The sequence below is a fragment of the Mastacembelus armatus genome, chromosome 24 (assembly GCF_900324485.2).
Source record: "Mastacembelus armatus chromosome 24, fMasArm1.2, whole genome shotgun sequence".
NCBI lineage: Eukaryota > Metazoa > Chordata > Actinopteri > Synbranchiformes > Mastacembelidae > Mastacembelus > Mastacembelus armatus.
Genome location: NC_046656.1, coordinates 10,901,606 through 11,189,963, shown reverse-complemented (window position 1 = coordinate 11,189,963; position 288,358 = coordinate 10,901,606). Strand labels below are relative to the sequence as shown.

The window sequence follows — 288,358 nt, the reverse complement described above, 5'->3', positions numbered from 1 at the left end:
CACTGCTGTAGATTAGACATTATACACCAATCAATTAACCAATCCTTCTAAAGAATAATCAAAGGATTAAGCACTTAAAATCAGCTCGGGCACTGTCGTCCTTCTCATCTGACTCTAAAACTACACAGACAGCGTAGCTTCACAGCACGTTATCAGAGCAGCAGCAGCAGCAGCTCCAGCACTCTGTCTACACAAGAGATGTTCAGACACAGTACTGCGTTGTAGGCCACCCGGGTTTTGGAAGTGCTCAGAGCCCAACCACACTATGCTGTTCTCTTAATGTGTATTAACACATGAAGATAAGACTTGATGTGTAAAAATACACTTCAGGTCACACTTAAGGGTGACTGAAACTAATAATAACAAAAGTTTTGGTACTGGATCATTTCTATTATGTTGGATTACTTCTTTACTTGTTTAACCTACTTGAGGTATGGTATATTATACTGCAACGGGGAAGGTTACAAGACAGAACAGACAAAAGAGAAAGGAGAAAATTTGTTTAAAATGAAGATGACAACTACCAGGCTGGGAGAGGAGGAAGTACAGGGAAATTGGATTCTTATCCCTCATAAATTAGTAAAGAAAACTGTAGAGTGTAAAAAAAAAAAAAAATCTTTTTCACTAAAGTGTTTTTTAGTAACAATGAGAGGGCAACATGTGTTTCTGGAAACTCCTGCAAACACACAGACCATTCTTTGTGCCAGCAGTGTTGGACACAGAGCTTCAGCATTTTCTTTTATAGTTCCACTTGAGGCTGTTTTTTGCCCTAATTATGACTAGTTCAGTTGTACAGTAGCAACTTGAGCACACTCTGGGCCAGATGTTCTGAGTCTTAAGCGGCTGTTTTTGGGCCATTCTGGCCCAGAAACGTGACACAGATACAGACCTTAATGGAAACAGCTTTTCTGTCATCTAGGAGGTGATGTGTACAAAAGTAGTAAAAGTATGTAAATAAGTAGGGACTTTAAAATATACAAAAGCTTGCATCTTTGCAAATGGCCATTTTTGTGCAAAATCTAATGGCTCTAAGATGAGCCCATCTTAGAAAAATGCTTCCACTTAAATGCTCTCACTGCTGCTTCACTGCAAATTGAAATTAGAGGTTTGTCCAGTTCCCTGATGGTGTAATGATCTGCAGCTATCATAAATAGGCTATTGTCACGCATTTTGCTGCCTTAGCATGAAACAAAATATAGTGTTCGGTACATCTAGTTATTTTTTGTATTTGAAAGAGACTACCAAATATTACAGAAATCATTTTAAGCATGAATGTAAAAACAGTGGCTCAAGAATGAGAATAAAAATATGTTGGGAATCATCACATTAGGTGTGGTACTATTCTACCCTGTGGTGATGGCAAAAACACACTGTATCATCTGCTGTGCTGCTACATTGAAGTCCAAAGAAGAAGAAGAACTCATAAGGGTTAGGATTTTATTGTGCAAATCTGGTTTTCAGAAATGAATTTGATGTGGTATCTAATTACTTGGTTGAATAAGGGCCCAATATTCCCCTCTTGCTGCCTAAAAGTACAGTTAAAGTCATACATTGCCATAATTTCTGAGTTCAATAAGACCACATTGACAGATAGAGTCAAGGTTTGCAGGTCTCTGAACCTGAGGGAGAGTCTATATTGACCAAATGACAGTAAATCTTTAATAGATAAGTCAGTGAAGGTTAGACAACAGTAACTTTTTCAGACAATGACCTTTGCTCTTGGCCTAATTCCCAAATATTGTCCCTTTCTGGCTGCCATCCATTTCCTGCCATCCACTGAGAGTAGGTCACATCAAAACAAGACGAAGGTTCATTATCAAATGGGAGACTTTCAAGAGAGGGAGACAAGAATCTAAAGAACAAGAAACGGCAAGAGGAGTCTACTTTTCATAAGCCTGCCCAGCTTGTCTTGTCATCAGTAATGAAATATATAGCTGTTTTTGAAAAATCAGCAAAACTCTCTACATCAAAGGGAAAAATGGAGAGAAGCAAACAGCAATCATTTTTAACTATATAAGTATCAAACTATCCTTTCAATACAAGGTCTTCTCCAATTTAATCAATCATTTTAATAAGCATTTCAGTTTTCTGGCACACTCGTGATTAGCATGTTGTTACTGTGTAGAGTCCATGTGGTCACAAATGTTGGGTCCACATGTCCGGCGAACACAAATCAGTATTAATGTAAATCTGTTTCCCCACTCATTTGTGTTTTACATTACCTTAATCTAAAACCCAAATGTACCATGTATCATGATATCCAACCTGTTGTTTTCTGAAATGCTAAACCCCAAATCTTCCTTATCCCAACACCAGTTGTCTCTACAACACCTAACCATGACCTTACCTATGCCATAGCCCCAACCATGAAGAGAGATAAGAAAAAGACTATTTAAAGGGGAGGGAGTTGCAGTTCAAGGGGCAACAGTTTATATTGGTGCTGGTTATGCGCTTTCTTATTTTCTATAAGGGGGTACACAGCAGGTGGGAGGCCAGCAACATCAGATCGGCTCACGAGTATTAGTAGTGATTGGTCTATCAGTTAAAACCACTTTGGTTTGGTTAGGTGTAAAGAACAGCATGGCCTCTAGTGGTTGCTAATGGGTTAGGCTTTTTTAGGCTTTAAGGTTAATTTTGGTTTCTAGAGAAATGTTGTTTCCTGTCACACTACAGCAAGTACACATTGTCTGTACATTGTCACAATGTCAACACCCCACATATTTGTTTCTCTCCACTGCCTGTGCTGTCTGTGGTCATTACTGATAACTTTGCAGTGTTAAACGACCCATTCATCTATTAATCATCTGTTCATCCATACATCTTGGGTACCTATCTACCATTGATCCGTCCTCTCTTGTTATCATCTGTCCGTCCCCTCTTTCCCCAACTCATCTCTCCCAGCCCTCTCTCCCTTCATTCAACCAAACCTCGATCCCTTCATCATACTATTGATCCACTCACAGACATTCATCTATCCTCTATGAATATATCTATCGAGCCATCCATTCTTCCCCTCTCCCCCGTCCTTCCTCTTTCCTCCCTTGGCTCCTTATCCCAGTCGGAGGGTTTCTACAGCAAGACTTAACACGCTCCACTACCTCCACTGTCCCTGCACGTGAACAGACACACACACACACACACACACACACACACACACACACACACACACACATACACAAAGACACACAGACATCATTTTCACAGCTCCCTGAGCAACTCAAATGGCCCAGGAGAGACTGTGCAGAGCAGCTAAAGACAGAATAAAATAAAAGGCTAGCCTGAGAGAATGACTGAGAGAGATGCGGCAAGAAAAATTACAAGACAACAAGGGCAACAACGATACAGACAGAGAAAAATATGGTGGAACAGGATAAGAACCTAAAGAAAAGAAACATGGTGAATAGAATTTTAAAAAGGACAAAACAGAAATTTACAGGTTTGCATGTTTATGTAACTGTAAACAATGTGATAAACTTTAAAGACCACCTAAGAAGATCTTTCATCAGGACTTTACTGTTTACTGCTGATGGGAGGATGTTTACAGCATTTGTAGTAATAGAATTTATTTCTCTAACAACCAATAAAAAAAACAAAAAAAAAACAGCAACATGAGATTGTATCACTGCTCCCACCTGAAAGCCTTGTTACTCACTTCTTGGTTTTTTTTTTTTCAGCTAAATATAAAGCATTGATAACTTTATACTCGGTGCTGAGCAACTTTCCTCTAAATCCATTAGGCTCAACAAAATATCAGTGTCATTGAGAAAATACGGTTGTTTTGTTTTCTCTCCGGATAGAAGGTGCTCATCTGACACCAGTCATCTCCCCATCTCATAATTATGTGTAATGAAGCTCGAGGCATCGCTTTTGCAGTCGCTCGCCATTATAATTCAAGCACTCCTTTGATGTAATAAGATCAAAACCATTGTGCAGGCGGAATATCAGGATTCAAGGCAACAACAACAATAGCAACAACTACATCAACAGGATATGAGTTCTCAGAGAACAATAGAGGAGTGTTTCACCTTGAGGGGTAAATAACAATACGGGAGCAGCGTTCAATGAGAAGTCATCCCCTCGGTAGTTTGTATTTGAATAAAGAGAAAGAAAAGCAAGTGTCTGTATGTGTCAGTATGTCCGCCTGCCTGTGTGTAAACACTGGGGCAGCTGTATACGACCTAACACCATCTCAGCTCATCCATCAGCAGTGGTAACGCACAAGGTCAGCTTCCAGCACCGTCGATACACATCTCAGCAGCTCAGCAGGCACGCGCCTCTGATATCACTCACTCAAATCCAGTACATGACCTCTGTTGCACGTCGTCGCCTCACTTTCCTCTCCAGCTCCACTGCTGTGTGTCGATACGAAACCGGCGGCGATTTTCAAAGATGGGGTCAGGACTCGGGAATATGACGCAGGAAGATTGAAATTGGCCACCAGATTGCTCTCTGCAGAAACAAGCCTGTTAGAATTTAACTCGCAGCAACAGCTTTATCAGTACGCTCCACAGCTGCAGTTTAAGATGAAAGGTCTTGAAGATTTTGGTGATGAAGTGAATATTAATTTAAAAACATATATCTATAAAAATACTCACTGTATTAAAAAAAGGTTTGAAATGCTCTTACGTGGCATTTTTTATTTTTCGGTTTCTTTGTTTTTTCTCAAAGCAGGGGTATTAAAAAAACAAATTGCCTGCTAAATGCGGCTGCGAGCCTTAAACGTGACAGGTGAAGTGTCAGTCCTGGTCAGGCTGGATTGGAATTTCTTTTAAGAGTTGTTTCCTTCGGATTAAAGTTATTATATTTGTCACTTTAATAGGTCTGTGTTCTGAGTGGTGAGCCCCAATTTAGTTACATTAGCTTATGATACACTGCCTCTTTGTTCTGTGCACCACAGGTCAAATAACTGGCACTGCTACAAAGGATAAACTGCTTGCAATTGAAATGCAGAATCATGGGAGGCAGTGGACGCTAACGACCTGTGATTTGGGAGGATATATGTCAGGCAGGTCCCATTCATTTTCATCACAGAGAATAAACAGTGACTCGTAGCCAGAACACATGAAAATCTACTGGCTAACTCAAAGGATTTACAGGAGCATTAGAATTGTGAATTGAAAACAACTAAAGATAATTGTCTGTATAAGGAACAGTAAAATTTTTTTTTTAACTTATGACTTATAATAGAATAAATGCTGTGCTGGTGTTACTCATACCATTAATGTGGGCACCGTTCTATTTAAACATAGCTGTAATTGAGACGGTCAGTGAGGCATCATGCACAATAGCAGGACCCCAAACCTGAAAACCTTAAAACAAATTAGCCATTATTCATTTTATTGTTCACACCTGTGCTTTACCATCTGCAACAAATGATGGGTTCCATTTTGCATCCAGTTCCTAGTCTGCGAAATGTCCACACTTGATAAGCTCCACGGCTAATAAATTTCAGATTAAACCTTATATCTATCACTTTTTTATCATCAGCAAAGAACAATGGAAAACACTGAATGTTCAAATTACAGGCAGGCATGCAGGAGATTCAATCAGCTGTAGCTAATTTATGGTAATTCCACGATGGCTAAAATAAAAAAGTTTGGTTGTTCTCTGGTTAATGTGCTCTGTGCAGATCAGGTCTGTATTCAGCCAAGGTTTGTGATAAAATGACACAGTACTCTGTAACTGCACTTTACAGCTGTCACTGACTGTGTGTTTTTGTAGTTTTGCCACCAAAAACAGTAGTTTCATCTCTGCCAATTACTGAGTTAGTTATTTTTTAGTGACTTACAAATGTTGAAAAGCAAACGTGATAATAAAGCAAAAGGTCTCAAAAGAATTTTAGTTTTGATGCATGATTTGAAATTAAAACGTCTCCAGTGAGAAATGCCGACAATATGATGAAAGTGATGCAGCAGCTTATATGAGCTCTGTTTCTAATTAGCACCACGCTTTGATCACAACTTATAAAATTACCACCACTATGATTTTCACCTGTCTTCGCCTGCATAGCAGCTGCTGAGACCTATGGGTATTGTAGTATCTAGAGCCAAACACAACGCCAAACCAATGGAAATGTGTGTTAGGATATCACTCAAACTTGATACTGTAACAACTGTGGACATCTGGACATAGTAGCACACAGAATACCTGGCAATCTCTCTAAACTAATATTGTACTGCAGTCATACTGTTCAGTGTTTGCTGTTAGATAACACTGTGTGCAACAGTATGGTGTCGTGCTCCATATAGACGCACAACGCAGTCTACAGAGTGGATGTGATTTCACAGTTTGCGTGCCAGTATCACTCAGACTATAGAACAAATAATGTGTTAGGGTTCAATTTAAAGCCTCCACTGAGCTGCAGAAGAATATAGATTGAGTCAGCTTTTTCCGCCTTGAACAAAAAAGATTTCACTTTTTACTGATTTCACTCTACCACAGTTTCACAGAGTGTTTCATGACGACAGTGTGAGTTGATACAGTATCGTGGTTTTGCACCCTTCCTGTTAGCCTCCAAATGCTTTTACAAGATATGCTACAATCTCAACTGGGAGAACAACTGATGTTGTTTTTACAATAGATACATATAGGCTGGAAAATCAAAGAAGGCTCTCCAAAGGAAAAAAAAAAGTCAGCAGTAAGCCTGGTGCTAGTGAAGATGTCTTTTAGAAACAGATTAGATCAAACTTGTCTTCAACATTGGACCCAGCACGACTCTTTCAATTTGGAGTCAAACTGCATTAAATCCTGGGCCTCTTGGCAACAGATGAAAATGTATATATTCTTTTGGGTTTAGTCATAACTTACTACAACAAGGACTTCCATAGAAATAAATATGTGGACAGAGACTCCAGTCTCTAAACATTGTGTTTTGGGAGCAGAGTCTGGCTCTACAGATGTATCAAAATCACAACTGGACAGATCGCCATAAAATTGTATATCATTCCCAGTGATGAGGGAGGGGCTTCAACTGTCTGTAGCACATGCAACTAATTGACTTAAATATTATACCAGGAGCTAAGAGTAGGGCTGAAATAGCCAGATAACTGCACACTTCCATTACTCTATGTAAGCCATCAGAGATCAATTATCATGGGCAAAGAAGCTCTGTCAGCTTTAGGTATTTGGTGATACACCTTGTCATCAGGCAGCAGCAGTCAAACGCCCCAGCTAGGAGGCTCTAACAGCCTCCAGCTCGGCCCTTTCCACCATTATATGCACCTTACTACGCTTACTACACATTTTCCATTTCAAAAGTTGGTCTTTTTCCAAACCTTAATGTATTGACTGATTTTGAGGAGTCCAGGCTGTTCAGAATTATGTGCTGACAGCAGAAAGCAGGTTTTTTTTTTTTTCAGCACAGCAAATATGGTACCATATTTACAACCAAACAGCATCAGCAGCAGGCAAGCGTTCACCTTGTATTTAATTTATTATTTATTTATCACAATTTCAGAAATTCCAGATATTAAAACTTTTAGATATGATGTAGAAAGAACATGTGGGCTCTGATTATAATGACTCACTTTATTTTATGTAGTTTTTTTGTTGAACATTGAAGTCAGCTAATGCTAAGTGACTTTTGGCTTTGCAGACTTTTTATCAAGGCAATTTTCCGCCTTTCCTCTAAATAATAGACCAACATAATTATATATCTGATGTTTAGCTATCAACAAGACACTGTGAGCTGTGATTGTTTTGCTGCTTGCATGCTTTAGCTTACACTTTAATTTGATGTATAAAACGTAATTGTATAGCATTTCAGAATTTGAAGACAGAAGAAAATCAAAGCTGAGAACTAAAAAAGGAAGAAGCAGTTTTACTTTCTTCATGTCCATAAGTATAAGGAGCAGAGGTTCTGAGGGAGTAATTAAAAACATGTTTGACAGAACTGATCCATTCGTCTTACCTGCAACAACATGTATCACAGCAGATATGACAGCTTCTACTGAGGTTGACTGTCGATAGCACCGTAATTGTTTTGGAAGCGTTCAGCCACTGGAGATATCATTTCTGCAGAAAAAAACATTACTTCTGCACCATTGCAAAAAATGTTCGCAATTTAGCCGCTATTTCCTGGTACAGGTTGATTGGCCTGTTGTTTTCCTGTCTGCATCTTACAAGCATTTGCAGATAAACTGAATTAGCGGAGCTTGTAAAGGCTTTTATGAATCTGGTGCATCAAATGCATGACTGCACTCAAACAAAGGATACACTTAGATATACACAAACTGCAACTGATCGATTACTGAACCATCCCATGTTGTAATATGTAAGCCACCCTGGAACAATGATGTCCGCAGCTTAGCAGTAATCTCCACATAGGTAAAATGTGGAGGAGTGCATCGTGGGATTGTTAGCAAAACATACTGTATGTTCTGTGGACACTATAGATAGTGGACACATTTATACACACACATACAGAATTCTGCTTTGGTCTACTTGTACATGGAATTACAGACCAATTGTTATAACAGTTACACATAGTCGCATCTCAGAAGGTGCAAAATTCTTGAACAAGGCAAGAAATTACTTCTTGCAGTTTTTTTCAGGCCTTAGGAATCCAAAACCCTTCGCTTACATTCACCACCAAATTCTCAAAGCCAGCTCTTTCTATTGCTCTGTATTTTATTGACAGTTGAAAACCGGAAAGGTACAATACACTTTAGTCACCAGGAACAACCTGAACATTGTAAATGCAGCTTGGACTGATCTGCGAGGTTCGAGGTCTGATGTCTGACTTATTTGGCATAATGGAACTACCTCAAAAGGACCAGTTGGTGAAAGTGTGTTTTGTGCAGACTCTATTGTACGCTCTGAATGAATTGCCAGTCAAGTCAGTGGCCAAGGTGTGATGGCAGCATTCCTACAAGCCGGGACAGAAAGAGAGAGGGGGTGGAGACCGATAAAGAAATAAAAAGGGCCAGAAAGACATACTCAAAGAGAGTGGGCATATATAAAAAGAAGAGACCTAGGGGAAGAGAGACTGACAAATTAGAGACTGCGAAAAAGAAAGAGAGACAGAAAATCTATAAGCTCAGTGCTGAGATTGTGTGTGGCCCTTGTTGAAAGCGGCGTTGTACATAAAGGATAGCAAAGCCTTTTTATCTCACTGAGTTGTGGCGATGAGGAAGGAGGTCTGAAGATTATGTTTGCTGCCAGAGAGCAGAAGCTCCAATTGCTTTCAACTCAGAATACTCTCAAAGTAGATTTGCCTCAAGATGCTGAAAAAGTAGCGGCGTGTGATGGATGCATAGCACATAAAAAATGTGATTGAATATTATAGTGACAGTTGAGTTGAGCTAGAATCAGACTGACTGTAGATTCAGAGAAGCTTATCAAAAAAAAAAAAAACTGGAATGTGTGAATTTAAATACTTTAATCCAATTTACAGACCAAATCATCTGAAATTATTACACCATGAGCAATTCATGTTGTGTGAATATTAATCTAATCTGAAAAAAAAAAAAAAAAAAAAAAAAAACAACTTTTAACTGTGTTTATGGAATTGTTTCTTCCCAAATTGCCTTTTAAAGATGTACTGACGTCTGGGTTTGAATGAGCTGCAAAGTCACTGTTTTGCAATCAGGTAACACACTCTGCACGCATGCGGCGATATCATTTCTGCATTCATGTCGCAGCTTCCCAGTGGTAAATTATTCATCCTGTCCCTCAGTGGTGGAAATGTCACAGGAATGTACTGCCACAGACAGACAAACAATGTGTCTCAGATAGCCTATGGCCACTGTACATGTCCAACCTTTTTACACATACACAATCTTTGTGTTTTACACTTGTACAAAGACCAGAGTATTTTCAACAACTTCGGTGTTGATTGAAAATGGTTCTGAGAATTAGTTAGCAAAATGGGTTTTGCACTGGCAGTTTTTAAAGCAATTATATAGCTGTTCTATTTGATTATGAATTATTATCTCACTGTAATTGTGCACTATACTGAATTACAAGCCTATAATTCTACTCCATTCACTACATTCAATTAACTTACCCTCCAACAACATAATTAATGTTCCATCAACATTAACACCCACCAACCTTCTGCACAGGCTCCACTCAACCTGCCAATGGAACGAAGCCACCAGTTGACATCCTGTTACCTATCTTCACGCCATAGGACGATTTAGTCATCATTATTTGTGACAGCAGGTCGGGTGGGTGTGTGGACCGATATAGCAACAGGGACCACAACCATTGCCACAGAAGGTGAGTCACAATTGGAGTATGTGGATGTGTGCAAAGGTGTAAAGACATCATCAGATGTGCTATAATGGTTTCATGTCAGCCAACTTTGTAATCTTCCTCTCTGATTTACCTTCTTACAGTTCACTGTGATATGACTGAAATGAAATGAACTATAAAGAAAATTGTCACTGTTACCTTCTAACTCTCTAGGGCCTAAATATTTCAATCTTGTTTTTGTTTTGTTTTTTGTTTGTTTGCTTGCTTGATTTTGTTTTGTTTTTATCTGAAATAGGACTTTTTAAGAAAAAGTTCAACATTTTGGGACACACCTTTATTTGCTTGTTTAAGATTTGCTCTATCATATCTTGTCAATTTAATTGTGCAGGGCTTTTTCTTGGTCAGACACAGTGACAGCGGTCCACTGGTTGCCTAGCAACCTCACAATAACGGCAAAACTCAAAAATAAAAAATAAAAAATAGCAGCGCCAAAATCATGACAAGCTATTTTTACACTTTTGGAAAGATAGGAAATGGAGAGGAATAGTATTTTGGGAAATCTTGAATTATTATAAATATATATAGTATTTAGCCTCATGTGTCAAACTTATCCATGGGGACACATGCAGTTTAAGTCAAATTGCCACAAACAATTAGTGTCTTAATTAAATTGGTCGAATAACACTTATCAATTTATCAGTCATTTTTTTAAGCAAAAAGGCAAAACATTCTGTGGTTTCTCTTTGAGCAATACTTGTTTTCCTCTTTTGTGATGGCCCCTGTATATCTTTGAGTTCTGTATTATTTGACAGACAAAATCACATTTGTCACTTTGGGAATTTTTTGATGGGGAAGTATTTTCTCATTTTGTGGTTCAAAAGATTAACTGATAGTAAAATAAGCAATAATAAAAATATTCATTAGTTGCGGCCATACACTCACGTCTAAAGTTTCAATTACTTTTGGGTCTAAAGGCCTTAAGTCTCTGCAGGTTTGTCTCATTAAAATGAACAGAAACCAGTAGAAGGAAAACAATTCTTTTAAACTGACTGATGACTTTAAAGGTAACTAATACCCCTAGCGATAGACTACATTTACTTTAATTTGGTACACTAGCTGCCAGAATTTCACATGGTGGGACTAATTACACTTGACACATGGTGACGTCAGCTGTGAAGCAGACATATCTCCAACCTGGATCATTGATCTCTGCTCAGCCGCACTGACATCAGCTATTTCGGCAATTAACCTAGCTAATGAAGCAGCAGAAATCTGCTGTTAAGACTTACATAAGACATCAGTTCCACTACATAAGACACAATGACCAGCATTGTTTTCTACTCTGTGAGGTCAACTATTAAGGGGTAAGCTCACATAGCAAAAACAATTAGCTCCAGCAGGGGGTCTCAGTAGAGAAGCAGAGAAAAAGGTTGTCTTTTAATTTGTGGTCAATTAGATCCCTTTTATTAATAAAGAGGACTTGGGAGAGTGTGGTTTCCTGTGGGTAACTACAGCAATGACAAGTTTTATAGTTTGTGTAATATATAGATATATATAAATATATATATATTCTTATGCTGTGGACAACTGGTACTGTGGAACAGGCACGTTTTCACTATCAGCAGACTTGTGTTTGAATGGCTTTGACTATAATGGAGCTAACTGTGCATGGACAAACTGTAAGATACAGTAGTGTTAGACCTACAGCTCAGCTAGTGGTGGTATCAACTGGCTTAGCTATTACAACAGTTAACAGAGCAAAACATGTTGTTGACTATGGCATAGCATTAGTTCCACCACATTAGACACAATGACTGTCACTGTGACAGCATCACATTCACAAACACACACACACACACACACACACACACACATACACACAAACAAACCCTGCCTCTATTTCACCTACACCAAAATACACAGCATCCTCATTTACAGGACAATGATTTCATGCATGTACAGCACATGATGTGGCAGTCACATTGGTATTCTACCGTAGACATGTCTACGTGCACAGCTGTCGATCATTATTTGACTGAAAGCATGCACAGCGATGTCCCATTTCACAGTGCAGCAAACCTTTTACAAGCACACACGCACACAAAAGGTGATTTTCATATAATGTGCTCTTTAGTACTGCACACACACAATTTACACGTGGGGCGTCCTGTCTGTGATGGTCTCTGTTTTGCACATCATAGATTGACTCCATGAGCTGAGGATGCTAGAGTACAAGCACGTCTGCTTATCCATACACACTATATCACAATACGTCTTCAGTCTCTATACACCCTCACAGGAAAGTCCAGCCTAAAATCCTCTTACACTGCTACACAGAGTATCGTCAATCAGTGAGCTTTAAAGGAATTCAGGATTTATTTTGTGATGAGTGGTACCATTTTACTTAAACCTCACACCTCTGCTTCTACTGGAGTCAATGATCTTCATTTCCCAGGGTAGACTCCAGAGAATCCTGCCTGGATTTGCTGTTGTACTGTAGGTTTTGGTCTTTCTGATACAATGTACAGTGATAATTCTCCTTTGGTTTTTAATTGTGGCAAAGATAAAGAGCCTTATAATGATCATGTTAGTAACAGCAAGCGACAGTGTTTTTACAGCTGGGAAAGAGAAAAGGCCATACCATACTTGGTGGATTATCTGTGTTATGGTTAAAGCTGCAGTAATAATGTTTTTATTTAAGTAGTAGGTCGAACCAGTGTATATATAATACGAAACATTTTACTTGTAGTAACAAATCTGCAGAGGTTGATCACTCAACTCTACGGTTTGAGCATTTTGGCATCTTTCACCTCACTGTTTTGGTTTTCGGTCCTGCAACTTTTGTTTTGGGTCACTAACCTCATCAACATTGTTTCCAGCTGCAAAAAAGACCCAGTAAATTCACGATATAATACCTGCCCAAAACCTTGACACTAAAAATACAAAGTTAGTGCATGCCCTGTAAACATTATGGAGCTGAGGAGCCAGATATGCTTCCTCAGCAGTTGGTGGTGACCAAAAACAAAGGTTAGAGAAGTCTCAAATCTTGAAACCACACTGTTCAAAACTAAATGTAACTAACTGGAGTGCTGCTGATATTCAGTAAGTGGGCAACTATTTGCTCACGTGCGTACATATCAACTTTATAAGGTTGTGATATGTCAGTGTTGTAGGAAAAAATCTATTATTGTTTCTTTAGGTTTTTCTTCCCTTTTCTGTGATGAATTTCCTTCTGTATGTTTGTTGAAGAGAAAACAAAATCCACTACACTACAGCACAGCGTACAGAACATCACCTACATTTGGCCACTTTTTTTTGTCAAAAAGGACACACCAACTTGCTGTTTGCTGCTTCATATTGTTAGGCTTTCTTTTGGATTAATTAAACCATTTCTATTCTTCCTTGCACATCCTTGGTAGACATGCACACCTTCAGACCCATCCCTCTCTCCCTGTTGTCTCGCCTGGCACCAGTCTCCATTGACACAGATGGTGATGGGAGAAGCAGAGATCCAAAAAAGAGACAGACACACAGAGAGGCAGCAGTTGATACCATGAGTTTATGTCACGTCGATTGCTCCTATTTCTTTTGTTCACACATTTTTCTCTATAAATCGTCCATTCCTGCTCCATGCATCTATTCAGCTGCCATGCATCCACCCATACCTCCTTTTTCTTCACTGCCTCCATTTATCAGCCCCAGTCTCCATATGTCTACCAGGGCTCTTAGTACAGTCTTAGAGCTCCCACCAACAGCCATTCATCCATTCACTCCAACCTATTTGTCAATCTATCCCTCAAACCAGATCCTACCTTGTATCATGACCTTTATCACACCATGTAACTTATAAAATGTGACCTTTCAGTCATCCGTCTTTCCCCCTCCACCCATCCATTGTGGCTTCTTTTGTTTTTGAACTCTTCTCTGCACACGCACACACACACACACACACACACACACAGGATCTTGACTCTTGACACCTACCAGCTGCATGCCACAGATGAAGGCCAAGGTACACCTGCCACTACAGCACCCCATGGCGTCCTCCTCCCTCTCTCCACTGGTCCACGTGGTGAAGAAACTCCCAAATCTCTAGTTGGACTTTCAAAATCCAAAAAACCCCTCGCCGGAGGACCGTCTGGCTGGCTGGCAGCCCAGATAGAGGCGCTCGCTGCCTGGCCTCAGAGAACAGAGTGCGGCCCCCGTACCCGCTGGAGCTCAGGGGAATAAAAAGGCTACTACTTCATTCAGATGGAGGGACTGCTGACAGGTTAACAGCCTGAAATGTGCTCCCCTGGATTTCCAACACGCAGAAGGTCAGGGATCAAATATGGAAGGTGGGCTTTGGGGATGATTCAAGTCCACAGATTGCTCTTGATGTATCCACTGAACTTGGTTATGTAGGTAAACCCTGTCCAGGTCTCTGAAACTAAAGGCAGTTCAGTAGTCTGATAAATCAGGTGGTGTGGTGCATTTTGGACTGAGTGTCGTCCACCCTGAAGTATTTTGGATCTGTTAAATACGCGGCTCTCCTGACACAAATAAAACTACCTCAGCCAGTGGAAGCCCTCCTGTTTTAAACAAAGCTCACAGTTACATCCACACCGGGTCCACTGGACTAGAAAGTCGCATCCTTGGCACGGTTCTGCACAGTGACCACTTACTGAAAAAAAGCAAGAAGAGATGATGAGATTAAATAGATTTTCCCCAGATTAAAAGCTCTCTTGTTTAATAATCCGATTAAGATACTTGGGTTGCTCTGATTGAGACAGCCTAATTTGTTTTAGGGTGGAGAAAGCAAGTGAAAGTGGTCCCTGCCTCTTTTTATAGACCAGCTCCTCTTGCTTTCCTCTCAGGGGAAGTGTAGCAGCAACATCCTTTCAGCTTCATTCACACTGTAACCAAAACACTGCGTCTTCATCTCCAAACCTGCGTCTGTAATCCAGCGTCTGAGTTATTTTTTTCTGATTTGGGTGTTTTTATCCACTCAGAAAATGATGAGTAAAATTGTTGCTAGGATGTTGTGATGTGTCAACAGCCACTGAAAGCTGATTTCGGTGTCTCTCTTGGCTAATAAGTCCTCCTCCTCCGGTTCTTCTCCCCATCAGCTCCACAGCACAACCGCGGTTTTGTCAGCCCCCGCCAGCCGTGGTCGGTTCATTCACCGCCTCCTCCGTCACAGCGAGTAAATGTCTAAAGTGTTGATAAAAAAACAGAAAAACATGTCCACATTTCGGACGGACGGGGACCGGCTGCAGTTTGAGGTCGCAGGAAGTCTCCAAACGCAGCGCGTAAAAGGCGACGTGAGCGCAATAGCGTTTAAGTTTAGTTGGTCGTCTCGGGGCTGTCTTCAAGGAGTGAGAAGGGGAGACAATGGGAACCGGGATGGACCAACGGACCGGGAGAGACAGCCGAGAGGAGCGTGGCTCAGCTGCCAGCTGTCCAGTCACACGCCGCGATACGGCACCGCTGTTCCTGTTCTGCTTTCCAAAATAAAAGCACGCTTCTTCTGAGCGTGGCAGTATAGTCAAAATAAATGCAGAAGCAAATTACAGCACATTTCCTCAGTGTTTTATGATAACCCACTTGATGGGTTATGACACGATGTAAAAAAAAAGCCCTACTACACTTCTACAAACAAGATCACTTGCCCCTTTGCCAAGACTCTGCGGTCAATCCGGACCAAAGCTACATGGCACAAAAACATCTTCCTCCATCTGTATTTACCTTAAACCAGACCCAAGACCCCCATCCATATATATTATACAGCTTTTTGAGAGCTATTGTGAATATATTTCTTATTTATCTTCTTGTAGTACTTACTTCTTTTAATTATTGTATGTTTTTCAAAACGTTTTACACCACAGAATCAAAACAAATTCATTGTATGTGAAAACAAACTCCACAATAAACTTGATTCTGATTTTGAGCAGCCACATGATTTGTAGTCACTTCGTGTCTTCTTTTGCTTGTTTTTTTTATTTAGAGCCATTTTGTGGTCATTACTCATTTTGCACCTATTTTTCTTGTTTTATGCCTGTGGGTCTAGTGGGTTTGTGTTGGTTTGTAGTTCCTTGGCATCTATTTTTTCAAGTTTTATGGCTTTTTGTAGTTGTTTTATAGTTTATTTGGTTGACTATCCAAAATAAAAGTTAACAGTCCTTGCACAATTGTCTGGGGCTCCCTGATCCTCCAGGTGACTGTGCCAGTGCCCGGTCGGCCTGTAGTTTTTCATATCTATGTCTAATACTAAGTAAAAACACTGTCATGAGACAGAGAATGTGATGTTTTTGACGTTCACACGTTTTGCCTTCAGAGCATCCCATTCACTGTGGTTGTACAAGATGTGGCTTTTTCGATTTGGTCACCGTTTTAGCCACGGTATGTATTTAAAAATGCCTACAGAACTAATGTGCTGGGGGGACATACTTGGTTGTAGCATAAGAATGTCTGGTGCCTTTCAGCTATTTTGGGATGCATTTGTTTTGCACCTACACTCACTCTGCTTTCTCCATCGTTAATGACATTTGAATGAATGCAAATTCTGGCTACTTCATCAGGTAACAGCAAAAATAGGTCACATTTAATTGGTCATTATTTAGTGTAAGTCTAGTATTGTTTATATGTAGTTTATACAGGTTTGGTTTCTGTGAATTTAATGTATAATTCTTTGGAGTGTGATTTTTATTTTGAAGGCAAACAGGTCTGATATTCATCCCTGTTACAGCTGCCTCTTGCTGACTTGATGGGGCTGATGTTCCGCTCGGCAGGGGAGCGGCGGGGCTCTTTTCACTCACTGAAATACACAAACATAGAGAAAGATGCGGCTTTGGTCGGTGTGCAGCTGCTCTAGAACACGGCCTTCAACCATCATAATGTTCCCACTCTTTCTCAGTGGGGAGTCCTGTCCTGAGCTGTCAAGATAATAATTTTGTCTTCATTTGACTTAATTGAAGACTGAATGGTTTCCTGATAACCAACTATTAAGGAAGAATAAGGTTTTTTTTTAAGGAAAAAAAAAAAAGCACGAGAACAGTGTTTAAAATGGCTTTGTAGCATATTAAAATTGCTCACAGCTATCCATCAATTACTGGAAAGAGCCTCGAGTTAACACTCCAGTGGGTGATTGTCTCATTGTTGAATGAGACTTAATTCAGTTCTCTGTGCTGTTCCCACAGTGACTGAAGTTCAACGAAGGCATCACAGCTGCACGCTACAGCCAAATTAAGCAACAGAATGCCTCTAAAAACAAGCAGCCTCCCCCCAATTAAAGATGGGGAATCTGTGTGTGTATGTGTGTATGTGTGTGTGTGTATTGTGGGGTCACTTGTGCCACGCCTATAAATTGGCCAGTAGTTAAAACAGACACAGAGGTGTAGAGGCTATCACTCCTTTAGCTATATAACATAACGGCCTGCTTTCCCCTCACCATCCATCTCTGTCACAGTCTACCCCACCCACACACACAAAACAACGCACACATCTAGATACACACATGGATTCACAAACAAATATACATGCACGTACACGCTCACATTCGAATCACACACAGTGTGGCAGGAGTTTAATTATGCCGCTAATCTTGAGTGACAGTGGCTGATTCCAGTGGCTGACAATGACAATGGCTGATTCCCTGGGGCCATGTGTCAAAGCATCCACCCATTCATCCATCTATTCATTCTTCTATTTATCATCTTACCTACTTAGTCATCCAGTCATCGCCCCATCCATCCACATTTCCTCTGAACTTCTTCCTTTTTTGTGTCTTTAATATCCTCCACCTTTCTTTTTTTATGGTTCTCTGCTTTGCTCCTTCTTTTTAGTCCTTGTCTTTGTCATTTATGTGTCCCTTTTCTAATAGTCACTCAAACATTGAACCTCTCTAATTTCCCCCTTGTCACACATCAACTGCTCTTTCATCCTCTGAGCAGCTGATGGGGCCAGTTGGGTCTGTGCCCAGGGGCCTCTTATCACTGAAACCTTGGCCTTGGCTCACCTGACGGCTGAGGCCCCAGGTGGTCAGAAGTTTGTCGGACCATATAGTTGAATCACAAATTTAAACTATGTATAAAGAGAAAGAAAGAAAGAAACCATATTGCCAGAGTTTAAAACAAACTACTACTAACTACTACTAACACCTAAAAGCCAGTCTGAGCAGAGTTAAGAATAGAGTTGGGTCAAAATAGAGGTGGTGTATATTGCTTCTGAAATAGACATGAAGTCAAATATGAGTTTAATTGAATGTTTTCATTTGCTAGTATGCACTACATACTGCAAGTGTGACATTTTAATGTGTTTGTCCTTTATAATCTAATCCGTATTTTTCATCTTTATTTTCCACAGTGCCACAATACATTTCATTGCATATAAGTTGGTATGTGACAAATCAACCTTTAAATCCTTGAAATAACTGCAGTAGTGGTGGTGTAATAAGAATTTGGCCTGCTGTTATGAAAATGTATATATATATATATATATATATATTTACAATACCATTTAGGGCTGATTCGCTGTGGTGACCCCTGAAGGGAGCAGCCGAAAGGTTGTAAGTTGTAAGTTGTAAGTAACACATTTTTCGTGGTCACTGGATTGTGTGCTTTTTGTTAATGATCAGTTTCACCTTTAGAGTTAAACTTTAGCCATACTGGGGTTGGAGTGTCCATTCATCCACTGTACTGCTGTAAATATAATCCATAAAAAAGTTGTACTGCTTTGCCAACGTGTGCTGCTTTACTGCCATGTCACTAAATCATATTTGAGTCTGATTTTGACCGAAGGAAGAAGTGACAGACAGAGTGAGCAGCTACACCTTCATCCAGATAGTGAGATAGTGCATGTTTATTACTTTATCTGTCTGGACCAGATGTCACCAGATGCCTGCTGCTGCCAGTCTGCCCCCCCCCCCACCCACACACACACACACCACACACACCACACACACACACACAAATATAGAAGCAAAACACTCCGACCTTCTGCCACTCTGTCATGCTATACCTCCTACACTTTGTCCTATCTAAAAGCAATCTCAGCACAGACCCAGATAGTTGAAAACAGCCTATGAATGTGGATTTTCAGTTACAGTGACTGAGCCACTGAAGACTCATATCCCTCATAAAATTGAGGACAGACAGAATTTAAATACAAGTTGACATGGTCGAAAAGAAACAGAGCAAAAGCAGTAGACAGGAAGAGACGGATGAAAATGACAAATGGAAAAGAGGAAAAGAGAAACACAAGTGGGTCACAAGGAGCTAATGTGATGTTGAGAATAAAGGAAACTCCATGTTAAGGGTTTTGACATAAAAACACAGATCATAGCCAGAAATAGCATTTAATACACACTGAGTTATGGAGTTGCCTACACAAAAACAGCAGCAAAAAGACCAAGATAAAACGTCTTCCAACGATTGTCATACATATTTGGTGTCTATTGACATAAATGCTGCATTAAAACTTAGCAAACTTTAGTAGTTAGCCACTGATATGTTTGGAGCTGTGTAGAGCATAAAGTGGGTTTATCAGAGGTTTCAACAGAAAACAATGAAGATAAAGAGAGTGAGCCAGAAAACCAAAGCAATGAAGTGAAAAACAACTAAAATACTCCATAGAGCTGAAGGACTCTGCAGAGTCGGGTCATATTTCTCTGTGGATTCTTTGCACATATAGTGATTTTAACCCACTGTTACAAAAGGACACTGGAGTAAATGGCAGATAAAAAAAAAACAGTTTATGTTGACCATAAAGGCACAAGAGTGGTGTCAAACTTCTCATCTAACTCTCTGCAAGAAGGAAAGTAAGCATATAGAACAAAATGTCAAATTACTCCTTTAGGTGCCGCAGTGGTTTGACCTGATGAACTGGTGTTGGACTTGAGTTGATGTTGAGGTTGCACATCGTACATAAAAAGATGATGATGTGCTGGAGGTCACTTGTTGCAACTTTTAAAATGTCTGAATATATATTGGAGCATTTTAATAGGATGTGTTGGTCAGAGCCAACAGGCACAGAGCCTGGTGGAGGCCTTCATTGTTCGGTGCAAGCTGAACTATTTACAGTCCAGCCTCAGCAGGATGAAGAAAAAGGTTTTTAGACAGAGCAAGGAGATACAGACGCCTGTCACCATCCAGGGGGTGAGGAGGTGGAGACAGCACAGGCACACATTTTTTGTAGATTGATATCAGGTGTATGGACAGGTCTGACAATATCTATTCATTGTAGAAGAAGAGACAGATAAGTCTCAGTGTGGCTTGTTCAGTTTGTACAATAGCAGCAACAACAACAATATTATATTGTGACCAATTCACTGTTAGCTATTGTGTAGCAGCACTGCAGATGAGAAGCTGTAATCATTTCAATTCATTACAATTCACCGTGTGCAGATATACATTTTTCTGATAATGTGTGCCCTTGTTAAACACAATAATGGTCCTTAAATAGTCTGTTCACTTATTTTTATAACAGATAACAGTAAATGCAATGTAAATCTTCCTGGCTTTTTGTTAGTATTATTATTATTAATTTTATTAGTATTATTATGACATTAGCTATTATGTCGAATCATTATATGATACTTGGCTAATGCAATTTCTTGCAATATTTTCTTAAATAATTTTCATTCAATACACATTCATTATATATTTACCAATTCAGAACAAGGGAAGAGCAAATACTTTCACAGATTTGATCCACTGTTACTTTAAGTGTGGTCTGATTAACATCCCAATGAAAGCATTTCAGTAGGGAATTCAATCTACAATCATGGTGACGCCATGCTTTAGGCGTTGTGACATGATTGTCGTTGAATTTATTTGCCTTCAAGCATGTAGTATTCCTGGGTGATACAGCAGCCAAGGTAACTTTATGCCTATAATTATAGCAGGATGATAACAGTAATTTCACAATTTCATTTCATATTATTCTATGTTCCCACCAATAGAACAGTTTGTTTTCTTTTCATACCAGCAATCATTTTAGTCAGCTTACCTTAGGACCTTACTTTTAGGTCGTGGCGATATAAAGCCAAACACAACACAACCAGAAACAGCAAACACAACTACTGTCCTTAAGAAATCTATTTTAATCTTGTTCTAACACCCGTGTGGGTCCTCAGCAAGTATGAAAAAAACATCACAGGTCTGCAGAGTGCTTCTAAGGTTTACTGTGTTAAAAATAAAAACAATGGCAATGTGTTTGTATTTCTCTATTGTGTGATTATACACCTTTATCACACTCCAATTCACTTGTATTTGTGCCTATTGTCTGAGGAAGCTTTTAACTTTTTTGATAGGTAGGATTTGAATTGTGTGTGTGTGTGTGTGTGTGTGTGTGTGTGTGTGTGTGTGTGTGTGTGAGAGAGAGAGAGAGAGAGAGAGAGAGAGAGAGAATGAGGGTTCATATTAGTGCATATGTATTCAGTCATGTGTGTGTGCCTGGAGGTAGAACTGAATGAGCTATTAAAGGTGGATATTGCAGCAGCAGCTCATGGGAATTCAGTACAATTGAGTGCATTTGTGGGTTTTATTGAGAAGGGACTTTACATACATCATGTAAATCAAAACAAGTCCTATTATTGAGTCCAGTCCTGGGTCAATCACTATTCAATACATTTAATTCTGCAGTTTCTGCATTTCTTTTCTAACAATAGAAAATATTCTCAAGGACATTTTTTCTTTCTTACTGTACAACTACATTTACTAACCTACTGCAGCACAGCACAATTTTTTTTTAAAAGGAGAAGTATGTAATACTCATGTCTTATTTTATGCTTCTTTTTTTTTCTAGATTAAAAAAAATAATTTGCAAATAACTTAGCATCCTCTAAATTATCCCTAAGTGGATTTTGCTTTGAGTTCAGTGAATCACAGGGTAATTTTACCTTTCTGGAGCTTCCCCTCCAAGAAAATAAGTATGATTTGAAATGTGTGTTTCTGTTATCAGGCTCTAAGAGGGCGTATATTTAAACAAGTGTAAATTTTTTAAACATATTTTCACTCTCGCTCCTAGTGGTATCAAGCCCTGCAGAATGTTTTTCTGGCCTAATTTTGAAGACCATGTTTAAGATTTCTGCTTCATTTTTCAGGGATTTGAAATATATGTGAAAACAAATCAACATCAGCAGCTCTTTCCAGAATCAGTGTACCAATTTCTATGAATCATAATCTTCAGAGCACACTGTCAACAGTTTTCGTGGGGTCTATTTCTTTAGTGGTATTAGCAGCTCTATTGAAAACTGTTCACAGTGTGTTCTGTGGATTATGTACTAGTCTTGTTTTGAGGATCAGTACTACCATTAATAGGACCCATGCACAAAAAACTCTCCGTCTCCATGGCACATAATAGAACATGGTGCTCTTACCGATCAGCTCTCCTTGTTATTCACCGTTAACGTTTGTGTGGCTAAGTCATTAACCCAGAAGAGTAAAATAAAGAAACAGTAAATGGCAAATGTTTATCAAATTATTTGATGCTTTTCCCAAAAAGTGGTTTTTAGTTTGTATATGTGGTCTGTGTCGATAAGTTATTAGAATTAGGTTCTATACGTTTGCATATTCAGTCAGGCTGAAAACTGGAAATTAGTTTTTCCAGTTCAGTTTTTCTGTAGATACTGCTCACTTCATTTGAAGGGGGAGAGGTGCAGGTTTTTATGGCAATCCATCTAGCAGTGGTTGAGATATTTCACTGGAGATGGAAAAGTTAGACCTGCTGGTGGTGTTAAATGAAAAATCAAGCAATCAAGCTCAATTATTTTAGAAATCATGAATGTCCGCACAGATTTTTGTACCAATCAGTCTAGTAACTGTTGAGATATTTCAGTCTGGGCCAAAATGGCGTACTGACCAACATAATAAGGCAAAAGTGACATTATATTGTTAGAATAATAACTGATATTGAGTCAGTCAGTACATGTAATGTTAGTTCCTAACACTGTGGCTTTCATTTCCATTTTTGTCCCTGCTCTCTGCTGTCTTTCCATCTGTCCTGCCTACCTCTGCCAATACTGTATTTGACGTGTATTTGCGTGCATGTGTGTGCATGTGTGTTTACTGTGTACTGTCCACTCTGTTTCCAGGTTTGTGAACTTGTGTCAAGACACAGCATGGTCTGGCGATAAAACTGGCAAGTGTCAAAATGATGGAAAGAACAGCTCCCCCATCAGATCAGAGCTAAGATGAGAGGACTTTCAGTTCCTGGCCAAGACACAAAGCCAAAATGACTCCAGAAGCACACAGGCCATTCAGGTATTTGCTGGGTACATCCACCTGGCCTCCTTTCCTATCACTCTCTTTTCTCTGAAGAGCTGCTCATAGCCAAGTGTGTTTGTTAATGCTGGCATGGACAAAATAGTGAAGGTTCTAACACACACACACACACACACACACACGTGTATGTATATATATATATATTTACCCCAAATCATAAAATATACTGAAATATAACTGTACATATATTAATAACACATTTTAAAAAGTCAGTTTGGTGACATTAAACAGCATGAAATTAAACAAGTTTTATTTTATTATTATGAGTTATTTTATTTTATTTCTTTTTTTTTTATTAATTTACTTCTGTCTTGTTTAGGCAAAAGTCAGCAGGATCACACCCAACACTATTTTATTCCATTCTAATGCATTGTCACACCAAGACAGGGATAATAAGCCTCAGGCCGGTAGGATTTAACAGATTTCATGCTAATATACACATCAACTCTACTGCTTGACATAATTATCTGAAACAGCAAGAAATTTTTCCTGGGCAGCACACTTGGCCTACAAAATGTGTGTGTGTGTGTGTGTGTGTGTGAGGGTGTGTGTGTGTCTTATCCCATCAGTTGTATTGCTTTAGGCTGGTATACATTTGCATAATGAAGTCAATAACACTGGCCTCCTGGGAGGGAGCATGGTGACATTATTACTAATTTAATAAGAAGAGTTGAGTGTATATTTGTGTATGTGCATGTGCATATGTGCGTGTGTGTACGATATGGTACGGAGAGAAAGAAAGACTGCGAGGGAGAAAGCAAGGTAGACAAGACAGAGACAGATAAATAAATGTAAGTTGTGAGAGGAGAAATGAAGAGAGATGGAGCAAAAGGGATTTCAGGAGCAGACGAGAGGGCAGGGGAGTAGTAACTAAAACATGCTGGATAAAAGAAAGTAAAGGACAGAAAAGGTGATTAAGGATAAGAAAGAGGAAGAGAGAGAGAGAGGACCAAGAGGTGAGTGTCAGAGGAGGACATGAAGTTAGAGAAGGGCAGAAACAGGCGGGGAGAAGAGCATTGAGGAAGAAAGAGCAGCACAGACAAGGACAAAAAAATATGTTGGTAGGTGAAGGAATCAGACAGTAACGAAAAAGGAAAGAGTGTTTAGGAGAGACAGAGATGTATGGTTGATGTGTGACTGTTGTGACTTCACTTCTGTTTTAATCACAGACTTGGTGTCCTCAGCGTTCTCTGCTGGTTTAAAGGCCTGCAGCTGCCTGCAAGCCCAAAACAGGTACTGTAGCTGTAACCCTGTGGCAGCATTAGTAACAGAGCAGAGCACACAGTGTGTGTGAACACACAGTACATGAGCCAGCCTGTGGAGCCAGAATCATTTAAAAACATGCAGAAATGTTGAATTTTTATCATAGGAAAGATTTTTAAACAGTCTCACCAGATATTTGTCTTATTGTCATATTATTGTGAAAAGAACGCTGAAAATGTATTCTACAGTCTCATGCTTGCAGTTTCTTATGTCTTCTTGCATTTTGACTTGCGACAGAAGGAAAATCACGGGTGTAACTAAGAACATTAATGGTGCCTCTGTTCCAGTTAAAGGCTCTGCAAACACTGGAGTTATTTATTCCGGTTAATTAGACTTGAAGTTGGGTAGAACCACACTGGAATTATGCAAGGTTAACAAACTTCACACACCAGTAAGAACGATAATGTGATGTAAGCTTTCCCACCCTAACAGGGACAATAGTAGGACTCAAACAGACATCAAGTGCTGATAATGAATGCTAGCTATTATGGATACTGCATTAATGAGCTGGCCTGGTGCATGGCGCACAGGTTGAGGGGCCCAAGACGTCAGGGGACCCACAGGCTTCAGACTTTAAAATTTCTTTTTTGAAAAACTATTATGAAGAGAAATCAAATGAAATCAAAGAGAGGGAAATTGACTATAAAAAGACATAAAACAGCCATTATATTAATAGTCTGTGATATATAAAAGATGTGTGATGGTTTTCTAAATATTTTTTTGTATTATTAAATCCCACAAAAAGAACAAAAGCAATAATGTATTACACTAAAAAATATTGCCTCTGTACCCAAAGTCTGAAATATCTAATTCCTCTGTGCCACGGAGATACACCGATGTAGAAAAAGCTATTAAAAACACATCAGTGAGTCCCATTACTGCCCTAATGACATGATCTTCAGTTACAATGAACATGTGTGCAGTAGTTTATTCTGAGTCAGTCCCATATCCACGATGCTGAGGGATTTAGAAAATAATTTTGTATTTTGTTGGAATGAATGCATGAGGAGCTGAGTACCACAAACAGGCAGGGCACAAACCTAATCAGGTATGAAGTATTGCATTGTTGGCTTTGGTCTTTTTAAGGGATCTGTTGACAGTAAAAACATACACTGCCAGTCTTATTCTTTAAATAGGACAAAGGAAAGACAAATGGATTTGTTCGTACTGGGGGTGTGAGTGATTTCTGGACAAGTAAACAGTCATTTAAAACTGACTCTCTGACTTTAGACCAACAGTAACGGTACTAGAGGTCTTAAAGGTTTGTCTGGAAGTCATGCAAGTGATAACATACAAGTACTCATGTAAAGTAGAACAAAAACATTTAAGCTTAAAAATGCCGAATGGCACAAAGTAAGTAGGAAGTTGCTGATCACAGTGGCGACTTTTTGAGGTTTGATTCTACAAAAGAAATTACCACGTTGCTGGATGTGTCACAGCTCACCTTTAGGGTCTTGAAGCAATGTCTTGGCTGTGATCTGCTCCAGATGTGGCTCCCAGTAGCCACAGGTGTGATCCTGCCCTTGTCTGCCGTCCAAGGTGCCGTGTTGGCACCAGCAGCCCCACATACCTCTGTCACTGTCAGTGGTTCTGAACTTTAGCCAAACTCTGTGGAGCTGTGGACTTCTCCAGGCTTTGTCCCCGACAATGTCAGAGTCTAAAATATCCTTCAGTTTCAAGTGTGACAACATGACCTCAAGCATAGTCTCATAAAAACCCTTCAAAATCAAACTCTCAGTTGTTGGCATGTTTCTGTGTTATCTCTTCATTATCTTGAGTTACAGATGAAGGAAAAAATAATTCAGTATGTGTCAGTGTATCGCTCTGTCACAACCAACACACGCACACACACACACACACACACACGCACTCACTCAGAGTACAGACATCAGTGTTGTTCTTGTTGATTGCTGTTAGTTTCATCAGAATTACTTTGGATGGTTGGTTTCATCAGAACATTTCTCATGGGTGTGCACACAGTGTACATAGCAGCAGTCTGACAAAAAAGAAATGATACATAAATAACTAAAAATCAAATTAGGCCATTACTAACTTTTATTAGGTGACTTAGTCATGGACCAACTGAATCTGGGAACTCTGAGTTTGTCTTTGTTAGAACATAGTACTTTTAACTGTGTAATAACTGGAAATACACCCGGAGGCACATAGAGGTGGAGTCTAAATACATTATTGGGGATATTTGCATTATAGGATATCTGCACATGAAGTAAAAAATAAATGTTGTCTCTGTCGTATGTTGAGGACAAGAATCATGAAAGGGTTTCATTTGCAATAGGACAATTTTGACAAAACTGTATAAATGTCTTTGTGGATTTCAGTGATTACTTTTTCATTATCTCTACCTGCAGTTATTTCCACTGTCAGTATGTTAAGTCATCACATTTTTATTTGTTTTTATCCAAAGCCCAGGAATAATTAATGTGAAAAAGGAAAATGTTTCTCTAATGAAACTGTAATGAAAGTTCCATTATTTCAGAACCAGCACAATTTCAGTATTATTAGTGAGATTCCTTTATTTTTTTCTATTTTAAAATACTTGGTTTGCCTGACTTCATTTTTTAAGCCAGTCACACACACATCTGTGAAGAGATGTTCTGCCACTCTTTTTAGCTGCTCTTTGCTGGAGGGCTTCTCTTGCTCTACTGTCAGTTTTAAAATACTCCCAAGATGTTTTGAATTCAAGTACGGAGGCACACTTGGCTTGGTCAGCTTTTGCACTCATGCAGCCCCATGTCAATACACTCCCACCTCCATGTTTCCCAGCCGGCACTGTGCAGTCCCTCCCGTCGTCCATGTCCAGGTCTACACCAAACATGCTGGACCCAATCTGATCCAAACTCATTTATTTTGAGTTCATCTGACCACAGAATGTGCTGCCAGTATCCATCAAGCTTCCTTTCACATTCTTTGGCAAAGTGAAATTTGGCATTTTTGTGCCATTTTATGAGCAATGGTTTTTTTTTCCCATGGACACCATCTGTAGAGGGGGATTTCATGCAATTTCATTCACACTGTTTGATCAGACCCTGAAACACCAATTTCCACAGATAATCCTTGTGCCAGTCAGAAGCACTGACCCATCTGTTTTTAATGCAAGGTTGCATAAAAAGCAAAATGTGCGTGATGCCATTTTTTGAGGAGAAACACTGTTCCTTTCTGTTACTGGTTGTATGGATGTTGCTACTTCCAAACCCCTGGTTAAACAACTGCTCCTGTACCTTCTCTCATCTTTACATAGTCTTCACAACCCAGTTTCTTATTGTTTCAGGCAGATCCTGACTGACAAAAGGGACTGAGAAAGCTCTGGTGTTCACAGCCTCATGCAGTTGAAATACAAATCACACGTATTATCACATTTGCTGTTATGATCACAGGTAAATGCATTTTTGTTGTAATTGTCACAGGTGTGTTAACTTCTGTTCCACTAACGATTTTCCACAGTAATACAGTCATTTTAAGATTTGTAAGATTTTACAGTTTTGAATCATTTAACATTTTAGTGCTATTCCACAGAGATTTACTCTGTTTTGTGTTGTATTATCAGAATCTGAATCCCAATCAGCTTTATTGACTAAGTTTGTGCAAACAAACAAGGAATCTGACTGCGGTTCACTAAACTCTGTCTAATCTTTGTTTAGGATGTGCTAATAAAAAGATAATGTCATAACTTTTTGACATGTGTGTGTGTGTGTGTGTATGTGTGTGTGTGTGTGTGTGTGTGTGTGTCTATATGTTGCCCCTCAGCCCGCTCCGTGTGCCCTACATATAAAGTCTTCCAGTCCAACGTTAACACCAGCTGCTGTCTGTATCTCTAATTATAGCCTGTGCAGCGCAGGCTCTCAGGGCGAGACTGGGGGTCAGGTTACTCCTTCCCACTGCTCTCTCACATAGAAACACACCCGCTCTCTCATTTAAACTGGGCCTCAAAACAGGTTTTGACAGGGCTTAAAAACTCACATGGGGCTAAACTAGATATTTATTCACGTATTTACTCTTCACTTTGACCTCTGTTTGACAAGGCAGGGCACATAGTAGGAAATCTATTTCCCCTGGTGCAAGTACAAGAAGGGTTGAGAAACTTAGAAGTTTAAGTACTTTATTGTTGAAGTTGTTGTCAAGGGCACAAAGTGAATGTTTTTGGTCTCTTGACAAAGTCTTTTTACATGAGTGGAGCTATTATTTCATTTAATATCCTCATTCTTATTAAATCAGGTGGTAATATGAAGCTAAATCACTGACCGGACAAATTTGTTCAACTTAACAGGTGGTAGGAAATTGCCTTGATATTTTTGCAGTGAACAGGTCAGCATAGGTGAGGTCAGGAGCAGAGTACTGGACTTCTCAGAGGAGGAAACCCTGATGTAACATCAGCTGTTAGCTGCCTCTGGCTCCCTCCATTATTATCACATGATTAATAAGCTCAGTGTTTCTGAGGCACATGGCACAGGAGACTTCCACTTTGTTCTTTTCTCCTTTCACTTCTCCATCCCCTAGATCTTTTGCACTTTTACACCCAGTTTTCTTCCTCTCTGCTCTCTCTTCACTCCCTCTCTTTTTCTGAAATGTCCCCCTCTCTTCCTCCCTCCCTCTCTGCCCTCACTTCTTTATCTGTCTATTTTAGACCCCCAGAGGGGGCAGGGTTGATCTCAGTGGGTTAACCCCTTCTCTCCACTTGCCTCTGTCCATCTCTGTCGCTCACTGTCCAGCTATCTATCCAGAAAACAAATTTCAGAAACTTTGACTCACTTGGATAACAATTGAAAGCTTGAAGAAGAACTTTGAAAACACGGAGAACAACAAGAACAGAAGAATTTTTCACAGCATTTTTCCTTTCATTTTCTCCTGTAGGGGAAGGTTTTAGTGTATTTTTAGTCCCCGGTGTGATCCAGCTTAACACAATTGCTGCATGCTTTTTGCTGCTGGATCTGAGTCACCTCTGTCGTCTTTTCTCACAATCAACTGGGGCCAAAAAGGATTTAATGAAGTAGTTTCATGTTTGTTTCTATGGTAACAGTGCTTTTCCCGGAGCCTGTGAGGGACTGAAGGTTATCACTGAACATCCAGCAAACTCACAGTCCAAGGTACAGTAAAAATCCATTTCACTGTGGCTGAACTTTATAATAATGACCTTAAACTGATGTTCCTGAATGTCGGCGCTCAATATACAGTCCACACACACTTATTCTTTTTCATGGTCATTTAAAGTACAATATCTGACATCAGCTACTACGGGCAAACTTTATCAGTTTGAGAACCGCAAATATAGTGTATGTATAAAGGGAATTAATGCAACTAATTATTACATTTTTACTCCTATAGTCTACTTCAGTGGGATTTTATGATCGTTCAGTAGATGTTAGAGAAATATATTTAGAATCACATGATTATCAGAAACTAAATTAAAGCAAATCATGTTTTTCCTTGTTCCTGAGACTAGACATGATTTAATAGCAGTATATTCAAAGACTAATAGTTTCATTTGAGGAATTTTCATAGGTCTGAATAGTTGAAAATATTTGTTTTACCAAGAAAAATATATTTTCTTTCTATTCCGTCTTCTTTGGAGCTCTTAGATGTATCTTGGGATCCCTGGGGGGGTCTGAACCTCGAGGATGGGAACAACTGCATTTGAAAACAGTCGCTTTGATGTACAAATGATCATGTTTTTCTCACTTTTCCCCTCATTTTTTTTTCTTTTTCTTCTGACAGTAACATCAGGTAACTGCTCCAATGTAAACAAGAGAAATAGTTGACATGTAAATCACTGCATTTGCTATCTGTGTGCATAAAAAGCATTTGGCACGTAAAAAAAGAAAAACAGTTTGTGACAAATTACAGTCATTTTATTTATCCACTTATTTTCTTACAAGAAAATTGGTTGTGTTTGTGCTTCTTCGTGGACAGTGTATTGTGGCTTTAACCTACTTAAATGACTGGATTGTTTGTCCCTACCCTCTGATATATGACTCAGGCTCATTTCCTTGAGATATGCCACTGTTAAAAATCACTGCTAAAACAGGACCTTCGTCATCGTGACAACAATATAACATGGTTAGACTGTACAACATGGTTAAAAGAATCAACACCGACTATCAGTTTGAAATGGGGAGCAAGAGTCTCCCATATTTAAGTCCAGAGATCTGTTGACCCATTTATCCTGCCTGCACAAAGCAGGAGGCTGTAGCTCAGGTCATCCACTAACCAGAGTGCCGGTGGTTTGATCACAGGCTTCTCCTTGAACAAGATGCCAAGCTGGTATTGTGTTGGTAGTGGTGTAGTAGTATTTTACAAGAACATCCCATTGGCAAATTGTATATGTTATTTCACCTGTTTGGAGCTTGGAGCAGTTATTTACATTAAATGAGATCATTTTGTCAGACCTTATTTCTAAGAGGTCACGAACCAAAAAGACTGGAAAGCACAAATGTAAACTTCAACAATATATTTTATTTTATGATGTTATTATATGTGTGTTAAGGTACAATCATACCTGAAGCAGAATTAACATAACATACACTGGAAATGATACCCAACAAGCAGTTCTGTGCCTATTTGTGAGAAAGTTGAGTTACTCTTCAATGACACACACTCTAACATACCTGTCACCTTTCATTTGCCCTCAAATGCCAGTTAGTGGCCTGCACCCACATCGTTCTAATTCTGTTCATGCCTTTAGTGTGGAGGAGGTGTTTGTGTATGTGTCTGTGTCGGTGTACATGCGTGCGTGTGTGTGTGTGCATGTGTGTGTGTGTGTGTGAGAGAGAGAGAGAAAATCAGCTCAGCACTTAAAGGTAACAACAGGTGGGCTGGGTCATCTGGTTTTGAAAAGAGGACTGACACAACGGAGAAAAAATGTTTACAGACTGTGACTCACACATTGACAGAACCTATAAAAAATCGGCTGTATAAGAAAACCATACGGTAATTATGTGGACTGGAGAAGTATGGTGAAGTGGATGATTGGACAACGCAGCCTTTCCTCTTGTGTCTGCTGCAAGACATTTCCGCTGTGCTCCAGCCTCCTGTCATTGTAACATCGGGACTGTTTTACCTGCTGCTGATCAATATGTTGGCCTGACCAGCCGCTGCCAGGGCTTCACTAGATCAATGGTTCTGTCATACACACATGCTCTCAGCTCTGCTTCTGAAATGACAAACACGGCAGCTGTTGTTCACCAGATCAGTCAGACGCTCACACACAAATGCACATCTGAATGTGCCTGGACTAAATTATGTTAAATTGATTTTGTAGTTTGTTATCTGAATGCAACAACAGAAAGGTCAGGGTGAGACCAGCTATTGAATCAAAACACATCAGTTCTTCATGGTGGGAATAATGTAGAATTTAGAGGTTTTGGAGTGTGACCTATACTTGAGATTAAGTATCTGGATGTCTTGGCCTCTGCTACGTTGCTTTTGACCACTAAAAATCACCAATAATGTCACCCAGTGAGTCATAATGTGATGAATGACTTGAATGTGATGAATAGATTACATACCTAAAATTGGTAGCGCTGGTTTTTCTGTGTGTATTGACGCCACTGCGTACAGTGTGGTGTGCGTTATATTTGGTTAGGACTTGGAGTCAATGAAGTACCCGTACTGTAATGAGTGGAAGGTGGGCAGAGTGCTCAATAGAGGCGCAACGTCAATTTTTTTGTAATCCAGCCATGAAAAAGTGCTGTTGCTTTTTGCATCAAGTCATATTTATTGCTACACTTGCATTGTTTAACAGTCCTGTGCAACTGAACACCTTTGTTTGGGTCTGAGTGCTCAGGCTTCATATAGTAATAGACCATAATATGTTCAATTTAAATGACTGGGTTTTATTCGCAAGAAGTAGAATATACACTGAGAAAAATGTTGCCTTAGACTTTACCTTGAGGTATGTTATATAATGAGGAGCCAGGGGGAACGTTGTCACCAATCTTGTATTAATTGGCAGTGAAGATGAGGCCCATTAGAGTCCAAACCACCACCTAATTCTGTCAACCAGTCTCTCATAATGAATGGTGTTAAATGCTTCAAGTGGACCAGCACAGAGCATACACTACTCACGCGGCTCTGCTGCCTTCAGGGCCTCATTAATAACCTTGAGATGAAAATATTTCTTCCAAATGAGTCATACCTGTTTTAATTCAAACCTCCACGACAAAAGAAACTGTCACTTTGTATTTGGAGACAAGCTGCGTGAGAGGCAGTCAGAAAAACAGAAGGAAAAATGCATCATGTCAGGCGTTCTTTGCAGCACGTCACATAATGAACACAAACAACCCAACGTGAGCACCTAATCATGTTATGGCACCAAGCCCCTCTGCCGTACCATGATGAAAACTTTCTTTAGAGAAGTAATTTGTCTTGCAGATTTTTAAAAATCAGATGGAATTTAATCTCCCCATCACCTCGGGTAATCTCTGTCTGTTTCTCCCTCTCGCTCTCTCCCAATCTTTTCCATCCTTCTCATCTCCTCCTTGTATCTCTCTTTTTCATCCTCACAGAAAAAAAAAATAACAGAAAATACTTGGTGCACTTGCAAAATAAGCAGCTGCTTAGAGCATTAATCAAAAGTATTGGCAAAATGAATACAAGCATAACAAGCATGCCTGTAGATATGACAGGTTGGGAAGATGCTAATGCTATTCTTTATGTATAACTCTAACAGCACCATGGCCTATGTTGTGTTTGGTTTTGGGCCTCGAGGCAAAGTGGACCTTCCACCCCCACAGTATTCCCAAGCTTTCTGCACTTATTGTGAATCATTGCAATGCTTTCATTTTACTTGCCGATTGCATACGGTGCAGAGACCTATGATCCAAACCAGACAACATTTTGTTATTAAGAACAAAACACAGACATTTCTTTTTAATCATAACGTTCTAAATCAGAAACCAGTCACAAGACCTTTTAATTCCAAAAGATTTTTTATAGATATTGACTTTGCATGGCAAGGTCAGCATTTCTGCAGGCCTAAAAAAAAAAGTACATTTTCAGCAAAAAGGTTCCTTTGTGGAATCTATGCAGTTTGTTGGACAAAAGGGACAAGCTGAAGTTGTCATTAAAAGGTGATGTTAAAAGGGCATACTGTCAATACCACTCACTGTGTGAAAACACACTTCTTCTTCTTCTGTGGCTTCTAAAGCAACGTCGTAAAAATGATGTCTATAAAATACAAATTTGTGCTTGGAAAACATTAATGCTTTCTGGATTTCATTCATGTTTTTCTACTGTTTTTTTAATACACTTCATAGAAGGGAGACACACAAAGTCTTCCGCCTTTTGGATTTGGCTCCTGAGTTCTGTATGTTGTTAGGGTTAGGCACCAAAAACACTTGTGGTTGTGGTTGCAATTAAATGTCAATGCAGCAGAAACATAGCATGTGGTAAATGTGGAATCTCTCTGCAGCAAACCCAGAATATTTTTGTAATGTTAACTAATTGCTGAACATAAAGAGTTTAATCATGCTTTAGCAGGAGCTTTGTAAAGTGTAAGAAAAAATAACCTTGATGATGCCATCAGGGCTTTATGTCTCTGCTTTAGCTTAAAGATCATGAATAAACAGAAAGACTGCTTTACAAACTGCAGGCACGGAATACACTCTGCAAATAAGCAACCTTATAAAATTTATTCTTTTCAGGTGATTAAAACTTGTTTGAATCAAATATTTGTAATTATGTTGGTGCTTTTACTTTTTCAAATTTCTAGTTTTCACCTTCCAGCCTTGTATTTTGTTGAAAAGTGAAAAAAAGTTTTTAAATCGATCATTCAAACACTGAACCTTCTCTTCTCTTCTTCCAAGCTTACCTTTCTCCACCCGTTCCCAGCTCTCTTCACCAATGAGCAGTCACACCAATGGCGAGGAGGCGGTCCCATCAGCTCGGACCAATAAGAGAACATTTTTGGATGATGTCATTTTGACCTTTACTTCACCCATGGCCTGGCTGCTGGTTGTGGCTCTGATCATCACATGGGCGGGTGTAGCCATTGTTTTCTTTGATCTGCTCGATTATAAAACTCTAGCAGGTAACAAAATCTGTTTTTACAGTCTTTGTATGATTTTTAATCCATTCCTTTTGCAGTTTAATATTTATTAAATATTTGCTCACCTCCAGAGTGATTACAATTCCATAAAAATGCCATTACATTATTCTTGTATTTTTAATAAGACTTTCCTTTCACTCATGCTTTACCCATTTTTCACATTTCAGTCACACATCCATATTTCATCCGAGCATTGTTGAACAACCTTCCAGACATTTTTGAAGCAAACTCAAAAGTGGGCTCTCATGAAGGTCGTCATTTTCAAAAACATCCATGTGTCACGTTACAGGACACGCAGAAGCTGGTTGTGTTGAAAGTGGCGCATGGCGTGTTTCCTGTGACTTGGCAGATGAAATGAAAATGACACTCAAGCACCTTTCACACGCTCACACGTCCACTTAGGCTCTAACATTTGACATTTTATGTACCAGTGTAGTAATACAGCTGCATACACCCCAAGGTCTGTCCACTACTCCTCATTTTCACTTAAATGTCTGACTCATACACTCAGAATGGATTGAAAGGGCACCGGTGTTAACATGCATACTAATAACACTGTCACAGGAGGTAGTCCGTCCTCATTTTTAATAAAACGGGAAAGTAATTTAAAGTTCAGGTATTTCTCTCAGACCTGGTTTATATGAAGTTCTTTAAAATTCTATACATCGCTGGTTGCTGCTGTACAGAAACTGAGAGCAGCTTTCTTTTCAGTCTGTGTTTTTAATCCCATTATCTCCAGCTCATGACTTAATTGTCTTGAGTGATCAAGTTTCGTTTTCTGTGATCACACTTTAATTACTTCATTGTCATGAGATAACAGAAAATGAATTTTCCTGAGATCGCGACCGTGTTGCTGATTGATTAAAATAAATGAAGCAGTCAAGATCTCTCCTTCAAACATTTTCAGTTCTGCGTAAGTCTGTCTGCTGCCTGGCACCATGATCAGGCTTACAAGGATCTACATACCCATTAATTTATGTCTTGAGATAACGAGAAACGCCTGATTGCAGCGTAACAGGAGGAATCTTGACAGAGAAACAGTGGTCCTCCCCCATGCTCTCCTGCAGCATATTGTTAGTTTTGTAAATATAGCACCACTGTTGACTCCACCAGAAATCAGAAAACTCCAAAATGTAGTTGAGCTAAGGTGAATTTGCTGCAGTTATGAAATATTAATGGGATAAATGAGGCTTTCACCTTATGCATTTCAACAGTTTCAGCAGCTGATCTAGTGCTTTAACTGAGTTATAGCAGTAGGAGCAAATTATTAGTGTGCATGTTATCATCCTCATACAGTAATAAACTTCAAATAGATTTTTATAATGTTGATGTGGAAATTCAAGGATTGGCTCTCGCTTTTTCCACAACGTTGGAACGTTGTCATGCAGTTCAATATCCCAACTGGGCCTTGAATCTTGAAGTTATCTCGAAACAAAACTTCTCTGTGGTTGCTGTAATTGCTTTTTTACAGTCAATATATTAAGGAAGAAGAGTCACAGCCACCTAAAGTACTTTCAGTGTACACAAAATTCATATATGACTTGTTTTGTTTTAAGGCCTGTGAAAATATTGGAGCTGTCCTTTAAGCACCGTTTGACAACTCTATAATGAGATACATTCAGAGTCGGCTTGAATGCCACTGGATTACAGCGTTTAGTAACATTATTCATTTCTCCCTGAAACCAATTCATCTTAAAGGCAGCATTGTCACAAATTGAAGTGTTTGCAGTGTGTGAAAGGATGACAGGTTGCAGTTTAATCTCAGCCCAGCATTTTTATTTCTACTGCACATCACTTGATATGACGCCATTTAACAGGAATCTTTCAGAATGAACTATGTCATTTTGCACTAAGTTGGACTTCCAGTAAAATAATTCAAATTGAGTAACCTTTTGGATGTTTGTCTAGTTTAGTCAGCAGATCAGCTGAACATACCAAGATGTGAAATAGCACATACATTCAACATGGAGGGTTAATTTTCTATAATGCATATATGATTATTTTTATGGGTTTTATTGGGACTTTTCTTTATTTCCTAGTTTCCCAATGTTTAGTATTAAGTTCTATAGCTCTTTCCTGAAAGCTTGTTGGACCCATAAAATAAAGCATTAACTTATATAACAGTAAAGCAGCATGTACTGTAGCGATCTAAAGGTCAAACTGCTACCGATCATCCAACCACTACAGAAAATCAATCACTTTGATTTTGCCACAAAGCTGGTGTATTCCAGTGTTCGGGTAATTTACCGTAATAATGACCTTTCTGTCAATTCTGCTCATATCTCCTCCTTATCACTCCCACAACTACTACAACTACTACACATCACCATGTATTTGGACTATCCTACAGTGTATGCATAGTCCTGCCTTACTTCCAACATGCTCATCTTTAACTCCTCACTCTTCTCCTTTCTTCACCCCCCTACCCTTTCATTTCTTCCCCATCCTCATGCTGTCAATCACCTGCCATCCCATCCAAAGAGTACACATCATACTGTGACGACCCCGTGTGTTTATCTCCTGGTAAAAAAAACCACAGCAAAACCACTAACAGTTTGGCTGCCTGCTTGTGCTAGAACGATGCCTGTGACAGACCAGTGAAACTCCAGCTGATCCCTGTCCTGTGTGTGTCCAGTGTGTTAAACTGGAATGTTCTGTATTTAACCTGATAAAGGGTCAATCAGTACTGAAGCGGCACAGACTGGGGCTGACCTTTTGTTAAAACTTTTTAACAAAGGTTTTCCAACAGCTGTCAAAAGTCAAAGGTTTGCTGTGACCCATGGTATCGCTGATTTTGGCGTTTGAAAGATTCAGATGAGTAGTGCAGTGTAGCTGCTCTGTTTTCTGCCCTAGAGACTCACACCACTCACTTGCTGAGGTTTGCAGATATTTCAACTATGGGTAGTTTTTGTAGGCTAGGAAATGCTTCTTAAAGAAGAAGCTTCAGCCAAGTCTGTGGATTATCCTGAGAAAAAGTCTAATCACACCTTCTTAGTATGCTGTTTACTCCTCCATGACATTTCCCACGTAGGTGTGTATACCGTTTCATTTGTTATGATTAACTCATTTGTTTGGGGTTTTTCTTTTATTTGTCATCAGTCTGCGTAGCTTCAGTCCCAGTCTGAAAGTGTATGATCACTCAACATGTGCGCTGCATTACTGTTGTGTCTGTTGTTTTCTCTGGGGCCACAAACAAAGAAGCTGTGGTTTAAAATAGTCATCTAGGCGCTGAATACAACAATTGTGCGTCACAACAGTATAAAGCTGTCAGCCTGATGGGATTTCAAGCTGAATAATTTGTTCAGTTGTCCAGATTTGTTGGTTTGTGACCACTGGTATTGACAAATATGTTGGCACGGCTATCATAATCCAAAAAACCTTAACATAGAAAATGAAATAAACAGCCCTGCACTGAGATTGATTCATTTATCACCCACATGCAGCACTATCAATAAAAGTTGCAAATCTTTTCTCTCAGCTGAGGAAACATTTTTCTGAGGGGTAAGGCGAGTCTTGAGCGGAGGAGGAAGTGCACATAAAAAGCAAATGTCCCCTCTGCATTGTAGTTATCTTCTATTTTCTGAAGCAAATATTTGCAAGCTGACAATGACAAAATGCTGGGCTGCATTTTTAATCACAAGGCCTTTCTTCCACCATGACATTTCAATAAAGGCCAGTGTGTGTAAATGAAACAGAAAAGGCACATTTTCGGACAATAAAGAAGAAATACAATTCTCCCTGTCATGACCAAGCAAAGATAAAAAGCTGCTTGCATGTGTGTGTGCGTGCGTGCATGTGTGCACGCGTGCGTGTGTGCGTGTCACAGGGGGATGTACATACATAGTAAAACTGTAAAGAAAAATACAATAATTCAGAAGAGATAGAAGCAAATGACATAGAAAGGGAAAATGCACAGATGTCCTAGAGAGAAATAAGCGAGAGCTTAATCAGTATCAAATTCTTACACTTTCTTTTCATAGAGAAAGACACAGACATGGAATCGTTTTTAGTGTATGTGATTATTATTAGACTGGGGAAGCAGGAAATATTACAAGAACATACAGATATTTTCAGATATTAGTGACTGGTTCTAAAACTGAAGTAAGTCGTTAAAAAAGGGGAGGAACGACAGAAAGATCCAAAGATGAAAGGAAACAAGAATAAAGTAAGAATAGCAAGAGTACTCGGAAGGAAGAAAAATAAGGGAAGGGAAGAATGAAAGGGATAACTGGGAGGGTTGAAGGGTTGAAAATTGGAAAGAATAAAAGAAAGAACCAACAAAGCTGTGTATCTTTTAGCTTTTCTTATTCAGCTCAGATGTCTCTTTCAGCTGCGTTATGCTCTTTTCTTCTGAGAGGGTTTTCAGAGCCTCTTGGGTTTCTTTTTGTGTCTCTGCTGTGCAATTTATTTTTCAGCGCTCTGTGGTTTATTGTTTTGATGTGGCTGCTAAACTACACCAAACTACAAAAACAAAAGCTAAAAGGTATGTAGGAGATAAGTGGGGAGAAGAAAAGAGAAATTAGATTTAAAACAAGAAAACGGAGGGGATGTGGAAGGAATTAGAGCCAGAGAGAAAGAAAAATGGAGAGTAGAAAGATGAAGTGAAAGTCAGGCCAAATGAATAAAAAAAAAAAAAAAAAGAAGGCAGAGTTAGCAGGGGGAAATGTTTGCTTTCTATTCCTGGTGTCTCTGTTACTGTGTCCAGGCTGCCAATCAGAGAAATGCCGGTGCATTAATCAGTTGTTTATGAGGATCTATTATACAACTCCTCCACACTGGGCAACAAACAGGCTGAAGGCTTCCTCCGCCTGGGAAAGGGAAAATTAAAGGGATCCACAGAGAGGAATAAAACAATGCATTTAGCACTTGAGAGCCAACAGTTATCGTAATACTCACACAGAGTCACGATGAATGTGCTAATTCACGCGTTCCTCAGAGAGACAGATGCAAAAACACCTGCACTGCTGCGGTGGCTATATGATCACAGTTTGTTTTAACACCACCAGCCTGAGCACGGAGTCATTATTTTCACAGCCAGAGAAGCTCACAGCAAAGTAAAATTACTGTCTGGCTTGTTACAAACACAGAGGAGCAACTAACCAACTGGGCAGCAGAGCCCGTCCACAGCAACTCAGACTATATTCTGTACAGTCTGCATGTTATATTAACTTCATTTAAAACTGAAACGTTTCTGCAATTATGTACACCATGAAACTGATACAGCAACAATTTTTTTTTTAATGAATTGCAGAAGAAAGCAAATGAGAAAATAATGTATTTTAGAGGCAGTGAGAGCAGCCGCTGGGACAAATCTACTGCGACTGACAGAGACAGGTCGATATGCAGATAATTGTCGTTTCTGGTCTAATTGTTTAGCTGAACAGCTTTGCATCTAAAAAAAAAAGACCTTGTTACCTGTTGAAACCTGACATCACTTGTGTTCAGTAATAAGTCTCCAGATTTACTGTCAGAAGAAGAGATCCTATAACAATAACAATAGCAACAATAACAATAATGTATTAGTCAATACACTGGTGCAATTTTCTATCTTTAATAAACTGCAGCTACCTCAGTTATAAAGCATATAAAAGAAGCAAACTAGTCTGCAGCTGTTAATGGTGTTAGTCATCAATAAGCAGCAGGTTTCTCGCTGTCTGATACACTAACAGCAAAAGTTAGGCATTGATTTGTGAATATATGTTAAATTGTTCTCATTCATGCTGAGGTTTGAGGGTTCAGCTTCCTGATGAATGAAATGTCTAAACAGACAAAGGAAGAAAACAAATGTGCAAAGCATTAGCAAACTATTTATTAGGTACTGATAAAGTCATAACTTACACCTTTTAAATCCTCTCACGAAGTAGTGGCAGTATGATGTTTTTGGTTTTCACACTACTGGAATCAAAACCAACAGTTAGTGAGTGACACTGTTTCATATGCAGACAGACATCAGTGACATTAGCGATGGGAATGTGACAGGAATGCGTAAATGCTGCTGGAAAGCTGGTTGTGTTGCTTCAGTGTCGTGCTGTGTTCTCATTCAGCATGCCCCCTGCATCATTGAGTCCTAACATGTTCTGTGTGATGAAAAGTTTATTTCCTGTGTGATTTGTTTATCGTGTTTGCCATTATAGCGACAAAACAATGCATCCGAAATGACTGAAAGCATAAAACCACTGATCATTTTTCTCCTGTAAGACAATGTGTTTATGGTTTCTCTCTTCTTATGTCTCTTTTTTTTCATCTGTTTGCCCACCATGTCATTTTTTTTTTTCCAAGTGATTTACTCTTCCCCCTACGCTGTCTCTTAATGTCATGTTTGTGCATCTCACCCCCTCAGGTCTCCCTCCTCCTGCTGCCATCGCTAAGAGAGGTTTGAAGGCTAGAGGCAAGCAGAAACTTCTAAGCCAATATATATACCATATTCACCTTCACACTCCCTTATACTTAAGTACTAGTGCTGTCTGGCAACATGCTGAGACTTCCAGTAAACATAAAATGAAAGCATATAAGTGTGTGTGAGCTTTCATTTTACGCTATTCAGTTGTTCCCTTTCGTTATTCTGGTGTGTCCAGGTGGTGTTCGTCCAATAAAATCAAGCCCCGCTGGGGTCTCTGGTGATGTCACAGCTCAGGAAAGCACCGATTGGTTGGAGATGATTTGGGCGTTTGCAGCTGGTTTGATTGCTCCTGATGATGAGGAGGAAGGTATTCACCAGCTAACTGAAACCCTCACATGTAAGAAAACATCACCTCGGACTAATTAATCATCTAATGACTAAGATGATTCATAATTCATATTTTCAATAAAATGCTTTCATAGGTGCTTTACTGAACAATGATGAGGGTGTCTGGGCACTGTGCCACAGCCTCTGTTTCTTCTTGGAAAGTCAATCAAACTATGAAAAATGACCACAGAGAGACACAAATTGACAACAAAGATGTAAAACTACCACAAAGAAACATAAAACAATCACAAATGGATGCAAAATGACCCTAAAGAGGCAGAAAACAACTACAAAGACAGGCAAAATAACCACAAAGAGATGGAGATCATTAAGCAGCCACATTGTGTGTAGTCATTTTGTGTCTCTTGAGTGTCTTGCACCTGTGTTGGAGGGACGGGGGGAACTTTTACATGGCTGTTGTGTCATAATGTGTCTACTTTACCTAACATCCTGCTCAGGACATAATGTTTACGTTCCCCTAATCCTCTTTCTAATGTTCTAAACATGTAAGGACTATTTATCTATTAAAGGAAAGTCTTTCCTGTCTCAAAGCCTTCTCGTATGTGCTAAAACCAAGTCTTTTCAGTGCTGATCCACATCATGATAACTCAGGCCCTGGAGATAATAACGATGATGGAGCTGTCAGAACACAATCACTCACTGACTAATAGAGTTATCATGAAAATGATGCCCCTTTAACCTGCAGAATTGTTAGAATACATTATGCGGAAAATAAATGGGTCTTCTTCTTCTCAACTATATGTAACACTTACTGAGTGTATTTAACTTCACTAATATTTTCAGGATGTGTCATTCTGACTTGTAGAAAGTAGCAGAAGGATACGCTAGTCAGAAAATAATTGGTTATTGTAAAAAGGTTATTTTACAGTGGAAGAGGTTCAAAGCCAAAATAACAGTAGCTAGATTGAAGAAAGTGGTAATATAATCAGTGCAGAAACCCCAGTTTCTTTGCATGTAAAAGGCTTTTTTTTTAAGAAGCAGTGGTTTACATGTGTGCCATCCCCCCCCCATACTGTTAAATTGTACCTGAAATAACTGACTGGACTGGTGAACACCTCATTCTCTTCTCTGTGTTATAGCTTTCCACTCTGAGGAGCTGTGACACAGAGAAGTGTGGAGAAAAGGACGAGTATGAAGAGCTGGAGCGAGGATGAGAAGGGAAAGAAGAACAGGCACCTGAAAGAAAGAATATAGAGTGGTGGAAAGAGGTGGAGGATGTACATTACTACGCAATATTTGCCTCTTTCTGTTGTTAATTGGAATTTGATGAATAAAAACTGTCACTTTTAATGTTTATTTTCTGTGAAACATGGACATTATTACAGTCTTTCTCCATGTTGTTCTGCACACTGTTTACTGGGATTTATCAAGTTGGTTACATTGCATGTGCTGAAGTACCATAAACCATAAACCATACAGGAAATAATAATAATACCAACAATAAACTGGACACGTAAAACAACAATGTTAAATGGTAAAATGCTTCAGTGTTTCTGCGTCTTAAATAGGTGGAAATACAAGTATAGCTTCAATTATCAATCTAATCAGCCAGCACTGTACTGAGAATATTTGCACAACACAACACAATACATCTATAGATATGCTGTATAATAGGTAGAGGTAGATTCTTCCAAACATTAAGGGCCTTTATTAGATTTAAAAAATGGGATGCACAGTGGTAACCCATGAAGAACTCAAATAAAAAGAAAACTGCATTTTCTTCCCTGCTTCTTTCCCTCCCTACTGTGTGTCTCTACGGCAGGTGCTGGAGATGACCACTGACTAACAAGGCCCCAAGTCGACATCAGGCAAGTTATGAGGTAACATCAACAAGCTGTCGAGGAGGAAGATGAACAGTTAGTGCCAGGAGCAAGTAGACATGGAGCAGATAAGGGTCACCTTTCCTGCAGGCTTATATACTGTAATCTTTGCAATTCAACATGCAACCAGGGCAAGAGCAGGCATAAAACAAAGACTTCAAATGATTAGAGTGGGAAAATGTGTATCACTGTTGAACAGTGACTATGACTGTGTAAATATATTTGCATTTCCTTAAATAGGAGCAAGGACTTACATAGTTAAGTTTTCATGCACAAACACGGGGACGACAAGGGTGAAGCTCTGAGATCCCACGTCTGCTACACTCAAGTACAAGCACAAATAGATCAAATGTATTTATACATTTTTTTCACGTTTGTACAACATATGCACAAAAACATACACTATGTGTCACATGTGCAATGCCAAATCCCATTAGCTATCTATTCCAGTGTAGCCTTGGTTGCACATCACAAAAAATAACTAAAGCATCTTGATTCAGCTCACTCTACCAGATGATTTCAGGCCTTGAACAGCAAAGTAGTCATTTAATGTAGTTAATTTTCCACACTCCTCAAGACAAGCTCCCTTTATTGATACTGAAAGTGTCATAACTCAACTACCTTTCCAAGGCATTTTTCTGTGAATAACTAATGCAAGCACTGACAGGGCAAAGCCGACAGAGGAAGGATTTTTTAATAGCAACATTTCAAAGTAATTTTTCTCCTACACTTGCTCATGTAGGTAAGTTGTTTAAATGTCAAATCATAATTGTGGGTCTTGTACTTTTGAATAAAATTGTGGGTGCTTCCATTATACTGAGTAAATTTAACATTTTGTTATAAGCAGCATAAAAAATTTTTGAAACAACACACAGCTATACTTTTGTCATGTTTCTGTAATTGTAAATAGCAAGGATCAATAACGACAGTAAATAGATTATTACCCCTAAAAAGAGTCAATGTTGAATATCATCTCTAATATCTTTCATTCCTGTCATTTTCTAGATATATATGACATTCCTGCTTCTTACTGATCATCTAATTTATTTAATGTACATAGGGGCATTAAAATGAGCTGGTTTTCATTCAGTTTTGTGCAAATGTGTTCTGGTATTATAAAGTATCATGTGATTAAAATATTATAATAAATTAGAATTTCTTACAGCTAACAAATTTGCAATGTGACATAAATGATCTGCACAGGGACCTGATTCTCTATATTACATGACATTATACACAATCACCCATTCAGGTCCTTTGTAAGATTTCTTTTTTTAAATGAAATCATATCAGATAATATTTCTTCTTCAAAATATCACCTGTGTCATGATTTATTGACTTGCATATGAATGTAGTAAAAAGTAAGAAAGAATATTTACCACTGACCATGGAGTTTAGCTCCTTATAGTTCTTGCTAGAGCCACAGTGATCAGACGAAATAGCTGAAATATTTACATGAATTTATGTCTTTCCCATGGAGATGTTAAGGAAATTGTGCCTTTGATTTGTGAAAGCGAACATTGCATTGGCTGCACACACAAACTAACACCATCTCATCTCATCAGTTTAAGTAATTGAACAGCTAGTGAACATCGTTTCCAGTCTGAGAAGCGTCTAGGGGATGATTTAGTACAGAATTACAGGTAAAATAAAAAACTATATTTAATTAAACTCGATCAGACAAAGAACATTATTCAAATGAATGCACTAAGGGGAATAAGATTGCAGTCTTATATTGTAATAATTGCTATTCTATATTGTAGAGGAATGGTTTGACATTTTGGGAAACATCCACATCTGCTGTCTTGATGAGGGGCAATGAGACGATTGATACCAATTTCATTTCTTCCATGAATATCAATAAATATAAAGCTGGTGCCAACATCTACTTAACTTACCATAAAGACTGTAAATATGTGACAAATGCCATGTACACCAGCACCTCTGAAACTCAGTAAACAATATTATTTTAGTATCTTATTTATTTAATCTCCACAAAAAACAGCATTTTGTTTTGCAGGGTTTATGTGGCAGTCTAATTCTTGGTCAGGCCCACATCTCATTGTCACTAATTGAGCCATTGTCACAGCTCATTGTCATAATTTCTACACTTCTGCATTTGTATTAAATAATAGAGATATACCTGCTACACGAATTAATTAGATAAGTCAGCTTTAGTTTAGATACATGTAATTCTAGCAGCAGTAGAAGCAGAGATCAGTGTTTTTTTTTTTTTTTCTGTGTTTAAGCCTTTGTTTAAAAGTGATTTTGATATAAATATTTTTATATCTCTTTCCACCACACACTCACAGGAGAAAAGAAAGAGGACGAGACGGTGTGGTCATGTGTAAAAGAAGGTCCCTGTTAGAAATGTACTAATTACTGTACATGCTGGCCGGGATGTGCTGGCAGAATTATAACTCAGCTGACCTGGAAAAGACTGCTGCAGCTCTCCTGTGTAAAGCTTCTCTCCAATTACACAGCTCAAATACATGGCTTTTTCTCAGGATTTCAACAAAGCATTTAATCAAGTAGGCAACACACGTGTATCATCGTATATAGGCTGTAAAACAAAACAACCTTCCTCTTGTTAATGAGAGGTGGTTGTTTATGCAAAGGAAAATTGTTATGTCAGCTTTTAAAGGTTTCTAGTCCGTAACAGGCATCTCTCCATTTACTGCACAAAGAAACTGAGTTTCAGTATCCATGGCTGTAGTTTTCATTACTTATATCAAAATGTAACTGGTATTCAATTTCATCAATGAGATAATGTGATGGTGTAAGGGTGGTTAATCTTTGAATAATTGACAAAAAAATACTGATACACACACTCTCTCTTTAACACACACACACACCTGCTGTTCCCGGCAGTAAAATCCATGAATAATGGATCTTAGTTTTCCCTGGCCTGAGGGAGAAGCTTTTAAACCTAATTTGTTGCTTTAATTTATTTACACAACCTGGCAACCCTAGCCCCTCAGGCAGGGTGCATTACACAGAACTGAGCCCTGCCAGGAGGTGTATGTGCACACACAAGCACACACACACACACACACACACAATAAAAGTGCATATGACACACACACATCTGCATGTATGACATCTACTTTTGTAAGTCTTGTAGGCAAATTAAATTTTAGAGAGAATCCGTCTGTCTGACACATTCAGAGAAATGCGTTAGTGTTAAATATTCAATAAACGTGTAGTGATAACTGGCTTTGGAGTTGAATATTTTACAGCCAATATTTATGCTGTTTATTCATTTGTGTTACTACATTTAGATTTAAATGTTTTATTCGATTTCTTGTTATTTTTTTGTCACTGTCTCATCCATTTTAAAGGCCTGTCATTTTTATATAGTTGTTTTTTACTTAGGCTATTTTTTAACTTGTTTTTTTTCTTTGTCAAAAAACTTCATTCACATCTGCGGATTGGAAAATAAACATCCCCATGATAATACAAGCCACTGACATTACCATTTAAAGCCAGTCTCAACTATGTAGCCTGTAGCATGCAGTGTACTGTATATTTCCAAAATGCATTTTGCAAGATTTTTTTCCTTTTTTTAACCTATAAATGTCAGAAGACAGCTCTGAATTAACATAGTGTGATAAGATCTATCTAAAAATGGTAGTGATGTCTGAATAAAAATGGATAGAAGTGGTTAAACCCAAAGACCACCCTGCCAGGAAACAGAGTTAGGGAATAATGTGTATCACAGGATTATACTTGGCAGCTAAGTGACGAACAGGTTACAAAAACGTGATTGAAGCTTTCGTAATGATCCCAAACCAAGCAGCATACTTCTTCCTCTGCTTCTTTTAGGTTGCCAGATTTAGACCTTAAGCCCTCCCCCATCCTGGCAAGATCAGACATCAGCAGCTGTTGAGGGGTGTTTGGGTTGCCAGGTCCAAGCTGCTGGTACAATTGTGTAACATGTGGCAGAGTTGCCAGCTTTTGTTGGGATTTTAGTTTAATGTATGAGGCGACGTGTATGTGCACGTGCGTCATTGCTGAACAACATGAACACTATCCAGTATATATATAATATAAACACAGCTGCTAATATTTGCCTTGCTCTATAACGTAGTGATTTTTTTTTTACCTTTATAAATAGATGAAATAACAATTTTACATACATTATATATAATTTAGCTCCACAGTTCTCCACATATCCACATTTTAATGTTCCAGTGTGAATCTTAATTCTCCAAAACCAATTTTAGAAACAGTAGTGTCACCAGCCTTTGATCACGGTCCCATGATGAGCTCCACATTGCCAAATGTCCAGACTGTGTTTACTGACTGTGTTTACAGCACTCTGGTTAGTCACCCCTCAGCTCACTAAGTTCTTATTCACAATAAGTTGTTCACTGTACATCCATCATCATATCCATGTCATTAATAACTCTGAATATATTACATAGAGCACAGCGCACAGCACATAAACCAACATTTGACTGGATTATGAGTTTGCGGGAGCCTAGACAGTGTCCATTGTTATGGTAGCATACTGCTGCTACTGTTATTACTGTCTCAGCAGGAATGTCCTGGCTTTTCAAACTGGATATGGTAGTATTCAGGTTTTTGTACCCTTAAATATAACTCATGAAATTCAGAATAAATTTTTAATTTTATTGTAGGCATGAATTCATCCATAGTTCTTTGTCCAATTGTTTTTTTATTCACTGTGATCCAAAGCTTACCTAGACCTCCTGTGGTGGTTAGGCTGTTTAAAAGCATGCAATTTGAAAGAATGTGTAACTGGTCGAACCAAGACCCTTCACTGTTCTAACTGCATTGTAAAAGGTTATATTCACGAGGGGTGTCTGTATGACCATACACAGCGTCTGACCAGTGTAAGGAAGTCTGATAAAGGTTTTAAGCTACTAATTGGACTATCTGGAATAGTTTCTTGGCAAATAAGCTAAGAGTTAGAGAAGAAGATTAACGCTGTGATGCCAAGACTTGAATCAGGAGCAAACAGCTGGCCTGGCTCTGTCCAAAGGCAACAGAACTAATAACTAACTTTTGTTTTTGTAAAAATTAAACAGGTGAGATAATATGTGTTAAACAGTGAGTTTTACATGGGCTGGTATCTCTCACTCCCAAAATGCCTGAAGCTAGAGGGGTGATATGGGGTACTATTAGAAGGGTAAAGGTAAACACAACTTATACTAATTATTCATTAGTTCACATACTGTACTGAAGGACATCCATCCATCCATCTTCTATACCCGCTTTTTCCTGAAAGCTAGGGTCACAGGGATCTGCTGGAGCCTATCCCAGCTCTCTTCTGGGTGAAAGGCAGGGGTACACCCCTGCAGGTCACCAGTCCATCACAGTACTGAAGGACATGTACTTTATATTTCTCTACATTTTTATATCAATGTGCAGCTTTTTCGCACAACAGAGCACATGAAGGTATTGAATAAGCTACATCTCTAAGTAAACTGAACAAAATCAGCATAATTGAATATGTTTAAACGTAACTCTAAAAGGCACAGATAAGGGTACTTCATTTCCATTATGAAAGCTCTGATTTAAAGGGTTTTGTCTGTTTATGTTCCTCACCGTGTTATTTTAATTTAAAGGAGCAAAGGTTTGGCAATATCCAAAACCAGCACATTTCCTGCAAGTTATAATTTTCCAGCCAGTAAACATCATGCTATATCAATAGTCTGGAGATCCATTTTAATGCTCTGCTGAATTTGGCATAGTGGTGCAATTTGCTTAAAAGCACAACACGGCCGACTGCAGCTCAGCACAACACTGTATTTTCTATTTTCCAGAAATTGAATACTAAGACAGATATAGTCACATTATTTAGCATTATATTCACAAACAAATTTAATCTGACTTCACATACGACTTTCTGAGCCCAGTGTTTGTCAGTGAAATGAGGAGGATATTAAATTTGCTGGTGAGGTTTGTCAACCTGAGAGCACTTTTCTGTCACAGTGGCAGTGAAAGGTAATCTTTTTCTCCATGCTGCTGTCACGATCAAAGGAATCACCCTCCCGTGACTATCGGCACCATCATCACAACAACCCATGCAGACATGCAAGGACACAAGGCACACATATGCACTGTGACGCATTTGTGCTCACACATACCAAACATACGTACACAAATACTGATCATGTGCATTAATATAGACTTACACTGAATGAGCACAAAAACTGCGACTTACAAATCCTGGTAACACTTAATGTTCTGTGTTTTCTTTAAGGAGCTCGTCTCCTAGTGTGAATTTGGCAGCAGCAGAATGACCATCCACACTTACTGACACACACACACACACACACACACACACATACTGTACATGTAGATGCCCCACACCATTTCAGACTGCAGTGTATAATAAAATTGATTATTTATTTTCTAACACATTAGATGTTTTGCAACATTCCCACATTTAATAAGACATATGATGGCAGCCACAGATAGACATCCATCCATCCATCCATCCATCCATCCATCCATCCATCCATCCATCCATTATCTATACCCACTTATTCCTATTTAGGGTCACAGGGATCAGCTGGAGCCTATCCCAGCTCTCCTTGGGTGAAAGGCAGGGGTACACCCTGGACAGGTCACCAGTCCATCACAGGGCCACATAGAGACAAACAACCTCACACACTCACACTCACTCCTATGGGCAACCACTAAGCCACTGTGCTGCCCAACACAAGGACTTATAAATCTAATTTCCTTTTCTTCAAATACATGATGATGTGGCTCAAGTATGGGTTAAAAAATGTCCAGCTGACAGTCTAAAATATGAAGTATTTCTACAAATGCTGGATTTTTGAAGGCTAAAGGATTTTTATTCACCGGAGAGGGATTTGAATGATCTGAAGGCAGCAGCTAACCCATAGAAAATATGGGATGAATAGGAAAGGTAGTTGTTTCATGGTTGTTTCATGGCATCAATGCACAGATTTTTTGCTCTAAAGATGTACAGTTTTATCATACATGTGCTGTTGCAGGTTTGCAGTCTACACCATCCGCTACCAGACACCCACCTGCCACCACACAAGGGACTCTACCCAACCCTCTGCTTTCATGCTTTAGTCATCCCTCCTGGGCTGCTGCAACATCCCTCCTGGCTCGACTCCCAAAGCACTCTTTAGGCCTTACATCTAGATATCTCCCCCCAACACACACGCACGCACATCCAACAGTTCCAAAGCTGGCTCCACAAGCCTGTTTGTATTGAATGCAAAACTCCAGTGCTCAAACCTCCAGGCCACAGTCTAGTTGCACGTTGGCCTGTGATCGGAATTCTGTCGTTGCTTGCCACTTAGCTTTCCTCTCCCTGCAGCAGGCTGGTTATCGCCCCCCCCCGGTCCACCCACCCACCCTCAGCCTCCCCCTTCTCACTAAAACTAAAATAACTTTACTTTAGTAAGACCAGCAGAGTCACTCCCTATTTTCCATCATCACCTAAAGACCTGTCTTTTCAATAAAACATCACCTCTAACTTATATCTACTTTTTATTATATATTTTCCCCCTTCTGATCCACTCTATATTTTATGTAAATGCATGTGGAAGAGGAAATGATAATTTACAGAGTGTTTTTCAGGTGGTTTATTTGTCAAAGAGATAAAGCTGCACTGACAGGTTAGACCGAAGTGATTTAACACATCATCTTAAAATTCTTCATGTTTCATCCTCCCTGGTGACTTTAATCAGAGGAAAATAGAGTCCTTCGCTTAACCCATCAGGAGAGAAGCTGAGAGGATGCTGCAGGGTGATCAAGCGCCAAAGAGACGAGGAAAAAGAATGAGAGTAAGATAATGAGGAAGAGCAACGCTGAGCCAGAGAGACGGTGACTAAGATAAAGCGAGTAAAAACTATGCAAACTGAATGGTTTAATGCTTTCTGTCCCACACTATTTCTCTAATTGGCAAATGTTAGCATGCTAGAACACTAAAACAAGACAGTGAACATGACAAACACTGTACCTGCAAAACACCGTGAGCATGTCAGTAGTCATTAGAAGCAGTTAGTATTCACATTTGCAAGATGGCACAGTTTGCAATTTCCCAGTTTTCTGCATGTAATTTGAATGAGGTTACAGAGTAAATGAATGAATCAACACATGCTTACTGACATGTGAAAACAACAGGAGGGGAGAATGAATGAAATTTACTGAGGTGTCCTACAGGATAATGTCAGGGTGACTGTTCAGAAGCTAAAACTCAGAAGAAGATGGGTGATGCAGCAGGACAGCGACCCTAAACATCAAAGTAAATCTACAACAGAAATGACTTTTGAGATGCAAAATCTGCCTTTTGGAGCAGCCCATTCAGAGCCCAAACCTCAACCCAATAGAGATGCTGTGGAATGACCTCACGAGAGCCGTTCACACCAGATATCCTAAGAATATTCCTCCTGAATGTCATGCAGGTCTGATCCAGAGCTACAAGAAGTGCCTACTTGAGGTTATTGCTGCCACAGGTGGTTCAACCATTTATTTAAACACTATTGCTGTTACTGTTCCCACATTTTTTTCCAATTTAAATGTTTAATTGCTTTGTTGACTAAATACATGAAATATCATGATTATTTGTGTTTTATCAGCTCAGAAATTTTCTTGATATTTGTAAAGATCAGGTCAAATTTATGCAGAAAACCATGAGACTGCAAACTGCCATTATTTTGTCTTGCAACTGTAACGCAAAGCACCGCCGTGCTTTAACAGAGCCAACAGAAAATGAGTCTTGTTGATTAAAAAATGAATGAAAACAGTTAAGCAATTATCAATTAATTTTCTGTTCCTAAATTTAGAAATAATTTCAGCCCTAGAACTTATATTCTTGCCAATACCTGATCCATATACATGACAGTAAATATGAAGTGTTGTGGGAGAGTCAATTCGTGTATTAAGAGCTTAAAAAGCAATTCACTCTCAGCAATGCTCTTGTTTTCTTTGGATCACAGTCGATGGTTTGGCTTTATTCAGCATGAAATCCATGGTCATTCTATAAACATAGTTAAACATAATTAAAAGAAAATGTTGCTGTATTGTTTGGAGCCATGTGACCGACATGAACAAAACAGAGGGAGATTGCGCAACCTCTGTTTTTCTGCTGTTCGCTAATTCACCTCCTCCTTCAGCCCCAGCTCAGTAAGTGAGTTGTGGGGGGTTTGCTATTTAATCAAAAAAGTGTCACATTAATTCAGACAAATTCAAGCAATCTAGTTTTCTAATAAAGCTGTCATATTTGCATCCGGTGACTTACACTCACCATCGTTTTAGATTAATTCCCGTCACAACCTTTTGATTTATGAATGCATAATAACTGAGGGCAATGGCTGTGACTGCGAGCATGTATGTGTGTGTGTGTGTGTGCAGCTGTGTGAATGTGTGTGTGAGAATTTGTATCTACAAAGCCTCGACTTTTAATCTCACATGTTGCTTGTGCCGCGATGATACAAAATCACATTTTGAAATAATTGAGCATGTTAAGAAGATCCGACTCCTGTTGTGAAGGAGCATGTGCTGCATCGTTGGTTCCTTGTGTTCCAGCAGCTTCTCATCTTTCCTTATCTCACATGTCATTGATATCAAAGGACCAAATGCATAACAATTTCTTCTCTCCACTTGACATTGTGTTTCCATATTCATTCTATTCAAATAATATCCAAAGGTCAACATCTGTTACATTATTTGCTCATATCCTACTGTTTTTCATCTCACTTTTATAAAGTGACTGAAGTGCATGCAATATGTGCTTCACGGCACATATAATCCTGTTATCATAACCCAGTCCAAACTAAACAAGAGTCTGCTCTTTCTCATCGTATCACAGAAGCCTAAGCTCATCAGTAAACATTTCTGCCAACGACAGTTTGATTTCTATTCACCTCTGTGCTCCAGCGTCCAAATTTAATCCTGATGCAGATGATGAAGAACGTAGAGGACATAACAGTAACTGAACAAACTCTGGCCTAAAAATGAGACTGGTTTTGCTATATGATCTTTGCTCTCAGATGTGTGCTCCTATTTATGCCACTTAATGAACTTACCACATCTTGGCAGTTTTTCTCTTAGCTACCGTGTATGACCACATCACTGATTTTAGCCAACTAACACTGGCTCCCGGTAAGTTTTAGAATCGATTTTAACATCTTATTGATTGCTTTAAAGGTTCATCACAGCATCTGTCTTTGCTGTATTGTGACCTTTGAGTCTGTTTAAAGTTCCTCAGGTCTCCACTGCACTGCGTCAGTACTTTCAAATATTTAAAAATCTTGATCAGAGACTTTATTTTGAATTGTTTAAATATAAGAAGAGTGTTTTAGTTGTTTCTTAAATTCTGCACTAGTGGCAACTGTTTTCTTTGTTTTATTATAAAATGCTAAATTTTCATACTTTGTTGTGATTTGCTGCCTTGTGTGAAGCACTCTGGGTTTCAGTAAAATGCACATCTGTATCATTTAAGTCTTTGCTATTTTGTTTGATGTTATTTTTGTTGTGGTTGAAACGTTTAATATAAATAAACCTTTGCTTACTTGCTTAAGCATATTTGATATAGTCTTGATGGTTGTACATGAAGCCAGAGGACTGAGACATCTGTCTGTGCTGACTGTTGGCTTTATCCTAAAATCTGCTGATGCACTGCAGACTTGGCATGATCTTAAAGTTAGGCTGGAGGCCAATTCAGCCCTTAAACTTCTCTATTAGGATTCCTGAAGTTGCTGAATCAAACAGATGGACTTCTGATACCTGATTACCATCTTCTGGCCAAAGTCTGCCACTGCTTGTAAACATGGTGAAGACCTCTGAACAGACTTGGCAGTTAAACATGTGATTAAGCAAATCATTTTTTATTAATTCACTCATTAAGTCTGAAAAATGTCCCAACAATTCAGCTGCACAGATTGCAAAACAGGCTTTAATAATATTTGTGTCACATTCGTAGATGCTACTGAAGAGGTTTTAAAGACTGTTGGAGGTGTCACACATTGTCTCAAACACATTTTGCATGTCATTACATAGAGAGGGGCAGCATGGTGGATGAGTGGTTAGCACTGTTGCCTCACAGCAAGAAGGTCCTGGGTTCGCAACCCGGCCTTTCTGTGTGGAGTTTGCATGTTCTCCCCGTGCTTGTGTGGATTTACTCCAGGTACTCTGGTTTCCTCCCACAGTCCAAAAACATGTATGTCAGGTTGATTGGTGACTCTAAATTGCCCATAGGAGTGAGTGTGAGTGTGTGAGGTTGTTTGTCTCTATGTGGCCCTGTGATGGACTGGTGACCTGTCCAGGGTGTAGGTGTAAAGAGAGCTGGGATAGGCTCCAGCAGATCCCTGTGACCCTGGTTAAAAGGAGTAAGCAGGTATAGATGATGGATGGATGGATTAGATAGAGAGCACTGTTTCACAATCAGAGCCATAGTTTGTGGTAGAAACTCTTTAACTTGATCTATTATGGCTATGAATCCACTAGACCATCAGATTTGGTGTTTTGGTCCTTCATGGTGAAGACAGTGTTTTTAATTTTGTTGTTGATTATAAAAGTATAGTACTAATAAATGAACTACACATGTAATTTAATGTAAAGATCTTGTGGGCCTAGCCTAGGTGGCTCCAATAGCATTTAGTGTTGAGGTTTATATAAATGTTAAGGACATTGTGCATAGTCATGATTAGCAGCAGTCATACCCAATCATGTGTTCTCATCCCAGACCATATAACACCACAAATGAATATACCTTTCTCCTGCATGAGAGACCTTTCTGCTAGATTTACCATGACGGTGCTGCAACATCAGGATCATGTCTACTTTTGTTCCTCTGAGTCTTATTTGGTCTTTGAAACAAAGGATCGCTGGTGTTCGGTTGCATCTAAAATATCAAAATATCAATATGCACATTGATACAAAGTACAGTGAGTGGTACTGAAATATTAGAGCAGGTTCAAATGTTTCAAGACAGTACAACCAAAGATCTGTCCAGTGCTGCCCCCTGGTGGAATATGGTTACTCCATATGTGAACCAGCTGTGTCACTCAAACATGATGCCACTTTTAAAGACACAGCTGGAAGAATCTATATAGTGACAAACACTGCTCTGATCAGCAGCAGCCTGGGGGGTCAAACACTCTCTAGTGAACCAGCCAGGAAAACATAAACTGGAAACAAGCGGTGTGGTAATATAATGTATAAGGTGGTTACTATTATATTTACTGTGCATTATATTTATTATAGTTTGCCTACAGTAATATTTTTACCTGCTACACACGTATATCAGTCGCTCCGCTCTATCAACCAATGATCGTTTAAAACGTCATCACGTCCTGACGTAAGGAAACAGTAGTTCCTTAAGTTTCGCTTTCCATTTCATTGCAGACTATCTGGTTACTTTTGCAGTGACGAAGTTATGATGAAAGATACGATGTAGAATATTTTTACCTTGGTTTAATAATTGTCAGGTAACTTGAGTAACACCTGCTGTAAGTGACTTTACAACTAATTATTTAAGTCAGTGTTTTTCGATCAGGTTAAAGCTCCGTCGTTCATCCTGCTTCCTGCACCAGCTTGTCTCAGCTTGTTTTTATTTTCACAGCAGGTTTGTATCGAAACCTTCCACACAGTTTGTCGATTATATTGAAAACAAATGAAGTTTGAAATCTACTGTCTTTGTTCATATCTGTTTATTTTCTTTGTGTCCAGGTGGAGTCATGTCACTTTTGCTAAAGCAAATAGAGCAGACAGACAGGGCAGCAGCCCGTACACTGAAAGGTAAGTTACCATTTAGGCCTTTTCAGAGCCATTGAAGGGAAACATGAATACAAATATATTTAGGTTAAGTTTGCAAACGCAAGTTAGCATTTACTGCTGTAAATGTGACTATTAGTGTTTTTTTTTTTACACCACATGTTCCTGGCACCTGCTCTTGTTCTTGCAGAAGCAGATTTGTACAGTGACTCAGAGATCCGGTCACTGACTCGTCAGGACCTGAATGAGCTGTTTCCAGAACCTCGCAACCTGAAACTGAGGAGAAGAATCTTTGCAATAATACACAAACAGGTTAGTGAAGATTGAAATGTGCAGCTCTGACCTTGGAAAGATAGAAGAATAGAGATAACATGGATGGACACTAGTTATCAGGAAGTAAATGATGAACAAGCAAAATGCTTGCTTTGGTTTCAGAAGCCAGTTAATGTGATTCTAAGAGAACTGAAAGACTTCATCCCACATGATTCATTCAAAGGTTTGTACAGATCATATAGCACTTACTTTTCACATTTGCATGTGGTAGCTGTTTGGTGTGTGTGTTTTTCTTTTAGTTTTAATATGCAGTATGTAACTATGTTTTCATCCAAATTCTAACACACACACACACAACATGTTACTGTTCTTGCAGCTGCTGTAACTAACAATGGGGTCTTGGCCGAATACCTCCCTATGCTGAAGGACATGAAGAGCCACTTAAATAATGTGCAGGAATTCCTTGATGCTCATATTGAGCTACTGGAAAACACCATCAAAAATCAGGTCGACCCAGAACCAACTAAAGGTTAAAATGCAGTTTTTTAATTTAATATCATGATATATTAATTACAGAAGAAACTATGCAAGAATACATGAAATAAGTGCATCAACTTCAAGTGGTTTTAGTCTTTATAAGATTTGAAGTGACTAAATGCATTTTGTCATTGTACCTACCAGGTTCTCTGGCAGCCGCCCGTCGTCCAGTGGAGCCACACAGCAGCCAAACTGGTGGCCATCAACAGGTAGCACAAGGTAAGTCCTGTTTTCTTCTGCTTCACATTCTCATGACATGTTGAATGTCTGAGTAGTATTTCCTACAAGATTCTGTTATAAGTTGATTGAAGTTATGTACTATGAGATTTGAATGTCCATTTATACCATTTTATGGCTCTTCGCCAGGTACAGTCACCTCAGGCTGGGGTGGTTGGTCAATGTTCTCTAGTCTGCAAAGAGGTGGCAATCCACAAGCACCCCAAAGTAAGTCAAACCTTCTTCAGCTTCACATTATGAGATAATGTGTTTACAGACCTTTATCAGCAAGTTTTAAACTTTTTCATTCTGAAATAACTTTCAATTTGGTAAACTGACAAAGAGAGGTTTAAGTGTCTTTTAGGGACTTGTAAATTATCTAAATTTGGACTTTTGTACAACAGATGCTGCAAATAATCTTAAAAACTTTATGGGCTTTTGCAAAAAAAAAATCTATCTGACAGATGGATTAAAAACATCAGATGCATGCTATAGATGGTGAATGTTAGGAAATGTCTTCATGCTGTCAAGGTTTAAAGTTTACTGTGTAGGCTTTGATAATTTTAAGATTCTCTTAAATCTTGTAAGTGCAGTAAATAAATCTGTTTCAGGTACACAACCATTTTTTCTTTCTTTAGGGACAGTGATGTATGATGTCGTCGTTGAAGGTAAAACCTTTGGAGCAGATCAACAGGTGATGAACTATGTGAAGAATCACACTCAGAGTGGGACTCAGTTTATTGAAAACGATCAGGATAGTCGGGTCACTGTTGTCTTCTGCCCAATCAGCTCACGTGTTGGGCCAGATGTTGATGCAGCGATGAAAAATGTCAAAGGTAAAGTACAGATTTTTCAGCCTGTTTCACATTCAAATAAAATTGCATTTAGTTTGTTTGCCAAATGAAGTTTTATTTTTAGTTGTCATTCTGTGAGCTTGGATACTGTTATTTATGACCTATGCAAAAAAAAAAAAAAAATGGGAGAAGGAAAAAAAAAAGCAAATTGATGTATTGGTAAATCATACAATTTAAAGAAACATCCTTTGTGATTATCAAAATGCACATTAAACCATTTAACTATAAGCTCAAAATTTTCCATCCTGTCTGAAACTCTTTCCTCCCTATTGGTGTCCACAGATGAAAAAGACATCATTCTGGTGTTGATGCATCACATGTATGAGGCCAAGAGCACTACCTTTGGGAGAACATGGAATGATTATCCAAACATTAAGTTTCATGTCAATATTTTCTATCACGAGACAGCTAATGGATTACTGAAGTGTTCACAAAATGATGAGGCTGTCACCAAGATACGAAAAAAATTAATGGAGTACCGTATTGATACCAGTGCGTATTGATACCAGTGCATATGCGTATGAGTGGTGTAAGTGCTAATGCTTCTGGTGGTAAAACCAGGCCATCATGGTTTTGGCGATAAATGATCAGTCCTAGTATTGGCAATGACAGTGTTAGTCAAAATAAACTCTAATGGACTACAGCAATTGCAACATTGGAAACAACATAAAACAAAACTATAATGGATAGTGGGTATAAATGAAAAATGTCAAGGTTGCTATTGCTTAATTAGTTAGCTGTTAAATGTCTAATGCTACCACCGTGCTCTGTGTTATGTCTTTGACCATGCAACTGCACGCTGCTTAATATCACTCAAAATATCCAACTATCAGACTTTACATGTTAAAGGGTGGGGGAAAAAGCTCATTTCATGTTTGCTGCAGATGGTTTTAGACAACCTACTAATTTAGAAAATACATTCCAACTGGTTCACAATGTGCCATCAATGAAAACACATTCATTAAGATAATCTTTGTAACCAGTTTTGTACACTACGTTCTGGATTTGAATTGTATTTGAGCATCAAATTTTCAGCACATTAAACTTTATGAAAATGACTGGTTTCAAAAAAGGGCTACAGAAATCAAGGCCATATACCATTGATGATATGTATATAATTGAGTGCAATTGATCTGTCCAACAATTTGATCTTTCTTATTTTTTTTGGAAATAACTCTCTCATTTATTGCACTTATGTAATGAATCCAATTAAGATTTTATTGTTTTAAGGAAACATTTCTAGCCGTAGGGTAATCTTACAGATTTTAGTTGCGTTATACAGTATGGTAACACCAAAATGTACTGTAAGAGGTGTAGGAGTTTAGAAGGCACAAGTTCAGTGAGTATCCAGCTTTGTTTATTGGCCAAAGATAACTAGGTAAATAGATATTCACTAAAGAGAAGAATATAATTGAGGATAAGTAAGTTATTACCCTTATTAGTCCCACAATGGGGAAATTCCATTACCACCCAAAGTGCACACACACAGCAGTGAACACACACACCGTGAACACACATCTGGAGCAGTGGGCAGCCAGTGCTGCAGCGCCCAGGGAGCAGTTGGGGTCTTAAGGGTGTCACCTCAATCGTGGTATTGTACGTGGTCAGGGCGCTGGCTATTCACTCCCTCCCACCGTCAATTCATGCCGGGCCTGCAATTTTCAGGTTACAAGTTCGACTCCCTATTAGGCCACGACTGCCCCTGCTACTTTATTGATCCCAAACTGGGAAATTCCCCTCTGCATTTTAACCCACCCAAGTGCACACACACCGTGAACACACACCCGCGGCAGTGGGCAGCCATTGCTGCGGCGCCCAGGGAGCAGTTGGGGGTTCGGTGCCTTGCTCAAGGGAATCACCTCAGTCGTGGCTATTCACTCCACCCCACCGACAATTCCTGCCGGTCCTGAGACTCGAACCTGTAATTTTCAGGTTACAAGTCCAACTCTGGGCCACGACTGCCCCATACATAAATAAGCATACATAAATAGAATATTGAATGTACATTTTGCTATCGCTGCTTTTATATTCATGTCTCAAAGTATATAGGATCTATGATTACTATGGATGATGTCATTTTTAAGTGTAGGTAATCATGCCTGAGATTCTTCAGTTATTAGCTACTCAACCAAATTTTGTTTAATTATCTGCAATCAAAAATAACACAAATTAGTGCTTATTCATTTATATGAAATATTGGCACAGTTCCCTGCTCATAAAGTGTACTATATGTACATAAAGTACTTTGTATTGGGAGTTGTGCATAGTCTAAATAAAACTGTTTGCTAGGACCTAATGACCTTTTTATGTAATTGGGTTCCAAGTTGTCAAAATAAATATGGACATAAGTGTATTATGCTCAGTGTTGAAGTAGTGTAAATAAATAAACATATGATTTAGTTTATTTGATGAATTTGTATTTAAAAGGCTAGGTTCCTTGAGAAACATCTGTGTTCTGAAACATCTGGCTAAAAGTTTGACAATGTTTATGATGTAAGCAACCTGTGGTCAGTAGTCCAAAGTCAGCGCTTCACTTTGAGTGTCAGTTTCCATTGTTTTATTATAACAGGGAAGCAAATACTCACAGGCTAAACACAAATATGCACCACATAGTCTCCATCTGTGAAGCCAAGGCACGGTGCTTAAATTGTAACTTTGGTCCACATACAAAGAATTATTTATTATGGTTATGAAACTAATACCAGAGCATTTGATTTGGTTTCTGATATCTAATTGTGAGAGTGTTCTCAGTTTTCTTCTTAATCATAAAGTTATGAAGAATAAAATGCTGTAATTTACTAATAAATGAACTAAATCTGTTGTAAAGGTACTCAGAGATGAGCCAGGGTTGCCAAAAAAAGTCTTTGTGTTGAAGTTTATATAAATGTTAAGGACATTGTGCATAGTCATGATTAGCAGCAGTCATACCGAATCATGTGTTCTCATCCCAGACCATATAACACCACAAATGAATATACCTTTCTCCTGCATGAGAGACCTTTCTGCTAGATTTACCATGACGGTGCTGCAACATCAGGATCATGTCTACTTTTGTTCCTCTGAGTCTTATTTGGTCTTTGAAACAAAGGATCGCTGGTGTTCGGTTGCATCTAAAATATCAAAATATCAATATGCACACTGATACAAAGTACAGTGAGTGGTACTGAAATATTAGAGCAGGTTCAAATGTTGCAAGACAGTACAACCAAAGATCTGTCCAGTGCTGCCCCCTGGTGGCATTACTCCATATGTGAACCAGCTGTGTCACTCAAACATGATGCCACTTTTAAAGACACAGCTGGAAGAATCTATAGTGACAAACACTGCTCTGATCAGCAGCAGCCTGGGGGGTCAAACACTCTCTAGTGAACCAGCCAGGAAGACTTGATGTGCTTGACATAAAATAAAAATAATTCCTCATTCCTAAAAACTGTCATTGTGGAAGGTACCTCTAGTAGCTCACCTGAACCTGTAAAGAGAGAGACCTACACTGAAAAACACTGTATAGAAAGCAGTGATGTAATATATTGTATAAAGTTTGACACAGATGATTAGCATTGAAGTTACGGTACATTTAGATCCTACAGTATGTTTAAGAGACAAAATATTGTATATTATGTAGTAGTACATATTTATACATACTGTACACGACTTGACTGATCACATGACCTCAATCCCTCCGCTCTACCTATCGATTGTTTAAAACGTCATTGACGTTACGACGTAGGTTTTATTTTCTGTTTGACTCCATAGTCTGGTTACTTTTGTACTGACGAAGTTATGATGAAAAATACGATGTAGAATATTTTTACCTTGGTTTAATAATTGTCAGGTAACTTGAGTAACACCTGCTGTAAGTGACTTTACAACTAATTATTTAAGTCAGTGTTTTTCGATCAGGTTAAAGCTCCGTCGTTCATCCTGCTTCCTGCACCAGCTTGTCTCAGTTTGTTTTTATTTTCACAGCAGGTTTGTATCGAAACCTTCCACACAGTTTGTCGATTATATTGAAAACAAATGAAGTTTGAAGTCTACTGTCTTTGTTCATATCTGTTTATTTTCTTTGTGTCCAGGTGGAGTCATGTCACTTTTGCTAAAGCAAATAGAGCAGACAGACAGGGCAGCAGCCCGTACACTGAAAGGTAAGTTACCATTTAGGCCTTTTCAGAGCCATTGAAGGGAAACATGAATACAAATATATTTAGGTTAAGTTTGCAAACGCAAGTTAGCATTTACTGCTGTAAATGTGACTATTGGTGTTTTTTTTTTTTACACCACATGTTCCTGGCACCTGCTCTTGTTCTTGCAGGAGCAGATTTGTACAGTGACTCAGAGATCCGGTCACTGACTCGTCAGGACCTGAATGAGCTGTTTCCAGGACCTCGCAACCTGAAACTGAGGAGAAGAATCTTTGCAATAATACACAAACAGGTTAGTGAAGATTGAAATGTGCAGCTCTGACCTTGGAAAGATAGAAGAATAGAGATAACATGGATGGACACTAGTTATCAGGAAGTAAATGATGAACAAGCAAAATGCTCCATTAGTTTTATTCTATTATTTTTTGGTTTCAGAAGCCAGTTAATGTGATTCTAAGAGAACTGAAAGAGTTCATCCCACATGATTCATTCAAAGGTTTGTACAGATCATCTAGCACTTACTTTTCACATTTGCATGTGGTAGCTGTTTGGTGTGTGTGTTTTTCTTTTAGTTTTAATATGCAGTATGTAACTATGTTTTCATCCAAATTCTAACACACACACACACACACACACAACATGTTACTGTTCTTGCAGCTGCTGTAACTAATAATGGGGTCTTGGTCGAATACCTCCCTATGCTGAAGGACATGAAGAGCCACTTAAATAATGTGCAGGAATTCCTTGATGCTCATATTGAGCTACTGGAAAACACCATCAAAAATCAGGTCGACCCAGAACCAACTAAAGGTTAAAATGCAGTTTTTTAATTTAATATCATGATATATTAATTACAGAAGAAACTATGTAGAATACATGAAATAAGTGCATCAACTTCAAGTGGTTTTAGTCTTTATAAGATTTGAAGTGACTAAATGCATTTTGTCATTGTACCTACCAGGTTCTCTGGCAATCGCCCATCGTCCAGTGGAGCCACACAGCAGCCAAACTGGTGGCCATCAACAGGAAGCACAAGGTAAGTCCTGTTTTCTTCTGCTTCACATTCTCATGACATGTTGAATGTCTGAGTAGTATTTCCTACAAGATTCTGTTATAAGTTGATTGAAGTTATGTACTATGAGATTTGTATGTCCATTTATACCATTTTATGGCTCTTTGTCAGGTACAGTCACCTCATTCTGGAGTGGTTGGCCAGTGTTCTCTAGTTCGCAAAGAGGTGACAATCCACAAGCACCCCAAAGTAAGTCGAACCTTCTTTAGCTTCACATTATGAGATAATGTGTTTACAGGCCTTTATCAGCAAGTTTTAAACTTTTTCATTCTGAAATAACTTTCAATTTGGTAAAATGACAAAGAGAGGTTTAAGTGTCTTTTAGGGACTTGTAAATTATCCAAATTTGGACTTTTGTACAACAGATGCTGCAAATAATAAGTGCAGTAAATAAATCTGTTTCAGGTGCACAACCATTTTTTCTTTCTTTAGACATTGTGATGTATGATGTCATCGTTGGAGATAAAACCTTTGGAGCAGATCAACAGGTGATGGACTATGTGAAGAATCACACTCAGAGTGGGACTCAGTTTATTGAAAGTAATCAGGATAGTCGGGTCACTGTTGTCTTCTGCCCAATCAGCTCACGTGTTGGGCCAGATGTTGATGCAGCGATGAAAAATGTCAAAGGTAAAGTACAGATTTTTCAGCCTGTTTCACATTCAAATAAAATTGCATTTAGTTTGTTTGCTAATTTTTTAGCTGTCATTCTATGAACTTGGAACTGCTGTTATTTATGACCTACAGAAACAATATTAAATCAACAAACGGATGTAATGGTAAAAGTCAATCTTACTGCAAGTTAAAGAAACATCCTTTGTGATTATCAAAATGCACACTAAACCACTTAAACTCAAAATTTTCCATCCTGTCTCAAACTCTTTCCTCCCTTTTGGTGTCCACAGTTGAAAAAGACGTCATTTTGGTGTTGATGCATCATGCATTTGAAGCAAAGAACACTACCAATAGGAGAACATGGAATGATTATCCAAACATTAAGTTTCATGTCAATATTTTCTATCACGAGACAATGCAAGGATTATTGAAGTGTTCACAAAATGATGAGGCTGTCACCAAGATACGAGAAAAATTAATGGAGTACAGGACTCAGAGAAGTAATGATACCAATGCAGATGTCCTGAGTATGGGTGATGAAAGTGGTAGTACTGCTTTTGGTGGTAACGGTTGTCAAGTGTGATACATTATCTGTCTTAGTATTGTCAGTGACGATTGGAATAATTATGGTATTACGTAGCTACTGCAACATCAAAAAATAAAAGTTTACTGGAAAGTGAGTATAAATGTCAAAGTTACTATTGCTTTTCACATCTGCTGTTAAATGTCTAATGCTACCACCATGTTCTGTGTTATGTCTTTGTAAATGCAATTGCAGTTCGTAAAATATCAAGCAAAATATGAGTATTATACTACATGTTAGAGGGTGGGGAAAAAGCTGATTACTTCATCATTGCAAGTGCTTATACACAATTTACTAATTTAGAAAATAAATTCCAAGTAATTCACAATGTGCTTTGATAAGAAATGGGCACACATTTGAAACATTTGATAAATTTTCTTTTATAATAATCTTTTTGTAACCGTTTTTGACTTTTATCTTTTTATTTTTTGGTTTTTTTGGAAAGGACTTTCCAATTCATTGCAGTATGTTATAAATCAATTTTTAAAAAATTTTGTTTTTAAAGAAACATTTCTAGCGGTGTGTATTAATGTGTATTTAGTTGCTTTATTCAGTATAGTAAGATTTAAATGTACCAGGTGTAAGAGATGTAGCTGCTCATAAATTTATGCCTCAAAACCATATTGGACCTATGATTACATAATACTTCCTAAAATTTTCAAGTCTGTAATGTCTGTGATTCTTCAGGTATTTGTTACTAAATATAATTATTTAAAAATATGTAATAAGTTTAAAAAAATATATGAATCCAAAAATTGTTCATTAAAACTTTAAAATTCTGAAATACTGGCAAAGCTTCCCTACTGTTTGTACATAAAGTGCTTTGCAATAGGCGTTGTGCATAGTGTACTTGAAAATAAATAAATAAACACGTTTAATTAACTGTATACATTTCCATTTTGCACTCTTAACTCAAATTATTTAGTTGTTCCAACATTGTTGTTAAAGTCCAGGTTCCTTTTATTTTGAAAAGAAGCTATTTTGGGACTCAAATTTTAGACCGGAAGTTTGACATTGTTTACAAATTAAACAACTTCCGGTCGGTAGTCCAAAATTAGCGCGTTACTTGGAGTCTTATTTTCTATATTTTAGTATAACATTTTTCTGTCAGAAACAGGCAAAAACGCGGGTTTTCTAGCAACAACATAATTACAAGTTGCCAATATGATATTCCGGTGTTCTCTTAGTTTTATTAATTAGCAGCAGAACCCCGTTAGAGACCGCGGGCTAACAGTTAGCTAACAGCTAACTCCACAGATGTTTTGCAGCGTGGTTACAGGGACAGAAAGTCTTTATCTGGGATTTACTTGTGGCGACGATAATCTACCTGCCTTTCAGACAGACGTAGGCTATATTTTCTTTTTTGCGGCTAGGTTAGGCATAATTAGCTATTCGGCTTTTAACGTCAAATTGGACGGTATCTAAAGTTTGTTACTAATGCCTGTGTGTCATGCTCCTCGGCTGCGTCTGGTTGAGCCTCAGGTCATCGCTTTCAAAAAGTGTGTGTTTAACATTACAGAGGATTTTTGTTGTCAATGAATTGTGGTCTCGGAAACTGTCACCCACCAGCCACTGCCATACACTCAGCACCCTTAAGCCATCTACACACCGGTTTGGATTGAAGGTAAAAAAAAGTCCTGAAAAGACACATAGTAATGGCAATCTAATGTTGTCATCAGGATAAATTACCACTTGTTGTTCCAGGTTATAGCACAGCCCTGTTTGTATCAGCTAACCGTGCGTAATATGCATTCAGCCAGTATGTCCCACGGCAAAGAGACCACTGCTGTTGGCTCAGAGGATGAGGAGGAGGAGGAGAAGTGTTGTGGTGGTGATGATGATGATGGTGTGGTTGGGCAGGAGAGTGGGATAGAAAGTGAGAATCTGGAGAGCAAAATGATGTCTCCAGGCCAGGTGGTCCAGCAAGGGGTGGCAGGCACCAGCACTTCCACTATGTCAAGTGAGTAGACCACCTGAGATAATGACTGAATTTGCAGAATTTGCAATACAATGCAAATGTAAAAAACTCAAATGGCACAATGCCACTTTTTGCTAGTTGGACAGTATTTCCAACGAATACTCTAGCAGCTTTTCTACTTCTCCAGCCATCTATCAGAATATGTAATTTTATATTGTAATATGTATATTTTAAGTTCAGTGTCCACCCAACTGTCTTTATTTAACCAGGAATTCTCATAGAGATACAGTGTCTCATATACAAGAGAAGCAGTATTCCAATAGAATAAATTATTTAATATAAATTAATATAGTAACTTTTCTGGAATATCAGCTAAAGCTGCTTATGAATAAATAACCAGGTATGGATATCTTTTTTTGACCTATGTAGAAAGTTTCATGGAAATTAAATTAAATAATCAAGGTACTTTTTCATATTGATGCAAAAAAAAAACATTAACTACCATAAGTCATTTTTTTTATATCCATATTTTCCCACATTGCGATGTTATAATTATGTAATTGCAATGCACATACATCTCAAAGTAGATATGCAATAGCATATCTGTCTCTTAATGTGCAGCACAATGACTTTGTAGTTGTCTACATTTTAGTGAATGTAAGTATCAGTAATTTAAGGGATGGTCAAACTTGTGTTTTGCATCCATGTTCATACACATTCAGTATGTGTGCTGTATTTTGTTCTTAGCGGCTCCTTCAAGGTTACCTGGAAAAAAGGCAAAGAGTAAGATGAGGAGGGAGAGGAGAAAGTTGATGAAGAAAAAGCTCAAATCAGCAGAAACTTCATACAACTTAATGTCAGAGCTCCCATTCGCTCTGACCAGTCCAACTACATGGAAGGAGCTAGGATGTATGTATATTCTTACAATTGTAACTTTCAATAAAAGTTTTTTTTTTTTTTTACAGTAGAGGGTTAAAGGCTGACAGGTCTCAAAAACAAAGTTGTGCTGTGACATTTTGGTTCAGAGTCTGGCCAGTTTCTTGTATTTCTGGCAGTTTATATTAATGAGTGTATTTGGGTTTTAAACGTGTTTGCCTATCCTCTCTAGTCACTAACCCAGAGTCAGCACAGAAAAAAAGGAAGAGGGGAGACAGTGGAGGGCGAGTAGACAGTGAGGAGGATGGAGAGAAGAAGAAAAAAAAGAAACAGAGCCAGCGACCCAATTACTTTGTCTCCATCCCCATCACTAACACACAGGTAAGTTCTCTACCTTTCACCACTTGTGTCTTTAAAGGAACTTCTGAATATCCCACCCAGTTTATCAGAAAATGCTACTTACTTTTGTTGAAGTTTTTGCACAGGAATCGATGTCTTTAAAAGACCACTGTAGTGATTTTGCACAATAAATCCTGACAGCCATTTCACAGTCACTTTCCAGGGGCTCATTGATTTCCGTTCATTTTAATACATAATCAAAATCATGTTACAGTGAAACATGTTCAATTAAGCTTTTACACTTTCATGAAAGTCCTTGCTAGTATCTGTCAAAGCTACATATTTTTGGAGTTTCAATCATGTTAAAATCACAGTTTGATATGTGATTCCTGGTGATGCATTCACATGTGGTTCGACAACAGAGCTTCTCTACTCGGCAGCCAAAAAAACATTCTGTTCAGGAGCTGTGATGTTAGGAAGCTAAACTAGGTACTTATCAAATATGAGTGTCAAAAACTTTACCCTCAAGACTTTTAATCAAAAGACCTAAATCCAGCAATATTTTCACTGTGATGTTTTTTTTTATCTTAAGGACATTTCAAGTTCATTTTCACACATAATATAATACATTGATGACACAAACAAATCAAGAAAAAAAAAATTGGCGCATAATTCAGATCTTTCTTTATGGTTCAGTAAGGGCATTATTTGTTTTGAATATTTGAATTCTCCTGTTCCTGAGAAGAGCTAAGAGCAGAGAAGAGCTTCTCCAAACTGTTGATGAATTCTGTTTGACACTTGACACAGGAAAAAAAAAGATCAAATCTCAATTATCTGATGACTGATGACACTAAAGTCTAAATAATTAATGAAAGAAAAAAAGCTCACCTGATTTACCCAATGGTAATGCCTCATTGCCTCATCTGCTTTCCTCTTCTCACCCATACTAAAATAGTTGTTGGAAGGACAAGAAGCAATGACCACTTACTGTATGTGACAGTATCTGCCTTTTTGTAACTCACCACCGCTGATTGCTGAAAGTGTATTTGTCCAATACAGATAAAGTCAGCTGTGGTTGAGGTTCAAGAGGCGGTGCTTCAGCAGGAGCCACGGTTGGCCAAAGCCATGATCCCAGTCCCAACTCTCCACATCACGCTGTTAGTCACTCATCTAGCCAATCAGGAGCAAGTAGATCTGTGAGTGCACTTACCAACATATACACAAACATGCACACACAGCAACCCTGTAATGTGTGTTATAAACTGTGCCGCTTAATAAACACAAACCACAGGAAAAATGCACACCATGAAAAGCTAAATGTTCAAACAGAACAGCCAGTACGAAATCTCTCAGAGCCACAGCAAACATGATGTGTGTCTTACATGCATTACACTGTCCTGTGCCAAGGATGGTTTTGGTTAATCCCAGATCCACTAGGAGCCTCCCTGTTTTCCTCATAGCTTTTCCTTGTGTCTTAGTCCCATCCACGTAAGAAGGAAAAAATGCAAGGACAGAAAAGCTGGGAAACTCATTTTAAGAGACATGAAATGTCCTTTCCTTTGATCCTTAATGTGCAGCGTCCAATCACAGACTGATTTCCTTTAAAGGTGCATGTCAATCTGCAACAGACAGCAAAGGATGCACTCGTGTATTCTCGGGTATAGCACCTCTAGGCAGCTTCCTGATTGTTAAAGTAAAATAAGATAATTAGCTGCTTTTTGATTTGCATATTTACATACACAGACCTGTGCTGTTCGATATCATTTTGCAGTTACTGTAACGTTGTCAGTATGTTGTGTGATTAAGGATAGAATAGAGTAAAATAAAATTATGTTGTTTGATTCAGTCTGTCTGATTCAATACATTGTCATAACATCACAGGTCAGGTAGCATGTTTTGTACCAGCAGTAAATATGTTGTGTTACATGCAGCTTCTCTCTTAGCTCTTACTTTTGGCACTTCCTGAAAAACTGGCCAATTATGAATTTATAGTTTTGGATTCTGTAAAAGAGGCTAGAATTTTTTAGAGTTTACATTTCATATTCCCAAACATTACATGCTTTGTTTTTATTTGTTAAGGTAAAACGGCACTTCTAACTCATATATTGCTTAGAAATGGAAAAGGAAGTGGATAAATTCAAGCAAGTTATGTGATTTTAAGCAAATGAAAACAAATTATCCACGTTGACTATTAATTTTTATGTAGGGCTTAAGAATGAGTGTTTCAGAGTGAAGTTATCATTCTAACCTTTTAGTGTGCTGGAAATGATAGAGCCATGTTATGTGATGATACCAATGCGTAATCTACATCAAGTAGAAAATTGTGTCATTAGTAATCACTAGATTCTCGTTATGTAATATGAGAGGGAGGAAGAGAGAGGATTAAGTGTGTGTGAGACAGTGTGTGTTCTGTGAATATTCATGCGTATATTTTCTTTTAGGGCGGCAACGGTGCTGGCTCAGATTGAGCCAGCATTGGCTGAGCTGCTGGGTGGGCAGGATCTGGTGCTGCCCTTCTCAGGCATCGGTCATTTCAGGAAGGAGGTGGTGTTTGTTGAGCTGGCCCCCGGGCAACACAGACACACACTGGACAGCCTGGCAGGTCAGATTTTTACTCCTCTGTTATTTTCAAACTCATCTGTAATTGTGTATATATAGGCTGCAATTTAGCAGAGTATAAAATAAATTACATTTTTGACAATCACAGTGATGCAGTAGTTGTGTATCTCCGGTGAGATGGCTGAGCTGGGGTCAGCTGAGGATCCTGGGTAGAGGATTTGTTTTCTTTCTAAAAGACACTTTAACAGGTTAAATGTTCGCTGCTGTGGGGTTTTTAATGTGAAGTTGCAGGTAAAACAGCTATAGGAGCTTGTCGGTTTACATTCTGAGGGTTGTTATTGGTAAGATGGTGGGCTAGCAGTTCATAGCTGGGCTAAGCCTGAACTTTGTCCTGGAAGGACCTGGAGAACAGGTTAAACTGTAGAGCTGTTACGGTAAGCGATAAGCACTAGTGTAAGACTGCCAAAATGTGGTTCAACCAGACCTCGGCCCATATCAAGTACCTAATTAAAGAGCACAGATTGTGCTGTGTGATAGGAAACTCTAGATTTTTAAAATAGCCACATCCTTTATTAAACCAGCATAAGAAGATTTGGTCAAAAAATGGAGCATGTGTTTGCTTTTCTCTGTCCCATTCTTATTTTACTTAATTTCTTTTCACCTTACCTGTGTTTGTATATATACCTGTGATTATTATGTGGTTACATTTCTGCTCTTACATTTGTTGTTTGTGTGTCAGTACTGTATATTTGTGGGGGTGTTTGCAGAAGCAGTTGCGTGTATGTTTTTGTGTTGTGCCTTTGGCAACAACAATAAGCCAACATTTCTAAGAGGATTCTCGCTCCGTTGCTCTTGTGACAAAACACTCACACGCACACAGAGTATATGAGCTCACATTCACTTAATACTGCCTATTTCCATTAGCTAAATCGAAAAAAAATTTGTTATCCCTAAAAGCAGACACATGAATTTGTGCACACTCAGACAGAAATCGATGGACACTATTAATGTGTGTGTGTGTGTGAGCCATAATGTCTTGGCTCTCTGTGTTGAGGTCTAAGAGACCTGCTAATGTTCATAAATAAATATTAAATTGTCCGAACATACAGAATAAGTGCAGCATGTTTAGATTCTGCTGTTGCGTGATTGTCTAGTTGCCCATCCAGTGTATTAACTGCTCAGATCCAAGAAAATACTACATTTGTCACATTAGTCACTGCCAAGCTGAGACAAATCCCAAAAGCCATTTTATCTCGGGGCTTGATATAAAAAGGGAAAGGCAGTAAATTAATCTTTTAGAGAGATAGAGCTACAGGGGCCAAGTTTCTTCATAATTACCTCAGCTATCAGAGTTCAAAGGAGGTTTTGTTTTTATCTTTTTCTGGCTAAGTCTGTGGCTCTTAAGAGACAAGAGGATCTTTAAAAGTTTTCATTGGTAATCAGGTAAAAAAGCAGTGATTAACTTTTCATACTAATTTAGTGGAGAACGTTAATGAAAGTGGTCAAGTCCTTCTTTTTCAAGATGTGTGAATTGCAGCTTCTGATTGGATTTACATTGTTCCATCAAAGTCTTTGTGCCTCTCAACAGACGTAAGGGGAAGACCCTCCAAAGCTGGCCCAGTCAAACGTCGCAAACCCTAAGCCCTTGAGTGATTTAAGCATGTACTGCAGCAAATCTGAAGCATGCAGAGAAAGTATTAATAGAAGCAGTTTTACATCTTATTACATTACTTATTTCATCTTGATGTTTTGAATTTGAAACAGAACAAAACAGTTAAAAACAGCAGCAATTCTGTGTAGTTTGTATGACGTGATATGATGTCGACTAAATCTTCTTCAGTCCTCGTAAGTTAGCTTTTAACAAGGGGTCTTAATAAGGAATGGCTCAAAGTAATTTCATCTTTAAAGTTTTATTTATTATTTTTTTTCTGACATGAAAATTGAAACATACTTGACAAAACAAAATCACAAACAGAAAGAACAGGCATTGTTGTTGTTGGAAGAGTAAAGGATAAGGAAGGAAGTCAGACTCTCCTATCCTCCCGTCTGTTCTTGCCACCACTGTTATTGATTATATACTAACCTTTCTCTCTCTGTAGAGCTCCTCTTCTAAAAATACCTCTCTGGTTTTCCTATAAACCTTGTCAGTTGGTGTGTGTGCATCTTTGCGTGTGTCTGTCCTTGAAGCTTGTCTTTTGTTCTCATGCCCTTGTTCATGTATCTCTCTCTTTAGCTGTGTGCTACAGTGATATGTGAGAAAAAAGCCTATGACCATCCTCTGACAGACATTCTCAGCCGTCTGTCTGAACTATTTGTGTCTTCCATTGTGGGTTTTCTAGAGGTCCATAAAGGGAATTTGAGATAGTTAATTGTGAGGAAATAGATGTGGATGAACAGTATACTCCTGATGCGCATAAAAAATATTCCAACCCTCACATCCCTCCTTTCTCTATTTGATAATATTTAGTGTTACATAAATTTATCGTCTTCTTGTTTTGCCTAATCAATAAAATGTTTGCTTATATAATTTATAGAGTTTTAAAAACTGATTTGCAGAATTGCTGCGAGACCGTTTCAGGGAGCAGGGTCTTCTGCAAGGAGACAGTCGTGGGTTTGAAGCCCACCTGACCGTTATGAAGCTATCCAGGGCGTCAAAACTGCGATCCCAGGTATGCCCGTCTCTGCTTACAGACACAGACATTCTGGGTAAAGCTATTGATAAAAAGTGTACATTCAATATCAAATACAAATAAACATAATTATTGGTCCAACAGATCTTTCACCACCAGTGTTTGACAGATTGTGATTGCATTCTTATACTCTTTTATGATCGTGTTGCATTGGCAGAATAATCAAAGTATCATGGTACTTTAGTACTTTCCTGTGTAAATGGAGGTACGTCCACACTAGGATGTCAAACATCAACCAAACCGAGCCTAATACTTTATTAACGCACATGTTTTAAAATATGTTGTTGGGGTTTTTTTTTTTTGTTTTGTTGTTGTTTTGTTTTTTGAGTATAGTGACCAAGTGATCACATGAATAGTAAGTTATATAATTCCCCAATAGCTGTAGTTACATAAGGCTGCACTGGCACAACATTTTTGTTTTAATAGAAAAGCCAAAATAGTTTCACCTGCTCTAATTATACCAAAATTGTTACATAATCATGATTTGCTGAAACATTTTCATGCATAATGCTTTTTGATGCTTTCATTTCCAAATTCGCTTGCTTTCTTGTTACAGCTGACTTTGACAGAACTGCCAAACAGCTGGTGTGACTCCTTTGTCCCCAGCCATCCTTTTTATTCCTCTCACCTCTCAGCGGCTGTAAAATGTGACCTCCACTGGATGCCAAATTATTGTTCCAACTAGTGGAAACTGCCAGTGGGAAATAGCATGCTTGCTGCAGTATTTAGGGAGAAAATTGGCAGTTTCTAACTTACAGTTCATGATGTAAGGCTAACAGACAACTCTTATGTTGGGATGTATTAGGATAACATATATAAAATAACATGGAGTTTATTAGGGAATGGGTATGATATGGATGAAGATACAAGGGAAGAGGTGGTCAAGGAGAGGACAGGAAGACAAGCAGAGAAGAGTAAGTGTCGTGAGGGGAGAGGCAAGGGAAGGACAGCATCTGTCTTTTTTCCCTTTGACACCTGATGACATCTTATTCTGCTTGGCGCCTGCTGGTTGGTGTTCATGTCTTCCATCAGTCTCTGTGTGTCTGCATGTCTGTTTCTTTAACCCCTCTGTGTGTCAGAAATGAATGTGTGTGTCCTAAAAAAGTGATGAACGTGACATAAACAGCGTTTCTCTTGGTCTCTTGCAGGGTATTAAACGTGTGGACCCAGCCCTCTACTCCAACTATACCAACAAGTAGGTGCTTGTTTTTCATATGGTGAGCCAAATGTTTGGGCAGACACATACTCACTGTTTTTTTTAGAGTCAGTACTCTATAGTAAGTGCAGTGGCCATGGAGCTAAATTAATTCATCACTTCTAGTAAAGGAATAGCTGTGAAACAGCTGCAATGATTAACATCTGCCGTCACTATACAGGCATCAACACTTTGTTGTTTGTCACTACACTTTGTCAAACTCATTTTATTCTCTCACTGCAACGCTCAGGTGTTTTGGAGACCAGATGGTGGAGCGGGTGGATCTTTGTTCCATGTTGAAAAAGAAGCAAGAAGATGGATATTACTACACCGAGACTTCACTCCAACTTGGTTAGTACACACACAAACAGCTATATTGTGTGTGTGTGTGTGTATTTATAAATATAGTGCCTCTGTATATCATGTGTGATATTGAGCCACCAGAGGGAGCTGTCTGCTCATAGGATGATTGTTTTTTGGGCAGTGGGGTAAAATTTGCAGCATACTTTGGGGTCACCATTTTTATTTGTTTTTAGCTTTTATCTCAGCAAATGTACTTGAAAGGGGAATTATGTATAAATATCGTTTGCCTCTTTGTAAATTATGTGGATTTGAAATTGGTATTTATTTGTATTTTTGTAGCAGTTGAACTGATTGTGTGATCAGGAGGTCAGCAGTTTTTTTATTTTTTTTCAGCAGAAGCTAAAAGGGGCACTGACCTCAAACACTGTGAGGATACACAAGAGCTCATTTCCATTTTAGACATTACTACCCAGTTTAGACGTTATGCCCCTGCCAGTTCTTTCAGAACTTGGCACTGAATTAGCAGCTCTAATGGCCACTGAAAGAGGACAGTACTGAGGGCTTGAGAAGTTCAACAGCTGATGTAAATGTATGAATATCCTCTGCTGTACCTGAAGAAAATGGTTTGCTTTTTCTTACAAATTGACATGGACCAAGTAGATTTATTCTGCCTGTATTGGAAGAACTAAGCACATTCTTGTTATCTTTGTCTGCAGGTTGTAAATGGCTAGAGGTTATATTCAATTTAATGTGAGTCACTGCACTGTGGTTCACAGTCTGGCATAAATCAGATGACTGGTTTGCAAAGCTAGATCAACAGATTTCTATATTGTGCCTTTTCTGCTAGCAGTTGATGTTACTGTGTAGCTCCACATGAACATCAAATGGCACTGCTGACCATTGTGGGACTTGGGGCGTATCCAAATTGGCAGAATCTTTGTGCTCCTAGTGTCCAACTAATGCTGCGGGATTGTAACAGTATGATAGGAGCTAGGGAAAACAGGCTTTTAAAGGATTACTTTATGAATGCATCAGTTTCATCTAGATAAAATTATTTGGCATAATCACATTTTGCACAGCTGCTCTTTGTTACACATCGTGTCATCAAGGATTGCCACAGAAAAACACCCCACACACAGATTTGAGATGCAGCAAGTGTAGAACTGTGACTGTAAAGATTAATTAGCAGTGAAGGTGGCACATACAATATCTCTTGTTTGCTAAAGAGAACTGTCTGAAAGAGATGTAAAAATCATTGTTTTAACCAGCATTATTTAAAATGTTTTGTTGTCATTCAAAGAAAAATGTACTTGCTTCAGAAACTATTCAGGTCCCTTGACTTTTTGCACACTGTATTGTGTTGTAGATTTAACATAAGTGGATAAAGTTGCCATTTTTACCCGTTAACGTGCACTAAATAACCCATCATGACAAAGTGGAAAAAGATTTTCTGATTCTTTTGCAAATGTCATTTTGCAAATCAATGACTCAGATCTTTAATTCTGAAGGCGTTCAGACCATTTGCTGTGGCACTCAAAACTGTGTGCATCCTGTTCAATTTACCTTTAGTTGTGTCTAAAATTTGAATTAGAGTCTACCTTTGGAAAATTGAATTGACTGGACGTACTAACCCATTAGGAGTGAAGACACAGACCTGTGTAAACCATGGAGTCAAAGGGACTCTCCGGAGAGCTATGTGATAAAAAGACATAGACCAGGGCAAAAGTATAAACCTTTCATGAAGCTTTGAGTGTTCCCAGGAGCACAATGTCCTCAGTAACTGTGAAATTAAAGACATTTAAAGACAACTTCCTAGAGTTGACCATCCATCCAACCTGAGTAAAGCAGCCAGATCTCCAAGCACTGTGTCTAGCGACTGCTACTTCTCATCACCTGGCTCATATCATGCCTATGGTAAAGCATGTTGGTTGCCACATCACATTGGTTGTCAGTAGGGACAGAGAGGCTGGTCAGAATTGAGGAAAGGATGAATGCAGCTGAACACAGAAAGCAAAAGAAAAGGCTGCTCTAGAATGTACATGACCTGAGACTGAAGTGATGGTACACCTTTCAGGATGACAGTGATTTGAAGCATCCATGTAAGACAAAGCTTTTCCTCATGACACATTTCCGACTGTTCTTGAGTGGCCCAGCCAAAACCCAGACTTATACCCCACAGAACAGGAGTGACCTGAAGATGGCTGTTTTACAGTGCTTTCCATTCAGTCTGACTGAGCATGACCGGATCTACCAGGAAAAAAAGGGTCTTCTTGCTCAAATCAAATGTGCAAAGCTTGTAGAAGCCTTACCAACAAGACAAAGGGTCTTCTACAAAGTAACGAATTTAGAGGCACAATACTTCTGTAAATGACATTTACAGTTTTTGATTTGAATAAATGTACAGAAAAGTAAGAATTAGTTTTCAGCTTGTATAATGGGTTGTTGAGTTACTGAGGAGAAAAATGGCATTTGTGTCCATTTAAAAATGAAATCTGCAGTATGAATGATGTATCTGAATAGATCTTTGAAGGTAACATGTCTTGCTAATATTGAAAGGTGTACAATAACAATAATAAAATAAAAACCTAATTCATCTCTGCCACCCTTCAATGGCCTAGTACTTCAAAATAGCTTGCCAGGGGTATAAATAGGTCACGTTTTCGTCTAATAACTGGAGGCAAAAATGTGACCTATGGCCTGTATCACATGACTAGTATTCTGAAAACCAACAGACAAACCAAGGTAAGTATTTTTTATAGCTTTAGCAAAAAGAAAGCTTAATTTTATATTATTATGGCTAAAAATTGATTTGATGTTCTGTAATTGAAATACTATAGACATGGCCAATGCATTACGAAAAATCACGCTGACGGTACCATCTCAAAATTTTGAAAATCATGTTTACGTACGTTTGTCTTTAAGGAGCACTAGTATCTAATCTACATACAAATTAATAAACATAGTTAGCATGGAGTTAACAGGATTTATGAATATCTCCACATGTGCATCAACAGTTTACAATATATAATGGATTAGCAGAGGCTTCCCAAGTGTCTCTGTCAAATGGATGTATTAATTGCTGTGTGTACATGGATGTGTGATAGTGCGTGTGTGTGTTGGGAGCTGTCTACAGGAGTGCAAGTAGGCTGTCACAGTGTTTTGTGGATCACTGGGTTGTGTGAGAGACAAAGAGTGACAGTGTGTGTGGGGGAGTGAGAGACGGTGCAGGGGGATGCTTACCTCACACTTCTCGTCATCAAAAGGCTTCTGTTTCTGCCAAGTGTTTTTCCACAACAATGCATACATATAAATGCAAGAGAACTAAAATTGAGAACTGCATGCAGTTCTTTGAAATGACAGAACTATGTCTAAACCTGAGTGTTGCTCATAGTGCTTGCTATCTGTGATTGAAGTTGCATAAGTGATTTAAACCAACAATTTAAGGTTAAGATAATAAGAAATAGCACAAGTGGCTTCTTAAAAATGAGGAGGTGACTCCATAAGAAATGAATTATACCATTGCTCAGTTCAGTCCCTGCAACTTTCTTGTTTTAAGACTTATAACCTACAGTGGTAATACTTTAGAGTTACAATACATATTGATTTGTAATCAAAACAGTTTAACTTTGGCAAAAGTTTCAGAGAAGTGTCATACCTATATGAAAAAAATATTCTGTAATCTGACTTTGGAAATGTGTCAACATGGATGTAAAACAGCTCTACACAAAACACATCCTTCAGTCTGAAGACATGGTTTGAGAATGGCCAACATCCATATTAAAGCTTCAAATCTCTATAGTTTGAAGTCAAAAACACATGATGAGCAGTATGTGGCATCACTTTCTCCACAGGAGAGCAATTACTCAGCCAGCACACAGCAGTGTTGCTGCTCACTGTAGACACTGATACAGCAGGGAATAAAGAGTTGACTTCTCACCCAACAGTTCCACGGATTTGACTGAGAGAATTGCTAATGACATGAATAATTGAAGTTAGCAGGCATACTATATATTATTAAGTGCTCGATGGGCATATAATCTTATTGAAGTTATTATAATCTCAATATGGATTGACAGCAAACAACGCTGCAGTATTAATTAATGTTATTTACACATACTTTCTGTTTTTTCTAATGGCTTGCTTTTTGTTTTACACCAACTCCTGGGGGAAACATCTGGATCTGTAGCTGATAAATGCTGCACTATGATCCCCAACTAGTTTGACTGTTTGGTGCTGAGCAGGTAGCGTATAATGGGGTTTTAAAGCTTTTTCACTGAAAACCTCTGCCTGCTGCAGCTGAAAGCAGCAGTGTGAGAACAGTGAAGTAAAGCTGCAGACTGTACAGCAAAATAATGAGCTAACACTCACTCACTGTAGAGCTGATAGCAGATGCTGATTTAGTTTCAGTATAATTATAAAAGGATAATAACTGCAACACTGTGGTTTTGGATTGTGATTACAACTTTATCACATGTTGTCCCTTCTGCTTTCTGTCTTCTCTGTTCTGTGTAGTGACGAAGAAAGCACATGAAATATTGTGTTGCCATTTCTGTTTAGACAGATGTTTGAATGTTTGTAATTCAGAACAAGGTCGCTGGGAAAAGACTCTTTTGTTTCCACACACTGCTCTGCTAGAATGTGAAGTTAATGCAACCAATACAATGGAGATAATTGAAGAAGTGTGTGTATATGTGAAATAGATAATAGATCCATGCTGTGAGAACAAGTCTTGTTATCACTTGTCATGTCACTTCAGATTGTATTTGTTGGGGAAACTGTTAGGAAAAAAACGGTTTTCTGTTCAGTTAGCCTGAAAATATGCTTTTTTTGTATCAAGCCAGCTGGCAGCAGCTTGGTAGTTGAAAGGCCAATGAAACAAGAGTGAAAATACGAAATGTCATGGCTTTAGGAACACATTTTTACATGTTTGTTTTCTTACATACACAAGCAAGTGGTCAGTGTGACATTTCCATTTGAACTGAAAAGTGAGATAATACTCTTTTAGTAGGCTGGCAGGTATACTGCAGCTCCTGTCGTGGCCTGTTGGTATTTACAGTATAAAACACACACTCACAGCTTTGCATGCAGAAACATACATTGACAGCAGATTCATATACACACAGAAGCCCTCAGACACAAACACACAGCAGCACAAAGGCACAGCACAAACAGATGGACAGATGAAGGTGGTTTATTGCTCTGTGACCTTTTGGTATTTTATTGAGATAAGGTCACTCACTTCTGTACGGAGTGTACTGTGTGGCTTTTTCCTAATAAATGAGTCTTTGGCAGTGCTCATTTTGCAGTCACCAGCCAGATGACGCAGTTCACTCATTTACATGTATGTGGGCTAATTTCTGTTTGGAGAAATACTGACTCAGGAGAGGGCTTTATTTGAAAGACCTGAATTGAGGAGTAAAAAATCAGTTTAACAGTATCCAGGTATTATTGTTGCCCTAAATGTAAAAGTAATGTAAATGTCCCTGATGGAAAGATTGGTACATCATTACTGACGTGCTTTCTAATAATTCATTAGTAGACCATTTCCCTTGCCTCCCGTTTTCTTTTGATTTTTCTAGAGAGGGCATCTGAATAAGGTCTGGTGTAGTGCTGCACACTGTATATCCATCTCCGTTCACAGAGCTGTTGCCAAAGTTTGTTTGGGGATGGCAGCACAGCATTTTAACATGATTGAGTCCTAAAGTGACTGCATAGCCTGAAAGGCACTGCTGGACATAACTGTATGATTGACATCAGTGCTGTTTGAGAGGAGGAAATATTAGTGGTAATCCAACAAATGGAGAGTTAGTCATAGATTGAATTTAAAAAGATTAATTTCGAATTGTAACAATGGCAACTCACCAGTGGCAGTGGTAGGGCTTATGCTGCATTTCTGTCATAGGGTTTAAGCTGTAATTGCGAGCAAGTGTGTCAAGAAAATTGTTGACTTCAGCATCTGGGATGTAATTGAGATCTGGGAGATTTGTCGCTGAACTATGAAAAGGTCAGTGAACCATTGGAAAGGTAGCATCACTGGCATTTATATGTACAGCACTAATGCAATCAGTTGAGCTCATTTAAAAGGGACTTGATTTCACTGGTCATTGATAAATGAGTATGGGAAGAGAAAAGGGTAGGCAGAGGGGAAGAGAATAGGCTTATGGGAGAAGTAGAATGAGAAAAATAATGAGAATGAGAAGAGGGAGATACGATGACCAGACAAACAGCGAAGTGAAAATAGCCTGAGTGAACGTGACATTAAACAGGCGAGCGAATTGAAGTTTGATATTAAACCAAGGGTGAAGGAGGGTGACATGGGTCTTGGGTGAAGGAGTCAGATGGCGCAATGAAAAGAAAATTAGAGGAATAATAGTAGAGTATAGGGCAACAGGCAAAGGAAGATTGGATAGAGGTTTAGAAAGGGAGAACTGTCAAATATGATGACAATCAAATGAAACCCACTTACATATTTTTCTCAATCTGTTTCTCTCTCATTTTCTCTGAACATTTTACTCTGCTTGACCATATTGAAGACTTATTTAGTTGAGGTCTGTCAAACATTTTAGTATGAACTAATTGTGCAGGATGCTAATGTGGCTCATCTTGCATCTCTGTAAAGCAGCCAGACCTGATCTAGAAACATGTTGTTTTCACATCTGTAAGTCTTCGTGTTGTTTGTGAAATAGAACAGAATGTAAAAATAACCATTTTTTGTTCAAACATTTGTTGTTTTAACAACCTGAACACTCCCGATGAGCAAATAAACTAGCTGCCAGGCTGCCGCATTCAGCTCAGCTAGGAACTGAATGGACACTGTTCGATGTTCAGTGGAGTGTGAATAAACGCTGACGGAGCATGAACGCATGTGAAAAATGCAGATTTACATTAAGCTCATCAAAATTAATTAAATATAACAAAAATGGTGAATAACATGACCTGTGGATTTCACTGTATCTGTGCATAGATGCATGAGAAACATGCAAACAGGCTTTTAAATCTTTTAGCTACAGCTACATGACATGTAGTTGTCTGGTAATTTAATTGTAAATTGGCAGTTTATGATCCAACTGGAAAACTCTCATGCCTCATCCTACGATGTTTGTTTACTGGGTGTTCTTCAGTTAAATCCTCGCTGAAATGTGTGATGCATATAAATAATGTTTTCTTTGTGACATGGATTCAGTGTCCCAGACTTTGCATGGTGATAATGCAGCCACATGGCAGGCTTCTACTGTAAGTGACAACAAGGGAAGAGCAGGAAGAGCACATCATGGTGTCTTCATTGCCTGTTTGTGTATGTGTGCATGCTGGCACATCTACAGTGAATTATTCATGTTGGAATTATGATAAACAGAAATGCCAAATCACAAGAGTAGACTGAAGTCTCCGTTTCCTTTAATATGTGGTTGTCTTCTTCTCTTTGTGTGCATAACGTGTCTTGTGACTAACTACTGAGGCACCATTATTGACCTTCAACTGAACAAAGTCAACATTGTTGCAGTGTTTTCTTATCCATCTGTCTCTCTTTGCATTGCAGTGCTTAAGTAAGAGTGTAATGTTGCTGAAGTTTCCTGGGTTGAATAGTCCCTGACCTGTTTTATGGTTAAATCATTTACATTATGTCTTTGTATACAGGGGTGATCCACATGTTCATACACACATATAGGTACAGTAATAACTGACAGTTGCTACTGGGCCTTGTCAATGACAACATTTCAGGTCCACAAATAGCAGTCATTGCAGCTGCATGCTGTGTGTGTGTAAAGTGGCAGCTGTGAGCTGAATGCTGGAGACAGGGCTCCACTGTCTATTCACATAGCTGAGCTCAGTGCACGATGCCCTACAATGTGTCCGTGCTCGTGTGTGTTTTTTAGTGCTTTTATATCCCCCTACGTCTTCACATTCACATCCCTTTACCCCCTTGTTTGTAATAGTCCATTAACCCTGCAGAGTGTTTTTAACTAGACCTTCTGTGTTGAATTGTGCACATGCAGCTACAGAAAAGCATCTCTGGAACTGGTGGAGATTCATTGTTTTACTCAAGGACTCGTCAGCAGAGCTGCTGAAGGGGGCTGTTGAGAAGGCTTGAACTGAGGCTGTATGGTTGAAAAGCACTGCCTGTAATCACCTTTCTACAGTACCTGTACCCTCCTCATTTCATAGAGGTATACACACAGCTACAAAATACAGCAGTGAATAATTGTTTCAAGGTTTTAAATTGTATCTGTAATATGAGTTGGATGTTGATTTCTTCATATTGTAAAAACTATAACTTTTCTCACTTCAGAGACAGATGATTTGTTTTGGTCTTTGTTTTCTTTATCTTCATTGGACCAATAGTAGAATAGTGCTTAATGCCACAGCAGAGGAAAGTGATATTTCCTCTGTTGGAATAGAGTTTTCAATCAGCGTTAGCACCTCATGCTGCCAGACTAAACCAAGCTCCGACTGTGGGAACTTGTTTGGGGTCATTGCATCAGAGTGCAGTGCTGATGCTGATGCTGACGCTGAGCTGAGAGAGATCAGGCACTACAACATATATTACATCCAGATTAACCAGATATTATGCAACTACTCAGGAGATACTGTTAACATTGTGCAGCAGGATTATCGAGGCATGGCAATAAATATTAATGACGAGAGAGAGAAACTGATCAGGAATAGTTGTGGACTGGTGTAGGACTGCGAGAACACACTAAGCCACTCGCTGTTTACTCACTCATAATGCCATGTTTTTCGATTGTTTAACTAAGTGTGGCCAAATATGTTTGGCAGGCGAATGTACAAAAATCAACAAGTGAATGATATCTCCTAAATAAATTAGGGCCAAGAATTAAAAAAAAAAAAAAAAAGCTGTGCATCAGTTTGTGTAATGATGTAATTCAAGGGCAGCAAATCGTCAACGATGACTTTGACTTAGTAAGCATAGCTAAAAAATGTATTGTCCATTGACGCTTGCTTCAACATTTAAAATAACCTTTCTGGACATATCAAAATATTATTTTGCTTAAATATATTATAGTTTCGAGGCCTTAAGGCTTCATGTGGTTATAATGAGCATTAGTCATTATGTGCGTGAGTAAAATAAAGCCCAAATTATTCAAGGCGGGGAGAATTAGAGAAATAACAGAAATGACCTACTTTTAACAATGAATTTTAGTACATGATTCTAATCTTTGGGGATATTTGCTACAACGCAGTATGCAGGTCACATAAATAACCGAGAAACGAGCAGACTGCAGCTGCCGGCTATTCAACAACCATTATTCAAGCTACAATGACGAGGAGAGGCGGAGCCTGTAGCCTCCCTCCCCTTCCACACATACACAGTATTATCTGCTGGCTCCTCTTATATACTGCTCCTTTTTCTTCTTCTACAGACTTACCACACTCCTAAGCATGCTCACTCTCTCCTTCTTGAATATACACTAATTCAAGCTTGTTCACACAATACACCCATCCTCCTCTGTCCCCATCTAGTTACACACACACCTCCTCCGCTTTCCCCACTTCACACACATGATAAAATTACTCTTTTTGTGTTTTTTGTTTCCTACACACACTCCAGCTCTCCCACTCTTTCTCTCTCCCTCTCTCCCTCTCCTTCTCTTGCTACACACACGTATACACCCCTCCTCCCTGTGTCAGTGCAAAGTAGAGCAAGAGCAAGGAGCCACTCGTGCATTTTTTTCAGCGTCTGCCGCTTTGCTTCGTCTTGTTCAGGCTGCACACAGGGAAAGGGAAAGGGAGGTTCTTTTTTTTTTTTTTCCTCTTTTTGGGTTGCCTCCATCCTCACCGGGTGCATCTGTCCTTTGAGGGTGGATAAAGAGTGGGAGACAAGGGAAGAAGCAGGACTCTCATTCCATCTGGCTTAGAACAAGAGGAAGAGGAAAAAGAGGGGTAACAACAGGGAGAGGGGAACAGGAGATAAGGGAAGGAGGCGCCATGGGTCAGCTGTGCTGCTTCCCTTTTTCCCAAGCCGAGGAGAAAATCAGTAAGTGTCTCTTGCTCCAGTCTCCCTGCGTGGGTGTGTGTTGTTGGAGAAAGCAGTTGGATTGATATACTCAGTGGTGGTCTGTCAGGAGGGACTGTGCATCTAGTGTAGGAATATATTGTGCACTGTGTCTGTGCCTTTCTGTGTGTCAGTTGTCCATGCACAGCTAGATGCATGGTTGTGTGTGACCTGTAGAAGGACAATGTGTATAAGACTGAGTATGATCATGTAATTTCCCTTGTACTTAGTCTGGTGTCTTATATGTGTATTTGTCTCATTGCCAGAGGCTCTGTCAAGCTTGTGGTTTATGAGCTTCTGCAGCAAGATAAAATAGTAATAAATCCCCTAGCAAATATCAGCTGTGAGTGCTAAACTCAAAGTTTGCTCTTATCCAGTACACAAGAAAATTTTAAAGGAGCACTGTGTCATTTTCTTATAAAGAAACAAAAATTATATTTCTGTTCAGTGTTTCATGTCAAAACAGGTCTAACAAACGTGAATGAATACAGTTCCTTTCTCTTCAAACGTTTGCTAAATCACAAAGAAAATACTTTAAACCATACATTGTTTAGGTACGTTTGCCAGCTTGCCATTTTCTTCTTCACTGCCTTTGTAAGCAAATCTGTGCGTCTCACTGCCACCAAGAGTCAGTTAGTGGAATAGCATGAACCTGACAGCAGGTTGTTAATCGCATCCTTGTGTTCACAGTAGAAACAGTAAACAGACTCACTTGTTAACAGAATTGCTCAGTAGAACCTTTAGTGGTTGAAACCTCCACTTGGTACCTAAATCACACATCGAGAGTCTTTGAAATGAGGGGGCTAAAAGAAATTTTTGTTCCATTCTTGGGCATATTGGTGCTTTTTAAGATTCTTTTATGAGTATGATTTAGGAATAAGGATTTTGCTTTTGAATTAGCAATGAGCAAACATACTAGCAACCGATGCAAGACTGGTTGAGACGACTGTTTGCCAGCTTGTGGTGGTTTATGGTGTTTGGGAACACGATGTGTGTGAATGATGACAAAGTGTCATTACCTGCTTTAGGTTGTGAGTGTTGCGAGCCCAAATGTTTAGCTTACGAACCCTGACTACCAGAATAAGAGAGTGGGTAGTCATTTACTGATCTAGGCAGCTACAGTCTGTCGTCGATACTACGTTGCTGAGTATTTTGAACAATATCCATTAAAGCAGAATCACATAGGAAGTGTATAGCTAAAGTACACATTTCTGGGGGGGGTAGATGACCATGTGGCACAGATTAGTCAGATATCTTCACATCTATACAATCCCAATTCTTTCTGGATGAGAGTTGTTTGAGCACTGACGTATGCTGTTACACAACATCAGTGGTTAGCTAAAGGGAATTTTAAATGGTTAAATAAAGAGCCAAAGCAGAGGTGCAAATTTTGCAGTAGATGACAGCGACATAGAGGGAGAATTGTCTCTGCTGCTTCAGCTCATATGAGTTGGAATGAGCCTAGAAGATATTTACCAAAGCAGCCTGTGGTTTGATTAGAGCTTTAGGCAGCGATTTCTCTCTCATTGTTCAGTAGCAGCTGTAGTGTACGTTAGTTTAGGTTTTGGTTGAATGTACATCTCAGTTTTCGTGCTACTACATTTGAGTAGAACTTGTTACACTTATATTACTGCAAAAATCATCAGTTTTGGGACAGTATGGAATCACAGGTAATTTACTGCGTTGTAACAGCATGAGACTGACATATTGAATGCCAATACAAGGCACCTACTGTCTCAAACTGAACTCACACGCTGTTTTAGCAGTATAGTTAGATTAGCTAAGGTAAAAGGCAGGCTTTATTTAATTAACCTGCAATTGAGAGTTTTCCCTGTAGTATCTGGGCAAGTAAATTGTATTACTTGCATGTTTGTGCCAGTTTTCATTCTAGTGCAAGAAATTAAAATTGATCTTGTTTAGATGCTTGAACTAATAGAAAGTAATAGTTTGTTAAAGACACAAGTACACTACACTTGTGTAGTTTTATAATATTTTTCTTGGCAACTTATTTATTAATAGTAAAAAATATGTTGTATCTGTAGACTAACACTGCTGTTAACCCAATGGTTAGATTAATGATTAAACAGTGATATAAAGTAATAAAACGATTCACTGGCCTGTACAGTGTGTACTCTGATTATGCTGCTTGTCCTGTCATAAATGCAGACTCTTGACACTGGCTGAAATCTTGATTCTGAAAATAGGTGGTGTGTGTGTGTGTGTGTGTGTGTGTGTGTGTGTGTGTGTGTGTGTGTTTTTGGGGGTTGGGGGCAAGAAATATTAAACTGGGTTGCATGCACACACAATACTTTGAGCTCCATGATCCTGCTTGACTCTGTTTCTTTTCCTCCCTCCTGTGTTTTCCCCAATGTATCCCCCTTTCTCTCTCCCCCTGCTTGCAGCTGCATTGCTATAAACAGTCGAGCCACTGTGCCCTACTTCTGCGTGGAGAGAGATGGAGGGAGAAGGGGAACCAGTAATGCAGTGAATGAAAACTAATGAGAGGAGAAACAAGTGAATGGGCTTAAGGAGAAATGGTGATAGTTAGTCCAAGTCCAGGAGAGATGTAAACAAAGAGGTGGAGTTGTGTATTGCAGATCAGATGCTACCCTTGTGATGTAGTGACAGTCATCCTTGTGAGCATAGCAAGACGTGCATGTACGTGTGGGTGCATGCAAGCATCGTGTCTGTGTGTGAATTGAAACCATGACCGAAATGACAAGATGTCACACAAGGGTGTTAGTAGGCTGTAGGTGAAAAACACACATTCTAGACAAATGCACCATCAATGGCAAGACATTGGATATGAATCGGATTTAAGTGCAATTAAAAAGTACAAATCTTTTACTAAAAAAATGATGTGGTTTGTTCACACATCTGTGGAAGGTATCAGATCTGACTCACTTGGAGGGGGAAAAAAACTAATTTGGGTCAGTTCAGCATGTAATGTGTATTTATAGTCGATTTGAACAGTGTAGTTGAAGATTGGATTAGCGTGGTAGGATTCGTTAAAAACATTATTTGCTGGAATGAGTAATCTAAAGTCACCGTGATCTTTATACGCAGGTTGTGTATCCAGTCATAGAATTTAGCTTCTCCTCTAGTACATAACTTTAATTTGTCCCTTCATTTTTCAGTTAATTAAATGTCGGGGAAATTGTTGATACTGTTGATTAGAAGTTCTGAAAGTCCAAGGTGACAGCAGTCGAAAAAACAAAATTAAAGAATAATAAAGAACACGGCTATAACGAACAATTTAAAAAAAAACTGCGTAAACTGTTAAGCCACCGTCAGGTATTTTCACTTTTTCATTCTGAGAGCTTGTGAATGTTTACTCTTCTTAAAAACGCTGTATTACCTCAGTCAGCAGAATTACAATTAACTGAGGACATTTTGCAAATATGTTAAACATTATGCTTAAAGTGGTTATTACTCCGTGCTGTTGCACATGCCATGTTGGTCCCTGTGGGCTTTATGGATATATGCATAACCAAATGGCACCACTCTTTTCATAGCACTGGAAGGGTTTGCACCTAACCTTCATTAATACTCTTATCTCAGTTTATTTGTCCCTTCGGTCAAATAAAGGCAGCTTTCCTTGGAGTAAGCAGATGAGGGATGGTTCAGCCTCTGTTTGGCCACTGTATTTAGCTGTTCACCTCCATTAACAGTGTATGCGCAGGACAGAAAGGACCTGGATCAGATGGGAAGAATGTTTTCCTTTTAGCGGTCCAGGTTTGCACAACTGTGGAATCACAAAATAAAAATGGTTAAAAGTTGTGTGTTCCCATATGGGAGTTCTCAAGGAGAGAGTTACACACAAAGAAAGAGGGTGAAAACAGAAGAAGAGGTGGAGAGAGTTTAGATCAGAACAGGGAGGAGAGCAGAGTCAGGGGAAGAGATGCATGCGACTGCTTAATTCATCGTTTTTTCCCTCCCATTCAGTTTTCTCTGCCAAGTTTTCTTCTTTCATTCTGTTGGCTCTCTGTGTTAACCCTTTCTTCTTCAATTGCCATGCAGTGTCTTTTTCAAAGAAATATAAAGTCACTGAAATATTTATTCTTTGGCCGTGCTTGAAAATTCTAGTCTGTGAGTCTAAGAGCCAACGACAGCTCACTGAGTTGGGTCAGTTATAAAAAAATAATAATAATAAAAAGCCATCCTTGAAAACTGGCTGCTTCCTCCTCCGTGTCAGGACCCGAGGAATCCACAGCTGGCTTTAAATTATGGCTCACATGCCCTGAAGCTTGGCTAAGGATATAAGAGACTAAGGTTTTGTTCTGCAAAGACAAACAGAAAAAGCTCAGTGTCTGATTTCTAAGGCACAATCAATAAGAGATGTTAATTTTTTTTAAATGCCTTTGTCTCCCAGCTGTTTGTGCCAATGTCTGCCTGGATCACAGCCAGTGTCTGCGTTTAAGCTGGACAGGTTTCAGAACTAGATCAGATGTTCTCTGATCTTTAAGAAAGTATCCTTCAGCACATCATTTCTCTAGTAGGTGACATTTGTGGGTATTTATCATAAAAATAAGCCAGTTCGGTGTCAAAGATAAGGGTGAGGCTAGAAGGCAGAGTCATGTGATTCTTTGTGCTGCTTTGATTCTGTAAAGTGATTTTATAAAAATAAAAAATAAAAAAAAAACACTCATAACATTGAACCCCCTACAGAAACCATAAAATACCACATTTAGCTACAGTGGGATTGTACTGAGCTGAATAAGTCACTGCTTGTAAGTTACTTAACACAGTGAGTTGGGAGTTGAAAGATGAGTGCTGTATCGATCTGCAGAATTTTAATGCTAGTGTCACTTGCTTTCACTTTCTTTAAATTATTATTTTTATACATTAAACACCCTTCAATGCAGTGTCCTGGGTGCATTTCTGAGAATAGAGTTCACTCACAGTGCATTTGATGAGGACAAATGGTTACAGCTCAGGTTTGTTGATTTTATTGACTAGATTAGTCTTCCTTTTGAGAACGTGTGAGATATCCTGATGATGTTCATCATGTATTTAGGGAAAGTGTGTTTGCATTTTGTAATAAACCACAAACAGCAAACCTACGATTGAATAATAATCCATAAATAACCTGTCTTTAAGAAGTTTGTAGCTGGAACGTGGATTATCTAGATTACAGTGTATCTAGTGTATCTTGTCAGTGTATCTAGTCTGTGTGCAGCTCTGGTATTTCCTCAGGAAACCGCCCCAACATCAGGGCCCACAGCTCCACATCTTTTACTTCTTTTTCAGGGTCTGTTCTTTCTCATTTCCCCTCCAGTCTCCTGCTCTGTCCTCAAATGCTCTCTCTCCCTTATTTTTCCTTATGTTTATTTTTTCTTTGCTTTTTTCCCCCCTCAAGTCACCATTAAGAAGGTCCTCATGTTGCTCAAATATTCTTACTCTCCTCTTCCTCACATACACGTACTGTACTGTAGTCTACACTGTTTTTTCTTTTGCTTTATCCTCCCCTTACCAGATATGCTGCATTAATTTTCAGCCGAATTCTCTGCTAGAGCTTTCAGGAAATCAGCTGTTTTGGAGTAAGAAGAAATTAGTCATAGAAGCAAATTATTAGGGTGGATATAAATATAATCATTTAGGCTGCTGGTTCCAGTGAATTCAGGTTTTTACTATGGGTCTTTTTGATGCTGCATGTAGATGTGAAGTGCTTCTATGAGCATATCATTACCACAGTGGCTGTCCTCAGCTGGAAATGAATATTATAAATTGCTCCCTCCATTGGAAAAGTGCAAAAATACTGAAAGCCCAAATATTTTTGGCCGACTTCCGAAGAACATCAGATCTGATCCAGTCAAGAAAGTAGACGCTTTTGAGTATCTAGAGGAAAATGTTGCAAGAGCACAAGATACACAGGTGTATAAGGAAGTTTGAAGTAATGGTGTTAAGAGGTTCTGACATAGCACAAAATAAATCGCAGCAGAACATTTGCCAGGGTAAGAGAGCAGATCGGTGGAAAGCAGAGCGGAGCGGGTGACGCCGAGAGAAGTAACAGACAGTAGTTGTCACTCGACATTGTACAGCTTCACAGTGTGTAGCCTTAGTCCTAAACCCAGCATCTGTACACCAACATTTCAAACTTTCTGCCTCTCTGAGTGATTACAAGCCAAGACAGAGATGGAAGAGAGGGCGTGACTTAATGTTTGGAAAATCCAAATTGTTAATTTTAGTACTTTGAATAAAAGTTAATCTTTGGCAATTGTAACAAACCTAACTGTTGGAAAATTGAATGACAGTTCAATGACAGATTTTAATTTTGTGGGTAGACCCCCAGACATATGCACTGTGAGGCTGCATTGATGCATTGCTGCAATGAACAGCAGTGAATAATGAGGTGATTTACACTGTTTATCGTTTTTAGTACAGCGTGTTCTTACCAACATTGCTAATTAGCACTTCACATGAACCCTTGGTGGAAATGTTTTTAGTGTTTTGCATATTTGGTCAGAGAAAAAGTAATGGAGGCAGCATGGTGGATAAGTGGTTGGCACTGTTGTCTCATAGCAAGAAGGTCATGGGTTCGCAACCCAGCCTTTCTGTGTGGAGTTTACATGTTCTCCCTGTGCTTAAGTGGGTTTGCTCTGGGTACTCCGGTTTCCTCCCACAGTCCAGTCTCTATGTGGCCCTGTGATGGACTGGTGACCTGTCCAGGGTGTACCACTGCCTTTCACCCAAAGAGAGCTGGGATAGGCTCCAGCAGATCACTGTGACCCTGGTTAGAAGAATAAGCGGGTATAGAAAATGGATGGATGGGTGGAAAAAGTAAATTTTAAGGTCAAGCGTAAAAAAGAATGGTCAAGTTATTTTAGAGCTAACAGACTGACATTGTTATCCCACCAATGCATGATTACATGATTTGACAGAACAATGAAAACACAACCTACCATATTATTGCTTTTGGACTGAAGACATCCTGGACTAATGCACGACAGGGAGCTGGAAGCCTAGGAGGTTTAGTCTGGCTGTATATGAAGTAACATGACAGTGAGCGAGGCTATGGCTCAGTAATGTAATGCATAGTGATGAAATAAGGAATGTATATTATAATTATGCACATTTAAATCTCACAGTCATTTATCTCCTGGTCCTTATACATTTTAATGTATAAGGTTTTCAGATTACTCACATTTACTCCACTGCTGTTTTCTTATCTTAAATCTACAGTGGAGCAGGAAAGATGTCAGTTCACAGAGCGGGTCTTCAGAAATGATACTTGGAAACTGGTCTTGAGACATGCCAGAGAGCAAATGACGATGAAGATGAACTAAAAACACAGTGAGGCAAGAAGGTTGAGCAGATCTGAGAGAAGAGAACAGTTATAGTGAAACCTGCCAAAAAAAACAAAACAAATGGAAGTCGATAACCTCTGTGTTGTTAAAAGTTGGAAGTGCCTGTCTGGTTCTCATCCTGTCACCATGACAACAGAGCCAGCAAAAAAAAAAAAAAAGACAGGGAAAAAGTAAAGACGAGAAGAGGTTGGAGGCAGAGTGGTAGAGATGGAGGTAGTTTGAAAGATCTAGACGATAGAGCAACAGAGTGAGGATATAAACTTAGAGAAATTGTGGGTGCACTGTGTAAGAAAATGTTTTTGTAGTGTGAGACAGAGATAGGCTGAGAAAGAAAAATCTTTGCATCTGTCAACCTTGTTGCTGATCAGTCTATCCATAGTCTGAAAGGCTTATCTGTGTGTGTGTGTGTGTGTGTGTGTGTGTGTGTGTGTGTGTGTGTGTGTGTGTGTGTGTGTGTGTGTGTGTGTGTTAGCAGGTACAGAGGACTGCTTTGTAAAGGCCTTCAGGCTGTCAGCACAAGATTCAAACAGGCAGATAAAAAGATTTCCTCACAGACACACAACCCTTTAAACAGACCTTTGACTAAGTCTATTCATGTAGGGTCAAAGTTACAAGCTGAAAATATTTTATGGATACTGATGACAGCAGGAGTAAAGAGTAGTCAACCATCTGAAAGTTCATTCTCTAAAGTGCTGCCTCAACTAAAGTACACAGAGGGGTTTTTTGCGTTTGCATTTCGTCCATCTTTATAATTAGATTCCTGACAAAGGATTTTTTTTATTGTGCTCATGTTTTTTTTTTCTAAATGTGCAGACTAGTGTAACAAATTATGCTGTCTAATAGCTTTCAGGACCTACTCTCAGCCACAAAAACTGGACATCTGCAGTGTATTTATGCACTATGGACTCTGGCAGTATGACAGCCCAGAGGATTTGGATATCAGTTCAACCATATTGTTACTACTTACTGTAGCCTACAGTTTTAAACCTGATCTTTATCTTAATCACTGCTGTCCCCCTTGTGTTAAAGACAAAAAGGCTTTGAGGACTGTACACTAAAAAATCTGTTTTGATGTGTCTTTTATTTAATATTTGATGTTTGTGCTTGTGTTGCAGATTTGGTTCAAAGTCCACTTCGTGCCAAACGCTCAAGTATGTGTTCTCCCCATATGTCTACAATCACAAATAAGAAGGCCCAAATACAATCGACCTCTGATTACAGCCTAAAATTGTGCTCTGTAATGTAATCCCTCAGAACAGTCGAAATCAGGATAATCAATATTGTGATTACTTTCTGCAACCTCTGGATAACCGCATTTATCCTATTGATTACTAAAGATCACACAATCAAAATGCATTTTCCAATAATCACCTGGAGCTGTGTAATTGTACTAATACCTTTTCAAAAAAAGTCTGAATAACCATTGCTCATTTTTTTAACTTTACTTTTTTAAAAGCTTCTCTTATATGTTCAGTGTCTGTTTTTGATTTAAATGCTTTTATTTGAACTGACAGTGCAGAGAAAGTCAGAAAATGTAAGGAGAAGGAGGGAGATACAGCCAAGGCCATTTTGAAAGCATGTGAAGCCACAGATTGCTGTAGACAGCTGATGTCGTTTGTTACTGTTGAAACAAATATTTTCTACTGTGGCTTTTTACACTGTCGCCCACTACGAAGCATATGAAGCAACGTGCAGGTGATTCTTTTGTGAGCCACTCATCATTCAAACTGCAATGTTAAGGGATGTGGCTGCAAACGTGAGCACAGAGAATGATGCAAAAGCCTGATAATGGTTAAGTTACATAAATTCAGTGACTGTGAACGTGATATGATCACTGGTGCCTCATGCAGCAGCTACAACAGAGCACCACAATGCGGAGGATGAAAAATAGCCTCAAATGTGCCAACAATCAATCATCAGTAACTGAATGATGGAGGTACCTGCAGAGTATTGTTGCGGCTTATTAAATTCATACCTAGCATTACTCTACCTGCTTAGGTTTGACATATCCAGTGGCTAAAAACTGTAACAGAAACCAAAGTAGAGCTGCATCTTGGCTTAATTGAGTTAAGAGTCAGTTGTCAAGAAATTTAATAATAATTCGTATATTACAGGAGCCCTGTGGAGTTCTTTCCTAAACTGTGTTGTGTATATTTAGTTTAACAGGTGGGCAAATGTGTATTGGAATGTGTACAAAAAAAACTGGGTCCGGCTCATAATGGAAAAATAAATATCTGTGTCACACTTTATAAATCTGATTCTGACCTCAACAACCCATTAACATCCTCACTCACTGTCTCACTCCTACTGTATGTAGTCTGTTTCTATAATGAATAGGGCACCACACTGCGCTCAAATGTAAACAAATTTATTGGCCCAGTGGGAACTGTGTGTGGTATAGAAGATTAGCTTTGGGAATATGTGTTGGTCCTCCATAATCAAATTTTGAAGTGGTTGTAGTGTATTGTTGAGCCCTTGTGTGTGTGTTTTAGACAGATTTGATGTTTCAGTGATTGTTACTCTCTTTGTAAATGACGTAGTGCTGGCTGTCCATCCTATAGGCTGCCTGACTGCCTGTGTTTCTACATGAATTATTGACTTTCTGCCCATTTTACTTTTTTTCTAAATGGCTTTATGTCAGTCTTCCTCCCCCTCTATTGCACTGTTTTTGTCTGCCATTTTAAGTGTAGCACAAGCAGAACCAGCAGTGTGGTGAAGAGCTTTGCTTCTTAAATGAATTCTCCTTTCAAACACAGCAGGAAGTTGATTAAATGCAAAGTGCATGTATTGAAGCGCTGATAGATGGCTGTTTACCTCATCTGTTATCAACACTGTAACTGTCACATCTTTTCTATTGTTGTCACATTCAGCTTATTGTTGCTGGACTCACTCTATGATGGGTAATTAAATACCCATTTATCACTGACAGATTAATAGTTATTTTCTGTTTTTCATTTTGAACACACTTGAATAAGAACGAAACTGGCCTTGATATTATATAAAAATACTCCTCAACGCCACAAATTTACTTTGGGATTTTTGGTATTAATGTGTCAGGTGGCATAAATCCACAGTTTGATTAGGGACTTCAAATTCCAAATTTATTTTGCTGTTATAATAAAAATAAAATGGACTACAGTTACATTGCCCTGTGATGGACTGGTGACCTGTCCAAGGTGCACCCCTGCCTTTCACCCAGAGAGAGAGGTGCAGATCCCCATGACCCTAAACAGGGTATAGATAATGGATGTGTGGATGTTAAAACTATATATAATATATAAAATGAATGAATGTACTCCAATACTTTTTATAGTATAATTTCCTGAGTTAAATTTAAAGGCAATATTACTGGATTTACTACTATGGACAATGTAGAAAAATGTCATATTTTGGAATATTTTGGAATATCTCTGACAATAAGGGAGCAAGTTAAAGTTTAATATGAAAAAGTGTATCATAAATGCTTTTATTGTGCTTATTCTACTTAGGTGGGCGTCGCCGGTCTGAACCTGATGAGGCAGAGCTTCTGAGAGTAAGCAAGAGATTGGTTGAGGATGCTGTCAATCGCGCCTTGCAGCAGTACAAACAGGAAACACTTCAGAATGGGGGCGGGCCTAATGCCACAGCGGTGCAGCCCCCCGGAAACACTGAGGAAACTGCCACAAAGACGGACACTACAGCTAACTCCACCACAGACAACAGGAAGTGACACCATCGGACTGAGGTACAGAGACTGAAAAACCAGCTGCCCAGAAACCATCAGCCAGGTCTGGCTAACCAGAAGAAGAGTCAGTAAGCCCTGGGCACAAAGCCTGAACCAGCCATCCGGTCAGCCCAGTTTGCTGACTAGCTAACCCAGCTTGCCAACAACAATGGCTAGCCAGTCATGCTAGCTAACTGCCCACCTGACCTAGCTTGACACAGTGCTAGATAATAGAAAATGTAGCTTAAGATCTGTGCTATGTGAGCTAAGCCTGTTAGTTAACTCACTAACTCTGGTGTCCTACATCTAACAGTGAGGATATCAATGAACACCTAGCTGTGGCTCTCTGTTTGCACATCAAACCCAGAAAATCTATCTCAAGCACTCCTCTACAGACACATGTAGGTTCACTGTGACCCGTCACTCACAAACTGCCCATTTGTTGACCACCTGCACTTTAAGTAGGAGTCTGTATCCTCAGTTTCCCTCGTGACTAAAACACTTTTTGTGACTAAAACCCTTTTCTTCTTCACTAGATTCTTTCTATTATTTCAGAAAATAATTCTTTACATTGAACATACATTTGTTTTAGAAGATCAGTAGACAAAAAATGACTTATTTGCTCATTCTTAAAAGGATAAAGCTGTTTTGACTAAGTTGTGATTAACTGAATGTGTGAAAGATAACATGTTGGGCTTTAGTCTGTACAAGCTTTTTCTGTATTTTGCAGTGCGTCTGGGTTCAAAGCACTTTTTTAGTGTGTCAACTTCAGGAGATGGATTATCTTTAAACTTTACATTACTTAAGATGTGTCTTTGCGTACCAAACTGCAGTTTTGTATTTAAAGAAAGTGGCCCCAGCTATGCTTTAAGTATTATATATTACTGCTGTATTGACCAAGTGTGTCCTATTGAGGCTACACTGAGACAATCATCAGATTAAGATAAATTCAGCTCTAAACTCCGAATTCATATTTAAAACTGAATCTAAATGATACCAGCTCTTGAAACCCCAATCTGGACTCTTCTCTTGGGTCTGCAAACACTCTGGAAGTCTGGTATGTCTCACTTTAATTTATCTGAAATACTAAAACATGCAAACACTACCATCAAAAGAGATGTCTGACTGGAGGTATCAAATTTGGGAGACTGAAAAATAATATACCACTCATTTAAAACACTATGAGTTGCCAAGAATGCATTTTTATTCCATTAATGCAAAACCCTCCATTAAAGATCTGGGTGCTTGTCTCAATTTTAATGTGACAGGAATTCATTTCTAAACTGCCTGCCTGATGAGATATAAATGTAATTTTTTTTTTTTTTTTGCTTTTGTTCACAAACTATATTGCCATGTTTTTTCTGAGAATCAGTTTGAAGCAGTAGGCACAAATAATTTATTGTTACTTAAATTTATAAATTGTTAAAGTCTGCAACACAGAAAGGAGCCTGGCTATTTGAAGCTCAGTGTTTAATGGGAGTATTTATGCTGATTTGAGGAGCTTTTAGTTTGTAGTACTGTACATGTTAGAGTAGTTAAGAGGCAGATGGTGGCGCTGATGTCGGGGAGGTTAACTCAGACAATCGCTGCTGTCAGCTGAAAACCATCCAAATTTTAGTCTTCCATCTTTTCTTTTTACCTTTGACCCTTTGTGCTCCGCATTTGACTATAGAAATCGATTCAGAAACACAGAAGCTTCTATGTACCTTTAAGGGGGATTGTTCATGTTTCTTTTTTTTTTTAAACTTTTTTGCTAGAGATGAGGTCTTTGACTGACAGCAGAAGGATGATGATACAGCTATGATAAAGGTTTACACTAACGTTAAATTTGTTATCTTTTTAATGACTTTATTTATTTGCTGTTGCAACATTGCTGGGTTCCCTAATAGAAAAATTAATTTCAGGTGAAAAAAATTAGAAGATTTTTTTATTTTGAAATGAGAAACAAGAAGATAGTCTGCTTTTGAAGGTTAAAAAAGCACAAAGTGATGATTTTCCTTGTTTAATTGTTTTTAGAGAACAGGTAACTATATAGATGCTGTTAAATCAAATCACCTCTGGTCAAAGTGGCCTTTAGTCACTAAAACAAATTGATGTGATTCTTGTTTGACTGTAAGTGTTTAAGGTGACACTGCATAGGTGACTTTTTTCGCCAGCGTAAACGATTACGTGGTGATGGCTCATTTTGCTGTGAGATTTGCCAAAGTCTCTTAAATGTTAACTTGTGGCTGAAAAGTTGGAATCTTGAGATAAATGTAAAAAAAAAAAAAAAAAAAAAATCCAACTAAAGACAGAATTCGCAATTTCTTTTATAGCGAGACACTGGTTGCCAGCTCAGATCTGTAGTTATATGAGGTTTATTTCCCTGTAGTGCAAAAAGGTCTGAGCCAGAAAAAGTGCTCTCGTTCGTATGAAATCCACTTAAGTCCTTTCACTGTGGGCTTATTGAAACATCAATAACAGGTGAATTCTGTCTTAAGGTGGACATCTTTGTTTAAATCTTCTGTTGTCACCAGATCCTTAATCTCCTTAAAATCCCCTTTAACACACAAGTTGTCCTGGATGTATTTGTGTGTGCGTGTGTGTGTGAGTTCACACTGTAACTCATGTTTGATCAATGGATTCCCAGAGACGTTCTTGTCTTATCAATCATGACAGCTCAGAGCTGTGTCTGTGTATGAACATATTTGCAAATCTGTCTCTTCTCTTTGTCTTTCCATATGTCTGTGAGTACGTCTGAATGCGTGGGTGTGGTGTTTGTACTGTGTTGTATAACTTGTTCTGCCATATTTGAACAATAAAACAGAGAAACATGAGATTCAAACCAATATCCTTCTGTTTGTCTCCTCAGTTTAATCCTGGTCCAAAGTGGTTACAGATGTCTGTGGTATTCCTATGATCTGATTACATTAAGAAAGAACAAAATTTAAGTGATATTGCAAAAGGATTGTCTAGCCTCTGTAAGTCTTCTAATGCATTTTTTACAGGCGTTTTTAAAGAAACAATAATGGGCCATGCCCAAATATTCTAAAAGGAGTGAGATTTCAGCTGTGATTGACTCCAGCCTGCTGCAATCCTTGATAATTCCTATCAAGAAAATGGATCAATGCTTTTCTTATATATGCAATAGCTGAAAGACAAATACAGACTGTTCTTTCATAGCTCAATTAATTTGAGCAGGCAGATGAACAGTTTCAGAGATAAATATCAATTTTACCTTCAGTACTTTTAACTACACTGTTTCTCAAAATACAAAACCAGTGCTTTAAAAACAGTATGTTTCAGTTTTACTTTTGAGCATCTTAGCCTCGTTTTAGAGTAAAATATTTATTAATTATACCCTCAGTACACACACACTGACTAGACCTCCTCTCAGGACTATAAGAGAAACTGTTTATTATTTTAAATCATTGGAAAGGAGAGTCGCCACTTTAAATGAGACGCCTCATGTCAGACTTTTATTTATCATTCGTTACTTCAAAAACACTTCCTGTGTTTTCAAGGTTATTTGCTTTTATTTTGAAATGTCTGCAGGAAGTCGACGAGTATCCGCTTAATGCCAAACAGGTGTGAGTCGACCAAGCAGGACGCCAGAAAATGATTGATGGTTTAAACTGTTTTTTCTGATAAAAAGAGAGACAGAAGAGCAAAATGGTGAGTATATGTTATATTGCTCATTGAATTAACGCGGCGGAAATGGTGAATTTACTGGCTGTTCTGGTTTTTTTTCCACCTGGCCTTTATTAGCGACCCGCCCTTACCTCACCCTTCTCACCCTTACCTCGGCCATTGTTTTAATAGCGGCTCTAAATCATATTTTACACGAGTTTTCTCTGGCTCTTCGGGCTGGTTCATTTACACCTTCACAGTTTTTGTTAGTGCATGAATCTCGGTGAGTCTACACAGTTTTCCCAGGGGTACCAACACAGGTGAATCCACATAGGCTGATGGGGCCTCTCCCCGTAGACCCACTGACATGCCGAGGCCTCTCCTGGTGGCTTTGTGGCTCATGTTGGTTGGGGACACCTTTAGACTGACCCCACTACGTACCTGCTACCTGCCCAACTGGTTTCCCATCACCTATAATGGTGGCAGATGAAGTTCTCCAGGCAATGTCAGGACTCCTGCTCTCTGGAGGGAGGCAGGTGGACAGGGAGTGAAAAGAGTGAGCATCAAAACAAAAGAGGACAAACAACGAAAGGGAAATTATGCAGTTTGAGGCAGGCAGCATAAATATTCAGCGTAATGAGCCGTTTAACAAATGATAATAACCTGTCTCAACCTTCTGCTTACATTTAGGAGGTCTAAAACAGAAGTGAGGAAGACGGCCCTGTACCTGAGACTGAACTGATGGTTGGATGGCAAGTAAACATACACATCTAACATCACACACATCTAAATGAAAGGCACAGGCAGGGAAAATGGCATTTGATTAATCCAGCTCCTGTACGTGACACTGTTGGTGTTTTTGTGGTTTTCCTTGAGCATCTTTCATTTCTAATATCAGGATCATCTTTAAATAAATGGGAAAGAAAAAGTCAGTGGGAGCTCTGTGAAACATAGTTATCAGGGTGTTACCAACAGGCTCTCTTATTTCACGGCTTCCCTCATAATGTGAGAATCTGTTGGAGTAATGCTGCATGTCTGATACTGCAGCTTAGTCATGGCTGACCTGTATGTGATATTGTGCTGTGACGGGTGCACGTTCTGTGTGATTCAGAGGTTCACAACTTGCAGAGAACGAACAGCTTGCAGACTGACGGTCAAAGGCATCGTGATTTAACCATGATGAGACCAGGCTGGAGAATCGATGGAAGGCAGATTTGATTTTTTTTTTTTTTTTTAACACCTTTCCAATATGATTTGAGGATAGATGTGCTCTTCCTCCTGCAGTGAAGCTTTATTACCTTTTGCTAAGGAAGTTTTTCATTCGTTTGTCTTTTCTGACAGGCAGAGTGTCACAAAAGCTGCTGTGTAGTGGAGATAAGTTTTTCAACATGTTGTGAGGGCTTATACAGTAAATCAATTAGATGTTGCATTTCTATCACATAACATATATTGTATTAGCAATATTGAAATTACTACCTGGAATCTTACAGTAGTTTCTCGATTGACATCGGATTGACTGCAGTAAAAATAGTCTCTAGGAAACATCAGTTAGAGCGACTTTTGTTGTTAGCTCTTCATACTAGCTGTTTCTCAACATAAATGGAAATCCTAACTTGTATAAACTGAATTTTGTTTATATTTTTTTATTAGAACATATATTTTGGTTGTTTACTGTCCGTTTAACTTTGAACGTTTCATCATAACGCTGGAAAGTTCAGGGTGTGACTCATACCAGGGACCCCCTTTTAATGTTTTACACTGTATTATAGTTTACTTGCTTCATTCCAGTTTTTAGTATTTTTATTATTATTTATACTAGACTGTGGCTAGCTGTCAAAATTCAGACCAACTAATGAGATTATTTTGGACTTCTTGGAGTATTAGAAAAACAAAAAAGACTTGGCCAGTGTTTATGTGCCACCATGTTCCTTGATGTGTTCTGCAGTGTGTAAACATGTTGGTGTGTTTGTGTGTACCCTCACTGAAGCCCACTTGGTTAGATAAAGTCCCCCCCACCCCTTTCTATTTTAGTCCCAGTTCATGGCACCATGTGAACACATTTGTCCGAATGTGTGTGTGTACATTTGAGATCGAGCAGTGAAACGAAGTGAGTTGGTCGACTCTATAGTGTGTGTGTGTGTGTCTCTGTGTCTCTGTCTCTGTCTCTGTCTATGGTCAGCTTACTGTACTTATCACCACACAGATCTCAATTTTCTTCTTCTGTTTGAGTCAACAGCAGCACACAAGTGCCAAATCCACAGTACACACATTATGCATATTGTAATACTGTGTCACAGACTGTGGGCTAAAAACTGCAATCATCATCATGATAATAACGTTAAGAAATTAATGCAGGGGGAGGACAGACAAGAGATATTTGTGGTGAAGAACGTCAGCTGCAAGGTGAATGAAACATGACTTGAATATGAAGAAGATAATTGCCCCTGTGACTCTGCTCAGCTATGTAGAGATACACAGAATCAGGAAGGAGGAGAGTACAGATTACAACCTCTTTTGTACACAGAGTATATGTGTTTATATATAAGCACAGTACTTAAGCCGTTTGCTGAGTGAACAGAATTCCCAGCAGTGGTAATCTTAGCATCTGATTGTGATGTACTTTAAGATTTAGCCTTTTAATAAAAATTGGTTTAATTTTTAGTTAAAATGTAGTGATATATTATACTTCTGAAATGTTTGTGAAATTATTTATTTATTTTTGTTGTTGTTGTTGTTGCTTGGTTTTGGCATTTCTTTGATTAGAACATCCAAAAGCAGCACAGAAGCCCTGATGCAGCATCTATGTATATATGTCTATTCTTTATACTAATGAACTGCAGCTACTTATATATTTCACCGGTCAAAAGATTGGACAAACTTATAATTCCATGGAAGAGTGAAGCACATCCAAACCTTCGAATGGCAGTGTAGCTTTACTTACGCATGAGAGTGGTATTGAACTTTAACTAAAAAAGAAAAAAAGCTTATTTCCTAAAATGTTGAACTATTGACTTAAAAAATATGACATGTTGTATGAGTTAAAATGCCCACAAGTATTGACAAGTATTTAGTAGCCAGCCAGCTACAACATTAAGTGAAAACCCCACCATAAGTCATTCTGCTCTATAAAGAGAACACTTGAAATACATTTTATTAATGCTTTGATATGATACTTTGATTCAACTCATGTTTGATTGCAGGATACTTACTTAAGGCTGGAGCATTTTGCATTATGCTGCTACCCCATTTGCTTATCTTAAGAATTATGGTAAAGACAATCTACTAGACAGTGTTTTACAACTAAACAATTTGCCCACTGCCTGCAGCTGTGATAAACTACTGTCACCTCAGATACTGCACAGCATTGTAAAGAAACTGTGCTTGACAAACTGTAATAACGCTCTAATGCTGTTTTGTGGTTAACTGCCATGATAAAAACCTGCTGTCGGGTGGGTGTAGCACACAAATAGCGATTCATTTTGTAATTCATTCTTTATGTAATATCTTGTGAGCAAAAGAGATTCTCTCTATTTAGCGTGGGTAGCAAGAACTACAAAGGTGAGATAAAACAAAAAAGAGTGGTAGTTAGAAAGCATTCAACCCTAGATGTCACCTCCAACCACATTTTCTACTCTCTGAGCTCCTTGACTCTGCTTGAGTTACACTTTCTAGTTGTCTTATCAAAGCAGGAGTGATTTAGTGTATCTGATGTTATTTTCTCTGTGGTGGTGACCTGGAGGTTCAGTCAGCCCCACTACTGAGGTTGAGGTTTAGTCAGAGATGCAGCCCGTGCAGTTTTCTCTCAGCACAGCCTTGTAATCACCATCACAGATTGAGTGGATCAACACAAACAGTGATACATCTCAACATCCATTATACATACACACAATAAATTAAGCATAAAAAGTACATACTGTAAATGTGGTTATTGACAAACAGCATTCATTTTAATGAAGCTGGTTTCCACACTGCAGTGGGAAAAGTCTGTTTTTTGAAGCAGGTTGTGTGTGTGGGCATCGAGCTGTGTTGTAGAGTTGCAGAGGGCAGAAAATAAATTAAGGAGTGAGTAGGGTGAGAAGGGTCAGGAGTTTGCCTTATTGTCTGAGCTGTTGTTTTAAACTGCTGTGGTGGGTGTGAGGATGCTCTCAGTGAGGGCTGTGTAATACTCACGGGTGTTTTGACTGTATTTTTTCTGTTTAATGTATCCTGGGCAACTTTTGAGGCTTTTGTTTTTGAAAGATGTGTGTTAACAGTCCATGTGAATGACTTGTTTTTGTGTGAGCCAAGAAATTCCAGTGATGGTAGTTTTCTGTAGATGAATAAATAAATGTGGGTTATTGTGTTTGGGCTTTGGAGACATGATCATTTAAAGCAATTATATAGATGTTTCCCAACAACCATATAAGTAGCTCAGCTCAGCAGGATGTTGGCAGCTCAGTGTTTGCTTCTTCCAGTTGTCAGTACACATGCAATTTTGAACCTACCTAGTTACACCAACTATACCAGTTATACCTTTTTTTCAAATTCAGACATTCAAAATAGGCTCCTTTATGAAGGTTAATAGTCTGGGTATTGACTAAATAAAGTTGATATTGGATAATTACTGTTCATTTAAACCGATTGAGCAAAATCGGACATGACTTGATTTCTTACTGAGCCACAAGAACAAATTAAAGTGCCATAATGAAAGTTTTGTTTTAACCCATTAGCTACAAATTGAGTGTACTTAACATTGCTCCATTGGTTTTCTACCTTCAGGGCTGCTTTGGTTTCAGTTTGTGCCAGTAAAACATTAAGATCATCTTGTGGTAGACTGTTTAGACCTTATCCTGCCTTTTGCCCCATTGTCCTCCTTTATTTGGTCACAATTAGGCCATGCAGTAAACAGCAGCACCTTGTAAGTAGCACAAACTAGTTTGTATGGTAGCTACCATAATTTAGTCCTATCTGTTTTGTAGTTAAATGTATATAATAGCGGCTCAACAGTCATATAAATGTCATTTCTTATTTCTTACACACTTTTAATGCTCCAACATGTCTTGAAATAGCCTCTACAGTTGTCATAATGTAACTCATTTAATTTAACTGCTAATTTCAAGTACATTTCATAACTTTTCTGGCCACTTTTTATTGCAGCCTCAAAGGCAGAAAACCAATCAAATCCCATGTACTATATTTTGTTGTTATGTGATTGGCATTGTCATTAGAAACAGGAAGATGGTGACAGAAAAGAGGAAGCTGAGAAGTTATTACAGATTTTTTTTTTTTTTTTTTTTTTTTCTTCTTCTCCCCCCACCTCTTGGTGCCTGTCACAGATTGTGTATCTGACAGACTATTCAGCCTCAGGCTGAGATTGATGGTAACTGTTAAAACACAGCAAACTATTCTGAACATCTACGTGTAGATGAGCAGCACAAAAATGATCACTCAGTAGGCACAGAAATGACTTGTGAAAAATTAGTGTTTTAGTGTTTTTTGTCTTGTTTTTGTTTACACATGCCATATAGTTTGAGCCATAATAGATGTGGTTTACAGGCATGAAAGATTGGATCTGAAATAATAATCCTTCCTGCTCTGCTTTGCCTCGATCAAGGAAGTCTGTGAGCCAAATGTACAGAGCTGCTCAAAGATTAAAGATTTTGTCCCTATTAGTGAGACACACATTTGCAAATGTACACAAACATTCCCACACACAAAAGCTACAAATGGGCAAGACAATACATTGCCTAACCTTTTACCCTAACCTTAAAACCAAGTCTTAACTACCAAACAGCCTTTTAAGGTGAAGACTACCCAAAATGTCCTCACAATGATCCTGTTGGACTAAAGGTTGTTCAAACAACCACAGAAAGTCATACACACACACACACCAGCTGGACTGAGGCTCCAGCAGACCCAGACACACCCCTCAGGCTGTGGAAAATGTTCAGGTTTTGTTTTGGTCAGCAGAACATAAAAACATCACGACAGAGAAGAAACAGATTTTGTCACATTATGTTTGTCTTACCATCTTTGTCGTTTCCCACTGATTTATTGTGCCCAATAATCACAGTGACTTCACAGCAAAGCTGCTGATTGCCATCACTGAAAACCCTCAATGCAGGTTTCAACCTAAACCTAGCAACCAGTGTGGAGGAGGATGTTGTTTCCACTCCTGAATCATCAGTGATGAAGATGAGGCTGTCCACGCCCTTCATCATCACAGTACAGATTTCCATCTGGTCACACACACACACACACACCTGCTGCTGAGCAGGTGGGACGCCTTCAAAGTGAATTTAAAATAGTATGTCCATCCATCCATCCATTTTCTATAGCCGCTTATTCCTTAACCAGGGTCATGGGGATCTGCTGCAGCCTATCCCAGCTCTCTTTGGGTGGAGGGCAGGGGTACACCCTGGACAGGTTAAAATAGTATGTAGCCGTAAAAATTAATTACCCGAAACTTGAATGAGCCCCAACTAAGTATTCAGAATTAAACTGGAATTCATTATCATCATGTTATTAACTTCATTATTTGCTCAGCAGCATTTGTCCACATGGAAATCTGTAGTGTGAGGATTAAGGCACTGATTACTGTTAGTCCAAAATGAAAACCTTTATTTATTCTGTTGTACAGTATTCATCCTTCAGATTCATAAATGGGAACATTTGTTTAAAAAAAAAAGAAGCAGTTTTTCAGCAGTGTTTAAGTTCACATCATATATTGTGTGTAATCCTTTTAAAATATTTGGGGAAAAGCAGTTCTGATCAGCTGGACACATGCTGGTGGCAATCATCAGTCTGCAGAGCTCACAGCAGTTTAAATGTGCACACATCACATCTGCAGGGCACATTTGTATAGAGATTATACTGTAGGTTCTGTCACTGCTTTGAATGTGCAGTTCTTACAGTCACAAACAGTAAAAAGAATCTGTAATAGTCCAATTAATCAAACTGTATTTGTACAGCATGTTTCATACCTTATCGTGCTAATGCTGTCAGACAAGTGTGATCAAACCACACCTCTTAACAACTCTATCTACACTAATAATTAAAATGCAATCCTCGAACATCAGAAGTGTGTCACCAACCTCAGTTAATGTGTTTAGATGATGATAGTCGCTTTTGAAAAACAATCTGATTTTAGTATTTCAGGTTTTTTTTTTTTTTTTTTGTTGTTTTTTTTTTTTTTTTTTGCAACATTTAAGGAGCACCATCTCACCGGCTAAATACCAGCAAGAGATGAGCGTGCTTGAGTAATCTGAACGTCTATGGTTAGGTCAGTTATGTCAAGCGCAGTAAAAGTTTTTAGACGGCTGAGATTGCGGGTAAAACAAAAACAAACTAGGAAAAGTGATTTTTAGAGGATAACAGTGTGGACAAAACCAAGTTATAACTAGAGCTTCTGCGGCCACACTTGGAAATTTTCAAGCAACCTATAGGAAGTCATGAAAGAAGTGCTGAAGGACTTGCTTTCTAGTAACAGAGGCTGTTTGCGACACCATGAGTTTATAATAACACGTATAACTTTATTATTGCTCATGTACTCATGAATGCTTAATGTTATACATAATTTAAAATGTTTTAGTATTATAAGTAACGGAAGAAACAAACAGTGTCTGTGATAACCTATACCTATATAAACCTATACGTTCTTCTTTTCATGAAGTGCTGCCGTTACATTTAATAATCCTCATTGCTTGATTTTCAATTTGATTACTGTGAACGTGATGTTCTCTTGTCCATCTGCTTCTGTCCGCCGCAGTAATCATAATTACTGTGCACTAAACGATAATTATGTCAGTAATTGCTTCCTCTCTGGCATCATTAAGCCTCATAGTGCATTCTCCAAATTCACACACACACACTTGTCTGATTGAGTTTGAGAGTGATTCCTATCTTCACCTGATTTCTGCATGAGAGCATCTCCAACATGGAGCAGGTGTGCGTTTTCGCCTTGATTGTGTGTCACGGCGGACAACAATCCACACCCACACTTCTTTTGTCACCTTTGCCAAGCTGTCTCTCCACTTCACTTCTCTCTCTTTTCCTTCTCACCTCTGATCCTCCCTTATCTCTCTCATCTTCTCCTCCGTCTCTCTGCTTCTTGTGAGATGTCTGGTTAGTTCAGGATGGGAGGGTTAGATCGTCTCCGACACGCACGCGCACATGCACACTCTCATATGCTTAATGTCAGGCAAGCAAACATCATGGACAAACTCCCTTTCCCCAAATGCACACAGTTACCATGGCAACCCCAGATGAGGAAATGGAGTGCTCTGTGTCTGTGTTGGTGCATGTGTGTTTGGCTCAGAGCTTCTCATTTAGCAGTAATTGAATGTGAAAAGGGGACAGAGGAAAGACTTGTGTGCATACTGTTTGTGATTATGGTACATTGAGCTCACAAGGCTGTGTCTGTATGCGTGTGTGACTGTTTACATATGGCAACTTTTCATGACAAACATCAGTATAAAACCAACTATTCAAGGGTGAAACTGAATAATACGACTATATTATTAGTGGCACACGTATTAAGTGATGACCTACATTTACCCATAAGACCAATACAGATTTGAGGCTGTAATAGGCACAGCAGTGCTTTGAGCTAAATGCTAACATCATGTCCACATGCTAATAAGCACAAAGTACAACAGCTTTGAAATTATTTGTCATAAACCAAAATAAAGTGTGGGTCAAGCTCAGTTGACTTTATTACAGTGCTAGCTGAAAAGTCAAATGATGAGTAGAATTTATCTGCTGAATATTTAAACCATGTCAATCTAATAGTTGAGTCACTTTGTACATTGTTTGGCAGTGCATCAAAAAATGCAGACTTGTTTAATATCATGATTTGTGTCTCAATTACATGCTTGGTTTATTATATCCAGTTACTGGAAAAATGCAAAAAGAGCCAGTAATATGTGACTATTTGCTGACTTTGTCCTGTGTTTAGTGCCGGGAAGCCATTAGAGTGGGTTTTTTAAAACTTTTTTTTTTTTTTTTGCTGAAAACCACTGCCTGTTGTTGCTGAAAACAATGTCAGGAGATCAGTGAGACACTTTTTTTTTTTTCTGTAGGAGAGCTTATCCAAAGTATTGCAGGTTACCTTGGGTGAGTTTGTGAAAGGCCTGTCTCATTAGTATGCACTTTAGCTGTGAGAAGATCAAGTTTATTCAGTTTACTCAGTGCTTTCTTCTTTTGCGTGCTGCTTTTTGTCCTGTGACGGTCACGAGTGAGGTGCTGTATATGGAATCAGTTTTCTCCCCTTTGTATATACAGTATGTGCACATGCAATAAGCAAAATAAGGAACTTAATTGCACATTACGTCTGACATCTTTGTTTGAAAATAAAAAGTGGGAAAAGCAGGGCTATAAAACTAGGAGCCGTTCTGCTACTGAAATTAGAGTAACATATGGGATGACAAGGGTATAGAAATCAGCAGAAGTTTATTACGTGTCCAGAATCAGTAAGGTGACACATTCACACTGTACACCAACCCATCTACAGCTCATACGCGTTATATGCTACCATGCTAAATTTAAACCTGAGCTTCCCACGCAATGCAAGCAGAGCTGAAACAGACACACACATATGTAACAGCAGCTTTACTCGACCACGTTGTGATATGAAACCTATATAAACCCCAGGCCTATGTTGCAACATTACATTAGGGCTGGAGTTGAATGTGTGTACTTCAGATACACATACCCTGACCTACATGTCAGCCAGGGCCTTACTCAGAGATGATGCAACCACATTTGCACATAAAGAATGGGATTAAAGGCACTTGCTGTGTTGTGATTAAGTAAAGAGGAATAATAATATTGAGCCTGTTGTCTAGAGAATCAGTATTTCTCAACATGCAGCCATTCCTCCAGCCAACTGTAGACAGACAAAACGAGGATGACGGAGTAGAATTTGCACTGTCATCAGGATGAAACTCATGAGAGATGCTCAGGTCTCTAATGTAATTAACTGCTTGAATTATGTTCATGTAATTCAGTTACATCTGACCTGGTAAAGAGGTAATGTAATTGAGAGTGGATAGGTAAGGATTGATCATCAGCATTAACCTCATTGTTTTTCTTCTCCATAACCACTAGAGTTTCATCAGGATTCAAATGCTGCGCTGAGGGGAAGAAAGACAGACAAATGGTTCACAGCGACACTTCAGTCAAGATCTTTTTAGGTAAGAACCTGCTCAGAAGGGAAGTAGAGAAAATGTTATGACACTCATGAAAACTGACTCATAGTTCAGTTTTCATTATATGGTGAAAGTTATGCCATATGATGGTATAACATGAAACTATAGTATTTGTTGAAATCGATATCTATTTATATCTTATCATAAATTATGCCTTTTAGTGTGATATGACATGGAAATAATGCCTTAATCTTGTGTCATGAAAGTGATGCCTTGGTGAACTTTAAGGTGAAAATCATGTCATACTAGCTTATGTCACAAAAGTATTCCTTAGTGTAGTATGTGGTGGAAATTGTGCCTTTTATATTATGTTGAAAAATGATGCTTTAGTGTAGTATGGTGTGAAAGTTGTGTATGATATAACAGGAAAATTATGTTCCAGTAAAATAAGGGATGATAATGATGCCCTAGTATAGTATGAGGTGAAAATCAAGTTGGCACAACTACATGTGCAGGTTTGTGTATGGAATAGTAAAGTAGTGGAAGGCCCAGCTGGTGCAGTAATGGCTGGGTGGCTGACCACACCCATAGGTGATGGTCAAAGGTCAAACAGACTTCAAACTTTAGACCTATAGGGATACAAAAACAACTATTCGGTTATTTTATGTCTATTTTACAGAAAGGTCATTTTTCTTGATGCCATTGAAGCAGGAGTTTGAGCAAAAACTTAGTCTTTGTTCAAAACATGTAAGTTTCAGATTTTTAAAAAGCGACCAGTTTTGGATACAGAATGAAATGGCAAATCATCAATGCTTGAAAGTTCCAGCTTGCCATAACACCCAAAAGCACCACTTTAATTATAATTTGATTTACTGACCCAACAAAGACACTCCCAGGATTTGGGCACGCGTCTTTTTCTCACCATTAGTTTCATCGTAAATTGCCAAATGGCAAAAATCCCAGATCCAACTGGTTGCCAAAGTGTTTCTGGCTCAAAGCTGGGCTTTCCACCAAATTTACTGGCTATCTTTTGAGATGTTGAGATATTCTTTTTGGCAAAGAGAGAGGAAAATCTAATGAAGACAGTAGGGTCTCTAATGTTGGTCTCTGTGCTTTAGAAACAAACATAGGACAGAGAGGATGAGGACGGACAGACTGAAGGAAACCAGGAATGTCGGTCTCCCCCTACTGGTGTAAGTCTATGTTCATTTTTATTTAATCTGATGCAGTAGATTAGTAGTGTTCTTGGAAACTGGGTTACAGAGGTCAAGACGTGTTGGGTTGACTGAGCTAAAGAAAAGGTGTTTCTCCAGGGCATGTGATGGCAGACACAGTGTGGTATTTGCTATGAACAAACAGCATTTTTTTGAAATAAAGAAAGCCTGGACTTTGAGTGTGGGATTTTAGCAACAGATGCTGCAGCAAAAAAAACAACTTTTCTTCCCTTTGTATGTGTGCAAGAAAGAATAAATAAGAATCTGACACGAGAAATCATCAAAATATTTTTAATTGAAATAATGTCCAATATAAAAATGACTATAAACAAAAGTAATAATGCTGTGTCTTTGTGAGCCTGCTGAAGAAAAGGCTGATAAATATTGTACAGAGAGAACTTGCTCACAAAATGTTTTGCTAGATCTTTTACTTCATTGATACGTTCTAAATGCATTTGTGCTGCTGAAATCCGTCAGTGATTAGTTTTCTTTCCTAGGCAGCAGCCTGTTTTCCCACTCAGAAATAAGTTGGATTTTTTTGGAAATAGGATGTTTTTATGAACAGGTTGTGCTCACAACAACAACAACAAAAAGACAGCTCTCCAGTGTTCCTTTGTAAAGGCAGAATAAAAATGTACAATCCTTACATTTAAAAAAATCCACGAACAAATACAAAATGTTTCAAAAGCCTGATTTGACTGTAATGTGTGAACATCTGTCTTCATGATTGCAACTGTTTGTGTTTACCTTTGCTCCCTACATAGGTGTGTGTGTGTGCTGGGTGGAGGAGGGCGAGGCGGCTGCAGTGGACGATGACAGTGAGGATGGTGGGAGCTGAGGGGTGGAGGAGGAAGTGGAGGCAGTGGTGACAGCTGATGAAGTCTCTATCATGCTGCTGTGTGTGATGAAGCGCAGACGCAGCTTCATGGCTGGGCGCAAAGTCATGATGATTTTCTCCACCTAGACAAATAGCCATAGATGGATAATTTGATAATGACTAATCAGTTCAAGTGAACAGTACAGTGGTTGAGGTCATCATCATTCAGACAGGTTATGGGATACCCCCATTTGCTAAAAGTAGGCAATTAGACTTGCTTGAAGATGTTTCACCTCTCATCCAACAATCTCCTCCAGTTCTGACTGGGGAGTCCCAGGTGTTCATCTAGTAACTTCAGTAGAGCTGTTAACATCCTGATGACCACTGAGGCTGCGTGTGTGTGTGAATGGGTATTAAACTGCCTGAAGGAGGATGTCAGGACTGCACTGGGACTGGATCATAAGTGGCGTCTTAGACCATCAGCTCTGTTCAGTGATGGATGCTCCAGTTTGACATAGATTTTTTTTCTTTAACTTCTCTTTCAGCCTTTGTCTTCACTGGCCAGAACATGCACATTGCTGTTTTTAAAACATGTCCTCACCCTGAGGAGTTGGCTGTCTCGTTGGGCCATGCACTCATCAAGCAGTTGTTTTCTTTCTCCAGCAGTGAACTGCATGTATGACATTGTTCTGCTTTGTCTGTGTAGAGGATCTTTGGGATTTGGATGAAAGCTCACTGGTGATAGCCACAAGTTGTACAAGGGCAGAGAGGAAAAGAAAAGCAGAGAGGAAAGAAAAGCAGCAGAGATGCAGAGAGGAAGTACTTACAACCTGTGGCTATCCCCAGTGAGCCTTCATCCAAATCCACCACAACACTGTCCTGCCATACATGGCTGGAGGATTTTCAACACACAGCACATCCTGCTAAATTCGAACCCAGCAACACTCTGGTCCACACATAGGCAGAACAATGTGGTACATGCAGTTCACTGCTGGAGAAAGAAAACAACTGCTTGATGAGTGCATGGCCCAACGAGACAGCCAACTCCTCAGGGTGAGGACATGTTTTAAAAACAGCAATGTGCATGTTCTGGCCAGTGAAGACAAAGGCTGAAAGAGAAGTTAAAGAAAAAAAATCTATGTCAAACTGGAGCATCCATCACTGAACAGAGCTGATGGTCTAAGACGCCACTTATGATCCAGTCCCAGTGCAGTCCTGACATCCTCCTTCAGGCAGTTTAATACCCATTCACACACACACGCAGCCTCAGTGGTCATCAGGATGTTAACAGCTCTACTGAAGTTACTAGATGAACACCTGGGACTCCCCAGTCAGAACTGGAGGAGATTGTTGGATGAGAGGTGAAACATCTTACACAGCTCAAACAATGCTACTTTGGGTAATTAGAGAATACCTATCTAGAATTCTCAAGCTGTGTACAACAGTGGCTTTGTTCAATAAACTATTTTAAAAAGGTTGATTTACACTTGTCTAAGCCTCAAGTTCATTAATCTGCTGTTAAAAATTCATTTGTATTCATCCTAAATCTCTTAACTGATCATGCATCATTAAAACCAGAGGTCACTCTGGTCTGCCATCTTTAAGACTGACCTGGCTCTCAGGAGTGTGGAGGCTGCCTGGAGGGGACATGAGAAAGTGGAAAAACGAAACCATCCTTCACTGAAGTCTTTACAATACTGATGCCTATTTATCAGTAATCATATTGCTTCAGAACATCCAAGGGATGGTCTCTGGTGTCCTCACTCATGTCTCCTTCAGGCAGTCTCCTTGATTCTAGCTCCTCACAGCAGGAATAAAAGCTTTGGGATGGTCCGCAGGATGGTGGACCAGAATAGCTTCTGGGTTGGGCAAGAACATTAGTTAAGGAAATATGGACATACCCACAAACCTACAGCCAATTCCAGGAGACTACATCAAACCCAGGGGTGGGTAACCCTGCTCCTTGAGAGCCACGGCCCCACTTGTTCTTCAATAATGCTGATCACCAGGATCTGGTGTGTTTAGTCGGTCAGAAGCCGTCAAGGACCTGGACTGCCCACCCCTTCTCTAACCGAACTATAAACCAAGTCATTATTCCTAAAATTCAGTTATTTACATGGATGGGATGAACAGTAAGGCCATATCTCCAGAGTGTGCACACACACACACAACTCACCTGCTCCTTCACGCTGTCTCCAGTGTACATGTATTTGATGTGATAGAGGAAATCACAGATTGGGTCCATGTAGCTGAGATGTTGGCTGTGTTGGTCCACATTCTGAAGCATTTCATAGAAGGCCACACCAATCTGAAATATCCACATGCATGAATATTCAATTTTGCAAATTTAAAAAAAAAAAAAAAGCACAAAATACCACACAGAATGTCAGAACTTTAATTTATTACTTTAAATTAAAAAAAAATTGAACATAATACACATTTAAAATTTGTTTTATCATACTTTCTGAGCTTGTCATCTATGATGAAACTCATGTGCATACCTCCAACATGCATCGCGTCCTCTCCTGCTGGAAGCGCTGCAGGAACGGGCCCACCAGGTGATACACATAGAGTAACTGAAACTCTGTCTGGACGATGGGCTTCAGAGTCTCTGACAGAAATCTATGCAGATTTATGGTAACATGGCAATCATAAATTATACCTGAGCTAAAAAAGGTCAAAGAGAAAAGAATGCAACAGAAGAGCATAAGAAAGACCTCCTTACTTGGGAATCAAAGACAGCTGTCCGATGGACGAGTGATGCCACACGGCATGTGCCAGTGCAAGCACGTAACTGCAGTTCATTTCACTATAGCTCTGGTGGCAGGCTGTGAAGTCCAGCAAGGCGAAGGGATAACCTGCCCACTCTGTCTCTGACGTCAGGGCTGGAGATCCAATCACAGACACAATGCGGTCATGGAGAACAATCCAGTAGGGCTCCTGAGACAGAACACAGGTGTTAATACAGCAAATATCAAAGGACTGTCAATAACTTCCAGAAATGTTTTTCTTACAGGCAATGCGGTGATCACAAGTCCAATGGCATTCATCCACGCTGTAATGTTCTCTCTGGGAACCAGTGGTTGGCTAATAGTTGAGAGGAGAACATAAAGTGATATTTTCATGGATTAGATTTTGTATGAATCTGCAAAGCACCAGAGTGCACACTCCTAACAGAATGCTAAAAATATCTTTTAAATTAGCTAAAATCATGAATTTGAGGTGATTTTTATCAGCACAGTCCCAGCTGTGATCAGTTTAAAGACGGCAGGCCATTTGCTTGTCATACCTCTTCAACACAACATTGAGCAGAGCATTGCCAACATCTTTTCCCGGCACTGCCAGAGCCATTAGCTCGACACAGGTGACATGCAGGGCATGAGCCGCAGGGTTGGGGAACTCATTGAATCTCCAGTCACAGTTAGGAAAAGGACCAGGTGACTTTCCTGCCATGGGTGAAGGAGAGTTAAGGAGGACATAAATCACTAAAGTGGAAAACGTTTTATATTGACAGGGATGTGGAGTGTTACAGTTTGAATAAATACTCTTTGTAACACTGTCAATGCATGACTCACATAGGGTCCATCTTCTTTTAGTACCTTTTCTATTGTAACGACCCCACTGTGCAATAAAAGGAGCTGAGATTAAACACTGTGCAATAAAAGGAGCTGAGATTAAATTAACTACGCTGCTCTATAAAGCAAAGAGGCATTGGAAGACTTGTAACTGCAGTACAGTAAATATATTCAGCTGCCCCAGAGGGCCATGACTTTAGCACTTGTCAGTAAAAGGGTAATGCTCTTTTAAACAGTGATAGATCCATCTGCCAATAGGATGAGATTAATGAAGGATATTGTCCACCAGGCGTCCAATCAGCTTGCAGTAGTAGGTGTCATCAGGGTTCCACACATTGTCCTCTCTGGGGTTCATGCCAAACTTCAGATAGGTTTCACTGAGGCACCAACCTGGGGTGCGGTTGTCCTGTAAAAGACGAATCATTACACAGATACTGCTGCTAATAATTATAAACAACACTGGTTTATCTACACAAAACAAGAAACAACATGCATGTATGATTTTAATAAATATCAGATCACGTAAATATGATTATATGTGTATTGTCTTTGCATTGTATACCTTCAGTGAGGACATGATGGCATGCACCAGCTTTCTCTTCAGGTTGGTTCTGTCTCTCAGATGTCGTTCGTAGTAGTGAAGAGTGTTGTACAGGTAGGTGACTGGGCGGTCTGGACACAAATCCAACTGTAATTACTGGTCACTGTTCACAAATCATTGTCTAAACATTTCTATCACATATGGCTCTCCTTCACCTTGCCATTGTTCTATTTATTGCTCTTTCTTCTTTTCTTAGTCTCAAACATGTAATTGTTTTTCATCCACACAACTTTCTCTACATTCACAGACACTCACCGTGAAACTTGTACAGCCCTCCCAGATGGTCCAACAGAGTTTCCAGAGACTTGGAGACAGGAAGAAGCTCCAGGAAGCGGTGGATAACAATGTCAAAGACAGGCAGGAAGCGCAGGCACACATTGCCAAAATAGATGGGCAGGTACTGAGGCTGGACCTGCATAGGAGGGTTGACTTGATCCGCAAGACCTTCAAAGTACAGCTTCTCTGGGTATTTCTAGTTGGATGGAGAATAACAAATACCTTTTTAACCATTGCATTCGAGTTGTCTTCGTATAACTTTTTTCCTCTGAAATCATATTTTTGTTACATGTACCTTGTGGTAGCTCATGTGCTTGTTGTGCCAGTCACTCTGCAGCCAGTGCTCGGGAGCGTTTTCTTTGACAAAATCGTTGACTCGATTCCTGAAGTCATTGGGCTTCAGCAGCAGCAGCTGGATTATGAAGTAACAAACCTGAGCCTCGTTCCCTTCATGGCTACGCATGGCCTAGTGGGGGAAGAACAGGACACATGGACCTTGTCATTATTAAAGGAGACAAAGTCGTCTGCATTGTACTAATTAACCCAGTGTATTTCTCTGTATGAGTTTAGCCTCACCAGACACAGAATTAGTCTGTCCAGTGTGACTATGTTGTATTTCCAGACCATGTCATTGAGTATTTCAATGCACTTGTTGAGCTGCTGTCCCCCAGCTGAGGTTGAGAACTCGTAGACAAGGAAGTCTGCAAACGTTCGCACATGAGCCACCAGTGCACGAGCCCCGATGCGCTCCAAGACCCTGAGGGATACAATCACAAGCGTATTCTCTCTCTCTGAATCAATTAGCTGCAGATGATGTGTAGACACAAAGGAATGCCCCTGTGATGCTTAATGAACACTCTGTTGGCAGCTTAGTGTGTATTCCATAACCTACTATCTAATTATTAGATAGTAGATAGTGAAACAAACCCCCCCTTCATAAAAGTGATAACGTTCACTTTTTGTTGAAAATGTTGCAGGGAAGTGAGAATTCAACTGAACGATCATTTTGGAAGATGTAGTTTGCACTGTGGTTCTCATGACTGACTGCTGTTTCTATTATTTTGTCCTAGCCATTTATATCTATGAGGCTAGATTAAATAATAGAGACTCATCTCTGGTGTAAAGACGCTTTTATGAAGGAAGGATTTATTTCAGTTGTCTAATAAAGTGCCCACTGAGCGTACAACTGTCAGGTCTTCATAAACACAAAGTAATGACAGCCCACCTGAAGCCTATCTGGTTTATGTGGTCAGTCTCCAGCAGCATTTTCCACAGCAGACAGAGAAACAGAGGGGGTGAGCCCTGCATGGAGAAGTGGGTAATGATGTCGTTCTCATTGGTCATGGACTTCCACTTCCGGTACTCCTCTTCCACGTTCTTCTTCAGGTTGAAACGAGACTCCTGAGGAACATTGTTCTGTTTGAAGAACGCCTGAGGGGAAGAGAGGGGGGACCAACAGCAGGATTAAGGACTGTGATTGGACAAAGAACAAAATATCAGGCTGTCAGTGTCATTTCAGTCAAAGTGAGCACATGCACCTGTAGTGGGGCAGGAAAGCAGGACAGTGTGTGTGAAGCCCAGTTATGAGGCGTGAAGCTCATGATGGTTTGCAGAATGTCTTTACACCAAGTCCCATGGATGGAGTCTGATCCTGTGAAAAAGTCTACACACAGACAAGGTGGGTGACCATAGCACCTTAAATAAATATATTCAAGTTCAAACTGGGAACAAAGACATAAATCAGTCAGATGTATTGATAACTAATAGAACTAAGGATGCAAGAAAATGAAAAAGAATAAAGAAAAAGCTAAAGCTACCGGTGACGTGTGTGGCTCTGGCTAAGGTGAGGATCAGGGCTCGGTTCAGCTCCTCAGACTCGGCTGACAGAACTGTCTTTGGGTCATTGAGGAAGCGGGTGAACTGGGGCTGCACCTCTGAACTCCCCAGCGCTGTGATCAACCGCAGAGCTGTGCTCTCAACACTGAGGAAAGAGACAGGGGCAGCAAGAAGGATGACGAGAGATCATTAGCAGCCTGTAAACTGCCCGGCAGTATCTGTAATCATGTAGTGAGGTTGTAATTATGTTAGATATATTGTCTGTGCATGGTCACACTACCAGAGATGCAGTTGATTCTGGTTGGTCTGCGGTACAGCAGCGAGACTGTGCAGGTGACTCAGAAGCTGGACTCTGTAGTGCGGCTGGATGTGGTGCATCCTGTAGCTGAACATCTCCAGTAACGTGTGAAGGATTCCCCATGCATGACACTTAAACACGTTGGGCAGCAACTGGCCTGAACAGGTACACAGTGACATTATTCAGCATGTGTCGGCTAACAATCCAACCCAGAGCACAGGCAGTGATGAATGAATACAAATTGGGCCAGAACACACTGGAAGAATTATATCACTTGAAACGGACCAGACACACAAAGATTTAGATTTTCCTCTCTGAGTCATGCTCATGTTCACAACAGACAAATACTGTGACAATCAATGACAACTATTATCTTTAAGGAACACAATGACATGATACTAAAACAACTACATTTTACACTTAATGCTTTTGGTATTTGATATTAACTACTCATCAGCACAGTGGACATTTTTAGCAAATTAAAATGTACTCACTGATGAATCCTTTGATGCCCAGTGACTCGATCTCCATATAGACCAACAGTCTACTGTATGTTTCCACCAGTGCAGGGGCCAGGGCAACACTGGACTTAGCATGGGCCAGCTTTATCACCCGTGTGGCAATGCTATGGATCAGACTGGACAAACGGGCAGACCGATGAGGAGAATTAGGTTAGATTAACAAATATGTGCACGTTAACAAGGTATCTGTGTATCTCTCTTCCCACTGATCATCTACCAACCCTTATACTTAAGTAAAATTTTCAGTTTTCTGCCCAATCCAGCTGTTTTCCCCTACCTCATCTTTGCATGTACTGTGAGCGAATCCAACAGGTTCATGGGCAGCGGGGTGACAGATCCTGATGCCATACAGTTGGTACCGGGCAGGTTGATCCTCGCAGAACCGTTTCCGTAGATGGTCTCTACTAGCACGCCCATTGGCAAGGTGAAGCATTCTGAGTTGGTGCTGTAGGCGTTACACAGCAGGGCAATCTTATAGTCAGACATGCTCAGGTTCTTGTTTCGTAACGACTGCTGGAGAAACCTAGCAGACCAAAGGTAGGGAGACTCACATGAGCTCAGATGTTAGGTACTTATTGCCTTGACATACATATTTTGTGGCTAAGTATTTTAAGATACATACTCATGGTGCAGTTTTAAAGAGTGTGGTATGGGTATTTGTAGTTTGGAGTTGTCGTTCTGAGCTTTGCGGTTCAGGTGGATCCAGATGCAGGTCATGGCAAAGGAATGAGTTGACTGGGGCTTGCTAGTGTCAGGAACTGGGATGCACTGAATATACACAGATAAATCAGATGTTATCAGTATCTTTAGTGGGAAAACTACAACTGAATGAACACGTCTAATACTGTTACTGCCTCCACTAATACTGCTGACCTGTGAAAAGCACCTGTAATAATAATAATGCAGCACCAAATTCATTTGTCTGACATGTACCTCTTTTTCTGGGTAAAGCAGGTCGAAGAGCTTCATGACAGGCAGGAAGTCAGCTAAGGCGTTTTTCTGAATGCTTCCTGATATAAACTGCAGCAGCACCCACATCAGGTGGTCCCGTCCTTTAATAAGACCTCTACCTGCAAGCTGCAACAAAAAAGAGTGGAAAGGGAAGAAAAACACTAGTAACAGATAAAATAATTTAATCAGTTTAATAAAAATAAAACACTATCATGCCTACGGCCTAATGGCCAGAGAGTTTGTACAGTATTTGCTTAACTAATAGGTTGTATGTATGTGACAGGATTTACCTTAACTCTTTCAAGAGTAATAGAAACTAATTTCCATTATGTTACTACCTGAGCTGTGAGTGAACTGCTTGGCTTCATAGTGAAAATATTATTTTTCCTATGAAATCATTTACATTTACACTATTAATCACATAAACTGATGCACCAACACACCATCCCATAAGTACTAAGTACCTGTAAGTCACTCTGATTTTATATATTTTTCAGATGTGTGAGCATTAACCCTCTCTGCCTCCTCACCTTCTGATGTAATGACAGCACCATGTGTGGAAAGCTTGCAAACTGAAACAATACAAAGAAGATGAGCTGGGATGAGAGATGCTGCCACAGAAGCTGGCTAGTTCCTCCGATATCGGCGTCGAAGTGTTCCTCAGTCTCAGAGCGCTCCATGGCATATACCACTAGGTCCACCAGCTGCTCCTCTAGCACCGGGCAACGCTGCTTATGCTGGCAGGGGAGGGTTAAAGGATGGTAAAGGGTTAAACAGAAACGGAGGAGAAGATGTTCACAGAAACAGACAGAAAAAGAGAGGAGAGAGGGAAAGAAGGGGAGAAAAAACAAAAAGAGGAAGGGACAAAATGAAGATCATCATCAATATACTTCAAACAAAATCCAATGCTAAACCCTTTTCCTCATCCTTTGCATGCAAAACTGCATCTCCTTCCTGCCTAGTTCAATTGGGTGCAACTTATTGTAACCGCTGTCCTTCCTGAATGTTTTAGTAATTTTCCTGTGATGTTGTAATGTAGGAGCTCTAGTAATTTGCCTCACTATAATTTGGACACAATTATTTTAATTACTGTGAAATGTTGCACTACAGCTCCAGTGTACACAAAAGGTTGCAGAAATCTTACATAATGTTCTTACACAGAGTACATTAAACAATCACAGGAGAAGCTTGTAGATATTTGAGACTTGAGATTTAGAGACTAATGAAAGCTGTGAGAGTCACATCAAATCCAGACAAGTAATGAGCAAACTAGGACAATGCAAGAAGATAACTAGTTTTTACAATATTTACCAAAGGATTGCATTTGAAAATCCTATCCTACAACAGCACAACCCAGAAATGCGGATTAATGTGTAACTAATTCAATAAAAATAAAATTACAATAATACATTACTGATGGCAGTGAGCTACAGTACAAGGTATTAGTCTGGCAATTTGGGATTCAGTGCTGGGACCAAAGACACTGACATGGACATGATGAGATCGAGCACCAACACTGTCTTTGTGGAAAAGTTACTCTCAACTCCTGAGCCTTCCCCATTGATTGGTATTTTACAATTAGTGTGACTAACAAATTATTCTACACTTTAATGTGAATTACTACAACAGCATTTTAATTGCATGCTTTAAAAAGTCCTGAGATTCAAATCAGAAACTTCCAAGAATAAACTTATTGTCTCAGGTGTTGTGATTGGGAACTAAAGGAGAAGACCAAGTTTTGGATCATTTGTTGTGCTTCTTTCTCCTTGGTGCACTGCCACTTACGTGTCTGAATACTAACAATAATTTGGTATCGATAGGCCAACAGATAAAAGGATTTCCTTGCTGTTAAATCCTGAAGTATTCTACTACTAAATCCTCCATTTGTTGACTAACACTAAGTTTTCACCCTTTCTCAGGAGGTTCTTCCCAGGAGAAATCTGACAGATTCAGTCAATTTTCTATAAAATCTGAATTTATTCATAGAATATTCCAACTTTATTCTCCAAATACTGGGATTTTATTCTAAATATTTCAGATTTCAGTTTTATTTACTTTTGAAATTTCAATTTTATTTACTTTTTAGCATGGCACTAGAACGCCATCACAATTCACCAAATGAACATAATGTAACTGAAATGATCACTTCATCCAGGAACAAACTATTTCAATATAAAGTCAAATTGCATGTCAACCTCCATGTGGTAACTGAACCAGCAATGTTGTGAGTTCCATATGTGAAGGGGATTTTCAATGAAAGACAGGAGGAGAAAGGGAAGGGAATTAAGAAAGTCAGAAATGGCCAATAGTTTGCTGCACAGTTTCTGCCTAATAATTTTAACTTAAGGCCATGTAGCATAGTGTACAGCAAGGCTGGGGTTGGTGCATGCTTTGGATGGCTGTGAAGACATGAGGATGTCTGCACTAAAGGACTTATCTGAGACCTTTTCGTACAACTGAGACAGCATAGCAAGCGACTGAACAGCACAGAGCAGTACAATAAGGCACAGAACAACAGCACAGCACAACACTAAACCAAACAGTACTACACATTCCTGCATGCAGGCTAACAGGTGTGGAAAGGTGACGAAGTGTTGTGATTGGGAAGAAGAGGAGCTGACCATGGCTTGTCTTGCCCCATCCCAAAACATACACACAGACGCACATGCTTGCACAGGAGAGATGGTAAGAGAGAGATGGAAAAGACAGAGAGAAGGATCCACAGGCAGATGTTGTGTCTCCAAAGAAAACATCCAAATGACTAAGAAAGTTCCTCCAAAAACCAGTTTTCTACAAGCATATAAATGACTGATCTGTAACCCTAATTATCACCTACTAAAATCTCAACCAGGGCAGCCTGTTTATTTATTACGACCAGCTTAAAATACATCAGTAAATCTAGGTGAAATATAATGTAATTTAACTTTCTCTACAATAAATCATTTTTCTCTAAATGAAGATCACTTAGGTAACTTCTTTCTTAGTTTGTCTTTTCAAGTTATCAACCACAGACAAATGTGTATTTGCATTTTCGTATAATTTCAGCTCTTTTAGCGCTGCATAAGAATTCTCTCTTGAATACAACATGACAATTGCTGCACATGGTGTGTTAACATGCCACAGTCTTGATGACATGTCAGTGGTTATTAAACTGGAGGTTGAATACTTTGCATTAGGATCAGTTTAACATTTTAGCCCATCATGGTTAGAGAAACACTTTTAAGATAGGCTTCCTCCAGTCACTTTGATCTTTTCAAGATTAAAAATATAATAAAATAAAAAATAGTATCATGTTCGTAGTCCCAGTGACTTGTAGATCATGAAGTGACTAACTAACAACGATCAACTTACAAACTGAAACAAACAAACAAAAAACCCCAAAAACCCTCACCATATTTATTACCTGTGAAAATCACACAACACCAAGTCAGCGTTCAATCCCCCAGCCAGACAGCCAATCAGAATCAGTCATCACCTGACCTGGGCAAAACACCAACCCAAACACTTAAAATATTACAGCAAAACTAAGTGAAAGTTGAGTGTGAGGAGCATTCGGCTTTGTGTGTCACACTCTGTCATGTCCTCTGTTTTTTTAAGCTGCAACTTTAATTAACACATCCATAGTCAGCACTGACAATATCATCCCATCTCTAACCTGGAGAGACAAGAGCTTTTCTTCGGAAAAGAAGTGAAGGTCTAAAAAAGTGTTGAGTTAGAGCATGACAATTACAAATTACAAGCCTTTATCATTTTGCCTACTGCCATTAATTTGCTGCATGGTCTTAAAAAAAGGTTTGCTACTGTATTCCAGCAACAAGCAAATGTTGGTTTAAACTTAAACTAGAAGACATGACAGTGAGAATAAACCATTCCAAGATCCACCAACTTAAAATTTAATCCTAATATTTCTCACTAATAAGTAATGCATCTTCCTGCTACAGCTGTCTCTTACATTCTGCTTATCCCAATTTTATTTCTTATAGCAGCCTAGCAACAACCTAACAAATGCTTTGTCCAGATAGAGGTTCTCAGTATAATATAATTAAATAAGGTACATTGCTGCCCAAAATGGAGACCATTAATTATAAAAAATAGTGTAGTTTTGCCCAGGCCATTCAAACAGAAAGCAGCAGCAATAGTTACACATGAGACAACCTCGCTAGCAGGCAAGGACTAGACTACATCCACACATGCAGTGCAGCAGCACTTGAAATGTCAACAGCAGGGTTTAAAGTCAGAAATACTTAATATATCGTTAGCTGGTACTATAGTCTGCATATGATGGCTGGGACTTTACACTGTAGTCCAGAGAAACCACAGCTGTCTCAGCACGGAACACAAACTACTACAGTGTCAGTAAATAAAACCCTAAATGTTAGGCATTAGACCACAGCATGGCAAAGGTGCACTGAACAATAAATCGAGCCAAAAAAACAAAAAAACCCCCAACATGAATATACACTGAAGCTATAAGCAGTAATGAGCTGCTAAGGCCCTGAAAATAAGAACTGATTTACTATTTTGTTTCTATGTGCATTACCTACATGCCAAGTGAATTGTGGCTAAAAGCATATTTTAATGTAAATAAAATTAATAAAAAACAATTATTACAGTCAGGAATTTCATTTATACTCATTATACCAAGAAGTTTGATAGTTATTGGATATTAACAAAATGATGATCTGTAGCTTTAATCAATATTTTATTGCCACTGTACTTATTCTGCTGTATTAAAAGCAGAGATAATGAAGTAGCATATATAACTGATAATACTAAAAATGACAAGAAACAATTTACTTGCATATCACCTAATTAACTGACCAAATCATTCAAAGTTAATGATCCATAAACAGCCTGCCTGTACATTGATCTACCTGCTGCTGTTTATTATCTATGTAGTTGCCCAGTAGATATTGAGCAGTATGTCTTTTTATTTAGTATACACCTATAAAGCCCTGCTGTGACCATTTCAAGGTCTGTAGCATTTCTCTTTAATCCATTTCAAATTGTTGTTCCTCTTTTTGAGTCCAGTTTCCCCATTTCTAGGACAACGGTGTGCCTAAAAATCTAAGCATCCAATGGGCTGGTTATAGTTAGTAGGTCATGTGACCGTGAAGAGGAACAATGACATACCTGAGCAATGTTCAGAGTCTAGAGTGCGCATGGCAGAGAGACAAACATAATACACAACCAGAGAGAGAAACAAAGATAGGAGGAGAAAGAAACAGAAGGGGGGAAAGGAGAGACAGAGAGAAAGAGGTGACTAAGGAGCTAAGTTGTTCACTGTCTGTTCAGCACAGTTAGCATCAACTCAGCCAATTAAAACAAACCTGGTTCTGGCTTCATTGTTCATGTTCAAAGAAAAAAATCTAATATACAGCACTGATTAATGTTTTGTGTTAGCAACACACTGTATAGGCACAAAAACAGCTGGTCAAACTCTGTTGATGGCTGTGCTCAGTCAGCTGGGATGAGTTGAAACTGCATGAACTCAACAGGGAAAACTAACACCAGTGCATTATGGGTGAAGTTCATGGCACTGGCTTGCTTTACATATGGTCTTATTTAGCTAGGTCGCCAGAGAGCAAGGGACTACAAGGGAGTAAAAGGGGAGAAAGAAATAAAAAAATAAATATATATATGCTGAAAAGAACCAGGTAAATACAAACAAAAAGAAAACGCAGAAAAACAAAAAGGAGGAAATTAAGATGTGAACAGAATGAGGTAGAGGAATAAGTGAAGGAGAAAGAGTAGGATGGCAAAACGAATACAGAAAGGAAAGAGTGAAAGGGACTACAAGAGTGCTGGCAGGTAGGGGGCCTGGTATACTCTAAATGCAAAGGAGCAAAAGCAGAAGAGGAGGTTGCTTTACCGCTTTGTTGAGTCCTAACATGTTGCAGACCATCTCTCTTGAGTACGGCTGTTCTAATACATAGCGCAGCAAACCCGTCTGTGGCTCAAACAGATCCTAAATCCAAGAAACACACATTAATATTGCTTCTGTGCGTGTTCTCATGCTAGCATAGTGTGTATCTGTACATATGTTACCTTATCAAATGGCAACATGCCTCTCAGAGGGAAGCGAAGAGTAGCAGGGTCTAATTTCCAGGAGTTACAGATGGCCCCACTGTTATTCACTACTGGTAACAGGCTGCATCGCCCTGTGAATACACAAATTTACACATGAAATGACTAAACAGGAAAATCTGTAACTCACAAAACACCTTTGAATTTTTCAGACAACATCCCACTTCCTCCCAATACAGCATATACATACATAGCAGGCAGCTATTTTGCTAACTGAAAACAACACAAACAGTAAAGACATATTAGGAGATGATGCATGACACAGTCATGGTTTTTCTGAACTGAATACATACAGTGGGTACGGAAAGTATTCAGACCCCTTTAAATTTTTCACTCTTTGTGTCATTGCAGCCATTTGCCAAAATCAAAAAAGTTCATTTTATTTCTCATTAATGTACACTCAGCACCCCATCTTGACAGAAAAAAACAGAAATGTAGAAATTTTTGCACATTTATTAAAAAAGAAAAACTGAAATATCACATGGTCATAAGTATTCAGACCCTTTGCAGTGACACTCATATTTAACTCACATGCTGTCCATTTCTTCTGATCCTCCTTGAGATGGTTCTGTTCCTCCAATGGAGTCCAGCTGTGTTTAATTAAACTGATTGGACTTGATTAGGAAAGGCACACACCTGTCTATATAAGACCTTACAGCTCACAGTGCATGTCAGAGCAAATGAGAATCATGAGGTCGAAGGAACTGCCCAAGGAGCTCAGAGACAGAATTGTGGCAAGGCACAGATCTGGCCAAGGTTACAAAATCATTTCTGCAGCACTCAAGGTTCCTAAGAGCACAGTGGCCTCCATAATCCTCAAATGGAAAAAGTTTGGGACGACCAGAACTCTTCCTAGACCTGGCCGTCCAGCCAAACTGAGCAATCGTGGGAGAAGAACCCAAAGATCACTGTGGCTGAGCTCCAGAGATGCAGTAGGGAGATGGGAGAAAGTTCCACAAAGTCAACTATCACTGCAGCCCTCCACCAGTCTGGGCTTTATGGCAGAGTGGCCTGACGGAAGCCTCTCCTCAGTACAAGACACATGAAAGCCCGCATAGAGTTTGCCAAAAAACACATGAAGGACTCCCAGACTATGAGAAATAAGATTCTCTGGTCTGATGAGACCAAGATTGAACTTTTTGGCATTAATTCTAAGCGGTATGTGTGGAGAAAACCAGGCACTGCTCATCACCTGCCCAATACAATCCCTACAGTGAAACATGGTGGTGGGAGCATCATGTTGTGGGGGTGTTTTTCAGCTGCAGGGACAGGACGACTGGTTGCAATTGAAGGAAAGATGAATGCGGCCAAGTACAGAGATATCCTGGAAGAAAACCTCTTCCAGAGTGCTCAGGACCTCAGACTGGGCCGAAGGTTCACCTTTCAACAGGACAATGACCCTAAGCACACAGCTAAAATAACAAAGGAGTGGCTTCGGAACAACTCTGTGACCGTTCTTGACTGGCCCAGCCAGAGCCCTGACCTAAACCCAATTGAGCATCTCTGGAGAGACCTGAAAATGGCTGTCCATCAACGTTCACCATCCAACCTGACAGAACTGGAGAGGATCTGCAAGGAAGAATGGCAGAGGATCCCCAAATCCAGGTGTGAAAAACTTGTTGCATCATTCCCAAGAAGACTCATGGCTGTACTAGCTCAAAAGGGTGCTTCTACTCAATACTGAGCACAGGGTCTGAATACTTATGACCATGTGATATTTCAGTTTTTCTTTTTTAATACATTTGCAAAAATTTCTACATTTCTGTTTTTTTCTGTCAAGATGGGGTGCTGAGTGTACATTAATGAGAAATAAAATGAACTTTTTTGATTTTTGCAAATGGCTGCAATGACACAAAGAGTGAAAAATTTAAAGGGGTCTGAATACTTTCTATACCCACTGTACATCCTCTGATGCATGTACCATGCATTTTTCACAGATATACAAAAATATCATTGTTAGCTTCATCTTTGTATGGGATTTGTGGAAAATAAAAAATTTAAAAAAAACAAAAAAAAAAAAAACCAAACATCACCAGCCTCATCCTTTAACATTACTAATATCAGATCATATGGACAGAAAATTAATCCAATCATTCATGTGTACCTGCCACATACCCTGTTTCTCATCCATTTAACTGCACTAACAGATCATCCATATAAATGTTAAAAACAAAAGGAGATCACAATAGACAACACTAAAAGACAGCAGATGCAGAATTCCCCCATTTTACTTGCATCTAATGCGCATACCAGATAACCAGATTCTTACTAGAAACATAGGAACCCCACTTTGGCATAAATTATGTCAGTTATGCGATCAAGTAGAAGCATAAATAAAGCAAAAATAAAACTTGCTGAACTTTTCCTACTGTTTTGATCTGACAAAGATGTACTGTTCTAGGCTATTGAGTAGAGGTCTCTCCTGTACTTTTGATTGGATGCTGGCTAAAGTTATAGGTCTGTAATTCTCCTGCTTTTCACATTTAAACAGATCATGACGTTTCTGCCATAACGCCATCACAGTGGATACAGTTTTTTGTGTGTGTTGCTAAGCCCATTTTAGACCAAATTTCCCCAAAGACATTCTGATTAATATTTTGATCTCACTGAAAGAAATTCATTAAAGCTTTGGAAAGCTTGAAGAAAAGATACAGCTTATCAAAAACAAGAAGCTATGAGAATAATTAAATTCTAAATGTCTTTGTTTTGTGTGATTATGTGTATCTTACCACAAATAGAATTGATTCTGGCTGTGGGTCTAAAACTGTCCTCAAAGTCTGATATCAAACTGCCTAGAAGCTACAGATGAAAGAGACAGAAAAGAGACAAAAGAGAATTAACATAAGAAACCGTAGGAAAGAAAGACTGTTAGCAATACACAAACACAGCTGCACATATGTCTGAAGATTCTCAGTCATCCAGGGGAAGTTATCTAAAGGTGGAGTCATGGCAACTGGACTTTCAGTTTTAAGGCCGAAACATTTCACCACCCATCCAGGCGGCTTTATCAGTCTAAGAAAAAAGCTGGACTGGAACCTCCAATTAATCTCCCAGGTTGGTTTCACCCCGCCCCTAGACCCATAGGCTCACTAGTTGAGCTATGTAAATCAGGTGAGTGTCGTTAGACCCACGGAGGTTCCACTACAGCTTTTTTTCTTAGACTGATGAATCCGCTTGGATGGGTGGTGAAATGCAACTGAGAGTCCAGTTGCCATGACTCCACCTTTAGACATATGCACATATACACACACATATGAAATGCATACTTACCCAGTGTGACAGCTGTCCCTCTGGATACAGTTTTCTGATTTCTGCAATGGCAAAGTAGGCTGGCAGGAGACAGGCATTTCTGTCCAGAATATACTCGACCACCTGGAACACATGCAAAATAAAACTGTATTAAACTGAAAGATTTGGTGATCTTATAGAAGAGTGCTCAAACAAGCCATTGAAGTAAAAAATTCTGAACAATAAAGTTTATTAGAGGATGATGGGTACCTCTCTGGCAGCCAGAAGCTGTTGGACTATAGCTGAGCTGACAGTGGTAGGAATAACCTGTATCTTGTCCAGGATAGGTTTCAACAGATCCCGGACACCCTGAAACACACACACACCCTTAAGTTTAAAAAAAGATTTAAATTTTCATGTGTCTGCAAGCTTTGCATGCAGAGAAAAACTGCATTCACAGTAAACTGTGAGAAAAGGCCAACGAGGCCCTGGAAAAGTTTGGAAAAAATAATGTAATTTTGAGAATAATTTGTAACAGCTTAAAGATTTGCAAATATTTGACATATATTGGGATTTCCTGTTAAAAGCCAGATCTCTCTGTTAGCAACTGTCCCCAAATCGAGTCATAAAACTTTCTTGTATTTAGCAAGTGACGTGTTGTATGGTCAGTATGAGTTCTAGTTGAGGAAATGTAAAAAAAACAAAAATTGTTATAACATTAATGCTATAATACTCCAGAAAAAAAAGTGTGTGTGTCAGAGACCTTATAGTCCACCCCCCCGATGATCTTGCGGATCAGTTTGAAAGTTAATGCCCACAACTGAGTCCTCTCCCACTCCAAACTGTCTGAGTTTATCAGAGCTACACACACCATCCTAGAGACAGACAAAATTAAATGAATGAATGATCAGGGCAGATTAGGATAAAGGATAGGAAAGTTAATGCAATGACTTCATAAACCAATATTTCTAGACTCCCAATATATCTGTCTAGCCTCAAAATGAATGCCTTTGTAAGTGTGTATGACAGTGTGTGTACCTTGGTGGTAACAAATTAGTCTCCACGGCCTTTGCAAGACAGTCATAGAGGAAGGAGATTCTTTTGGGACTGTGTTGGCTATGTATGAACCGCACTATCCATTGTACACACTGTTCATGAGACTCCTGCAAAATGAAGAGGCGGCAATTTTTACAATCCAGGCAATCCCATATCACCCTCTGTGTGTGTGTCTGTCTGGGTGTACAGACCTGTGGTAATGTTCCCCAGTATTCTTTGAAGGCTCCCAGACAACTGATCAGTTTAGTCCTCTCATCCTCTGGAGTATCCATAAACATGCTAAAACACAACACAGTTGTCAGTTTACTCTATACATTTGGGTTACACAGCCACAGAAAGAAGATAAAAGGTTTTATATGTTTGATTAAATGCTAACAGGAGGGTTGCATTTGTATTCTTCTTACCCAGCAAAGGCCTCTTCTATCATCTCAGTTTTCTAGGAAAACGAGAGGGGAAACATCAGTGAGAAATGAATATATGAAGCACATCGTTTTAATCCTTGACTTTCTTCAGATTAAACGCAAAATAATCATTTCTTTAGAGTTGTTTATGTAAAGTTACAGTAAGAGATCAGATGACGGAATATGCTACAGAACAACAGCTGATGGTGGAGATTTGAGGACAGTGTAGCAGAGTGAATGCCTGTCAGCTGCGGGTTTGAATACAATAATAATGCATATAGTTGAAAGTTCCCATTTCTGCATAAGTTACTCAGACAGAATACATACAAATATCATAGTAACGTTACTGTGGCAAGGTTGATGTTTATATTAAATTAAGCGCACTGCATTAACACTGCCAGGAAAAAAAAAAAAATCACAAGAAATTTCGCAAGTGGTTTGAAAACAAAAAACAACTTTTCTATTACCTTCGGCCCAATGTGCATTGTAAAACATTTCAACTATAAAACTTGCAATGGATCATTGGATATTTAATTAATTGAACAGACACGATAACGTTACATAAAATCTGGGCTGTTTTAAAACATAAACCTAAATTAACTGTTAGGTAATGTCAGCTAAGACGTTACAATTTTAGTTGCTCAGTTAGCTAGTTAGATAACACAATCGTGTATAAAAACACTTGCAATCTCATTTGAAAAGATCGTGACCACAGCTGGTTAACGGTGAATATTAATTGGACAAGCTAACGCTGCCTGAAATGCTAACAAACGTTGGCTTTAAAACCAAACTATGAAGAAGTGAATTACCACGACATCTTCGAAGATACTCTGGAGCTGTGTTTCCATCGAGAGAGCCATGGTTGCATAAAAAACGTAACTTTTTAGGGAACCATCACGTAAATCAATCGAGTAATGCCACACAGTTAGCAACGCTATCAACTAGCCATATGCTAACAAACACCGGCGCGAATACGACGTGAGACGTGCAACGGCAAAAGCAATCCGGAAACAAATCAGAGACACACGCTGCTCTGTTCCGTTCCGAAGTGTCATCGTGATATTAGTTAAATGTATACAATGCGATGATGGCATATAATATTTATCTATTTTATAGTTTTCATAAATAAAGATCATGCTGCTTATATGCGCTTATATGTGTTTTTAAAAATCATATTTTCAAGTCTAATCTAATTTAATATTTAGCAATAATTGTGACAGCACGTAGTAGCCACCAGATGTCACTATGGTTGGTGTTAGTGAATGTACTTACTAATCTGTTGTTGCTGCGCTCTTCTCATCGGTCTGTTTTTTGTTTGTTTGTTTGGCTTTTTTTGGGTGGGTGGGTGGGGGGGGGGTTGCATTTAATAGCATAAATTAAAATAAACCTCAGATTTTTATGAGCTTCTGTTCAACACGGACCTCAGCCAGCGGAATAACATGGGGTCCTTTCATTCAGCAAGGTCATCCTGATAATTTCATATTTATTAACCTGCTTCTTGGAACTGATACGAGATAAATATCACAAGGCAATCATCTGTGGACCTCATGTGACCTCTTCTGTTTTGTTATTAACACACACACACACACACACACAGGTGTTTGTTTTCATTATTCCCAAGGACTTTACAGCCACTTATCCACCAACTTATCCACATTTCCTGGACACTTGTCCTAACCCATAACAACTAGAGTCGCACAAACCTTCAAACGTGTAATTGTTGTAATGATTTTCAAACTGTAGACCTAAACAGAGTTATGTCTCTATAAGATGAGAAACAGCCACCCAGCCAATCCTCCACCTGCACAGGTGCAATGTGCAGAACAGGTGAGGTCACATTCTTTCCACATATACGGAAATATTTGTCTTTACTGTGAATCATTAAGCTTCAACTTGTTGGCTGTCTCAGATCTCTAACCCCCACAGCTTTAAAGGCTGCGTCATCTTTGAACATGTTTTTAACGGATTCCTTCTAATCGTGCGGAATAACACCTGGTTCCTCAGCAGCAGCAGGTGTGCGGCGGAGCAGTCGAGGGGCGAAGTCCGCGGGGACCGCAGACCTGCCGGAGCCGAGGAGGTGGCGCGGGTTGAAAATGGTGAAGTTTGTCGGGGAAACATGATCGTTACACATAGACATGTGGATTGTATTCGTTTTTCTGAACCTGGGGCTTCTGCACTTTACAGGTACGGCCACAATAAACTAACAATATGTATTCGTTGCCTTTTCCTTCTGGTGTTATTAAATATTTACAAGTAGGCATTGAAGTTACGTCTATAGGCTAATTGTCTATTAACTAACCCGGGATTTGTGCTTATGTGGTAAAAGTCATATAGTAGGTTATCACTGATTTAAATCTGTCTCTGACAGCAGATGTGATGTCCGTAGTTTCGTGATGTTTAACCAAATTAATCTGTCATTCATAACTATTTACAAATCGTATGCAAAATAATTCAGACACCTGTATCGGCAGGGCATGGTTGCATATGCCAGTAATAAAAAAACAATGCACATTGATATTCAATAAACATTGTTTCTAAATATTATTACTGAAAGTGGTCACATGCCTCCATGTTTACTTTGTGTGAGGTGGATTAAAGGTCAGTCAGCCAGCCTGTGAGAGCTGGGGGCCCAAAGCTGCTCGAAAAGCAATGCATGGCTGCGTTACATGTGTCTTTTCTTTCATGTTCTCCCCAGTGTCCTCCTCTCCTCCCAGCCCCATCGATGTTGTCTTCTCCTCAGTGAATCTGAGGAATCTCCTGGTGTGGTCTCCAGGAAATGGCACACCGCCTGACACATTCTTCACAGTGCAGTATGCCATGTAAGTCTGAAAACTGACAATACGGTTAGTCTTCTTAAGCTCCAAAAAATGTGAGTTATTTGGTAGCTGATTTAGATTTAGTTTGAGTCTTTCAACCAAAATGTTTTAGTGAAACTGGACAGTCATTTGATTTTTGTTCATTTTAATCAAAAACACTGAAGATGGTAAAAAAAAGTGCGTTAATCACGAATATTTTAGTTTTCATTAGTTACATTTTATTCTTTTTTTCCTATATTTTACACTTCAGTCACATTTTCACTAAAATCCTGTCCACAGTGTTTAGTGGGAGAAGCTATTGCCTAATAAAGGTCTTTATAACATGTAGAGGAAGATTTTAGAGGGTTGATTGTCATCATGTAATATATGAATTAATTTTGAAAGCTATATAAATTATAGGCTGTTAAACTATCTCATTGCCATTGTGTCCAGTGTTATTAGACTCAGCCTTTTATTGTATTAAAGAAGTTGCATCATGAAAATGTATATCTTACAAGTTTTTGTCATTTGGTTTTGGTTATTTTAGTAAAAGATTATGATGTTTAGTATTTAAGTTTTCCTTAGAAACATTTTAGTGTCATTTTTTCTTCCAATTTAAAGCTCGTTGAGGCCACAGGTGTGGTCACCCACAGTCACTCTGAGCGAGTGATTCAGGAGATGACGCACATTCTGCCTAAAATCCGGTTCAGTAGCAGAAGCTAAGGTGTTGGGTGATACTGATCCAGGTGTAGTTCTTTAGTGAACATCTAGAGGAAAATTTAGATGGTTGATTTCATTTTGACAGCGACATATCCAACTGCACCATGACATCCACCTGTTAAATTTTCCGAGTTTGTTTGGTCCACATGTGCTGTGTCCTTGGACAAGGCAATGAACCCCGAGTTGTCCCCGGTGATTGTGCCATCGGTGTTTGAGTGGGTGACTGACTACATGGCGCCATCAGTGTGTCCGTGAATGGGCTAATGAGCGCAAAGTGTAAATGCGCAGTGAGTGCGTTACAGTGCGCGGGAAACGCGCTTTCTGTCTATTTATCTACTTCTTCGTGGACTGTAGACGCATTTATGATTTACTTCATTAAAAAGATTCTCTCTCAAAGCGCCAACGTCAGATGGCAGAGACAGTTATTCAATGTAAGAAGCCAACCACGTCGCGTCTTTTGCGCGCTCACGCAGTTTAGGGAGCGGTGGAAACTTTAACTGATCGGGAGCAATTAAAAGGCAATTTTACATCATCGTTTTGTTTTTATTCATTAACAAAAACGTTATTTACAGTTGTCGATTTCAAATGTTTTTATTTCTTGTAGTCTCATTTGAATTTAAGTCTCAAATGAATTTACAAATACAAAGAAGCCCAGAAAAAAAGGAGACAGAAATAAAAGACCAGAGTAATTTGATCTGTCAACTAGTCTGTAACCTGAAGTTCCTGAACTGAACAAGCTGGTTGTTATTGCTGCAGCTTGGATACGGACCAGAGCATTGATCCTTTTATTTGTGTGGCTCTTTTCCAGCTATGGGGACAGCATGGACAGCAGCAAAGGAACACGGATAAACTGGAGGGGGGTGCGGCACTGTACGGAAATAGTGCGGAACTGGTGTGACCTGAGTAACGAGACATGGGATCAGGAGCAGGGATACCACGCCAGAGTCCGAGCTATGAGCAGGAGAGCATCTTCCAAATGGGCCTTGACACAGAGGAGATTCGACCCAAAGTTGGACAGTAAGTTAAAATGACGTTCTGCCTAAATTTGTGAACTGAGACCTAAATACACACAGAGAAGGCTTGACCAAAGGTTTCTGAATAATCAAGCTGCCTGAGCTGAAGTAGGCCTATGTGCCACGTTTCGCTGAGCCATTGTTGAACTTAAAAAAAAGGGACAATCACAGAACAACATCACTCTGTCATTTTGTTTTTCATGCTTTTATATGCTGCTTATTTTCTGTTTGTTTTGAGCTGACATGTTCAGAGGCTTGCCAGGATGTTTTATGCCCCCTCATCTCTCAGATTGCTACTGGCACATCTGCATTCCATCACTAACTCCTTAAACTTAAAGTAATATTTAAAAAGGACAGTGATTAATGCAGGTAGATACTTTCACATCACATGTCTACATTTGTTGTAGTCACATGGATGCAATGATGAAAATCACTGAGGCCTTTTGTTAATGTTGTTCCTCTTTCCTCTGTTTATGGTTCTGCTGATTACTACTCCTAACTATTCAAAATGACATATAAATAATACTCTAACAATCTAACAATCTCCACCCTGCAATCACCAGCATTATGTTGTGCTATTTGTTTCATTTGAGGAATTACTTTAAAATCAGTTGTGTGTAAAGACAGAAGGTTGAGGCACTACCTCTAACTGTTAAACAAATACAGCATCTTTTGGTGTAACATTACATTTTGGCAATTTAGAGATGACATTATGACTTAAAATATTTAAGATCTATAAAAATCAAATGTTTTGGTCTATCTATCTACAGCTAGTTTTGGTCCTCCGCTGATTACTGTGGAACTAGAGAATAACAGTGCCATCATCACCTTAAAAGGACCAATGAGATATCAGCCTAACAGCCACACCCCAGTGGTTTCCATGGCAACATTCTACCCCCACATGGCTTACAACCTGTCCATCCGCAATTCCCATCGCCGTCAGACAGTGAGTAGAAATGTAGTCAAGTCAAGCATGCCAGAAGTGTCTCTCATGCAGCTGTACCAGTTACGGACCGATCTATTAATTGTGTGCATGTATGTTTGAAGCATCATTTCCTAGTGGGCCCTACTCCATACAAATACCAGCTGATGGAGTACCATACAGAGTACTGCTTCTCTGCTAAGACAGTATTCCTCTCCATGCCCATCCGATGTTCGCCCTCATCATGGCACTGCATAACCACACCTCAAGGTACAATGACATTTTGGCTGCATTCGAGAGAATATTTTCCTTCTTGTTAGACAGGTCTAAAGGAATGTGACTAAACATGACACACAAGTGAAAGAGGGAGGGGTGGACTGAAGGAATGGTTTCACCAGAGATATCTTGTCCTGCTTGTGTATGAGTCGCAACATTACTATAATGTCAGTCAAGAAAAACCGCCTTGTTTTTTTCTGAACAACAGAGCAATTTTATACAATTAGTTCTAATATGACTTGAGAGGTATTTACATCTAATTCTGTGTATGTACCTTTACGCACATGTATGTATAAATTTGTAAGACATGCTCCTCATTCCTGTTTCCTTCCAGACCCTTCTATTGACCAGCTGCAGAGGGTAGTTGTGGGTATCGTTGTTCCATCTTTGTGCATATGCGTGCTTGTGGTGGTTGGTTACTTTCTCCGCAACTACCTGAAGGGGAAAGGACACAAGAGCCCATATATACTGGTAATACAAATTATTTAACTATATATGTATTCAGATAGACCTGTCCAGGGTGTACCCCTGCCTTTCACCCAAACAGAGCTGGGATAGGCTCCAATGTATGGTTGTATTCAGGTACAATATGTGGTACAGTATTTAAGTAATACTGGTTGTGTAAAATAATTTAAAAGGGCATAAATGACAGGTTACTTGTCTTTGTGGAGCTTGTGAATACAGTTAGAAAAAGGGGAAGTTGTGTGCAGGTGTGGTCATCAGGGTATCTCAATACAGTCGAACAAGACACTATTCAGATACATTATAAAAGCAGCAGGATGCAGTGTTTCCTAAAATTCATTCAGGATTCATTCATTAAAATCTAAAAGTCAGGACATCTTGTTCTCTGCTCATACACCTTTTACTTTTTGTAACACTATTAAATTATTAGAAGGATCCTTTAAGCACTGACTTGCATGATGTTTCAAAGCAAACCACTGACAATTATAAATATATTTCAAATTTTCTTAATTCCACACTCCTTCTTTCCAGAACCTACCTGTTTTTCACCATCAGCCTCCACAATTTCCTCATGAAAATCTCAACGTCATCTTCATTACTGTCACCAAAGATGCACCATCAGACACAGACAGCGCCATATCAAACCCTGCATGCCCGATCACAGATCCTCCACCAGGTTACTCTCCACAGAGGTCTGAAACACCCCCAGAGCCAGAGGAACCTGGCAATGATTTGCCTGATGACTATGGAGTTGTTGGTGTAGCTCCTAAAATTAGCGTTGTCACAGAAGAGGATAAAAGAGAGAGAAGAGATGATGGAGGAGAAAATGGCAACAGTCTGTGCCAGAGATGCACAGCAAGAGACAGTTATGAGACCAAAGAGTGGAGAGTTGAAGATGGTCACTTGGTTCACATTCCCACTCTTCAGAAAAAGTCCTGTTGCTCACAGTCAACCCACACATACACACAAACGCAAATGCCCATACACACACAGATGCATGCACAGACAGAGATGTACACACTTTCGCAGGCACATGCATGGTCGCAGTTAAATTCAGTTTTACTGACCGCCTCTCAGGCATCGTTACAGTCTCTTGGAACAACCAATGGAGTGGTGGACACAGGGAAAGAGGAAAGACAGCTTCCAGCATTATTTATAGACAAAACCCCACAAAGTGGCCTCTTCCATATTCCTTTAAATCGACAAACAAAAGAGGTAGGAATTGCGGAAGACACAGATGAAAAGATGAGAGTACGAACAGGTGGAACGATAGATGGAGGTGTAGAGGAAGAAAACCAGCAAGAAATGGTTCCACTTCTTTCTTCTTATGTTTCCAACGAGGTCAAAGACATGTCCAGTTCCCACACTGACCAATCAGATTTCTTACCACATGACTATAGTGTTTTGACACTGGCACACAATACAGAAGAAGACGATGATGATGATGAGGAGGGAACTACTTGCATTAATTGGGATCCTGAATTTAGGAAACTAGTATTGCCAGGAATAAAGATGGAGTTGGATGGGTTAAGGCTGGAAGAGAAGGGGAGTGAGGACAGGATTGGAGAAAAGGATGAGGAGGTGAAGTCTGTGAAGGCTGGCCTGAGGCTGGAAAATGTGTTTGTCAGACAACCATCTGAGGAAGAAGCAGAAGCACTGAGAGCGAAGGAGAGAGGTGGGGAAACAGGGTGGGATGATATTCTGACCAAATGGGATTTAGTAATCTCAATGGACCAGTAAAAGATATTAATCTGAGTATTTACCTGATTATTATAAAAATGTTCTGCTGCGATTATAAAATGTAATATAATGACAAAAACACAATTCAAATAAAAAGAATGATACTAAATCAGATTTATGTAAAATATTAATTTGACATAAAAATTACAATGCTTAGCACTCTAGTAGTGTTTTATATCTATGAAATGTGCAGTTGTCATTAACGAATTCGCACAAATTAATATTAAATTAACACACCATGATCATCTCTGCGGGATCTTTCCATATAATAATTTGATCAATTTATTTTTATATTCTTATTTGCATATTTATATTTTTGTTACTATTTGTATCTTTCTTTTGTATTTTGTTATGACTAAAGACAATGTGATGTAACTGTAAAGCACTGTTCTCTATATTCACCAGTGTATCAGATCTCAAGCCAACAAAGCACTAATGGACTGTTCTGGACATGTGTCTGACACATGGTTCACCAAAACCAGCATCCACATCTGAAATGATGAATTGTTTGTGAACAAAATATTGTTGAATTTAAATTGTTCTAATAGTTTCAGGAAGAAAAAAAAATAATAGTAAGAAACTTTGAAGTATATATTAATATTAATTGTAACTGCTGTTTACTATAGTTATTCCATGACTATACCTCCGTGTGTCTGTGTTTACTTGGTAACACAGTGTAACCGTGGTAGGGGTTTTGGCTTAGTATCACTCCAGATGAAGCACCTAAACTGTTTGTGTTTGTTGGGACAACTGAGTCACAGTATTTGTTTGGCACTTGTGGGTGAACTGAGTAAAATTACAGTAAAATTAATTCCTATTTTCTCAACCAGCAACTATTCTGCACCGATCCTCTGTCATTCAGTATAGTATATAATATAAAGGAAACAGTGAATAATAAGAAGTGTAACTTTGTGATTACTGTGTTCATACATGAAGGCAAACCTATAGCACTTTCTCTTTATGCTTTTATTTATTCTTTTGTCTAGTTTTTATATAAATAATGAAGCTGCCTGACCTGCAGTATGTGTCATGTTTCTCTGAGCCGTTGTTGAACTAAAAAAGAGAAAATCATTTAATATTGTTTTGCTTATTTACAATCTGTTTGTTTTTTGGAACAGTCTGCTGTACAGCATCACTCTGTCATCTTGTTTTTATGCTGTTACACTACCAGTCAAAGGTTTGGACACACTTTCCCACTGAATTAAATAAGTGAATGTGTCCAAACTTTTGACTGGTAGAGTTTATGCTCCATATTTTGTGTTTGTTTTGAGCTGACATGTTCAGAGGCTTGCCAGGATGTTTTATGCCTCCTCATCTCTCAGATTGCTACTGGCACATCTGCATTCCATCACTAACTCCTTAAACTTAAAGTAATATTTAAAAAAGGCAGTGATTAATGCAGGTAGAATACTTTCACATCACGAGTCTACATTTGTTGTACAGAGAAAATGCCAAATGAACGTTCCAGTAATGATGGAAATCACTGAGGCCTTTTGTTAATGTTCCTCTTTCAATATCTCTCTGTTTGTGGTTCTGCACCCATGACCTGATAACTGCTCAAAACAACATGTAAAAGATATTACTGTCATGCACGTTACACCCTAACAATGTCCACTCTGCAATTACCAGCATTGTTCTGTCTTATTGTTTCATTTGGGGAATTACTGTAAAATCCCTTGGTTATACTGGTAACCTACATGTCACAGGAAGAACTGAGTTCTAGGAGTTTCAGGTTTATGCACTGTGTTTACACAACTCAGGTTATCTGCAATATGATGATAAGTTTGATACTTTGCATAAAGTCATATCTGTTCTGTTAAAATGTTTTTACTCTGGAATGCAAGACAGTTATATTTTGTCAAAGAATTATTTTATATTCAAATGAAATATGCAATAAAGTTAATATCTATTCTGTTCTGCTATGGTGATTTGTTTTTTAACCAGCACTTCCTTTTGTGCTTTCTCAGCTTTCACTTATTCTCAGGAAATGTTATGCTGCTAAATGTCAGTATGTCATGACCTGCACTTTTATTCCTAACATCTCTCTTTACAAGATGAGATAAAAGTGTAAATGGAGACATCTTCTGGTCAAATTGCAAACTCACAACAAAAGCTATTGTAAAAACAGGAGCAAGGTATGAAAAGCCATTTAGGCAAAAACTGAATTCTTTACATACTGGTACATGCACTTGCACTTATATGCATACTGTCATTCATATATATACAGTATCAGTCAAATGTTTGGACACACTTTCTCATTCAATGGTAAAATGTACCCAAACCTTTGACTGGTGGTGTACATACACATACACATTTATGTATGCGTGAATGAGAATGTGTGTGTGCGTGTGTATGCAAGTATGTATGTATATGCATGACAGTATGCATATATGTGCAATCAATGAGTGTTTATTATCAGAGGTTAAACACACAAAAGAGCTGCAATTGAGCCAATTATGTCACTGTAACCAATCGATGGCCTCATAGCCACTTATAAAAAAAATACCTGTTGAAATGTAGTGACACAGTCCAGATAATCATCACCTGTAAGTATCTGTATGTATGAATATATGTGGTAAGGGACACAGTTCATAACATTTATTGCGTCAACAATTAAAACAGCTGCTGTATTTAAAGGTATGAAAATACAGTACATAGAACACAGTATAGAAATACAGTACATAGAACACAGTATAGAAATACAGTACATAGAACACAGTATAGAAATACAGTACATAGAACACAGTATAGAAATACAGTATATGGAATATGATGTATAGAAATCTTGCAGTTTGGGACGATATTTAACAGAAAATAACTTGTTTGTATGAACAGAACTAAAATTCAGGCTTCCCTTAACTGCAGGGCTGCAGAGAGAACCAAAACCTCACCATACACGTGGAACCATTCTGCTACAGTTATTTTATTTCTTGTTCTTGAAGTTAGCAAAATAAAAAGTAAAAGTGCATTAACATTTGAAGAAAGGATTGTGTTGTAATGTGTTAGACATTGTCTTTCTAAACTATGTCTAGTCAATTCAGAATTTAGGCCTACAAATATTTTCATTTTATGAATTAAATGATTATTGCACTGACATCAATTCGGTTTGCTACTCAAACCAACTTCTAGACACAGGTCAATGAAAAGTAAATCCATAAAAATAGAAATGTGCAAAGGAGCTGATAGTACTTGCTCTGAGAAAGGGAGGTCTTGTGGTCTTTCCTGTCCCCCAGGTGGCGCGCTGTCTTTCAGCGGCAGCTCCTCCACTCCTCCCCATCCATAGGCGTCCTCCGGGCCGGCTTCAGCTCCCGCATCACCGGGGCGGGACCGCGGTGGGCCGGGCTGCACTTCCGGCGGGCTCGGGTTTCTTCGCCTGGGCATTTAAATCGAGCTGCAGGACATCAGCTGCTCCTACAGTCAGCGCTGTGCTGTGACAGAAAATAACCCGCAGCGGTAGCGAAACAGGTTGCTCTTCTTTTGGACTGGAAAGCGACAGAAAAGGTCGTTGTTCCGCAGGAGGTGCGGGTTGTTTTGCGGGCGGAAGAGCGGGAGCAGCTGAACAATAACGGCGGTCGCGCTGTGACAGCAGCTCGGTGCATCATTTTGGGGACTCCTCTGCTCGGTCCTGCACGAAATTGAACCGGTAACGTGACGTCGTGCGTGAGCAGAACGATTTAGGCTTTTCTGGGAAGTGTTTGTTTACTGAAATAGATTGGTAAACAAAAACAACATCATTAAATGTGGTGTTTTTGAGGCTCGGGGGCGTAAGTGGCCTGGACTTGTGAAGATAGTCACTGGGTTTAAATGGTTAGATTTAGATTCTCATAAACTGATCAAGCATTTTGGCTTTTTATTATCTGTAGACCACAAAATAGTCTTAACAAAGCTGATTAAGGCTAAACCTTTGGTATTATTATCAATAGCAAACAGTCACCACCCATTTAAAGAAAATTTCCAGCAAAACCCCTAACCCACTAAAAAGCAACAATTTTCAGTGTGTATATGTTGCTTTTTTAAAATTAGGCAAAGTTACTAACTTTTCTGACTTTATGAAATGTGTCTTAAATAAAGAAACTCTAACTTTAAGACAAATACCTGATCCCTTAAGGATAAAGCACATTTGTAGACTTATTACAACAGAGTAATAACCTGCCTATCCGCAAGAGATTAAGTTGCCGAGCTCATCAACAAACAACACCTTTGACTAGTTACACCAATTTGAGGCTTAACTAGTCCAACAACAACCAGCAGCCATGTTCAGCTGGCTTGGAACCGACGACAGGAGAAAGAAGGAGCCAGAAGTGTTTCAGACTGTCAGTGAAGGACTGAAGAAGCTTTACAAGACCAAACTCCTGCCCCTGGAGGAAAGCTACAAGTTCCATGAGTTCCACTCCCCGGCTCTGGAGGATGCTGACTTTGACAACAAGCCCATGGTCTTACTGGTTGGACAGTACTCCACCGGCAAGACGAGCTTCATACGGTGAGAACACAGCACATGCAGCCGTGAACACAGGTGACAAGCCTTAGATATAAAGGAGGATCACACAAAACATGAGGCAGAGGCCAGCAGAATGATAAAAAGTCAGATGATGACACACCCAAACTGGCTTTTGCTTCTCTCAGCTTTAGCAGTGAAGCAGTTTGAGAGCAAGATCGAAAGAAGAGGAGTGCAGTGAAGTGGGTCTGAGCAAAGCAGAACTGGCACAGAAAAAAATCCCAACCAAAACAATATGAAAACAAGAAAGAGAAAGAAAACCCATCACACACACATAAAAACACTCAGAGCTTCAACCCACACTTCTGCAGGCTTTACTGAATCAACGAAAAGTGTATATGACAGCCTATATAACACACCCACACACACATAAACGATGCATATGGAGGCAGCACTGCCTGGCACTGCAGCCGCCCTCGATGAGGTGTGTATACATTTGCATCAGGAACAGCTTCCAACGTAATTTTTGGAAAAGATCCTCAATACTGTTTGTCAAACAGCTGGACAGCACAGGTTTAAAAAAAGGTGCCAAATACATGCCTAACTTTACATACATCTAAATTTGTTTTTGTCTTAGCTGCATGACTGCCTTCATTGTTTACATCTTTCTCAAAGAGACATATTCATTATAAAATAATGTTGAATATTCAATCAGTTTTCCGGGGGTTACTAAATGTACTAAATGTGTGCATGCATGGCAGTGAGAGATATTAGCAGCTGAGCGTTGGGCCTCTTTTAATCTGCAGGGCTGCTCTTGCCCCCTTTGACACAGACACACAGACACAGACACACACACACACACACACACACACAGACACACACACTCTTGCAGAGCATTGTAGGTAATTAGTGGGGTAGGCCTTTGAAAGCCAGAGTGAGGATGCTGTTAGAGACTTCCTGCTATAAGACAGGGAAGCGCAGACAAGCTCCCTCTCTTCTTCCTCGCCTGCCTCTAATATGCTCTTTCCTTTTTCTTTTTACTATTTTACCCATGACAACAACCAGCGATCAGCCTGATCCTACACCACCGTCACTGCAACAGTAATATGCAGAATGCACAAACTGCTGAGTGACCCTCAGTCAGAGCTGCTGCGCTCTTGGCATCTCTTTCATTTCATATTACAGAGTCACACCATGTGTCAGAGTGGTAGTTTGTACTTTGTTAGTAGGTCAGGCACGGATGTGCTTGGATATTCTGAATTCATGACTTTCCTGCAAAAACAAAGTGATTGTTTGTTGGTATTAAAATTATATTAGATTAATATAAACTTAAAATGTAATTGGTGGTTAATCAGGGATCAGTAATCTGAGCCTGTCTTCATTTTTCATTTAAAGCTATTGATTTTACTTTGTTCCAAATTTTACTCTTTGAATCTTTCAAAGATCAAAATATTAATAGCATACACATGTTTTCAAGATGAGCAGGCATATTTTAATATTCAATAATAATATAGTAATAAAAGGTGAAAAAAACATCACCTCCTTTAAACTATATAAACTATAACACTGAGGTTTGTAAAGCCTGTGCCTGTCATTCTCACATTTATATCACTAGCAGCATATAAATACTGTGAAGAATGTGCTAAACAAAAAAATATGCATGAACTGGTATGTATAGGAACTACACACACACACACACACACACACACACACGCACGCAGACACACGCACACGCACACACACGCACACACACACACATAGTGCTATCAAGCATACAGAGTAGATAATGCACATATGCAGAACCTCCCCACAGAGAGCAGGACTCACACTATAGGCAGAGAGATGGCTCTACCAGGCACTGCTGGCTCCTCTGAAAAGGTGTGTGCATTTGTGGAGAGTTTGTATAAGGGAATCATCATTACATCTGGTACAAGTTAAAATTCATGCACATCCCACACTCACACTTGAAATTGATGGTCCTTCTGGCTGTAAATCTCCTTTTTTATCATCTGCTTTCACATTGTTGGTATTGTAAAAGTCAACAGAAACTCACCAATCCTTATTTGAAAAATGTATGATGTCACTGAATTAACAACTGATGATTCAAGCTTGTCACAGAGGAGTGCAAAAGTTTACATTTGTTGTAAGTTGAATGCAAAATGCATTCACAAATTTTGGGCTGATTTGTAAATGTTTTAAAACTCCTTTAAAAAAAATGCACAGATCCATAGATGCATCTAATCAAATGTTTGGTGAGAGGGTTTGCTCGGTCCATATGGTTAGTAATAAACTCAATGCTGCTGGTTATAGAACCAGTGTATGGCAGCCATCCAGCCTATTATGATGTAAAACTCCCCTTATTCTTGTTCCAGCAGCTTCTAATTCAGGACAGAGCTGTTGTCTCACAAATTCTGAATTGCATTCACCATCCAGACCAATTTCCTATCCGCATAATCCTTACAAAAAGTCAAGTTATTAGTTATTCTGAAATTTGAAGATACAGCTGTAGCACACACATCTGTTCAGTTACCATGCAATTAGTTAACTATGGTGGGAGAACTTAAGGTCATTCAAAGCTATTATTTTCTGGCTTGACTGTAACATAGCTACACTAACATTACTTCTCTGTTTTACCGATACAAATACTTAAAAGTACAATAGCTCATTGTCTCGGGTTCTATCTTCTGAAAAAGAAAATGAGATGTTTCTGATGACAACATATGCACTCGATCTATGTCAGAATAAATCAACCTTACATAAAAGCCTTTTTGGTATGATGGATTAACATTATTGTCATCAGAAACATCTCATTTTCTTATCTTGTTTAGTTTAACGCTATGTCTTCATGTCTCACCTCCAGCTACCTGTTGGAGCAGGATTTTCCTGGAATGCGGATCGGTCCTGAACCCACCACAGATTCCTTCATCGCGGTGATGCACGGCGACACAGAAGGAGTCATCCCTGGCAACGCTTTGGTTGTTGACCCCAAGAAGCCCTTCAGAAAGCTGAACGCATTTGGAAACGCATTCCTCAACAGGTAAACACCTTGCACACCCACGCTTACAAACACTCCCAAAGTGTTAGCTGAATTGCACTGATAACAGATGCATTAAAATATCTTTGGACCTATTTATGCTGAAAATGTTATACAGAGGTGAAGTATGTTAATGTGAAAGGAAAGATTGAGGAAGAGAGTGGAGACGAAAGAGTGAGAATTCACATAACAGCTCTACATTCTTGTGTGATTGAATTTCCCTCTGCTCACTGGTCAGACCGTTCTCTGTTAATGGCGGTCTATGTGCGTGTGTGTGAGAGAAAGTAACACCCAGTCATCTTTGCAGAGTCATCCCTATAGAAAAGAGAAACTGCCAAAAACCCCTTGCTCTTCTATTAAAGAAGAAAGACAAAATGCTGTCAGTGTGGATCAGGGGGTTCACAGTGAGGATGGCTGCTAATCTGTGGGGAGGGAGAGGCCCAGTGTGGGGTGATGTTTGTTAAGACATTTTACACTTCTGTCCTGATGCTTTTATGCCTCCTCCTCTCTTTGTGTGTGTGTGTGTGTGTGTGTGTGTGTGTGTGTGTGTGTAGGTTTGTGTGTGCCCAGCTGTCTAATCCAGTGCTGGAAAGCATCAGTGTGATCGACACACCAGGGATTCTGTCTGGAGAGAAACAGAGAATCAGTCGAGGTAAAACATCACACTCGAGATCCTCACACTTTTATCTTCCACTGTTTATGTTATATGTGTGTGTGTTTATGTGTGTGTGAGTGTGAGAGAGAGTGTTTGTATACTGGACAAGCTCAGCTGCAGCCCCCTAGTCACACTGAACTACAGTGTCAGCATTTCCTTTGGGTGCGTGTGTGTGTGTTTATTTTAGCTATCAGGAGGATAATGTCATTCATTTCAAAGAACAGGAAGCAGTGACAAAAAGATGAGCTTAAAGTGCACTCTCACACACACATGCACATAGTTTCAGATTTGTCATACACCGGTGTACTGATTTGAAAACAACAATGATAAGCTTGTCTTATGCAATCACACAGTATGTGTGTTTCACTTTCATTTCAATGAAAATAATGACAGACTTTACCAGGACTTGCTGTTTTAGTTGAGGTTACATATGTTTTAGATTTCAATAAGAAAGAAAAGTTAAGTATATTTTTCTGATTAACTCTCTTTAAAGTAATTTCTGAACATAAAAAACCACCAGAGAACCATTCAAACAGTACTGAGACCAAGGCAATGTTTTGAAAATCCCTCAGCACCACTGAAGATCATTCTGTTTTTATGAAAAACTGGAGTATTCAAGACACGGTTATTACTAGTACTATTATCAGAATCTTCTGGAAAAAACAATAGTGGTAGCAAAGATACCAGATTGGAGCTGTAGTTTTGAACTGAATGAGACTACAGTTGGAAGAGACATTTAGGTGTGAATTCTTACAGGAATCCCCCCCCCCAGCTTTCTTTCACGTTGATATGTGTGGCATGGCTGACATTCCCGAAGCTAAAAGCTGGCATTGCCATACCAACCACTAACATGAACAAAAAGAGTGCAGACAATTAAAAACGCTCATAATTTACTCTCTCTCTCTTTTTACTCTCTTTTGATCCTCTTTTCTGTTTTGCCTGTTTTTTATGCCAAGTGAGTCCCATATTGTGTCTGTTTCACCCAAAATCTGTTCACATTTGTCATCGTCATTTGTAGTTGCCTGTTTTCATGCTTGTGTGTAGTGCTAAACATTAAATAATTTATAATTTTTTTTTAATGTTCAGCATAACAGTAAAAATAGATTAGTACTAAAGGATTGTGATCAGAGCAGATCCCAATAGAATAAAAATCCTTTGTGAAGTTCAGTTATCCTCATTTGTAAATATAGATTATCTGTACTCAAAGTTGATTGTGATCTGCCATCAGTTAAGGTTGAGGCCTTGGTATCCACAACACAAAGAGAGAGCTACCCCTTTTTCCTAAATCAACATAATGATTTTAAAATGATGTGATGATACTATATTTCCTTGCTCAAGGCAGCATAGCTGTGTCTCCAAAAGTTGCACAGTATCATAAAATTCAGTATGCTTATATGATAAAATATGTACGCGTACTTACACAGTTTCAAAGGCTGAAAAGGAACAGTGCGGGGTTCAGTATATTACATCATAATAAGGGACAGTCTTCTGGGATCTCAGTCTTTTTCAGAACTTGAGCATGGAGACACGTTTGCCATGATGGTGGTGGTGTCTGCAGCTTGTCTGTGGAGAAACAGAGAATGAATGTCTTGTCAGTGCTTACACAATTTCAGACTGTGTTTGTATTTGGCAGTACTTTAACCGCAACACAACCCACATCAACTCTGCTCTACTTTCTGTTTGTATGGTCAGAGTGTCCCTTCTACACATTGTCAAATCAAATAAGCAGCACAGGGAGGTGTGACCCTGCCATTGTCTGTTAGATATAAATGAAAACATGCTAATATTAATCTCTACTGAGTCAGCCCAGCTGTGTTTTCTCTGGGGACTGTGTGTATATGTGTGTGTTCATTCCTCACCCATTTCCATGTGTTTGTTTAGTACATGTAATGTATAGGTTTCCATGTTTCTGTTGTGTATACTGGTGTGATATTTGAATGCCATGTGTGTCATTCTTTGCCATTATTACTTTTTTTCACCATGTTGCATCATTTTATCAGTTTGTATTCTGTGTGTGTGTGTGTGTGTGTGTGTGTGTCTAGATGAGGACTTGTCAGGCTATAGCTGTCTGCATAGATGTCCTTATGGAGGTATTGTAGATAATAAATTAGGAGATCAACCAGCAGCAAAAAGGCTAACTATAGTGATATCTTGACTTTGAAGAATTTATGGACCGTTACATGTTCTTCACCGGAGTCTTGTCACATGGTTTTAGAAAAAAAAAAAACGTACATTTGTCTTTAAGTTTGTCTTAGTAGCTAAAAAGTCAGCTTTATCTAATTTGTCCCCATTTTTGGGGGGAAACTGACAAACTTAGCCAGGGTGGCTGAGTTTTATTCAGATATCTTCTGGGTTTTAGATTTTCTATAAAAATGTATTATTATATAATATTATTATTATTATTATTAAACAGTATTATATAGCTTTATTATATTAACAAGGACTAATAATAACACTGGCAGTCTGTCCAGTCTTTTCCATCCAAGCTACCTCAACATTTCCACGAGATGTGGCATTCACTGTCCACAGAAAACTACTAGTAATTACTACTAGTAATCCTCAAGGTTTTCACCACCATCAGGTTTTCAGGTTTTCCTTCATTTTTGGTTCATATTTTAATGTACCATTGAGTCAGAAAATAAACTTTGCAGGATTTTAATTACCACTTGACCTTTTCTACATGGTTACCATCAATACAAACTTTCCATTTACAGACCTATTAAAGTAAGGTTGTAACAGTCCTTCCATATTGTGTAACAAACTTAGCAGTCTAAATGTGGTGCATGCACGTATGATATATAGTGTTGTTACTCACCACACCATGTGAAAGGTGCACCGTGTGAAGAATTAATCACCAAAATTCAAAATTTCAAGGTATCCATCTTTCTTTTAACCCTCCAAAGCTTTGCTCGAACAACAGTGTGGCCTCTTTGTCCTCTCAGCTGTGCTCACACAGAACAAAAAAAGACACAGCTACAGCCAGTTTCTATGTTTTACATACTTTCTGTGACCACTGCTAAACTTTATCTTACATCCCAGAGGACCAATCAACGTTAAAGTTTTTTAAAGTTAGCCATTGCAGAAATCATTGTCTTGAGTATATTTCCTCTACTGGGAAGAGCTGCTGTGTAGCCACAGTTACAATGGCAGCAGTACAGCAAGTATGTAAAAGGGGATTTTTTATCATAGCTATGTCTGTGTAGTGAGACTGAAGACGGATCGTCCAGGTCAGATTCAGACGAGCCACAGTTAGAATAAATGTAAAGCCTGTAGGATTGAGTTTGTAATTGAAGGGAAGAAGATTTTTTCACAAACATAGCTCTTCAGAAAATCCATTTGACATTCACCATATTAACATGAAGCTACCACCCACTACCTACTGACACTGAATGCCTCCTAACCGCTATTTCATAATCTCAACTGTATGAGTTTTACAACTGATTCTGCATCTCATATGTGCCCTTCAGTGTTGGTTGGAAATTTAAGCTCACTAATCCAGCACTCCTTTGTTCTTTGTTCTCCTCTCATATCCGTTGGAATTTCTCCAGGTTTGTCCTTGAGCAAAATGTAGAAAGTCAAAGAAGTCAGTGATGGACTCCTGCTGACAGACTCAGTCATTGACTCATTTATTATTAACTTATTCATTGGCTCATTCATTCATTAATTAGTTCAAAGGGTCATGATTGCATTGCACTTGTACTGTATATATGGTTATAAAGCCAAAACATTTTTAATTATTATCTTAAATAGATTATTACAGAAAAAATGACGGAACATGTGGTTTCCTCCCTCATTTTTTTTTTTTTAGAAGCCACTTGGCAACACTGGCTCCATCAATAAAGACATTTTTTCCATGACCTCAAGCTATTGTAATGATTTTCTTCTGGGAATTTTACAACATAGCAATCAAGGTTCATGGTTCAGTTCTTGAATAATAGGTAATGTGAGCACCAGGATTAACACTTTCAGTATTGTTCACCATCAATTCAAACTCCCTTGGTTCATGTTCCATTGTACCTGGAGGGAGATGAGAACTAAGAAATGGGAAATACAACGAAGAAGGAATCAATCATCTATTAATCTTATATTCTCTTTTTATCTAACCCCTCCCTTCCTTTGTTTGAATTCTTAATCTCACCTTTTATTTCACACCCCAAACACTTTTTCGGATCCTCTCCTTTCCTGCCCTTCTCCTCTCAGGCTATGACTTTGCAGCTGTCTTGGAGTGGTTTGCAGAGCGAGTGGACAGGATCATACTTCTGTTTGACGCTCACAAGCTGGACATCTCTGACGAGTTCTCAGAAGTGATAAAGGCCCTGAAGAACCATGAAGACAAAATCAGGTAATCTAGGGTTGTTTAAAGGTATCTTTTTAACAAAATCTACACGAAGGAGACATGAACATTTGCCCAGTCCACCTATGCACATCAACCTTAAGTGAAAGCACTCATGTAATATTAACGTGAGAAGCTGTTTGTTGACATCACCGCTGTTCTCTCCCCTTGTTTTGTTCAGAGTTGTGCTGAACAAGGCTGATCAGATAGAGACCCAGCAATTGATGAGAGTCTATGGTGCCCTGATGTGGTCACTAGGAAAAATAGTCAACACCCCTGAGGTATAGTAATGTATCAGCATGCTTCAGCTGTCATTTCTTCTATAGGTTTTCTGAGGAAATCTAAAGACATAGTGTGCTGTTAGTTGGTTTGTGTCTTTATTATGTCTTATTTTATCTTGTTTTGGTCCCACCTGCTATTAATTTTTAATTTGCTCTCCCTCACTGACAGGTGATCCGTGTATATATCGGTTCATTTTGGTCCCACCCTCTGCTGATTCCTGACAACAGGAAACTGTTTGAGGCGGAGGAGCAGGATTTATTTAAGGACATTCAGTCTTTACCGAGAAATGCAGCACTTAGAAAACTCAACGATCTGATCAAGAGGGCAAGACTGGCCAAGGTAAAGGACAAAGAAACATGCCCAGTAAATGTGCGTGTTATATTATAAGCACCGGTACGTGTCTGCAGAAGGATTAACATCTAACCCATACTATAACTTTAGTCCACTTTGTTTTAACAAACAGTCCCATTTATTTTCTGAAAGAATTGAACCTAAACTTATAAAGAAATAAGAAATAAAGAAATTTCTAGGAATGATGACACATTTATATTGTTAGACATTGGAAATAAACATAAAACAAACTTTGTCGTAACATTAAATCTTCAGGACAGGTGTGTGTGTTATTTATTCTCCCTATTATTCACTCAGCCTCTCACACCCTGTCCAGCTGTTAACCTTGACAGAAAAAGTTTGTCTGTCACAGAACCAATAGAGCCAGACAAATATTACTATCCTCTTCTGAGTGATTTATTTCCTATTTCCTCGCCAGGAAGTCAGGTATGAGAGGCGACAGGCCGCTGCCTGTTGTAGTTCGAGGAAACAGAGGATGTACCCACACACAATGTCAAAAACACACACACGCATGCATGCACATGCACATGCACACACACGCACACACACACACACATTTATCAAGCTGAGAGCTGAGCCCAGTTTTCCTGTTTGACAGCTGATAGGGCGGGTGTGTGTGTATGTTCTCTGACGAGCTTCAAGGGCATGAGGTGGATTCAGGGAAACACACACATCACCACAGCAACGTAACAAGTACGGGTTGTCCAATTACTTTTCCGTTGTTTAGTTTGCGTTGAATATTAAAAACAAATGTCACTCTTACGGTAATCTGAGAGATTTAGGGTATGACTAATCCGTTTAAAGGGGTGTTAGGAGTCCCCAGACGCCATAATCACAACAGTCTGCTGCTTGTGATGTTACATTTATGGCATTTATCAAAAGCTGTTATCTATAAAAATTACATGAGACATAAAACAATGAAAGTCGAATTGGCAAAAAAAAAAAAAAAAAGAAACTGCAAATATAAGTGGGTTTGGGAGTAGCTTTGTTTTTAATCTAATGTTTTCCTTCATAACTACTTCATTTTTGTTGAATTATTTTTGACCTTGTTTAAAAAGATGGTTAACACAGTACCTGTTTGTTTTTTTGTAATTCCATAATAGGATGAGTTACTCCTAAGAATTAGAATCCTATTTTAATCAAAGCAATCCCAGTTTTTTAAGTGTTTGTGGCATTTTTCTGTCATACATATTTATCTTGATATGCAATAGCTTCTATTCAGTCTGCCTTTCCCACAGTGGATTCAAATGGCATCCACACGCACAAGAAATCCACAGGAAATGAGGACTGCATGTTTTGGGGGAAAAAAAACATTTGGAAAACAAGAGCATGTGTACTGTAATGATGTAACCTGGAACAGTGGAACAACAGGACCCTGGTATTTAAGTACAAACAAATCTGCGTCAGTCTGTGACTTGTATAATTAAGACTTATTTTAGCATAACCACACCAGTAACTACAAATGTTTTGAAATACGCCAGAACTGAAACCTTAGAGATTAAATACTATAAACTATAAAGAGGCTGATGTAAACTTTCTGCCCCAGTCAATTTTGCAGTTTTCACTCTTCACATGCAGGTCCATGCTTACATCATCAGCTCACTGAAGAAAGAGATGCCATCTGTGTTCGGGAAGGAGAATAAAAAGAAAGAACTGATCGGCAGTCTGGGAGATATTTACAAACGCATTGAAAGAGAACATCAGATATCACCTGGAGATTTCCCCAACCTGAAGAAGATGCAGGTAAATTGGAAAGTGAGGGAAGGTGGATTTACAAATAGAAGCTTAGATGTTTTGTTTAACCTCTCTTATCTCTTTCAGGATCAGCTCCAAGGTCAGGATCTCACCAAATTCCAGCCTCTGAAACCCAAACTCCTGGAGGCAGTTGACGACATGCTAGCCAACGACATTGCCAGCTTAATGGTCCTGGTCCGCCAAGAAGAAACCCAGCGCCCCAACCCGGTTGTGAAGGGCGGTGCATTCGATGGCACCTTGGACGGCCCATTTGGCCACGGATACGGCGAAGGAGCAGGGGAAGGCATTGATGAAGCTGAGTGGGTTGTTGCGCGTGACAAACCAGCTTACGACGAAATTTTCTACACATTATCTCCTGTCAACGGGAAGGTGACAGGAGCCAACGCCAAGAAGGAGATGGTGAAGTCAAAACTGCCCAATACAGTGCTGGGAAAGATCTGGAAGCTGGCAGATATTGATAAGGATGGGATGCTGGATGACGAGGAGTTTGCGTTGGCCAATCACCTGATTAAAGTGAAACTGGAAGGACATGAACTGCCCTCAGAGCTACCTGCACACCTGGTCCCTCCATCTAAGAGGAAAATACCAGAGTAAATGTAACATAATCAAAATCCCCCTGCCCTAAAAAGCCCATACATAGCCCCTCCTCCCTTAGAGAATAATGTCTGCTATTAAAATAGAAATATTCCTGTAGCATTATAACAGAAAACTGAGGTTACATAGCATTTAAACCAATTTAGACCCCCAACTCCAAACCTTCAGCTCAGTGTCCTATTTTATATTTAAAGAAGGGGTGTTAGAGATGTTAGGACGACTGATATGGTGGTTGTAAAGTAAAACAAATTAAAAGTCTAAAACAAGAAACACTGGACTACAGCAAAATGTAGGTTGATCTAAACCACTGGAAGCTAATTGGAGAGATGCAACAATGTGAAGATAAAAAGAAAGAGCAAAAAATGTAGTCGAAGGTCATTTGGGGGAAAGAAGACTAGAATACAAGAATCTAAATTTACAATTTATCCAATTTAAACTTTATCTATAATTAAAAAATACACATATTATTACTGTATTACTATCTGTAATCAATACAGGACACTCAGCTGTATTCCACACAGCTGCCAATACATTTCACAGGCCTTGGAGCTCAAGTCCCTGCATTATTCCTGGCACGGCTGAGTAGTCTGGCTTTTGTTTCATGGCTACTTGTTAAACAACTACAAAGATTTCCAGCAAAGTGAGAATAGAAACTAACACTTATTAACGTGTAAAAGCACACACACACAGTTTTATAAACACACAGTGGCCGAGTGGTGCACTTTGCTGTGTAACATCTCCAGTCACCACTAGAAGGCCTCAAACACTTAATAATTTTCTCAAACTGTAATTGTTGATAATGTTCCTGTGTGGGATGGGGTTTCTGACAGCACCATCTATGACTGCAGCACCTGAATAGACAATGAAAGGACGTTTTTCAATGAAGGTGGGACATGTTTCTCTAATGGGGAAACAAAGCAGAAAAAAAAAAAACAGGTTGTCTAGTACAGTTTTTACATTGTTCTGAATCTCATTAACAAGTTTGAAAATACTGTGACTTTAATAAGAAACTATACTGTGGGTATTGTTGACATTCTCATTATAAATGTATGAGACTGTGGATGTTGAATTAGCAGACGATCTATGTGGGCACATCCTGACTGTTGTATGAATGCATATGACCATTATGTTAACTGTTATATGTTATGGTTTGTATTGTACATGTATGTGTATGTTAATAAGTCCAATGGATAATTTAGTCTAATCTAACCCGACAGTCCTTAGAGTGAACACACAAGTGTTTGCTCATTATGTGATAACAAAACTCACTATTTCATGTATTTAAATTTTACACATGTAATAAATGTAATTCCTCTCTTAAGGATTCTTCAAATATAATACAGTAGCATTAAGCCAGTATAAGTGTACATATATTTCAAGTTAGGACCATGTTAGTGGTTCACGTCCAGTTCTTTTGTGAGTCTCTATAATGAGATAAAAACACTAAACTAAAATTGGATTCCCACTTAATAGGAAATGTTCACTCGTGTGTTAAGAGTTTGAGCTACTATGGTCATTTCACATCTCTTGTGTGTGTCTGTGCTGTTACTGTGAATCTACATTCGATAATAACACTGCTTGCATTCCATTAACAGATGAGGAAATCGTGCCCCATCATCTCCTGTGCTTTGCTTTGTACTAGCTCGTGTTTCATAAACGAGCCAAAGCAGACAATAAAATGTGGATTCTTTGCAAAACAAAGTTCTCCCAATTGAAGGAAGTTGTTTTTTTTTCATATGCTGATGGATTGCAACATGAAATCCTGTCTACTGGTAAAAACTCTAGGTGGAAACACTGGTGTTGTGTTATGTTTTTGTCTGATCCAATTCCTGATCTGTTCTGCACTGCTTTTCTGTCAACATAAACAGTTTGAGAGCATAATAAAAATTCATTTACTCAACTTGCTGCCCTGTTGTGCTTGTGTCAAGAGCAATCTAAGGCTTCATTTTTAGAAGAAAGATAAATTTGTATCTAGAGTCCAGATTTGATTTGCTTTAGTCTGTCCAGCCTAAGAAAATCATACGATACAAGATACAGCAGAATAAGAACCATTCTGCAAACAGATTAGATCCCGAGACCAGAAAACAGTGAGTTTGTCTTGTGCACTCAAATATGAAAATATCTTTTACTAAGTCAATAATTGAAAATTAAATTATGCAGTAAATTATTTCAATGACATTACAGTGACCAAACTCTGAAAGCCAAAACTGTCTGAAATAATTTCTCAAATCTGCAAGCCCTAAGGTTGAAACTGGACAACTACATTTCTATCAGTATTGTAGGTAGCAAACAAATTCAATGTGGAAAAAATTAATTTTCTTCCCAGAAAAGCAACAGGTCATAGGTCTGTCCCTCCATTTGTTCTCTGTGTCAGTAAACACAAAGTAAAACCAACTTAAACTGTTTGATAGAAAATGTGGACTTCATAAGGTGTGTTGAGTTCAGTGCCAACTAACAAAAAAAAAAAAAAAAATTGATGATATTGTATAGTTATTTATTTACAACATTAGACATTTACCTTACATGTAGTGTTTTCTATCAATGTATATAAGTATAGAATATTTGCTTTAACTCCAATAAGGATGTGTTTCATCAATTTGTCATTTAAAATGTTCTATTCTATGTTTCCATGAGGGTCAGATTCACTGACACTGTACAAAACATGAGCATGAGCTGAAAGTGACAGGAAACATAGCATGAGATAGTAGCACGACAAAATGGACATTACTGTATCATCTAGGGACCTCTGTGTGTAAAACCCTCATAGTGAGGACTTTCTATAGCGTGAGGACACTTTTGGCTGGTCCTGACACTGTTAAGAGGTTTGGTTGGACTTGGTCTTAGGGTAAAAGTTAGTTTTAGATTTCACTTAGTGTTAGGATAAAAATTAAAGTCAGGCATTTAGTTGTGATAATTAACATTAAAATGATAGGGAATGTGTTATGTGGAGGAGTGTTCTCACAACTATAGACAGATTGTGTGTGTGTACACATGTGGCAGGAAGTCCAAGCATCCCCTTGGACTGACCCCTTTAACATACACACACACACAGACACACACAGGCCACCTGCAGGGAAGATGTAGCCTCGTCTCCTCTCACAGAAAATTCTCTTCTACTTCACCATTTCCTGTCTCAGGCCTCACACATACACACTCGGGCACATCCATGGTTGTCTTTCTGTAGTTGGGAGGACACTCATGCAGGTTCTCATTAAGTACCCAACCTAAACCTTATTATAACCTCAAACCCTAAAACCAGGTTTTACCTACCAAACAGCTCTTAAGACCATCCCAAATGTCCTCATAATGCGGATATCAAACTAAAATTGTCCACACATTGTAATCGAGACATGCACACACTCAACTGGCCTACTGGACACAGGCCCAGGGCCACAAGAGGTCAGGGGGAACGGAAACTGTACAAACGACAACAAAATGCAAACCAGCGATAAAGAAAACAGACAGTGACTAAAATGAGGGTGCAAACAACCCCAAAAAAATAGAAAAACTATGAAGAGATACAAAACAAGTAGGACACAAATAGACACAAAAGGGCTAAAAAGGACACAAATCTATAAAGAGGCACAAAGCAACCACATCACAGACTGACTACAAATCACAAATGTAGGAGATATAGGGAGAAAGGGCGGGGGGTGGGGGGACCAGTGTTCATTGTTCAGAAACCGTCTTTGGACTGTGAAAAGGACAAAATGAACAAAAATTAATAAAGTAATAGGAAAAAACAGGCCAACTATTTTAAGTAGAGTATTTTAGTCTTTCCTGTGGAGGAATGAGACAGAACGATGGAGCGGGACCAGAAACAGAGCAGAGACACAGACAGATTGACAGTGAGGGCGACAGAAGGAGGAAAAAGAAGTCAGAGCCAGCTGAAACATGTTCACCCCTGGATTTGGTTTGGAATCTTATCTTTTCTGTAGGTTTGTCAGTGATGAAAAACATGAGTTGTCTGTCAGCAGTGATATATGGTTGTGTGTGTGTGTGTGTGTGTGTGTTTGTCTGGTGGATATAGGTACAAGGAAGTTATACATCAGGATTAAGTGTTCACAGCTAGACACACAAGGGAAGTGGTATTTCAGAAAACTGGGTGCGGATGATGCTGTCTAACACACACACACACACGTCACTGATATGAGTAATGGAGTATTGTAAACACAAGCTGATTATGTACGGTCAAGTTAGAAATGAGATGATGGCAAAATAACCTTAAAGGATATAGCCAATGGTTCTCCATTTTTGTTATGTTTCACAAATCTCACACAGAAACTGAAGACAATAAATTGTTTGCACTCATCATAACATCTTGTTTATCTGCAGACCACCTGTGCCTGTTGTCCAAAAACTGTTCAAACACACCAGTGAGCTGCACCGCTGTACTGGCTGACATGTTTCCCTCCAGATCGGTCTCTGCAACAACAGAAGTCACCTAGTGCAGCAACGAGGATGTGATCCCTCACCGGCCTCCCATTCCAAACAACGCCAAACCCAGCAGGCCCTTCTACCGCGGACTGGTCCATGCTGAAACCACAGCAGCTGAGAACACTGACACGTCCACTCGTGACTCTCTGAGTCACAGCTCATCACTGCTTTAATGAGTGTGAGTGAGTGTGAGTGAGTGTGTGTGTGTGTGTGTGGGCTTGAGAGTCACAAGGTTGGCCGAGTATTGACACCCTGCTGTTAATTACCCTCTGTCTCCATGGAGACAAGCTGAGAGTACGACATAATAACAAAGAAAAGTACAAAAAAAGTCAGAGGTAGAGCTCTGTCTGACCTCAAACTTATTACTGAGAGAGTTTTCTTTTATCTCACATGAAGAGATGATTTTTTAATTATTAAACTGTTCCTTCTAAGTGTCTACCAGGGTTCACAACACAACATGCTATTACATCCAAAGCAGGAACATAGCACAGTCATGCTTAGAAAAGTGAGGGGAAGTAATACCTGCATTTTGGTGATAATCATTCTTCAGCCAACAACAAAAAATGTTCTGTAAACATGGAAGTTATATTAAAGCTGAGTGGGTGAAATCAAAAATGAAAACAATGAATAGCATTTCACATGTTGTCTGAATTGTTGTCAGGTCATCTGTCTCAGCCATGTTTGTATCCTGTGGCTGAAGGGAACAATTAATTTGACTGCGCCCCCGTTGGTCATTCAACCCAACCTCTTCCTGGCTTAGACACAGGCCTTGGACAAGGTCGTCATCCTGCGAGAACACGTGCACGCACCTGATGCTTCCTGATGCTACGTCAACCCATTAATCTGACTGTTCCAATGCATGTCCAACATTTTTGAGCCTCCCGCAAAGCTCTGCCCTCCAAGGCTCAAATTAGCATCATCAAGTGTTAACAGTATTATAAAGGGATTAAGAAATTCCTCCACAAAGTAATGCTCAACATTTCAAAAATGATACTAATTTCAAGTGTTTTGCTTGTTATAAGAGCTCTTATAAAGCTTTCCAGCTTCATTCAGAACAAGCAGTTATGTAACAGCCTGTGTGGAGATACAGTACCTCTGGGAAGACAACAACACAATAGTTCAGATTGTTGTTAACCAGCATGATAAGACAACTTATCACAGAGCCGTCATGCTAAATTTCCTCACTGCATTATAATTCCTCCCCTTAAGACCTGAAATATAATCACCAGGATGTTACTGCATGAGAAGTTTCAGATAAAATGTCAAACATTTTTCAATTTCTCTGTCAAAACAAGACAGATATGTTCTTGATTTCAGTCCAATATCTGTCATTCTTTACTGAATGAGCTAAATGCTAATGTTAATGTTAATGCTAACTGTGACTTTTTTTTAGTTCATCATTTAACTAATGGTTGAGAAGAAAAAAAGAAACATCAGATTTTTATAATTCCTTTCTGTTCAGTTCCTCCTATGTTTGGTGATTTTCCTTAATACTATACGTGTGTGTGTGTGTGTGTGTGTGGAAGTGTGTATTCACATGCACGATCAAAATATTCATCGTTATGTAAGACATGTCCAAATGAGGAATTCTGTGATAGATTATCAGAGTACATGATGTCTTTTAGGGACAGGAGGCACCAGGTTGACTTAGCTGAAGACAGCAGCTCTCATTTGCTCTGACGTGGAAAGTAAATAGTCACTCAAGCTGATTATTATCAGTATATTCTAGTATAACAAGTATTTTTTTACATACATTACACTACATCCTGTAAAGGCAGGAACTGCACAGCCCCACAGTTGTAGATTGTAAAAATACTCTGAGGACAATTTTACTTTTAAAGTGCTCATCTTTTATTAATTCCTTCGTAGCCTGCTATATGGATGTGTTGTGCTGTAACTGTCTTACATTGCACTCAGTGTCACAGCGGAGACAGCGGAGTAAAAACGGAGGGAACACTGTATCGCTTGACGAATGAGCATCTGCTGTCTGAACTGGTCAAGGGCCAGGGTGAGGAGAGGATGTGCACTTCATATTGTTTCCCTTTCAACTGTCAAGCAGGATGTCTTCTCAGAAAACACACAGCTTAAAGATCAACATAACATAGTAATAAAAGCGCAGCATGCACATAAATTAATGCACTTTTGATGACAATCCAATTTTAAGAAAGCCCTTTAACAAACTGGCTTCAGTTTTCCTCACATATCAAAAACATTCCCTAAAACATTCCCTTGTCGATTCTCCGAAAAGGAATCCTTATTTTTTTACACATCTCACTTACAAACTTTGAGAGTGTGAAAATATTGGAGCGCTCAAATGTCCCTCTATAGTGGACACACTTTTGACAACTTCCATTGGTCCCTCTGGTGTTAAACATAAATCTTTGTATATAAAAATCAGCTGTGATTAAATCATAATATAAAAAGCAACAGCAAAAAAGAAAAAGAAACAGCAAAGACTAACTTTATATCTCCTCTCTATATATCCTTGCTGCCACCCAGTGGTCACTGAGTTACTGTAATGTTTATGTCACACACTTTCGTATATGGTAAATGCTATCTATCAGGCCACTTTATGTATGTGAAGCCCACATACAGGATGGTTATATAATGTATCATCTTACTTCATAGCCATCCAGGATTTGGGATCATCAACACTTAATGACTGAATAACAAGCAGATGAAGCAGAGGCACAGAGGATGTCAATAGCCAGGTCGATCCTATAGCAGGCCGACACTGGCTGTTTGTCAAAATTTTACTAAGTGCAGTAGCGACCCAAAGAGCAAAACAGAGAGCAAGCAGCTGACACAGCAGGTATACCGGTAACTTGCTGATCTGTTGGCGAGCATCTTGTCAGGGACTTCCCCTGCTTGCATCACTGGAAACAGAGAAAACTAAAGTTCATCCTACAGCAAGAAGAGTGACACCTGCATGTGGTACAGAAACAAAAAGCCAAATTACTGTTCGCACTATGATGAAGAATTTACAAATTACTGCTATCACAATGTCAAAACCATTAAATAACTGCTCCTGACATCTCAAAAACAATACTAATGCCTGCAGTGCCAGGTGTGGGGAGACACTCAGTGGGTTTTGCAGCGGAAAATCTACATGCGCCTGCTTTCTTTCTGATTTTGAGTATTACAGTACAATCATAATAGTAGACTATATGTGTGTATTCATTTAAAAGAACGAGAGGCCTTGTTATTTAAGTTGATACTAGATAAGGCGGGAGCTGGGGAGAGAAAATACAACAAGATCAAAAGACTACACACTGTGCAAAGTGATTCTTTTCATTAAGGTCGATCTGCTCGGAGGAAATAATGGGAACTGAGTGATTTAGGAGTGGTGCAAATTATGTGATGAGAAACAAGGACAGACAGAAAGCTACATCTGGAGATTGTTTTTGGAAGCAGGAAACCAGAGACAAGTGGATAAGAATAAAAAGAACAAAGAAATGAGACGCACTGGGTGGAAGACTTTCTCTGTATCATGCAATAAAAGAATCAATACTCCTTGTTAGTCTGTTGATAGGTATCACCATCAAGCTCATCAAACAACGAGTTACTAAAAAAATAAATAACTAAATAAAACATACATTGTACTAACCCAGAGTATGTGGCTCTGAGGTAAACGTGATTGGTAAATACAGCATCTTCTACCAAGTTTTTCATGAAACTCATATGCTAAATAAATAACGGTAATCAACATTTTCTAATTTTAAGTTCAACATAAACTCTAGCTCTCCAGTCAATCAAACCTTAAAGGCAGGGAATGAAAACAGATGTTTGACATGCTGGCAAATAGCAGGAATCAACCTGGTGGAAGTTGAACTCCTATTATCTAGACATTGATTATCATGGTGCACATTAACCTAGGGTTTGTACAAAGAGATGGAAGATGGGAAACAACTAGCTGAGGTATGAAACCCATAAATTAGCAAGTTTTATCTCTTTAAAAAATCTTTACAACATCCATCATCTATACCTGCTTATTCCTATTTTGGGTCACGGGGATCTGCTGGAGCTAATCCCAGCTCTCTTTGGGTGAAGGGCAGGGGTCCACCCTGAAGAGGTCACCAGTCCAATAACATTAGTGAAGAAATAACAATTTGTCATTTAATGGGGCTTTAATGCTGGACTGTTTCCTGGATGTGGGTATTTATTGCCTAGAAAAACATGTACTTAGTAAATAAATCAGAGGCTCAAAAATTATCAACCTGTTTTCTATTTTCAGCACTAAACAACTGACCACGATGACTAAACATAGACTGATTATCAAGTAGTTTCAGTACAGAGTACAGAGGTCAGAATACACCAGAAACATAAAGTAGAATAATAAAGTCAAGACAAGACAGGAAGGTAAGATGAGCTAATTTTCTGATCTGTGATGCTAGTTACGCCTTCTTCTTTCTACCAACCGCCAAGCGGACTTTCCACTTCAACCTTTCCAAATCAAGCCTTAATTTATTCAAGTGATGTTATTTGAGAAAATTTCTTAATATTTGCATAGTTGCTTTTGGAGCACACAAGATTTCACAAAGCTTTCTTAATATTTTTCAGTTCAACTATCCGAGACAAGTAATTAGATTGAGAAATTTAAATTAGCAAGTCTCCCTTTTGAGAAAAATTGGCTGGGTTGTGGTGATTATTTTTCATCTTGGCTTAACAGATAAAATCAGTCATCAAAGCCGCACTCTGTTTTAGGTTGTTTAGTATTTGTATTATTAAATTTCATCTTTATATTACAGGGCTACATGCAGATATTTTTCTAAAATGTCTAGTTATAAAAAAAGCTGTTTGGACGCTGTTTACAGAATATAGAGAAAATACAATCAACAGAATCATCAGGTGTAAATAAGTGAAATTCACTTGCTGTTGATGTTCATGCAACCATATTTGTGCATTCTTTTTGCACCCTGCCCCTACCTCGGCAACAAACCACAGGTTTCAGTCTGAGTTAGCAGAAAGGGTTTTAGGTTGTAATCAGCCTCCAGGTTTTGAGTTGGTGTATGCTTGTCACTGTGGTAAAATGTATCCACATGCACACACACACACACACACACATATATATCTATACATAAATGTGTGTGTGTGTGTGTGTGTGTGTGTGTGTGTGTGTATGGTTGCGTACAAATATACAACCATCTAAACGTGTCAGATCATTTAGACTCATCCAACAGTTTGAAATTAAAACATTTAAATTCATCTATTGCGAAGTGATAATCATTGAAAACAGTATTTCCAAATTAACCAAGTTTCATTATGATCTGTCTTATGTAAAAATAATTTTATTATGAACTACAGCTTCCCCTGATATTGACCTACATTATATATGTTGTGCTATTTTCTTGACAAAATGAAACTGTGTGTCTCACTATTTTAGAACTTAAAAGCTGGTGGAGAGTGAGTGTGTGTGGTTTAGGGGTTAAGGTGTCGACCACAGCATCAAAAAGAGAATAGAAAAGAGTAGAAAGGTAGAAAATAAGATCAAAAATATAAATCTATGAAAGGCTTAGGCCCAGACTGTTAACGTGCTCTAGACAAACTGTACTTTGTACATTTTTTTTTGACTTTTTCTATTTAAAATAGACAGAAACCACTGCTAACATTAAAGATCATGTTTTATCATATGAAACCATGTAATTAAAAAACAACAACAACAAAAAACACATAAAGCAGCCCTGTGGAAGCAACTTAAAACCACAGTGCATCTGCACATTGCACAACATGCATCCAATTATGCACTAACATGCACACACACACACATAGAATAACTAAAACATGTGATGCTCTCCCCTACCCGCCTGATTTTACCTTCTACTAAGAAGCGTTGACCACATGACCACAGACACGGCAGTTTCAAGGTATGGTATTTATTTTGTCATGGAACCTGTTCTACAACACATGCTTATAGCCACACACGCACATAGACACAGACAGACAGACAGACACACACACACACACACACACACACACACACACAGACACACACACACACACAGACAAACAGACACGCACGCGCACACATACACATACACAAACACACACACACCCACCCACACACACCCACGCATACGCGACTAGCAGCATATTAAAAGTGAGGGGTTGCAAGCCAAGTGGACAGAAAGAAGACAGACGCTGACGGAAAGAAATCCACACAAGATCACGACGATGATGATGATGATGAAGAACCCTATCATGCTGGTGGCCTGCACCTTGCTTTTCTCATCGCTCGCTGTCCTGGCATCTAGTAAGCTGCACATAACTTCTTTCTTTATTAACCAAAAGGCAAATCTTTATGTTTCTGTAATTATTTCTTAAATACTAGGGAAAAATTAGGGGCTACCTTGACTCATATCTGACTAAAACGATAAAGTTCCTTGATGTAAAAAGGGATTTAGGTGAAAATAAACACCTGACAAGCTTTATATTGTCTCAATTATAAGTTTTGTCATGAGAGAAGTTCCACAAAAATGTAAAGAGACAACACACACAACAAAACATAATTTTGTGTTAACATATTAGTTTTGTAATCTCTTTTACTGTTAACCTTTCTGGGTCTATGTTGCTTGCACAGACAGCTATGGACCTGACAAGTGCTGTTTTGAGTTCATCGCCAACCCTCTGCCTAGGAAGAGGGTGGTGAGCTACAGATACACTGACAACCTGTGTCCAACAGAAGGTGTCATGTGAGTGTTTTATCTTCTGCTATTAAACATCAAGTTGACAATCAATGAAAAAAAATTGATACTGAAAGGCGCCGCAATTATCTTTGTTTTAGCTTTAAGATGAGGGCTGGTGCCGAAATCTGTGCCAACCCATCTGCGGAGTGGGCCAAAAACATCATCAAGAGCAAAGAAGACGCCAATGCTGAAAAAGTGAACAACTCAGAGTCTGAAAAATCTTTCTGATCCACATGAATGTTTTAACACCACCCTATGTAAACCTCACTGAGGCAAGCAGAAGCGTGATGTAGTGGTGACCTGTAATTTATCTTCATAGCTTCTCTATTTTTATGCTGATTATTTTTCTATAAGCTTCAAGATAAATGAAAAATAACTCCTCAGATGACTTGTTTTCTGTCGTTTTATTTGTTTTTTCAAGTGTTTTATTACAGACCACCTATTTTACAGCGAATGTCCAAGCTATGCTTTCATATGATTAAAAAAAAGTGACAATTCTAACTTTCTCTTTGCTTCATTTTAAGTAAGTCAAACTTTGAATAAAAGTTCCACATTGTCAGATCTGCATCACAAAGCCTTAAAAGTCACATGCACAGAATCAGATTTAACTCCACATCAGAGCCCGTATTCATGAAGCTTCCTGAGCCTAAAAGTTGCTCCTAGTGATGAAATTCTAAGAGAATTTTCAGAATTATGACGTTTCCTTATAATTTCCCCTCAAATTTAGGACTAAATCTTAGTAAAAATAAAAATAATTCACGAAACATCTTAGCCCTAAAAACAGCTCCTAAGGTAAAAATTGTCAAGAGTAGAGAGGAGGACTTTTAAGAGGCTTAAGAGTTTCTTTAGCAGAGGACGAAAGGGCTAAAAGAAGAAATATTTTCCAAACACCGAACAATCCTGAGTTAATTAAAACGCTACAGGTTGGATCGCGATGGGATAATGTTTGTGCTTGAACGTATTAGAGATGCGCTCACATGTCCCACATAACGCAGTGATGCCCTAATGGCAGAAATGAAAGAGATTACAGCACTGAGGTGTTTGGCAACTGGAAAAATGCAACAGTGCAATAGTGATGACTTGTGTCTGCCACAGCCTTCCATCACCTGAGTGATTGCACAAACTATTGAAACGCTTTCACAACCTCATATAGTGACACAGAAATCTTCTGGTTTGAGTCTCTTCTTTCCAGTTTGGTTTTCTTGTTCTTTTACTTCCTTTCATATCTTGGACTGTTGGCTCCATGCCATCCTAAAGTACAACTTAAACAGACTGTCCTGCAGTCATGGAAATTGGTAAGAGGTGAGCCATTTTGCATTACAAGTAATAAAATCAGTATGGTAGACCAATGTAAGCACTTGAATATACTGTAGTAACTAATGCCTATACACATTTTTAACATTTGGCTGTTTTAATTAACTTTAAAGATATTTAGCCTAAGAGAAACTTTGCATAAAGCAGCCTGTGTTCATGATTAATCAATTTCTTAATACAAGCATTTTATGATTTCACTGTCCATTCTATTATCATTTATTCTACAGTATTTTCACTAAGAGGCATTTTAAGACCTTTACAGATAGTTTTTGATCAACCAATCACAGTCCTTGAAATGCTGTGTCACCCCTAGCAACGGGGTCAACCACACCTCCTCACTAATGTAAAGGTTTTTGTACTTTCCTTACTCTTAGCTCCTTCTCCTTCTCCTTACCCTTACCCTGAGAAGTTTCCTAAATCACTTTCCCAGCTAGGACTTTTTAGGCTAAAATAGGAGCTCTCTGAGAGGATTCTAAGAAACTTTGTGAATACAGGCCCAGATTTCTAGGAATGAGCAGCCAGCAGATGTCACTCTTCTCTCTTTTTAAATTCTCTAAAGTCCTCAGATGTTTCATTGTGGTTTCCAAAGCCAGATTTCTATTACTCTGATTGGAATTCAGTAAAATGATTAATTGTTGAAGAGTAACAGTGGAGAACGATCTCAACTCAGTCCCCCCCCCCTAAAAACTAAAACCCTGTGCTGACGGCTGCTGTCTGGGGTCAATGTTAAAATGAACCACACTTCAGAGGAAAGCGTACGATGACGTTCAGCGCCGGACTGTAGGCGGCAGGTCTAATGCCCACTGCTCTTGCTTTGTGAGAGCTCCTTGATATTTCCAGACTAACTGACCTGAAAATCTCCTCTTGCACCAGGACGACACCTCCCATGACGTCAATGCAGTGACATCATCACCCAGACTTTCTTTAAATAGTTTCAGACCCAGTTTCTTATTTTCATGTCCCACCACCCTCCATGCTACTTCCTACATGTGTATGTGCATACACAATCTTATGAGCACAATTACTCACTGACAGAAGCTTTGTGCTCACACACACAGCAGATGACCCATTGGGATAGATGGTCTGATTAGATTTTGGAGGACCCTGCTGCATAGATTTGCATACTAATGAGGAAAAAATTCAGGCAGGAGATGGGGCAGCTCAAGTGTTTCTTGTTTGCAAGTGATGATGTTTCTCAAAATTTCAAAGAAATTAATCAATATAGTAAATGTTCAGCATTTTAGAGACCAAACAGTTCATTTAGTAACTACAATATTATAGACACATCTGGCCTGATCCTCTGTCATGGTCGATTTGCTGTGGTAAAAATACTCTTTCATGGGACCAAGAAAAGGGTCTTGGAGATGCCCTATTAAATTTGCATGTAAGCATGTCTGTCAGCATGACCTACCTGTAGCAAAAAGGAATGAGGACACAAGCAAGCAGCCTGAGGTTTTACAAAAAATGATCTTTGTGACCAATATTCTTATGTCTAACTTCAATGCTTTATTATTTATATATTTTTTTGTATGTGTCTCTAATCTTTTGTGCAATTGGATAATTTAACCTCTTTAGACCTTGAAAAATAAAATGGTCCTTTGGTGGAAGTAAATGGGCTTTAATTAGACATGTTTTTGTACAAGGCCACAACTATTCTATAGCTGTCACACACACATCCATCTGAAATGTAGTATAAAGTAGCATTAAACAGAAATTGTTCACACTAAACTCTAACTCCTAATGTAACACAAGTGAAAATGTCCCCCAAAAGGCAGGGCAAGTTAAAGTCTGGAAAATATGGTAAGTAAACAAGAACTTAAAAGTAGTATTTAAAGATGCACTGTGCAATGTAAAAGATTTAGCGCCATCTAATAGTGAGATGGCAGAATGCCCTTCACTTCCCACACCCCGCTCCCCGATTCTGAGGAACAAGGGAGGGTACAGTGGCGTCACCTTTAAAACAAAACATGATTCCGGTCTAGAACCAATGTTTGTTTTGTCCCTTCTGAGCTACTGTAGAAACATGGTGCCACAACATGGCTGCTTTCATAAAAGGAGACCTGCTCCATATGTTGATTTAAAAGGCTCATTCTAAGATTCAGAAAGTTCAAGTTTATTTTTTTCAAGTGATTACACACTGACAAAATATTTATAAGTACAATATCCCATTCCTTCTTATAGACTGATCGAAATATTAGACATTGACCTTTAAGTTCAGTGATTAACACTAGAGCTTATACAGTAAATTCCTTCCACCATAGTCCCACTGCATTTCCAGCAGTAGAAGTACTTCAATCTTTTACTTTAGTAAAATTATCGATAGTGTAGGAATACTCTGTTTGAATTAAAAGTCTTTCATTCAAACTTAAATACAAGTACATGGCAAGTAAATCAAAATGTATTATTACGACTGGATAATAATTACTGGTATGTTAATTCATGGTAAAGGTGGAACTACTTTAAACTACTTTATGCACTGTTAGATATTTAGATCCTAATTTGTTAGAAGTTTCTGTTTTGCATTATTGATATGAATGTACAAACTATATAACTACTGTTACTGTGTCAAACTTAATGTAGTAAAAAGAGCAATGTTTCCCTAATAAAATAAAAAATAAAGTTACATTTAAGAGCATGTACTTACACAGTTCCACCACGGTGAATATTTCGACAGACTTCACATTTCTCATCATTAGGTATAAAAGGATTACTACTTCCTGCACAGAGCAGTGTTAATAATGATTGTTTCTGTCTGGAATGAGGATAAAGGGATATGTTTTAAGACGTACTGATTAAGTCCTGGACTTTGTAGTGGAAAACGCTCTGATGATGAGCACAAACAATGTTTCAGTCTTTATAGCTCATCCCTGCTGCTTTATCCCAACAAGAAAAGAATATATGTTCACAGAAAGCCCAGTGAAAACATGATCGGCTTTGATACAGTTGTACTGGGAATTCATGCAGCATTACTGGAGCCTGAAAGAAACAAAGAGAAGGAAAAACAGAGGAACATAAAAGCCAGCGAGAGTTGGCCAAGAGTCTGCAGATGAAAGGCGAGAGAAAAGGAGTGAGTGGATGGTACAGTCACTGTGGTGATGATCCAGTCTGGGGTGAGGGACACGATGCCATCGGGAGCGCACACACACACACACACACACACACACACACACACACACACACACACACACACACACACACACACACACACACACACACAGAGACAACACACGTACGTATATAAATAACCGGTGTGTGATGTCAGCTTTTCCTGACAGATGGAATCAATATAAATGAAACCCTGACAGAACAAGGAAAAGACCATGTGTGTATGTGAGCATGTGTGCAGCAGCAGGGTGGAGAGTCAAAAAGATGGAAGGAGAGTTGAGGTTCAGGCACTCCAATGAAAGATTTTTTTTTTTTTTTTTTTTGCAACAAAGTGGCCACGGTGATTGAGGTCAATGGTCCAGATTTCTCAGATCAATCTTTAATGCTGCTTTGTATGAAACAGAAAGAGTGAAACCAGTCTTGAGCTGCTATCTTGTGTGTTTCAAAGATTAAACGGAAATTAAAAATGGGAATTGAACAGAAATTAGAGAGAGAGATGTGAGAAAAAGAGGGAGGCAGGGTATGGAGAAGGGACCAAAAAAATCCAGAGATCAATATCTTCTGTATAATTCCCTACCGCTTCCTGGGTTGCTAGGAGACTAAAAAGAGATGAGAGAGAGAAGAAAAGAAGAAAGGATGCCATAAAGAGAAAAGGAGTGAGTGGATGGTACGGAGAAGCTAGACAGAAAAACAGGGAGACAGATTAATATAAAAGCAGAAAAGAAAATTCAGGGTTGCACTGATTTCCATTATGTTTTTACCACTTATGTTTATAAGTGGCCCCGGATAAAGCGGAAGAAAATGGATGCATGGATGAATGTTTATGTAGAGATCAGAGTGGAGAAGAAAAACCGGAGCAGGGAAAATGAGAGAATTAAATGAAAGTCAGAGTTAATGGAGGAAGAAAGAGAGATGACGAAACAGAAGGATGTCTGATCTTTAGGGGATTAGGTTGCATGAATAATTACTAAGATATTGACACTGGCTGTTTCATCCTGTCCCCTCGTCGCCACTGTCCATTGTCCAGACTGCCCTCCATTTGTTTTTGTTCCTCTTATTCCTCATATCAGTTTCCCTTCCTGCTCTTTCTCCTCTATCTTTATTTTGTCTTTCACAGTTGTATCATTTTCAGTCAGTAAGTGTTTATAGCTGTTTACACACTGTACTCAAAGCATGAACAACAATTAGATTCAAAACGACACTTTGGAGAATTACATGACGATTAGCAAACGCTAACTTCTATTACAGACAGGGGACATTTGCAATAGGCTCATAATTAGAATCATAACGTGTGGGTGCTTCATCAAGGGCTCGTTCACTTGCAGTTAATCGCTTGTAAATGTATGAATGAACAAAATAACGTAAACAAATGCTTTAGATCTGAGCTGAATGCATTTACTCAGCACATCAACCTCAATCAGTGACTTGATTCGCATGCACAGAGTAAAGGCTCGCTGAAAGTGATCTCACTGACTGGTAACATTTGATCGATCCACTGTTCCTTTAAATAGAGGGAGAAGACGGAGGGAGTAAGAGAGAGTGAGAGAGGGAGACGTAGTAGAAAAGGAGGGGTTACTGTGAGCGCTTTCTGTTCTCCGTCTCAGAGGGGTGTGTGGGTAGAGTGTGATTTTACTGAAAGAAAGACGAGCAAGTGACTTCAGAGGAAATTGCTGAAAAGATCAGCACATCTTTCGAGGATTTTTTTTTTTTTCTCCTGAAGACACTGAAACAGTTTTAAGGAGGAACTGTCACTGATTCTGCATTCCTTAAGAACATATAAGGCATGGACACAAATGGCAAATATTACTGACCTCTGAGGAGACTGTGGCCACTGTTAAGGACTTTTAAGTGAACAGTATTGATGAAAAAAAAAAATCTTGCTTCCCTCCAGACTGTCTCTTGGAGGAACTGTAAAGGTGACTTTTTCAGACTTCTTTCAAAGAAATCACTGAAGATATCTGCTCTCTCTCCAGGGAGGATTGAGATTTAGCTGAAAATTGCTAAAAAGCTTTTCAGGCAGCAGAAAATTCCTTAGATTTTAGGAAAATCACAGGCTATTTCATTGCATTTCACTGGAATAGAATTTAGTCTTTGTGGTTGTTCTACTGACATATATTTATATTTGTCACCAATTCTCCACTTTTAAAACTGTGTGCTAGTAAATGTGACATTGGTGGTGACTTGTGAGCCAACTGTTGACATGTACTGGTGAATATTTTCTCCAAAGATACAATCCATCACGACTGACTCTTACTGCCTTCTACTTTCGAATTTCTAATAACCTTAATCAAACCTGAGCATCCTTCAAATATCAGTTGAAAACAACAAGGAATAGAAAGAAGGAGAGATGGCACAGAAAGAAGGAGGAACAGAGCAGGGGCATGTTAAGACTGGGGACAATCTGGGAGGCAAAGCCATGGCTGGGGCCTCTACAGCGGGCGGTGGAGTGGTGGTCGAGGTCAGGGAGAAGAAGGGACCTCTGCGGGCTGCGATACCCACAATGCCTTTCCCTTTGGCTGTTATCTGTCTTTTCCTGAACACCTTCATACCTGGACTCGGTGAGTTGGGAATATGTTTTTCTTCTGCTTTTCATTCTTTGACACATTGGGACTATCTATCCCCTAACTGCACACAAAACCAAATATAGGTACTACGTAAAAATCGAAAAGGGAAAAATTGAGAGAAAGTAAACACAGAACTGAAAACAGTGAAACAAATGATACAAGCAAGCATGTTAGCAAACAGCAAGACAAAGAAACGTGAAGTAAATAAAAAAAATAAATAAATATCAGTATGGAATGAAGAGTGTTTATAAATGCTGCATGGAAAGTTCACAGGCACTGACAAGTTAAATTTAGTTTGGGAAAAAAAGCGACCGGACAGTTTGGGGGAGTTATTTTTACCCATCCATTCGGAAAAAGGAACATGAACTGTAGAGACTCTGGCTACGTGTTTCGTCACCTGTGTATTTTTTGTATACATATATGAGAAAAAGGTTAAGACATATAGTGAGAGCCCATTTACACCTTGTGTTAAAATATGAGTGTCAGGGTGCAAGTATACACAGCCGCCACTTCCCAGGTGTTAATGCACACAGTGTCTATCATCACAGGTCGAAATGTCATCGCAATGAGTATAAAAATCCTTCACAGGTGTCATTATTATGGGCTGCGACATAATCACTGTGGGGAGGGGGGGGCTTGCAGCTCAGGTCACAAGATCACAGTGTCAAAGTCAGCGAGAGCCCACAATCAGGTCTTTTATCAGACGCAATAACGAACTGATGCATCTTAGAAGATCAACTCTGCAACAAAGATATTGTTTTTTTTTTTTTATTGACAGCAAATACCATGGATGGATGGATGGTCTGCAAGTAGGCTAATGAATTTATAAATATGTGAATGAATTTTTACTACTTTATGCATTTCTTTAAAAGATGAATAAATAAGGCAGAGGAATCACTTGACTCAATTGTCTATATTGCAGATTTTGTGACCATGTGGCCACATATGAAGCTCTTCATGTTTTGTGTTGGTTTTTGGTCCATGTATTTGATACACATTTGTATGATTCTTTCATCACTGATTTTTTATTCCATGTTTCCTTTGTGCAGCTAGTCAAATCCTTGTTGCTGTGGTGAAGTTAAATGCACACAGAATTTGATGACAACAACAAGATGACTCAAGTCTGACTCACTTTAAACTTAAGACTCTACACCCTTGTGTAATTATCACAGGATTTGCACGTTTTAATGAAATCCTGATTGTCTGATTGTTTGTATTTTGGTGCAGATGCAGTCCAAATCATTTTTGGTTATTAGGACGTCTCTGCCTTCGGTCAGACCTTTTCCCTCTAATTCTCAGTGTCTAATCTTCCACTTTGTTTTTACATCTGTGCCTGTGCCTGTGTGTGCAACAGCATCTGGTAGCTAAACACACACACAGAAACACACACACAGATTAATTTTCATTTGTACATAACAAAGCCTGTGAAGCCAGAATTGACACACACAGAGACACACGCAGTCTTTCTCTAGTTGTGAGGACATTCATTAATCTATTTGGCCCTTAAATCCCAACCTTTTAACCTAACCCTGACTGTAACATAATTCAAACCAAGACCTTAAAACAAAATTTGTCCACAATGTACACACACACACACACACACACACACACGCACACACACACACACACGCACACACGCACACACAGTATAATGAACTGTACCTGTAGTCACCAAACCCTACTATACTCAAATTAATACAACACTATTGCTATATGTAGGTACACATACAGTTCATCCAGATCAGCCTCAGTACACACACTCACACTAGTCTAGATTATCTTAGTGCTTTAGCAGACAAACACATAGGTAATGTAATGTGAAGTTTATTTTAGAAAAGCCAATAAACAACATATACAACAGTATGTACATGCACAGCAATTATATGGAGATGAGGCTTTGTCCAAGACAAAACACTGAAATAAAAAGAACCAAAACAGAAGAAATACAAGAACAAAGATCAACAAAGACAAAAACACAAGGTTATGTTTTTCTCTAAAGGAAGTACGAGACTGACGACTATAGAAATCACTCAGTGCTGAGTCTGTCACCAGATAACCTTTGACGTGTCCTGTCCACCGCTTGGCTCTGACCCACTGTTCACGACTCTTTGGACAGTCATCAGTGTGTTTGCGTGCATTGTGTGCTTTCTCCATGGTCTTTTCCTCTTAAAAGGGCTTCAGATTTCAAACCATTCAGTGTTTTTGGCTCAATTTACAAACAGTCTTTTTGTATAAATGTAGAATTATTGACCGCTTCAAAATCGCACAAACAACCCTGTAATAGAACAGGGTCAACAAACACTTTGACCGGAAAAAAAAAAAAAAAAAACTGTTTATGCCCATTTAGAAGAAGAAATTGCCCTGACATGTTGTCTTAACAATTGTCCCCAGAACCTAAGTGTGTGTGTGTGTGTGTGTGTGTGTGTGTGCGTGTGTGTATGTGTGTGCGCACAGTAATAGTGAGTGTGTGTGTGTGTGTGTGTGTGTGTGTGTGTGTGTGTGTGTGTAGGCTTGTCTGAATGCCTTGACATTTCATTGAATAACTGTGGCCAGTTGCCATGACAACACTGACTGAAATGAACACAATGCACATGTGTGTGTGTGTGTGCGTGTGTGTGTGTGCGTGTGTGTCAGTGCCGTTCAGGTCTAACTGACTGAGACTGGGAACAGCATCTTGTTCTATTCAACCTCCAGCCAAAATAAAATTTAGAAATGTGTAATTGAATTTGGACAAGAGTCAGAGCAGAACACTATCTCCTGCAGACATGCAGACACACAGGTGCATGAGCAAATACACACAGAAACATGCACATATACACACATAACACACACACTGATAAATAACGCAGGACACTTTTATAGCACAAAAGATCTACAAAGTTAATTCAACACATTTCGTGTAATAGCACCTGGCTGCTTGGTATTGTTTATGTTTGTAATATCAGTGAAGGTGTGAGAGGTTGTGGGTTTACCCGCTTTATGTCTGTATGCTAAGCTAAGCTAACTGCCTGTAGCTTTATATTTAGCATTTGTCAATTTTCTTATCTAAATCTCAGCAAGAAAATGAAAACCTATTACTATAATAAAATATTCCTCTGACCTAGAGGCTCAGCATTTAACCGAATAAGCAAAGTTCAAAGTTCAAATACTGTATACACCTTTCAGCAGCTCTGAAGTCCAGGACCGAGACCACATATCTTGTTTTTTATATTATTCATACACAACAACAAATGGAAAAAAATCACAAGGAGCCAGGCTGGCTGTTTGTCCCTGCTAAGCTACATGAACCTCTGGCTTTCTTCAATCAGCATACTCACCAAATGACAAGTTATTCGCATATTTTCACACAACTAAAAGCATTTTATGGAGAAATGTTGGTACTCTGTTTTAAAAGTCAGATTTGTTCCGAAGTGAGCCTCAAATGTGAGGTGAAAGCATTTCCGCACCCAGAGCTCTTCACCGAGCTGCAGAATTCAAACTGACAACCTCCTTTTCTCTGGTCTGCATGAATTAACTTTGCATTAACATCCTGTCTGATGGTATTTTATCAGAGCCTTAAACTGTCCCTGCTCTGTAATGAAGACTGTTGGTGAGTAGCACAGACTCTGTCTGCTTGTAAATAATTACACATACTTATTGTGAAGGTAACTACGGCTCACAACGTGTGTGATGAGCTTTGCCTTAAGAGGACTGGAAAGTGAGGCATTGACACAGTCTACAATGAGTATATGATTCAGTCCTGAGTGTGTGTGTGTGTCTGTGTGTGTAATGTCACGTGTGAGGTATTGGAGAAACTGCATCACTTTACTGGGTCATGTTGACATGTTGCCTCTGGATATATCTGTGTGCTTTCTATCTATCTTTATGAGGACCAAAGGAGTCCACCCCAAAAATAAGACTGGTAAAAGGCTCCAGAGTTAATTATGGACTAGCTGTAGGAGAGACTAGAGTCAGGTCTATGATTTAAAATTATTAGGCTCATGGACGTGGAAAATGTTACAGGGTTAAGTTTAGGGTTGGAGGACTAGAGAAGGGTTTAGAGTTTACTCTCATTTGACACTTGCTTTGTGGTACGATGGCTATGCCCACCCACACTCTGCATTTCATCCTGACTCAGATCAACACTTAGAATCAGATTAGATAGAGATGAAGTCTGAATAGAGGTTATGATCACAGAGACATACAGTGTTATTACAGAAAATATCTTCAACATCATGAATACATTCTTCTGAGCACCACAAATGTCCCAAAACTATATAATCAGAATTCGATCCTTCTGGCTGATTCAAATGTGACGTGTATCAGTAAATTATTTTCAGGTCTTTCTTCCAGCTCGGCTACAGGAAGAGCTATTGCTCTATGGGCCCAAGCACACAGGCAGCTGATGAACTTTATCAATGTACAGAATGTGCACAGAGGCAATGGCTTTAGAGTTCGTTAAAAGCACCCTCGACTGACTTTGACTGATTGTAATGTAACTGATTAATGATTTACTGTAACTGATTTTGCTGCAGAGTAAACTAGCCAACTTTCTCCTTTAATTTCTCCCTCTCCTTTTCTTCCCTCTGTTTTTCCCTCTCCCTTTGTGTCATTTTATTCTCCTTCTCTTCTCTGTCTTTCACACTCTTACACTCCATCATTAACCTCCCACACTACCAGTGGGTGCTTTGTAGAAATCTCTGTGTAATTATAGTCATTAGCCTGGGTAATATCTAGGCACGCACGCACGCACACACACGGACACGCACGCACACACACACACGGACACGCACACACACACAATCTCCCACATGTGACATTCAGATGATCCTAGAGCTTCTTTTTCTCCACATGGATAGATTGATAGTGGAAATGAAGAAAAATATTAAAACTTTACACACAACTATGATTGTCATTTTTTTTAATGTAACTGAACACATTCATACAGAGCAAATGTTTCCCTATTGGTTGTCTTTCTTGTTCTCATCAGTTATGTGCAGGCTATGAGATGTCATCAGATACAAAGTGTGAAATAATTTTCCTGCTTTCATCTCAACTGTGTTGGATTAATCTCACGTTAACAAGAGATTACATGTTACAGTTTCGGGTATTTCTGTCAATGTCCAACAGCTGTTGTGTTTGAAGCCAGGAACTGTTTTGTTTCATTAACTTCTGTTCATGAAAGACACTGGTAGGATAATGAGTGAGCATCTGCTGATCTCTTTGTTGCCAATAATAGGGAACATTTCAGCAAACCAGCTTTTTGTCTACAAATCTTACTGTTTGGAGGTGTTTTTCCCCTCATCAGGAGCTGCTTAGGGAGGGAATGGACTGAATGATCAGTTGATTTACCAATTTGAGCAAATTAAATCTGGTTTAATCAATACTTTTCTATTAACATTGGATCAAATCATTGCATGAAAAAAGTCATGCGTAGTGATTAATCAATAATCAGCCATAATGCACATGTTGATCATCTTGGCAGGTACAACAAATATCTATTTTTTCCAACACTGATATGATAGAAACCTACTATTCAGTGAATGCAACAGACGTGGATGGTACCTAATGGAGACTAAAGACATTGGAAGTCAAACAAAAAAAGTGAAAGTAGCCACCAGAGCATATAAATCCTGTTTTACGTGCCAAAAACTCAGATGGTAGTGATGTGTAATATTTAGACACCAGCTTGCTGTCAATCACAGCTAATGTCTGGAGGTGGGCGGATCCACCAGCAGCCAGAGCATCTGCTGGTGGGTGTGACCTCTGCGACCTCAACATTTCTATGTCTGATCAGAACATATCAGCTCTGGGTGGAAGCTCATTTTAGCTCACAGTTGCTCTTTCTGTGAAAGGCTTTAAAATGAGCATTGGATAAAAATTTGAAAGTAAAAGTAAATATCGAATTAATCTCTCCCTTTGCACATGTAAATGGTGGACTTTGTTTTGTTTTTGTTTTTTTTTTAAAACCAGGCCACTTTACTATTCTGGGATTGTGCTTGTTCCAGAGTTTAACTCTTTGGAAAGAATTCCAGATAAGGCCAGTGCAGGGCATGTGAAAATAAATATTATGGCATGAATTCAAACTTGTCAGAGATTATGGGACAAATAGAGTAAATCGGAGTCATGGCAGAGCACTGAGTTTTTAAGTTTGCCTGCTAATTTAATCTTAAAGAGAGCTATGGAAATAGAGAAGCAAAACAAAGTGAGCAAGAAAAAGTGATAAGAAACTTTTACATAAGTCAACTTTGATCTCTCCTCGCTGATGAGAAACAAGATGCAGCCGACAGTCCAGCCAGTCTTTTTCCTGCGCCCGCCCCCCCACCTGCTATTTGAATTCCTCCAATGTGACAAGAAGTGGAACTAGCAGATAGAGAAGGGGCCAAGGCCATGATACACATATTGCCCACTAGGCATTTACTGCACCACATTCAGTATTCACAGTATTCAGTTTTATTTGCAAAAGGGTACAGACAGTCTGCAGAGAGAAAGCCTAGGCATCAATTCATTCTCTGAATAATTTATGATATTGAGCAAAAGAACACACTTAATGATAGAATCACTAAAAAAAAGAAAAAACACAACAAATTCAGACATTTTATACTCAATGAGATTTTCTGAATTAACTAACTAAATGGAAGAGTGGGGAATATTACTAAACCAAAGCAAAGACCAGCCAGTTTAGTGACACATATCAACAGGAACTAATTCACAATCCCATCGTGGCTGTTTATACATTGCGAACGCTCAAGATGTCTAATGTAAACTGGCGTGTCTCATAAATATTTAGGGTTAAAAACATGCACAATTATACATGCCCCAGGGTGAGCTGAAATCTACAACAACTCCCAAATAATGTTAGAAGATTTAAGGGTAAGAGTGATGAAATGCAAAACTCTGCATCATTATACTGGACCCCAGTAGGTCACTACAGAGACTTGGTTTAAAAGATTGGAAATGTAGGGAAGATATTCTGGTACATGTACTGAGTTTTATATCAATTCTGGATGAATAGTTACTGGTTTATTTGTGAAATAATGGATTTTGAATTTGCATGCATGCTGTCCAAATACTTCCCAACAGGGAAAATCAGGTATTTATTATATATTCAGGTATTATGTGCACTGTCTGTTAGTCTGCACGCAAATATTGCTTAATAATTATTGGAGAGAAAATTATCTTATTATCAGACGATACTGATATGAATATGTCAAAAAAAGAAAGAAAGCGGCTTCTGGCTGCTAATTAACAGTAGTTGTCCCATTCATAACTATGGATGTACGGATGCTAGTAGGTCAGTGTGAGATCAAACTAAAAAAAAAAAAAAAGCACTGTAGGCTGTTACAGTGATCACCAAGTAACCAAATCAGAGTCTGTCTTTGATATTATTAGGCAGCCTCAAGATACAGGCAGTATAAATCATGTTACACATATCCTATTCCTGAGGAAATGTTGTCATGGAAACATCCTGTAATGAAATAATCAGTGCATCCGTGTGTAACACAAAAACAGTACACACACACACACACACGCACATGCACGCTGTACAATGAATGACACCTGGGAAAGCCCACATCTGCAGATAACTGGATATGGAGTGACAGTGGATTTGTATCAGGCACATGAGGATTGGTCACAGAGATAATCCTATTTCAAACCAGTAATGGTGTGTGTGTGTGTGTGTGTGTGTGTGTGTGTGTATGTGTGTATCAGTGTGGATGCATGTTTCTGTGCTCTTCTCCAAAGCAAAGATCCACAACTGCCATGACCAGATACTCAAAAAACTATTATTTTCTTGGGAAAATGTGTTATGCTCAATATCACAGAAAATTCAATGTTTTCTGTGCTTTTTTTTTTTTTTTTTTTTTTAAACATTATCATTTGTTTACATTTGTCCTCAGAGGATGGTGAACATGGCAAACATTACATCTACTATATAAACATGTTGACATTGGTATTTATTTAGTATTTAGCTCAAAGAGCCACTCTGAATAACCCAGTGTCTTGTTTTCAGCAGGGCCAAGCACGTGTCTCCTCTAATTTATTTCACAGGAAATTCTGGAGACTGCTGTCTGGTATAGCTTATTGGAAATGAAAGACTGGAAAACTGCATGGAAAAATGTTTCATCAATTTAAGCTAAACACATCACTGAACAAACAAAGCACACCATTTGTAACTAAACTGAGTAGCTTTTGGTAACAGCGGGTTTTTTTTGCTGGTTTTGTCTCACAGGTACCTTCATCTCAGCGTTCACGGTGCTGTGTGGCGCTCGCAGTGACCTGATCTCAGAGCGAGGCGTGTGCTGTGTGTTCTGGCTCAACGTGGCGGCAGCCTTGATCCAGGTACTGACAGCTGTTATCATGGTCGGATGGATCATGAGCATCTTCTGGGGAATGGACATGGTCATCCTGGCAAGTCAGTATCTATATCTTTTTCGCTGCTCGTCTTTTCTGATCTTTTCATATCTCTATTTTTTTTTGTCGCATCTTCTAGTTAAAAATATAAATAAATATGTGATGCAATTATTTTGAGGTTTTTTTAACAAAATAACATATTTCATATTTCTAAACAGCCAGTGTCAATTTTTTTTTTGCTAGTTTTGGTCTTTTGGGATTTGTTTTGACAATAAGAACAGCACAGAATAAGAGTGTAATGTAAGAGTGAAAAAGAAGCAGAGGTAAGATGCAGAGAGAGATGGAATGGACAGGTTGGGCACTTTTAACTCCTTCTCTCTCAGAAAGTAGTGTCTTCTCCTGAGGCACTGATGCATGAACAAGCGCCGAAACACACACGCACGCACGATGCTAGTCTCTCATGGCACAGAGGCTGTCTTCTGTGTATGTATGTGTGTGCGGATGTGAGATAATTGCTGCCTGCGTGTCCCCACCAAATGTGTGTGAGCATGCACGCCTGCAAGAATCTGTGTGTTTGTCTGTGAGCTACAGTAATTGTTTGTGTGGGAGTGTGCAGCCCCCCTGGTGTGTTTTTGTTCACTGCTCCCCACTGTTTTTTCAGGCCTCCGGGCACATGTCTTATTCAACTGTTGCTGCTAAAACCTATACTTGCGTTAGCTTTCTCAGCTACCAGTTTCTCAAATACTTATACTGATTATGAATACCATGTTCCTGTTAGCATTAAAGACCATGCCGAACTCATTCATGCTGTTCGCTTTGAACATCAATAATTATTCAACTATTTATGTTTTTGTAGCTTTAAATTCTTATTCAGTTGTTCTCTCTTTCTGCTTGCATGCAATGAATCACTCCATAATATGGCATTTTTATCAGTAGTCCCCTTCACCGCTGTAATGAACCTGTTTGCATATATTCTTTCTAAACCTCTATCTCTACAAACACTACCCTCTTGTCTCTTTTTTCATCTATCTAATGATCATGGCATCATCTTCCTCCCACTGATCGCCTTCTTTTTGCATCTCTTCTTTATTTAATGATTGTTCCTATTTGATCTTGCCATATCCTTGCTCCTTCTCTGTATCACATTATTCCTCCCACTCTCTACCAAAGCCTCCCTCCCCCTTCTCCCCCAGTCTCCCCGTCTGCCTCAGTTTCTCCTTCAGTTTTCCTTTTTTTTTTTTTTTTATTAAAATGTTCTCGTATCATCCTCCTCGGTTCCCGTCTCTGTCTCTTTCTGCTCATCGATCCAACAAACCAGGGCTGTGTTGGTGCATTTGTGTTCATTTGATCATGTAATATATCTGAATCAATGTGAGGTCACATCATGTTCAAAGAGGGTTTTTTTTTCCCCCCCTTGAGTTAACTGATTGTGCTGTGGAGAATTAGCTTTTCATCCAAAAAAGCCTGTTTTGTGTTACTTTACAACAGTCGACTTCACAACGTATAAAAGTGTTAAACAAGTCATCACTAACTATCTCTTTTTTGTCTCCTCTCGCCTCCCTCTGCTGTCCTTCATCAACTAAAGTTTCTGATGGTAGGTGTTTCTCTTTTTTCCTCAATATCACTTAATTTGTTAAATTGTGGAGTGATGTGTCTCAAACAACAACCACATTTTGAAGGCTTAGAAATACACACTAAAGTACTGATTCAGGCATCTTTGCTCGAGCATCAAAATCCATTTCTGCCACTGGAAATACGAGTTTGACAACTCAGACGTGTTTAGGTATGAGAGGGCTTCGTTTATTTAAAACGACATCTGCCTTAGTCAAATGTCCATTGAGCCTTACCAGATGACAAGTGAAACGAAACCTGTGTGCACAGTGAAGCTGTAACACTACTGTTTTTAGCAATGTTCCTCCTTCCATATCCTACTTAGTTTAAGTTTACATTCCTGGAAACAAAGGTGCTGACTAGAACTGTTTTTATTTCCACAAAGATCTTTTTAGGAGACAATTTAAAATATATATATATATTTTAGTAAACCCAAAACCAGGCACTCAAAGACGCCTGAAAGAGCCATCCATAAATTGTTGCTACAGTAAACAGAAACGATTTATTTAAGAAATCTCTTTTAGGCGAGCTTTTTGAAGTGTACACAAAATTAATTTATGTAAATATGCAAACCTAAGGTTCAAAAGTCTATGAGAGGCTGATGAGAATTCTATTTTGGTTATAAACCATAAAAGTATTGGGTGAATTAAAATTTAGGCATGATGACAGCACTGGATATAGAGTCAGAGTATTGACAAAGTCATTACAATTCATCCTGAGGACCAAATGAACATCTGCCCCAAATGTCATCACGATCCATCCAATAGTTACTGAGACATTTGAGAGTGAAGTGGTGGATTCACTGCTCGGCAGAACCAACCCCCATAGAATACAAAGTTAAACATGTATGTGTCTGCTCTTATTTTTATGAATTAGTATTTGCTAAGTCACAAGTCAGACCAGTATTGTTTGTCACTCATTGCTTGCCCATATTTGATAAAGCATTTAAGCAATATCTTAGTTCTTTCTGGTCATTCTCAACGTCTGCTTTCACTTCACTCAATCAGATGAAATGGAAAAAGGCAATTACTGCCTAAAGCTCCAAATAAACATTCTGTAATTGCATTTAGTGCTTTAAAACCATCTTAACTGAGGCCATAAAATACAGATAATAGAGTTTTTCCTTGTTATTTCTACAAGCAGTCAAGCATATTTTCTTTTCTGCCCTCCCTCCATCCGCACCTCACCTCCCTTTCCTCAGGCTGTAGAGACCAGGGCATTCCCCAAGATGTCTGAGAGGCGTCGCCCTCGCGTCAGCTGATGGATCACATGGATACTCTGACCTCTTTAACCTCCCTGCAGCCTGATGGCGACCTTTACCTTTATGATGAGCAGTCACTGATGAGACAGCGAGGCAGAGACAGGATGAAAATGAATTAGTCACAGAGAATCAGGTGACACCTCTTTGTAAAAATCATTGGCTGCTAATTAGACAACACCAGGCCACATTTACATTCACGACTGAAAGGAACAGGACAGAAAAAGACTTAAACTGTATAATCACCAGAAATACAATGGATAAGAAAAAACAATTTGCTTGTATTTTGTTGAACAACTGTAACAGTGAACAGTTGGATTCTGTTTTTTTTTATATTTTTATTTGATCTGTCTGAAACTATAAATCTCTAAAAACTGTACTTTATATTTCCTACATGATGTGATGGAGTAAATGAAGAACAAAGGACAATTTGTTAACATGATGGTGTCACATAATTAACTGACTTTGTATTTCTGGCTTATAAATTCTGCAAGAAAAGTACAACTTCACCAAATTTGCTGCTGTATCAGACGTACTCAGCTGAATGATGCGTTACGTATTAATGGGCAGTAGCCTAGTTTGAGCTTCACCTGGAAAACTGACGAGAGCAGCCGAAGGCGGTGACAGAAATCGGCAAAAAGTCGGACAGTTCCCAGCAGTTTTCACAGCCTGTACAGGAAATCACAGAAATAGAAGAAATTCATTAAAATATAGTCATAGTCAGTATGTTAACATTGATGGTTTAACTTCCATGTTAGTTATTTTCATGAAAATGTAGGTGGGCTTGAATTGCCATGTAAAGCTGAATATATAACCAGGCCCTTTCAAACTAAAGAAATTCAAATCTTGAATCAGTGCCACTGTCGGGGCTTCATGTAATTTTCATCACATTCCACTTTACGTTGCCTCCTGATAGTTGGTAATTAATAAGACTCAGAGAGCTATATGTAATATAAGCTGAAAGTATCCAGCCTCCACAATAAAAGCACAATCGACCAGACAACTTATATTCTGCTAACAGAATAAACCTTTGTAGTGTTGAAACATTAGTCTAATAGAATCCAATAAGTTTTTTCTATAAAGCATCATGTTGTTCATCCAAACTCTACACTAATCTGTTCTTAGATCAGGTGGGAGCCAGGGGTTTCCCATCATGCCCTGAGGTCTTGCAGTCTCTGGAGATCAACAGCGGTATCAGGCTCCAAAGTGACTGTGTGGCGTCAGAGCATACTTGGGATAAAGTTGGAGATAATCTAACTGGCATGGATTGTGGCTCATCTGGAACGAGCACAGTGTTTACTGTTTCAAAGACTGACTCCAGCTTTTACCTTTAATTTGATTTAGTGGCCTTTCCATTGTGATACTGGCACCTTGTTCTCTCTGGGGAGCCGCTCTGTCTCTCACATTAGGACAAACATACAGTTACAATAATGTCACTGAGGTTTGTGAGGGAGGCCCTTTGTTTGAAGAGCTGGTTTTGGCTCTTTTACAAATAAGAGTTGTAAATCAACTACCATAAGTAGACACTCAGTATTACAGTATGGGAGGACTTGTATGTCATAAATATGGACAATTCTATCACTAAACTCAAAAAGCATGTGTCATATCTAACACAGCTGCCTTTGAGTTGTTGATCCAAACAAGGTCTTTCCCATGATACCACATCAGTTTGCTCAAGTGCTGAATTTACTGGCATATTTCCCAGAAATGTATGAAAAGTCAAACAGCCTTAAACAAAAAAGAATTAAAGCAGCCATAACACTAATGGAAAGCAGCGCACTAAATCAAAATCACTGCGGGTATGTTTGCGGAAAGTGATTGCTTAGCTAAGATACTGCAGCAAAAAAAAAAAAAAAAAAAAAAAGAACTGGGACATTTAATGCTCCTTAGAGTTCACCTCAAAAACAGAAATGCTGATTCCACCACTCTTTGTGCTGCAAATGTCCAGCACCATTTGTGGAAAAACTTCAGACAACTTTATTTATGGCAAAATCTTAATGTTTGTGCCTCTACACAAAACAGCAGAAATGTGCTGTCATTTTGCCCTGTGCTTCTTTTGATTTCCCACTGCTGATGGATTTATTACCCCTATAGGTTTTAATTCTGCTCATTATCTTATCCAAATGCCTTTGAGAGTACTGCTGTATGTTGTATTATAATATCACTGTTAATATATTTTAACTGTGTATATGTAGTGCAGTATTTGTGTATGAGAAAGATGATGATGATGATGATGATGATGTGTGTAATGGTATTTTCTGCCTTACAAATGACCATTGTATGTGTTGTCTGTAGCAGTGGTGCTGGAGTATCTTTATTTTCTATGGGTTTGGGTGCAGTTTATACATCTGAAACGTATTTGGACACTTTATTAACCTCTCAGCACTAAACACTGATTCTGCTTTGTGTTTCGGGGGAGATATTAACTAATTCTTAGGGTTGTTGTTTTTTTTTTAAATGATGCTGTTGTGTGAGCTTTTTGACTGTAGAATAAAAATACTACCATGTACAGTTTTTGCATGCGTAACTTTGGTTACCAATTACTGCATAGAGAAACACACTTCATTTTAAGATTGTAGCTTAAATATGTGACTTTGCAATATTGTTCTTACTTTAAGCCATTTGAGGTGAGTGTTATGAAATACTGCAATTAAAAAAAAGTACTGTTGAACACGTGTTACAGACCGGTGCATGTTTTTTTTTTTTTTTATTTAATATTGGTCGGTATCAATAGGTACATTCAGTTTAATATCAAGAAAAATCTTCTGGTGCTGAACAACCTCCCATGTTCATACCTGAGCTCTGTTCACAATTTAAACTAGAGCAGCAGGTTAATGCCCTGATCAAGGTCTGCTGGGAGGTCACTGCCGTGTCCCAGCAGGACTGATCCCCTGAGGCTCAGACATTTCAGACTGTTTACCCCTGAGGATCCAAACAACAGTGTAGTCTCAAGATGCTCAGCAGCCACAGAGTAGCACTTACACTCGCAGGTACAGTGTCCATGTGTGCAAATCTGCATGTAAATAAATGATGTGTGAATTCACGTCTGACTCATGAATAAACATGGCTCTTGCTGATGAGGAGCTCCCTGCAGACCATGACACGTGGACGCTGCCAGTGGTGTGGCAGGTGTAGCAGCTTTGAGATTTTTGCATATTTCCTTTTTTTTCCAAACTTTCTCCGAATTAAATGATTGACACTTTGTTTTTGAGACTAAGTTCTCATTTAAAAACTATCAGAGTAACCCCAGCACAAGGCCGTGGATTTCTGTTTTTGTGATTCTTCCACAGATGTCATAGTAAGAGTAAAACAAAGCGATGCATTTCGTGCACTCACTGTAAAGTCTGTGGATCCAGAGCCTGGTTTATCTCCGTCTCTGTCGTGCAGCTCCATTGTTGTCTACAAACTAATAAACACCAGCCAAACTGAGCGGCGTGTTTCAACTCACGTGCCAGGTCTGCGCATGCGCGGTTTGACATTCACATCACCGGATGTTGCCCCACTTATTTTGTGCTATGATACAAAAACACTTTCTGACATTCAAATTGGTGAAAAGCTTCAAGGCAATGAGAAATGTGTCTCAATGGGTAAAACCGTTCAACCTCATTTTCTCATTTTTACTTTAAAATACAAGAAACAAATAAGAAAATCGTCCTTTTTCTTTAATTAGACTTGAAGTTTTGAATGAAGAACTATTTTTTTAATGACGTACACATGATGTGTTTTTGTTTTTCTATCTTCAAATAAAAATCATCAAAACGGACATGGCTTCAGATTTTCACAGTAAAAGCTCCGCTCATATATTGACTGCAATAATCCAGAGACCACAGGCAGAAAAGACCATTTCCCTGCGTTTTCACGACTTGAAAGTAGTTGAACTGCAGGCAGATGGCGCTGTAGCCCAGACCCAGATCATATTTACTAAAATACCCCCACCCTCTGCTGGCCAGTGTCAACATCTTATTTTCACTCGTGAAAGTGGTTCTTATGTTTATTATGTAGTAATTTAAGCACATTTAAATACATTAAAACAAGTGCACATGTACACACGTGCCTGTGACTTGACACTGTACCTCAGCTACAGGTTTGAGGGACCTGCTGCACAGGAGCCAACACAGTATCTTTCACTTACAATCAGCAGAATTAATAGAAATCTAAAATTAGTAAAAGAAATAAAATGGTGACTGTCAAATAAACCGGATCATACTGACTAGCACCCAAATGGACAAGTGTCACTTTTTGAGAACTCCACAATAAAACAATATTAAATGTGTTTCCATGGCAATATTAAATCCAGTTGCATTAACCATCTGCACAGGCACTGGTGATGAGAATAAAAAAGATGCAAGTCACACTGAAAAAAGCTGCAAAAGTTAGAGCTGCAAGAGTGTTTGCCTTTAAGGATTGTGCCCAGATGTGTGGATTGTCCTCTCTCACCAAATAAGGATTTCTCACCGCTCTTTCTGACGGGACAACTAGGTGCACATCATCACTCCCACCCTCCTCTCCTCAATGTAAACACAACTACAGTTGAGTTGTTTCCATCTCAGCTCAGCAAGTTGCAATGTCAAAACACATCGAGGTCACAGAGATGTAGCACAGTGACAATACTGGTTAGAAACCCTTTTCCGCCACAGGCACGAACTAGATTAAAGTCAACCAGTCGTGTGCAACCCCATCCGAAAACCAACCAGTTGTTTTTTTTTTTTTTATATAATCACAAAACATTTGCATGAAATTGGCCTTCTAACTATCTTGGGTCTTGACCTTGTGGTTAAGATATTCTGAGGGCAGTCTCAATCAGAGACCTGGCTGGGAAATGCAGTTTCTACAATATCATTTTAGAAAATGTATTCTGGGAAAACAGATGGCATCTGACTGGAATTAATGAAATTGCACAAAGCTCTTTGGCACTTCTATGCATCTGTAAGAATATAAAACCCTAGTAGATTAAAATATACTTCATAAATCCTAGAGACTGGCAGCAACTTAACAAGGCCATTTTCTTTAATTAGCTTATTCTCTCTCCCAGTACATGGTTTCACCCTGAAATGATTTGGTTATGTGAGTACACAAATGAACTTATCAAGCTCTGGTTGCTTACACACTACAGTCAAAATGATTTATCAGTCTACAAGCACCTCATCGGTATTGCTTACAGGACATCGTCTAGTAAAGCAGAAATAAAACGTGCCGTGTCATTTTCTGGATGACTTCAGGTTGGTTATGGTTTTTTTTACTGGGGTGATGTCAGTATTTCAGGAACTGCTGGAGGTGTTCCTAAAATACTGGTAGTGACCTGCTAGTGACTTCTTGTAAACACAACAGCGCCACATCCTGTACACAGAGGTGCATTACAACATGCCATGTAATACTGAAAACAGGTCTGGATTACTGTAGAAAATAAAAATGTGTACACAGTATTAGAAGTATCATAAGGAGGAGGACTCATACTGGAAGAGCATGTCTACGTGTCTGTCTACAGGCACTCATGTATGCCTGCTGGATTTCCTGTGTGCATGAGTATCAGCATGATTCACTTGGCCAGATATCGCATTGTGTATGTGTGCTTTTTTTGAGTGTTTGCCTGTGTGTGTGTGTGTGTGTGTGCTCATTTCCCAGGCTCTGTGCCAGTTTCTCCACCACTGGCCAAGACAATACTAAATAAGGAAGACAACCTCTGTCTCTCTGTATTGTATTTTCACTTTTTTTTTCTAAACACACTTTGCAACCTCTTAACCTACAGGTGGGACACTGGGACAAAATGAGGGTTCAAAATACACTGAAATCTGTTAAACCTGACAATTTGATGTGTCTTAGAAAAGACAGTCGTCTCAAATGGGCTGAAAGTATCGAGAACACACACAAAAATCACACAGTCACCTCATAAAAGGTAGATCAAACATTTACTCTGTCCATACAGTATCATTATCACAATTTTCAGTTAAGAATGTATTTTATTAGAAAATTTAAACCAACTTTTCACTTGATATGAAATATAAAGTCTAGGTTTCTAGCTAAAAACCTTCAACTGAAAACTACAGGCACCTTTTTTTCAGCTTCACACCAGAGCCCATTATAACTGTATTCACACAGCAGAGTACAGAGAACTTTCACAGTCACACACCAGCCAGGTGATGGTGGATTTCACACCCGAGAAGGCGTGGAGAGATTACCGACTCGTGGAAGCAAAGTGAGCCCACGAGCTGAGCTTGTGAGATATCAGGATGAGCCTCTTCCATCCCGGTAGTTCGTTAACATTCATGACTAAGCACAGCCCCAGTGCTAATATGAGTTGTGCACAGTCTTATGTCAGACGTTATCTTCTCCAGAGATTTTTTTTTTTTTTTTTTTTTTTTAAATTTTAAACAACCTCCTGCTCAGAGATGAATAAAGAATCATGCTTTGGTACTAAAAGAACTGAATCCGAGTTATGTTGGACAGAATTAAAATTCTGAGCCATAACTCTTAACATTTGTGTTAGTTATCAACTGGAATTCAAAAATAAATCCCCACTTGGGCAGAAATCAACAGAGAACTCCTAAAAAGACAGAAAAGGAGAAACCTCTTTAGCAGGAGCTCTGCAGACTCTCCCCCCACGACACAAACTGAGTAGAAAAATGCCTTAACCTGAGGTTCATTAAAACATACAGGTCCTGGATGCAATTTGAAACAGACCAATAGTTCGTATCAACTGTATGTCCACAAAAACCTAAAAGCTATAAACATTTACTAAAATTAGATTAACAGCATCATTCAGCTCTGTGATAACGTGGACAGCTACAATGATACAGAAAATATTGTATACTACATATGAGTTGAAAGTCAGACCTCCATGTGCGTAAATGCTGGCAAATTCCAGTTCGTCACATCTTCTAGAAATGGTAAAATTAACCTTAACTTGATCATTTAGCATCATCTTAACTTGAACACTGAATCTGTCTCTATACTACTTTATTTTTTTTTATTACAATTCCTACATTTACATTACTAAATTTAGACCAAGCCCAGACTGTTGGTCTCCTATAAATGTCTGAAAAATAAAAGTAGCAGAAATATCTGTGACCCAGACAAGTTGGTCCTGGTCAATGTTGTGACTCAAACTGCCCATAAACTGTATTAACACCTTTAATTTCCTAATTGTGGCTTTGCAGTAAAAGGACAGTCCTATTTCTTAGTACAGTTACCACAATTTCTGGTGGCAGGTGGCAAACCAGACAATTGGTATGATTTTCCAAAAGTTTAACAATACACAGCAATATAAAACAAAAAAAAGCACAAAAGAATCATCTTGAAAACACTGGAGATAAATTTCCAACCTTTTCACATTCATTTTACACCTAAACAAAGCTGTGTCTCTCTCTTTACTTACAACTCCCATCTCTTTTCAGTCTGTGCTCTCAGGGCCATATAAATGTAGGTGTTTGGCCTTAAAGCAGTCCAGATGCCATGTTGATGCTCCCTTTCAAACTAAGAAACAGTGGTAAATATGTAAGTGCCTTTCAAACCTTCACTGTAGTGGGTTGCCGAAAATGGGGGGGGGGGGGGGGGGGGGGGGCTGGTGCACAGTGACCAGTTAAGGGTTGATAGCATGGTCTCCACTCTGTAGTTCTGTCTTCACACCCCAACCACCTTACCGACAGCCGTTTTGCTATTGGCCCCACGATCTGTCCATCAGAACACCTGACAAACACTTGAGATTGGCTTAGGCTGAGAGAGAGGGGGGTGTGCGGCCTTCCCAGTACTTCTGATAGGCATCGTGGAACATCTCCTTACACTGCAGCTTTGCGTTCAACCGGGCGCAGATAAGGAACGAGCCGCCCATTTTGCGGTGAAGGGAGTAGGTCTCCTCAGGAGGTGGGGTGAGCCGGTGTTTGAGCATCACGGGGATGAGGTTGTGGATTCTCTCGGTGGTGGACTGGCAGCCAAAGTCAAAGGTCTCCTTGGAGGCAAAGGCCTCGCCGAGGATCATCACCGCATCCACGTGTGCGTTCACCATTGTCTGGATGTAGGGAGAGAAAAACTCAAACTCAGGCACAATCGACAAACAATTTCTATACTGACAGGTGTCACTTTGAAAAATTAAGAAGAGAAACCTCATACATGATTATGACAGTCATCAGCAAAGTGAGACTTAATATGAGACACGGACTGCCAGTCAGCTCCTAAGTCTACATCTTCCCTTTGCTACTTTTGCTTCTTTCGAGAGAAGCTGTGTTTGAGTTTCAGGCAAACTTTGCAGTGAGTTTTTGTACAGAACAAATGTTTTGCTGTTTGTCCTTCACTTGTCACAGCACGCTGATGTTCTGAATGGAAACATTCAGGGTCAGTGTGGAGAGCAGGAGAAATGACAATGACTGAGACCTTTATATACATAAAGATACGTGAATATAGTCTTAATTACTTGAAAAGTGATGGACTATTCCTTTAACCAGTGTCCCAAGACTTTTTCTCTTTTTTTAGCAAATGATAACCTAAGTACAAGAAGAGAGAAAAAAAAAAAAATACAGCAGTGCTTTGTGATGTAAAGCAGACACAAAGACAGAAAAAGACATAATTACCTTGGACTCATATCCAGTCAGGAACTTCATCTCGATGGATTTCTTCAGAACTCCCTCTCTGTCGCCCTCTGCAGCCGAACGGATTATCTGCAATTACAAACAGGTCATACATTCACTTAATCTCTCCTGTGTTTTCTCCAAACCACACTAATCATCATTAAAAATAAAATCCTTAAAGCTTGTACTTTGACTTGTTGTCCAGCCACATTAAAACATAAACCACCACAAATATGAAGTGTGGGAATGAGGCTGTCCGGTCTTACCTCTATATAGACATCAGTGAAACTCTGATCAAACCCTCTAGTGGCTCCAAAGTCCAACAGCGCCACCTACAGAGACAATGATTACATGTTTTATTACTCTCACATCTCACTGTAACAGCCGAGTTGCTATAAGAACAGAAGTAACTTTAGCATTTTTTTTTAGGGTGTAGACAGACTCACCCTGTGTGTCTGTGGATCATAGAAGAAGTTAGACCAGTTTGGATCAGTCTGCATGTATCTGAACTCAAACAGTTCTCTGAGGCACAAGAACAAGATGTTCTGACAGATCTGAGACAGAAACAAAGACATAGATTCTTTCACTGATGAAAGAATTACATATTATATTCACTTCTGTGTGCTTTAATGCCCTGCTGGGTCCTGCCAGTTAAGGTTATTGCACCATTTCAGCTACTACAGATCCATCCAAAGTTATTGATCAGAAAGAAACTAGTTCTATCTGTCCGTCTATCTCTCACACATATCTCTCTGAACATTAACCAAGCTGCTCCACATTAGTCAACAAAATATCTATCGATCCCCTTCTTTGTCAGCTGTACCTCATTCTTCAGCTCCTGTGTGAGGCCCTCGGCCTTGTCCAGAGGAAAACCAGGGACAAGCTCTGTGGTCAGGACATGGCTGCTGCTCAGCTCCTCTATTACCTCTGGTACATAGAAGAACGGGTCGTCTTTCAATAGCTCCCTGAGTCAGACACGTGCAGACAGAAAGACACATAATTCCAGGTTAAGCAGACACACAGTCCATACAGAGTTTTAAATCTACATATAGTTAGCTGGTAGTTTTCAGTTGTTCTGACCTCAAACCAAAGAGATGAAACTTTAATGAGAATGGAATACACCAACTACAGACTTGTAGGTATGTTTGATTGTACGACAAATCTAATTAGATATTTCAATATTTACTGCATAATACCTGAATTTCTTTGCACACTGGGCTTCTCTGATGTAGTCGCACTCGAGTGCGAGCTCCTTTCTCATTACGTCGATCAGATGTTCTGGAAAAAGGCCTAGGAGACACAAAGATACAAAGGGGAGAGAACAAGAGAAGCTATTAGAGGACAATACGATTTTAGACTGCAACTCAAAGAAACAGGTGGACGACGTTAGAGACGTGTACGAGGAGACAGATGAAGACGGAGAGGAACATATAAATGAAAACAGAACTAAATGCACAGGAACAAACAAGCAGTGTCTCTGTATGTGCTGTCTGTGACGTGTTCACATGCAGGTGACTGTAAATCTGAGTGTATACCTTCAGGCAGGGCATTGCTCATATTCAGCACAGTCATCAGGTTGTTGACGTCACTGTTGATGCTCTGTGCCACACCAGGATACTGAGGCCAGACACACAGAGGAAAAAGTAAATTCATTTTTCATTTTAATGTGATGATTAAATTTGTGGAAATACAGACCAACTTTGATGTGATCAACATTTCTGCTGTTTCTATATTTAGAATTTCACTTGGAAATACGCAGTGTCTCTGCACCATGTTTAGAAGTAATCCAATGGTTACTTTTATTAAAGTGTTACCCAATCCAGCTACTATTAATAGAGTGATAATGATAATAACATCACCTACACGTTTACAACCTACCTGTATTTTCATGGCCACCTCTCTGCCGTCCTTCATCCTCGCCAGGTGTACTTGGCCGATGGATGCTGCTGCAAACGGACGCTCCTCAAACGATTCCAGCTTGTCTCTCCAGTTTGGACCCAAGTCACTGTTCAAAGCTTTCTACACACACACACACACACACACACACACACACACACACACACACACACACACACACACACACACAAACAGCTGAAACTATTGCAGATGGTCCACATTTTTAGTATCCTTTTTTTTTTCCCAACTCTTTGAGTTTAAAGTTTTGTTATAACAACACTGTTACATTTGTTATATTATCAGTTAAAAATCTGCAATATCCATGTAATGTAAAAGAAAAAAAAAATACACTTACAGTCATTTGTTTGATTGGCATGAAGTCTGCACTCTGTCTTACACGTTCAAAGATCTTGGCAAGCTGAGGGTTAATGAATGCATCATCTGAAACACATTAAGACATTTGGGTTTATCCAAACGGGATGGAAATGCAGGCCTGGGGGCAAAGGTCAGAAGGCTTCCCTGTAGCAAAAGGCTAAGTTTGAACACAAAGATGCAGAGTTTACAGCAAATGTCTGACCATTTGCACTGCCCGGGTACATTTTCCCCACCTAAAATATCATTATTCAACTTAGACTTAACCTATTTAATCTAGAGAGTCAGTGTGAAGTCAAGTGAAATTACTGAGATCTGAGGTTTAATTTCTCTCCCATAAAAGCTAATTCTGCTTTGCAATTGTTAGGATTGATTTTGGCTGACTCATAATATAATGAATCAGTGTCCCAAAATGTATGGTCAGTGTTAAAATTGTTTCAGACACCTCAAGGTTGATGCTATTTTTAAACTTTTGCCAAAGGGTACAATGGTTGGACACTCAAGCATCCAGCTACAGCTGCCATGACAGATAAATGTCAGCAGTAGGCAAAGCCCTGCAGCAATTTTTACCCTCCACATTTACTCGATTCCAGTTAGATTGTAATTAACTGTTTTTCAAACTTTTCATTCTCAGTAGGAAAAAGCACTGATTGCGTGTGGCCAACTACAGAGGACTTACTGTGACCTTTTTGTCTGTAATTTAACAATCAACTTTTCATGGCTGCAGAGCTAAAGCAAAGCTCTGCCAGTTCTGCAAATAAACACACACGTGCCCACAAGGTCAGTCCTCTGTGCTGAAACCTGATTAGCAAACATCAGGTAGCCAATAGCCCTTTTCTGTCCCACTACCGTATTTGTAGTTTATTACATTTATTGCACTGTTTTGTCTGTCTGTATCAACATATTCCAAGCAACATGAACACCAAAGGCCAGAAATCACAGGTCAAGGTCAGACAGTGTGGGCAGGACGGATAAACAAAATTAATGATGTGTTTACTGGCGTTATCCGACCCGGCTACACTAACTCTGTGCCTGGATGTTTACTGCCACTGGCCTTCCAGTCTTTACTGTTGTATAATCTGTGGTGTGGTGTATCAACACAAATGGGGATTACCCTTTCACGGTAACCTGCTGTTTGCTTGTGATATTTGTATGCTTGTGTCTATGAGCAGTAACAGTGCTCGATGCTAAACTCTCAATTCTGACAGAGCATATAAAAATTTAAGAAGTGTCAAATGCCCAGTTATCAAGTACTGAAGTGTACTGGACAGGACAGGAATAATACATTACAATATGAACACCTTTTAACTCTCACTTTAGTTTCCCTCTATTTTCCCTCCACACTCTTTACCTTTTCTATGCTTGTTGCTCACCTTGAATGCTCAGCATTTGTCCCAGTTTTAATGCAGCTCCTCTGACTTTGCAGAGGGTTCTGACAATGCGTTCAGCATTGGCCTCAGACAGAAAGGGGCTCGACTCCAGAACTGACTTCTTATTTTCAGCTGCAGCAGAACAAAAAGGGAAGACTGGTTATACCTGCTCATATACTGTGACCCCTTGCTTATGAACAGGTGAAGCCATCAATCAACAGGTTTAGGTTCAGGCTAATAAGCAATATGCCCATGTGTGTGCGAACATGTTACTGTGTTAATGTGCCAGTAGGTCACCAGGTAGTGTGTTTTTGCAAGGTTTTCAGTAAAGAGTACTGAAAACAAATGGCTTTTTTACACTGGTCCTGTTCAACAGGATGGCACTTGCAAATCTCTATGTTCCTAGTGTGAACCATAGGTGAACAGAAACAACTGTGCTCTGGGTACGAGCGCATTAGTCAGATTATTGTACTTGTATATCTCAATTGAATATTGTGAAATATTTTAAGAATAAAAATGGAGACACAAACATTGCTGCTGTCGATTCGCTGTGTGAGACCTAGTGTGTGTTTGTGTGTTACCTGCTGCTCCATTGTGTCTGATGGTCTTCTTGGCAACTTCTGCAAGGGCTCCAAGACCCAAACCAACAGCCAGACCTGGTGGAAACACAAACAGGACCAGAATAAAAACACAATCAGAGTGGACCAGTTTTCTATACAAACAAATACCAACACATCTGTGTGCTCAGCATGTAACAGAACATAATAAAAACATTACGTAACAAGTGGCTTTATGACTATATCTGTCGCCTCTTCAAATCATGATCAAAATAACGCATGCAAGATAAAATGTGAAACTAACACAGGCAGCTAAGCACTTTGATCAAATGAGGACTGTGCAACAACAGAAGTGTAACATCTGCACGTGCACGCATATAGAAAATGATCAAGCTAAACATAAATCAGTTAGGCTGACAATGAAATATTTCAGAGGCTTAAGTATTTTGGCAGATAATAAAAAGAAAAAGCAAGACTGCACAAGTTGGTGGTTGTTTTTACCAGAGGCCCTTTAAAGCCAAGCCTCCACCTTACATAATGCAGGATTACATAATCAGTCAGCTAGCTACCTCTGAAGCAACAGATCTGAGATGCAGTGGAAGACAGACAAATCAGGACACAATATACATCAGCGTGTTATATACAAATTGCCTGAGCATTTCTCAAAAATCTTTGGTCATCCGCTTTACAGGTTGGCCAAGAACAAGTATAAAAATGTGTGTTTGCTTTGCTGATTCAGATGGGATTTAAAATGCACAGAAGTTTAAAGTGTAACACGTAAAAGCACAGCACATGAGCCAGCATCATGTCAGTGTTTGGTTGTAGTACATTTGTAGAATCTCAGTGTGTGCAACTCCCAATCAGAGTTACATTTCCTGCAGCACCACAGAGCAAGCACCAAGTGTTTGTCCATCATTTGTGTTATAGGACACCTGTGTGTTTACAGAACGTCTGCCATGGTGTTCTGTTATTTGGTATTCAAAAACAGAAAATCTGAAATATATATTCCTGTTCCCTCACAGACCCCAGCAAACCATAAAGTAGTGAAAAGCAAGGTGAGGGTGCTGTAATCCCAAGAAACCAATAGATTCATGATGCTATGAACCACATTGCTGCTTGTTACCACCCTAAACAGCCTAAACCTACAATTCTTACAGCTGAGGGCACAAAGACAGGACAAAAAATAACTGTGTTTGAGGAGAGTGAAGGATAGGCCATGTTCCATGTTCCTTCACCACCTCCACTCCCTTTTTTGTCACCTTCTAAATGTTAACACTGTCAACATGCCGAACCAACTCAGCTCTGACTGTTGTGTCTCAATGTGGCCTCTGTTATGTTGTTGAGAAGGAGCTTCAAGTAAAACCTTAAGCATCGGTTTGTGTTGACAACTGATCCAAGACTGGATTTAGTTTTCTACACAATTTGCGTTCTCCACCACTTCACTTGATTTATCCATCATCTGCCTGAAACGAAGCTACAAGCTGCTGACCTACAAGCTATGATGGCATCTGAGGAGTGAGCTTTTCACTTTGCTTGTGTAAATATTACAGCTCTTTAATAAGCTTATCGCTGGAAAAACATCCTGACAACTAAGGTGTGTTTCTCAGGACAAGAACACAGGTTCACAAAAAAAAAAGCCCTTGACCTAAATTCTGCCAGTGTTTGTTTACAGTTGAGCCCATAAACTTCCATAACCCCGGACAGAATTTGAGTGCAGCACCAGGGTCTGACACTTAACACACACGTTATTTACATTCCTGTGTGCTGTATTTATGTAGGTGTTAGTATTGATGAGTATGTTCAAGTCACATTTGGAGAATTTAACATAGAATATAACAGACAGACACGATAACAATGTGTTATTCGTACCTCCAAAGTTGGCTAGTCTGCCAAGTCGAGTCACTGGCACTTTCCTCTCTCTGGCTCTGTCACTCAACTAAAGACAACAGAACATTAAAAGCAATTTTTAAAAATTCTTTTTGGTTTTTTTGGTAACGTACATGTTTCCATCGATGTCTGTATGCACGGGTGTTGAGGAACAGTGATTACCATCTGTTTGTGTGGTTTGATCTCAGCACTCTTGCTTTGCCGTGCCTTCTCGATGTCTTCGGCCGTCAGGCCCCCGACTGTGGATGGGTCCTGATGGTAGCGCCTGAGCTCACTGGCTGGATGTTGACAGTATAGCTGTCTCCACACATGCCTGTTCAGACTGTGGTTGTAGAGACGGTGGTGTCCAATGACATGTCTGCCATACAAAGCAGAAGTGATTACCTCTATCCACCAAATAGCAGCAAAAACTTGCATATTCTACAGTGCAACTGAATGAGATTTTTTATACCTGGCATAGTGGTGGTAAGATCTGGTGTGTCCACTAAACTGTTTGCTGGGATCTTTGTATCCATCAAAAATAGATTTATTCCCACTGACATGGCTTGCCCCAGCTGCTGCATCAGCACTAATTCCTGAGTGATCCGCTGTGAAGTCCATACCTTCCTCCTTGAACTCTGAAGAAGTGAACACACCATCATCCTGAGAAAATTCTGACTCTGAAGAAGAGGTTTTCTGCTGACCAGACAGCTCCTGCAACAGATATGGATGCAAATGCACTTTTACTCAAGTCAAACTCACACTTATCTCATCTGTCAATGCAATATGCAGTTCTTCACCAATACAAAGAAATGCCCCAATGCTCTATGGTACCAATTCACACAGTAGTATTTACAGATACACACCTCTATCTTCATCATGGCAGCAGAGAGACCTTGCTCTGCAGCCGACTGAACACTTTGGACAGCAGCACCAACTCCTGGATTACAAACACCAAAGAAGCCAATTAATAGTTTTATTGGGTCTTTGCTGAGCCCACAAATGCCTGGCAATAAAAATATTGCTAACTTTATTTAAAATCTTGATAGATATGTACTATTGTAGGAAATCCCACTAATGAGGAAACCAATGTTGTATTTCCATTTCTATGAAGAGTACTTAACAATGGCTTAGCAGCTCCTTTAAAACACAAGTGGGATGTGACACTGACATTTTGATTTCACGTCTTTTATTTTTGCATAGCTATAAGATAGAAACTATATTATCATATGATTATCATGGCTCACTGTGGCTCCTAGCATTTTGCTAACATTACATTTCAAACAGTGTTAAAGTTAGCTACAAGTTAGTATGTTATCGTATTTTCCAGACTATAAGTCGCAACGGAATATCAGTCATTTTTAGCAAAAACACCCTTGTTGAACAGAAAGAAAAAAAAAAACATGTATAAGTCACATTTCTAATTATATTCTAAATTAGCCTATGAAGAATAACAACAAGCTGAAGTGCATTATGACATTCATTCATCTGTGTCAAGTAACGTTAAACAAGAGTCAAGAGTGCCATCTAACACTAGTGACCACTCGACAAATTGACAGTAAACATACACATGTAAGTCGCTTCACTATATAAGTCGCACTACAAGTAAGATGAGTAAAAATTGTGCCACATATAGTCCAGAAAATACGGTAGATAGGAATTAACAACCTACTAGTTTTAATCTAGCAGGGTAACACTGCTTTAAAATTTTAATAAACAATAATGTATTAATCATTTTAACTTCCTGGTAGATTTCACTAAACTTACCAGGTCCAGTGCGTAGGACACCGGCCTGACACTCTACAACCGCCTGGCTGAGCTTAGCCAAGCCTCGCATGAGGAGCATCATATCACCTGACATGACTGACTGAAGACAGAAAACAGAACAGGAAAATGAGAAAACACGACATAATACAGAGAAATGTTAAGTGAAGAATCGACATTAGTTATGATACATCTGTCACAACGACATATTTAAATGTTTAACGTCATCATTCAGGAAAGATGGCAGCAATACAGAGAAAGAAGAAACTTGCCGTCATTACACACTCTAAACAGAAACGTGCAGCTGTCATATCTTGAGATGACTTTGCCTAAAAATACTTGTGACCTCATTCCCTGTGTTCATGCACAGTGTGAAGAAATGCATTCGCTGTCCAGGGTTGGATCTGAAAATATCACTGGATACTAACAGGGAGGAGCTTGACACTGGTTGGCTGCTGCCCGTTCCAACTATTTCTGTGCACGATGTGAGTCCGAGTGCTTGGTTTGTGTACAAGGTTTATGGTCAATCTTTGTCTTTCTCCATCTGATATTGCTACGAGATTGTTTTTCTAATAAGACCCAAAGGTACATTAGGTACAAAAAATACACTGGGGTTAAAGTGGTGGTAATCCTTTACTGGTAGTTAAGACAAATGATAACACATTAAGCATAAACTTTAACATGATAACACTTGCAAATATAACTCAAGGTCCATTAAGGACACAAATACAAGTGCAACTCCTTCCTCTCATCTCTGATTCTTATCTAAACAACATAGTATACACCACATTCCTCTGTGCTGCAACCTGCAGTGTGAGTGTGTGTCTGTGTGTGTTGGTTACTGTGACACAGGTGCTGTTGTGTGGGTGTGGCAACATGCTTCAACACAGCTCAGCTAGGATTCAGGCTAATGGGGAAAGCTGTTGCTGGAAGCGTTTAAGCGATATTCTAGTGTGCATGTGCAAAGCAGCACGCATACACACTGAGTCAGTAAATGGGTCATCCGTCCTTCTTCGGGGTTGCTCTGTGTTTTTAGGCAGCTGACTGAAGACCAGGCATGGGTGCACACACAAACATGGCCAATAAATACAGGTGCATGTAGATCATTTGAAAACATGCACATAAGTGGTGTGATATTTTTTATGTCTGAGCATTATTAGTTATTAACTGCAGGAATACTTCAATAATCTAACTAAATCTAAATATGACTGCTGTACAATGCTAGGTCAACACTTCCCCCAACCCTTATATTGCAAGATAAGATAAATTTTATTACTCCGTGAAGGGAAATTCACAATGCTGAGAGATCTTAAGCTAAATGTTTAGAGAGGAAATTTAGATTAAATAAAATCTGACAACACATTATGGTACAGAGAGCTGCAGGGTGTATTTGTGTAAAATACCTAATCTTGTGCTGTACACTGTGCAGTTCTTCACCTCAGATCCAATGAGATGTGGAGAAGTTACTGTTTGTTGCCAAATGTACCTGATTGCGCAACTTCCCATTTGTTGATGTGGGCTTGTGGCCTTTCTAGGTGCAAACAAGTGTCTTTACTCCTGTGTGTCAATTTAAGCATTTCCATTATTAGAAAGACGTGAGAGTCCAGTCCCACTATAGGCTAAAATGTAATAACCAGTGAAGGGATGAGTAAAACTAAAAGGTCAGTTGTGACTCCCAGTGGGTAAGAGGTCACTACAAGATATTCTGTGAAAACAAACTGACTGTAAACACACACGGTGCTGTATGGCAAATACTCAAACACACCTAAGCCGCAGCTGTTGTCTTGGCTCTACTGCTGTCTCTGTTCAATCTGTTGACTCACTGCTATGAAAATAGCCAGACAGCACAGCCCGAGTGCTGCTCAGTACACCTTTGGACAGCCTCACGTCAGTGTCCTCGACAACTCATCCTGAGGCAAAAGTGGAAAATGTTTCCACGGCATACTGGGAAGTGGTGAGAAACCACACCAGGAGCGTCATCACCACAAAGAGAGGGAGACGTGAGGAAAATCATGATTCCAGCAAGATGACAAACAAGGAAAGACCCTGGGTTTTCATTTAATTACAGCTCTTAGAAAATAAAACCTGTGTTAAAATCAAGAGTCCTGTATCATGTAAGGTAAGGACACAGTATGTCAGTATGTCACTATTCCTATATATTATGTCCCCGTTTATTTACACAAGCTGTTTGGACAGAGACTACAAAAGTTAGGATTTCTTACCCACTTAACATTGTTTTTGTAAAAGAATAATCTTGTCTGTTATTGTACGGATATTTACCATGACAGACACTTAATCATGAATTATCTGCAAAATCAATATCTCAGAGTGTGTACAAACACACAGGCTAAATATACAACTGTTGATGGTATATATGTTTATTTTAAGAGAAATGGTTCACAGTAATAGACTGAACATTACTGTGCCACAATTTCTTTTATCAGTCTCTGGACAAAATTTTACCCATTGACCCAAATTGCTGAGATCTAGACTAAGATATAGAATATTTGTCCACATTTTTCTTAGGACGAGACCATTTTTATGTCTAAAGAGTGAACTATCCAAGTGAAGTGAAATTAGAGCAAACATGTTTCACTTGAGCCACAGGGCAAAGCCTTTAGTTTCCAGTAGGATTTGACAAGTTTGCAGAAAACAGGTCAGTCGACTCTGACACATGGCCTGTCTTAAACACACCTTCAGTGTAGTGTGGTGCTGCAGTTTCACATCACTTTATGAGAGTTACACATAAACTAATGAAAACAGCCCATTTAAAATCACTGTCCATAACTTCCCCATAGGCCTGTGGCCACGGCACTACATTTGCAGAGGGGCAGGCACGCTGCGAGGGGTTTCATGGTCCGACCAGTCCCAGGTCGAGGCTGTAACAGGACTAGCCGAAAGATATCAGACTTCTAAACAGGTTTATTAGTTAATGCATGCTAATCTGCGCTAGATACTCACCAGCAGCTGCCGTGTTAGCGGACGAGGCTAACTGTGGCGGGCAAGTCGGACGAACGGTCACAATCTAAGGACAGATTCACGTCGGTTTTCTTTTTTCTCAGGGCGCTGTTCGGTAGCAGGAGGGGTTGTATGTTGTGCGTCGATCGACCACCTCCACTGCTGCTGCTGCTGCTGCTGCTGCTGCCTGCAGCGTTTTAATCCAGTTTGCCCCTCTCTCCTCTCTCCCTCTCTCTCTTTCTCTGCGCACCACGAGGTCAAACCTTATTTACCAACTTGGCGCAGCAGCAGCCAGAGCGGTGTATTGACGCAACCCAGACATATCGGAGTTGTCGTATAGACACTCTATGAGGGGAAGACGTAGGAAGAAATACGTGCACATTATCGACAACACTTCGCACTAGCTGTCAGAGCTGTACGTGCATTTTAAAGGTGCAGGTGATGTTTTTGTACAAATACATGTAATATGTGCCCTGTTTGTACTGAAATTCATAATGTGTTTAACCCAATATCCCTTCATTTTCCCCTCAGGAATTATTAAATGTTCTTTAAATATAATGTGAGAACATTTCACCATGTATAGGGCGGTAATTCCACTTATCTTTGCACACAGACATGCGCCACGCTGTCTTCTCAACTCAATTTACATACGACTCTGATCTTGCGCTTCTGCACAGCTCATCCTCTGTTCCTATTGGTCCTTGTCTGTTGACAGGAAGTGAGGCTAAAACGCGGCTCCTGATTGGCTCACCACGAAAGAAAAACATGGTCTAGTTTTGTGCTGCGTTATAAAGCTTATCTGAATAAATCCGATAATAGTTTTCATTTTCTCAAGGCTCACGGGACCAAGAAAAGATGGTAATGACTAGTGATTAAAGCCTATTGTAGCTTCGGAACTTTTCTCTCTGTGGAGAAAAGACTCGAAGCTTCGGGGCTTCAAACAAAGCGAGCACAGCGACACCTGGTGGCTTTTAAAACCTAAAAGGACAACAAGGACTCACTGATTTCAATATATGTAGTTTATATTTGTGCAATACAGTCCCTGAAGCCTGCATGTTATTATTTAATACTTTTGTTCACAAATCGTTCATTAAAATGAGTAACAGTAAAATGGATACTGCAGGCTGTCCAGAAAGTATTTTCATGCCACTAAATAGTAATAAATAATGCATTTTATTACTGTAGTTAATGTCAATGTGTACGTTTTAACTTTACAGTTAATATTTTCATATAAGTGAAAGTGATTCGATTAGAGAATGATACACTATTAATTTTTTTTTTTATAATATTATAACAGGTGGGAACATTCTCATTAAGATCATGTCCTTTTTGTACATCACACTGTTTCTCTATTATTCTCTTCTTATCGTCACCAGTGTGCTGCTGCCAAACTTGTACAACTTTCTAAATGCCATCGTTCATGGCTGATGGAATTTTATGGCATTTGAGGCAATTTATTAGGCTAGTAAGAGACAAAAATTCCACCCATAGAAAATAAAATGCTCCTCTATATTTAAATGTGAATATGCTGCCATCTGTTGTTGTTATGAAGACAATTCAACACTGTACTCTCAGATTATTACATTAGCAGAAGAAATTTGATGAAAAATGTTTTTGAGAACTATTACAATAATTATTAAAGAGAACTATTAAAAGCTTGGCTTAAAATCCATTTGTAGTGCATAATAATTTATACAATAATCATAATTTGGATCCTGACTGGCTTTTTCAGGTGATATCCCTGCAATGTAAGTGATGTGACAACACATATCCACCCAGCCCCATGTGTTGGTAAAGATATTCTGTTATGTAAGTGCGGTTAGAAGTTTTCCCAGAGTAAATAAATTCACTGAACCTCTTATGTGGCCACATATCGTGCTAAGTGTGGAAATTTAGTGCTGCACCTTTACCCCTAAACCTCACAAAAGAACCACAACAACAAAAATCACATCTCCACTCTGTTTCTATCTATTCACAACCTCTCTGTCCCTCAGTCATGCCCTTTCTTTTCCACCAGCTCCGGACGCAGCTGCTGTTGTGGACAGGTGTGATTTGAATGGCAAATTACCCCAATGCAAACACAGAAAGTGGCCGTGGCCAAGCAGCAGCCACTGCATGGGGTCACGGAGGGTGTTCTCAGGTGATGTTTGGAGGAGGTTGTGTCCTTCAGGGTGAAATATACACTCTGAGCTATTCCCTTATTCTGATGACTGTTCAAAACACCTTTCTACAGTTGACAGTACAGGTGGGACAAACTATCATCTGATTTCCTTTACATTTGACAGGTAGATAGGTAGAAAGCAAGATGGATAGATAAATACCACACTTCACAAAATTCACATATGGAAGCAGGATGTTTTGTACACTAATTACATACTTTTTTGAAAAGGAACAATCCAAATAAATATACAAGCCAGCAAAACCAGAACGGTGATACTTACATACAAACAGCTGTAAGTGCAGACTGGACAGCATAAGCAATTGCTAAAATAGCTGTTTTTAAAGGAACAGTTTGACCTTTTGGGGAAATATGCTTAAGCTTTCATCTTGAGACTTAGATGACAAGATGATACCACACTTGTATAAATGAAGCTGCTGCCAGGAACTGGTTAACTCAGTTGGTACAGGGAGGACAAAGGTAACTAAATCTGTTCACTTATCGTATTATTTTTTTTAGCTTAATCAATAAACTTCATTTTGTTTCTCCATTACCAGTCTTTATTCTAAATTAAGATAAATACCTGCCAGCAGATGCTTCATATTTATATATTTAGTGTACAGTCATAAAAATGGCATCAGCCTTCTGATCTAACTATGGACGAGAAAGCTATTAATTATATTCCCAAAATGTCACACTATTTCTCTAAGTAGGCACTGCATAGAATTACAATCAGTCTCTTTATCTGTCTAATGCCACTGCAAGCATCGACTGGAAACCATGACATTTTAAATATATGGTGGAGTGGAACCTACATACTGTTTAGTTTCTATTGTTCATCAAGAACCTGTTACATTATGAGTCATTTTCTCCCTTATCTGTCTGACCAGTTTCTAAGTGACTGCACTCCCCATTAAAATAAACTGGTATCATTATCTGAACATCATCAATCTTTGCTAAAGCCATATCCAATGGTTTGAATATGGGATGTCCACAATGTCAGCGTCCTGCCTCACAGTTTGACTTTCACTCATACTGTAACACATGCTTGAAGACAAAACAACAAAACAGCCCAGAATTCAAAATGTGATGGTGTCCAATTAGCTAAAAATACATATTATAAATAAAAACAAAATGAACTATGCCCAAACCTTAAGTGGACATAATAAAACATGCACCCATGTAAGACTAAGCACAAGAACCAACAGTTAAGATTAGGAGAAAAATCCATCATAACAATAATAACTAGAAAGTTATTTTCAGTTGTCTGACTTGGCTTTATAACGGCAAGGCACTCTATAGCTTAAATAACATTGTTCCTGGCTGTAAGTGTTCCATAGAGTTTGACTAAAATAATGTTAGAATAAAAAACTACATCAAACATAATAAATCTTACTGTACACTGTGAACAATCCCAACAAAGTGTGACAAGGATAATAAGTGTTTAGCCATGGAAGTACTAAGGACACCTTGTTGGGTGAAAATATGTTACATATGAGACAAATTCCTCCATAACAAACGGAAACTACTATGAGACATATCGTTTGGCTCCACGTTAATTGCCAGTTATTGCCAGATTATCGTAGAGCAAACATTGCTGCCAATAAAAACCTCAATGACCAACTTACAGCTCTTACTCAGTTTATAGCTTTAGGTCTGACTGGTTAAATGGAAGTGGTAAAAAGCTAAAAGACTAGTTTTGCTTACCGATATAAAACACGCCTAAAATCGTGTTTTGATCATTAAAAACACACCTAACTGTACAATTGCTGACAGTGCAGCTGTAATTAAGTGAAGACATGGACATTCTGCTGAAGTTGTGGTCAAAGAGAAAAATTTGGAATACAAAGGAATTTAGATAAAGAAAACATATAGCTTAACCTTGAGTTAACAGAGATGCAGTAAAGAAATTTTTAAAATTAATAAGTCCCAAATTAATTAGTATTAAAGATCAAAGAGAGATATAAAACTCTGCAAATTTAAAACAGGTTTGTATATGTGTATAATGTTTATGTGACTGAAACAAAATTCAGACGGCATTATCATGACAGCAGAATTTTTTATGAAAAATCTGACTCTAACTATGTATTTTTATATCACCACTAGGGGGAACCAATGTCAGTTTTCTTTTTTAATTTCCATGCACTGTGGCTTTTAAGTCTGGTGATATTCTATATTTTTGTTTTCCTTTTTCCCATGAAAAGAACAAAGCCAATAAGGAAATGATCCCACTAACAATTATTGTCTGTGTGTCCAAAGTCTAATAATACATATTCCTCTGTGCTACCGTGGTCCAAAAGCTGTTAAAAACACTTCAGTGAGCATTCAGCTGGTGCACTGTGTACTATGGTTCGTCATCATGATGAACATGGACAGTCTAGATCATTTTAAGATGATTCCAAAAACACTGTTACTGTTCACTACAGTACATATTTGCAAGAACACCAAATCCAAGGCTGAAAAAGTTTTCGACAAATGTATTTCCTTCTGTCTCATTTGCATTTGCTAAGAATGCAATGTCTATTTTTAGGAAATTATTCTGCCTCTTGTATGTACTTTTGTGACATGCCAGAGACAGGCTGAGCAATTCTAGAGTGGTTGTTGGTTTGATTTTTTTCATGGTGTTTCATGGGGTAGAATCAGTAATGAAGATATAGAATATTTCCTGGCCTATTCTTTAATTTGCATTAGGCAATTCAGATTTTCTGCTCTTAGATGCATAACATTGACTTGCAGGTATAGTCCAACTATCCATCTACTATCTATACCCACTGATTGCTATTCAGGGTCACAGGGATCTGCTGGAGTCTATCCCAGCTCTCTTTGGGTGAAAGGCAGGAGTACACCCAGCACAGGTCACCAGTCCATTACAGGGCCTTGCAGGTATAGTGCATGTAAAAATACACTTTTTTTTTTCACAGCAGAGAAAGAAAAAGCACAGGTGTAACTAATATTGTTGGATATTGTGCATGCAGGTTCTTGTGCATTCCTGGGATGCATCATCACTGTTAGTAGTAACATCTGTGCTTTTCCTGCTTGGACTTGTTAAATTGTCTGTTGTGAAAAAGGCTTATGAAGACTAGCCCTTGAGGGGTAATGAAAACACAAGATTACTATGAATGGGGAAGAAATAGATTGTGACTCTGCACTGGATATGAATAGAGACTGCATCTGTCAATGGCTTGGCCATACGTTATGGGGTGAGGTGGTTTCCAACATGAGGACCAACGACTGTGAAAGAGACCTAGAGAAAGTCCAAAGTGTTCCCCAGAGAAATGAAGAATGGGTGGAAGTGGTTGTTGTGAGTCCAAATGTTCACTTGGATTAAAAAAACTACTCAGACTCAGAGTTCACCATGGATGAAATGATGTCTACCAAACTATCAAGTCCAAAAAGATAGCCATCTTCTCTGTTGCCCTCTACCCATGATACTCGATGGGTTAGTTCCTCCCCATCAGGAAGAGGCGTGGTCTTCCCAAAGTCAATCATCCAGACTTTTGCCCGTCCCTTACTGTCATGAACGAATAACAAGGAGCTGCCAATCACCTGCAGAGTTGTACAGAAAAAAAAGCAATAAGGAAGAACGCAGGAAGTAAGTTCTAAAACTGTTTTCTTTGTTTTTTTTAACTTAACATTACTTGTTTCTGTTTCTGTTGTTTAAAAACATAATCTCACTTCCTGTTTTCTGATACTGCCTTCTTACACTAACATCTATGGTTATTTGAATGTTTGTGCGCACACATGAGTGTGAAACTGAATGTGTGCATGTGGAATCAGGGGTGTTGCTGTGCATTTTCCATGATGTGACCTGCTATGTCTACATACTGTATATATGAGCAGTAGTGTATTTGCTTGAGTTACACTTAATTACTAAATCAATAAAGAACAGTGCAGAGCTACAGCAAACAGAAGATGGACTGGATTCAATTCACCAAAGCAAACGTAAGTTTAAATGTACACTGAAAATAATTTGTTACGCATTTCTGTATATTATTATACCTATACACATTTTTCACAAAATCCTCATTCATATTTTGTATAAGAGTTGTGTGTTTGACTCAAAATAAGATTAGTTTTATGTTGAATGTATACATTTATGTCTTGGACTAACACCAATATAGGCAGCCTCTGTACAGAGAACAGCAATAATACTATTTCCATCACTGGTTGTGTGGCTTTACCTCATGGGTTTTGAAGAATGGAGAGATCTCCAGAGTGTCTCTGATTTCTTTCAGTCTGGTTTGATAACAGTTCTGGAAAATAAACACACAAGACTTTGGTTTATTTTGTTCTTCAAGTTCTGCCCACTTCTGATGTAGGCAGCTTTATCAACACTGGGAAAAATTGATCAACTAGTAAGCTCCACTCTAACTAAAGCCATTTGGGTTTTTATTCACAGCCCAGTCAGCAGCACTCTATGGCTTTTAATGCTCGATGCATTTACCTCAAGTAATCGCTGACTTACAGTTAAAACACTAAACATGATCACAAATGGTTTCATATGCTGTGTGAATATGTGTGTGCCTGTGTGAGTATGGAGAGTCCCAGGGAGTTCCTAAGAACTTCCCTTTTCTTGGGGCCCAAGAAGCCAAAGGTCAATAGTGTGTGTGTGTGAGTTTCCCATGGGGTTATTAAAACGATTCAAATTTAAACTCCATTCCTGATCTGTTTTTCTGGTCCATACAGTGGTCAAAGCACACACACAGAGTTAACTAGAAACACACTCACCAGTATGTCCTTATCTCCTTTGACAAAGTCATGAAAAGCAGCAGTAACCTGTTCTCTTGTCTTTGTCTTCTTAAAATCTCTGTTCACTGTCCCGTCCTCTTTCTATAGAGCAGAGGAGTGGAGAGGAGGACATCATGATGAGAGCTGACTTTTTGTAAGAGTTTATCATGTTCATTTGCAGTGTATATCATTGTAGGGAGCATTATGATGACAGCAGGTAAGAAAGAAGAAGGAGCAGAGGAAATAATGGACAAACCAACAAACCACAGGAGGAACCATGACAGGAAATACATTTTTAGAGATTGAACTCTGCTTTACTAAGTGAGTCACAAACAAACATACATCTTTTAAATCTCTTGATATTGTCAATTATTATATTTGATTCATTGATTGATTGTTTATCTATACATTTTTAGGAAACTGTGGGAAACCGCTAGCCTAGTGTCCCACATTCCAAGGTGATATATAGTACTGTGCAAAAGTTTTAGGCACTATAAATACACAGGAAATGTTCTTAATATAAATGACATCAATAGTTTTTATTTATCAATTAACTGCATACAAAGTGCAGTAAAGTAAAGGGAACAAAACCTATATCTAATCAGTATTTGCAGCTCTTTGCCTTAAACCAGCAGCAGTCCTCCACAATGAAACTAGGATCAATTGGACACCTGATGGTGCTGTGTGATAAAAATCACAAAAGGAAATAATCAAATGACAAATCATATTAAATGTACTCTCTATCTATGAGGACAAAGTCAAGGCACTAGTAGTTGTTGTAGGGCTAACAGAAGTAGAGGTAATAGTAATAGCAGTAGAAATATTAAAGTCCTATCATTAGTAGCATTAGAGCGTACAGTGGTAGCCAACCACTTGGATGGTTCAGAGTGGAATAAATGAGCTTTTGCTATTCTGCTGGCTGCCAGGCAACAAGGTACTATTTGGAGTCAAAAGTATTTTTCCCTCTATGGTTCAAGTGTGAGCACAGTTAGGACTCTCTCTTTCACACACACACCTGCACGCATGCATATACGCACGCATGCAAGCGCACACACACACACACACACACACACACACACACACACACACACACACACACACACACACACACACACATTGTATTTCTATCTTTGTTAGGACGCTCATTGACATAATACATACTAACCTTAACCCTAAGTCTTAACTTTTAAACAAGAGACCTAAAAAATTAAGACTAGCCAAATGTCCTCACTCTGCCAAAACGCAATTATTAATGCAATTATACTCAAAACAGTCCTCCCTAAGGTAGGAATATGAGTAAACACAACACGTTTGGTTTCATTTCTCATGAGGACTTTACATTGACTTAAGCTACAAGCATTTCCAGGACACTTACCTGAAACTTAACCCTAACCACTGCTTAGCTAAACCTAACCTCGTTCTCATCCTAAAATTTAATAATTTACATGGTGGGGACCAGAGGAGGGAGGCCATGTCACCAATAATGTGAGTAATACCAGGCTGCACACACACGCAGACAGACACTCACACACACAGACACAGACACAGACACACACACACACACACACACACACACACACACACACACACACACACACACACACACACATATCTGTGTTTCTTGGGATAACCCTCTGCGTCATGGCAACAGACCACCATGAGGCCGTGAATGTCCTTATATAGCCATGGCCCTCAAATAAAGGCAGGGACAGAGAGATTTGTGTGTGTGTGTATGCAATGTCAGTGCCAGATGTCAAGGCCTATAGAGCTGCCATGGACAGGCCTCATGTGTGACAAAGGAACTCATGCACAAACATCCATCCATTATCTATACCCACTTATTCCTATTCAGGGTCACAGGGATCAGCTGGAGCCTATCCCAGCTCTCTTTGGGTGAAAGGCAGGGGTCCACCCTGGACAGGTCACCAGTATGCACAAACATATACCGTAAATGTCCTGAGGAAGTTTCTGATCAAAACAGGAAGTTGGATCATGCCACTGAAGGACATGCTGTACACAAACACAATGCAAACTGGGAAAGAAAGGAGGGAAGGAAGAATGCACACACATACACACACACACACACACACACACACACACCTTTCTCCTTCTGAGTCTTACCTTGACTCCCTCTATCCTAAATCCCAGCGTAGCAGTTGAGCTTATGGTCTCTCTCCACTGCATGTATCTAGGTTTGGTCACTGCTTTCTGGTCATTTTCCTCTGATGTAGGTGCTGCAGGATCAACCTCTATCATTTTCTGGTACATGTCATGTCTTGGAGAGGGCTTCTTACGAGCCTTAGTCAGCTCTTCCTCCAGGTAGGTCCTAAAGTCCAAGAAAAATCAGGTGTTGGGTAGTGAAGGAGAGAGATGGGGGCCGGATAACGTGCATGAGCATGAGGAGGTAAGAGGAAGAGATGAACAGAAAGTATTTATTACAACCTGGGTCTTATTTTTGCAGTTGTAAGCATCAGTTCTACCCATAATAATGATGCTAATGATGAAATGTAATTGAAAATTTTTGTTGTCAGAGATGTCTGTCTATTCACCCACCAGCCTGCTCTAAAGATTAATGCCATGTGATGTTTTCTCACCTTACTCCCATCTTACAGTCCATCACACAGGGGAAGTCAAACTCAGCCAGCAGATCCTCCATCTGGTTGTATTTCTGGCCATCCTTCTCCACGTCTCCATGGTAACCTGGGACGTACGGGCGAAGCACGTCCCTCATCAGGAGGGATAAACATCGCTGCTCACATTCACAGTGTTTCTAAAAAATATCAACAAGTTATGTACATTTTAGTCTGCCGATTTATATGAACAATCTTTCTATGCTAGTATGGATTAAAGCATGATTCTATCCAGTGTCAAAGAAAGTATGACGGGTCTCTTACTTTTAATATGCGGCCATTTGCTCCTGCCTTGAAGCTCCCTGTTAAAAAGGCACATTTTTACCGTGAAGAAGCATTAAACACAAAACTGATTAAGAGTTAATGTGAGGTTAGAAGCTCATGTATAACAGGCACACCTTTGTTTTCCATGTTTTACACAAATGAACTGACCACCCCAGGAAGAGCTGCAAACTCTTATTTCTCAAACATCTATTCAATGGAGGCATTGACTAAAGTTTCCAAATTTCATTAGTTTCCCAGCCCTATACACAATTACCTGTCATCAGCCCTGAAATCACTGAGCTAGTGCCATCAATGTCATGAGAAATGTTTTGGCTTAAAAAAATATACGACCCAAAACTCCCCTCCAAGGCATCCCAGAAACACAAACAAAATCTATTCAGCTATTTTTAGGGTACTGTAATCCTATGTTATGTCTGGTCAGGGAAACCTTTGTAACCATGTGCTTTGTGTGTCCACATACCTGCGTGCCCCGCCAGTTGTATCCAAGGATATTTTTTCTTGAAGGACATGACAAACGGAGACCAGTGGACCATGTTTTTAATCTTCTTCCAAGACTTGTGCTAAAAACACACACACAGAAACTAAGTAATTATGCTTCATAATGATCTTTTAAAAGAGGTGGGTATGCTCCACCAGAATCTACTCTGTGTTACCAAATAATATTTATGGTTGCTGGAGGCTCACCATCCATATACCATTTGTTTTTAAAATTGATGGGTTAGTGAAATATTAATGTTTCTGCTTCAGGTTGTGTAAACATTTTGGACATAACATTTAATGATAGTGCATGGCAGAGCGTACTAACACTATGCATACGGTTTAGGTTTCCCTCTGAAGCTTATAGCTGATCCAAAAAGTTTTTTTATAGCTTTTTTTTTTAATGGCCATAACACAGTACATACACACAGCGGGGTATCCCAGACCATGGAGGACCTGTTTTCAGTCTCCCTCTGCCTGGATTTCCCACACGCTCTGTTTTTTCTTTTGGCTGGTTCAGAATATTTTAACTTAACTCAGCAAGGATCAAGCTGGGGTTTCCCCTGGTAACACATGCACACACATGCACACACACACACACACACACACACACACACACACACACACACACACACACACACACACACACACACACAGAGTTTCTCCAAGGGCTCTCCCTGTCCCTGGCAAGGACACAATGAACTGCGGGACTGTTGCCACACATACAAACAAGCACACACACATGTTCACAAAAAAACACATGGTCTCTGTGACACACAAACACACACAGCACATTGTTTTTACACCAGCAGGTTTTCTCTCAGTGACCACAGACTGATTCAAGTCCACTTCTCAGTCTTTGTTGCGGAGAACCTTTCCTTCAGTGACTGTGTATTAATATTTAACTGAAGAAGATTTGCAGCTGCAGAAACACAGGTTAACTCCAAAGCACTGCCTGATCCCTGCACAACAATAACTGTTATGGTTCTTTAATAAGGATAAAAAAAAAATTGGAACAAGAAGTGCAATATCTTTAAATGAGCAAAAACACTCTTTACTTGTCTTTATTGTTTTGTGCCCTAACATTCTCCTAGCCTATCATAAAAATACATTCTGATTTATTATGTGTTAATGTTGCTGCATGTTGCAACATCTCACTGAAGTCTCAGCAGATAAACCTTTTATTGAGCAAAATAGCCAAACACCATTTTTATGCCTGCAGCATTACATCAGATGGAAAAACTCCAGATGTCTTGTTCTGTGGGTTTAAACAATGCTCGGCTGTGCAAAATTGGGACCAGTGGATGCTGCAGCAATGAAAACATGAAAAATCCAGCTATTTACAAAACGCATTACACACCTTTCTAGAATGGTTTTATAATAATGTCGTATTTCTAAACAAATATCTACTTTCTTAAGCCTAAATATGTGAACTCACACATCGGTTAAAGATTTCGTTCAGTCTGCAAAGGAGAAATAATATTGTGTCTACAAATAACTGGAGTAGAAAGAAGAGAGGATGAGACGAAGGGTAAGATAAGGGAGCACAGGACCATAGAAGGAGATATATAACCCATGTCACATAATCTGGCCCTGATTAAAATTCATCAGCTGATAGCATGACTATCTATGGTTAGTCACACATATCCACACACACTCTCAAACACACACGTTCTCACCTCATCTTTCTGTTTCAGGCAATGAAGAGTCACAGGTGTGGTTTTTCTCTGCACCAGTGAAGGAGAGAGAAAAAAAAACTTAACGCCCTACCAAAGGTAAAACACAAACGTGTACAGATCAGATGGTGGAAGCTAACGGCAAGGGAGGTCATCCGAAAAGGGTCTTAGAGAACAGCGAGTCTTGAATCCAAGACACTTAAACGTTTATGAGCGTTTGTGTTTTGAAAATGTAACAATGGCAGGTATGGTAGTCTTCTGTAATGATTGTTTGGATACAAATCCTTTGAAATGCGTCTGTAACTTAGTGTGTTTTGGCTTAAAAAAAGAATGCTTTATTTGCAGTCTACAAAAAAAAAGCTTCAACATGATTTAAATAAGATGACAGGGGCCTGATGGCAAAAAGCAATATCCAGTAGGAGCTTGTCCTGGGAATCTCCATGTGTCAGTGTTTAGGCATGACTAGAAACAGACATTCCGGAAAAAATAAAGTTTGAAATGAAACATAATGTGTAAAAACTAAAATATCAGCCAGCATATCTCAATCAGCGTCTGGCTTGTGCTTAAAGGAAATACAGCACTGTTTAAGTTTTGCAGACCACTAGAAATACACAGTTAAACCGAATATGGAATTTCTCTTCAGTTTTTTTTTTTCACCATTTTTAGCCAGTTAGCTAGACAGCAAGATTATCAGGCTACATCTTGGTAAGTAGCCAGGATCTGCACTTTCTCTGTCAAGTCAGACTGTCATCCATCTACCATGTTGCCCACTAATATCTAGTGAGTGTATGAAAGAGCTGTGGGGGGCAAGAAAGAGAAAGTAGGAGAAAGTGCGGACTACCTCAAGTGATTAATAATAGCCGTTGTTAGACGGTGTCGACTTTGGAGTTGGAGACATTAAAATGCAATCAGAGGAGGAAAGAGGAGAAGTTGAGACGACAAGCAAAGAGAGGGCTGGTATGTGTCTAACTTTGAAAAAAAAATCAACAATCACTGTGATATTACTAGCATTTGTTAGAGTAGTGCTGTCAAACATGACTAAACAAGGACTAAATCCCAGTATAAAAGCGTTCTGTGACACTCAGTAAATGTAAGCCTTCACTCAAATAAAAGTAACACTGGCAGTGTAGGTAACAGTACCTTAAGGTGGCTGGTGCAGAGGTGGATGGTGGTAATGATAAAAATAGCTCCGACTGACACAATAAAACTCCACACTGAATAAAGCCATGCAGACCACATCGTGATCGATGGGTTTTCAGTAACTGACAAGACTGATTATCTGTGCAACTCTCCTGCAACACATCCAAAGTCTGTCCCTCGCTGCTTTAAAAACTACAACCTCAGCCTTGTATCCTCCTCTTTCTATGCCCCACAAGATTTTACATGTGTGTCTGTCTGTGTGTATACAGGGATAAACAATTGTGGATCATTTGATTTTCAAAACAGAAAACAAACATAATCTGAGCATGCAAATCTCTGAACAGGTCACATCATTTGACAGAGACGGAGCTAAGTGTGTGTGAGTGGGTGTGTAAGCACGAATGCACCCTAAGTACTGGGAAAATGTAGAGGCTTCTTGGAATAGCAACTAAAACCTGTACATTCATGCACATTTTTCTAATTAGAATGTTTGACTATGAAGTGTGACTGGATACCTGTATGTGTTTGTTGTGACTGTGAAAGTTTCTGTATGTCCTTGTTAAAGAAAGAAAGATTGTGACAGAAGTCACAAGATAAGCTATGATAAACAAAAGGAAACATCCTTAAGTGCAGCTGCTGCACGCTCCTCAGTGAGTTGATGAAACTACTATGATGCCTCTGTTTCATTGCCACCGTGTGCAGCACTACAGCCATGCACATGAATTCATTTGGACTTCTCTGTGTGATTTTTCATGAATATCTAGTGTTTTATTTAAAAATGGGTATAAGAGATTATTTTCAAATTGTGTAACTTCACAGCTTGTAGATGTATCTACCACTTTTTGTGAACTTGTAAAAAAATATTTGCATGAACTTGTGACATGTAAAAATTTTCCTGAAAGGCAAGTTTGTAAATGTGGTAAAACATATTTGAGCAAACAGAGCTCAATAGGAAATAACTGTAATTTTAAGATATTTCTACATAGCCAGTTTCAACAGTGAAGTTACATAAGGTGTCTAAGATAAAAAGAAACATTCTGTGAAATTATATAGATTTCAAATCAGGGAACTGAGAGCAAATCAACAATCAATAATTATGATCCTGACTTTAGAGTTGTATTTGGCTTGCAAACTAGCTTGTTAAGTAAGTAGCCACTCAGACATGAGTTTTACAACACCCCTATTGCTATTATACTGCTATACTGGCACTTTGTTTTTTACTAGCAGGCCATTTAACCATTATTTTCCTTATAAATTAATCTATTAATAAATAAGTCAATTAATGTCTGTCTATACAATGCCTGAAAAACTGAGATCACAATTTATGTTGTGGGTGATGTATTTAACTTGTTCATGTTGTACAGTCAAAAATGTAAACATATTACATTTACAATGACTTCAATCAGAAAAACGAAAAACACCTCCATACCAGCAACTATGTTTTAATGTTTTTTTTTTTGATAAGTGGCTTTAGTAATTTAATAGATGAATTATTGGTGACTGATTTCTCTTGAAATAATCCATTAATAAAATTGTTTCTGTATTAATCTAGATTGTCTTCCTCTACATCAGTTCTAGTTTGCTTGTTCTACCGTATATGATTACCTTAGTTTAGTATTGTCAGTGCATGTATTTGTTTCACTGGTCATGTCCTCAATCATCAGAAACCCACCCATGTCTTAAACAGAATATAATTCCTTAAAACATGAGGTTCAAACTGTGTATTTTTTAGCTTCATGCTATTCAACTGGTTGAAATGACTAAATACATGCCTCTAGTTGCTCATAAAGTATGTAATTTTGTATTTAATTAGTTAAGTTTATACTTCTGGAAAATCACAATTTTAAATGAGCAAAACTAGGCTTATGTGTTAAAACTGCAATACAAGTTAAGGTGTTAAAGTCCATCCTCTTTCTCTGACTAAAACTTCCATCAAAGGCAGCGTTACTGGTTGTTCTGTCATCTCCTTTCTGCCTTATTGCTCTCCAGTGGTCACACTATCTCTACCCCCAGACCAGCTGGATGACAAGAGGAGAGCAGGAAAACAGTAAAGTTTCCATTGAGAGAGAGAGAGAGAGAGAGAGAGAGAGAGAAAGGAAATAGTAAGCGAAGGAACTTCTTGCAGACAGGAAGTGGGGGGGTTGCCGCTTGCCTCAGCGACAGTATTTTCCACATCCGCCGCTGACTACAAACAAAAGAAAGAAAAAAAAGCCTTGCCCTCTGTAAACAACAGAAAGAGCACCAAAGAAGAAAAGAATCACTAAAGCAAAGAGTTTCATTGGCCCCTTAATTACGATCTCGAGAAATGTGCATCACATTTTTTAACATACGCATCTGCAGATATGACTTCATGCAACAGGCATTTATAAAGACCAGTTACTTGTCAAATTTTGCAATTAGCACATGATGTACTGAAAAGGGTGTTGCCCCAAAATAACACACACATATGTGTGGAACTAGGGTTACACACAGCAACCAGCTGTCACTCATTTGCATGCAGAGAGGAGGAAAAAGAGACTGAGAGTGACAAGAATGGTTAAAAAGAAAAAAAAATTGGGCAAAGGGTAACTCTGGGTTACAAATGTGTAATGTGAAAAGACAGGGGAAACACTGATGCATGCTGATGTTTTCAACGGAGAACACTGAGGAAACAACAGGCCTGATATCGCTCACCACAAGGTCCCCTTGCAGATACAAATATTGCAACTTTGTGAGTCTGCAAAGTGTACACTTACACAAACACACACACACACACACACACCACAATAAAACTCTCACCCAGAGAGAAAATTAAACTGCAGGTTGTGTGATGCGTGCTAAACAACGTGCTTAGAGAGTGCATGATAAATCTCTTAGCAACCAAAGCTGGCCAGTGGAAAACTAGCTTTGCGAAATTCACAGCTCGACAAAGGCGAGAAAAAGGGACACCCAGAAGAAAAAAAAAAGAGTTCAGCTGTTCGGTTATGTTGAAACAAAATGGTGTAGCCAGATAAGGAAGAGCTGTTTCCAAATTGAGGTCACTATGGAACATTAAAGAGCCTATCTGACTTCAAATCTAGCCTCAACCCTGAAACACCCTTAATTAAGGTGAACAAATGCAATTGGTTTTGGGGTTTTCTTAGCTCGCTCACGACCAACAGAGTAACCTAAAATAAATATGTTCAAGATAATATGAAATCAACAGGTCTTGTGTGCAAAAATGGCACAGAAACTAACCAAGGCATCTGTCAAAAAGTTTTAGTGCAACCTGTGGACCTGCAAGCTATGGGGTGTATGCTACATCTCTTGCCTTCAGGTACGTACAGTGTTGAAACCACACTTCATTTGTGCACTGGACCCAATACTAACGAGGAGCAGCTTCAGTCACTGCATGCTGCCCTAGCTACCCCATGGCCAGGGCAACTCAAACACATACACGTAGTGTACATGCACTCTCACCGACAACCTCATGTAGAAACACCAAATAAAGAAATGACCGGTGTTTCCCCTTTCACAGTGAACCAAGCAGGCACTCTGTAACACACACACACACACACACACACACACACACACTAGTCAGACTCACACCCATACTTTTCAACTTTAAAACACACACACACACACACACACACACACACACACACACACACAGCTGTGAGAGGGAAACTCGGTTTGACGTCACAGGGTTGCTAGGCAACTGGCCGCCGTGGTAGAGAAGATTTTCCACTGCTGTAAAGACTGTGTGTGCATGTCTCAGTGTTTGTGTGTGAGTGTGCTGATATTTTGTGCTTGAGTTATAGTTTAGGACATAAAAATTAGTTTCTGTCCAGTTCACCACACAAACTCTTTTTTTGGTCTTACAGATGAGGTTAGAGTCACAGCTGGATTAGCAGAGGATAAACCAGGAATGGTGAAGATTTATGTTTAGGTCAGTGTGTGTGACCACATTTTAAATGATCATAAAAATGGATGTGAGTCAGGGTACCATAAGTTGTGTTTGTGAGAGAAAAACAGTTTCCCTGCACACAGGGTATTAGCGTGTTGAGTACTGTGGTGTGTACAGAGGGTGTGTCACAGTTAGCATACAGTGTGTGTGTTCGTGTGTGTGTGTGTTTTAAAGTTGAAAAGTATGGGTGTAGTCGTCATTCTAAAAGACACATCTGTTTATATAATGGATCTGTTTATTTAATGAATGCATCTTTGCGAGAACCTGAGCTGCATCTGAATATGGACTGAAATGTTAGGTTTACTTACAGTAAAGAAACCATGAGTAACAACACACCTTCTGCATTATTTAAAAAAAGACCTTCATTAGTGGTGCCCCACTTCCATTTTACTGTAAGTGCTGCACCGCCGCTGTTAGTTTCTGATTTCAGTCTTTCTAAAAGCTGGAGCATGATGTTTAAATCTTCTATACATTTGTGATTAAGCACAGCTGCAGGTACCACCATTTTTTTAAGCTACCATATATAAAAAATAAGCACGAGTAGATTTAGAAAAATATGGTCAATATTTTAGGGCTGCAACAAACAACTGATTTACTGAAAACAGGTCAAATAAATGTGTAAAATAGCCAATAACAAACACCCAGAGCCCACACTCATGCCTAAAGTGTGTTTTTCAGAAAACATAAAGCGTTCAATCTCTTGTGATATTTAATTAGCAGCATTCTCATATTTGAGAAGCTGCAACCAGGAACCATAATTAGTTGATAATTACATTTCTGCAGATGACCCTTAATTATTTGACTAATTGTTAAATTAATGAAATCAGGTGATTCAGTTCAATAAGCAAGCACACTTACATGTAAGGTAAATGATTATGATTGAAGATGTGTCCAGCCACACTGATAAATCCCATGACTCTTCTTGTCCAAAAACGAATTTTACATTCACTGCTTTAGCCAGACTGATGTTTTTATTCAAGTCCCCAAAAACTGGACAAAAATTCTTTGTTGTAAATCTTATTATTGCATGATTCCAATTACCTTTTTATAAGAGTCCATTTCCAGTGTTCTGCATTTTGACGAATCTCTATGGCGTTTGATCTGAAACTGTTTAGTTGGAAACTGCTCTGATGGGTGTGGATGTTTAAAGTACATTATACAAAAAGCAAATAACTAAGTATCACTCAGGGCATAACCTGACTGCTGGGATTTTTTTTCTTTTTTCTCTCCACGGAACTCAACTGAATTTTTTTTTTTTTTTTACAGAAAACACACAGATGCCAATCTATTGCAGGTGCCCTTTTGCTGTTAATTTACTAGAACTAGGAAAGCACTGACAGCAAATGTGTGCCTTCTAACCTTGGAGAGATGCCCACCAGTCAAAAGATCAGCCAAATAGTGTCTATATATGGCTCTGTTCAGATCCCAGCCTCTACCATGAACACTCTTAAAAATAAGATTATATAATCTAAAAGGTAATGTCCATAACAAAGCAGAGAAGTTCAAGTGTATTTATATATAAAAAAAAATGGCATGCTTACTTGGGAGAAAAATACCAAGGAGGATTAATTAAAATATTGTGGCTGGTGAATACAGAATGCAGTCATCAGGATAACAAATGCATCCACAGATCCACAGTGAGCTCTTAAATACAAAATGTAAACCTATAACCATGATAAATGTGTTCTGCAGAAAGCACTAGTCTGAATCTTTTTTTAATTGCCTCTTTCTTGCACATTTATCTTTCTCTTCAATCTTGGTGTGTTTATAGCAGTACTAGAGTTATGCTTATACATTGGTGTATTTCCTAGTTTTCCAATTAAAATACAGATATTCCTGCAGTAAATATAATAGCTAATAGCTATTAGAAGAAGAGCTATGTCTCCCTTGGATAACTTTTTGTTTATGCTCTTTCTTTTGTCTCTCTCTACCAGCCTTGCTCCAGAGCTCACTCTGTTCTTCCTCTCTCCTCTTCACTCCTCTTCTTTCTGTCCCTCTCCTCTCTCCTACATACCTCCCACACGAGCAAGCATGCTTTATGTGTTTCTGCATGTTTGCCTCTTGCATGCGTATAGCAAGTTTTCTTAAAGATAAGGAACTGTGACAAGCTACAGACAAGAATGTAAATAACCCTCACATATGTCATCTTTGCACTACATATGGGGAAATCCAGACTTTTTCTAATAACTATAAATCGTGTACTTCATTCAACTGCAACTACCAGCAGAGGCTTCTCTCTTTCTTTTCCTGGCTAAAGCAAAAAACACAATGCCCGGAAATATGCAAAGAGCAATACAAACACTATTCAAATCCACCAGCCAAATTCATTTAAACAAATAGTTTGTAATCCATGTCACCTGGGAGGCCTAGGACTTTGGTTTACAGATGGCTTATTCAATTAGATATGCAAGAAAATTAAATCCATTGCTTTGCACGATGTGAAAAATTGTTTGGTAAAGTGGTTACCAATATATCCTCCTCTGCAGTATTATCATTAAGAGAATATTTCTGTTTGCTGCTGCTTCTTATAATGAAAGCACATGTGTAAAACTGGCTTTGATTTATATGTTAGCATAAAAAATGCCAAATTTCAACAACACACCTAGAAATATGGAGAAGGTGTGTTTATTGCAGGGAAAAAGACTTTTCAAATACTTGTAAGGTCTGTTGTCTTGTGCACTTGTAAGAACACGCCACTCAGTTTTATTGTTCATGTTCACCAGGATAGTTGAACTAATACAGCACAAAGTAAACAAGACCACTTCAGTCCTAAAATGAGATTCTTCAAGATAAAATGATTTTTGATGTACAAAGTCCCAGAAAAGAAACAATTTTGGGAAGGGCACAATGTTTCAGAAGTACTCATAAAATCGGTTATACAACCCTACATTAAATCATGTTTCAAAGCAGAAGTGAGATGGCCTAATGAACTTATGTTGGCTACAAATAAAAACACATCCACCTACCCACCTACACACACACATACCCAAACAGGCCTCAGCCTCCTCTTTGAACTGCATCCAAATACAAAACCTACAGTAAGTGTGTGTGACTGGCAAATTCTCTTACTTTCCCTTTTTCTATCACCCGCGCTCCCTCTCACACACAGCCTCACATTACCCACGCACTGAAAAATACACCTACACACACACGCACGCAAACACAGACACACACTAGTCGGGGCACAGTACTAGCTTTGTTAGTGTGAATGTCAACCATTACTCAAGGAGACAGCTCAGGCCAATTTGACACAGGAGCAGCCAGGTAACGTGCATAGACACATTCAAACAGACAGCATAAACAGATGCACACTGACGGACACACATCTTGAGGCATGGTTGTTAACACAGACCCGAAACAAGACAAATTCTTTCTCAGATCTGGAAGGATTAGTTGCAAATCATCAGTTCTATAATAAGTACAATCCAATACAGCTGAGCTTGCTCTAGCTCTACTTACTGCTTTCTGTTGAGAACTGAGGAGCACAGGGTTGAGAAGCTGATCTCCTTTCTCTGTATCACTGGAAATATCCTCTTCTGATTCTTCCCAAGATGAAGAGAAACCAGCTGAGGAGGCAGAAGAGGACGACAGCTTCCTTAAGGAGCGTGTGGATGAGTTCGGCCCAGGGACAGGGCTTGAACTGGGGCTGGGAGTGAAGCATGGTTGCTGGTCTGAGCCAGGGCCGTCAGAAGTCAAAGGCTGGCTTTCTAAACCATGGTCAGTTATTATGACTTCAGGGATGGAGGGAGAGATGGAAGAATGGTTGGAGGTGTAATTGTTTATGTCCAGCAAACCAACGGAGCTTTCACTGCTTTGTGTCTGATTTAAAATAGGGTTTTCTGGGGTAGCATCCAACATGTGCACCTCTGTTTGGAGCTTCATCTCAGGACATAACCGTCTCTCTTTCTCATCTCTCACTTCTTCCTGGGTTCTTTCCCTTTCATCTCCCAATGTAACTTTGTTTTCTACCTCCCCTTTCTCTCTCAGTCTTTCTCTATCTCTTATTGCTTCTGTGTTTAATGTCTCAGGAGAACGCTGAACAATGAGCGGTCCACCTATACAAGGAGTCTGCACTATTGTTTCTGATTGACGGCCATTTTGACCAATCAGTGTCTTATTCTCTGCATTCATTTTAGTAGCATTGCTATCCTTCTCTCCTCCGTTGGTTCTTTTCCTTTCTCCTTCTGTCGTTTCTTCCCCCCTTTGGCTTCCATTTTGGACAACAGAGTGAACCTGACTCTCTCGGGGGTGGGTCATTGGGCTTTCATGGGCTGTGATTCCTTGACTAGGATGGGTAGGGGTTTGGCTAGTTGATCGTCTTGGAGATCGAGGGCTGCGCTGGAGCTCAGTGTTCTGCACCTTGGCACGAATCTCAGAAATGTGGGCCTCGAAAATGTCCACTTTTCCCCTGACCTGAAAGGCACAAAGAGAATTAAGACTTATCTAACCCCAATTTCCTTGGTCCAGCTTTTACTTTGATGTATTTTATGCATGTCACTTATTTTACGGGTTACCTTGCTTATCTAATATGTGAAGGGGCACAGTTTCACAGTAAGTACTAATGAAGCTTGCCCTTGAACTAAATATAAAGAAGACTACAAATATGAAAAGTAAAATGAAAACTGTGCTTCAGTCGTGACTAAATTAACAGAAATAACACATTACAATGTACTAAACTGTATTTCAATAACTGCAACTTTAAATCCAAAATAATGGGTATCAATATTACAATGAGTAATCTGAAGTTCAATAATGGCAGATTTCTTAACAGTGCAAAGATACCAACAATCCAAGCCTAGTAAACAAAACTCACATGGACAAATTATAAGATTTCCGCAGGATCTCTAATAAAAGCTGCATGCAATTGTTTAAATTCACCTTCTCCAGCAATCATGCCAAACAAAAACATATTGTACAAAACAGCTAAATACAAGAATCAGTTGTTTTGTTTTTCCCAGCTTTCAAAGTCTGAATAACTCAGTAACTGAGTAACACTTTAGGGTCATTATAGAGTAGCTAGCATTGCTCTGACTTGCCCAACAGTTAGAAATAAAGTAGTAAATCCTTCAGAGCTTGAACACATTGCTATATATTGCTTGACAGCATCCTTATATAAGGACAGAGGGAATAGAAGATGTAGAAAGACACAAAAAAGAAAAAGTGGAGTAGAGAAATACAGAAATACAGTGAAAAACAATACATGTAAAATCACCTCAACGTTCTGCAGCTCTCTGTGAATTTGCTGCAGCTGTGCTTGACGTCTCCTCTCCTCTCTCTTCTCACCCCCTGTTGTCTCTCCTTCTCTCTGCTCCTGCCCGTCTCCTTCCCCTCTCTCTTCACCACCGGGAGAGCTCAAGCGTCGGACCCGCTGGCCCACATTGACCCCCAGACGCTCCGGGCTTCGCGGGGAGGGGCAGCGAGCACACGCGGTTGAGCTGGGGGAGAACGAGGATGAAGTAGGGAAGACAAAGGTTCGACCCGGAGCTCTGGGGCTTGTCTAAAATAAGCAAAACAAACAAAAAAAAAAGATTAGGGGTTCATCTAGTGAATTTGACAATTCATATTGCAACCAACATACATGGTTGAGAAACAATTATCTTCAGCCTGTTTTTGCTATTTTCAGTACAACTGAAAAACACATAAAAAGCCTTTACATTCTTTAGTTTTACAGCATCTTAGGGTCGATGTGGTAACTAAGTTACCTTTGGGCTGGTAGGGCTATAACAACCTCCACCCAGCGCTCCCCCACCCAATAACGGGCAGTAGGTGCTCCGATCTGGAACTGGTAGCACAGGTCGTGCGACTGGGCTGCTTCTAGCTCGAGAGGTGTTACTAGCGGAGCCTGGCTGAGTGTGAAACTGATTACTGCTGTGGAGAGGAGAGGATATGGAAGATTAATGTGCATTTTTTTTTTAAAAAAAGCAAAGGCCACAAATGTCATAGCAGTGTAATGGTAGTGTTATACTTGGTTGTCTCTTTACAGGAAAATGATCATACTGTAGCTTGTCATATGTTAAAAAGCTTGGACTGTAAATAACAAAAAGGGCAAATTGCTTAGTGAATAAAGGGATATATTTTAGGCATATTTACAGATGATTAACAACTTTGTCGTGTAAATCATCAACATGCAGGACAGCATTGTTAACTGCTCTGGAAGATATCAAAAATAAAAAAGTATTCCTACCAGTCTGGTCTAACAGCTTCTGACAAAACATGCACTTGAGCGAAGCACTTGAGGAAAATGGTGTATTCTCAAAATAATTAAAGGCTAAATGTGACATTGTACATAAAAGCAAAAACCAACCTGTTCATGACTCTGAGGCCGTTCAGGTTCAGGGCAGAGGCAGCCATCCCCGCGGCCAGGCCAGGGGCTTTAAGTGCTGGGTACACATCTGACAATCTCCCCTGAAGAGGCAGGGAGGTCTGGAGAGCAGCCTTCAGTGTTTCCTCTGCATCCAGTCAGCAGCTCCACACTGTTCAAAAATCTGCACCCACCACTAAACAATAAAAAAAATGCAAGGAAACATCATTATACAGTCTGAGAATTTATGATAGGCAAAATTATCTGGAAAGTAATTAGAGTGAGCATGAATGACAATAACATTCTTTAAGAAGAAAATGTCAGAAATGACACTGAAAGTCCAATTTTCCATTCCAGGAAAGCCATCCCTAACTGCGTCATGGACAAAGAAGATTATTCATGTAGTCCTAAAAATAAAAGATATCATTGTTCATGTTGGAAATATAATTAAATCAATGAAAAATAACAGCGGCAGAAATACAGATGGCAAGGGGACAGAGGCATGAATATTTAAAAAAATTAGAATCATCAAGATGTTTCATTTACTAGAAATAGTTTACCTTCTCCTTGTTAAAGCTCAGTAAAAGCAGAGATTTTTACAATGCTCATTTGACTCAAACAGCTAGTTTATTATCAGTGTTCTGTGTTCTCAGAGGTAATCGGCTTCCCTCCTCTCCAACTAAATAACTGGCAATTCTTCACTAGACGATCTTTGAAACCTGAAAGTGTGTTCTAAAAAGAGCACCGTGGCTAAAGTTCAGCCTGATCAAACTCTAAAACCTTTTGCCCTGCTCAGTCCTGTATGACCACTCCATTTGTTTGAAATTTGCTTCAGTCTAAAAATAAAATAACTTTAAGGTAACATTCTTTCAGTGGGAAAACGAAGGAGACACTTGGGAAATGGCTGGAAGATGGAGATGAAAAGAAACATGCAGAGAAGGTGAATGAAAAAGGGCACGAGGTAGACGAAAAGTAAAAAGATGAGAAGCAAGAGAGGTAAAGAGATGCATTTTTAATTTTTTTATTTAAGACTGGTCAGATTTATCATGTCTCAAATGTTTGCAAGGCATTATTCTAAGGAAATGTGCTTTTATTTTCTTCAGATATTTTAGGAAGCACGAAGACAGATAACAATCTGCTGGTGTTTCAGGATCGTTTGATTCTTTATAAATTAGTTAAATTTGATTTCAAGACTTGGGGAGTTTCTGCTTCTGGCTCCTGAATGAAAAACTTCAGGGACAAAAGCAACACCACTAAATACAGCTATTGATCCTAATTTTAGTGTCTGATGTGGCTAAACCCGAACTTATATGTACTTGTATGTTTATAAACAAGAGCAGCAGGTCCTGCTCTGAAATAAGCTATGCAAATATGCTTCACTGTATAATGGGAGTTGGCAACTGGCCATGCTTGCAGAAACATCTTATTTCCCAGTTACGGGGCTGCAGATTGTAATACTAAGACAAAACACTCCACAGATTCTCTTAAATGTAAAAATTCCCACTGTGGCGATGTCCACAGCTCCTCCAACACCTTATATTTCATGTGTGTGAGGTAGAGTTGGTTGACTATAGTCTGCTCTATACAACAACATGTGAGATAAGCACGAGCAGGACAGACAAATAGCTCTTATATCATAAAACTTAAACTAAGTGATCATATTAAAGTGGAACTTATGAGGGCAAATATATAAGTAATTTCTCTTTTCATACTTCAGTAAATATTTTATTAAGCTGGCTGTGAAACTGGATGTTTGTTTTGGAGAGTGACTTGAGCAAACAGGCAGAGATACACTGCATAATTTATTCACACTTTGTAAAGCAAAGCTGAACTAATGCTCCTACTTCATTGAAAATAACAGCTTTTGGCTTCTTTCTAAAGCATACGGACCAACATGTGAAAAGTTAAGTCATTAGGTCATGAACTAAGAAGTAAACATGGGATTTCCTTGTTGCAGAGTGACGCAGTAAGAGAGGGGCAGGAAACAGTCTGAATGGCTTGTCTGTCGAGTACATTGCTAACCACCGGTGCTAATTTCTTCACACTGTATAATCACTTCTCTCTGCATATTAAACAGCAAAATCCATAAAAATTTAAAGGACAAAAAAAAAAAAAGAACAGAAAATACTGAGAGAACTGAGTGAAAGAAAGAAGAGCGGGGAAAGAAACAGAGGTCTTTACAGGCCCTTTTAGTTTTGTTGTCTATTCTGAATCTTTCATGCATAAGACTTACTTTCTGTGATACAGCAGCACTGGGCACCAGGAACCATTTTCACACTGCATGTTGCACATGGCTGGCGGCATCTTTAAGTCTTTTAAAAAAACCTTTAGCTGTGGTCTGTCTAGCATTTAAAGGTGATTCACAAGAAGCAGCAGGGCCACACACAAGAGGACATCCTCGTCACCACATCAGCCCAAAAAAGCACAGTCGATTCACTCTGAGAAAAGCTACAACATATAGTTTGTCTCTTCAGTCCCACTCTAGCGCTCACATGTCCTCGCCATATTCTCCAGAAAAAGAAGTCTGTCAGCAGAAAACAAGTGTAACTTTCCATGAACACTGTACTGACATTCCAACCATTTTTAAGATATTAGTGCCAAGGCACAATAGTGAAACGAACCATCAGCCCAACCTTGACTGTGTATCAACTTTTTAATAAGGCAACAGACCGAAACACTGCCTTCAGCACTTCAAAGCTGGCAAGTGTAACAAAAAGGGAACTCATTTTTTAAAAATCCTGGTTGTTATAAAGCTGGCATAAGTGCACATGTAAACTAACTCCGAATTTTGTGTTTCAGCGCAGCCTAATGTCAGATTGAGTGGGACTGTGTAAGTATTCAAACTGTTCACTTGCCTACACAACTGGGCAATAAACCAACATTAAAAACACTGAAAAAACTAAAAACAAAGTTTAGAAGATGCTGATTGTTGATGATGACTCTTCTGAAATTTACATAAGCAGGGAGGTAGCAGTTAAAGCAATACAACAATGTTGGTATGAATTTGTCATAGATTTTCCAATTCTGTTTATATTTTTTTAATTCATGTTGCACTACCTGAAGGTCACTATGGGTGATGTTACACATCAGTGAGCAGGATAATTTACGGTAGTGTTGGATTTCTGTCTGATTTCTGCATCGATGTGGCCATGTATTTTATTTTGAAAGGTGTTTAATTAACTAGATAAGCCAAAAATAAAAAAAAATGCATTCCTGACAAAACAGGTATTACATTTAAACGCCAGAAGTTCACAAAAAGGAAAAACAGCTTCATATGGGCCTTGTGGAGATGCAAAACAAAATCTGAATTAACTGGAGCTACAACAGTAAGTTCATTAATTGACTGGCAGATCGAGATAAAGTTAAGTGGCAGCTATTTTGATGCTGAATTATTCGCTGAAGTTATTTTTGAGCAAAGACCCTAAATATTTACAGTTCCATCTTGCTATCTTGAGTTTTTTCATGTTTTCAGAGACTGAGTATCTTTGAGTTTTGGACTGCTGGTCCATCAAAAAAAAAAAAAAAAAAAAGATGATGCTTGAAAAGATATGATATTCTTTTTTATTTGCTATTTTGGTTGATTGGTTGATGAAGCAAAGTAACTCAGGTAACTCAGGTATTTCTGTGATGACCACTAGTTAGTTAGTAGCGGCCCTAGAAAAAAACCCTCTAATCTAATGCACTGTAATTTTGTAATGCTGTTATAATGCAAGCACTGGGCTCAGGTCCCATTTTGGATCTAACTGCAAGTTGATTAAAGAATTTAATACCTGAACAACATTAAATCTCGTCCAGCTCTCAGTGAACTACAAAACACTTATACGCAGCTGTTTAGCTTAGGAGTCTAAACATTTACAAAACACAGATTATTTGAATTGCAGTGTTTGAGTTTCAGTTCTTCACTGTATATAACTTTTGTTACAAAGCTGTTGAAAAATACAACCAAATAGATTAGAAAAGGTTTGGAAATGAAACCACTTTGAGACGCTGATTCAGTTCAGGATGCAGATGCCATGAAATGCTGTCCAGCTCCAACCTTATCTAAGTTATATAATGACTGGAAATGAATATACAGCATTATGGTAATGTGCATGCCTGTTCAGTGGAATATATCTGTAATCATGGGGGCATTTCACAAGATAAAAAAAAATCTTTTTACATAATAGGGAGGTATTTTCATTAAAATAGAAGAAACTATTCAAATAGCTTGGTATCCCCACTTATCATAAGGATGAGTAGGCCTGTAATCCTGACAGCTTCCACTGGGAGCTGGCGCTATTGAAGTGTAATAAACTATCCAGTGCTCGGATGGAGGTCCTGACATGCCAGCGGGCTCTGTGTTGTCTTACCTCAGCGCTGTCCCGTCCTCTCCCGGACACTTTCAATGGACTGGAGTAAAAATATAGTCAAACCCCGAGGATGAGTCTTCTCTGAACTCGGAATCCACAGAAAACATGCGAAGATGCGGCTCAATCTCTCACCAGAACAAAGTCAACCTCGACTCCTCCTTTGTGTTTTTGCTTTTTACCATAAACGAACTTGTTCGACGCTGCCGCCGGTGCTGCTCGCTTCTTCACCTTTTCCCCCAAAAATCCTCCTCCTCAGGAGAAGAAGATTTCAAAATGCCTTTCTCTCCCAGGAGCAGGGCTTTCTTTCTCTTTCTGGTTATTTCAGGAAAACCTCAGAGCTAAGCCCTCTCACAGTTTTGCCCTCATTATAGAGAGTTTCTGGGGAGGTTTCTGTTGTCATGCTTGTTGCTCGACGCCTCTCTGCTCGTAGTAAAGCGCTGTTTGTCTGCGCGTCTGAAGCCGGAAGCGACAGGACAGCCTCCCTCTCTCTCCCTCTCTCTCCCTCTCTCTCTCTCTCTCTCTCTCAAAAGCTGTGCGCGTGCCAGTTCACGAGCTTGTTCACGCACGTGCATTGCGGGAAACCCTCAACGACACACAAAGTACGAGTGCAAAGCGCGTGCGTACACGCAAAAGTGATCGTAAATAATCGTTTTGTGTTCACGAACTTGTGTGTTCGTGTTTTGTGTGTCCTATAAAGCCAATGGCGTCGTTAATAAACTATTACTGTTATTTAGCCTGTTTATTAACAATAAATAAGTTGTATTGGAAAAAAAACGATTTTTCAATTCAAATTTGTTTTATCGCATGTTGACAAAACAGGGTGCAAACAAAGCAGTAATACACTAGTATAAAACGTGCTGTGAGCAGCTATATACTGAGCCATATACACTATACAGTATACACTAATAGACTATTGCTACAATAGTCTATTCATTAAGTGTGAAACTGCCCAGGGCTCCAAAGACTCCTCAGTGTACCAAGTGATTAATACAAAGTGGAAAAGCCCTTCACACCCACACTGGAGTTTAAATCACTGCCTCTCATTAGGTCAAAGTTGGCTGAAGTTCTGCTGGGAGTCTGGGATGTCACCGAACTCTGTTAAGTAATAACAATGACAACAGTGTTAACTGTCCCACCCATAGAAACAGTTTACAGGACAGTGCTGGAGCTCTCAATCAGGCCCGGTCAGTGTGTGCTTTCACTCCTAATGGGGACATTACACTGACATATATTCATTTCCTGGAGACGTCATGATAACCCTAACCACTACTTGCCTAACATTAAGCCTCACCCTAACATAATTCTAACCTTTCACTGACCTTATACCAAGTTACACAAGGCAGTAAAAATCAGTGATTGACATGGTGGAGAGCAGCATCTGACTGACAGGTCACGGGTCCCTGTTGTGTTATGATATAATATAATATAATATATTTGGAAAATTTTTTTTGTTTATAATAAGACCTGGTCTGAATTTAATAAAATAAAAACAGAAAATGTACCATACAGTTTTATGTGTTCTTTTTCCCTCTTATCTCTTAATCCATAGATTATCCATAGATAGATATTTTGGGGACAACATTTCCTCCGAAGCTGAAAATATTATCCATTTCACAAAACAAGCGCAGATCAGTTGTTATCATAACTCATCAGAAAAAAACCAAACAATACTAACAAACAGCACATGTTCCCTCAAAGACAGGGATTTTTTTCCGCTGAAGCATTTGAAAGTCATTGGTGTGTTGTTCCTTTGTGTGCTTGTTTGTGTTCCTAAGAATGAATATCTGTTTACTCAGTGTTTATATGATAATGTAGACAGTGCTGCTGGAAATTATTATTTGAATGTGGCCAGTGATGGAGCAGTAGTAAAATGAATTCTCTGTCTATAGATGGGAGTATAGCAGCCTCAGGACACTCTCACAGCAGCTGAATATCTGTGATGGAAACTGAATATCAAACCTTGATATAACTTGACATAATCCATTGGAAAGATGTGAGAAATATCTCTGAACTAAGGCATTTATTAACTTTACACATCTGAAATAAATTAGACATGGAAATATATGGAGTATCAAAGGCTCTAACTGCTGCCTGTGAGTCGCCCTTGTTCAAACCAATGCTGATTCTTGCTGTGGTAAAATCAGGGTCTGATAGTGGGCAGCCCAGGACTCTTTTTAGGCTTTCAAACAGGACACCATCTATCTATCGATCGATCGATCGATCGATCTATCTATCTATCTATCTATCTATCTATCTATCTATCTATCTATCTATCTATCTATCTATCTATCTATCTATCTATCTATCTATACCCGCTTATTCCTATTTAGGGTCACAGGGATCTGCTGGAGCCTATCCCAGCTCTCTTTGGGTGAAAGGCAGGGGTACACCCTGGACAGGTCACCAGTCCATCACAGGGCCACATAGAGACAAACAACCTCACACACTCACACTCACTCCTATGGGCAATTTAGAGTCACCAATCAACCTGACATACATGTTTTTGGACTGTGGGAGGAAACCAGAGTACCTGGAGAAAACCCACACAAGCCCAGGGAGAACATGCAAACTCCACACAGAAAGGCCAGGTTGCGAACCCACAACCTTCTTGCTGTGAGGCAACAGTGCTAACTATTACTGCTGCTCCCACAGGATACCTGAAGTGCAAAACTAAAAAACAATGTGTGCAATATTTAGTTTTAGTATACTTTTAGGCAGGCCATTATGGTTGACATGACTAACACTGTGCACTGTCATTTTTGAGACAAAAAGACACACACACATCAAACTTCAAAAAGGTCCCAAGTAAATATCCTTCTAAGAGTTGAGAAATCACACTGTGACCGTCCTGGGAGAGTGCAGCAGATCTCATGCTTCAGTCCTGGTTGTGAAAGTTGCAGCAATGGATCAGCTCATTACTGTGGATACTGGAGATTCTTTCCAATGTTTCCACTAGAGACAGGAAACGACAGGCTTGTCTGAGATATGTGGGCAAAGTCTGGACAACAGGTGGCTGCTGGAAAAATCTGATCAACTCCTACTCAGCTTCTTAGATGACTAGAAATGAGAGTGAACGTAAACTTAAACTGCAACTGGAAATATCCTCCAGCTGAAATAAATACGCAGTGACAACTGCATCACACAGTGTTCACAATCTGTTCATCCAATTATAGATTTACAATCTATCCACATTCTGGGTGTTTCCAAGAAAAATAATCACAGTGAATCTCATATCAAACTGAAAGTGAAAGAAACTTAAAGGGAAAATGAAATATTAATAGAAACCACCATCAAAAGAAGCCATCACAAAAGAATTTAAAAGGTCATTTTAAATAGGTTAAATAGACTCATGCGTGAAAGAACCAAAGACCACACAGACTCGACCACTCAAAGAAAACAACTAGACTCTTCTCACAGACAACTTCATAAAGTCATTTTTTAATAAAGATAAACTTCTTCCTGACAAACATCACTGTGGTTCAATGTTTTAGGGATGATACTCCTGTAGTTGGTCACACTTGGTCAAACTGCAGTGAGGCTGTGGTTCAGTTTTTCCCACATGGGTCATAAGAGTCAGATGAGTCTATAGTAATGAGATGCTGCTGTCCTCTAGTGGTCTGTCAGTGTAACGCAGGCAAGTGTTGAATGAGTTCTAAACTTACATATGGAAACACTGTACACATACTATACGTGTGTTATGCAAATATTCAACATCAAGTATCAATGTAGACTCATATCTAGCCACCCATACTCTGACGGACTATTTGGAGAGACGCTACAGCGAACTACTGTTCTTAAAGTGAAGGGGAAAACATTACGGCTTATTTGTTTGAAGACAACCATCAGTGAAGCTTATCGGTGATTTAATGAAAACATGCAAACCTGTCTATTGTTCTGCATTCAGGTATCAGCATCCAACTGGACGATCTGTGCAGCCTGGAAGGGTCACAAAGGGAAATACTATTAGCTTTCTATAGATTGCATTTTATTACTGTATAGAAGTGGCTTCAGCACAGCTCTCAAAGCACACACAAGAAAATATAACAAGGCATATATTGCACTCGGCTTCACTAGTACAATGGAGGCTGCGTTATAGTAATACTGTATAATGTGTACTATGCTTGGTTCTAATCTGAGATAATTGCAATGGATTTACAGGTTTCTAACATGTTAATTTAATTCTAATTTTTTTTAAGGTACAGCTAAAGTTCTAGTAAAAGTGTGGTGATTTCATCCATTTTGACTTTGCTTCTTATGATTCATGCATTTTAATAGTGAAAACGTGTAAAAGTGAAACATTTTCTCAGTCATAGTGAACGTGATCAAAACTTGTCATAGTTGCCTCTTAGAAGGTCAACACCAGTTTCAGTGCCAGGACACAGTTTGTGGACTCGAGTGGGTGTGGGCCGCTCGACATGTGCCACGACCACAAATGCGCACACCCAAAACAAACACGAACACTTCATTATTACTGTTAACTATCACACACAGACACACAATAGAGGACATTTTCATTCCTTACGTTACAGATTCCTGTAAGGTAGTACTCTCTATGTGACAGTGTTTACAAATGGAAACTCATGCACATGCGCAGTGACAACTGAAGAACAAGTCTGACAGTAAACATTTTAGTATCCTGTCTTCATTATTGCCAGCGATAAGGTAGTGGTGCCACCCATGGGTGCACACTGCAAAAAAAAAGGATCCCTCTCTCTATTTCTTGCCTACTGTTCTCTCAGCACATCTTTGTATTTATCTGTCTGTCCTGTTGTTTGTTTTTCATCAGTTTTTTTTTCTCTTTTTCTCTCTTCCTTCCTTCCTTATCTGACACCTGATCCTGGAGTTTAGAGTTACCACGCACAAAGAAGTGCAGAGAGGGAGTGAGAGAGCCTGTGGTTGACATTACACAAAACAAACAGGTATGCACTCAGAGAGAAGTATTTGTCTTGGTATTCTTTTGCTACACTGGAAGGTAGAGAGAGCGACAGAAGCAGAGTCATCCATGTACAATAATCAGCCCAATTAACTGTCTTGTTCCAGCTGATTACCAACTGGCTGCCAGGTAAAATACAACTTGATGTATACTTTATGTGCCTAATTATAGTGCAGCATGTTGTGTTATGGTTTGGGTACAAACTGCTAAAAGCTTGTGGATGTCATCAGGACTGGGTATGCCTGTGTTTTTGTATCAGTCTAACATGATATTTTCTAAAAATATGTTCAGAGAGTGGCACAGACAGATTTGTTAGGAGAAAAAAATAGCAATGAGCAAACTCCTCCATTGTTGACCACAAATGTTGGTTTCTATTGCAACTACTGAGGTATGTGGTTAATGTTTGTGTGATTCTGTTGAACACAGTTAACCAGATGGTTTTTTTCAGTGTACCACAGTGCACAACTGCACCAGTATGACTATCTTACATATTATGTTATATTTATTTATTAATACATTCATTTTTCATTGCACAGGGTTTTAAAAGACCCTTAGCTGTTTGCTAGAGACACAGCTGTCACACCTGGAATATTTAATACTGCAGAATCTTTTTAGGGCTTCAACATACATATTCAATAATTCAAGCCTTCATCCATAGCCATTCTTTTTACTGCAGAATTTGATTCTTCTGAATTGACAGTTTAAGTGACAGCTTGCACTCATTAAATTGACCATAATTTACTGTTTTTACACCAGAATGCAGGGTTGAATGATGTTTCTCAGGTCAGGGATGAGGGATGACTGGGCACTAACTACTGCTTGGATTTGGCTGAATGTCAGTTGGTCTAGTGGGCAATGTTTTGCTGTCCAGATGGCTGCGTCAGGGTAATTCCACTCAGAAGAACTAATCCTCCAGGGAATCTGCGCTGACTTAATCTCATGCCTGCATGAGAAACCAAACAGCTACAGAAGACTGCTTTAACTCTGTTGCTGTAGGACACTGTGTTTCTGACAGTGAAGCCTGTTAGCCTATCTGTGGGTTTACAGCGAGGGCAGCGGATGATCAGCTCCACACTGCGAGCATATGGGTAAAGTGACAACTGTCACCTAACTAACATAGTGGCTTTTATGGGAAAAAATAGGAGGTGAGGAGGTGGACAAACATAGTAGAGGAGGGAGAGAGGGTAAGAAAAAGAGATTGAGAGACCTTAGATCAGGTCAGACTGATTAGCTGTAGATCCAAGACTTGTGATTGTCTTAATCTCAGTGTGTGAACTACTTCAGCAGCATGGGACCCGTGACAATCAGGTACACGTTTTTTGACTTTCTTGACTTTTTTGTATGTTCTTGGAGGTCTAGATCAGCATGAAGGGGCAGTGTGGACCCTGTGTTTTTATTTTAGTCTTCACTGTGATCTTACTTTATTGATGCTCTCACTGTAAAATCTAATGACTGGATTGTAAAATGAGCCATCACAGAACCAAGCGAAACTTTCATGGTACATTAGCTGTCTCAGAAATAATGATTACATTGATGTGTGGTTATAAAGTGAAATAAGCAGCTTGCTAATGCAGCAGATCTTACATTTGATTCCTTGCTCTGAGGAATGTTTCAGAAGTAATAAAGTGGTATCCTCCTTTGAACACAAACTAAGGTCAAGCTGTTCTGGGTACATCTTCATCAGCATGTTGTAATGTAATTTAAGTGCCAGTAAGCCAAGGACACAGAGACAGCTGACTTTAATTCACTTAGCTCTGTATTATTTGTGTAATTAAATGTTCCAGTGTGGGTGTGTTTCCTCATGTGCACTTTATGTAAATAAAATTAGAATGGTACTATTTGCTGTCATGCCAGAGAAAAGATCTGCTGTAGGTTGTGGCTTTCTTTACTCATGACTGAGTTGGATGATTATAGTCATAGTGAACACAAATCAACAGTATCTGTTTAACTGATGAGCATACTGGATATAAACTATCACTGATTAAATTCTCTTTTTATTATTATTTTATATCACTCCCATTCCTATTGTAATGTTGTGATTACAAAACTGTAACCCCACAGCCAGTAAAATCTAGTTAATGTAGATGTGATGTAAAGACACAGGATTGATTTTGTACTGTTACACTTATGCTCTTCCTTTTTCTGTTTATGTGTGCACATACTTCTGGCCTGCTGTGGTCTGCTTTTCCTGGATCCATGCTGCTCTGCTAAACGGTGAGTCCACTGAAACACATCTCATTTATTTATATTTTTGGAATCACATCAAGCTGCAAAATTGTAATGTTTGCTTGTCAAAACTGTTTTCTCTTGTCAGTCTGTTAAAAAATATGCATAAATTAGTGTTTCACTCAAACTCTTTCCTATATTATCATTTTACTTTCAACCTTGCTATTATGTGGCTATTATGTGGCTATTTACTTCTCCCCTTTTATAAAACCTCCACACTGTCTTACAGTATAAGCCAATTACTTGAGCTTCTGTAATCTGGGTGTGGGTATATGTGTAAGAGGTGTGCATGTGTGTGTGTGTGTGTGTGTGTGTGTGTGCTTGTGTGCAGAGGCAGTAGCCCTGGTTTGTATTATGCAATGACCAGTATGTTGTTGTTTGTGTCTGTGTTTGAGTGTAGGTAAGAATGAGTATGGAAGAATCAGCATAGCCACAGAATCAGTTATTGAGTCCATCATTATCAAAGATTTTATGTGTGAATTCTTACATGAATGTTAGGGATCGTTTTTTTACTTTTTACTTTATTACATCACATTATCACATTAAAACTTTTTTTTTTAGATATTTGACTTTTACCGAGAATAGCAGAAGTAATTTTTACCTACTAAATATCACATAAAAGCATAAAGATTAATTTTGGTGACATTTTAACATATTATAGCAGATATATTATATCATATATTATAACAGTACTGGTGTAATGACATTAACAATAGCTGCATGTTCAAATACCAGGATCCTGCTGTTACACATGCTTTTTCACTGGTATGGCTTAGACAGAACCTTTGTTGATAGTATTAGAAACACGTTTTTCCTCCTATGTTAAGTCAGCCGTGAAAGGTGTGTGTTAGTTACTTTCGTGACACTGAAAGCACAGCAGCTACTGTGCAAAGACAATTTGACAAAAAACTGCACATATATAGTCTATGTACAGCCGGTATGTCAGTACTGGAAAGGCAAACAATCAAAATAAAATATATTAAAATAGAAAATGGAATTACTTTAGTGTAAATGTTGTTTTGGAGTGAAACTAAACAATAGAAGCTAATAAGGAAACTATAAAATGAAAAGGCGCAGTAAAACACAGCGTCAACATGTTGCAGTGACTCCCTCTGTCCTCTAGAGGGAGCTGCCTCACTGCACCATCGCCATCGAACGTCCCTCCAAAGCGGATGAACAGCGCGGACGACCAATCACATCTCAGGATTTAATATCACAATCCCGCTGGGCCAATGAGAGATGCGAAATGATGTCTCTCACTGTAAGGGGCGGGGTTTCTGGTTGATAGACACGTCTGCTTTTGAGCCCTGTCCAGATTTTCAGTGTGGACTGGAGTAGAGATTTTGGGAGGCAGAGATAGCGGTACGTGAGTTATTTTTGGAGGAGAGCAGAGTGAGAGGCCACGTTTGGAAAAAGTTCCCAATACGGATTTTTGGAAACTCCAGCAGGTAACGTCCAAATCACGTGAATTATGCATCAGCGGCTAGTTCAATGCGTTTTTGGATATTTGGCGTCTCATATAGTCGATTTTGTGTACTGTTAAATTATTACGTGCCCAGGCTTTGCCAGCAACCATAGTAACTAGCCTTGCTTTTCTGATGGGACCGTGCAAACACCACGCTTCCTACTGAAATCCGTTATTCACAGTCGTAACGTTACCTCCGATGCAAAGCGCTTCATGGCGTCTATCCCCGTTATCATCACCTCTCGTTAAACGGCTTCCACGTACCGAGGTATCCCGGGGTTTTACGTGGTTAACAAAAACCTTTCAGGGATACCTTTCGCTTAAATTACCTACGCAAAACAAACATAACTCACAAGTTTCGAAGTTGTTTTCTAAATGAATAGACCCCGACACGTTAGTGGCGGCGGCTGTATTTCCTGGTGTAGGTGAACTCCGCCGTTACGTTAACGGTGAGTTGAACGTTGGCGGTTGGTTTTTCTAATCGTCATTTTAACGTTATTCAAACATCCATCGCCGTGTTTACGGGACAGCTCCTAACTTAGCCAACTAGCCAACTAGTTAACTACTTCATACCGCCAACTAAGTTAACTCGGGCTGGTTGTTCAAACTGTGGAAAACAACAACTTCCCAGTTTCCTCGCTGTTGTCATTCGTGCGTTTATCCCCTTGTGTACCGACGTTAGAGTTGTGGTAAAATAAAACACCGGGCTGTGTGTGTGTGTGTGTGTGTGTGTGTGTGTGTGTGTGTGTGTGTGTAACGTTGTGTTAGCACTAGCAGTCAGTCTACACTACAGTGTGTGTTACTGATAAAGAATAAGGACGTCCTCTATATTAACTTATCAGTGCCAAATCTGATGTGACTGCTTTGAAATACTCTAACCACCTACACTTTTAAACGCATCACATGGAGCAAATGAAGTAGTTACTCAGAAACTCTTCTATCAGTTAAACTGTTTAGTTGTGTGATGTAACTGAAGGATGGTGCTTATCCTAACATGCATGTTGCCATTCTGCAGTAAAACATTGGTTTTAATGAGCTGAATAGATTTTTAACACCAAAGGTAAGTTTTTATGTTCAATCAACATGTTCCATTACTTTCTTGCTATTGTTTGCTCTGCGAGATTAATTGCATCTGCATGCATTATTGTGTATTTCAAAGACAAACCCATAGTCATGCCTTTTTTGACAGATGGTCAGGGATGATCTAGTTCAGACAGACAAGCCAACACATCGACAGAGTGGATTCAGCTCAGGTTGTGCTCAGTCGTTGATAATTGTGGTAAAAGGTCAGTAGCAGTTGGCAAACATCAGTTACATTACTGCCAGTTAAATAAATGTGCATGTTGTGCTACAGTCACACAGTCGTACCTGATTTTTTCGGTAACAATCTGGCAGGTGCCTTTTGCAGTTCAGTGCGTGATGTGTACTGTAACCATGACTGAGTCTGAGACAGACAGACTAATATTAGGGCATTTATGCTACTAACAATCACCCTTAAATCTAGTTCTTAACTGTGTGCCCTAATCTGTGTACTGTATGTGTGGTCAACCACTCATTATTTTAATCAGCCCAGCTCCCCTTTGATGCCTTCTTGTTTTTCCCCTTTGGGGTAAAGGAAAGTAGGTTAAATAGTAATGGAGGACATCAGTGCAGGGACAATGTCATGAACAGTAGTAATGTTCAGCATGTGGGAATTTATAACCAGGCAACAAGTCTGTTCATACTTTATTGACTGTCATTGCATTGGATTGTTTTCCATAAATGACACAGTTTTATTGTTTACAGCACAATTGTCAAGTCACATTTTTCCCTGAATTATTGTTGGATTCTAAGGCTGTTGATACTGCCATCTAAACCCCTTTAAGAGCTGAGAGAAAACCCTGTGGGATTGAAAAAAAAAATTATATAACAGGGTCATCATCTATCCAGTGACCCACCCAAGTGAGCTCCTCTGATGCCAGTTTTCCTCATGTTTGTATGAATAATTTACATAGGCATGGATCATACAAGGCCAAGATACACTGAACTTCTAGGATTGCTGGGAGTATTTTGACTATGTGAAAATTAACAGTATATTGAATAATAGAAGCATCAGCATTAATATAATACAGTAAAACAATAACCGGATGGATTGTTAACCCAGAAATGACCATAGATTTTATTTAACACTTCTCCTTGTGCAGTCTCAGCAGCATTGAACATTACACCCTTCTCAGAGGTATTATTTTCTGCACGTCTATTGTATGTTGTTGTATTGTGTTACAGGTTTTTGGATTATTTGGTACAGCAGCTTATGTAGGTGACTATGTGAAAGAAAATCCACTACGCTATAGATCAAAGCTTTCGTGATATCTAGTCACATAAACTAAATAAATATGCATTGGAGATTTTTTTTTTTTTTTTTTTTACAACAAGAACAACATAAAAATAGACTCAATGTGGGCAGGAATGATTCTTGGTTTGGAAAGCTATAAGGGAAGGTCAGCAATGAGTGTGTGTGACCGTCTGGTGTGTTTTTTTTTCTGACAAGCTCCTCTCTGTGTGTATGGTTTATCTATAATCGTCAGTGTCATGTTCGTTCTCAACCTCTCAGGATGTGAGGAACAGTGGCAGCTCTGTCATACCCACTAATGAGAAGCCTTAATTGGTTGTTCTGGTGGGAGAATCTGCTCATTAAAGCTAACTGGAACTAACGCTGAGATAGCTAGAATGAGCTCATGTTTTTTTTTCTTTTCTTTTTCATCTCAGTATTCCTATTGTCGGGCAAAAGCTTTGCATTTCCTATCATTTTTGGGTCTGTATTTTATGCGATGATGTTTTAGTGTATGTTTTCAGTAGTTTCCCTGTTCCTGGTTTTGTTAGGTGTGTGAGCGCTGCAGATTAGAAGTCAAACTAAGAAACAAGCAAAAGAAGATGACGGTAGCACCAATACCTCTAAGCAGAATACAGCTGCATTAATGAGTAAGAATAAAACTTCTGTGGGTGCTTTATGGCACAGTGGTAACAGTTGATACTGAGTGATGCTTCTTTTATTGTCATCATTAATGTTTTATGACTTTCTTATGATTTATGATTTGCCACACATGCAAGGACACACTTCATTTGTTTTTTTTTTCTCCCCTTCAGAGGGCAAGGTAGGGAGACACAGGAATGCAAAAACAGGAAAGTGGAAAGTAGAAATGGAGCGATCAAAGGAGAAACGGAGGGAAGAGAGAAATGAATGGAGAGGAAGGTTAGTAACAGACATAAGAGGAGAAAGAGAGATTGAGTGAGAGCGACAGAGAGTGAGAGATATTGCTTAACCACTCGGAAAGGCTATGGGAACATCACTGTGTTTTCATCCTGACCCTGTGGGTTCAACAGGAGCGAAACACATCACATCAACTCAGATGCACACACTTTGTCCTACTGTCCCACATTGCAGTGAATGACTACTGTGGGCTGTGGTTTTAGAAAAGTAGTGTGTACAGAACAAATGCAGTCCTCCAAATCACAAAGTCACAAATGCAGCTGGCTAGGTTTTTCCAGTCTGTGAAAGCAGTTGCTTCTATAGTTGCAAATCACAATTCAAAGCTTTCATCACAGTGACATTGGTACTGTCAAGAACAATTTCAAAGGTGGACATATTCTACAGTGTAGCAGTCAGCCATGCGAGTAGTAGCCTCTTGGCTTCAGGGCAGCTTGGCCAGCGGGCACTCCACAATGCAGGTTCACACAGAGAAGATCAGAAAGACATGAATGGATGGAGACTGTAATGCAATGTTCAGCGTATTACCGCAACAGAGAGCGTGGGGGGTAAGAGGGTGAAGTGGGGAGAATGGAAGCGGGATCAAGATGGTCGTGTGTGATGAAGGGGACAAAAAATACAGAGGTTCAGATAAACACCAAAAAATTTAAATGAGAAAATAGGAGTGTACACTGGTGATGCTGTTAAAACACCAACTTTAATGACTTTAAATGGAAAATAGTTTGACATGGTATTAGAATTATAGCAATTAGTACAGTCATATTTTTGTTAAATGGGCTCATTAGAGAAGAATAGAAAATCCTTATGTTGAAGGGTAACATTTTACACCCAAGAGGGAGAAAGAGGACAAACTGTTTTCTCCAGCAAGGGTTCAACTCTGAAAGAAACGATAGAATAAAGAACAGCGATAGAGCGTGGGCCTGTGGCTCTGGCAGCGAGCCAGACATAGTTAAAAACAGATTAATCAGCATAGGGTCACATTCTCACAGAGAGGCTGAACAGTTGAAGGCAGGGCAGGGCAGAACCTTCATCTTTTCAAAGCCACATCTTAGGGAGAAGCACAAGGAAATGTTGGCACAGAGGCCGGTTTCAGCAGAAAATGGGTGATATTGTGGTTAAAAGGCTGAGATCTGGTCTAAAAATCCTTTATAGTGCAATAACATGTCACCAGCATAGGTGATCTAAATTTGGCATGTCAAGAAAACGTCTTAGCCATCACAGAGCCAGCGAATGCAAACAAATGTCATATTGGACCTTATAGCAATGTCTAAACAAATAAAATGACATTATTTATCGTAATTTTAAACGCAGACTTTAATAACTTGAATCCAAACATCTGCACTAAAAACAAAGTGATACCAATGTTATTTTTATTTTAAGGATATAATCAGTAATTTTCAAAATCATATAAATCACAGGTCTGTTTGTCTAATTTCAGTTTGTAAATGGAAAGATATATAATCTCTATGTTTGCCAGTCTGGCAAAGTTAAGAATATAAGTGTGTTTACAGTTTGTGTTCACAGATATTTGACAACACCAGAAAACATTCATTCATTTTTATTATTCATTCATTCATTAATTGATTAACTGGAATGCAGATTAAATGATTTGTCATTTACTTAATTTAATCGGTCATTCTTTGATTCATTCATCGTGTGTTAACTGCTCATTAATCAGTCAGTGACAGTCAGTGTGTCAAAATGGTAAAAAGAATGTGAGAAGAGAAGAATCAGCGGAGGGGGAGATACCAGGGCAGAGTCATAAAGAGGAAGGGTTGTGGGGAGGAAAAGGAAGTGAGCGGAGTGTCTGGGGCAAGAAGGCTTAGAGGAAGCACAGTTGCTCTTCAGAAGCTATGAAGTTTGTATAACACTTTGGAATATGTATAGAGAACTCAGTGAACTCAGGGTGTATATATGTGGCCTTCAGGATTTAGCCAGCCAGGAAGTCTGATACCTAAATTACCTTCTTCTATCTTTTTTATAATTAAAGCACAAACAATAAACGATGAATAGTAGATGTAATAATAGATGAAGACATCATACTGCTGTATTCCATGAATATGAAGCTTTCAGGCCATTTGACACGAGAAACACCATTGTTGTTAATCATTATGTCATCTTCTTTCAGACCATTAACCACATTAAACGTGAAACAGCATTGTTATTACCACTTATGTCATCTTTTAAATACAAGGTGCTGATTTTTTACTATACAGCACTGTACCTGGAGCTGCCCTTCTAGCCCATTATGCAGACAGGAACACATTCTAGCTTTTCACAGACTGAATAAAGAAACCCTTCATAAGAAAACCTATTAAGTTACGGAAGTTAGGCAAACAAAGGCTAGTGAGCAGAGGAAGGCCAGGCTCCATCTCTTCTTGGTTGAACTGTCAGCATGTTCAAGAAAAACTTGAGAGATGTATACATTTTCCTTTTGATGAGAGGCAGACCATGACTGTACACCGTGGTGGTGGTGGTGGTGGTTTTCATCCGGTCGTTACCTCTTTTTTAAGTTGACTGGTTTCTAATGACACAGATTCTTAGACATTAAAGTGGGTAAAAACGAGAAAATAAAGATCGAGGGATGAAAGCTTCAACCAGGGGGAAACAGAAGGAGGGTTTGAAGCTTTCTCACTGCCACACTTCCTGTCTCCTGATAAGAGGTCAGAGGTGGCTGGCCTGGGATTAACTGATACGAGAGGCCTCAATAATCTGTCTGGTCATGACACTGAGCTGCTGAAAAAAACCTGGTTACAGCAACTTTTTTCACACAGTGATGTATGAGCACGTTGCGGGACTTAAGAGACAACATGACCTCACAGTAATTGAGAAAACAGGATGATGTTCTAGAAATGAGGACATGTTATGGCATTCACTCTGGGGATGTCTAATTTTAGCGTTAGAGGTTAAATTAGTAGTTAGATCATTAATAGCAGCAGACAACTGAGAGGTGGTGACGCGTATTTTACTGATAATTGACTAATGAAGTATCTGCTTGCTTCACCTTTAATTTAGCCACTTTGCACACTGTATTTATTGCTGCAGTGAAAGATGAGTAGTCACACTCAACAATCATGAATGTCAGATGCTGTTTTTTTTTTCTTCTCTCTTTGCTGTACAATATTTGTTGACTTTAGGCATGTCAGTGGTGAGCCGAGTATTCAGTATTAGTGTTATGATTGAGAAAGCTCATGTTTTTTACAGTTTTCTACCAGGTCACAGCACTTTCGGTTTGTTTGTTATCAATACAGGATGATCCACGCATCTTTCAGTTCTGGGCCCCAAGAGCAGGATGTTTTTTTTTTGCACAGCCGCATCAACTTGCCATAAAAGGCGGCTGTAATAATGAGCCATGAAGTCAGTTGTTTTGCCAGAGCACCTGTTGTTACCACCCTCTATGGGGTGTACGCTGCCATAGTAACACCACACCCACTGCTACTCGGGAGAGACTACGTTTCACCACAGGTTTCGCTCTTCTTTGTTTTTTGTTTTCCTTTCGCTTGCTCACCCTTTTCTATCATCCCAGCTAATGCCTGCTTTCTCTCTCTCTCCTTTTCTCAGTTATCCTCTCTCAGACACAGTAAACTGTATCTCCCCTCATGTGCACTCGCATGACCCACCCATACTTTCACTCTTTGTCTCTCTCTCTCTCTCTCTCTCTCTCTCTCACACACACACACACACACACACACTTGCGCCTGACTGCTTTAATCGCTGAATAGGGGAGTTTAGCAGTTAACAATAGTAGTTATGAGCTGACCCGTTATTCTCACTCAGAAAGTGATAGAATGAACACTGGAACATAATAGGTTTTAATTTAATCTTCACTTTGTATTATAATCTGCATTGTTAAGTTTCATTGTTGGCTCATAAAAGAAAATGACATGCCATTAGAGCAAATTAAAATAAACGTGGGTAGAGGAAAATCTATGAGAGAGTGATGAGTGGAATATTGCGAATTTAAAAGCATTAAACAAATTGCAAAAAAGACAAGCACAAAAGTGAGAAATTCCAGGTGGCAGTTTCTAAAATTCATTGGCTGCTTGAACCTATTAATTGATTGTAAATTGCATATTTTTTTGTTTTAGCAGTTTAAAGTTTGGAAGCATTTTCAAGATGGATGTTTCTCATTTTTACACATTTAGCAGATGATCAATCCAAAAATATTCAAAAGAATATGCAAAAATGCAAATAAGTATTTTGTGACCTATAATACAATGTAATAGTACCACATATCATTTATCAAGTATTTAGTGGTAAATAACATGCTGACAGAATTGAATGAGGCAGAACTTGTAGTTTTGTTAGTGTTTTTATGGTGCTGAGTAGCACAGAACTGAATACAGGGTCCTGATGTGTTTTTCGGCAGACAGTAGCAGTTATGAGCTGGCAGTAATAACATAGAAACAGAAATAATGACCAAGTATTGGCCATTTAAACGTCACTTATGAGCTGACCTTTCATTTGCTAAGCTCTAACCGAAGGCAGCAAACAGACACTAAGGAGCATTCGTCAGCATGTATTCCTTCAAGGAAGTGACAGGCTGATGCCATGTGTAGGAGAGACAGGCAGAGTTAGGCAGCGAGATGAAGGAATGAATGGATAGACAGACAGACACACAAACATACACAGGGATTATCCTTTGTGTAATCCTCAGTTTCAGGGTCAGAGTGAAGTGTAAAGGGACAGGCATGGTCAGAATTTTGACACCAGCACTCTGTTTGTGTGTGCAACTGTATAAGTATGTGTGATTGAAAAAATAAACCCCATAGCTGGTGTGTTTGTCAGTAATTCTGCAAGTATGTGTTCACATATGTTTTCAAAGCTGTTTTTGTGCGCGTACGTCTTTGCGTGTTTGGTATATTTGTGTGCGTATGCATGTGTCATTGCGTGACAGATGGACAGATCATACAAGAGAACAGCACAGATTAGGATTCTGCACTCTGTATGTGTGTAAGTGTGTGGTTGTTCCAAAACCAAACAGAGTCTCAGTAGCTGTCAGCTGTTGGACTGTGGAGGAATAGCTGGAAAAGCTGTTCGCTTGTTGCATCAGTCTTTAGATTTTGGGATGTTTTTTGTTAGTGATCTGCAGGAGTGAGCATAGAATAGTTTCAGACCCATCAATTATTGGTGCCCACACTGACAACATGTAATGCAGCTTTATTTTAAGTGTAGTGGTCCCCAGAAGGTCCCCAAATGTTGAATCTTAATGACTTTAGTGATGCCCTAACTTCTCCTCTAGTGCTACTTTGGAATAGATCCTATTCACCTGTTTTTTTACAACCTGTCTCAATTGTGTAATGCCTCAGTTGCAAATGGGCAATTGTCTAAAACCTGTTTAACATGGTTTCAGATGTCTGAATAACTGCCCACAGCTTACGTTTGACCAAGCAATTCACTTAGGCTTGGTCATTTCAAGGCTGGGAAATGCAGCCAAGCCTGGATCAAGCAGACAGGATGCTATTGTCTTCCTGGCTCCTCTGGTACTTGTGGGTTGGTGGGTTACGGTGTTGCAACACAGGCTGGAGTGATGCCATGCGTCTATTTGTTTCCTGAAGCTGAGGACCTTGGTGTGGTGTTTTTTTTTTTTTTTTTTTTTGAAGTTCATATTAATATTAAAGTAGTTTGACACAGTGTGAACAAATGCTACCAGCCACAGCATCTGGGTTGACAGAAAACAACACTCGACAATTGTAATTGTCACTGAAGTAGAACACACTCTCTCACACACATATAGTTCTGTTGTAAACAAAGTATCCTTTTGTATTGGGTGTGGTGCATGATTGAGGATGAGAGGAGGGAGTGAAAAGTAGCTGTTGCAGTTCCTGTAGGTCCACCATGTAGTATCTGCTCTGCCTTGAAATGGGTTTAGGCATGGCAATAATCTCTATTGTCACTTCTGTGCTCGTCCACTAATCTGTATTTTTTCTGTGGTAATCTCTTGTCTCCATGGGGATTTATTGCTGTAGTCCATGAATGTCGTTGCCACGGTAACTGTTCCGCCCCTTCTTTTCCCCATAGAGTGTGGTGGGAGGGTACGTATATGTTTTTATATTAGACTTGGAGTTGTCATGTTCGCTTAATCTGATTAGAATAAACACAAAACAATTGGAGCCAGTAAATCACTTCTTTATTTTCTCCTTTTCTTAATGTCTGACTTTTGCACTCACTCTTGTGTCTTTCTATCATAAAGTTTTATCTCTCAGCCACAGGGCATTTCAGGCAGCACTTGTTGCTATGACGACGGCCCCTAAAACCCAGACAGAGAGCAATAAAGTTGTAAGTGGATGGGTTATCATATGTGTGTTTGTTTGACGGAAGTGGCTGCAATATGGCAGTATAAAACAACACCACTCAGGATGTTGAAATGAAGATGTGGTGTCATATGGGCAATCTGGTCAGTGTGGTGTATACACAAGGTTTTCAACCAAAACAAAAAAAATCTGGTGGTTTGAGCGTCGTCCCTGGTGTGTAATTCTCTCTAACCGCTTTATTTGTTCAATTTTTTTTCTCGTAGAATGGAAAGGGCAGTTGCAGAGTGCATGCAGGCCAAGAAGCATGTGGTCATGCCATAGTGTTGGGGAGAGTGAAAAACAAGATTAATGTGATCTTGTCAAAAATGATGTTTGTAAAAATAAAACATCTTGGAGAAAAAGGCAAATATGATTATTTCATACTTTAAATAAGTATTTCCATTAGTAATCTGGCTCGGTAAGGTCTCTCTCCTTTCTCTTCCATCCATGCATCCATCTTCCACCTCTCTTCATCTCCCTGTTGCGTCAGCTCCTCTCTTGGCCCCCCCTCCCACGGCAGAGAACATGCCTCACCCTCCCATGTTCTCTGCCGTTTTCTGCCCTCGTTTCCCGGAGCGATTGTCCCGCGGGATGCAGAAGCGGAGCTGCGAGGGAGAGAGGAGAGGATGGAGGGGAGAAAATGGCAATGACAGTTTGTAGGGCAGGCATTTTCTAAGAGTTGGGAAGCGAACGTGAAGGTAAGAAAGACAGAGAGATACAGGCAGGTGTAAGAAAGGCGGACAAAGACTAAAGAGCAAAACGAAAGTGTGAACAGAGAGAAAATAGCGATAAGAAGTAAAGGGAAGAGGAAAAAGGAAAGGACTTGCAGGGGAAGAGAGAGCAACAGAAACAATAGGTAAGGCTGTTAGTTGTGTCCATCAGTTCATCAAATCATCTAACCATTCATTAAACCAGTCATCTGAAACACAAAACAAGACAGGTGGAACATGCAATTAGTTGAGATTTACTGTGTAGGAAGGAGTTTAATCAGTGCTGTTACACAATGTGAAAATTTCTGTTTTCATCATTCGTACAATTGTACACCAAGTAGCCAGAACATGTGAAAGCTTAGAGTTGACGGTCACGGGAGGAAAGTTGAGATTTACCATATGTTAGAGGCATAAAATGGAATTTTAGTTTAGTTAAATTAGACGAACATGCACAAACCCTAATACCTCATCTAATTCACCTGGCAAGATAAGTTGTGCGTCAGTGTGTTTGTTCTGAATCTGAAGGCATTTCTTGCATATTTGGACCACTGGGTTACTTGAACTTTGTTAATTGGCTGTGAAGGTTGGTTGAAACATAGCAAAACAATTGAGAAGTGCAATGCATGCCTCTAGATAAATACTGCCTGAAATACTACTGGACATTGGGTGATAGTTTAGCCTATTTTATGCATTAGATGAGGCTATGAGATGTGCTAAACATGTATTTAACCCATCTTTGACCCCATTTATATGAATGAACTGAAATTTGTAGCCGTGTCACAACTATTGTTTACATGGACTGTGGGAAGAAGAGAGAAAGAGGAGGGGTTTAGTGGGAGATTGGAGGGGATTGAAAAGGGGCCCTGGAAGAAATGGATAGAGAGGGGAGAGTGATGAGTGTGGAGGCTTTGTGAGAAAGAAAGAGGAAGATGGAAAAAGAGAAAGATGGAGAGTTAAAGAACAAGAAAGTTGAGAGGGTGAGTTAGAAAGTTGTGGGAGAGGTAAAACAACGTTCTTGGTGTTCTACAGCTGTAGAGAGAGAGAGAGAGGGTCAGTTTAAAGCAGGTCTAAGTGGCCGTGACCAACATCTTGCAAAAAAGCTGCATTCGGATGCCAATTCTCTCACACAAATACACACACACACACACACACACACATTGCATACTGTTCCATTGAGGAACAGTCTCAGAAGAGTGGGTTCTGCAGAAAGTAGGAGGCAACAAACCTGTTTTAATGGCTCTATGGGTTTTTTAAACTGGAGAAGACTATAGCATAGGACAAAAAATGTGCCTGTTCTAAAATTTACTTGGACCACCTGCGCAGAAGAGAACCTGAGGGTGTCACAAACATTTGACAAATGCTGTTTCTTCCACATCTAATGCTTATGAAACAAAATGTTTATGTTCCCTTGACCATACACAGCTACACTTAAAATATCTCTTAATACTCTTAATTAACAGCCACAGCCTCTTTAACCTTGGAGAGGTTTTTTTTTTTTTTTGGAAATTGCTAAGATTTATTTTTTTATGCATGAACTTTGTTGACACAAGTGCATCTATGGCTTCTGTAATATTTGCACACACCCTCATAGACACCTCTCTGTAGCCATCTCCTTCTCCCCTCCGTACCTCATTACCCAATCATGCGTAAGGAGACCTGTTCTATTTTTACTCCCGCCCCCTCCCTACACACCGCTGCTGCACTGTGGATGTGCGTGTGAATGTCATCTCTCATTGAAGGTGACAGGGCAAAGACAGAGAGGGTTGAGACAACTGGGAGATAGTTAGAAAGCACAATGCAGGCAGCAGGATCTGGAAAATGAGAATCTGGGGCACACAGCACTCAAACAACAACAAATGCAGTGACTTAAAGCAGGTCTTCATCAGTGTAAGAGAGGAAACTGGTAGTGCGGACACTCCACATGTTGAATTGTGTTCAGTGTGTAAATGCGTTGTTTGTAATGTCCCCTCCTCCTGGTCATGTGGAAATGGTGACGTGCTTTATGTTAGATGCTGCACCTTATTAAAAGCTCTTACTCTTATAGTTTGATCTGTAGTTTAGCTTCCCAGATCCTGCCTCAAGTTCTCTCTGCTCGAATAGACAAATCAAATAGCCGGAAAGGGTGATGGATGGACAAAGAGCAACAGATGACTTAAGAGTGAATGAGTTATTTCTAAATCTCAGCCTGGAGTCACCCACACCAGACCAAAACATGCTGTGTGTACATGGGTAGACACCCTTAGCGTGTAACATCACATATTGTGAACTCAGCTTCAAACACCAAGAAATTAGTGCAGAACAACTTTGCCTGTTGCTGTGATTGGGTGTGTGTGGACAACGCTGCCAAAGATATTTGGGTTGAAGAGTGTATGTGTGTGTGCTGACCACAGCTGCAGGATAAAACCAATGACTCAGATAATAAGAATTGTATAATTTGCCCTCCTTCATGCTGTGTGTGTGTGTGTGTGTGTGTGACTGCTTGTAATCAGCTGTTGACCCAGATGAAACTCTCTGTGTGACATAATGTCATCCTAAACTCTTCTGTTTTTCTGCACTTGTGTAAATAAAACAGGGCAGCCCAAGAGCTAATGTCTCAAGCAGCTATGAGCTCATGTGCTAACAGCTGTGAGCCGCACGACCAGAATGAGCCAAATCAGATAACCCTTCATTTTGGTGTTTTACCTATTAGCTTCAAATTTCCAGCGTTGTTGTACTTGTTACCCATTCTGTATTGCTCCAGTTTTAAAGAAAACATTACCTGCACTCAAAGCCAGAAACCATGTGATCATGGAGCTCATTTATAAAAGATTCTCTGGATGCCATGAAAGATTAATATTCATGTCGAAGTCAGTGGGGAAATGGGCAGTTAGATTTTTTTCCCAGCTCTCTGTCATACATCAACAGCTAAATAAACGTGGTATCCTTGTTCAAGTTAGAAATAGGGTTAGGGTATCATTTTTAGTGTATAGGCATATCCTTAAAGACAATGATTCAGTGATATAAACCTTTTTTTTTTCTTTTTTTTTTTTTTTTAACCCTCCTCCATCGTTCTACTTTCCTACTTTCCAGGTTAACGTGTCACCATGACAACAGAAGCAGGCTCTGAGACAGAGGTGAAGGAGAAAACAGAGGAGTCAGCTGCTCAGGCGGACGAATCGGAGAAGGCAACAGAAAAAGCCCAGGAAGTAGCGAACGCCGAAGAGGAGGATAAAGAAAAAGAAAAGGAGAAAGAGGGGAAAGGAATATCTCGATACCTGCCAACATGGCTTAAGAAGCAAAGGTCTCAAAGCCAGGTACAGTAAATTCACACTATTTTAGTCATGGTTGACATAATAGTGTCAATAAAACCTTCTGTAAAGATTTAGCAGCAAAACATTTCTGTTCCTATCATAACTGGAAATAAATTGATGAATATCTTGGTTGGGTTTTTTGATTTCTGTATTTTTTTTTCCCCCCCTGACCCATGAAGACCTCTCCGACCAAGGAAGTCCCTCCCACAGAGAAAGCTGCAAGCAAGGGGACACAGGAAGAGGAGGGACCTGCCCCTGAAGTGAACGGTCACGCAGAGGAAGTGGAAGAGAAGGAGGCAGTAAAGTCGGAGCAAGTGAAGGCAAAAGAAGCAGAATCTCATTCCAACACCAGTGCTGACACTGAGGTATTGGTAGTGGACAGTGGAGGGGTTACATCAGTATATTGTTGCTGAGGGTGTGATGGAGTGATGAGGAAAAATACAGCTCAGACTGTCATATACAAACAGCCAGAATTGAATTACAGCTGGAATAGCTTGTATTTGTGTCATATACTGTACGTATTATATAGTGTTTATTCTAAGTCATATTGTTGCCTTGCAGCCCAGTGGCAAAAGTTCCGTTGCCAGGTGTTAGTATGTGACCCTGGGGTTGGGAACTGCTGGGTGCTGATGATGCTGAATACATAAATAGAAAACCATCCATCCCATAAAGGAATAGTTTTTAGACAAGAAAGCTAATAACTGAAGTTCCAAAAATATTGAAAGATCATTTTAACATGGTCAGTTGAGTAAGAAGGGGAGAGAAGAGTAAGAGTCATTGCTATTGAAAATAGATGGTATGACCTACAACTTTGAGAATCTCTGTATCTTGCTGCTTACAGTGATTAACAGGAAATGTGCATATATTTTATAAGAGAACTGCAAAGAATATGCCTCTGTTGATTTCGCATCATATCAATATGAATGTTCTGTTGGTCAGTTAGTAAACAACAGTGCTTACCAGACAGTAAGCTGGTGGAAAGTATTTTGCCTAAACAAATTTCCTCCTAGGGAAGTCACATGTTGTTTTGGATATGCATATTAAGTTACAAATTTTACTCTGCACAAGAAACTCTTGCGTCAGCTGAGATAGTTAGATGTTGTTAGATAGACAGCAGATAGTTAGATGGCAGCAGTGTAAAAGTAATTCAGAGCAGTACACACAGACAGCAGAAACACACAAACACGTGCACACATGCACGCACACAAAGCCTTTCTCCCTCAGACACATGCGAACACATAAACTGTTCCATCCAGTGATCACACTAAGCCACCCAGGCCCACCCAGTGACATCAACACTGTAGTGATCAGGCCAAAAGAAACGCCTGTGGTTTGAAAGAGCAATTTGTAACTAGAAGGGGATTTTCACAAAGAGAGTGACACAAAGAGAGGAGACAGTACTCTCTGTTACTTACTTTGATTTTTTTTTTAGGAGGAGGAAAAGTTTTTATAGTCATAGTTGGGAAACTTGTAAATATCTAGTTTGACATTTGTCTTGCTTTTCATCGTGCGCTCAGCCCGCCAAGGAAGAGAAGTTGGAAGAGAGTCCAGAGAGAGGTCCTGAGGAGACCAAAGAGGCAACAGAGGGAGACGAGGCAGAGGAGCAGAAGAAAGAGCAGGAGGGAGAGGGGAAAGCAGAAGGGGACGGAGAAGAAGGGGGCCAGTCCTCCATTTTCCAGTCTCCTCTTCGTCTGACCAGGAAGACCAAGATGAAGCTGGTGGTGTGTCATGTGACCCTCCTGGATGGGACAGACTTCAGCTGTGAGGTGGAGGTAAGACACTGACAAAACTCAAACACAGACACAGGAAGTTCTTAGATGTTAGGTCTGAGGTGTTGGAGGTTTCGAGGTGTTTCAAAGGCACATGCATGTGAAAGGGAAAATCAACAGTTTGTTTTCTAAGAGGGAAGTTTCAGTCAGCTTCTGACCATGGGGAGTGACAAACAGATAGAAACATTTTTTACTAGTCATGTAAGTCACACATGAGTGGCTCTGTGTCAGTGATGTAATTGCTAATAGGATCAGGTCTTGTGTGCGTGTGTGTGCGTGTGCGTGTGCGTGTGGGTAGGAGTGTGGGGTATTTAACTTTCTGAGTCAAAGTACAGTTATGAGAGAAACACCTGCTCACTTCGTTGGGGCGTGGTTTAGGGGATAAATGCAGAGCAAAGCAGAGCGCGCTGCAGGGGCCTGTCTGGTGACTAGAACACACACACATGTACACACAAACCTGGCAGATTACATTGGGTCCCACCAGATTAGTTTTTCTGCATCTGCTGCCACCAACAAACAGGTGCTGCAGACCTGTCACAACTTAAACAATGCTTCTCTAAAAAGTATGAAAAACAGAGATGCATTTTAGTTTAATTAAGAAATTAGTAATTTAGTGCATGAACCCTATGATAAAGGTGTTGAGGAATTTCTCTCCACTGTTGTTATATTGTCCAATTGTCCTTCTGCGTGTGCTTTTGCATTATTACCATAATTTATGGTTAAAAATTGCATGTTTTTTTTTTTTGTTTATTTGTTTCATTAGTAGCGTGCATATTATAGCAGTACACATTCTTGCATTCCCGCACTCGCTCACAACCACGGGGAAGCTACCCAGAATAGCCACTGTGCAGGTCCATTGAAACTGGAACAGTTAAGTGTCTGGTTCATGGGCCGCTCAGCAGAATAGTGAGCATTTTTCCAGGTCTAGATTTTCTCATTTGGTCTGGGAATGTTAACTGACATCTTTAGTATGGCAAACACGCATCCTAATCTACAGTAGGCCAACACCCAGCAGCGTGCCTGTGAGTGTCTACGGTCCTTTAAACAGTAGCTGCTTTGTCTCTCAAACAGATAATGCTGATACTGCAACTAACTGCTATTGTCCTAAAATGCTCACAAACACACACACTCACGCACAAATCGGTCTATGCCTCCCTCCACTCACTGGCATAGTTGGGCCGAGAGAGGGAGAGATGCACAATGCATTCCAGAGATTAAATTTTTTGTTGTGCCCAGCAGGCCTCCAACACACACAATTTTCTACTCTAACTCCCTGTCCATTCTTCTATCATCCGTCTGTCCTATTTATTAACTGATGGCATCAAATTCATTCCGATGTAATAAAATAATGCATATTTTATTAGTTGTAGTGCTGTGGCCAGAAGTTTTCTGACTCTCTTTAATGGGTTTCAAAGGATCATTGTAGTGTCACATTATTTTAATGTTGGTTCTAAGAATGTCATAAATATTGGTTCGAGTAGGATTTTATTGCACTTTAGGTGCGGTTTCATAGAATTTCATTAGATTTCAGTGCTTGACATGAGTCAAGAAGTATTTGCAAATGTTAGGCACAGTTGATCTAAATTGGAAACACAGAGCAGTGCATTTTATACTTATACTGTGAAAAACAAGAATAAGACATGCAAGGACTCTGCAGCTATTGTATGATTTTTATGGTTTATGATTAAAATTATATGCAGGAATGTACAGCTTTTCATGTGTGTTGCTCAGTGTAAAAGTATTTTGTAGACATTTGTTTATGTTCTCCCTCATGGGTCACTTATGAAATATGAAAATAGCTCTGTTGTGGCAAATCTTGCACTGATCAGATTTACAGACTTGAATGCACTCAGATTAGCATTGTCCAGATCAATGCCTGTTACATGAAGATGTGTAACAGACACCCAAAAATGTTTTGTACAGTTTTTTTTTTTTCTACCTCCCATGTCAATATTAAAGATCTCCATACATTTGTACAGGCATTGCATGTTGTCCTTAGGTAGTGCCTTGCTTGGAGGCACACTGGGAAACAGAAACTCTGAAAGGTCACATTCTTGGGGCATGCAACTACACAGTGCGTGTGGTGCATGTGTCTGGCGGCTTATAGGAAAATGCCACAGATGTTTTCAGCTGTCCCAGGACAAGAGTAAAAAGGCACTCTTTCATCCTCTTTCCTTCCACTTTCACCACGCTCCCTTGCCCTGTCTGTACGTCTGCCTGCGTAATGTCACTCTGTCTGTGTCAGTCTGTGTCAGACTGAGGCTCTGCTGACTAACTGAAAAGAAATGAGCATTATTTAATTTTTTTTCATTCTTTCTTGTCTTTTATTTCCCCATCCTTTCTCTGTCTCTGTCTGACCTTCTGTCTGTCCAAAGGGCACCGTTGTGTATTTGTGGTTGTGCAGACTCTTACATGCATGAATGTGTGCGAAATGTCATTGTTCCTCATAGCTCAGTGTGGAGGATTTTATGGCAAAGATTCCCATTGGGCTTTTGAAGGAATGTGTCGCCCAGAGACAGACAGACATGGAAAGCAGAGAATAATAAAGCACTTGATCATATACAATTAGGTTATGAACTTTTTCATATTGTGCTCACATTTTGTTGTCATATTTCCCAAGCTCTAAAATGATGTTTCTAACTTGACATCATTGTATAGTAGCTCCTAATGTTTTCCTGTCAGAATGTGTGTACAAGATGTAATATTTGTGTTTGAATCTCTCACTTTACAGAAACGTGCTAAGGGACAATACTTGTTCTTTAAGGTGTGTGAGCACCTTAATCTACTGGAAAAAGACTATTTTGGTTTGACATACAAGGACAGCCATGATCAGAAGGTATGTACCCGTACACACACACACACACACACACACAGTATGGACTCTATGGCAAATAAGTCAGTATAGCATATATACACATATGCAGACAACTGTCTTCTGGCATTCTCATTCATGTCTCTCGTGTTTCTCTGGTTCATCACTCATCTGCTCACTCCAGTGCTGGTTGGACCCCACCAAGGAAATCAAGAGACAGATACGCAGTAAGTTTGCTACGATTACTTTTCAGATCATGATTTTTATGGAATCTTTCTCAAAGATGTGTGTCTGCCCATGCATCTATCATCTTGGCCTCCTTCACTCTCCCTCAGCAGTACAAGGTGATTCACATTAAAAACAGACCCCAACTTCTCATCCAAAATACAATAAATAAAATACCAGTGTTAAGTTAATAAAATAGAGAAGTTATCCCCATATCAAAGAAAATAACAAACTGCAATTAAGTCAAAATAAAGCCAGAGACATCTGAAACCAAATGACAGCAGTCTGGCAGCGTAGAAAAGGTAACCAGAGGGTGATGGCTCTGCTTCAATATTAATGGATGCCTTTGTTCACTTCTTTCTTTTATTTTTGAATGCATTCAGCATGCCTGTACCAACAGATGAAATTTGTGATGACAGCCATAGTTGTTTTTTTCAGGATTTGATTCAGTTGTGTTGTTTGGGGTTAGACTGTGGGTTGTCACAACATTGTGTCCTTGTTCTTCATTAATGTAATAATGAATGTAATGTGTAATCATTTTTCTTAAGGTTTCTTACGAACTTGCTAATAACTCCTAGTGTCAGTCTTAGTGTTATTTGGCTGTTTATTTGCTACTTCTTCTTTTCACACTGTAACTCAAAACAGGCTTTAAGAGTTCTTGTTGCTCTTCTAAATGGAAGACCTAGCAGAACCATGCAATTTTGGCTCATTAAGGGTTATTTTAGATTCGGTACATGTGAGGTTGTTATGCTCATGTGGCGTGAGCGTGTGGTATGACTGTGTGGAGTACGTGCATGCCTGTGTTATTGTGGCTGTGTTATTGTGTTACTGTATATGCTTCTGATTTGTGGCTGAGCGGTATTCATATGTTCTTTTGGGTACAGTCTGTCTTTCTGTTTATACAGAAAGACAGACTGTGTTGCTTTTTGTGTCTACGTCCATGTGAGTCGAATGCCTCGGTGCAGAGTGTGTACAGACGAAGTACCACACAAATGACATGTTTGACGCCATTCGGATCTAAACTACCGTCTACACTTGACCGTCACAGCTCTGCGTCACTACTTACTGGGCTGGGACTTAAACATTGGTCCCTTAACGTTTTTATGGGTCAGTTATTTATTTTTGGAAAAATCAAAGCTGTTGCATGTGCTGTGCTTTTAAAACCTTGCTAAGCCCTGTAATGTAAAATAGATCATATATAATAGAGTTGCATTTGTCACCTGTAAGAAGAGGATATTAACAGTCAGTAATCCCAGAGACCAAGTTTGCCCTGCAGATTTTCTTGTGATTATTGTTTATTGGTGTGGTTATAAAGCTTTACATCTGAGACTCCTGCCTGTGGTGCATATTGGGCATATGTTATATTGCCCAACATAGTGGGAAAAACACAATTAAAGGCCAAAATAAGAATTTTACACCAAGGTCACAAAAAAAGGCAAATCTGTGCAGAAGAAATAAATAAAAAAATCAGAGGGAAAGAGGGAAGACAGGAAAAGAGAAAAGAGCTGAAGTATTAGACTGAGAGCCAATAAAAATTAACCTTGGATGAAAGAAAAGGAGCTGTGTGAAATACCACAAATGGAAATTCAGCTATGAAACTGTCCTCACGTCTAGTCAAGGCACCATTGAAAGTCAACTTTTATCCAAGCAAGTGAGCTCATTCTTAGATTTCACTTTAACAGATAATGACACAAGACTTCATCTCAGTCATGCTAAAAGTCACTGGAACCTAAACAGTCTGAATTTAGTCCAGTCAGTAGACCTCTGCAGTTCATGTGGCTGTTGTTAATGATTAACAGCAACACTCATGTTCTCTTCTCTCCATAATCAAACTAACCTTTCTAGTGCTGGGTGTCTGACCATGCTGATACTGTCAGTAAACAGTTGTGCCACATTTGGAGCCAATTCACTTGAACTAGAAGAGCAGACTAAATCCCTAGATATCATTGTAAAGGAAGTGATCATGTAAACAAGTCTTGGTAAAGAGCTATGGATGAGATAGAAAGGTTAAGGAGGTGAGACAAACTGTGAATATGAAGAGAGTGGAGAAATGAGTTGTTGTTGCCAGGAAGAGACGGGGGGAGGGGTGTGGCTTATGTATGTATGCACTATATATGTGGGTATATTCTACTGATCCTCCAGAGAATTGATTGATGGCACAGCACTGAGTATGACAAAAACTGTTATTAATGTAAAAAAAATGCATCTCTTTCATTGTTTTCACGTAACTGTAGTGACAGTGTTCCCCATCCTTCCTGTCCCTCTGGGATACAGCTGTTCAGTGTTATGTGGCGCTGTCTATGACCTTGGAGGAGGAAATGATCATGACGTGATGTCAGCTTTTCCTAAATTGAATTTTCCAGATGATGTGATCTCTGTCTTACGTTTGGCATGTGTGTATGTGTGTATGTGTGTTAACTTGCTGAAGCCAAGAGGAACAGAAAGGGTGGCAGGCGTGGCAATATGGCCTCCAGGAGGAATAACAATAGGAAATTGGAGCCAAATAAAGACTGAGATGAAATTAGTGATATCCAAAACGAAACCATGAGACAGAGTGATGAATAATTTAGTGGGGATATTGTTGGTGATGGTTTTGTTTCTCATGATGATAAAGGTTACAGTTTGGTATTTGGTCAAGCTAGAATGAGGTTACGTAATAGCAGATGCTTGACGTGTTTGTGTATGTGTGTGTGTACATGGTTGCGGGGATGTACCAGACTTAGTGCTTTTTTAAAAGCTGTTTTGCGTTAGTTGCCCTCGCTCACACTCGCTACTGTATCTGTGCCTCAGACAAATATGATAGACACAGAAATAAACAGACCACCATCATCACAACGGTCATATGACAAGATGAGATAAACTTTATTGATCCCCAAGGGAAATTTCAGGAAATTTTCTCTGCTTAGTAAATGTATACAGTATTGCTATATGTAACTGACATCTTTAGTATGGCAAACTTACATCCTAAAAAAAATACAAGTTTCTACAGTGCTGTAAATTGCTATAAGTAACAGTGTCCCTCTCTCCAGGTAACAACTGGCAGTTTGCATTCAACGTCAAGTTCTATCCTCCTGACCCCTCACTGCTCACCGAAGACATTACAAGGTACACACAAAGACATGTCAGATATGTACCAGCGTTTCCTTAACTTTGCATTAACTGATTTCAATGGCCTGCTAAAGTTGTTGTTGGAAACGAAGTAAATGAAGTAAGTTCACTAAGAGTGAAGTGTAAAGTTCAAGTTTATCCTTAAAACCAAAACAATGAGCTAAAAGATGCTAAACAGCTCAGTAAGGCCTAAAAATGGCTACAATAAACAGCAAAAGTAAAAAAAAAAAAAAAACACAAGTTGGTTTTGCGCACATTGTTCATTCATTTGTATTTATGCGTATGCGCACACACACGGCCATGCTCCAAGCACACATCATTTAGGGTGAAGTGTATGTCTAATGGAGCGAGCAGTTTGACTGATGGTTTTAGCTTAAGGACATACAAACCCATGCACTCACTAACACACGTAGGCTCACTTAGACAAGTACCAACAACTAACATATACTGGGTGGCTACAGTATTTGCTGTTTCTCTTCCACGCCATCATTGTATAATTTTGTCTGTTCACCTTTAGTTAACTTTGAATCGACAGATTAATTATGACTGCATAGCCATAATAAAATTTTATTTAAAATTTAGTGGCGTTTAAACCTCCAAGTCAGCAAGTGTCTGTCCTGCTTAAATGACTTTGAATTACATTTTTCAGTAGCCGAGATGATGCACTTACCAGCACCCAGATGTGTCTGAACTGTGTCTGATTGAGTCATTCACACTGAAGCTCCATTCACTTAGTGAGTTCATCCATAAAGGTGCACTGCAGAGGACAGCTTTCACTGTCAGAGCTGCACAACCACAGGACAATCCACTGACTGCAAACTATTGTGTTATGCAAGTGAGTTTGAGTATGTCTCAGTGAGGATTAGACATGAGGTTACGCCAACAAACCAGTGTACCAGCACACTAAGGAATCAAAAACAACAAATAGAGCACCAACAAAGACATTAATTCTCCACCTACTGACCATGTGCTTTGGCCCCACATCAGGGGAAGGCAATATGGCAACACAGACGGCTTTTATTTTTATGATGAACAGGAGCTGATTTAAGACCAACGATAGACTGAAAATGAGTTTTCTTTTGTTGTGAATGGGCTTAATTTTGACTAAAATTCTGTCCTTCCATTTCCCTTTCTTGCAGGTACCTGTTGTGTTTACAGCTCCGTGAAGATGTGGCTTCTGGTCGTCTGCCTTGCTCATTCGTCACTCACGCTCTGCTGGGGTCCTACACATTGCAGGTAGAGTACTCCATGTCTGTGCTTGTGTGTGAGCATGTCTGTATCTCAGTACCTGTGTGCCTCAGTACACGTGATTGTTCTTTTTCGGCTTTTAGGCAGAATTTGGTGACTATGAACCCGACCAACCTCGACCTCTGGATTACATCAATCAGCTGACATTTGCACCCAGTCAGAACAAGGAGATGGAGGAGAAGATTCTTGAACTCCACAAATCCCACAGGTCAGAAAGAACAGGGACAAAGTGTCAAAAACAATTATATCTGCCCTTTTTGTGTGTCATTAAAAGCTCTACATTTACTTGTAATTGCTGTAGTGAAAGCATCATTACATATTTATATCACTACACTGTATGTGGGTTGTGTATAAATGTAGCGTTTCTGTGTGTTCAGGGGAATGACACCAGCACAGGCTGATGCCCAGTTTCTAGAAAATGCCAAGAAACTGTCTATGTATGGGGTGGACCTGCACCATGCAAAGGTACAAATGAATCAAATGAATCCTCTCCTCTTCCTCCTGTCCTCTTCCTCTTCTCCATTGTGGTCAACATCTGGGGATTAGCACAGTTTCTTTGATGCGGGGAAAGTGTGCCCGGGATATCTGCATGTGTGTGTGTGTGTGTGTGTGTGTGTGTGTGTGTGTGTGTGTGTCAGCTGTACAAACACTCAGGGTGGCCATTACCATGGGAACAGCCACTGGGATAGCAGGCCATGAGCAGAGTGCGTGCATGTTTCCATGTTTGTTCGTCTCTGTGCAAGACGGGCAGAAAACATGGGGAAATATGCTTGAGAGAGAGAGGAGGGGGGTGTCTTTAAATAGAACAAGAGGATGTGAGATTGAGGATGCAGAGAAGACATAAGAAATGCAGGACAGAGATAACCTAAGAGTGAGACGGCGGCACATCTTTGAAAGAGAAAAAGTGGCGGGTGGCCTTTATGCTCCACTTGTTTGCAACCCAGAGACAAGGATCCGGGGGGGGGGGGGATGAGAGAAGCAGAGAGAGCCTTTCAAATGTTGAAAATATATATTTTTTTTTATAAAACATACCAAAGTGGTGGGAATTCAAGTCTCAGATCTATTTCTGTCCTGTTCTGTCCTGTGCCATTAATTTGTTGGGTATGTTTCATAACCCCAACATCCACAAATAAACCCTGACAAATACTGTTAGCAATGCTAGACTAGATTTTCAGAATTGTATTGTACAATTGCTATTGCTGAGATTTTTTTTAATTTTTTTTTTACATGCATCATATAGCTTATTTTAGACTTTACTATTATAGTAAAGTTATTATACACACATACATACGTGTGCCAGTAGTGAATGCTATATTCTATATCACTCCCTCACAATTAAAATAGGGGATTTTCATGCTGTAGAATGAATTTGAAATGGGGTTTTGAAAATTCAAAACATGAATAGCATTAGCAATGTAGTATAATATACATACTGTGTAGTATGTAGCAATACTATACAGAGCATGCCTACTTTATATTAAATGTTTTAAAAAGAGAAAAGATATTCAATCCTGTACACTTTAAACATGGGGAGGGAAACTATCATGAATGAGGTGGAGACAGGGAATTTGTGGAAAAATATACTTTCAAAGTGGACACTTTTTGCTGCAGTCCTTGAAGTTATTGCTTATTGGCAGAAGCACCAGAAAGCAAATGGAGAATAGTTTTCCATTCGTTTAGTGTGTTCAGGATAAATGACTAAAATGTATCTGTAGTTACATGGACAGAGATTGATGACTCGCTAATAGCCAGGCCTAGTGACATTTGTGTGTGTCCCACTAAAACTACCCATTGTAAACATATTGCCTTGTCCATTAGTCCAACAGATTTTTCCTGTGTTAACTCACTACTGTAATCAATACCCCCCAAGCACCATTACCAGATGGCCTTGGACTTAAAAGCTTTGTTGTTGAGTTGGTCTGCCAGCTAACTACGTTACAATTGTACTGTTTGTGCGTATGTGTGTGTGTGTGTGGTAATTGAGTTTTTGTTGATCCTAAGCAGACTACTTTAGAGATCAATTGATGTACTGTATCATCTGATTTAGACAGACAGATGCAGCCATTACCATTATGTTTCACAGGGATTAATCATTTCACAAAAAGTAAACAATATTTTGTTTACATTTGTATTGCAGGATTCTGAGGGTGTGGACATAATGCTTGGAGTGTGTGCCAACGGGCTCCTGGTTTACAAAGACAGGCTTCGGATAAATCGCTTTGCTTGGCCCAAAATACTAAAGATTTCATACAAGAGGAACAACTTTTATATTAAGATCAGGCCAGGAGAGGTACAGTGTGTCTCCAGGAATATACACACAAACCAAAAATAACCAGTCTTGCATAAAAAATGCAGGAAAAGATAATTCTCTCTAATATTAAGGTAGTCCATGTAGCATGCTAGACCTGATTTAATGGAGTTTTTTTTTCTATGCCGGACGAAATGTTCTGAAATGTTTCTTGTTTGATAGATGGAGCAGTTTGAGAGCACAGTGGGGTTCAAACTCCAGAATCACAGATCTGCCAAAAGGCTGTGGAAGGTGTGCGTGGAGAATCACAGTTTCTTCAGGTAGACATGCACATACTGAGACACTCACTGTGGAGAAAATATAAACTGTATTCTTCGGACATGGATCTTAGAGAATTCATTCTGGTGTTTAGGGTATTAAAATCATTTGTTAGATCACATTCAGTGATGTACTGGTAACTTACTGTAGCTTGGATGATTTGTCTCAATTGCAAATAGATATTTAACTGCAACAATTTCATTTAATGTAAGTAACCCTGAATACTTTTTAAAATTCTTGCTCCTTGGCTGAATTTTCCCACACCTGTATCCTGTCCTTTTTTCCTTTCTCTGTCTTGTCCCCAGGTTAAATGCACCAGAGCCTCCCACCAAGGCCCGCTTTTTGACTCTGGGCTCTAAGTTCCGTTACAGCGGGCGAACTCAGGCCCAGACCCGTCTGGCCAGCTCTCTCATAGATCGGCCCGCGCCCAGCTTTGAACGCACTTCATCGAAACGGATCAGCCGCAGTCTGGATGGAGGTAACACACACACACACACACACACAGCACTTCAGAAAGTTTGAATAATATTTAATAAATGTACAGACGGAACGAGAAATGGAAGGAGTGATGGGTAGATGGAAATGGAAACACGGATGGAGGGACTGCATGTGGTTGTGTGCGTATGTGTTTGGATGTAGAATCCTCAGTGTCTAACCAGATACAGGAAATAGCTGCAGCATATGTTTCCTGTCACACAGAGAGTCAGAAGGAGAAAGAAATAGACGAAAAGAATGCTGTGTGTATAAAAGAACGAGGCCCTGACTAGAAAAAAAATACAAGTTGCTACAGTACAGTCAGTGTTACATCAATCACATGACAAAGAACAAAACTGGACACTAACATGGAGATCAAAAATCCTACAAGTTGGCCAGTGGCAGCACAAAAATGAACAGGCACACAATAGTTCATGACTTAGAAATTACTGTGCAGTGATCTTGCTTACATTGAACTAACATCTTCTAAGTTTCTGCTGAATCATGATGCTTAATATTTTCAGCCATTTTAACAAGATGAGTTACATCTTATTTTCTTTGGAAATCAGTACACACCCTCGGTTTTGTGGTTTAGGGCTGGTTTGCTGATCCCCTTTCATACAGCTGTGCACCAGTTTTCATCTTCCCTGGGTTATTTCACTATCTTACATTGTCCCCTGCTGGACACATTATTCCACTGCAAGCCAGCATCCTTGTCAAGGAATAAAGGAAGCTCATGAATCCAGTTTTGGTTACTTCTTTTCACATTTGTTGGGGATTAAACTATCTGCTCGGTTTATATTTCAGTGGAGGACAACCTAACAAGATTACGCTGAATTGTTATGTAGTGTGTGTTTTATGAATTAATTTTGTTTGTGTTTTTCTCATCCAGCACCAGTGATCAGCATAACTGAGACCAGGGACATGGCTGAGAACGGGCGTGAGCATCGCCTGGAGCTCCACTCTGACTCTAAGGTGTGTTTGTACGGGGATCATGTCCAAATACATGTGTATGTACAGGAAAACACGGGAGAAAACGTTTCTTCGTTTACATGTCTTTCTGTATTGTGCCACGTAATTGTTCATAATTGCAGTGTTCAAAGTATAGACAGTGACTGGACAGCAATTGGTACCAGAACTGACATTAAAGCCTGGGGGCAGCACTGACAACCTACAGCTTCAAATAATTGTCTGAAGATGATTCATTCTCAGGATGAAATTATCATAACTGATCACACAGACTAAGATGGGACTCTTCAACATCAAGCAGGTTATAGTGCTTTTTTTATGATGACAGTGTAGGATGAGAGCTTTGCCTGTTTAATTTCTGTTTTCACAGGATTCTTTAGATACTTAATCTTTTCCTCAAGTAGATGGACCACAACAGAGACCAGGAGACAACCACGCTTGATGTTTTGTCACCATTCTACTATATGTGTATGATACCAACAGAGAGTTTTGGGTTTAGGTGTCCAGGCAGATATACACCATGTGACACGACATGTCTTCTGGCTTGTGTCCTGTAGTAAGGGTCTGTAACCAACTGGTGGGGCCATATCTCCTGCTGATCAGAGTCAGTGTGAGCCTAGTGCAGGAGTAGATTTAGAGTATAACTGTATCTTATGCATGCCTCCTGTTCCACCCCCCTTCTCCTCACTTTCCCTTTTCTTCTTCTTACCCTCGCTCAAACCCTAGCACCATGGAAATGACCTCTGTCTGAACCTTTTAGTGGCGGCACCCTGTTGACACCGTTTCTGCACACAGCTGCACTCTGCACTGTGCCTCTACCCTGCTATGTTCACTTTTAATCTGTTGTGGTGTGTGGTTCACTGACTAATGTTATGTCTCTTTCCCTCTCTCTTTTTTCCTTCACACGCCCCTCTTCTTTGCTTTTTTCCCCCCACTCCCCTCACACATGCCGTCATTGTTGCCATCACTTCATGACAACGTAAAATGATTTCTTGGTTGCATATTGTGTTGGTTTAACTTACTTTACTTTTTCACCGCATGGTACTACACTATGTGATGTGTGTGCATGGTTCTCTCCGTTTTTATCACCTGCTTTTTTTTCCCCCTTCATCTTGCGTCCTTCTTTCCTTCCTTTTCCTTCTTCTTTATTCTCTCTTCCTGTGTGTTTTTTTTCTCTCCTTCAAATTTCATCAGTCAATCTTCATGTTTCCTCTCTCCTTCTCCTCATCATCCTCACTCTCCTCCATCCCTCCTTCCCTTGACTCTATCTCTGAGCTCGACCACGGCCTGTCAGACATCTCCGAAGATGATGACCAAATCGAGGAAACATCTGCCTTACCACGGACCCTTCCCTCACACACGTCTATCACCTCCGATCAACAATTGGCTGATCTTGAACACCTGGTGCAAAACTCTCAAGCCTCAATCACAAGCTCCCAAACGTACAGCTCAGAGCTGTTGGGAGCAGAGGAAAGCTGCTTGGCTGAAACCAGAGCAACAGCTCAACTACCAAATTGTCAAAGCTGGTTCTCCCTGAGGGGTGTGGTTAAATACTTTTCTTTCATTCTATGTTTTCTCTCCATGCCAGGGAAGAATGGAAGCAGGGATCTGCCCAGGAAGATATTTGCAGAGCTAACAAAGATACTGAGCATTTTTACTTCCACTTTATTCAAGCCTATGTCCATGTCAGCAGCAAAACTAAAGATTTTTACTCTTACTGCCCACAAATATGTTGTTTCCAACATGAGTACATCCAGATTACATCAAATTCTTAATTGCTTAGCAATAAAAATAAGTGAAGTCATGGCATTTATTACTGGCTCTCCACCTGCTAAATTTATTAGCTTGGCCTTTGCTACTCTTTGGCACCCAACACAACTATGTTTGTCCTCAACGTCTTCTCTCATTTGTCCTCCAGTCGTCTCTTCCTTCTTCTCTCGATCTTCTTTTACTTCTGTGCCCATTTTTTCATATCTTTTGTCTCTCTTGACCCTCTCCTCTCTGTCTTGCTCTAACCTCACCTCAGCTATACATCGCTGTCTCCTAAATCCTTCCCCTCTTCTCCTGCCGTGCCTGTTAGTTGTCTTCTTATCGGTTGTGATGCTTACAGCAAGCCAGTCTTTGGTCTTAGCCCTGATTTTAGCCACACCCCTCGGCCTGACCCTGTGTTACCTAGAAAACCTGGTCTCCCGTCAACGAAAGGCAGTGTTGCCATTGTTTCTCCATGAAGCTCCAAATGTTCAGCCTGAGGAGCAGTCCAGCTCAAGCTTCAGTCAAGTGTCTCCTCTCACTCCAACACACACACCTCCTCGCATCAGGCACCACACTACCTGGGCACAAGAGCTGTGCGACCCTGCTGCATAAACACACACATTAATATATCCAAGTTTCTAGCCCGCTTCCATTCTTCTGTCCTTTTGACCTCTATGTGGGAATGTGTACATTCTGTGTGTGTGTGTGTGTGTGTGTGTGTGACCTTCCTTCACCATTCTTTCCCTAATATTTTCTTTCTTACCATCCCTGTGCCCTGCCAACCCCACTGTGCTATTTTCTAAGACTAGAACAAGTAACATGAACAAGTATTAAAATGTGGAGTATATTATATAATATATCTATATACAGAAAACATAGGTACATTAAGAGATTTAAATACTGTAGATAGACTGTAATGAAAGGCAAGAGTTAAAGGATTTTACCCACAAAGGCAAAATACTGTAACTTTGGGTAACCTTTGATGTGTTTGTTAGTCATTATCAATTGTCATGCTCATCAAATAAAATGACATAATGCTACTAAATGGTAATATATAAAGCTAAGTACCTAAGCAGTAAAATAATATTTAAGTAAATTCTCAGTTGCTGTCAGTAACATTTGTGTTGCAGAGAACAGATGTCACTGAGAGCTTAGCTGTAGATGTTATAACTGTGTGTATAGATAGATACTGAAACCCCATCATGCCTAGAGCTTTTAAAACATATTGGATTTGTATATTATTGCTCATCAATATTAAGAGTAAAGTGTTGCTGTGATCCTTAAGGTTCAGACTCTCTCTTTAAGCCTGTTTGTTGTTTGCATTGTATAATAGTATAATATAATGAGGCTCCTGTTGTTGGACATTAAGCATTTTCTTCATTACTTAAGCCGTGGGTGTAGAAAGAACAATGATCAAACGACAGGTTGGAGTGAATACTGGCACAACTGCTCATTGCCACAGTAACTAACCTAAACACCATATCACTAAGTACCCATAGAATGAAAAGTAGCATATGTGTTCTAAAAAGGGAACAGTGGGAACTGTAGTAGTTCTATTGTTTTACTTAGTGTAAATACTGTGTCTGACTCAGGTTTGGACACATTCTAAACATCAGCTAACAAGGTGTGCTGTTTTCCAGAAAGGGACAGTGTACATGAATGGTTTGTTAGAGAACTGATGAAATCTGAACTGAAAAATCTGCTTCGACACCGACTTTGACTGAGTTGTTTTGAATATATTTTAGTAATTGTTCCAGAGAGACAGTAGCACCGTCTCATTTTATTGACTCTTTTAGACTCCTTTAGAGGTAAGGTTCCTGTGGGTTTGGTGCAAAGATCACATGACCAGCAATACTCCCTAACACTGATTTGTTGGGGACGAAAATAGCCTTTCCTATCATCCATTTCACTTGTTTCTTTTCTTGGTGCCCCTACCCTCCTCATTTTGTCATGACTACCATCACCATGACTACAACATTGAAGGTTAAGGAGGTGGACTTAAGCCCTGGCGGTGCAGAAGCCACGCCCACCCAGGTCTGTAGGGCCTGTTTCTACCCAGCATGCTTTGCAATTCTTAAAAAGATGCTTGGAATTTGTGTAAACATGGTTGTGCTTTTTTGTGGTGTGGTGGACCAGACACATAGCAAACTTAACCTGACATGCTTTTTTTCCCTGACTTTACCCCAACAGTCCCTTGGAGCCAATGAGCCTGCCCTCTCTCAGGTTCACCCACTGTTATTGGTTATTTGATTTTGTATTTGGTCTGTCAATCATTTGTTCTGCCTGTGTTGGTTGATTCGTTGGTTTGGTTCACTCTTTGGGTGAAGTTGCCTCAATATGAATATAAGATGACAGCCTTTTCATGTCTTAGTGATTTCAGAGCAATTCTGGAATTTGTAAGGACCAAAAAAGGAAAAAAAAGTGTGTAAAATCTGATCCTGAATATCCTGAATAGGCACTTTCACCCAAAATCTTCACTTTTGGTTGCTCTGGTGTGGCTTATGGTTTCACAGTTACGGTTTGCTTTCTGGTTCATACCTGTGGTTTGTATCATTATTTTTGGGTTTCACTGAAAGCACATTAAGGTTTTTGCCTTGTGTAAATGTTTGTTGGTGCTGTGATGTTCTGAATACTTTGAATTTTGTTAACATGGGTACTAAGTACTTTTATGTTTTATTAATAACAAAATATTTGTGCTTGTACCCATCCACCAGCGTTCAACACAGTTTGAAACATTTTGGCTGTGTGATCACGTGCCTGCTTCTAAGTTGTTTTTTCTTATTTATATACCATTTATTTATTTATTTATTTCATCTATTTTATTATATTAATTGCTTTTGTTCCAGAGATTATGTTTTATTCTGTCATGTTTTTTCACAGTAAACTATTTTTATACTTTGATAACTTTTTAAACTTTATTATTATTACCGGTATATTATTTTTACATTTTTTAAAATAGATTTTCTACATTTCATTTTTTGCTGTATGTCTGCCTTCCAGAGTCCAATGAGAGTGCATGGGGACAATATTTATGTGAGGCACAGTAATTTAATGTTGGAGGTTGGTACTGGCGTCGTCTGATGGCTGAAAATAAGAACTACATGTTTTCCGTGTACTCTGACGCCATCGGAACTACAACTTCCTCTGTACTGAACTGTACAAGACTGCTGCCCTCTCGCACTCTCAGGCTCTGTGTGCATGGCTGCGTGTGTTTGTGTAGCGTTTTTCAAAATGTTGTTTGAAAATGTTGCAATGCCGATTGTTTCGATTCACGCGGCAGTCACTTTGAACAAATGAACTAGGAAATTAGTCATGTGCAAAGTTAGCTACTGCCATAGGGCAGTATTTATCAGCCCAAGAGTAAGGTCTTTGCATCAGGAGAAGTTTAGATTTATGTAAAGGCCAGAAATATGGGTAAAACAAATGCTGACACATGAGCCATGTCAACTTTCCAAGTTCCAGTAGTTGTGATCTTTAAGATGTTGTGGCAAAAAATAAAGATCAGTGTAGCTTTAAACACATTGAGAAGGTCTGCTACAGTAGGCAGCAGTCTGAGAAACAGCAACAGAAAGGGAACTGAGATGTTTCACTACTGCATCTATGAAATGCAAAACATTTGTTTGATGGCTGTCTTGGTACACAGTCCAGTAGAGACTTGCTCTTCCAGGAAATTTCTGAGCCTCAGTGTTCACAATGACTGCTTTGTGAATAGGGTCAGCGGTGTGTGAATGTGGTTTTCATGCATGCTCTGTGCATGTGGAATGCTGTTCTTATCATCGTCGTATCTTGGTGCGTTTTCAATCCTTGACTGGTTAAACAGTTTGATTATTGCCAGGCAACCGTGTCTAACCTGACTAATCCCGCCTCCCTAACCCATATGAGGAACTCTCTTCCTGTTTTTTGGTGATTGGCTGCCAGTGTCAAGTTGTTTGGTTCAATAACACACTAAAACAGCAACAATTTTACAGCATGGGACTGATAGTGATGTATTCCCATCAGGAACAGTGCAGCAGTCTACGTGGTGTGTAGGACTGTAAGTTGAGGTTAGAACCTTAAGAGAATAGAAGAGCCAGTGAAATAGAAAAATAGAAATTAAAGGGTAATTTCGATCAGTCCATTTCTGAAAAATGATTGGTGGATCACATTGCTGTCCCCTTAGTACGTAAATATATTGTATGGAGTCAAAAGTAGGGAGGGCAGGGAGAAAATCAATGAAAGACAATGAGTGAAATGATGGAACAGAGAGTGAAGAAGAGGAGAAAGATAGCAGGGCAGGTTTAGAGTGATCACCACTATCAGCTCCATGTTCTACAGTCTAGCTTGCTGTTCTTGGCCTGATTGAAGGAAAAACTCCTGAATAAGATGGAGAGGCCCTGTTTCACTGTGGCCTGCTCACACACACACACACACACACACACACACACCCACACCCCTGAGCAAAATACAGGTGATAAGCCAAATTTAGGAATTCATTCAAGAGCCATTATTAAATAAGGCTGCAGTGACGCTTGGCATCCATCTTGTTTCTTTCCTGATTGACAGACTAATGTTCCTGTGATGTGAATTTTACCCCCCCCATCCCCTCTTTCTTCCCTCTCTCCTTCCCTCTCTTTCCATTTTCCACAATTTTTTCTCTACTTCATGCTGCCATTCCTACTTTCAACACTTTTCACTCTACCCTTTTTCATTTTTTTTCTTATTTCTCTGCTTATTCCATGCTCCCCTTACTTTTTCTGCATCCTTTATTTTTTTTCTCCTTTCCTTTCTTTGTCCTTTTCCTTTATTTTCCTACCTTTTCTTTTCCATTTCTGCCCCACATCTCTCTTTTTCATCCCGCCTCTCTTGTCCCAATCACCAACCCTCCCCTGGATCATCTCATTTACTCACAACTGCTTCTTCGTCTCCCTCACCCCTCCTCCCCCTTTATTCCTCTCCTCCACTCCCCTATTAGGACCATGATAAGACCCAAGACGAGGTTCTGAAACACCAAGCTAGCATTAGCCAACTCAAACGCTCCTTTATGGAGGCGCCACCTCCCTCTCCTCCTCAACCCAACCAGTGGGAGAAACGCCTCACCTCCTCTCCCGCTACAGCGATACGTATTCAACAGCAACAAGTGGTACGTCTGTCTGGGTGTTTCTGTCTCGGCAACTGAATTGAAGAGCGTTTATTCCCTGCAAATGTTGTGCAGGTGAAAAGCCATTTTACAGAGAGGAATGCAGCGCTTCAGAATTGTATTTTCATGATCTGCTGCAAAGAAATGGGGATGTAGTATGATCATGTGTGTTTGGGTGTGATTTTCTCAGATCCACTTCTCTCTTAATCTGTCTATCATTTCAACATAGACTTTTGATTTTTAAGTTTCTTGCAAGTTGGAAGGTGTGTGGTGTTTTTGTTATGATGGGGTTTTCACGACCTGTGGACAATAGCTCACTCATCACTTGATTGTTGGATTTCTCCTAACAATCATTGTCACCAGCTGTTCAGCCCTTTTCTGCTGGAATCATTGCATTGCAGTTTTTGCAGCTCATTGGTTTTATTCTGCGCTGTCAGCTTTGTTAAAATCTGTGATATTCTGCTAGTCTCCATGCTGATCTCCTAACCAAACATCTGTTTTACTCTCTTCCACCTTATTTACTTATTATAATTCAGGCACGGCTGTTTTATTTGTCCTATACTTCCTTTCACATTATGTGTTTTTGTGTTGTATTTTTTTGTCTTTCTCTCCTCTCTCTTGTCATCTTATTCCTTTCCCTACATCTGCCTTTGTCTTGTGATGTTTTGTTGTGTGTCGCTGTAGAGCCTTGAGGAGGAGATAACTGTTGCAGACTTTAGTAGAAACTCTTGCGCTGGTTTTTATGCAGCTGCTGTGACTGCCTGCAGTATTCCTGAGCTGACACTAGATGCTGTAATGACTACATGTCTGTCTCCAACTTCTCCTACAGCACCCCAAAGGCACCTTATCTCCCAACTTACCACGCTGTCTGCTGCTGAGGTGCTGCTGCCAATACTAAATAGACGTCAGTTTACTTTCTGTCCAATCCATACAGAATGTTTTGGTTAACCTGCCATGAAGGCATCATTTTACTGACTGACTATACAAACTGTTTTGTGAAGAGTTTTTATAAGCGCCATAAGTTAGTGCTCCTGTAAGTAAACTGACACCCTGTAATGCTTCACTTCTGTCTTCACAAACTAAACACATGCTTGCCGCCCATGATGCCTGCTGTAAATGAAGGATGTTGTTATTCTGAGTCATAATCCATTCATTCTGTATGGCCCGTGGATGCATAATTGCCATGTTAAATCTAATCTAAACTCCTATGTAAATACCACAAATATCAACTAAGCTAAAAGCAGCAGGTACTGAAGCAGCAGTTTCCATCATGTTTAAAAACAAAAGGAGAAAGCCATGACTTTTTTTCCCCATTTCATGCTTTTTTCTTTTTTTTTTTACATGAGCTTATAAAATGTACAATCTAAATTCATTATGGTAACATGTTTTTTGTGGTTTTCTCAAACACACTGCAGACTTCAATACTATGTTCATTTTGTCTTTTTATGCAGCTGAAGATGAGCTTTAGTGTTTGATAGAGTCCTTTCATTTTCTATTCTTTCACCTCTTTTATCCCATTTGCTATTTTAATGCCTGCTGCAATGAACTTGACATACAGATATTAACTCGCTAACTTCACAGTAACTGCTAACAATGATGATGTCCGTGCTGGTGTGCGATTAATAACTGTTGTGGTAACCTCTCTGTCATGCAGGTGCCCCAAATGGAAGCATCTGCAGCTGATAACACGATGTCTGATACCAAAGAACCTGCAAAGGTGGTCCTGCCTTTCTTCTATTAATCCATCCAGCTTTCCATTCATGACGCTTTTTATCCTTGGTTTTCTTTAAGCCTTCATTCTTTTTCCATTTGCAGCTTCAAATTTCCTGCTCTCACTTCAACCAGCCATTCTTTGACTCTTCACTTCCTCCATGTTCCCCCTTTCACACGTCTTTTTGTCCACAGTTAAACATCATTTTTTTTCTGACTTTGCTTTGTATTCATTTATTTTGAGTCAAGTTAGTTTAATTTTTTTATGTTCAATGATCATGTTATGTTTTTGTTTTTGTCTCCATGCGTTGTGTATGTGTGTGCACCTCGTTGTGCGTCTGTGCACTACGTGTACATGCGCGCGTGTGAATGTGCGTGTGTATAGACAACCGAAGTCGAAATAGAAGAAACCGTTATCATCCAAGAGGTTTCCAAAGCAACCAAACCAGGATTTGTCACAGTTACACCCAGCTCTCCTGCTGGCCCACCTGCAGAGCAGGAAACAAGAGAACAGGAAGTGAATGTTCAAGAGGAAGCAAAAGTGGCAAACCAGGAGAGCATTTCATCTGAGAGCGAGAGCGAAGAAGAAGCTGAGTACCATCCAAATGTCTCTGTCTCCATCTCTCACACACAAATACCAGAGGAGAAGGAAGAGGAGGAAGAGCAGGAGAAGAAAGAGGAGGATGAGATGGTGGAGCAGGACATGACGGCTCCAGACGCTCCTTTCCACTCAGCTGCAGTCAGCCAACCTGCAGAGGAGGCCAGTCGAGAAGTAGAAGAGTCAAAGACAGATGATGCAGAGGCAGAGGAGAAGATGATTTCAGAGGATGATAAAGAAGAAGAGCCTGAGACGGGAGAATACACAGACGACCCAATGATAACACCCGAGGAAGCTCCTAAAAGTCTCACCCTGCCTGAGGAGGCTGCCACTGGATTGGTCTCTCCAGTAGTGGAAGAGGAGGAATATAAAATGAATGGAGAATCCTCTCTGATTGAAGCAGAACTACGGCCACAGGTTATATGTTGCTCTGAGGTAAAGTCATCACTGGGTCGACTGCGGAGCTTACCCGGGCTTTGACCCCTCCTACCAACTGTAGAAGCACCCACTTTGTTTCCTTCCTGCTTACTGCAGTGCTGGTTTTCCTTTCGTGCTTTTGTGAATATTTAAGCCCCATGTACATCCTCACACTCATCTTTGTCCTGTAAAAACTATTGTAAGCCTGACATTAAACCGTCCAGTTAAAACTGGCAGAAGAGTCTTTTAAGGATAAAGTTCACCACCATTGTTTTGGTGTGTTGTTGTCGTTACCAACATCTTCATGATTAATTTCCCGTCTTTACTTTGATTTTCATCATATTCATAGTTTTCCATTTCTCTTCTAAATGCTATCATCATACTTCATACCACTGTCAGCATGCCGAGTTCACTCCTGCTCCACATAGTGTAGTGTGTTGCTGTTATTGCTGCCTACGCCACATTGTGTTTTAGTGTTATGAAGTAAATGGGGCCTAAGTGGGAAATCATGATGCTTTTAGGTGTATGTTTGCATTTTGCTCTGCATGCTGTATTTCACCTTCGGTTTGTGTGTTTGTGTGTCCTCAATGTGTTTGGCAGCGATGCTTCCCACTTTCTCTTAGTGTTTGATTGGCTTGTCACGGTCACCATGGTAACAATGCTGTGGAAATCATCATTGCCAACCACTTTGGAAATGCCATCCACTCATCTGAATGTCATCTTTGCATGTTGTTTCCATTTCAGTTGCCCCTCTGTTTGACAGACATTTGAGTATTGCTTTTTTATTGATTGGCTATATGTTTTGTGCGTGATTTTGCTGTGCCGTTATTTGAGCTGCATGTTGACACCAAAGATATTTCCGTAGATGTGCTGCTGTTGCATTAAGTGGAAGTCATCATATTCTGCGTTCTGTGATGTTGCCGTGCATGAGTTCAAGAGTTCTTGATTTCTTGCATGAAGTTTGCTGCATTCACTCGCATGTGTTGGGTTTATACATCTCCAGCTACTGAATCACTTCCCTCTTAATACAGGCAATTATTTTGTAATTGAAAGCTGAAGTAAATTTGATGGTAATCACATAATTACTAAACCAAAGTAATCTCCACTATATGTAAATATGCTCGGAAGTGAATCTGATCACAAAGGAAGTGCATAGATTCAAACATATTATCTTTGGTACCCTAACTATCTCACGTTTATAATATATTAACCGTCTTCCCTCCCCCCTCACTTCTCTCTCTCCTCCCTCCCCAGCCACCTGTGGTAAAGACAGAAATGGTGACTATATCAGACACGTTTGCAGCCCAGAAAACTGAGATAGCTACAAAAGAAGTGCCCATCGTACATACGGAAACCAAGACCATCACATACGAAGCCGCACAGGTGCACACCGAAGTAATGCAGGGAGCTGTAAAAAGTTTTTTTTTTTTTGTTTTTCCTTATGTGTGTTAGTGTTCAGGATTCATATTGTATGTGTGTGGAAAGCTTTGGCATTATTTTAAAGCTTATCAATGTCAGTGTTTTATGTTCCATGAGCTTCTTTTCTAGCAAGAGTGCATGCCGTCATCATTCGTTCCTTCTCCCACAGGGAAAGAGTTTTTTAGTTCTCTAAGTTTTTTTTTTAGAAAAGATTTTATTTCAAACGTGAGAGGATCTAACAGGAATATTCCAGCTGTGATTAACAACTGATTACCTCTTTTTGTTTCTCTGTTTCATCAGCTGGATGGTAATGGCGATGGCGAGCCCGGAGTGTTGATGACTGCTCAGACAATCACCTCTGAATCTCTGTGTACTACCACAACCACACACATTACCAAGGTGACGACAGACACGCCTCCACAAACACATACGCCCTCCTCTCGTTACGACATTTTATAATGACAGAACAGTCACCCCCTGCCTTTGTCGTGTTGTATAACTGTAGTACACACTGATGTACAATATACTGTGATTTGCATGAAAGCATTGTTGCTATGCATTGTGTTCTAGACGTTAAAGGGCGGCCTATCGGAGACGAGGATTGAGAAACGCATCGTCATTACTGGCGACTGTGACATCGACCATGACCAGGTCAGTTTTCAGCCACACAGCTGATCCCTCGGCCTTCCTTACCTGGTGTTTCAGCAGCTTGGTTGATGGGTCTCTTTATTCTCATCAAATGTGCACGGTGTGAAAGGCTCTGTCAGAATCTTTTTTTAGATGTGTAATCTAGGTACGAGTCCAGATGTAGCACCTTTTGCATTTTTTGTCTTAAGAGTTAAAATAACTGATGAAATGACGAAGTTGGCAGCTGATGGTTGCTGACAGCCAGTTGTTGAGCCCTGGTTTACTTTAATCAGTTTGCCTTTCAGCAGGATTGTTTTTTTTTTTTCCTGGTAGCTTAGACTTAAAGGAACAAATAGACATCTGGTGACATGTCGATCATGTTGCTTTCAGACTGAATGCACAATTTAGCTTTTTAGTCATTATTAGACATACCCACTAGTATTAGTTGGGATTTGCTCCTCCTGTCTTTCCATGCATTCATTCATATAGTTAGAACATGGTGTCTTAACCCTTTTTTGTCACGCTGTGCCTGACTTTGTTGCTTGTCTTGGTTAGTTTTATTTGCTGTCTTTGTCTCTGATTGTCTGATGTTTGCTCTGTACACAGACGTATTAGATGTTATGGTTCGTTTAAGTTGCTTGTTTGTTCTAATTTGCTGGATTTATACAGTAACAAACGATTGATATCACATCAAGTTGGAAAAGGAGATTTTTTTTCCCACTTGCTGTCACTAGCTGAAGCCATTTTACTTCATCCAATTTACCCCCCACCCCCAACCTGCCACTAAACATTCAGTTAACCCAAAGAAGTAAAATGGGAGATGTAAATCCAGCATTCTTGTCATTTTCTTTAAGCTTCTTATTTAATTTTTCATTTAACTTCACCATTTTCCCCTCCTCCTCCTCCTCCTCCTCCTTCACCACCTCCACTGCCTGCTCTGCTTGGTGCTGCCACTGTGTGGTTGCTCCCTGGTACTGCAGGCACTGGCCCAGGCCATTAGGGAGGCCAAAGAGCAACATCCTGACATGTCTGTCACCAGAGTGGTGGTTCATAAAGAAACTGAACTGACTGAGGAGGAGGATTGACTGGACTCAGGTAATAATAATAATAATAGTAACTGATTGTTATTATTCATGGTGAAATACTATTGGAGATGTTATAAGCAGTGGTGATGCTTAGACTTGTTTATTTGCTGAAGACAAAAAGTGAGATGAAAGAACAACTCCCACACATGAAGTTGCTAAAACCATCGGTCATGATCACACAAGCGAAAAGGGTTTAAGGTAGGAAAGAGAGTATTAACCTGAGGCAGCGACTGATGGAGGTTTGTGTGCAGAATGCAAAAAGGAATATATTTGATTAACAAAACAGTGTTAAATGCGAGTCATCACAGCACCCAGGCTGACTGCCTTCACCTCTGTTCTCCCGCTCAATATCCAGAGTTGAAGGGGCCCATCGTGACTGTTTTCTCCTTTTGACGTTGAACGACCTTCATCACTTTACAACAACCAAGCTTGACCGACTGAAGAGGAGCTAAAGAACAGGAGGAGAAGGTTTAGACACATGGAGAGAAGTTGCCAGTCTCTTCCCAGTCAGTCTTTCTTACATGTCTGTGGTGCATCTGAATCCCATCACTCCAAAACCAAGAAAAAGAAAAGTAATATCCTCGCTCTGTTTGACCGAGCAAAAACAAAACCACTTTGTTAGCCTAACATTTGTAGCGTGTTTTTGTTTTTTAACAGTTTTTTTTGTTGTTTTTTTTTTTTTAACTGTGTGTTTTACAAAAAATACAAAGAGAAAATACTTGGGGATTGCACTGATGACTAACACTGATGTGATCCAAGGCATAAATTGATAACTGGCACTGGACTGATTATTTTACCAGTACCAGTGTAAAGCATGTTTGTCCTTTTTTTTTTTTAGATTCTGGCGATCCCAAGAGAGAAAGGTTTTACCTAGTTCATTTTAGTCCAAAAATAATGATCTGACACTTTGTACGTGGAACTATATGAAAATGTGGTATTGGTGCAATCCTAATATGTTTTATTGAAGTAAATTACAGCTCTCGCCCTCCAGGGTGACAAAATAGAAGTGTTTTTAAAAAAATAATAACAACATTCATGAACTCCAGGAATTTTTAAAGTTTTTTTCCCCTCCCCGAAGTCTCACACGTTCACGGTAGGATAGAAGAAGAAACGTGTCACCTTATCACATGTTGTTAGTAATAATTATAGAAAATTGGGAGCTGTTAGTGAAAATACCACAGTAAACTCCAGTTTTTTTATTTTTATTTTTATGGTTTTGTCTTTTTGATGTTTTGTTTTGTTATTCATCTACATTCCTTGTTGATTAGCAGTTGAGTGAGTTCATATTCAGTTCAGTTCACTACTCAAATCTAAGAAGACATTTTTACAGTGGTGGGAACTGAAAAATCTTAATTCTGGATTAATTTGTACTAAATTGAAATGAATTTGAACTGAAATTGAACTGACTTTAAAACTGGCCTATACAACTTTCTGTACAGTAAAAAAAAAAAAAAAAAAAAAAAGATGGGAACTATAATGCAGCTTTTTGTTAGCTAAACGCTCTCCTTTGGCCCGCCCACTGTACAACACTAACCCTTCCGATTGGGCCACGGGGAAGCAAGGGAGCAGTAAACTAATTTTTGACTGGGAGAGAAGACCAGTGAAATGAAGGATAATTGGGAGACAGAAGCGGTGCTGTGCAGTGCCGACTAACAACTTGGGAATGAAAAAGCATTTGAGCATTGATGCATGTTGGTGAGATTCAGTCATGCTTTCCTGCTGTGAGTTAAATCTGTTTTAAAACTCTTAGTTCAATGCTTAACACATAATCTGCAATTTAAATTATTCTTTTTTTTTGTGCTACAACCAGCACAGGTACCAAAATGCAGTTGGAACAACTTGAAACTAGTTCTACTTCAAATTCAGAACAAGGCAGTTTCTACCAGTTTGCTATTTCTGCATAAGAGCCCGAGTGTCATCATAGTTCAGCAGTTACTTTGACACCAACAGAAGCTACTAGACATAATGAGATCTGCGATTAAAAGCAGTGTGTCTTCATGCACTTTCATCTTGCAAGAGTAAAAGGCTACTGTTAAATTGGTTTGAGAGTGTGTAGATAACAGATTATCTGTGCTCATACAGATACGTTCAGATAAGATTCATTTAGACATGACACTGTGCTGTATCGGTTTCAACTGTAACCAAATACTCTCATGCATTAATGTGATTTTTTTTTTTTTTTTTTTTAATGCTTTTGAACAGTTTCAATTTGAAAATGAAATTCATCATTTAAAAAGGAAAAACTAGGCAAGTTTTGATCATTTTTCCCTTCAAGAGCACCAGTTTTTGTGGGGGATGCCAGAAGCGCTCCGTTTGAATAATTCTTAAAGCAGCTCAACAGTAAAATGCAGCTTAAAGGGAATGTTTCAGATGGTTTGAAGTGCTCTTGAAAATCCCTTCATGAAGTCTCCTGATGTTTTATTCATGTTGTGTGTCTTATTACCCCAAATGTTCAGCAGAACAACAAAAATGTGACGGTGTAAATGACATTTAATGCATTTAAGTCGACGCAGATTTTCGGTATGAAAGGTGCAAAACAAAAACACATATTTCCTGAGATTTAACTGATTGTAAACAAAGATGTGCCACATTAATATAAAAACCCTTTTTTAACTCTCCTGTCTGATGGGATGTAATGCATTGTGAAATGGAGTCAAACAAATGATTCATCAGTTTTCAGTGAAGAGATAAGTATACACTACATGTACCTGGTAATCTGACCCTGCTTTATCCCTCAGTCCTGGACTGACTAGGCTGGTCTGACCTTTACTATGCAGTTAAATCTCAACATTCCAGATGAGGGCAGAGCTTTAACCTCTCACCCTGTTGCAAAGAGACTAAATAACAGAAAAAACAGAAAACAAACCAACACTAGGCAGCTTCGAAAGCTTTCACTACCCCCCCCCCCCTCAAAGGTTAAACAAACCTTTTTAAAAACATCAACAACAAACAATATCACAGCATATTCACAGCTTTTCTCATACTTGTCTTTTCTCTGTGAAACTGATCTAATTGTTGACAGATGGGATCTGTTGTGCCCCCTCTTGGATCTTTGTAATGTTTTCACAGTGCTTTGACACGGAAAAACCACCACTTCAAATCAAACCTTCTGCCACCTTTTTGTATTTTTGTAGCCGCAGGTTTAACTGCTTTCCAGGGGCTTTTTGAACCAATCACAGGAGCTTTGGGGCTGTGAGCTCTGTTTTTCCAAAATCTTGGTATTGCTTTTTTTTTTTTTTGGTGACTGTAAAGACTCACAAATGATTGCCTTTTCAACATTTATTTTTATTGTGATACAAAACAGCTTAGACAGTTTTAGGTGGTTACCATGGCGACTCCCTAGTATATCTCCATTTAATAAGAAACTGATGAGTTGTATCCATGGATCTTAACGGGATTATATTATGGCAATGTTAGTCATCTGGTTCACTCAGTCTTTACCCTCAGTGCAGGGCTGATGATGTTTTAAAAGGCTAATTATTTTTGGATTACATTAGATCATAGATATACCTTAGGCTTTTTACAGTTTGCCCCGATGAGACGGTGTAAGGTCAATTAAAACCAGCACAGTTTTGTATGTAACAAAGTACAACTCACTGTCAAAGAAAACAAATTTTGGAAAACAAACCACAGTTGCCTCATTGCTCCCTCTTAGCAAACCACTGATCACTGGTAGGTTTTTATTGTTTCTATCTAGCAGCTTGTCTTGTGTCTCCCCACACACACTGCCACTCCTCCTCTGTGTAACACTGTTTAAATAAAGACTTGTTATACTCAGAAATGTTCACGTTTCATTCAATTCATTCATTAATTTGTCTGATTTAGATATAAACATTTGAGTTCTCAATTTTTATGTTTGTGTACTTAAGTTGCGCTGTCTAGTAAATGTAATGTAATGTGAACAGTAAGTGTCATGTACCAAACAGCACTTTCCAGCTTTTATAAACTTTCTTAAAAAGGGCAAAAATGAAAAGATACTTTTATTTCCATGAAAATATCAAAGTATTGTACAGCGAGAAGGTTAGAAACAGTTTCTAGAGTTCCCAGCAGCAGTGTGTGGTTTTCAACACGCGTCTTAAGGTAATTAAATTAAGGCTGAGCTGGGTCCCCACAGGCACCTGCTGCTGTTCACAGCTCTGCAGAGGCAGCTGAGCCCATGTTGAAAGGACAGCTGGAGCAGCAGACTTGATTTCAGCAGGTGATGTGCGCCTGCGTCGATCACGCCCTGTCAGGTGTGTGGATGCGACTTGGCGCTTCTCTTCCTCAGGGGCGCACATCTGTATGTCTGCCTGTAGATGGCGCTTCTGTCCTGCGGAAACTCCGACAGCTCAGCCTCAACTAAGGGACAAAACGGACACATTGAAAAAAACAGACGAGAATAAAGTGAGTAGTATAATGTAACTTACCTGTTGGCCAATCACACGATGTCTTTCAGCAGCTTCCCTCGGTATATTTGGACATTTATACTTTGAAATGACTAAGGTGTTACAGGTTGTCACTGTGCAGTGTAAAGTCAAAGCTGTTTATAATTAAGTCTAATTTACCAAAAAAAAGTACCCATTTACAGTGTAAAATGTATCTGGATCAGTACATGCAAAACAATAACTGATAGTCTCACAGTCAACTTTAATGGTCCAGGATGTTGGACACAAAGAATTTGACTGGCTCTCAATGTGCTTCATAGTCAAATTAAATAAGAAAGAACAAAAGAGACAAAACAAGCTGTGATATATTGTGTATATATCACAGCTTGTTCCCTGAACAGGAACCAGTAACCATCGCAAAGGCAGATATCTGAGAAAGGGTCTCAAACATGAAGAACTGGACAGCACCGGGGCCTGACATGATCCACACCTACTGGCTAAAGAAGCTAACTGCCCTCCATGAGCGCCTGGCAGCTCAAATGAACCAGCTGCTAATGGATGGGACTCACCCAGAGTGGCTAACTGAAGGCAGGACAGTCCTGATCCTGAAGGACCCCCAAAAGGGAGCAGTCCCATCCAACTACCGTCCGATAACCTGCCTCTGCACAACATGGAAGCTCAACGACTCAATGCCTCACACATGGATCCTGGAATGCCTGGAGCTGTACAACATCAATAGGACCCTAAGAACCTTCATAAGGAACTCAATGGGACTGTGGAAAACAACAACAAACCTAGTAGCCAACCTCAAGCCGGTAGCACAAGTCTCCATCAAGTGCGGCATCTACCAAGGAGATGTTCTGTCCCCGCTGCTGTTCTGCATAGGCCTGAACCCCCTCAGCCAGATCATCACTAAGACTGGCTTCGGATACCGACTGTGAAATGGGGCAACCATCAGCCACCTCCTGTACATGGATGACATCAAGCTGTATGCCAGGACTGAGCGAGACATCGACTCACTGATCCACACCATCAGGATATACAGCAACGACATTGGAATGTCATTCGGACTGGACAAGTGTGGTCGAATGATAACAAAGAGAGGGAAGGTTGTCAGGACTGAAGGAGTTGAACTCCCAGAAGGCAGCATAGCGGATGTTGAGGGGAGCTACAAGTACCTTGGAGTCCCACAGGCAAATGGGAACCAGGAAGAAGCGGCAAGGAAAGCAGCCACAGCCAAATACCTACAGAGAGTAAGGCAAGTCCTAAGAAGTCAGCTAAATGGGAAGAACAAGGTCCAAGCCATCAACACCTACGCCCTGCCGGTCATCAGATACCCCGCTGGCATAATAAGCTGGCCAAAAGAGGACATAGAAGCCACTGATGTCAAGACAAGGAAGCTCCTCACAATGCATGGAGGACTTCACCCCAAATCCAGCATCCTGAGACTGTACACTAAGAAGAAGGAAGGAGGCCGGAGACTGGTGAGCATCAGAGCCACCATCCAAGATGAAACAGCCAAGATCCATGAGTACATCAGGAAGATGGCCCCAAGCGATGGAATACTTAGTGAATATCTCAGGCAACAGAAGCCCGATGCAGAGGAAGAAGAGCGAGAACCATCATGGCAGGACAAACCCCTGCATGGCATGTACCACCGACAGATACAAGAAGTGGCTGATATTGAAAAGTCCTACCGGTGGCTGGAAAAAGCTGGACTGAAAGACAGCACAGAGGCACTGATTGTAGCGGCACAAGAACAGGCCCTGAGCACAAGATCGATAGAGGCCGGGGTCTACCGCACCAGGCAGGACCCCAGGTGCAGGCTGTGCAAAGATGCCCCTGAGACAAACCAGCACATAACAGCAGGTTGTAAGATGCTAGCAGGCAGAGCGTACATGGAACGCCATAACCAAGTGGCCGACATAGTGTACAGGAACATCTGTGCCGAGTATGGGCTGGAGGTCCCAAGGTCAAAATGGGACACGCCTCCAAAGGTGAGGGAGAATGACCGAGCTAAGATCCTGTGGGACTTCCAGATACAGACCGACAAACAGGTGATGGCTAACCAACCGGACATAGTAGTGGTGGACAAACAGCAGAAGAAAGCCGTAGTGATAGATGTAGCGATCCCAAGTGACAGCAACATCAGAAAGAAGGAACACGAGAAGCTTGAGAAATACCAAGAGCTTAAAGAAGAGCTAGAAAAGATGTGGAAGGTGAAGGCAACAGTGGTCCTCGTGGTAATCGGCACCCTCGGGGCTGTGACCCCCAAACTGGGAGAGTGGCTCCAACAGATCCCAGGAACAACATAAGAGATCTCAGTCCAGAAGAGCGCAGTGCTAGGAACAGCTAAGATACTGCGAAGAACCCTCAAACTCCCAGGCCTCTGGTAGAGGACCCGAGATTGAGGAAGACACACACACCACCCATAGGGGTGAGACGGGAAAATTTTTTTTTTCAAAGAATTTGACTGGCTCTCAATGTGCTTCATAGTCAAATTAAATAAGAAAGAACAAAAGAGACAAAACAAGCTGATATATTGTGCTTGTACTGTGTTTACTGTACTTGTACTTGTACTGTACATATGCTTGTACTGTATAATGTAATATTTTTTACTATCCTAAAATGTGACTTAGTTTTCAGAGTGTTTTTTCTGTTGCAGCCTATTTTAGATATTATTATTATTTAAAGTGCAGTTTAGTTTTGGGGCCCATTTACATTTTTTCTACCGGACAGTGACATGAGCTGCCCAGTTTTTCAGAAACAGTATTTTGTATCATACAGAGAATGATGTGATTGGAAAAGCATTTCATATCAAGCTGTGAAATTTCCCCATCAGAGTAGATTTTTATGGAGAAATCCTTACAGTGTGGAGATATACAGTATTTATAATAACTTATAATATGTGTGGTCCTGGAGAAAGTCGTCTCTACACAGCATCCGTGTATCCACACAACAGCCAGCGTTGTAAGTATGAAGTAGCAAATGGTCTGGACATGGCTAGTTAATCATATGCCTACCCTCTCTGAGTTTCCAGCTGAGGTAGATAATCAGTTGCAGCAGCAGCAGGGAGACAGACAGGAACAGCAGCAGGACAAAGAGCCAGACAGCAAGAGAGCTGTCTGTGTCTCTATCTCGCTGTGTGACCGTTTGTCTCAGGAACAGAACCAGATCAGCCCACGGGCCACTCAGCACCACCATCCTGCGTCTGTATGGGAGAACGCACCCAAAGTGAGACAAAGTCAGGACTGATTTCATAAAGTGATAGCACAGATGAGATAACACATCCCGATAAACACTGATTTGATGAATTGCAGGTCGGTGACATCCAGGTCAAGACACACAGTAGCAACATGTAGCTAAGTAAAAGTAAAAGCAGACTTTGGAGAACAATTTAAACAACAGGGAAAGGATTCAGATGGTGGCATAAATATTCTTTTCAAATTTACCAAGCCAGTGTTCTTAAGATATCCAGGCTTGTATAAACAGGTAATTTAAGCTAAGAGGAAACTTCGATGTAGCTCAGAGGTAAGAATGGAAAACGATTTACAGTTTACAGAAAATGGATTGCAGCCTTCCAGTGGAATTACAATACGATGATAAGACAGTGAAACAATAAGCCTTTGTTTTTTTTTAATAGACCTGGTGAATAAATAGATTGATTGTAGCCATAAAGAGTAAAGTATTAAGGGTCACAACACTGTAGGATTGGTGTTTTTCTTCAGTGATATGTTACAGGAATATATTTCTCTCCCAGGTGAAATTGTACCCTGTTAATCTGTAAGTTTCCATCAGCACTAAAACAAAATGATCCACTCTAGAAAATATTTAGATTACACTCTTAAGTCCTGCCGCACATGGGAGGAAAAGGAGTTATTGTGCACACATCAGATTTTGTTCCGCTAAATTCTTTTTTTATGGAAGCCAACAAAGTTAAAGTCAGTTAAAAGACTCATTTCTGCAAAAAAATGTTCAAAAACCTTGACACCATTGCAGGGTCAGAGTTTCTAAAAACAAGCCAGTACCTTCAAGAAACACTGGCCTGATTTTTGTAAATTATTATCAGCTAGAGATATATAAAAGGTCAGCTTACAGTTTTTCAGGTTTGTTGAAATACAGATTTGAATGAACACTGGAGGAGACGCCTGATGGCACAGAGCTAATCCATTGTTGTCACTTGTCCTTCTTGATGTTAAGTTGTTCCAGTGGCCTGAATTGAAGTGGAGGTCCAAGCTGATGGAAGATAGACAAGAAGGTAATTTCAGTCCAAAGGTAAAAGTTGTGATTGTCTTCATGGCCTCTCTGTCTCGTCTCTTATTCCCATCTCTCTCTTTGTTTATCTGTCTCTTTGTGTTTCTGTTTCTCACTGTCTCTCTCAGTGGTATAAATACTAGCTCTGTTGTTGTTGACCAGGTGGACTTTGTTCTGTTCCAACAGTCAAACCTTATGATTACTAAGAAGATTAGCTTTAGTGGCCTGACCTGTGTGTGTGTGTGTGCGTGTGCGTGTGCGTGTGTGTGTGTGGTTGAGGTTCAGGGATATAGAGTGAAGAGGTTTTCTTGGGTTACTATGACGTATAACGGTCTTCAAAACATGAAAATGGGGCAAAAGTGTCCTGTGTGTGTGTGTGCAGGCATTGAAGTGTCCAGTAATGTTCTGAGTATTGAACCTTAGACCTGTTTGCTATCTGTGTCATAAAACACACACTATTCCCTGACAAGCACATTTCATTTTTTTTCAACTGGTCTCTGTGGGATTGTAAATAAATATGTTTATGATTTGTCTTAGCTCCCTCCTGGTTTTCTCTCTGTCTTTCTGCCTCTTTATTTTACCCTTTTGATCAGTGAGAGTATTGATTAAGCTAAAAAGGAACTGATGGAGTCAGGCTTGACTATATGGCTGAAACAAAATGAGGAGAGCAAACATCCAGTTTAATACTAAAGCTGCTGCTGCCCCATTTTCCTTTGAGAAACAGCATAAATGCAAAGTGGCTTCAGCTCCGAGTTTTACACATCACCTCAAAATGAAACCTGCAATATCTCTGTTGTGTTTATCTCCAAAGTAAAATCCATATTCATTCTCCTCAGCTCTGTTTTGGTCTCCACCATCTCCTCAGGGAAATATCTGTGTCTTTAGCAGTCAAATGCGCCATTGTCTTCATGAGTAGTTGATCATTTTGTCTGCCACTTAATATTGAGCAGGTAGTCTTAGTAGTCAATACATCTTAGTATAGAAGTATATCTGAAGCACAACACTCATTTACTCAGATCTCAACATCAGACACATTTGAACATACCAGTAATCTTTTCTCATGGGAGAGAAACCAGGCGTTAGGCAATAAAGTTAAAAAAAAAAAGGGCATAATTTAGCTCAGGCTGTTACAAAGTGCTGGCTGAGTGATGCTGTCAGCCAGATCAATAGGAGAGATTGGCTCTGTTGTTTCTGCAATTGATCAGGATGTAATGGGCTTATTTTTGGAGAAGCCTCTTGTTTTTGTGTTTGATCTTTCTGTGTGTTTATTTCTGTAGATTTCACACACACACACATGAACAGAGCAGTTCTGTATATTCCTGCTTTACGCTGAAAGAAATAATTGGTATGTGGGTGTCTGCTCTCTTAATGATCAGTAGATTGTAGTCGGTTTGAAGTTAACCTAACAGGATTGAGTTTCTCTGCTGTTTTTATCTTTTGACTTGGTAAGTTTTTTTTTTAAAATGTATTTTGTTTTGTCTCAAAGCAGAAGAGGAAACACACAAAAAGACAAACTGTGCAAAGGTTCATTATTTATTAGACGTGACTGATGAAAGATTTAAGTGGAGTCTAAGATCTTGTGGAGAGAGGGAAGTGAAACTCTGGTTTAAAATGTGTTGGAAAATCTCTGAGCTGTAAATGTTTCCTCCAGATCAGATTAGACTGTTCCCCTGCTACCTTGGAGGAATTTTGGATCATTTCCTCCAGTCTGAGCCCAACAGCAAAATCGAAAAGAGAAGATTGTTTCTGGGTTTCAGCATTTCTGTCACTGCTAACAAGCTCTTTGGACAGTTTGTCCCTCTCTCTTTATCTCTCATTTTTCTCATGTGTGTCGTTGTTGCCAAAACAAAATGTACATGGGCCATAATAATGATTTACCAATAAATGTTTGCAGAGCCAAAAGGAAACAGAACCAAACAGGAAGCTGTTGTGTCAAGTGAGTATGACAAGATTTTGACATAGTGATGGTTGTTATCACGTTTAATCTCAACACTTTGTCTTTTCTCAGGTTTTTACCTCATTTTGACATCAACTTCCAGTTTTTTTTTTCTTTTCCAGTAACACACATTTTGAAAAGTGTAGTTGTGTGTTTGTGTGTGTGTGTGTGTTGTGGGGCATATTCTTGTGT

The 288,358-nt window shown here is 39.4% G+C and overlaps 12 protein-coding genes and 2 long non-coding RNA genes across 36 annotated transcripts; 10 read left to right on the top strand and 4 right to left on the bottom strand.

The window, feature by feature from the left end:
• The first annotated feature begins 29,351 nt into the window (after positions 1 to 29,351).
• LOC113137419 (triadin) lies at positions 29,352 to 44,164 on the top strand. 6 transcript variants are annotated; one of them, XM_026319046.1, is made up of 8 exons: positions 29,357 to 29,587; positions 29,758 to 29,824; positions 30,453 to 30,461; positions 34,541 to 34,764; positions 37,264 to 37,305; positions 41,123 to 41,170; positions 41,358 to 41,519; positions 42,610 to 42,826. In XM_026319046.1, the coding sequence occupies exons 4-8, from the start codon at positions 34,578 to 34,580 to the stop codon at positions 42,630 to 42,632; spliced, it is 462 nt and encodes a 153-aa protein (XP_026174831.1). In that variant the 5' UTR covers positions 29,357 to 29,587; positions 29,758 to 29,824; positions 30,453 to 30,461; positions 34,541 to 34,577; the 3' UTR covers positions 42,633 to 42,826. The 6 variants fall into 6 exon arrangements, 5 of the variants coding, with proteins under 5 accessions (XP_026174832.1, XP_026174831.1, XP_026174830.1 ...); XR_003296358.1 differs by lacking the exon at positions 30,453 to 30,461 and adding an exon at positions 43,293 to 44,164 and having other exon boundaries at positions 29,358 to 29,824; positions 42,610 to 42,738; XM_026319045.1 differs by lacking the exon at positions 30,453 to 30,461 and having other exon boundaries at positions 29,358 to 29,587.
• Positions 44,165 to 55,680: 11,516 nt separating this feature from the next.
• On the top strand, positions 55,681 to 59,124 carry LOC113136882 (uncharacterized). 3 transcript variants are annotated; one of them, XM_026317989.2, is made up of 9 exons: positions 55,681 to 55,933; positions 56,038 to 56,106; positions 56,273 to 56,394; positions 56,521 to 56,578; positions 56,732 to 56,884; positions 57,037 to 57,111; positions 57,259 to 57,336; positions 57,720 to 57,944; positions 58,245 to 59,124. In XM_026317989.2, exons 2-9 carry the CDS (start codon positions 56,046 to 56,048, stop codon positions 58,463 to 58,465), a joined length of 993 nt encoding a protein of 330 aa, XP_026173774.1. In that variant the 5' UTR covers positions 55,681 to 55,933; positions 56,038 to 56,045; the 3' UTR covers positions 58,466 to 59,124. The 3 variants fall into 3 exon arrangements, with proteins under 3 accessions (XP_026173774.1, XP_026173773.1, XP_026173775.1); XM_026317988.2 differs by having other exon boundaries at positions 55,682 to 55,933; positions 56,518 to 56,578; XM_026317990.2 differs by having other exon boundaries at positions 55,684 to 55,933; positions 56,518 to 56,578; positions 57,747 to 57,944.
• Positions 59,125 to 61,695: 2,571 nt separating this feature from the next.
• On the top strand, positions 61,696 to 64,963 carry LOC113136877 (uncharacterized). 3 transcript variants are annotated; one of them, XM_026317979.2, is made up of 9 exons: positions 61,696 to 61,931; positions 62,036 to 62,104; positions 62,272 to 62,393; positions 62,537 to 62,597; positions 62,759 to 62,911; positions 63,063 to 63,137; positions 63,285 to 63,362; positions 63,579 to 63,803; positions 64,079 to 64,963. In XM_026317979.2, exons 2-9 carry the CDS (start codon positions 62,044 to 62,046, stop codon positions 64,369 to 64,371), a joined length of 1,068 nt encoding a protein of 355 aa, XP_026173764.1. In that variant the 5' UTR covers positions 61,696 to 61,931; positions 62,036 to 62,043; the 3' UTR covers positions 64,372 to 64,963. The 3 variants fall into 3 exon arrangements, with proteins under 3 accessions (XP_026173764.1, XP_026173762.1, XP_026173763.1); XM_026317977.2 differs by lacking the exons at positions 61,696 to 61,931; positions 62,036 to 62,104 and having other exon boundaries at positions 62,131 to 62,393; XM_026317978.2 differs by lacking the exons at positions 61,696 to 61,931; positions 62,036 to 62,104 and having other exon boundaries at positions 62,132 to 62,393; positions 63,606 to 63,803; positions 64,079 to 64,962.
• A 442-nt stretch (positions 64,964 to 65,405) lies between these two features.
• Positions 65,406 to 98,101, top strand: akap7 (A-kinase anchoring protein 7). Of its 5 annotated transcripts, none has more exons than XM_026318561.1 (11): positions 65,406 to 65,995; positions 66,076 to 66,331; positions 67,037 to 67,198; positions 67,398 to 67,546; positions 68,564 to 68,700; positions 69,946 to 70,106; positions 72,620 to 72,732; positions 73,902 to 73,948; positions 74,199 to 74,299; positions 92,686 to 92,721; positions 95,059 to 98,101. In XM_026318561.1, exons 1-11 carry the CDS (start codon positions 65,822 to 65,824, stop codon positions 95,277 to 95,279), a joined length of 1,557 nt encoding a protein of 518 aa, XP_026174346.1. In that variant the 5' UTR covers positions 65,406 to 65,821; the 3' UTR covers positions 95,280 to 98,101. The 5 variants fall into 5 exon arrangements, with proteins under 5 accessions (XP_026174346.1, XP_026174347.1, XP_026174348.1 ...); XM_026318563.1 differs by having other exon boundaries at positions 65,856 to 65,995; positions 66,128 to 66,331; XM_026318564.1 differs by having other exon boundaries at positions 65,874 to 65,995; positions 66,132 to 66,331.
• Positions 98,102 to 100,929: 2,828 nt separating this feature from the next.
• Positions 100,930 to 110,204, top strand: LOC113137620 (uncharacterized). Its single transcript, XR_003296369.1, has 3 exons — positions 100,930 to 100,989; positions 108,969 to 109,054; positions 110,128 to 110,204. It is a non-coding gene; the product is annotated as an uncharacterized LOC113137620 (long non-coding RNA).
• Positions 110,205 to 110,498: 294 nt separating this feature from the next.
• med23 (mediator complex subunit 23) lies at positions 110,499 to 130,864 on the bottom strand. 2 transcript variants are annotated; one of them, XM_026318601.1, is made up of 31 exons: positions 130,680 to 130,864; positions 129,874 to 129,905; positions 129,661 to 129,748; positions 129,452 to 129,576; positions 129,177 to 129,288; positions 128,684 to 128,782; positions 128,456 to 128,557; positions 127,915 to 127,984; positions 125,147 to 125,259; positions 124,971 to 125,066; positions 124,232 to 124,249; positions 119,629 to 119,835; positions 119,081 to 119,224; positions 118,770 to 118,915; positions 118,425 to 118,670; positions 118,121 to 118,263; positions 117,609 to 117,783; positions 117,310 to 117,473; positions 117,031 to 117,155; positions 116,718 to 116,923; positions 116,069 to 116,249; positions 115,788 to 115,958; positions 115,472 to 115,688; positions 115,178 to 115,287; positions 114,895 to 115,021; positions 114,330 to 114,495; positions 114,055 to 114,127; positions 113,766 to 113,980; positions 113,542 to 113,662; positions 113,217 to 113,348; positions 110,499 to 111,183 (listed from the first exon to the last, which is right to left on the bottom strand). In XM_026318601.1, the coding sequence occupies exons 1-31, from the start codon at positions 130,728 to 130,730 to the stop codon at positions 110,980 to 110,982; spliced, it is 4,179 nt and encodes a 1,392-aa protein (XP_026174386.1). In that variant the 5' UTR covers positions 130,731 to 130,864; the 3' UTR covers positions 110,499 to 110,979. The 2 variants fall into 2 exon arrangements, with proteins under 2 accessions (XP_026174386.1, XP_026174387.1); XM_026318602.1 differs by lacking the exon at positions 124,232 to 124,249.
• Positions 130,865 to 131,763: 899 nt separating this feature from the next.
• il20ra (interleukin 20 receptor, alpha) lies at positions 131,764 to 138,843 on the top strand. Its single transcript, XM_026319378.2, has 7 exons — positions 131,764 to 132,054; positions 132,566 to 132,689; positions 134,194 to 134,402; positions 135,169 to 135,344; positions 135,446 to 135,590; positions 135,931 to 136,067; positions 136,590 to 138,843. The coding sequence occupies exons 1-7, from the start codon at positions 132,006 to 132,008 to the stop codon at positions 137,796 to 137,798; spliced, it is 2,049 nt and encodes a 682-aa protein (XP_026175163.1). The 5' UTR covers positions 131,764 to 132,005; the 3' UTR covers positions 137,799 to 138,843.
• A 2,292-nt stretch (positions 138,844 to 141,135) lies between these two features.
• ehd3 (EH-domain containing 3) lies at positions 141,136 to 155,137 on the top strand. Its single transcript, XM_026318339.2, has 8 exons — positions 141,136 to 142,278; positions 145,094 to 145,270; positions 145,822 to 145,919; positions 150,123 to 150,264; positions 150,437 to 150,536; positions 150,706 to 150,876; positions 152,467 to 152,631; positions 152,710 to 155,137. Exons 1-8 carry the CDS (start codon positions 142,052 to 142,054, stop codon positions 153,235 to 153,237), a joined length of 1,608 nt encoding a protein of 535 aa, XP_026174124.1. The 5' UTR covers positions 141,136 to 142,051; the 3' UTR covers positions 153,238 to 155,137.
• An 8,628-nt stretch (positions 155,138 to 163,765) lies between these two features.
• Positions 163,766 to 164,858, top strand: LOC113137340 (C-C motif chemokine 5-like). The gene is made up of 3 exons (XM_026318921.1): positions 163,766 to 163,924; positions 164,252 to 164,363; positions 164,456 to 164,858. Exons 1-3 carry the CDS (start codon positions 163,846 to 163,848, stop codon positions 164,583 to 164,585), a joined length of 321 nt encoding a protein of 106 aa, XP_026174706.1. The 5' UTR covers positions 163,766 to 163,845; the 3' UTR covers positions 164,586 to 164,858.
• A 5,495-nt stretch (positions 164,859 to 170,353) lies between these two features.
• Positions 170,354 to 184,407, top strand: stum (stum, mechanosensory transduction mediator homolog). The gene is made up of 4 exons (XM_026319353.1): positions 170,354 to 171,334; positions 179,553 to 179,735; positions 181,260 to 181,268; positions 182,487 to 184,407. Exons 1-4 carry the CDS (start codon positions 171,124 to 171,126, stop codon positions 182,519 to 182,521), a joined length of 438 nt encoding a protein of 145 aa, XP_026175138.1. The 5' UTR covers positions 170,354 to 171,123; the 3' UTR covers positions 182,522 to 184,407.
• Positions 184,408 to 188,430: 4,023 nt separating this feature from the next.
• On the bottom strand, positions 188,431 to 202,227 carry coq8aa (coenzyme Q8A, genome duplicate a). Its single transcript, XM_026318908.2, has 17 exons — positions 201,888 to 202,227; positions 198,930 to 199,029; positions 198,029 to 198,102; positions 197,635 to 197,876; positions 197,346 to 197,541; positions 197,166 to 197,232; positions 195,321 to 195,395; positions 194,743 to 194,871; positions 193,353 to 193,438; positions 192,980 to 193,120; positions 192,637 to 192,718; positions 192,298 to 192,391; positions 191,925 to 192,066; positions 191,548 to 191,655; positions 191,368 to 191,433; positions 191,105 to 191,191; positions 188,431 to 190,545 (listed from the first exon to the last, which is right to left on the bottom strand). The coding sequence occupies exons 2-17, from the start codon at positions 199,021 to 199,023 to the stop codon at positions 190,249 to 190,251; spliced, it is 1,980 nt and encodes a 659-aa protein (XP_026174693.1). The 5' UTR covers positions 199,024 to 199,029; positions 201,888 to 202,227; the 3' UTR covers positions 188,431 to 190,248.
• Positions 202,228 to 204,219: 1,992 nt separating this feature from the next.
• itpkb (inositol-trisphosphate 3-kinase B) lies at positions 204,220 to 230,002 on the bottom strand. Of its 3 annotated transcripts, none has more exons than XM_026318410.1 (12): positions 229,554 to 230,002; positions 225,208 to 225,400; positions 224,606 to 224,771; positions 224,116 to 224,400; positions 222,363 to 223,316; positions 212,146 to 212,245; positions 211,665 to 211,702; positions 211,365 to 211,540; positions 210,892 to 211,096; positions 208,771 to 208,872; positions 208,224 to 208,295; positions 204,220 to 207,588 (listed from the first exon to the last, which is right to left on the bottom strand). In XM_026318410.1, exons 2-12 carry the CDS (start codon positions 225,252 to 225,254, stop codon positions 207,376 to 207,378), a joined length of 2,358 nt encoding a protein of 785 aa, XP_026174195.1. In that variant the 5' UTR covers positions 225,255 to 225,400; positions 229,554 to 230,002; the 3' UTR covers positions 204,220 to 207,375. The 3 variants fall into 3 exon arrangements, with proteins under 3 accessions (XP_026174195.1, XP_026174197.1, XP_026174196.1); XM_026318412.1 differs by having other exon boundaries at positions 224,606 to 224,768; XM_026318411.1 differs by having other exon boundaries at positions 225,208 to 225,286; positions 229,564 to 230,002.
• Positions 230,003 to 238,014: 8,012 nt separating this feature from the next.
• epb41l2 (erythrocyte membrane protein band 4.1 like 2) lies at positions 238,015 to 281,383 on the top strand. 7 transcript variants are annotated; one of them, XM_026318036.1, is made up of 24 exons: positions 238,015 to 238,160; positions 251,497 to 251,720; positions 251,897 to 252,082; positions 253,235 to 253,489; positions 256,218 to 256,322; positions 256,483 to 256,525; positions 259,553 to 259,628; positions 260,771 to 260,867; positions 260,963 to 261,087; positions 261,257 to 261,344; positions 263,017 to 263,169; positions 263,350 to 263,447; positions 263,751 to 263,923; positions 264,812 to 264,894; positions 268,624 to 268,674; positions 268,831 to 268,863; positions 271,592 to 271,759; positions 273,411 to 273,473; positions 273,852 to 274,499; positions 275,736 to 275,876; positions 276,201 to 276,299; positions 276,471 to 276,551; positions 277,508 to 277,622; positions 277,968 to 281,383. In XM_026318036.1, exons 2-23 carry the CDS (start codon positions 251,511 to 251,513, stop codon positions 277,610 to 277,612), a joined length of 3,081 nt encoding a protein of 1,026 aa, XP_026173821.1. In that variant the 5' UTR covers positions 238,015 to 238,160; positions 251,497 to 251,510; the 3' UTR covers positions 277,613 to 277,622; positions 277,968 to 281,383. The 7 variants fall into 7 exon arrangements, with proteins under 7 accessions (XP_026173821.1, XP_026173822.1, XP_026173819.1 ...); XM_026318037.1 differs by lacking the exons at positions 268,624 to 268,674; positions 268,831 to 268,863 and adding an exon at positions 269,641 to 269,700; XM_026318034.1 differs by having other exon boundaries at positions 268,624 to 268,863; positions 275,736 to 275,864.
• Positions 281,384 to 281,764: 381 nt separating this feature from the next.
• On the bottom strand, positions 281,765 to 286,340 carry LOC113137454 (uncharacterized). The gene is made up of 3 exons (XR_003296361.2): positions 286,073 to 286,340; positions 285,000 to 285,187; positions 281,765 to 281,950 (listed from the first exon to the last, which is right to left on the bottom strand). It is a non-coding gene; the product is annotated as an uncharacterized LOC113137454 (long non-coding RNA).
• Positions 286,341 to 288,358: the final 2,018 nt, after the last annotated feature.

What these genes read in the sequence shown, in the direction of transcription:
- LOC113137419 (XM_026319046.1), top strand. Translation starts at nt 34,578, where the DNA reads ATGAGCAGTCACACCAATGGCGAGGAGGCGGTCCCATCAGCTCGGACC. An exon ending in CGATTATAAAACTCTAGCAG is followed by an intron (nt 34,765 to 37,263) that starts GTAACAAAATCT and finishes TCCCATCCAAAG; the next exon opens with AGTACACATCATACTGTGAC. An exon ending in CCCCGTGTGTTTATCTCCTG is followed by an intron (nt 37,306 to 41,122) that starts GTAAAAAAAACC and finishes TCACCCCCTCAG; the next exon opens with GTCTCCCTCCTCCTGCTGCC.
- LOC113136882 (XM_026317988.2), top strand. Translation starts at nt 56,046, where the DNA reads ATGTCACTTTTGCTAAAGCAAATAGAGCAGACAGACAGGGCAGCAGCC. An exon ending in AGCAGCCCGTACACTGAAAG is followed by an intron (nt 56,107 to 56,272) that starts GTAAGTTACCAT and finishes TTGTTCTTGCAG; the next exon opens with AAGCAGATTTGTACAGTGAC. An exon ending in AGCGATGAAAAATGTCAAAG is followed by an intron (nt 57,945 to 58,244) that starts GTAAAGTACAGA and finishes TGGTGTCCACAG; the next exon opens with ATGAAAAAGACATCATTCTG.
- LOC113136877 (XM_026317977.2), top strand. Translation starts at nt 62,148, where the DNA reads ATGAATACAAATATATTTAGGTTAAGTTTGCAAACGCAAGTTAGCATT. An exon ending in TTGCAATAATACACAAACAG is followed by an intron (nt 62,394 to 62,536) that starts GTTAGTGAAGAT and finishes TTTTGGTTTCAG; the next exon opens with AAGCCAGTTAATGTGATTCT. An exon ending in CGACCCAGAACCAACTAAAG is followed by an intron (nt 62,912 to 63,062) that starts GTTAAAATGCAG and finishes TGTACCTACCAG; the next exon opens with GTTCTCTGGCAATCGCCCAT.
- akap7 (XM_026318561.1), top strand. Translation starts at nt 65,822, where the DNA reads ATGCTCCTCGGCTGCGTCTGGTTGAGCCTCAGGTCATCGCTTTCAAAA. An exon ending in CAGCACTTCCACTATGTCAA is followed by an intron (nt 66,332 to 67,036) that starts GTGAGTAGACCA and finishes TTTTGTTCTTAG; the next exon opens with CGGCTCCTTCAAGGTTACCT. An exon ending in ACTTCGTGCCAAACGCTCAA is followed by an intron (nt 92,722 to 95,058) that starts GTATGTGTTCTC and finishes TATTCTACTTAG; the next exon opens with GTGGGCGTCGCCGGTCTGAA.
- med23 (XM_026318601.1), bottom strand. Translation starts at nt 130,730, where the DNA reads ATGGCTCTCTCGATGGAAACACAGCTCCAGAGTATCTTCGAAGATGTC. An exon ending in ATAGAAGAGGCCTTTGCTGG is followed by an intron (nt 129,749 to 129,873) that starts GTAAGAAGAATA and finishes GTTGTGTTTTAG; the next exon opens with CATGTTTATGGATACTCCAG. An exon ending in CTCAATGTTGTGTTGAAGAG is followed by an intron (nt 114,128 to 114,329) that starts GTATGACAAGCA and finishes CTCAACTATTAG; the next exon opens with CCAACCACTGGTTCCCAGAG.
- il20ra (XM_026319378.2), top strand. Translation starts at nt 132,006, where the DNA reads ATGTGGATTGTATTCGTTTTTCTGAACCTGGGGCTTCTGCACTTTACA. An exon ending in ATTCCCATCGCCGTCAGACA is followed by an intron (nt 135,345 to 135,445) that starts GTGAGTAGAAAT and finishes GTATGTTTGAAG; the next exon opens with CATCATTTCCTAGTGGGCCC. An exon ending in CTGCATAACCACACCTCAAG is followed by an intron (nt 135,591 to 135,930) that starts GTACAATGACAT and finishes GTTTCCTTCCAG; the next exon opens with ACCCTTCTATTGACCAGCTG.
- ehd3 (XM_026318339.2), top strand. Translation starts at nt 142,052, where the DNA reads ATGTTCAGCTGGCTTGGAACCGACGACAGGAGAAAGAAGGAGCCAGAA. An exon ending in GGCAAGACGAGCTTCATACG is followed by an intron (nt 142,279 to 145,093) that starts GTGAGAACACAG and finishes TCTCACCTCCAG; the next exon opens with CTACCTGTTGGAGCAGGATT. An exon ending in AACCATGAAGACAAAATCAG is followed by an intron (nt 150,265 to 150,436) that starts GTAATCTAGGGT and finishes TGTTTTGTTCAG; the next exon opens with AGTTGTGCTGAACAAGGCTG.
- LOC113137340 (XM_026318921.1), top strand. Translation starts at nt 163,846, where the DNA reads ATGATGATGATGATGAAGAACCCTATCATGCTGGTGGCCTGCACCTTG. An exon ending in GCTCGCTGTCCTGGCATCTA is followed by an intron (nt 163,925 to 164,251) that starts GTAAGCTGCACA and finishes TTGCTTGCACAG; the next exon opens with ACAGCTATGGACCTGACAAG. An exon ending in TGTCCAACAGAAGGTGTCAT is followed by an intron (nt 164,364 to 164,455) that starts GTGAGTGTTTTA and finishes TCTTTGTTTTAG; the next exon opens with CTTTAAGATGAGGGCTGGTG.
- stum (XM_026319353.1), top strand. Translation starts at nt 171,124, where the DNA reads ATGGCACAGAAAGAAGGAGGAACAGAGCAGGGGCATGTTAAGACTGGG. An exon ending in CACCTTCATACCTGGACTCG is followed by an intron (nt 171,335 to 179,552) that starts GTGAGTTGGGAA and finishes TTTGTCTCACAG; the next exon opens with GTACCTTCATCTCAGCGTTC.
- coq8aa (XM_026318908.2), bottom strand. Translation starts at nt 199,023, where the DNA reads ATGTCAGGTGATATGATGCTCCTCATGCGAGGCTTGGCTAAGCTCAGC. An exon ending in TCAAACCACACAAACAGATG is followed by an intron (nt 197,233 to 197,345) that starts GTAATCACTGTT and finishes TGTTGTCTTTAG; the next exon opens with TTGAGTGACAGAGCCAGAGA. An exon ending in AGGTGGCCATGAAAATACAG is followed by an intron (nt 192,719 to 192,979) that starts GTAGGTTGTAAA and finishes GTCTGGCCTCAG; the next exon opens with TATCCTGGTGTGGCACAGAG.
- itpkb (XM_026318410.1), bottom strand. Translation starts at nt 225,254, where the DNA reads ATGGCTGCCTCTGCCCTGAACCTGAACGGCCTCAGAGTCATGAACAG. An exon ending in GAGAGCTGCAGAACGTTGAG is followed by an intron (nt 223,317 to 224,115) that starts GTGATTTTACAT and finishes TGTGCCTTTCAG; the next exon opens with GTCAGGGGAAAAGTGGACAT. An exon ending in ACAACTGGCGGGGCACGCAG is followed by an intron (nt 211,703 to 212,145) that starts GTATGTGGACAC and finishes CCTTTTTAACAG; the next exon opens with GGAGCTTCAAGGCAGGAGCA.
- epb41l2 (XM_026318033.1), top strand. Translation starts at nt 251,511, where the DNA reads ATGACAACAGAAGCAGGCTCTGAGACAGAGGTGAAGGAGAAAACAGAG. An exon ending in GAACTCCACAAATCCCACAG is followed by an intron (nt 261,088 to 261,256) that starts GTCAGAAAGAAC and finishes CTGTGTGTTCAG; the next exon opens with GGGAATGACACCAGCACAGG. An exon ending in CCGCACAGGTGCACACCGAA is followed by an intron (nt 275,877 to 276,200) that starts GTAATGCAGGGA and finishes CTGTTTCATCAG; the next exon opens with CTGGATGGTAATGGCGATGG.